This window comes from Malaclemys terrapin, chromosome 9 (genome assembly GCF_027887155.1).
Source record: "Malaclemys terrapin pileata isolate rMalTer1 chromosome 9, rMalTer1.hap1, whole genome shotgun sequence".
Classification (NCBI taxonomy): Eukaryota; Metazoa; Chordata; order Testudines; family Emydidae; genus Malaclemys; species Malaclemys terrapin.
Window position 1 is genome coordinate 11,087,013 of NC_071513.1, and position 288,358 is coordinate 11,375,370.

A 288,358-nucleotide genomic window follows, 5' to 3' on the forward strand; every position below is an offset into this window, starting at 1 on the left:
CAGAAATTCCAGTGCCAAGCAGCTTGTTAGACTAGGAGTTAGCCCCATTCAGATCCTGTGTTTGTGAACTCAACCGTGTCCCCAGTGCGTGTGCATGCATTGTTTTCCAATGCCTCCTTCCCTGGGAAATGCAGTGCTAGGAGAAAGGAATGTGCATGCTGCTTCATTCCCTAACATGAGAAGCTAACCTCAACCATAACTCTCGAGAACTAGTCCCTCCTGCAAGAATAGGGGCTTGAGTATATATGACCTTTGAGCAGCCCAGAGTGCAAAAAGACAGTACAGAGATCACTAATAGATCGGTAATGGGAATTGAGCATTTTTTGGATAAGGAATAAGAACTAACCACATTGATCTGTGGACTCCTACCTGCTGGTTGTCCTATACAGACTTTCCACCTGCTTTAGACACAGCTGCCGTGGCAGAAGCCCTAAAACCTCAAAGCTCAGGAAAAGCGTTTTTGTACAAAGTGCGAGAGACTGTCCCTCAGAGGGTTAAAACCAGTGCAAACCCACCTAACTGAGGCATAACTGTGGGAATATATGGGTGTAACTGTGCTGTTTTGGAATCTCATTTCCCTCCCCATTCAAAATTATATGCTTCAGGTTGTACATTTTGTAAATAAAGTAGATCGCAATGATATATTAACCCTGTTTCTGTGTCCACTGATTTCTCCCTTTTAGAAGGAAATTTCTTATTGCATAAGTCCCCAAATTCCTGCCTGTCTCAAATTTGTTTCCCTACTGTGCTCACCAGAAGTGAAATTTGCCACATTGGTACCTAGCAACCCCATGGCAATGGGAGACCTGGAATTCTATTTGCTGAGCACCCACATATTGTGTCTGAATCCAAGATTTTGATTGGGCGCTTTATGGAGTGACGGCTTTGATGGGCAGTTTGGACCCAACTATGACCGTGTTTAGATCCAGGGAGCTGAGCATGCAGTTGCAGGATAGGACTAACTCTTATTGCAACTTAACATAACAGGATCCCTGCTGCAATTCAGTGGTAGTTATTAGTATCTGATGAGTAGTCAATCCAGCTACAGGTTTCTTGCTCAGGCCCGTTCTCCAGTATATGAACGACAATGCCAGAGAGATCTGAGCAGGACCTCAGCTGTAACCAAGAAGCTCATTTTAGAACGGGGGATGGAGGAGTCTCCCTGATGCTCCAGTTTATGAATCGTCTCCTGGGCTGACTGCCCTGCCTGCTGAAATCAATCACCCTAATGAACACTTTTATTAGACTCCAATTTGGACTATGATTTCTCCCCCCCCCCCCCCCCAACACAATAATCAGGTGTTGAACTACCTGCTCCTCTCCCCTTTAAGTGAGCGTTCATTATTTTGGCAAGCACCAATAGCTCCCAAGATTAGATTAAAGGAAATAGATATGTCATTTTTACTGAACTGGCTTGGCTATAGGGAAAAGATAAATTTGGCCTGAAATCTGATGAATTAAGTATGGTGGTGTTTGTGGAGCGCAATCATTATCTTCGTATATTGACAAAAATTAATTGTCTTGTCTACCTCAACTGAGTCAATGTAATCAGCCTGTCTCTGTAAAGGAAAAAAAAATCCATCATTTATAAGTGATTCATTAAGAAGTATTAAAGCTGTCTCTAAAGACAAAATCATCCATTTAAGAAGGACTCAGGGTAGTGAGACGGCTGATTAACGCCTCAGCTGTTTTTCACTTATGAGGGATTTCAGTTGTTACAAGGTACCTGCTTTAACCCTCGCTGAGCTAAGTGATGTGCTGGGTATGGACGGGAAATGGGGATACTTTCAGCCTAGCCAGCCAGTGCCTGAGAAATTAGTGACACACTGTTGCTGAGATGCATGTGCACTACACAGTAACAGGGAAAAGGTTAACTCACTTCTGACCTGCACAGTCTAGCCATCAGTGCAAACTGCACAATTCCAGCAGCATCTTTCCCAGACCTTAAATCCAACACCGATAGAGCTTGACTGACCACTTGGGCAAAGGGATTGGGAAAATCCCTCCAGAAGTATCTGATACCCTCTCTGCTTACCTTTTCACAGGATGATGACACAAGATGGAAAGCAATGAAGGATTTGGTCCCTGGTATTCACCTCTTCCTCTGTAATGCCAGACGATAGTTCTGATAAAGTCCTTAACGTTAGATATCCGATTGACACTAGACTTGAATTTATCCACCAGGCTAAAAAGAAGCAGCTCTCAGCTGTAATTTCTGAAACACATTTATTGTTCTAAGTTTTATGTCCTGTATGGATGTGATTAACCAATTCTGCACTTCCCACTCAGGAATGGACAATTATCAGGCGTTTGAACTCCTATGTTGTTTAGACCTGCTCTTAGCCCAAGTTCTCAAAAGTGATTGTTGAGGGTCTCTGTTCTTAGGAGCACAACTTGACACCCTATAAAGGGTTCTGATCTTTCAGAAAGTGCTGAACAACTCCCCTCTGAAAATTGGGCCCCTTTAAGGCACCTCGAGTCAAGAATCCAAAATCACTAGTCACTTTTGAAAATTGTGGCCACTATGGTTAAAACTCCACTGGCTGCATGCTACTGGCTATGCTAGAAATCTCTCATTGCTCCCCTTGTGTGGAAACAGTCTCTTCTTCACCCTTTTTTAACCCAAGGTTTCCTAAGCAGCCTCTTCTGAAGGACTGTTCCAAGAGTTGTCTGGATGTTTAAATGAATTGTATTCATTGTTTTCTCCTTTTAATATACTCTTATTTTGTTGTTGTTGTTTGTTAATTCTTGTCAAGAATTTTAACAGTTCAGATCGGACTGATTTACCCTTCTAGGAGTCAAGTTGGCTTGTTACTTAAATTATACTTCCGAGAGGCATTGTCTCATTGTCTCATCCTGACCTCCTGCAGGAGCTCCTGAATTCTGATCCTAGCTTAGATGCTGTCATGGACATGTGTGTGGTCCCAGAGACAGAGGAGACTGTCAGCTACCTTTGCGGCTTGGGGTTCCTGGTTGCTCTGGGGGGCCAAAATACCCTGTTGACTAAATTAGAGCTGTCTCAGGGAAGCTCTAATTTAGCGCATCCTCCCTAGAGCTGTCTCGGGGTGGTTCCAAACTATGGAGTCTATGCCACCCCTGCCTTAGCCCTAGAATGATGAGTGAGGGAAATGGAAAGTTTACGTGAAGCTACCTGGGGGGATTAAGCCAGTCCATATTGAGCCACAACCCAGCTCTGCACGTTTCCCATGTTTGTTTTCCATAACCAGAAAGGCTAAATTTTGTAACATAAATTAAAATCCACGGTGACTCTCCCTCTGCACTAAAGCATATGTTAAATGGAGTGATTGAAACCTCCCTCTCTAATTCTTTTTCACCTTTGTTTCCTGGTATAGTAGAGTTATCTTAACTAGTCCAGTGAAGAAAGGGAGAAAAGAGTCTGAAAATTATATGAAATACTCTACTGAAGAAAAATGCTGTTCACTGCACTTTATCAGAATTTCTTCTTTATATTTTATTTGGCAATTTCTGTACTTAGCAGACCAGAACTTCACACCTGTATAACGCTCTTTGCTACTTGGAACTAGACCGATCTTCACCAGTTAAGTAGAATTCATACTAATACTCTCCTAATTAAGCAGCAATCAACTGACATTTGTTGTTGTTAGGCCAAACTGGTTCCATGGGAAACATCTTAATTAAGGGTTTGTCTCCATGGGGAAATTCACTAGCATAGCTATAGTGGCATAATTATTCTGCCCTGGTTATGCTGGTGTAACTCTCCTGTGTGCCCAGTATCCGGGGGTAGCCGTGTTAGTCTGTATCCACAAAAGCAACAAGGAGTCCAGTGGCACCTTAAAGACTAACCGATTTATTTGGGCATAAGCTTTCGTGGGTAAAAAACATCACATCTTCTTCAGATGCCCTAGGTGGACTTCAGATTCTCCTGGATGGACACTCTAGTCTGGAGTAAAAGTGGCTTGTGTACCCATCTCCCCAACAGCATGTAGAATAAAAGTGGCTTTATTCCAGAATAAATTATTCCTTTCTATGCTGGTCAATTTCCTTGTGTAGGCAAGCCCAGTCCAGATTCCTCCATTCAAAGTGTCCCAATGTAATAGACCGTACACATCAATCCAGGATCTGACCCTGTGTGGCAGAAGAAGGCAAAATGCTCAGTTCAGTGCTAAGGAAAACCACTCTTTTGCAGCCCTGGTTAAGATGATGTCCGTGCTTCATTTCATATTTGGTTCTCTGCTCGCCCTTCTTGCAAACTTATCTGATGTCTTTATCTTTCCTTAGCTTCTCTCGCCCCCAGCTCCCTAGTCAACATTCCTCTCTTTCACTCACAGAATAGAATCCTTTTTCCTTTCTCAGGCTCTGATCCGCTAGCCCACGCTCCGTGCCTGACTGCATGAACTGCCGATGATTACAGAAGCTGTCTAACATTGCTTGCATTTCCTCCCATCCCCTGATGATACTTAGACAGGCCTGACCTAAATTATGAAGTGATCTTGCTTTGTTCAGTTGTTCGTTACCTTGTGTTTAAATATGTCTTTCAAGTTAGGGTAAAGGAGCTGCAGCTTCCAGACAGGGGTTTGGACCAGTTTCAAGGACCACAAAGCCTCACTGCTAGGATTTTGACATCTTGTTCGCCTTACTCAGACCGCTAGTCCCATTGACTTAAAGGGATCACTCACCTGAATAAAGACTAGGCCCTGAACCAGCCCTGGGAATGGGGGCAGCAACCTTGGGCCTGATTCTCTCCTGCCTTGCAGCTTGTGTGGTTACAAACTCATGTGCAATATGGATGTAAAATGCCACCTTTCCATTCTGGTGCTGAGTTGCAGGCCCTCAGCACTCAAGGCCCAGTGTCTGAGCTGAGTCCATGCTGTGCTGGGCAAAAGTGTCTGTCTGCATTCCACCTTGGTGACTTGTGTTGGCTGGGGCCTGGGCTGCTCTAATAGAAGCCCACAGGCCCACGCCCCACGGGACCAATCCAGCAAGCAGGAATAGTTGGAGTGCAGAGATGCTCAGGAGGCGGAGTGGGGTAGAGCCACTCTGCTGGCCTTCGGCCATCCAGGGAATCCCCCTACCCAGGGAGAATTCCCAGGCAGCCAATCCAATTTCAGCTGGGTTGAAGCTGTGGGAGCAGGGGCTTGCACAGGCATAAATGACTGTCCGAGGCAGTGGAGACTCAGAGCGCTTTCATATGCTTGGTTTGTATATGAATGAGTTTAAATAGACCTAAATGTGCCTTTGCTCTGAGTCATAGGGTTTAAGTCCAGAAGCAACCCCAGATCATCTAGTCTGATCCACTGTATATCACAGGCCACCTGCACACTAACCCAGTGGAAATCAGGATCTCAATGGAAGCTGCAGATTTGCACTCGGAGCAGATTACCCCATATTCAAGGTTTGATACTGTGCAAAAGCTGGCTGGCTTTCTGCACCGCTGTCCCTCATATCTCCTTCTCTAAGCAGTGATCCAGGCCAGCAGGGCTGTACCTTCGGGGGGAGGTGCATTTAGTTGTACTTGTGCTGTGGAAAGAAACCCAGCATAGAAAGTAAAGTGGGACTTGTGTACACATCTCCCCAATGGCATGTAGAATAAGTGTTCCTATAAATTCATGAGTTATTTAAAATAGATCCAAAAACTGTTTTAAAGGGTTAAAAAGAGGGAGTTAGAGCAGGTCTGGATTAAGGTAATCTGGGACCTAGGCCTACCCCCAAATGAGAGCCCTCGTTGGCTCTATTCTCACATGATGGTCACTACTCCATGCCGTGGTTGTGCACTATGACTCAACGCCTCTTGGGGGATGGGAAGCAGTGGTAGAGATTGCCCAGACAAGAACTATCTGCTGGACTGGTGGGGGGCCTCATCCTCATTCCTTTTGGGGGAGAGTAAATCCAGCCCCATGCCATCATCTCCTATCTTCAGGCAGGATGGGGTCTGTCCCCCAGGAGAGAAGACTCAGTCCCCACCTGCCTTTTTTGGCAGGTGGGCGGCTCCTGACACCATCCCAGCAAAGCCATGAAAAGCACTGTGTGGGGTGCACCCAAAGAAACAGGATTCAGCGTTAGCAGTCCATTGAGATGAATGGGAGAGTTAACCCTTCTCAGAACAATTGTTTCAGGCCCTCTGCAGTCTCAGACAGACGTCACTGCATCAGGAACACTCAGGTCCCCTTTTTGAGGTTATCGCCACAACCCTAAAGCCTGGAGATCTATTTTTAAAAGTGAAAACGGAGAGACTGATGGCATCAGAGGACTCCAGGAACTGGGGCCGTAGGCGCAAATCTATAGATGGAGCCTATTCCTTAATCTATCCCTGGGCCTGAATCCCCTGATGCAGACAGGGCTAAAGAGAGAGGAGCTAGCTGACAGCTTCCCTCCTCCAGTCCCTGGCGAGAGAACAAGCAGGTGGATTCTGGGAGAGTGCCGCTGTCCTGATTCTAGCCAGTTGGAGCACCCGTGTAAATTGGCTGCCAGCCTTCCTATCACGAAGACATCTGGATCTGCTGGGTTACCCAAGCCTGCGCTAAAGATAATGGTAGCTGGTGCATGCTAAAACTTCCTCAACATCTGGAACCAGTAGTGCTGCTGCAGTAGTGCTCCAGCCACAAGCAGGAGAGTCCAATAAAGGGCTCAGTGATGCTGGGTGAGCTCCTGGGTACGCATGGGGCAATTCCTTCTACTGGCATTTCAGGTACAAATGCCGCATGCTACAGTCTGTACAGCAAACAAAAGCACTACTCCCCATTGCCCTCTTCTGTTTTAACATCTCACCCCCAAACCGGCTGCAGGGTTGTGTTCTCCCCCCACCCCCAGGTTAGGATGACCAGACAGCAAGTGTGAAAAGGGACAGGAGGTGGGGGGTAATAGGTACCCATATAAGAAAAAGCCCCAAAAGTCAGGCCTGTCCCTATAAAATGGGGACATCTGGTCACCCTACCCCAGGTGGAATCAATGAGATATACTCTTTTCCATCTTGGTGAATCAACCAGGTAGTCTGGGTGGAGAAATGGGGAACCTTTGTGGAATGAGCCCATTTTACCTTCTTTTGCTAAGTGCATTGTTAATTTAAATAAGTCAATTCCAGTGTGTTTGGTATAAATAACATTGTAGGAACCTGAGATTCTGAAAAATCCCCCACGCTTTCCTTTAAAGGTGGGATAGAACTTAAACAAAAGGAAGGGTTTCCCCTTTCAATGATTGACAGGTACTTCATTAGCGGTTCTAGTGTATTCTGTGGCCCTATACTACAAAGACAAAGTAAACACATGTAAGAGGCCGCAGTCCTACAATGAGCTGCTGCTGACTTCACGGGAGCTCCCTGCGAGCACAAGGGTCTGCCCACCTGCAGCTCATTGAAGGATCGGGGCCTAACAAAAGAAGGCACAAGGCCGGTCTGAAACCAGCATTAAAAAGTTGAGAGAGAAAATGGAAATGCCCTTTCACAGCCTCCTCGAGAGGATGCCCGTATGGAACTGCGCTTGCGAAAGGAGACCGCGTGGTGGCGCCATCTGACAGCTTTCCCACACCCTGCGACTGTCAAAACTTTTTTTTTTTTCCAGCGGAGGTTCCCACAGAATAACGGAGTTTTCTCCGACTTCCAGCAGCGTGTCCTACACCAGAGACCTCCAACTTCCTCGCAGAGACCACGTCTCTTGGCGGCCTCCCCTCCCCTTCGCACTTCCACAGGGTTATCTTCCCCATCTGTTCACAAGCCCATAACGTCCCTATGGGCGCTCCCCAGCAATGATAACTGATTTCAGATTAAGTTCAGTTTAAGTTCATGGTAAAGTCATCCTAGAGCCAAGCCTTAGCACAACTGAGCCCGCCTCTCACCGAGTCCCTGCCTGGAAGAGAAACATTTCCCGCTGCTTTTTAATGAGGATTATCAGCGGGAAGCAAGGAGAAAAGCCAGGGGCAGGGGACCGGGAGCAGTTTGGCGGGGCACCGTTTGGGGATCTCGGTGTTAAACAGTTGTACAGTCCTTGGGAGCTGAGATGCTCTCAGCTGGGAGCTAAAGTGGCTACATTCACTTCTCAGGTTTGCCGTGAATTCATCGCCGGGGGTGACTGCTCGGTCTTTCCCCCCAGGCCGATCCCGAGGGTTGTCGGTGTTATAAAGTCCAGATCTTCCCACCAAACCGAGGAGTCCGCCGTGGGAGCGTCTGGCCCATGGTTGAGGTCTCTCTCGCTCTTGGCCGGCTGGCCCACGTGTGATCGGTCCCAGCCGGATGGGTGCTCTTTCGGTTCCGATTTGCTAGGACCCCCCCCAGCTGGGGTCAGTAACGGGTAGCCGGGGGGGACGCGGAGAATCGGGGCGCTCTGTATCCGCTTGAGGCCAGCCGGGTGTCACACCTGCCCAGGCAGCGTAGGGCCCCGGGGCAGGGCCGGGAGCCAGTGGCCAGCGCGCACCGCTGGGAGCGCACCATTTCCCGGGGAGGCGCACGGGGGAGTGGCCGGCGAGCGCAGGTGTCAGCCCCGGGCATGGCCAGCAAGCCCCGCCGTTGCGCACAGGGAGAGCGGCGACTCCCCAAGGGCGCGGACACCGCGCAGGAGGATCCCCGAGTGGCGGGGCAGGGCTGAAGACGGGCCGGGCTTGGCTTGACGAAGGTGGGTGTGCGAGCGCCCCGGGCGGCGTGGGACCAGCCGGGAGCGGGGTCTGGCCGCTCAGCTTTGCCCCGGAGCGGAGCAGGTGCCCGAGGCGAAGCGAGGCGGGGGGCGCCCTGCGCCTTGGAGAGGTGGGACGCCTTATTTGGCTGAGCGCTCTGCTGCCGGCGTCTCTGTCCGGAGGGGGGGCTGGCAGGGTAGGGAGCGGGCCGCGGGGGGGTCGGGGAGTGATGGCTCCTGGCTGATGGGGTGGGACTGGGACTGGCAGCCAGAGAGGCTCCGGCAGCATGGAGAGCGGTGTCAGAGGCAGCGCTGCTCCCCGGAGAGGAGCCTGAATTTGGGGGCTGGGGACGGAGGGAGGCGCCCCTGGGAGCGCTGCGCATGGAGCTGCCGGACGGCAACGGGAGCTGCCCGGACTGCAGCCTGGGGGCTCGCCCGTCCGCCGGGGCCACCACCGCCCTGGCCGCGGTGATCATCTTCACCATCGTGGGGGACCTCGTGGGCAACGCGCTGGTGATCCTGTCCGTGCTGAGGAACAAGAAGCTCCGCAACGCCGGTGAGTTCCGCGTCGCCCCCTCCTCGGGGGCTGGGCTGGGGGCGCACGGCGCTGCGCCTTCGGGTGCAAGGCCAGCCTGGGACCGGGGCAGCTCCGACCTCCGCCCCGGGCTGCTCCTCCACTCACGGGGCCTCAGGAGAAGGTACTCGGGCCCCTCCTCCCCCGGCTAAGTGTGGGGAGCAAACTCCCGGCGCCCCTTGGCCATCAGCTGGGGGCTCCGACTCGGGAGCTGCGGGGAGCCCGGGAGACGCGCCCTGCAACTTTGCAAACTCTTCAGCCGTGCGGAGCCCGCGGTGTGATGTGCGCCCCGGCACGGACAGAGCCGGGACTCGGCCAGGGGGTCGCTTGGCCGAAGGGAGCTGCCCGTGTTGCAGATCCACCCTGCGTCCCCCAGGCAGCAGGAGACTCCCAAGGGCAAGAGAAATCGTCCCACCCCAAGCTGCTCCGCTTTGCAGCTGGGGGGAGTTGGGGTATTGACTCCCACACCGGAGACCCCTTCGCGCTGCAGGTTAATTCCCCTTTGCCTTTACTGGGGCTATATTCGTGGGGCTGATGGGTCCAGAGCCCTCAACCCGCTCCGGGATTCCTCTCCCGGCGCTGCTGGGCGGCGCAGCGAGGGGCACTTAGGATTTAAAAATAAAATGGAGAGCAAAATAAAGCAGCAATTGTGCCCCATTGTCATCAGCCGCAGGGTGATTATCTGCAATTAGAGGAACTGCAGAACTAAAATTTGACAATGAAGGGTATAATCAACTTCTTCCTTGGGATTATGGTTTTAATTGGGGAGCGAAACTAGTCCAAGTCCCTTATTCTAATTAATACTCTGCGTCTGCAATCTCTTAAAGTCACTGAGCACCACATTATTTCACTAAGATACAATCACACCAAACTTTCAGGGCGTTTTCCAAGTTGGCCTAGCTCAATGTGTTACTTTCCCTGACTTCCTATGTGCCAAGCTTGAAGTTTCTAGTCTTTAACATGAGGACCTGATCCTGCTTCTAGTGAAGTCAGTTGGAGGAAAAGAAGCAGGATTGGGCCCTCGGCTCTGTGTGATTAAAATATTAAATAATACTTGCCACTTGTAGCATTTTCCACCTCTACTCTGTAAAATGCCTTGCAAAGTGTTTGCCTGTAACTATCCCAGGCTTCTAGCTGATGAAAAGGAGATGGGGATCAATGTAACACAGCTAGTCTGTGACAGAGGGGGAAATAAAAATCAGGAGTCCTGATTCTCTGTTCTGTGCCCTTTCCAATAAACAGTGCTTCATCTGAGTACAAACTTGCTTTTCTTTCTCATGTTGCTTTTTGTCTTCAAATGTCTTGGAACTATTTTTTCCTTCCGTTTCCCAGGGATAGCTGCAAATAAAGGACCCAGTCCTGCAGCCATAAGTTTGGTAAAACACTCATTAACTTGGATGGGAGTGTTGCCTGAGAGAGAACTGCAAGATTGGTCTCCACATGAGTCTGAACATATGCAATCTGGGAGGCTGGGGTGCCAAAGAATCAAGAGGGATCATGAAAAAGAAAGAGATCCCATGACAATTGTAAACAGTTGCTGGTCAGATCCTGCTTTACATACATTTAGTATACTTGATCTTCACTGCATTTGGTAATAACCAAATAAATGGGGAGTAAAGATTTTTCCAGTGGCTTGTCCATGTGTAATTTGAAAGCTGTACTAGTGGTTTTAAAACATTACTTCCTTGACACATGTCTGCGTTCAGTCTACATGACTGAAACCAGTTTTGATTTTTTTTTTAAATGATAAGAAAACTATCAAAATCAACACTAGTATTAGTAATTTCTAAGCGTGGTATTTATTTTTCCTTGGGTCCATTAGGTTGGTGAAAAGAGTTGGCTATACATTGTTCTGCAGTAACTCTATGTATTCCTTGCAGTGGCTCTTAAAAATGATAAACTTTGTTGAGCTACATCTTGATATGGAGTGCACCATTGTCTCTGTTTCTAGAGAGGGAGTGAAACAACCTCTAGTTCTACAGCTAGTAAAATATTTTAGATATCAAGTCTCCACTACTTGCAGTGTATTCAACAAAGTCATTCATAATGTGGGGACACTTTTTACCCTCGTGATCTCTGTGTAAATCTGTAGTAATCAATGAAGTTACTCTGGAATTAAAATGGTTTAATGGCAAACAAAATCTGGCCAATGATATCCACTCTATATGAAAACATTGCACCAGGCTTATGTGAGTTTAAATATTCAGTTGACTTAAGTTTGGTTTCAAAATCTCAAAATTAGGTCTTCTGATCCGTGTTCATGGAAAGAGTAACAGAGAATGCTTTTTATAAAAACCTGATAATCAGTAACTTGTGTGCCCTGACTAGAATGATAGAGATGTGAAATTCAATCGCTTGATTGCATTTCAGATTTTAAGTGGTGCTTTTCAGGAAAATGGAGGTAAAACAGTGAAAAAACTCTATTTGTTCATATTTACATTCTAAATGATAATGGGGAATATTTCCAATCCTGAATGATTCCCAGTAGCTGTCTGCCTTAAAAATAAGACAGCGGGATTTACCGTTAATACATCCCATGAAAAGGACATCTTCGTTGACCTTCTTAAGTTTTTATTAAATTGTTTTTATAAACTGAAATCAGAACATGGCTAGTATAGACTCAACAGATGTAACTTTGGAGCAACAACTGATTGCAGGGGACAAGTTCCGCACTCCCTCATGGGTACTATTGCCATTGTAGTCAGTGGGCCTGATCTTCCTCCCGTTTGCAATGAATGGCATAAATCTGGAGTAACTTTGAAGTCAAACAGGTATAAACATGGTGTGAGTAAGTGGAGAACCTGGCCCCTACTTCGTTTGGCTATATCGAAAGAAGGACAAGAGATACTTCATATGGGTTAATCAGGCCGCAACTTTATTACTAGATGTCTGGGAGTACCCAACAGATACAAGTGTACAGTGCAGACAACTCCATGTTCATTCAGTGATTACCTGGGGGCTTCCACCAGTCCCCCTTCATTTTCCATCCAGGAGCGGATGCCCACAGCAGGTCCTAAGCAAACCTGGTAGTCGCCACTTTAGGGGGAGGGAGGGTGGGTGCTGCTCTGCCTGCTGCGTGGAGAAAGGGCTTCTAATGCCCTTTTAAGGCCTTCTGTACTTACAGTCCTAGGGGATGAGTCAGCATCACCATGCTGACCCCCCCACACTTTTCTGCAGCAGCTTGTGACCTCCTTCCCTTCCCACCCCACTGCCCCCCAAAACACTGCTACCTTCCTCCAGCAAATCCAGACAAAGTCAGCGTCCCTGCCCCATTAAGGTGCGGTGTGGTCATTTCCATGGTGATGGTCCCTTTGTAGCTACAACAGAGACCTCTAATCATTATGAACTGAATATTTAGAATGTGACAACTACAAAATAGTGACAAATGGTTACACCAGCCTCTGGCATGTATATGTTAAAATTTCTCTCTTGCACATTCTGTTGGCTTAATAACATTGGAGCTGAATGTGGACGAAAACTTTTGCTAAAGGAGCATGTTCTTCAGGCTGAAGCTCCAGTAATACACGTCTCCAGCTTTCTTGAACACGCTAAAAAATAATAGGGCATAGGGCCTAATTCTGGGTTCCTTGAAAACCCAAACCTTCCAATGACATCCCTAGGAGCTTTGCATGTATAAAAATGCAGGATCGGGCCCAAGACTGTAAATAGCTGAACCATTGTTTTTATTAGCAACGAGAAGCAGGAAGAAATATAATAACGCATGTCACTTTAGTACTGCGACATGGCGAGAGGGCCGAAAAGTGTGTTGTGGGTTTGAAAACACAGTTCTGGCTATCTAGTAACAAGGTATGAGTTTCTGGCAGGCACTGTAGATCTTTTATTCTTGCTTTATCTCCCAGGCGTTCTCAAAAATGTGGTTAGCCTGTTAACTGTTGCCCTGCCAGGATCTTTATACTAACGCAAGATTCACATCGTCTTAGTTTCTGAGCATATTTTCCTATTTTATTGCCAATAAGCATTTTTTCTTTGTTACCAGGGGCCCAGTCCTGCAGTCTTAACTTAGTCCTTACCCTTACAACCTCCCCATCAATTTTAAATAGCCGTTGTTCCTGGCAAGGACTGAGACCCTGATCCTGCAAAGACTTGTATGGATAAGCCCTACTTATGTAGGAATTTGTAGGATCTGGCCCTAACTAGGGGCTGGAAGATCAGGTCTCTGATCCACCCCCAAATATATTCACTTATGTTCAAAGTTGGGGTTTAATTGAAAGAGTAGGTTTCAAATGAGCTAGGCTTAAGGATAGAGGGCTTATAAATTGAATTTGGTGGATGCCAGATATATTAGAACATGAGTGGTTATAATGGGTCAGACCAATGGTCCCACTTGCCCAATATCCTGTCTTCCAACTGTGGCCAACATCAGTTGCTTCAGAGGGAGCGAATAGACCAGGGCAATTTCTCGAGTGATTCATCAGATGTCATCCAGTCTCAGCTTCTAGCAGTCGGAGATTTAGACCTGGTCCACACTAACCCCCCACTTCGAACTAAGGTACGCAAATTCAGCTACGTTATTAATGTAGCTGAATTTGAAGTACCTTAGTTCGAACTTCCCGCAGGTCCAGACGCGGCAGGCAGGCTTCCCCATCGATGCTGCGTACTCCTCTTGCCGAGCTAGAGTACCGGTGTCGACGGCGAGCACTTCCGGGATCGATCCTAGAAGATTGATTGCTTACCGCCGGACCCGGAGGTAAGTGTAGACCTACCCTTAGGGACACCCAGCATGGCTAACAATTCATGGAGGATGGACCTATCCTCCATGAACTTATCTAATTCTTTTTTGAACCCGAGTTATACTTTTGGCCTTCACAACATCCCCTGGCAACGGAGTACCACAGTTGACTGTGCGTTGTGTCAAGAAATACTTTATTTTGTTTGTTTTAAACCTGCTGCCCATTAATTTCATTGGGTGACCCTGGTTTGTGTGTTATGTGAAGGAGTAAATAACACTATCCTAATTCACTTTCTCCACACCATTCTTGATTTTTATAGACCTCTATCATCTCTCACCTTAATCATCTCTTTTCCAAGATGAACAATCCTAGTCTTTTTAATCTCTCCTCATATGGAAGCTGTTCCCTAGCTCTAATCATTTTTGTTGCCCATCTCTGTACTTTTGCCCTTCTCTGTACTGTTCTAATATATTTTTCTGAGATGGGGTGACCAGATCTGCACGCAGTATTCAAGGTGTGGGGGTGCTATGGATTTATATAGTGGCATTATGATATTTACTGTCTTACTATCTATCCCTTTCCTAATGGTTCCTAATATTCTATTAGCTTTTTTGACTGCCACTGCACATTGAGTAGATGTTGGAATTATCATGATGACTCCAAGATCTTCCTTGAGTGGTAACAGCTAATTTAGACCCCATCATTTTGTGTGCATAGTTGGGATTAGGTTTTCCAACGTGCATTACTTTGCATTTATCAACAATGAATTTCAGCTGCTATTTTGTTGCCCAGTCACCCAGTTTTATGAAATCCCTTTGTAACTGTTCGCAGTCTACTTTGGACTTAACTATCTTGAGTAGTTTTGTATTCGCAAAAAGAAGAACAGGAGTACCTGTGGCACCTTAGAGACTAACACATTTATTAGAGCATAAGCTTTCGTAAGTCTCTAAGGTGCCACAAGTAGTCCTGTTCTTCTTTTTGCGGATACAGACTAACACGGCTGTTACTCTGAAACCTAGTTTTGTATTGTGTTCCAACGTTGCCACCTCACTGATTACCCCAGAACATGGATGAATATGTCGAACAGCACTGGTAGGTGTAAGTTCAGTAGCAAGGTCTCCACTGAAGTTGCTTGTATGTGGTGGTGGGAGCACTGGGTCTAAGAAGTACTGCTCAAGTGGGCAGCTCCTAGGGATATCCTCGCGCATAACCCAGTGTCAGGAATGAGAACCAGCAACCGAACCTGGGACTAGCTACCTCTGTCTCCAGCCAGACCAATGAACGCAGGTGAGCTCCAGCAGAACTGTCTGATTGGCTGAGAGGAACCAGCAGGTGTGCCTGTAAGCACAGCAGTAGCAGGTTGTTGCTTGCTGATCAATGCTTATGCCTCTTGCAGCAATTGCTTCTGTGCCTGATTTACTCCCAGGCTTGTTCCCTTGCCTGACTTCTGATTCCTGCTCTGATCCTGGGCTCTGTCTCCTGATTCCGGGCCCTGGCTCTAACCACTAGGAAGGACTCTGGCTGTAACCACTGAGTCAGACTACCCATATTCAGGTTGCTGACACCCAGCCTATACTGGACCCACACACTATGGGCTAGATTATAATTTACACTCCGCTCTGAGTTTGATCTAGTGTGTAACTGCACCACCACCCAGGAGCAGACCAGAGGCAAACTGTCACTCAGTTCCAATTTCTCCCCCTAGTAAAATATTTCATCCATTTCCTGAAGCTGCTTGCTCCCTGCCTTTTCACCTGGCCACCTCCTCTGGACAGCAAGTTAGGGGGGCAGGGCAGAGCCATGGCTCTTCCCACTGCCTGCCCCTCTCTGCTGCAGCCCTGCCCACTAACGAGGTAAGTTCATGGAGGACAGGTCCATCAATGGCTAGTAGCCAGGACGGGCAGGGATGGTGTCCCTAGCCTCTGTTTGCCAGAAGCTGGGAATGGGCGACGGGGGATGGATCACTTCATGATTCCCTGTTCTGTTCATTCCCTCTGGGGCACCTGGCATTGGCCACTCAGCAGACAGGATACTGGGCTAGATGGCCTTGTGGTCTTTTGGCCCAGTATGGCCGTTCTTATGTTCTCACCCACAGGGAGGTGCAGTGGATGAGAAGTTCCCGCTTTTGTACCAACAGTGGTTGCCCAGTCTGTGCAGTAAAGCGGGACCTGCTTCGCTATGCAGGGGAGTGAAGTCTGACAATCGAGCCCTCTGCCAGTGGTGTTTGAAAGATACATGTGTGACAACGAAAGGAGCTGACCGTGAGCATTTCACCTGCTCACCATGGCCCTTGACACACTAATGACCTCAACAAAGAGCTGATCAATATAGTTTCTCCTATGACTCTTTTCTAGCAAACTCATGTTTTATTCTCCCTCCCCTCTTCTGTATTTATAGTTACAAAAAATCACTATTATACACAGCAATGAATCTGTGTTTGGGGTTTTTTTTTTTTTAAGTCAGCATCTTAATTTGCTTAATTTCATGGTTGCTGAGTCATTCACACTTGCACATTTGCATCTGGCAGCGTGCAAATTTTTAGAAGGGAGCTAAAGACTCTTTGTTGGACTGTGTGTCTAGTGCTATAGCTGTCTGCCGAGTATATTCGCCTCATGATTTATATTTGCAGCTCTCACTAATGCTACAGGCCATTGCAAATGTGATTTTTTTTTTTTCTCCCCTCACATGTTTCCCTCGTGCTTTACTACAGAATGTTTGTTTGAAACGAAGGTATAAGAAGAAATGTCAAGCGCTGGTCCATTTCACCCTGGCTTTCTTTCTCTCTGCACTTATTTATCTTCCCCTGGTGTGGTGGGAAGCTGAATGCCTTAGTTATGCAGTATCTGGCACCAAAAAACCCACCCTCCTCAAAAGTACATGCCCTCCCACTGACATCTGAATGATGTTTGGCTAAATGTGTATTTGAACTTTCGCTTTCTAATCTGGGCACAATAATTCCTCTCTGCCCTACCAGAAAAGGGAATGGCACAAGTGTGAAAAATCTGGTTCTGCTCTGAAAATTGACCGTAACAATGGCAACGAGATTCCATTTGACTGTGTCTCAGTGACGCTAGATCGCATTCTCTTAGCTTCCTGGTAAAAAGGTGCTTGAGGGTTTATTTTTTTCTAACTCCTTGTGCTCTGAGAGCGAAGCTCTTCTTTCTGGTTCACATACCATCATCAGAATGAAAAGAGGCTGCCTGTCTTAATGTCAATGAAACATCATTGGGTCAGATTATCATTGGTGTAGCTCCAATTAAGTGCACTAGTTCAACCAGTTTTTAATCCATTTAATATGGGCCACGGTGACTCTTGTGTAGTGCTAGTTTTTCATTATCAGAATGTCATGCAAGATTAAGTCAAATGCCTTACCGAAGTCTAAAAATATTTGTCAGTACAGTTGCCTTTTAATCAACCAAACTTGTAACCTCATTTAAAAAAAAAAGTCATTTGTTTGACAAGACCCATTTTCCATAAAACTATATTGACTGGCATTAATTATGCTACCACCTTTTTACTACTTTAATAATTGCATCCCATATCAGCCTTTCCATGACTTTGTGTGGGATCCATGAGCCGATAGTTTCCTGGGTTACCAGGGGCAGACGCAGACTTGGATTCTGTATCCTCTCCAGAAGTTGGTCACAATCATTCTTGTTTTGCTTTCTCCTCTTTCCTTTGCTAGAGCTAGGTCTGAACAAGAGCACTGAGGCCGTTTCCATTGAACCTACCAAGGCCTGGCCTACACTCAACTTTTCTATCATTATTTTGGATGGGATTGTGTGAGTTCTATTTTTACAGATAGTTACACTGGAACAAACCTTACTGTGTATGCAGTAATACTGGTATAAGGCACCTTTATACTGGTGTAGCTTATTCCCCCTCATATATAGTAATAACTATACTGGTCTAAAAGGCTTTTTTCCCCAATATAGCTGAGCATAACTATGCCAGCATAAAGTGGTGCAACTTGTGTACAGACAGGGCCTAGTATGCTGAGCCCAGCTTCTGAGAGCTCTGGTTTTCTGTCAGATGCCCAGTATTCATCCCAGGCACTCAGCAATGCCTCGCTATCTTTGGCGCTTGGACATGCCTTTCCGCAAAGCATTCTTCTCCATTTTTGAGGCTGATATTCATAATGCAAATCCCAATGCACATTTCTTTAAACAAGTAAAGCAAAACAAAATGTGTGTCTGAAAGGGTTGCCAGTCTCCACAATGCTGCCCTGTGCCAGCTGCTAAATTGTGCTTAGTGAAACATCATGCCCTAGGGATAGGCAAACCAGCCTACTCCTCTATCTGTTCCCAAACTGAAATGATTTCAAGTGTTGTGCTGGGTTCAGATCCTTGTGGAATAAAGGTAGTAATTGATCTATCGGGGATCGTTTATCATGTCTCGTCTAGACGTGATAAATCGATCCCCGAATCGATGCCTGTACTCCACCTTGGCAGGAGGAGTAAGCGGAGTCGACGGGGGAGCCGCAGCGGTTGACTTGCCGCTGTGAGGACGGCCAGGTAAGTCGAACTAATATACTTCGACTTCAGCTTCGTGAATAGCATAGCTGAAGTTGCGTATCTTAGATCGACCCCCCCCCCCTCTTCCTCCACATGAATTGTTCACTTTTGTCGCACTTCATAACCTTCCAGCGTATCTTGTTTCCCTCTTCCTTCTTTCCTGCAGCAATGCAACAGGGCTTCCCATCTTTCCGCCTAACCTACGTAGAGCATTACTGCTCCAATCCTCCAAGCCGCAAAAGGGTTTTGAGCGTCTCAGTGTTGGCCTCTGAACAGACATCAGGTGCTGCTCAGTCTGGATATTTACTTCCAGTGTCTAGAGAGTTTCCTTTAATATATTCAAACCCAGAGTTCTTCCTGGAAATGTTCCATGTGTTGAAACAAGGCCCCTGAGCATGCAGACTTGCAGTGACACCTAAATAAAGGGGAAATTAATTGAAGGCATTTTTGTTTTGGGTCTTTCGACATGTGTTCCCTCCTAATTGTGGGGCTGGGCCAATAAAATAGGGTGCCCAGGGGCTGTGTTAGCGGGTCCCTGATTTATAAAAGTGCCTGTTGTCTGAACTGTTCTCCCCAGGAATGGCCATACTGAGTCAGACCAGCGGTCCATCTAGCCCAGTGTCCTGTCCTCCAACAATAGCCACTGCCTCGTGTGTCAGAGGGAATGAACAGAACAAGGCAATAACTGAGTGATCCATCCCCTGTCGTCCAGTCCCAGTTTCTGGCACTCAGAGGCTTAGGGATGACGAGAGCATCGGCTCGCCTCCCTGACCATGTTGGCTAACGGCCACTGATGATGGACCTTTTCTTCCCATTTGTCATTACTTCATGCTATTTTCACCCTAACATAATCTAGGTGCTGCTGTTGTTTCCATGACTCGGCTACTCGCACCTCTTGGGAAAGGTTTGTTCTCTGGATTCCTCCCCAGGGATTCTGATGGTCTTCCCACTCGAGCCCTTATTCTGCAAACCCTCTCTTAACAAGCCTGGTCTCTCTGTATTCTAGCAGTGATGGCTAGGCCCTTCCCAGGGCCTGTGGCAATGAAGGGCTACTAATGAAGGCTGGGCTACGCTTTAGGTTTGTTGGGGAGGGAGGGAGTACTTGGTGGCTGCTCCGGCAAAGCCGTGAACTGTTCCATTCCATTAACTGGCCTTTGGCGATGGGCATGTTTCTCTGTGGAGAGTGCAAAGTGAGTCCAATGGGCTGAACGTAAATTCGTCTTGTACAAATACAGGAGTAAAGCTCCTTAAAGCTGCTGATCTGGTTTTGAATGACTGAGGCGCTGTCTTCTGAGGGGCTTGGACTGAACATTTCAAATTGAAATCCTGTTTGTCGCATGAATGAACTTTGTGCTGAATCCCAGATCCACGCCTCCGCTGTGTCAACTTCATTTACTGTCCCCTAAGGAAGGCAGAGCCTTTTTGGCAAACGATCTCTCCTCTTAGCCTGCTGGGGTTTTATTATGAAATTCCACATGTGAAAGGAGAGCTTGGGCTTAGGGGTGATGTGTAAGGATTAGCTTCTCTTCTTCAAAGCTTAGTCAAACAATCAGCCGTAGCAGTTGTTCGCCATTTGGTTCATTCCTGTGTGTCCGCAAGGGCTTGATGGCCTGAGGGTCCAACATCGGAATAGACTTGAGAAACCCACGTAATAGGGGGTCTGCCCCTGGGCCACCTCCACCCCTCGGTTGGTGGAATTTTATCCCAGAGGTTACAAGCCACCCGGAGAACAGCGTTCGCCAGAACGTCTTGTGGCATTCTTGCGACATATCCGAAAAGCATAAGGCGCCGTCTGTGGACAATGGCCCCAGTTGTCTGTAGACCGGAGCGACCATAAACATCTGCATTATAGATGAAGTCATTCCACTTTCTGCCCAATATATGATCTTGGCATTTTGTGTGGAAAGCCTCCAGCTTTGCCCACTCTGAGAGGTGTAGTGTCCATGTTTCGCAGCCATATAACAGTACGGGGAGGATACAGTTTGAACTTGGGTTAGTTTAGTTTAACTTATTCTCCTTCAGACATGCTTACAGCCCTGCTATCAATTATAAAGGCGCCTCAGAGGATGTAACTACCACACAGAGCGGGGCCTGGAAGAAGGGATATATCAAAGTAGGATGGGGCTTCTCCTTTTCCAGCTCATTGAATCACTTGATAAGTCGTATCACTGACCCCAAATGCTCAAATATCAAGAGACTGTCTAAAAATCATGAAATATTGAGGTTTTTTAGGTTGCATTTTGGTTTCTGAGCCTGTAGGGTTCATGTTTTCAAGTTTTTCTTTGTAACCATGATGACTAGAAACTCTTATTATGGGAGCTGGGTGTCTTGTGAATCACATGATTCCACCAGCTGGGGCCTGGAGCTTTAAGAAAAATGCCAGATATTGCAAGACTCACAATCCAATGGTGAAAGTTGGCAACTCTGAGTTCTAGACCTTTGTGTTAGGTGCTGTCCAACCTTAATAATCTGTGTAGGAGACTCTTGGAGTCTAATTTATATCACCTTGATCACTGCCTCTGTATTTGTCCCTGAATGCCTCATTGAGGATTTTATTTCTGCAGATATTGTCATAGAAAGAATGACAAATTTAATCGTAATGGGGTAAGTTAATGCATTTAATGTAACTCTAGCTAACATTTTAACAATTGGAGTACTGGTATGTATTTACACAACGGGCAGGGTACTTGATGGATACCTAAGAAGGAACAGCCTCTACTCCCAAGACCTTGCAGTCTATGGCCCTGATCCTACAAAGGTACCTCACAATAGGTGGTGGCTGGCTGCCCTCCGCTCCCAATGAAGTCATTGAAAGGATGTATTGAATTCCTTGCCGATTTGCGCCTTGCCCTAGACAGGTTTCAGAGTAGCAGCCGTGTTAGTCTGTATCCGCAAAAAGAAGAACAGGAGTACTTTCGTCCACGAAAGCTTATGCTCTAATAAATTTGTTAGTCTCTAAGGTGCCACAAGTACTCCTGTTCTGTTCTTCTTTTTGCCCTAGACAGTGCACTGACACAAAAAGGGCCATGGGAAGGAAGATTGAGACAATTGTCACTTTAAATCCTTATTTGAGCTCTTTATTTGTTTACTAAAACAGGGCCAATACCTGCTCTTGGATACAACATAATCAGACAAATCTAGTTTCCAACAAGCTGTGTTAAATGGCTCTGAAAAAGGCCAGAAGCGTGTATAACAAGGTTGCATTGGCTAGTGCCTGCTCAGTTACAGAGGCTTAACCGAATGACGTACGTTCAGATCTGTCATGCAGATGTGCTTCTCTGGGTTAGTCAGATTCAGTAATTCTGACCTCAGAGTTATCAATTATCTGGTTTGTAGTGCATTCAGTCCAATTAACTGTACCGGATCCAAGCCGAGTAATCCTTGCGTAAGGTAATTAGGAGGAAACAAACCATAAAGCGAAGCTATTTCTCCTACTATATTGACTTTCAGTTCTCTGTTACCTGAGGTTTTTTTAATGCATTTCACAGAGTGGGAGGGAAAATGGTGGGAGTAATGTTTGCTGTTGGAAATAATGTTTGCTGTTGGAAATATTACTTAAGTGTAGGTCCAAGAGAGGTTACAGAACAACCTCCAAGAATGAAAGCAGCTCTACTTCTGAATGTAAGGGGCTTCCGTTGCAGGGTCACCTGGATGTTGACATTATTCACCCTGCTTGGGCATGCTGCTTGAGTCTGTTGCACAAATGGCATTTTGAAGAGTTTTTGTTGCTGCCTGAGGGAGATGCACTCTGGGGGAAAGCATGGGGAACTATACAGAAAGGGGAAGACAGAGGCAAATTGCATTACTCTAAAGCTTCTGTTTCAGGGTTTAAGCCCATCTCTCTTTATTGGAGATAAAGATTAGAGTAGTGGGAGGGTGTAGGGGGGAAATCAGATCATCACACGTCTGCTTACTGTGCTGTTCTTGCACGTTCTTCTGAAGCATCTTCTGTACACTATGGTAGGCTTCAGGTCTGAACTAGTATGGTAATTCCTATCCTCTAAAAATCTCTTCCTAGTTCTGTAGAACATACCCTTTCCACTCAGGCTGTGGGGTCCAAATTGGAAATCCCCATGTTTCTATTTTGGAAAACTTTGAAATGGCCTTATTGAACCAGTTTGTTTTTATGAAGCTCTAAAATATTAAATAGCTATACGGAATATGTCAGAACAAAATGAATAAGGAAAATGAAATTCTCCATCTCAAATTGTTTTGGAACTTTTCCATTACATTTCATCAAAATTGACATATTCCGGCAAAACACTTCAGGTTTGACTAAGCAGCATTTTCTGATGGGGAAAATTGTTCCATCAGATTTTTCCACCAGCTCTGCTAGGGAGCTATTGAAAGCTTCCAGCCCCCACCTTGAGGAGCTGAGCCTTCCCCCAAGTCGCTGAACCAGTCCTGGACTCACCTCTTCTCTGCCAGGAATTTACCCTCCCACCCTGCCCCTCAACCCTTCACTTCTGGGCCGAGAAGCTGGTAGCATCAGTTAGCACCAGAGGCCTGGGATGGAAGGTTGCTGGCCTTGAAATGGGGGTGGTTCCATAACCAAGGCCAGGCAATGGCAGAAGGACGTGGCCACGGTGTCTGAGGCTCTCTGCCCATTATGCGCTGGTAAGGAGGAACTGCCAAGGTGGCCAGTGAGTCTCTTGGGAAAAATGATGGAAGAGGTAGGAGTGGGAGGGCTCCAGATGGCAGGGCCTTGTGAGGGGGAAGGGGCACTGCAGAATGCAGAGAGCAGGAAGGCTCCCTCTCAGGGTCCCATGGGTTGAGAGAGGCTGGGATTGTGGAGCGGTGGCACTTCCCCCTGGCTGGTGAAATACTTTCCGAGTAAAGTCCGGTGTTGATCTTGGCTGGCCTAAAGGAAAATAGATTAGACAACATTCAAAATATTCACTTTTGGATTTGAATAATGTTGAAATAACGTAAATACAATTTTTTCAGAACCCACCGGTGTTCCATGAAAATACCAGCTATTTATCTGCTGGTATTGCCAAGCACGTACCCTGAAGCCAACATGCAGTGGTCAGGGCTCAGTCTCCAAGCTGCACAGAGCCCTCTACTTCCACTGCCTATGTTACAAGTTGAGGGTGGGCAGGACCTTGAGGCCCGTCAGCCAATCTTCAGTTTTCCAATTGAATGTCTAAGTGGCTAATGTCTAAATTTAATTGTTTTACTTCAAATTAAGTCAGTTTCCTTTTTCAAAGCCCAGTTCCTGGGATCTGCTACAGTGGCTTAAGGAGAAACATGAAAACAAAATGCATTCAGTAATCTAGGCTGGCGTGGCTGGAAAGTCTGGGCTCTGTCTCCCCCATTGCATTCCCTCCCCTTCCACAGCTCCTGCTCTGCCTTTTGCTAGAGGGCAGATGATTCTCATGCTAACAGAATCCATTATTGTTGAGCTAAAAACAAATGAACACAAGCCTTTGAGAATGAATACATCTTAACTTGAATAAATGAGCAGGGTGATCTCAGGGTGAACATCATCAGGAAAACTCAAGGAGGGGAAAGCTAACAGTTCTTGGTTCATTCATTCGTGGTTCAGCTCTCCCTTTTCTAGAGCCTCCTGGAAATGGTAACCATTACCTCTAAGCTGCTGGGTGCTCTTTTACAATGAGCATATAAACTAATATAAAGTGTACTACCTCCATATATGTGACTATAGCTACATCTTGTAACCAGGGATTATGTTCTGGCCTAGCAAGAGAGAGACTGAATGATGAGAAACCTTACCCTCTAACTTCTAACGTGAGGATAGACCAGCTGCAAGTCTAGCAAATATATCCCTAGGTAGACACATTTGTATCTTCTCAATAATTAAGTGTCTTGGCTAATCAAGGCTGAATCATCTGGGCTAAAGATATTACCATCCAAGCTCTCTCTGTCTCTCTATCCTCTAATCAAACAATAAAATAGATGTAGCTGATGGTTATTGAAACTAATGAAACTGGAATTCTTTTTTGAGTACTGTTAAAATGACTAATTCCAAGCTGTTTGGATTAGTGGAGTTTACATTGTGAGGGTGGAAGTAGAGTTTACATTGTAAGGGGGGGGGAGGGATAGCTCAGTGGTTTGAGCATTGGCCTGCTAAACCCAGGGTTGTGAGTTCAATCCTTGAGGGGGGCCACTTGGGGATCTGGGGCAAAATCAGTACTTGGTCCTGCTAGTGAAGGCAGGGGGCTGGACTCAATGACCTTTCAAGGTCCCTTCCAGTTCTAGGAGATGGGATATCTCCATTAATTTCTTAGATTATAAGTGTAAGCAGAGTCAGGATGAGCTCTACCTTGACATCTGGTGGTGAATTATGACAAGTGTGGAAAAGAACTCCAGGGGCTGATCTTGTTTGCATAGGCACACCCACTCACCTGGCATGAAACAACAGCAACTCAAAGTGGTTACTTTGGCTGGTGTGGGATCCCCAGTTTTCTCTGTTATTGGGGCAGGAAGAATAAAATTTTGTTACCCTGATTCTGTGAATCAAGGCCAGTGAAACTGTTGTATGACAGAAGGACTGAGTGAGTCCTTCACCATTACCTAAGTAGCACTTGCTTGACAAGGGGCATGGGTTACAAAACCCAGTGAATAGAGAGAGGATGGGGACAGGTATTTGTACCTGATGGTATGGGCCCTCTCTGAAACACCAATTGCACTACTTCCTCTCTCCACTGTTGAATATCAGAGCTAACTTTGATTCCATTACAAGTCTAGTTACAGACTGCTGAACTGAATTCACTTTGGGCCAATGGTGCACTAGCACTGGGGCTCCCCTACTATGAGCTGAAATTGCTAAGAGCTGAAATCACAAAAGAGCTGAGATCACTGAGTGCTGTGTTAACTAGTGGGGGAGCCTGAAGCTATATTGCTAAGCAGCTGGCGGAGCAGCTAGCAGAGTGGAGCCTTGTGGGGACGGTTGGAGTGGAGCTGAGTGACTCACAGGTCGGTGAGCAGAGCAGAGCGGAGCCTTGTGGGAGCGGCCCAAGGGACAGCTGAAGTGGAGTAGAGCTGAGCGGCTCACAGGTCGGTGAGCAGAGTGGAGCAGCTGCCAGAGCAGTTTGTGGGACGGTGGGAGCAGCTCACGGGGCAGCTGGTGGAGTGGAGCGGCTCGTGGTGAAGGCTGCGGCGGAACCCCGTCGGCCTGGGATCACGTAAGGTGCCCCTTAACACCCTGCGTGCCATCCCCGAACTCTGGGGCTGCACTGACCAGGGACAGAGACTTTGGGGGGTTGTTGGACTTTTGGGACTTTGGTGATCCTTGGGTTGCTGGTTTCAAGAACCCAAGGGAAAGGACACAGCCCAACTTGCTGGGGTGGGTTTTTTGCTCATGGTTTGTGTTATGAATCCTGTTTGTGGTGTTTTTCCAATTTAATGCTGATGTTGTTTACCTCATGTTATTAAACATTTTCTGTTACACTCAGACTCCGTGCTTGCGAGAGGGGAAGTATTGCCTCTTAGAGGCACCCAGGGGGTGGTATGTAATTGTCCCAGGTCACTGGGTGGGGGCTCGAGACGGTTTTGCGTTATTGAAACGGAACCCCTAGATACAGAACCCGGCCCTTGTTGCTGCCAACTTAGATGGGCAGAAGGGTTACATAAGGGAATTGAATAGCTGTAAAGGAGAATGCATAGACAAGTGATTCGGAGCAGAAGGACTCTCCATTTTGGAGAGACGGTAGTAACAGTGATCTCTGCTTGAAAATAAAGTGACCATGGTTGTCTTGAGCTATTGTCGCCTGCTTTAAAGCAGGAGGCGGTGACGTTTCTCACAACTCGATGCGTGGAGGTGCAGAACCAGATTTCTAAAATCCCATGCTAGCCAACCTGAATGCTTGCAATTTGGGGATGCAGTTACTGTGACTTGCACACTGTGCTGCTGTTACCCAGAGATGTCTTATTACTGGCCATTAGTAAGTGGTCACTTGCCCATGTGCCTGTTACAGTGATTACAGGAACATGTGCTTCATAGGCTTGGGTGTCCTTGAAAGAAATTTGTTTTAGCCCTACCTGTGACTACTGGGATGTCTCCTAGCTGTTGACGTACAAGGCCAACAAACAGCTCACGTAAAAGTCAGAGCTGTAGGGAGGCTCCTGCAGTAGACCCTGGGTTGGGAAAAAGACCTGGCAGAAGTGGGGCTTGCTGCACCAACTAGGTGGAAGACCTGCCGGGGGATACCGGCTGTTCAGGATCTGGCTTACCTGCGTATTGTGTCTGAACAATAAATGCCTCTGTTGGAAAAGGGAAGGAAATACTGTCACGGGTGGATGGACGCCCGTGACAGTGAGGTTGGAGGAGACCTGTTACACTGTCCCTTAATGTCTGCACATCCCTCTGCCTTGAAGGGGTCTGAGCCTGATTTCTTAGCTCCCCTCTCACTCCATTGGCTGGCAGGGGAAGTCCCCAAGAGAGAAGAGCATGCACCTAGCCCCTGGTGCAGGAGGGGGGAGAACACCATCCGCTTTTCTTCACTGAGATCCTGAAGGCAGTGTCTGAAGCAGCACAGATGGGCTGCTGAGAGAGTTGTGCTCTCCGATGGAGGGTTGCTGGGAACGACACCCTCTGGCCTTGTCTAAACTAGGATTTATGTGGGAACACAATCACAATCTAGTCACGACAAAGCAATTGTGCTAAACTGAGTTAAAAGCCTAGAGGGGAGCCTAGATGCATCTTGGCCAGCTACATGGCGGTCAAACTACAGTTTGCCTTGTCTACACTGGGAGTTCACATGTTGTAAAATATCTTGTTTTTCCTAGTAGAGGAGATATGGGCCTTAATTAGAGGTGTGATGTTCAATGTTCCCTCTAACTTTTTCCATCCATGTACGGAATACATTTTGTTATGTGTACCAAGGTAATGCGTGGCTGTGTGCCACCAGTAGAAACAAAAGACCTAGATAGAATATAGAGTTTTTAAAAGTTCCCATCAGGATAATTACTCCAGCCAGGACAGGTTAGGCATTTTAGAACTCACTACTCAAAGAATTACATTTAAGTGTAAGAGAGAAATAAAAATTATGAAATGCACAGGCCAGTCAACACACTAAAATAACACACTTTGAAAGAATAAAATTACAGAGAATATATGTGCATTGCAGGAAGTAACAAGAAGTAATAAAAATAACACAAATATAGGTTGGGAGGTGAGTGTGAAAGACTGTGTGTGTGTGTGTGTGTGTGTGTGTGTGCTGGCTGCTGGGGAAGTTTCTGAGGGATCGTGTGCTGTCACTTTAAGGCACTCACTCACCTCCCGGAGGCTGGTTCAGACCTCAGCAGCTCTCTCCTGCTCCGAGTCCTGACCCCTGTCCCCTCTCCCCTGCTTTGTAAAGATGGGGTACAGGGGCAGGGGAAAGGGGACACCCTGACATCAGCACTTCCTCCCACCCCCCGTTCTGCATAGCCAGCACAAGGCTCCCAGGAACAGGTGCAGGAGCAATTTGGCTGCAAAACAGCAGTGGGGAGGGGCACCTGAACACATGCTGCCAGGTGTGTGTGGCTCTGCTAATCAAGTGTGCAGCACTTGAATCACTCCTGGGCGGCCGCCTGACCACACAGTTTAGAGGGAACACAGATGATGTTATATGGGGCTACCTAGATCCGCCTGACTCCTAGGCTAGACAAGGCCTTTGAGAGTAGTGTGGGGGTTGTAAGTAAAGGGAGTGAAGCAGAGGAGATCCTGAAGAACATCCCTCGATACAGTCGTTTTACATAGTCTCTAAAAAGTTTGAAACTGATACATAAAACCAACCGGAATAGGCAAGCAACGAACAAGCCCTTTACAAAGTACCGGTCCTCTCCACCCTCCCTTGTACAGATCCCCACCTCCCTAGCAGTCTCTTGTCCCTTCTCCATATCAATGTTCCTTGATATACCAAGAGACCCATTCCTCCCAAAGCACATGGAATTCTTAGGGTGGACCATTCATCTTATGAATTGTTTGTGTGTAGCCATTTCTACCTCTTCAGCCTTACCTGTCTCTTAAAACTGGGCCACAAGAGTGTTTCCTCCCTTCGAAGGCTCAATCTGTTAGCATAACCAAGGGCAATTGCAGCTTTTTCTTTTTTGTAAAGCGTTTGGAGTCCCAGGAACCAACAAAACTGGGCAGCAAATAGAACTGACTTCGGTGGTGGTTTGACACCTCCCCCCATGCTATTTCAATAACTTTCATAATAATAATAATAATTAATACCTAGTTCTTTAAATAGCACTTTCCATCAGTAGTTCTCCAAGCACTTTACAAAGGAGGTCAGTATCATTGTCTCAATTTTACAGATTGGGAAACTGAGGCACAGAGCTGAAGTGATTTGCAGCACTCAAGTGACTTAGTCTGTATCTTCACTAAGGATAGTAACCAGCCCACTTTGCCACTGAAGCAGAACCTGGGCTCCAACTCACTCGCCCAGGCTAGCCTGGCTTGCATGCACCACAAAAATTGAGTGAGACGGTTTTGTGTGTGGATGGGAAGGGAAGAGAGGTTAGGGGAAACACTCGGGGTAATTCTGTGGTGAAGAGTTCCCTCCCATTTCAGAGACCATCCAGCAAATATTTCCAAACATTGCTGTCCTTTGATGGTACCTGGATTGTGATGATTTGAATGTCACGATTTGCCAGAAGCTGGGAATGGGCAACAGGGGATGGATCACTTGATGATTCCCTGTTCTGTTCATTCCTTCTGGTGCACCTGGCATTGGCCGCTGTCGGAAGACAGGATACTGGGCTAGTGAAACGAGACAAAATAGGATGGCAGAAAAGTGCCATTTCCGGAGCTGCTAAATGTAGCTGAACAGCAATTGATCCAGCAGATCCAAGAAAAGGTGCCAGTGAGGGGAGACAGTTGGCAGTATCCTACAGTTCTATATTTGGAAGCCCTAAGCCGCCTTTTTTGTTTTATGGGCTTCTGATCAGTCTGTTCCAACTCCTGGCCTCTTTGCTTCCCAAAGGAAGGTTTTAATCAGGTGCTGACTCCTTTTAAAGTAATTGGGTGTGATTTGAATTGGCAGGATGCTAAACGTTAAGTAATTCAGTGGCAGAGCTGCTCTCGCTCTGGCAGTCTGGATACAACCCCGCAGCAAGAACATTTAATTTGCTCCCATTTACAGCAGAGGAAAAGGTTTCCTGTAGGTTACAGTGCCTATCAGGAAGTTCTGGAGTCGGCACCTGAAAATGGTCCAAGAGCCAGCACCAAGTTCTGAATGATGTTTCTATCGAAAGGCTGGATGGTGTCCCTTTGGTTCTTAGCTTCCCCAACCAGCATGCTGTGTCATTTAACAGGTTACCGTCTGATCTCGTGAAACCTCCCTCATCTGAATAGTACTTACTCATACACCAGTCTCCTCTGCTTCTATGGGATTACTCGGTTTACAGTAGGTGCGACTTGTGTAAGGAAAGGATTGGAGGAGTGGCTTGTTCTGTTAGATCAGTAAATAGGGGCACGTCCGCAGCAACTTCTAAATCAAGGCTTATCTACATGGCGAAAGTGACCAGCAGAACGACAGTAGTATAATTTATACTACCACAGCTGTGCCAGCATAGCTCTAACTCCCTGTTTGGGCACTTCAGTTAAGAACACAAGTGACTTTATTTCAGAGTAACCCCACTGAAATGGTCACTTGTACCTCAAATAGTGTCCACGTGGAGTAATAGCAATACCAGCCTACATTCTAGTTCCCCAGGCAATTTCCCTCTGCAGTCAAGCTCCTACTTAAATCTTGCTGTGTTCTCTGCCTGAGACCAAACGCGCAAAGCAAGATTCTCCCCTCAGCTGTGCAATGCAGAGCTCAGCTTCACTGTTCGAAGCCCTCTCTGTGCACAGCATGGATGCCAGCGATGTGGCGGGTTGGTTCATTGGCGTATTTGTGCCTTCCCCTCTATTAGGGCTTGCAGGGCAGTGCTAGGTCACTGCTCATCTTTCCTGCAGGTTCTTGTATGTGGCATCCTTCAGGTGTCCTGCTTTGTCATTCATCTCGTTCATTGGAGCTGTGATGCTCCAAGGGAAACTGAGGAGTGTGTTGGGTTGCAGTGTTGTCAATATGCTCCGCATACCTAGTGCTATGTCTTTAATCCAGGTACGTTGGTCTCTTTGTTGCCCCTGAACCTTGTTTAGGTAAAGATCTGGATGAAAATAAATGGGCTGTGACACCACCTGGATAAGGCAGTGGGATTTACTAGAGGAGCAGGTGGAGTTAGTCTACATAAATTGATTCAACCTGCCTTTCATCAAAATGGCTTGAAGGTTCTATTGCATCCATTGCTGCTCCTGGCTTCTTAAATAAGTTTCCGTGGCCCAGGGTACCTTCACCATCTATTGCTGGCCAGGGTGCTCCTATCTAATGTGATCCTGGAAGTGATCATCCTCACCCTTGCCATCTCCAGACTTCATGCATTCTACTTAGGGTTAGCCTGAAGTCCACCTGAAAGCTTCAGCCAGTGCAGAGTGGAGTTGTGCACCTCCTGGGCCAGTGTGATGGATACACAACAACTGTTCACTTCTGGGTGTAGTTCCAGCTGGAGGTGACCTTTAATCCCTGAATGTTCTGTGACACTGTCACTTGCCCTATATCCTGTCATGACACTTAAATTCCAGGATCCAAGAGCCTCCCAATTTTAACATTCCAGGACTTGTACCACGGTCTCGGATGAGCATCCCTTACAAGGGAGCATGACTTACGAGGAGAGGCTGAGGGAACTGGGGTTATTTATTCTGCAGAAGAGAAGGGTGAGGGGGGATTTGATAACAGCCTTCACTACCTGAAGGGGGGTTCCAAAGAGGATGGAGCTGGGCTGTTCTCAGTGGTGGCAGATGACAGAACAAGAAGCAATGGTCTCAAGTTGCAGTGGGGGAGGTCTAGGTTGGATATTAGGAAACATTATTTCACTAGGAGGGTGGTGAAGCACTAGAATGAGTTACCTAGAGAGGTGGTGGAATCTCCATCCTTAGAGGTTTTTAAGGCCTGTCTTGACAAAGCCCTGGCTGGGATGATTTAGTTCGTGTTGGTCCTGTTTTGAGCAGGGGATTGGACTAGATGACCTCTTCAGGTCTTTTCCAACCCTATGATTCCATGATCCCCCATCTTTGGAAATTATTTTCTATAGCAGCCTGACACACGCAGGGTCTAGTGACCACTCAGGCACGGTGCACAGCTCCCTTATTCTGCTTAGAACTGGATCATCTCCTAGTTTCATATTTTAATGTGCAATGAAAGTACCGAGCTGCCACATTGATTGGCAAATACCCCTATGAAACAAAAGGCTGTGTAACATGTGAATGCTAGGTATCTAGCATACATATGGGTTTGTATGTCTCACATGACAGAATCTGTACATGGGCCCTTTGAGAATGATGAAAACTGAAAGGAATAGGGAAGAGAATTTAATGGAATGAGCCAGCCTGACTGTCTATCTCATAGACATCCCCAAGAGCTCAAAGTACTTGAGAGCCTCTGCTCTAATGGAACCATAGGTGCCTCATGCTATTCTTGAAAAGAGGCAGCACAAAACACGTCTGATTCAAAGCTTTTTGTCCTTCCTCGGGGTGGTAAATGACCCACTTTACAGCAGTCTAGCCGTCTACCGAGAGGTATTTAAGATGGCAAAAGAAGAACAAGAGGTTAACAATCGGAGTGCAAAGTCGATGTCAGGAAGTTGAAATCTAGGTAAATTATACACATTTAAAGTAGTTTCAGGCCCAAAACCTAGCCCTTGAAGCCCCACACAATTTTGTGCTTTTGAATGTATACATCTGACTGCCATAATGTTCTTCTTTCCTCTGTTGCTGCATGGAAAGACAATTTAGAAACTTACACTTTTTTCTCCTGAAGAGCAACAAAAACTATGCACCAAACAAACATGTATATTTTTCTCTCTAAATGACGGTGTTGCAAGTAACAATAGTAGGTGAAACATTGTTGGACAGAAGTGATTCTTAAATTGCTGATGTCTTTAGTTGTCTAGGTAGTCATACTTGTGATAATAAATCAATGAAATGACTGTTCTGAAATTTCTATGCTGGGTATCTTGGAAGGAGAGCCAAGTTGCTCTGTCTAGTTATGTGATGTCTGTATCTTCAGCGCCCATGATGTGGGAGCCTGGATAATCTTGAAATACAGGCCAGGAATACATCTTCCAACCAGAACACACCTATATTAGAAATTCAATACCTCACCTTTATGATTTGTAGAAGGCTTGTTGTGAAGGTGACTAATTTTTCTGATACGGTTCTTACAGAGTGACTGTGTTCTGTAATGGTTAATTTATAATCTTCATTGTGGTTCTGATGTAGGTAGTTGGGAGGGAGGAATACCCACCAAACGGAAAGACGAGGTACAGATTCTACAGCACCATGTTACTTATGCTCCGGTAGAACAGCTTGTTTTGCTACAGTGATTCCTGAAGACCAAAGGGCAAATTCTGGATAATGTTCTCCCCTCTGGTGGTGCAAGTGACTTTTGGCTGGGGTAAGAGAATAACCAGGGGATGGAGCTTTTCACCTCTTCGGTATGGTCCCCAGCATCCCTGGAACCCCACAGATTTGTCTCTGCCAGGGGAGGGTGAGAAGCAGGTGATCATAGAGCTTTCCCCAGCGATCCTGCAATCTGTATGGCTCTCTGGAGATCACTTGGGTTCTTTGACTGCGTGCATGCTAGGTCAACCTCTCCTTCTCCCCCTACTGCGGGACGTGCTGGGTGTCAGGCAGATAGAAAGATGAGCAGGAAGCTCTGCCGCTCAGACCTTGTGGGGTCTTTCTGTTATGCATAGTATGGGAGAGAGGGCTAGCGCAATGCTTACGCTGTGGCTTAGTCTCTACTTAAGCCATGAATGTTTTAGGGGCAGCCTATATTGTGCCTTGTGTTGGCTCTCTGCACATGGGTGATGCTGACCATAAGCTCTCAATATTAATAATAGCTGAGACCAGAACTTGTCTGGCCATTCACATACAGGCAAATAATACAGCAGGTATTACCCCTGGCCTCAATATGTGGTGTCCATGCCAAAGGAAAACACCACGACAATGGGCACTAACTGGCACTGTTGGCAGTCCCAGCAGAAGGATAAAGACTGAGTAGGCCTGGTACCCTGAACTTCTAGCGATGGTCTCTGTGGATAATAGAGGCACACTGTCGCAAGGCAACGTGAAGAAATTTGCACTGCTGTTGACTATGCTACCCCGGCTCTGTGGATAAACAGGACGTCCTTCTCCAGCAATGTGCAGGTGGCATCTTTCATGAGTATTCAATTAATTGGCTTAAAGGAAAAATAGCCAGTTGTAAAAGAGGTCTGAGTGATCCAAATACCTCAGCCATCTAGAGAAAGGCCAGCCAAGGTATTTGTTTGCTGTTGAGTCCACAGGCCAAAAGTGTACTGTAGTGCAGAACTGTTTTAATAATGGGGGTATTAATACTCTGACATTGGTGTATTTTTGGTGGCAGGATGTATGGAGAGGATAGGTTGGCAATCCATGCTGCTGTAACTTCCATTTCAAATTGTATTAAGTTCTTTACAATTGTCCTCCCTGTTAGAATTCTGTTTATTAAATGATTCCCCAAACTTTGGAGGTCTAGCTGTATTACTGAACTCCTCTTAATTCAGCTGGAAGCGGCGGTCAGTAAGTCCCTCGGCCCACGCCACTTCCCGCAGCCTCCATCGACCTGAAGCAGGCAAACCACGGCCAGTGGGAGCCGCGATAGGCCGGACCTGCGGACGGGGCAGGTTAACAAACTGGCCCGGCCCACCAGGGGCTTTCTCTACACAAGCGGTGACCCCAGTTTGAGAAACGCTGCCCTACATTGTCTGTAACACCAAGTATTTTACAATTCATCAGGCATCATTCCAGTAACTTCCCACTTCTGAAATACCAAAGGGTCACCTAAATATGGAAGGGCAGCCTAAATGTTAACTCTCTGATTTCAGTCATGAGCACCCTCTGAGGAAGAGCCTATTTCAGTTCTTTAGATCAAGTCTTTTAGACTCTGCATTTATTCTGTGTCTTCCTAATGCCTGTGATGTTTTAACTGCTTCATTGATTTGATAATATCTCTACAAGGCTCTGTTGGCGGTATCTTGATTAGCAAGAAGCAACCTGAGGCTCAAAGTACCTCCGAGGCATTCCTGGCAAAGAACTTAGAGGTGTTGTAAAATATACTTAACTAAGACATAAAAGTTGTTGGCGTCAAAAGCTCTTCTGTCATCTGTTCTGTCCTTGAATAATAAATGATCTACTTTAAAGCAGCTGCGCCAGTCATTAAAATGTATGTATATTAAGTAGCAAAAAGTTATAGAAATAGAAAACAAAAATGTACCCAGCTAAAATGAATTTTAAAATAACTTTTGGCATTACGAGTGAAAATCCAGGTTCTGTCAGAGTAATTATGTAGGAAAACTGATTATTAATGTCACTTTGAGAAGAGTAATATTTTTAAAAGACAGACAACTCTTGGCATGTAGTATTCATATACGGGCTTTGCTGATTAATCCAACATATTCATTGTGCATCTCTTCAAGGAGGTCATCTTACAACCTGTATTGCCAGAAGTAAGTATGTGACCACATGTACTAACCAAACCCTGCAATGCACTGATGCCAGCTACTTGATTTAAAGTGTGAAGAGTATGTAGCAGAGAGTGAAATTTTATTATGCATTTAGGGTCCCTCTGTCAATTTCAACAGGGTTAGGATTGCACCTGTATAAAGTACATCTCTACCCCGATATAACGCTGTCCTCGGGAGTCAAAAAATCTTACCGGGTTATAGATGAAACCGCGTTATATCAAACTTGCTTTGATCCGCCGGTGTGCACAGTCCCACCCCCCCGAGCACTGCTTTGCCACGTTATATCCGAATTCGTGTTGTATTGGGTCGCGTTATATCGGGGTAGAGGTGTATAATGAAACTGTGCTAGCAACCAGTTTCAGTAGTCGCTCTAACCCATATTCAGTGCTGGTGTGAGATGATGCAACTGAAATCATTGGACTTGCACCAGCTTAAGCTAAATCTGATTTCCACCCCCCCCCCACCATCTTAAGTGGCCATTATAAAATCTCCCAGAAAAGGGCAATCTAATAACCCAGCTCATCCTTTACAGGTACCTGGTGGACTGGATTGTGAGAGGGACTTGTGGGTGTTTTGGGATGACCTGTGGCTTTTCAGAAAGACTGGGGAATGGAACAAGGATCCATCTCTTTAACAAGACTGTACAGTAATGATCTCTATTTTTAGTGTTCTCTAAGCATGTGGGGAGTGGATTTTGGCTTACACATCTGTTCTCTGGTAAATCTTCCAGTCATAATTTAAGGGAAGGATTGGTTAATTAAATCTCTACCTAAAAAGCTTGGCTGTTTTTTAATACAGCCCAAGCAGATGTCCTGCTCTTGGCTGTAAGATTGGCATCTCCTAGGCGGGGAGCTATTGGACATAATTATTTGGTAGACCGTTTTGTTAAAGACCGTCTTGTGGATGGCCTCCATTGTCACCCTTCCAATCCACCGCTGGTTCTTCTGACACTCTCTGGGGCGTATGGACCAAGGTGACTCCCGTCTGGAGAGCAATGTGAAGCCAACGGTCAGGGTTAAACAGCATGTAAAATCCACTCTTCTTTTTTTTTTTAAATTTGTTCCTCTTCTAGTCTTCTCCTTTCTGTTTCTTTTCTGTAAAGTTTAGGTATCCATTTAAGTAACCCACACCATAATTGTAATAACTGAGTTAGTGGTGTGATATGTAATGGCTTTCTCTGTTACGTTCGTATCGGTTACTGGTTAATTTACATGATCTTCTTCATCTGTCAGGTATGTTAGCAGTGGCTGCACTCAAGAATTCCTTTAAAGGGTTTCAAAAAAATTGAAACTACTTTTTTTTCCCCCCTCTAAATCCCTCAAGCAAATGATAAAAATTGACTTCAATGTTTTATAATGTTTTCTGGAACTCCACTTCAGATAGCTTTGAGAAGAGCCATGAAAACCAAATCTAACCTGGGAGTATGTCTACACTATTCTCTAAGCCCGGGTCTATGGGACTTGGACTCATGGGCTTGGTGTTTCCAAGTGTGTGCTTGAATGTCCACACTGCATTGTAAACCCGGGCTTACAATTGCTGGACCTGGATCTCACGCCCGTGCTAACAAGTCCATACCGCACTACGCAGAACTTGTGATTTAGGACAGTGGCTTGACCTGCCCCCACAGCTCACCTCCACTCCACCTCCGCGCCTGAGCGGGCTTTTAGGTGCCCTCAACCACTAGGCGCTCTAGGCGGCCGCCTACTTCGCCTAGTGGTTGCACCGGCCCTGCACAGGACTTGGGCTCTGATCCTCCCTCACCCCAGCAGAGTCCTAGGACCTGGATCCCGAGGGTTTGCTGATCCGAGTCAAACTTATTTGTGTATGGATGGAAGCAGGGTTTGGGCTCAAACCTCAGCCAGAGCCTGGGCTTAGTGAGAAGTGTAGACATGCCCATGGTGTCCAGCTAAGGGCTTAGCATTGTGTTCTACAAAACCTGAGCTGGAAAGCATCGGTGAACAGAATAGGGTTGGAAGGTGGGATACAAGCAGAATGTATGTTCTATCCCTGTCCTGTCTCTGGCTTGTCTATTTAGATTCTAAGCTCTTCAAGGCAGGGACTGTCTCATACGTTTGTACAGCACCTAGCACGAGGCGGCACCATTCTTGGCTGGCCTCCAAGCGCTATTGTAGGGATATTAAAGAAGGTACTAACAGTGATTTCCCCCAAGAGACAGTGACCCCCTCATAATTTGGCCCCCACACTTTAAAATCCAACAGTTTCACCAAGGACAAAAATCTCTTGGGTGATAGATTAAAAAAAAAAAGGGAGTCAGAATCTTTAAAATCCTTCCAAAAGCTGCAACTTCATTTAAAATCATTTGGTCAGTGTCTGGATGCCCAGTGAGTTGTACCAACTGTTCCCATAAAAGTTAGAGGTATCACTCAGAATGAGGCTGTTCTGGGGGAGTGGATATGTGCCAATGACCCGGATCACGAGGATGGTGTCTGTCCATTAGGATGCCTGATTTCAGTGTCTCTTGCACACTGTTTAATATCCAGATGCTAGTGAGTCATGTAATGTTGATAATTAGGGGATAATACTTTGCTGCTCTCCGTAGGAGTATATCCACACCATGATTTCTTATGTAATTATTTAATTTATTGAACCAGGTTATAATTTAGAAAGTTTCCTTGGGCTGGAAAAGTAATGAAAAACCATAAATCTCTATTTGAACTCTAGTGGCCGGATTCTCTATTGTCTTCCTGTACAAAGTAAAAAGCTAACAGATCAGAAGGGTAGTATTTTGCATGCCGTTGGCTCAGAAGCAACTCTGTTGCCTTGCAGACTTGTGTGCAGAATAGGATCCTATGGGAGAGAACATCTGCTCTCACTCAGACGCATGTTAATCATCTGGTTTCAGTGGGTTGACAGGCACGTGGTGAGATGGTAATGTAAACGTTATCAATATGACCTTTCTTTTAGAAATGTCTCCCTATACAAAAAGCCAAATACAGACTGTCACTGTAAAATACATTAATAAAACCAACATCATTGTGAAAACATAAGTCTCTCGGAAAGAGCATAGTAAATAGGGTTGGAAGGATTACATTTCTATTAGTAAATATAGGAAAAGTCGATTTCACCATAAACACCACAAACCCATTGAAAAAATATTTCCATCCGCGAATAACTGAAATTTACAGATAGGAAAAGTAAGAAAAATGCTGCTTGAGAACTTCTTAGAGTTTGATTTAAGGATATTTACGTTGTATAGTTCTGACATGTGACGCTGAGAATTTGTGTTTTTAATGGTTATAAATAGGGCCCTACCAAATTCATAGTTCACTTTGATCAATTTCATGGCCGCAGGGTCTTAAAATAGGTCAATTTCACAATTTCAGATGTTTACATCTGACATTTCACAGTGTTGTAACCGTGGGGGTCCTGCTCCAAAAGGGTGTGTGTGTGTGTGTGTGTGTGTGTGTGTGTGTCCGTGTCCCAAAGCTGTTGCAGGGGGGTTGCATATTCACTTCTATGCTGCCTTCAGAGCCCAGGCAGCAGAAGCAGCTGTGGAGTTCCCTGCAGCTGGAGAAGGCTCCCAGAAGTGGAGATAGATCCAATCTCCCCAGTGCTGCTGGGAGCACCCCAGCTGGGGGATCTCAGCTGCTAGTCGGGGCCAGTGGTGGATTAACGCATAGGCCCATATGGCCCGTGCCCAGGGGCCTTGGACAATTTGAAAAATGGGTGCCCCAATCCTGGCAGGAGCTGCGGGTGCTGACGCCCCGAGCCTGGGCAGCCCAGGGCCCGGCCAGGAGCCGTTGGGGGCAGCAGCCCTGAGCCTCGGCTGGAGCCACGGGGGGTGGGGCAGAAGCCTGGAGCTCAGGCAGGAGCTGTGGGGGGGGGGAGGGATGTGAAAGCCCTGGAGCCTGGGTGCCCTCCAGCCCTGGCAGGAGCCTTGGGGGATGGGATAGGAGCCGGAGCCCGGGCACCTGGAGCCTGGGAACCCGGAGCCCGGGCAGAAGCTGCACATGGGGGTGCGGCGGCAGCAGCAGGTGGAAGCCTTGTCACTAGGGTGCCCCAAGCCCGGGCAGGAGCTGCAGGGAGCGGCAGCCCCGGCAAGAGCTGGGGGGGAGGGGAGGGGGAAGCAGCCCAGAGTATCACCCTCCCTTCTGCGCTGCCTGTGGAGGTGGGTCTGATCTCCCCCCAGAACAGGCGTGCAGGAGAAGGACAAGTCCTGTCCCTCCCCAGCCCCGCTGGTTTTGGAGAGGTCAGATTTCACGGGGAAGGGCTTATTTCACGGTCTGTGACATGTTTTTCATGGCTGTGAAATTCGTAGGGCCCCAGTTATAAAGCTTAAATCTTTTTAATCTCAACATCTACTGTCATGAAATAATTGTCCTTTTTTCTGGCAACTGTGTGAACATTTAAATTGATAAAAATTGAAAAAAAAATGCTTAAAAATATACATCGATATCATCAACTTAATTCGGCCAAGCCTACTTACATAGGACTGCAGCAAATGCTGAGAACTGCATTCTCTGCGTGTGTGTGTGTGTGTGTGTGTGTGTGTGCGCTGGGGGAGCTCTTAGAAATGTGCAGCTCCGGTAAATCAAAAGCAGTCTGTTTCATAGCTACATACAGAACATGAATATTGTAGTGTGTTTCTCACATCCCAATCCTTCTGCCCATCTGTAAGCAAAACTTTCCTTGGCTTCAATGGGGAGTCCCATGGTGAAAACTATTGGAATTGCCAGTAGTTAAACTGGATGCAGTCAGTTCTAGACAGAGATGTACCCAGGAAAATTTTCAAGACCCCTCCTCCGCCCACCTTGCATGGTTCTTTAAGACTCAATCTGCAGTAAACCTAATAAAGTGAGAGAATTTCGCTTTTCATAGTCCAAGAGAGCGTTGTCATGAAATAGGCAAAAGACAGTGGGGCAATGTGGAGGTCCTTTTTCAGGTGCCACTGTTGGGGTGGAGGAGGGGAAGGGACAATAGCCCTGATTCTGATCCTGATCCCCCTTACAAGGATCTTGCAATTATTCCAGTGCATTAGCTTTAGTGAAGTTTTACAGTGATGCTAGTGAGATCTGAATTGGGCCCAATGGGAGTTTTTGGCTGAGTAAAAACTGAGAGGACAGTAGGATTTGGACCAAAAATAATGTGGCTGGATACTTTATTGACAAGTTCATCTGAAGTCATGCTACTAATGCTTGGCACGCTTACTGAGTCTAAATGCAGCACCCTGTGTGTATAAAAAAAAAAAAAAAAAACACTCTTCAAACACCATAATGCGCAAACCTCTATCTTAAGAGTTTAGAAAGAAATCAATAAGCACTGATTGATAGTTAGCATAATTCATGTGCACATTCCGCATACAAATGTTTCAAAAAGCTTCAGTCTACAATGAAACTGAGTGTTTTAGCTATCTGCCAGCAATACAATACTACATGAATGAGATGGGCATACCAAACAAGCAAGAAACCATCAAGCCATGAAGAAATCCATCAGTTCAAATCAGCCTGCAGCCACGATAGTGTCCTTTTTGTTAAGGCCCTATAATTCAGTCTGTTTCAGAACTAATAATAGTAATTACTCTGTTAATCACCAGGAGGCAAATGCTGCTTCCATTTAGAAGGGTGTAAATCTGTAGTCACTCAGGATTCACACCCCTGTGAATGAAAGCGGCATTTGGCCCCTCATCTCTCCATAGTGACCAAACAGGTCACACATGTCAGATCACTCTAGTACTTTCCCATCTGCAAAAGGGGGAAACTGTCTACACTGCAGTAAAGGACTCATGGGATGGCCATGGGTGGCCCGCATCAGCTGACTCAGACTCAGGGGCTATAAGAGTGCAGTGTAGATGTTTGGGCTCGGGCTGGACCCTGGGGTCTGACATCCTGCAGAGGGCGTGGGGAGGTCTCAGAGCCCAGGCTCCAGCCCAAGCCCGAACATCTATATTTTAGACCATCCCACAGCTGCCCTGGGCTCTGAGACTCAGTGCTGGGAGCTTTTTATCACAGTCTAGACCAGGGGTCAGCAACGTTCGGCACGCGGCTCGCCAGGGTAAGCACGCTGACGGGCCGGGCCAGTTTTATTTACCTGCTGACGCGGCAGGTTCGGCCAATCGCGGCCCCCACTGGCCGCGGTTCGCCATCCCGGGCCAATGGGGGCGGTGAGAAGTGGCGCGGGCGAGTGATGTGCTGGCTGTGGCTTCTCGCCGCCCCCATTGGCCCGGGACGGCGAACTGCGGCCAGTGGGGGCCACGATTGGCCGAACCTGCCGCGTCAGCAGGTAAATAAAACTGGCCCGGCCCGCCAGGGTGCTTACCCTGGCGAGCCGCGTGCCGAACGTTGCCGACCCCTGGTCTAGACATAGCCTTAGGCAAAGAAACGTTAAACGGTTTGCCCTAGCTGTCAGGAGTAGAGGTGGGTGGGTGGGAACCATTCCATAGGAAATTCTAACGCTTCAGAATTAGTTTTTATTCTGAATCTGAACAAAACGCTGACATTTCCCACGAAATGAAAATTTAAAAAAGTGTGTGATTTGTAATGATCAAAAGGTTCTGTCAAATCATTTTGCTAACGTTGAATGACTGTAGGTTAATTATTAAATGTGAAAATTAATAGTATAATACAAAGTTGAAAAAAAAAATTCAAAATTTTTACCTTGTCAGAACAATTCATTTAGACCCTTCAAAATTTTGTTGAAATCAATACGTTCCTGTGAAATGTTGCTAGTTCAACTAAGCTGCCTTTGTCGGCAGAAAACTGTTCCATCAAAATCTATTCTGTATTACGTAGGGCTGGTTGGAAAGAAGCTAGGTCTCCAGGTACTTGGCACCTTGTGTTGTGCACTAGACCACAGTTTCTCCAACCCATAGGTGGTTGTGTGTCAAATTGCTGGAAGTCCTACATGTGAGATGACTACAGGACTGGAATTAAGTAGGCAAAACTGAACAAATGTCATGTCTGTCTATAAAAGATACAGAAAGTCTTTCTAGTAGAGACATTTGGAATGGCCTAGAAATGATTATTTCATGGAATTAGGACTAGAGCTGCATCTGGGCTGGTTAACAGGGCTGTCCTCCAAATATGAGTTGGCTTCATCTACCCTCTTTTACTGCTCTTAGCCATTGAGCCTTGTAGCCCATGCAGAGCTTGTCCATGAAGTGTAATTCTGGACTCTGTCGTGGGGATCTTTGAGTTAATAGTGCATTACTGTCGCACACTTACCTCTGCAGAGGGATAGGACCCTGCTTATAATTCCTATGTACTCCAATGTTGCATTTTTCACCAACACTTCAGGGCTCATGAGTTAATGACTCTTTTCTGGTTGTCTCTGGAAACTAAGTTCTTAGAACATAGGCTCAGAATAGCTGCAGTATTTCCTCTTTATCAAATTTTGCCCGTTGTGCACTCCCATAATTTGTTTTCTTGACATAGGCTATCTTTCTGGTTAGATACAAAGCATCTGTTAAGGATGAGCTTCCTGTGTCAGTCCTCTAACGAGATTATCTGGTTATAGACGTTCACTTTAATGGTGCTCAGAAATGACTTCACTTACTAGAGTAACTTATCTACATATTATCTATATTTTACTCATGTTACATATGTCTGCTTTATCAGCAATATGCTTTCATGCACCTTTGGATGCCATTTTAAATGTGTTTATTTTAATATAAGGGATATACTGTAAGTATAGTATTTTATATATGCCTTTGTTCAGGGCATAAACCAACCACTAATGTTTGGAAGAAATGTTCCCAGTATGGCAGATTATTCCATTGTTGCACATTATTGGTTCTCTTGTGTCTTCCTCTGAAGCAAGTGGTACTGACTACAGTTAGAGATGAGATATGGGTCTAGATGACCAGTGGTCTGATCTGGTATGGCTACTCCCAGGCTGACACAATTTATATTCACCTTCTAGTCTCTTTAAGGTATTGAATTTAATGAGCCTCTTAAACTATTTCTAAACGTAGTAGATGCTGTTTACCTGCTTTTCCAAAGACCTTTGCCATGCCAGCTGGAACCTGAAATGTACAAACAGTTGCCGACAAAAATCCCACAACTGCTACAGTTAGTCCAAGACATTACAGGTTGCAGTAATTTTGCTTTAGGGTTCTGGATCTTTGCTGTGACCTACTGGAACGTCTTTCAATGGAAATGTCAGTTTGAGTTCACATATTGCGGAAGTTATAGAAGTGAATTCTTATCTAAGAGCTAGTGGAAACTTCTGAAAGTTACATCACAAATGACTAGGGTTGCCAACTTTCTAATCGCACAAAACTGAACACCCTTGTCCTGCACCTTCTCCAAGGCTCTGCCCCCCACTCACTCCATCCTCCCTTCCTCCATCGATCACTCTCCCCTACCCTCACTTTCACTGGGATAGGGCAGGTGGTTGGGGTGTGGGAGGGGGTGAGGGCTCCGGCTGGGGGTCCAGGTCCCAAGTGGGGCCACAGATGAGGGGTTCAGAGTGTGGGAGGGGACTCTGGGCTGGGGCAGGGGTTTGGGGAGGCTGGGGCAGGGGATTGGGGTGCAGGAGATGTGCAGGGTGTGGGCTCTGGGCAGTGCTTACCTCAGGCAGCTCCCAGTCCGCGGGGCTAAGGCAGGCTCCCTGCCTGCCCTGGCTCCGGGCAACTCCCGGAAGCAGCCAGCATGTCTGGCTCCTAGGCGGAGGGGCCAGGGGTTTCTGTGCTGCTCACAGGCACTGCCCCTGCAGCTCCCATTGGCTGCAGTTCCTGGCTAATGGGTACTGCAGAGCCGGCGCTTGGGGCAGGGGTAGTGCACGGAGCCTCCATGGCCACCCTTGCACTTAGGACCTCAACATGTTGGCCACTTCCGGGAACCACACAGAGCCAGGGCAGGCAGGGAGCCTGCCTTAGCCCTATTGCGCCACCGGCCGGACTTCTAGTGGACTTCAGCATTTTGGTCCAAAACTGGACGCTTGGAAACCCTACAAGTAACCCGATTCCAGTGTCTTAGTATTGTCTAACATTTGGGGCTCTTTATCCCTTTTCATTATAAAACTTTTTTTGCATAAGAACATTCTAGTGCTGAAGTACATTAAATATATACTTTGAAGCTGGTTTTCAGAGATCAAAGTAATGGGCCTGATCGTCTACCCACTGAGTCAATGGCAAAACTCACATTGACTTCAGTGGTGCAGATCAGACCTCACGTGGATTTGTTTGCCAACAGCTTGTCCTATGACCAGCTACAGAAATAAAATGACCTTGCAAAATAAAAAAATGGGGAGAGGGAGTTTAGAATCCACAAAATTCATAGCATTTACCAAAGACATTTGGAGCTAAAACTCCCACCCAACCTTTTCCTCCTGGTGTTGACCCTAGAACAAGGAGAGCGACTATAATGTATGCTACAACACTTACAATAATAATAATAATAATTAATAATAAGGTAAGCTAAGGACAGAATAGGTGTCCCAACAACATGGAGCCGTTTGGTAAATATTTATGGCAATGAAACTTGGCTGCTCTCAGATTTCAATATTTTATTATACGTAGTGGTACTTGGAAAGTCTATAACAATGTATAATCTTACAGATACACTTGGACAATGTCCACTGAAGGAGAATTCACTCAATATGTGTGCACACAACAATGGATGGGAGCCAGAAAGGAACAAATTAGTTTCATTGGGGACCAAAATGTGCGGTAATTAGGTAAACTGTAGAATAATGTGAGTATCTGCTCACTGGAGCATCAGGCAATGATTGATTGAATGAGATCTTATTGATTTGCATGAGACAAAAAACTGAGCAGCAGGTGGAAGAATAAGAGGTAAAGGGAGAAGAAGAGACCAAGGGACTAGAAGGAAAGAAGAAGAGCGGGAGGGAGGAGATCAGTGAAGAGTTTCTAGATTGTGGGATGTGGACCTACAATAAAACATGCTCCTGAAGGGGCTCTTATGTTGTGAGTGTTCCGCAGCATCCCCCAGAATGGAGAGAATTGGTCTAGCTTATCTCTTTTTGAGGGGATGATGGTTTACATGATAAGCATGGATGCTAGTTCCATATTTCTTGCTCTTCTGTGTCACAGTAAAACTCTGTTATAGAAGATAAGTTTCTTTTCCCTAGCCAGGATGTATCACCCCCATCAAGGCCAAGGTGGTAGAGTACCTCTCTGAGGTATGGGCATGCGTAGTTATCCAAATGGGGGTTATCAAGTGTCAATAGCGAAATATACATACTAGTGAGTATGTGACCAATGGCATGTCCAGTGAACTGCAGAATCTACACGGCTCATGGCCTGTGTTCAGTAGATTTGTTTTGATATTTTGTTTTAGGTTAAATATCTGTTGGGTGATGCTGGAGTGTGGTTTGTGTTGTGCCACACTACTTTGCATCCCCCAGAGAGCTATTGAGGTCTTAGTTCTGGACCAGGGGTTGACAAATGGGTTGGATGCTTTCATGACCAATATAAATCATAACTATGTAAGAATAACTTGTTCAAAAACAAAGCCTTGACTTGATATTCTAGCATTGTTTACATGGATGCTGGACCCATTACAATGTTGACGTAAGCAAAAGAGCCACATCCAATGAAAAAAAATTAAATAAAACACAAAATATCTTCCACTGACACTGAATCATAGCTATGTTTCATTGGACCTGAAATAATGGCAACAGAACCAGTGTTTTCCAAATAGTTTTTCCATTTAAAATGAAGGCTTCATTTCAGAATGAAGAGGAAATGCCTTCAAAGCATTCATAGCAAGATCCTTCACCATTCCAATGTGATTCCTCTTTATCACTTACCTACTGGAAGAAGTAATACAACTGAATTAGGATAAATCTCTAGAAAGGAAAAGTATCAATTTCTGAGGCTGATGCAATTTGAAACTACTGAGTTCATAAAGGAAACCTCAACGTGACCCTTAAACTATGAGCTTGGGAATATGATGCTCTTCTATTGAAGCGGGGGCCTGTTCATCCTGACAATACCAATGATAATTTAATAACCTTTTAGCTGAAGAGACAGTCCTATAATTATAGTGAGTAATGCCATTTTATAGAGCTGCTGGCAGTAGTGCCTGAGCGTGATAAATCACAGGCTCCGTGGATTTTATTATGCCACAACACAAGTGAGAATAGACAGTCAAAGTTAGATTTTCTTTATAGGAAGATTTGTTCACCCAAGATAAGGCTCCCTGATGATAAGCATTATTTAAGCCATCTGAGTAGGCTCCAGTCAGGCAGGAGTTGAGTTGACTTCTTCACCGACATGCTGCAGCGGGAGCCCATTCCAAAGGGAATTTGAATTAAGTGATATGACCACATCCAGTACTAAAATGGTTCCAGGCTCGTCATTTCTGCTGTGGGAAAACTGAAATTGACTTGGATTGAGTCAACTCTGGGCCTAGCACGCTGCTCCTGGTTGAAGAGGTAGATGGTTCATTCTGCAAGCCAGTGGAACCAGGTGTAAGGGGTGACGATTCTGCGTTTTGCAGTGGCATTGCTGCTGGCATCGAGGGCTAGGAAAGGTGATGTGAAGGGATGCAGCTTGGCGGGGTCTCATGCAACTAGTTATTGTGGGGTAAATGTTGTGCATCATGTACCAAAAGGCACAAAACCTGATGTTTTCAAGAGCCCGCAGCCTCTGTGTTAATTCTGGAAGGCCTATTCCAAAATTCCTGCTGTTCGGGTTCATGGCAGCGCTTTGTGGACAAAGCACGCTACAATGTGTGCCAACTTCCAAAGCTGCCCATTGTGGAACTAAATGTACTGCACCTTCAAGAGTGCACATTGACTAAAATGGGAACAGATTTGGGCCTCCTATGACGGAGCAATTCGCACCTGAGTAGCTAATATCCATTAAGTTTGGCTCAGATCAGTAATCTGAACTACAGAGGGCCCAGTCCTGCTCCCACTGAAGTCAGTAGGACTTTTGTCACATATATCAGTGACAGCAGGATTGGGCCTTGGTCTGATGGGGACGTGAGTCTTGCATGGTCTTGAAGGTGGCAAGGTTGGGCCTACAATGGTAGTGAATTGTACATCCAAGGCCTTCCAGCGAGTACCCTGTCTCCCTGCCCATTCAAACCTGTGTCCCACCACCAGAGCATTCCCATATAGCCCAGCTACCATGGGTACAGTGACTATGCCTGAGATAACTAGGCCCTAACCCACTGAGGGCTTTAAAGATAAAGAGTGGGTCCATCAAATGGAATCAGAACTGGATTAGCAGCCAATGCACACAGCACTGGTGTAATGTGCTCTTGCCAGTGTGTCTTACATGGCCTCAGGTCACCGTAAATATTGGACACGCTGCAGTCTCTGGATGGGCTTGATGGTCAACCCAAGGTTGAGTGGGCTGCAAAAATCTAATCTGGAGGGGCGAAAAGTAGGGAGCTGCTACAGTTGGGTCCAACATGAGAGGTGGTAAAGGAGTCTCCTTTCAGTCAAGGATGAGGGGATGGGAGAGGGAGCGGGGGGGGGGGAGGAAAGGCATATCTGCTGAGTCTAATAATAAGATTACCCACCGTCTTGACTAATGGAGACTAAGGCCATAGCATGAGCTCTACCTTCAGAACGCTTCCTTCTGCTCACTAGCACCACCTCTGGTTTACATGGATGGAGCTGGAGGAAGGTAGTTTTAATCTGGGGCCATTTCCCTCACAGTCAGGGAAAGGGTGTTGGTGTCTTTCCCTGTTTTTGTTGCCTCTCTCTCCACCTGAAGTTTTCGAGAGATTTCTGTGAAAGATTACAATTGAGAGGCTCTCTCTTTAAAGGGCAGTATTATGAATAGGGCCCTACCAAATTGATGGTCGTGAAAAAAGCATCACGGACTGGGAAATCTGGTCTCCTGCCCCCCTCTCTCCCTCTCCCCTGTGAAATCTGGTCTTTTGTGTGCTTTTACCCTATACTATACAGATTTCATGGGGGAGACCAGTGTTTCTCAAATTGGGGGTCCTGACCCAAAAGGGAGTTGCAGGGGGGCACAAGGTTATTTTAGGGGGGGTCGCAGTATTGCCATCCTTACTTCTGTGCTGCCTTCAGAGCTGGGCGGCCGGAGAGCAGCAGCTGCTGACTGAGGGCCCCGCTCTGCAGGGGAACATGGCTTCTTATTCTGGTAGGCTCATGGGCCACATGTTAGACCACGACTAGAAGAATCTCATTTGTTGCTGTGCCAGGTCAAGTGACCTTGTCCAAGGCAACTGCTTTCTTGGTACATCTTTGACACTGGCCTCTGGAATGCACCAAACAGCCTCTTTTTAAAAGAGGCTATGAAAAGATGGCGATAAGACTCAAGATACTAGACTCTGCCATTCATCCCAATTTAAGTTTTAAAATCACTGGTTTTTCATGTCTTGCTTATTTGCTAGAAGATGAGCTAATAAAAATACAAATCCAGAGAGCAATTTGCCTTGAGTGTTAGTGTCGTGCGGTCTGCGTAGGCAAGACGTGCATTGTGTGCCCCGGGATTGGCTGTGCCCACAGGACGATTCCATCTGATCCCCACATGCACACGTAAGATGTTATTTTGTAGAACAAAATGGCGCCCTCCACACACTGTGACCTCACAGGCACTGTATGTGCATGGTCATGCCTCATGTAGGGCGCCATTTCGAATGTGTAGAATTGTATGCCTGACTAAAAATGTCACGGCATGCTACTGTTCATCTTCTGGAATCGGTGAATTTCATTTCTATTAGAGAGAGGGAGTTAGAATGGGTTTGTCAGGGCACTGCCAACTCATAAAACTAAGTCAGTAACACCCATTAGCGAGCACAGTCATTTAAATCAGCCAAAGCCTTGTTCATCTTGAATGTCAGCAAGTGCCTTTGGCCTCTTTCCCCACCCCCCAAAGGTAATGATTTATGTAATCCAGTCAGCTTTCTATGGCACCTTTGCTCAAATAGAAAACTGTATAATGGTTGCTCCTTTTAAAATTAGATATATAGTCCTCAAACGCTCTTAAAATCCATGTTTTAGTTATTGTTTTGGCAACAGTCTCCTCTTTGCAAAAAGGCCAGTATTTGAAAACACATGGGACTGTATTTCTGGGAATACAGTCATAATTGTCAATTACCACATCTCATGCCTGTAACCAAATGCCGCTTTTAATGTGTGTGTAATTGAGAGAACCCTGTTTCTTAGCATCAGCTTGAATTCTCATTCAGGAGGAATTCTGACTCTACGGTTTGCATGGCAGGCTGGTTTGCAGTTAGCTTTCTCTCATTTTATATTAATGGTACTTACTTAGGGCTGGGTCCTGCAAACACTACCAGGGATAGTACTTGCTACTCTCAGTAATCCCATTGTCTTCAACAGGACTACTGTGGGTAGTAGGCACTATGTTGGATAGATAAGTGTTTGCAGGATCTAAGCCAGGGCAAGGGATTAGCTTCCCCACCATGTGGCTGAGCTAGTGAAGAAAAATACCTCTGACTTTGATGCCAACAGGAACCTCTCAGCAATGCCATATATTACCACTAGTTTTCCTGTTCTCTAATGCCATCTCAATAACATTATAACAGGAGACACACAGCAGATGAGTACCAGTGATTTGTTGGGCTGGGATTCATGCTGAAATGCCCTTTTACCTCAAAATTCACCTAAATCGATATCTGCTGGGAATAGCTATAACCCAGAGTCTGCACCCCGCTGGGTATCTACCTCTCCAGAGACCTCGTAACTCCTTGTGGGGGTTCTGGGTACATCCGTATTTCACCTTTAACATTGCCAGACTTTCTCCTCTGGCAACTGGAGTAGGAATCAGTCCTGTCCAGGAAGCCAAATGTGGGCATCTGGTTGGGCTTTGGGGTCCCCAGGCCATTTGGGTCTGCTCCTCCTCCCCTTACTCCATCTTCCCTGAGGGCTTCAGCATTCTCCAGTGTAAACTGGGCACACGAGGCAACCACAATTCCAAGCAAACACAAATTACTGTCTGTCCCTGGGTGGGCTGGTCTCCTGGTAAAGACACTGCTGGCCACAGTTTCTGCTGCAAGTTTGTGGAGCAGTAGTTCCCGCTTGCACCCAGGTGTGCTGCTTCGGAAATGCTTTGGTGGACAAGTTTTCTAGGCCATGTCCTCAGTGCATTGTTTTTTGGCAGGTGCACCTCATCTGAGCCCCAGGGCTCTGTCTTTGCAATCTCAAGGGACCAGTTTTAATAGTGCAAAGTCACTGAAAATGTAGCCCAGCAACACTCCGATGCTGAAACTGGAGGCACTGCCATCCGTCTTCAAAGTTGCAGCATCGAACAAAAGTGGGGTCTGGTTCAGGAGGCTACGTTATTGGAATTGGCCTCTTGGAGACCAGCATGGTTTGAAATGATGCCAGTATCCAGAAGCAGCCAATACATGCTATATCTCCGCCTTTCAGGCTGCTAGGCTGTGAAACAAGTAGGATTTACCGTAACAACATGCAAACCTTATCTCCCGTAATGACCAAACAATCTGGGAATTGTCTGGAAAGTACTGATAAAAGGCCCAATAAATGGAACAGGCAAAATCAGTATATTGCTGTTGGAGAACACTTCAAGGTCCTTGGTGTTGCTCTAGCCATAGAGCATAAAGGCTTATTCACAGAAACTTCACATCATGGCACAGAGAGCACACTTATAAAGTTCGTGGATGATTCCAAGATGGGAGAGGTTCCAAGTGCTTTGGAAGATAGGATTAAAATTCAAATTGATCTGGACAAACTGGAGAAACGGTCTGAAGTAAATAGGATGAAATTCAATAAGGACAAATGCAAAATACTCCACTTAGGAAGGAACAATCATTTGCACACAAAGAAAATGGGAAATGACTGCCTAGGAAGGAGTACTGCAGAAAGGGATCTGGGGGTCATAGTGGATCACAAGCTAAATATGAGTCAACAGTGTGGCATTGTTGCAAAAAAAGCAAACATAATTCTGGGATGTATTAGCAGCAGTATTGTAAGCATGACACGAGAAGTAATTCTTCCGCTGTACTCCACACTGATTAGGCCTCAACTGGAGAATTGTGTCTAGTTCTGGGCACCACATTTCAGGAAAGATGTGGACAAACTGGAGAAAGTCCAGAAAAGAGCAACAAAAATGATTAAAGGTCTAGAAAACAGGAGCTATGAGGGAAGATTGAAAAAATTGGGTTTGTTTAGTCTGGAGAAGAGAAGACTGAGGGCGGGGGGACATAAAAGGTTGGTACAAGGAGGAGGGAGCTAAATTGTTCTCATTAACCTCTGAGGATAGGAAAAGCAGCAATGGGCTTAAATTGCAGCAAAGGCGGTTTAGGTTGGATATTAGGAAAAACTTCCTAACTGTCATGGTGGTTAAGTACTGGAATAAATTGCATAGGGTGTTTGTGGAATCTCCATTGTTGGAGATTTTTAAAAGCAGGTTAGACAAACAACTGTCTGGGATGGTCTAGATAGTACTTAGTCCTGCTACGTGTACAGGGGACTGGACTAAATGACCTCTTGAGGTGCCTTCCAGTTCTATGAATGTAAGACAAGCTGTGTGTGGGTGGTTTTATGTGAGAGCCACTTGGAGTTGTGTGAGCAGCAGGAGAATTTAACAGGAAACCAAGACATAGCAGAGTTGCTCCCTGGGAAGTAGGCATTTATTTTTGGGCTAAGATTCCTAAAGAGGGGATCCCCTGCATGCTGCTTGTGATCGTCTCTATTCCACGATTGGCAGAAATTAAACAAGTAATACTTAGGCTATACCCAAACTCCACATCACTGATTCCTCCTCCACTGAGAAGCTGACCTACAAAGCCCTGGATATCTGCTACCGCTTCGCCGAGGGCAATAGTATGTAATTGTGTAGCTTGACTAATAATTGACCTTTAAGTGCATAGAGCATGGTTTCTTATGGCAAGATCTCTAAGCACTTTGCAAACTGTAGACAGGAATCCCTTTCTTCTAGTGCAGGAATGCGGACACTTCTGGGGTGAAATGTGGCACTACTCAACAGCATACGTCTAAACAAGAGCTTAGGACAGGAAGCGAAGAATTCTGTATCCAATTAAAACTACAGAAGCATGCCGAATGTAATTATGCAAGTTCGGACTTAGCCATGGTGCCAAGGTTAAGAACTCTACTCTTGAGGTGTGTCTGTACTGCAGTCAGGGTGCGTAATTGCAGCATGTGTAGCCATACCTGAGCTTGCTAGCAGGAGTACCAACAGCAGTCAAGTTGCGGCAGCATGGGCTGAACAAGACTGTTTGGGACCCCTGAGAAAATTACGTGGGTGCCTAGTCTGTGCTACTGCAATTGGATTGCTATTGGCACCTGAGCTAGTTAGATCAAAAGTAGCTGAGGTATACCTAGATGTGCTGCAGCATACCTCCCGGTGGCAGTGTAGACACACTCCGCAGCACTCTAAGGGGAGCTAATGACCCCAAGTGGTCATGAGCTCAGTTTTACATCTCTCCCACCTGGGTGGGATATTGGTTTGATCCTTAAAGGGAAGAGCGCTGCCTACTGACTCTCCAGCAGTAGGTCCTGCAACACCAACATCTCTGCTCTCCTTGGAGGGCTTCCATCGAAACCCTGCTTAATTCAGGGGATTAGAAAGGATCCCAGCACAGGACTGTATGGTCATGCAAATGTATGTTAAATTGCTCCCCTTACTCAAATTGTATGGTGTCCTAAGGCTGGGAGTAACTCTTCCCCATTGGTACTGACTCTCCACTGAACTGAACGCTTGACACTGGAACAACTTGTGTGCCTAAAGCTGAGCACATGCAGAAGTATTGGCAGGTTTGGGACTGCAATGGCTATTTCCTACTGTATTGTATTTCTGTGCCACCTTTCATCTAATACCAGTGATTTCAAACGTCCGTGACTGCAGGGAAGTATTATCTACACTTTCCAGAGGGGAAACAGTAAAGAGAGGAAGTGACTTGGTCCAGGCCATGTAGCAAGCCACTGTGAAAGTCCTCACTGGAAACCAGAACTCCTGTTCTCTCCAGTCTCTTGCTCTAATGACATCTGTACTTCCTCCCATGCACAACAGATAGGTTGAGTGTGTGCCTTTATACCCTGTGCTCAGAGCAGAGGGTGGAACTCGCCTCCGATTAGCTGAGTGTGAAGGTGGCTTGCGGTGCATTATTTCCAAAGGGATACAGAATTCAAAATGACATACTGTGTGATCCTGGGCACTTCTGGAAGACACAATAGCCAGTAACTTATACTCTTACTTTACACTAAACTTAAAAAAAACCCTTAAAAAAATGGAAATGGCCATTCTTCACCAGCATGGAAAAACATGGTTCTTTTCCTTTCAGGAATTACAATGTTGATAAAATGTGATTCACCTTCCAGTAATACATATTCGTCTTATTAGAGTGACAATACTTACTGTACTAATTCTAAACATATAGTACGCCCCCCCCAAAATATATGAAGGGGAAACCCAATCGGATAAGATTTCTGACTTTGATATTGGAGTGCTCTAGTTAATACCAGATGAACGTCTGTAGAGTTTTAGGAAACACTCCGGGGTATTTTTGGTTACCTTTTATATCTAAATCTTTACAAGGTTCTTGAGTTACTCTTAGGACTGCAGCACTAAAAGCTTTGTCTGTTTTTACAAGAAATTGGATTCTTTTCACAATTTGATTGCATGATATTTCGAAACTAAATATGAAAGGAGGAAAAACAGGCCCAGCATTTTAATGGGTTCCCTCAGGTTTAGCATCTTGGTTTTTTGGCTAGTGTTGCTAGTGGCCTGTTTAAATTGTCACAGTCATATGGAGCTTTAATGAAGTGCAACATTTTTTTCACAGCTGATCTTTGTCATTAGTATAAATCTGCCTCATCACAGTTTGTTACCGAATGCATAATAAGGACCTTAAGTATCAAAAGGCAGCGCTTGGCATGAGTTTCCACTTTATTACTAGCATTGAAGAAGTAATTGCTCTTATTGGGAAGAATGTTTTGTTGCTGGATTCAGGAAGGACTTGGAATTTCTTGATTCAGACAACGATCCTACTCCAGGTGCTTCTGTGGTGCAGTCTTAATTAGCAATTAAGTTATGTGCCCTGTTCTTGTTATACTCAGAACCCCGGGCTTCGACATCAGCTAGAGTCAAAGGCGAGTAAATAATGCAGCGAACCAAACATGCTTCTCCTAGGTGCACATCTACAGAAGGTAGTGCCACACTGATTACACCCTGGTCTATGCTTAAAATTTAAATTGACCGAGTGACATTCCTCACAGTGGTGAAAAATTCACACCCCCAAGGGCTGTAGTTAAGCCAACCTAATTCCTGGTGCAGATGCAGCTAAGTCGATGGAAGGATTCTTTCACCGACCTAGCTACCACCTCTCAGGGAGGGGGCCTACATTGATGGGGGAAAAACCCTTCTATTGCTGTAGGAAGCGTCTATGCTATGGGTGCTACCACAGCATTGGGGCACCTGGCAGTGCTGCACCTGTGCTGCTGTAGCGTCCATCGTGTAGCCATGCCTGCTGAGTTTCACATTGTATTATCTCTGGGGAGCTCTCAGAGGCAGGGTGAGAGCCGTTCTGCAACCAATTGACCTTTTTCACCAGTCAGTGACTTTTTTCCAGGTTCTTAGGTCAGTTACACTCTGTTGTCATTGGAGAACATCACCCAGTTTTGTGTAGGTGACACTATCTGACTCAGATGCTGTTCCTTCCCACTGTACTCCATCTCGTCAGGGCTGTTTCTTGGGCAGAATAAACACGCCCAATAGTTGGTATGTCTGTGTTCTGCAGGAAAGCAGTGCCTGCCTTGCCGCTCAGGGCGACACCCCTTAGATTAATTGCCCTTCTTTAGGGTCCCACCAAGTGTGCTTGCTGGGCTCTAGTCTGCTTTTATCAACGTTCTCACTGGCTTCTGATAACGCACCAAGTCGATTTTTTTTCTGACATTATTTCTGCAAAGCTCTTTAATGCAGGCTAAGCCTGTGTCTTAGATGTCTTGTCACTCTGATCCTAGCTGCTCACTTTGTGGGCTGCTCACGGAGCCTTTTACAAAGTGCGAGCTTTTTTTTATCTACATTGATAGCATGCAGATTTGATCTTTGCTGAGGCTGGAAATCCAATTTCTTTCTAAACCTGTAGTAACAAACCCATCTTTTGTTGCCTCTTTTCAATGGTATGTGATTTTTGTAAAGTGCCCTTAAGGATTCAGGGTGAAGTTGCTATATAGCATTTTGTATTTGGTTTTGCCGTTTTCTTGGGCACCACAACATCTCGACAGAAAATGGATTAGATTATTAAACTCATGTTATTTTAGTCCCCTGAAACAGAAATCATTGACAAACTAAAATGTGGAGTTTTGATAAGCCAACAACCACTACTGCAGTGAATCTTAACCTGAGAGAAAGAATTGAGGAGGGAATTGGGTGGGGGGGGGAGTAATAAATTGGGGAGAGGCTGAAATAAGGAACTAATATTTTTATGATGCCTCTTGAGTAATATCTCTTGAAAAACCGGAAATTGCTGAACTAAAATAACTAAATTTAGTTCAGAAAGCGCTAAATTTTCAGCATGGCCTAACTGAAACCTCTTTTTGTGGGTGCAGATAACTACAGATGCAAAATATGATTTGGACCCAAAAAAATGGAGGGGTCAGCACCAGAAATTCCAAACCGATTCTCTTCCTCCCTCCCCACTACTGTCACCTGATTGGAGATGGACGGCCCAGAGGCATTTGAAAACGTCGCACAAATTCCAAAGTTTTCAGAAACTTTTAAGGCTTTCCCAGAACTATTTGTGTGACTGTTTATCTTTTCTATAAATGGGGAGTAGAGGAGAGGGATGCAGGATGGAAAAGAAGGTAGCCGTTCAGCATTCCTGCAGAATGAGGTTTTTATCAGAACCTTACTAAGCATTACTTGTCTCATTGTTGGAGAGAAGTGGAAATGAAGGCACGTCCCCTAAAGTTTACAGCACTAAAAATCACTACAATATAAAAATGCAGTACTCATTTCATCTTATATCCCTCCCCTCATTCTGTCTGGCTGGGGAGAATTCACACACTAATAACACGAGGATTCATACCTTCACCTCTAGCTCACTCAGTTGGTCTATCAATGTGTTTAGGATTAATATGGCTTTTTAAAACTTTTTTGTGGGGGTGGGGGGTGGGACAGAAGGGTTGTTAGGGTATTTAGGGTTGTAAGTAACAAGAATTCATGATCTAGAAATATTCCCTTTTATTCCTGGTTCAGCTCTAAATGGCGCTATCTGAGATGCACTGAAGGAGGAAGCAAAGTCTTCCATACCCACCACCAACTGGATTTGTGTCTTAAAATCAACAAATGGTTAGTATTCAAAGACTTGCTCTGTGCCTCCATGGTCTGTAATGAGGTACATGGCTAAAGCTGCACATTACATTTCCAAGTATTTAGGTATAGAAGTTAAATAGCTTAAGTGTAAAAGAGGAGAAAAATCCCTGTGATTTTTTTTTTCCCCCCTGGATGATGGAAGTTTAATGACAGTACAAAGGGAAATAGTGGAAAAAGTTTGAGAAAACACTTGAAAGCGCCATCGCCTGGTGGTAATTATAAAACTTTTTAAAAAAATAGTTCTTTCCCACCCTTAAAAACCCCAGAAGCGAGAGCTGGGTAAGCTTTCCAAATATAGGCTGCCAATCCAAAGTTATTTGCATTTCTTTGGTCTGCATCAATGGGCTTTCTCTCAAGATTTTGTCCATTTTTGGTTTTGGTTGAGATGGAATGTGTGTGGTTTTTTTTTCTATTACTATGACAATAGAGCAGTTGTTTTCAATCTGTGGTCCATGGACCTGTGGGGGGTCCGCAAACTATGTCTAAGATTTCCAAAGAGGTCTGCACCTCAATTTGAATTTTTTTTAGGGATCCACAAATGAGAATAGGTTGAAAACCACTGCAATAGAGCAATGGTTCCCAAACTCTGAGTCGCCACCCCAAATGGGGTCGCACCATCAGCAGATGGGGTTGTGGTGATCCCTAGTGTGCAGAGGATGCCATTTGGCGTCACACAGTACATGTATGGTGCATGTGAGGTCATGATGCACAGAGATCGCCATTTTGCTTTACAAAAGGGAATCTGCCATACAGCATGACATCACATGTACCGTATATACAAGGTCACGCTGTGCAGAGGATACCATTCTGCTAATAGAAAAGGCATCCTCCATGCTGTCTGGGGTCCCGGGAGGAAATAATTCATTAAAATGGGGTCTTGCCTGCAAAAAGTTTGGGAACCCCTGAAGTTGAGCCTTTTGTGTCAGATGCTGGGCATACTCTTAAGAGATGGTCCTTGTCCTAAGGAGTTGATCTAAATAGACACAGGCTGGGCGGGGAACAGAGACAGAGACAGGGTGACTTGTTCAAAGTCAACCAGTAGGTCAGTGGCTGAGCCAGGAATAGAAGCCAGATCTCTTGACTCTCAGTCCAGGGACTTACTCATTAGATCATGTTGCTGACCCAGTAATGAATAGTCTTCTTCAGCGTGTAGAGCTGAGTGCCAGAGTAGTGCCACATGCAATGCAGTTACAGCGTCAGGCTCCCTAGACTGGACAGCTTTATTGACATGCCTTTCTAGTTACTTCTAATGGCTTCTCCCCATCATTTCAGTGTCTCTCTTCCCATGGCATCTTGCCTTCATTCTAGAGGTGAAACTAAGCCGGTCTGGTCCGGTACGGCATACCGGCAAGAGCCAGTACACCGTGCCAAACTGGACTGGCTTCTCCGGCGGTGATTTAAAGGGCCCAGGGCTCCAGCTGCTGCGGGGAGCCCCAGGCCCTTTAAATCGACACCGGAGCTCTGCCGCCTCTATCCCGGGGTAGTGGTGGCAGGGCTCCAGTGGTGATTTAAAGGACCCAAGGCTCCCCGCAGTGGCAGGAGCCCTGGGCCCTTTAAATCCCCGGCCGAGCCCGGCTGCCGGAGCCCTTGTAGCTACTAGAGCTAGAACTAGCTTGGGACTGAGAAGAGCTGAGAGCTTGCTGTTATGGAAGAGAAACAGAACTCTCAAGGGACAACAAAGGCTTCTTGTGTAGAGAGAGAAATAGAATGATTTTCTTACCTCCCTGCTGCAGTAACAACGAGGTCATCAGTCTCCTCTTGACCTATCTTGAGTTCAGTCCTTATTATCAGAACCTCTGTATTTAGTCCGGAAAAATGTAAATGGAGAAGAGTTAGGGTTGTCACCTTCACTAATTACTGTATCAGATGTGCTTCAACTCAACTTTGGTCATGTCCTCAGAAAGTCAGGCTTACTAAGAAGTTCAGATAAAGTGGATAATGTTTGAATAAATAGTTGCAGTTTCTCCAAAGATCTTGGAGTTATTGTGGGAAAAGAATCCGCTCCACGGTGTGTTTCAGTATTTTAGAGCTGTAAGTATGTCTATAAGGTAACGCTGCATTGTACGGTCCTTCTTTTTTATGCCGGAAGCCTAGATTTTGTTCTGTTCTGCTGCTGTGCATCTGGACTAACGCTGGTGTCAGTGGAAATAGACTAAGTCTGCAGTTTTCAAAGAACAGGAGTGAGATGTAGAGCTGTGCAAATGGATTTTTTTCAGTTAGCTGGCAATTTGGGGAAAAAAACCCTTGTTTTGGGGGGTGAAGAAAACACTTCCTTTTGACAAAATCTACACATTTGTAGTTTTTGATCTGGGCCATTTTTAAATAAAACTAAAGGAAATTTTCAAACAAGTTTTTTTTTCAAACTGAAAAATCAAAATATGTTTAGAAAAGGTTGAAATGAAACTTAATTTTTGCGAGGAATTGTTTTGTTTGAAATGAACAATACAGTGAAATCAACACTAATTTGCAAAACATTTTCTTGCCGATTTAGCATTTTTCACCAAATTTAGTTGTTTGCTCTGCAGAGCTAACAGGAACAGTTAAGCATTGTCTTTGTCCCTAAAGTTGGCTACAAATTCAGCTCTGTTTCTGAATTCACACTGGTTAAAAGTCCTGTTCAGTAGGAAGCGGATACCAGCACGTGGTCACTTTTCAGACTAGAAACGCACTTTAACCAGCAGCAATAGCAGAAGAGCACTATTACATCTCTTAAATGGAGTTCAGACATTACTTCAGAATACTAACAGGTGGCAAATAGTGGCAGCGGGCTGGAGCCATGAATGCTGACAAATATCAGTGTAAGTTATTATATACGCACTTTTTCATCGAGAAGGCTTTCAAAGCATTTTACAAACCAAACTGTAATCAGTATGCCCGGAGTTGCATGGGAGCATATGAAAGTAGGATTTGACTGTGTGTGTCTCTCTCTATAGCTATATAAGCACGATCGCTTCACTCTCCCATCCCTTAAAGGTCTAGGGTGGAATGTGACATCTGTTTAAAAATTGCTCAGCAACACTCTACAATGGTTTCCCGCACTCTAGTCAGCTGAAACCAGAGGGAAGTAGAGGTGGGTCACGTAACTATCTGAGTTGGCCAGGGCACCTAGGTTAACTTCCCTGCTTCTATGAAGATCTCCCATGATAAATTCCTGTAGAACATAGTAGCAATCTCAGGCATGGTATCTGTGTTGAATCTTTTCAGCTTTCAAACACTACAAATTCTGTCATACTGCTGCAGTTGGGATCAGCAAAGGTGCTCCGGCTGGAGCTCCCGAGGTATAAATTAGAGGGCTGCCGTGAGGGCTTCTTGGCTTAGAAATTTGCTTTTTCCCATCCTTGTTCTGAAATGCCGTGAAGGTCATCAGATTCAGGATATGTTGCTAAGCTCATCTTTTTCCCCGCAGGTATAGGTATTTGAAAATGGCAATGTAGGGGGAATGGAGTTAAATTGACTGGCTTAGTAGTAATGCTTATCTTAAACTGTATTGTTGTACTTGATGTATTTTGAAATTAAATCAGGGTGTCTAGGGTATGTGGCTAGAGCTGCCTCTTCACACTTCTTTACATATAGAAAACAGCCAGATCGGGACAATATGCTTATAGCCAGATTAGAATCTCCTCTTCTTCCTCCTCAGTCATTAGCAGATCCAACTTCAATAAATGCATCAGGGAAAAACTTCACAGCAACAAGGGATAAGCTTAGAAATCTAGAGAAATAGCAATATTAGGAACTTCCTGGTACAGGGAATGGCAGATGCTAAGGCCCAGAAATTCTAAAACAAGTGAAAGGAAAATGCACTGGTCGGAGTCCTGTTTGAGAATGGAGGGTAAAACAAAACTGGCCAACTGAAAGGAAAACTAGCAAATTTTAAATTAAAAAAAATCTAAACCTTAAATGCAAAAAGGATAATTATTAGTGATGGGTGAACATAAAAATGTGAACTTCTAACCAAAAGTGGTGGATTTTTCATCTTTTGAGATTTCAGATCCAGACTGGATGCCTTTCTGCAAGATACGCTTTACCCCAGCACAAGTCATTGGGCTCAATACAGGAGTAACTGGGTGAAATTCTGTGTTCATATAGGAGGTTGACCTACTTGATCTAATGGTCCCTTCTGGACTTAACATGAAAATAAGAAACCCAGACTGTTGCTCAGTATTGAATCCTTACCATTTCATTTAGTATTAAATAACAGGCTGGCAACCAGTCAGTGTCTGATATATTGGAGAGAACAGTTAATGATGACAACGGTCACCATGAAAAAGTGACACCATGTATGGCCATCCCAAAAGCCCAGGTAGAAAGTCAGACTTCGCATGGCAGGCTTTCTGATGGTATACTGTAGTATGACTTCATTCCAGAAGCGGCATGCTCAGTTAGAGAGGGACCAAACTTGCATTCATTTGGTGCAGGAAGCAGCATTGATAGTTCTATCTTTAACGAATAGTCATTAAAGTGAGGAAAAAGCTCTGAAGCGGTAGGTATCTCAAAGCATACCCATAGAAGAACACCTATTGACCCCAGCCATTCAATGACTTTTGAATTATTCCAACATATCTCAAAGGCCCTTCACTGCAGACAAGGAAAAAGTTGAATTAATCTGGAGTATCAGCATTAAGCTTTCATATTTGGAAGGACCTTCACCGTGTCCTTGAATTCAGATAGTTCCATTTCCTTTAACCTTACCTCCTACAGATACATAGACCATTATGAGATCTCCTCTTTACTGTCCGTTCATTACCTCTGTATCATTTTACGCTGCACAGCCAGAATTCTGGAACATTTGACAGGTCATTTACATTGCCTACATGAAACTACACTTTATCCTAACCTAAATCCTGATGTAGAAATAACCTCAGAGAATTGATTTTTTTTTTATTGACTTCTTAAATGGGCAGCTAGAGTACTGAATGAGTGTTTGTGGAATATGGAATTAACCTGCCTTACATAGGCTTTTCACTTGCTTCTATTTAATTTGCTCAGTGTCGTCCACCTGCACCATGTATGTTATAACAGTGTCCTTAAAACGCTATATTTGTATGTGATAATGGAATTGATTCTAGTCCCTTTATGGAAGGACTGTTCCTAAAACCCCCTTACTCAAGCATGTGATCGTTGTTCAAATGAATCGTTAACCCCACTGCGGCTATAGCTACACTGTGGAGCCTATGTCGACATAGCTATGTGGCAGAGCCCCCTATGGTAGATGCAGTGTATACTGATAGAGTTTTTCTGACAGTGAGGAACACAACCTCCCTGAACGACGTTGTGTCCATAGAAGCACTCTTCTGGGGGTTTTGTGGTTATAGCTCTGTCACTGAGGGGGTGTGTGTGTGTGTTTTTTTTTTTTTTTTTTTTTTCTTTTTCCATACCCTGACCAACATAGCTACGACAGTAGAAGTTTTCAGTGTTGACCAGGCCTGAGGCAATAACGCAAGCCCTACATACTACAGTTAGGGTTGCCCACTTTCTAATGGCACAAAACTGAACACCCCTGCCCTGCCCCACCCCTTCTCCGAGGCTCCGCCCCGCTCACTCCATCCCCCCTCCCTCCGTCGCTCGCTCTCCCCCACCCTCACTTACTTTATCCAGGCTGGGGCAGGGGGTTAGGGTTCAGGGGGGAAGGGGGAATGAGGACTCCAGCTTGGGGTGCAGACTCTGGGGTGGGGCTGTGGATGAGGGGTTTGGGGTGTGGAAGAGGGCTCTGGGCTGGGGTAGGAGGTTAAGGTGCAGGGGAGGAGGTGAGGACACTGTCTGGGGGTGCAGGATCTGTGGTGGGGCCAGGAGGTTGGGGTGTGGGAAGGGGTCACGGGTGCGGCGTTCCGGCGGCGCTTACCGTGGCTCCCGGGAAGCGGCCACCAGGTCCCTGCAGTGCAACCTCTAGGTGCATGGGTGGCCAGGGAGGCTCTGTGTGCTGCCTCGCACCTGCAGGTGCTGCCTCCGCAGCTCCCATTGGTTGCGGTTCCTGGCCAATGAGACCTACGGAGTCGGCCCTGGGGCCCTGGCTGCCCATGTGCCTAAGGGCCGCAAGGCCCTGGCGGCCGCTTCTGGGAGTCGGGCGAACTAGGGCAGGCAGGGAGCCTGGCTTAGCCCCGGGCCCCTGCTGCACCGCTGATCGGACTTTTAGCGGCCCAGTCGGTGATGCCGACTGGAGCTGCCAAGATCCCTTTCGACCAGGTGTTCCAGTTGAAAACCGGCTGCCTGGCAACCCTAATTACAGTAAGGGCTTGCAGGGTGAGGCCCAAATAATACTACAGTATTACTTTTACTAGCCCAACACATCGTAGCTGACAGTTACTACCACAGAGTATTAGTGCTCTGTGGTGTCTGTAGAATGTGAAAGAGGAGAGCTAATGTAGCTTTCTGGAAGCTATTTGTATGAATTTTCCTTTACTTTAGAGAACTGATCTGTTATGTCAGTAGAATGGAGGTCAGTGACATACAAGTGAATATGCATCAAATGGCAGCCAAAAACATTGGGGGAGGGGGAATATCAAAGCTAATGAAGAGATTGTTGTCATGTGCTGAACAAAACTTTTATGACCTTATAGTTTACTTGGGGAAAACATTTAATTTGTTTCCTTTTTGCAGCTTACACAAGCTTTGGTAGGCTAAAAACCTTGCATTAGGTTATAATAAGCCTCCTTCACGGTGATGGCCGGTGAAATTGTTTGCTGAGCCTTAGAGTTGCCTCTTTCTGTTTGGTCTTTTAGCCTTAACTCTAATTTATATTTCTTTCAAACATGTTTCTATTTTTCTGTAAAATCTGAGAGTGGAAGCTTATTGTTTAAAATGCTTTTGATTATGTGACAGTAGTAGGAGATTTGTCAAATCAATCGCCCCCAGAAACCTTTAGCTTTGTCATTGTGTGTCTTGGTGTGTTTTTACTAGCATAGACTTTTGTGCATGCTGGGGGATATCTTTAGTTGTTCTGGTTATGATAAAAAATGAAATAAACAAATGAATTTGATCTCAATCTAACAAGTTGCCAGTAGTTTATCAGTGTTTCTTTTTTTACTTCCATGATAAAAAGGACGTTTCAAGGTTTGCTGCCAGGTTTGTGTGTGTAAAGAATAGAATTGTTGGTAGATACCACCATTTCTTTCAAGCTGCAAATAATATGCATTTTAATATGGCTAAACGTATACATTTAAGTACAAAGAATGTAAGTCATACTTACAGGATAGGGGACTCTATCTTGGGAAGCAGTGACTCTGCAAAAGATTTGGGGGTTGCAGTGGATAATCAGCTAAACATGAGCTCCCAGTGTGATGCTTTGGCCAAAAGAGCTAATGTGATGCATAAATGGGAATCTGGACAAGGACTAGAGAGGTTATTTTACCCCTGTAGTTAGTACCAGTGCAACTGCTGTGGGAATACTGTGTCCAGTTCTGGTGCCCGGAATTCAAGAAAGATGTTGATAAATTGGAGGGAGCTCAAAGAAGAGCCACAAAAAATTAGATTAGAAAACATGCCTTATATCTATAGACCCAAGGAGCTCAGTCTATGTAGCTTAACAAAGAGAAGGTTAAAGGATGACTTGATTAGTCTGTACTTACATAGGGAACAAATATCTAACAATGGGCCTTCAATCTAGCAGGAAAAGGTATAACACGATCCAATGGCTGGAAGTTGTAGCTAGATAAATTTGGATTTGAAATAAGGCGCAAATTTAACGGTGAGAGTTATTAACCATTGGAACAATTTACCAAGAGTCGTGGTGGATTCTCCATCAGTTACAATTTTAAATCAGGATTGGATGTTTTTCTAAAAGATCTGCTCTAGGAATTATTGTGGGGAAGTTCTATGGCCTGTCAGGTCAGACTGATCATAATGGTCCCTTCTGCCTTTCGAATCTATGCAACATCTGTATTTTTTTTTTTTATTCTCAGTCTAACATAATTTTATAATATTTCAGTTTCCTTGATGAAGGAATGTGGAGGCGGGGTGTCTGTGTGTGGAGGCAGAGCTTTGTATGGACAAAAAAGGACAAGGTAATTACTTGCCTTTCATCTGACTTGTTCAGGTGTATCCAACAGTGCCAGTTTAGAGAATGGCAGTTCCTCCTAAGTGGGTGGGTGTGAGGTTTTTTTCCCATCCGGTATTTAAATCAGGGATTGCTAAAATGCAGCCAGAGGGCCAAATGGAGACTCATGGCCCATGACTACTGCCTCTGTAATTGCAAGGAAAAGAGAGAGCTCCTCAATTAGAACTCAAACATCAAGTATTTTCTATTAATCCATCAAGGCGAACCGTGAAAATACAGTGCTCATTTGTATTTTGATGGTTATTTATTCTCTGATGAAAATGATGCACATTTGTATGGAAGTGGGGTGCAGCCTTAAGAATGCTGACAGATTGCCAAAGAAGACTTTCACATATTGGGCCCCTGGATCCAAACTGCATTGGGCAGAACATGCAACTTTAAAAGAACTGAAGTGTGGCTTGTATTATACCATCCCCATATTAACCCTAATTTTAATAGCTGTTTGGGTTTCTGGCATAAAGAGATGCAATAACTTCTGTTTATATTAGACGACAGTCAAAACCAATATATAGCTATGTATTATTGGTATACCGCGCATATCCTAAAACTTGCATTTCCATTCCCATTGTGTTTGCTTGTGCATGTGCATATATGTGCTTTCTCTTCCACGAGATCAAAATACATCTGAGGCTAATTTGAGGGAAACAGCTGGTAATGGTGATTTATGAGAAGTTCCTGCTAGGAAGGTATAAATGTATTATTTGCAGGCAGGATTCTAAAGTGCTTGGGCAGGGAGGGGAGAATGTAAAAGGATTCTATACTGACAACTGAGTGATAGTTAGCTCTAGGCTACCTTTCATATTAAATGGAGCTTTATAAATTAGAAGTTGGTACAGACTGGCTGCCCCATCCTACACACCTGTACTTTCCTGAGCAGCCTCATAGAGCTAGATTCTGATTGCATTTACTATAAGGTAAGGAAGAAATCAGCATCCTGCCAGTTGACTTCAGTGAGTGCCTGACCACACGAGGCCCCATCCTGCTAAGGCCCCTTCTTCTTGCATGAGAAGTTTTTATTCATGTGAGCAACCCTGTTGGACGCAGTAGGGCTGCTTGCATAAGTGTTGTAGGGTTCTTGTGACCAACAGTTTAAGGCCCAGATCCTCAGCTGGTGTAAACTGGTGTAGCGGTGTTGGCGCAAATGGAGCAACGGCCATTTCCACCAGCCGAGCTTCTACCTTTTGCTTCCGCAAAATTACACTCGCATCATGAGCGCCCCTTTAGAAATTAGGGTGGAAGGCTTAACGTCACTGGGGCTACTTGGTTGAGTAAGAGTTGCAGGACTGGGTCCTTAACAAAATCCAGCTGTGAGAAGCCTTTTGGAAAATAGGGAATTTAATCATCAAGGATGCGTAGGGAGTGGGGGTGAGGAGGTGCTGTGTGTCCAGACATGTTTAGTATAATCAAACAGGCACTGAAATAACTACGTCGAGTTTAATTCACACTTTTGTTATTTTATTGCAAATCTGTGTGAACACTTAGTTCAGATTAAGCGCATCTTTGAGTACAAAGCAATTAGGAATCCTATTTAGACTAAATCAGAATAAGGACTTGTCTATATGGTGAGGTAATGCACTCTCTGGGGGTGGGATTTCTCAAGTGTGCTAACGTGTAGCACATTAATTGGTCTGGGTAGACCCTGCTGGTGCGCACTAGTGCATTTTAACATAGTACTGTTTCAAACAGCACTGTTAAAATGCACCAAGAGGATTTGCATGGACCAATTAATGTGCAACACATTGGTGCGCTTTAGAAATCTCACCCCCATAGAGTACCTAAGAATCTTAAGATACCCTTAACTTGAAATAAGGGTCCACATGCAGCTTTACACCAAAATAACAACCTGGTTAGTTGGTTTTGGTACCAGTTTGCGTGTAGAAAAGCCCCAAGCTGTCAGTGCATTGGGAGGTACAAGGTACATTCCTCTTGATGGAAGAGCTATTAATGACTTAAAATATGACCAAAACTTTCAAAGCCTGTGGCCTAAAGCTAGATTTTTAAATGCATATTTTAAGCCTAATTGTCCTCATTTTTTTTATTGCTTCCCTCCCCCCCCCCCCAATCTACCCTTCCCCGGAAGGTGCTCAGTCCATGCAGCTCTGACTGACTTCAATTTCTGGGTGCTTACCACTTCTGAAAATCAAGCCACTTTTATATAAAAAGCATAAATGTAGGCCCCAGGTTTAAAACCTTTGCTTATATTTATTAAGAAAACCATCCTACAATATCAGTCTGATTCTAAAGTCTGTGTAATGCTACTGGAGTTTCTAGGACTCTGCCTTTGATAATTAGTAAATTTCAAGACCTTTTTGCTACTGGAAACGGACTTCCAGTTCACACCCTCCATAAAGTCAGTGAGAACTATTTAAGCTAGTCAACTTCCCATCAAAAATTAAATCCAGGGTTAGTTTTTCTGAAATGGCGCTTGGTTTAAAATTCCTGACCTTGTTTCCAGGATTCTGACGTCCATCCTCTTGGCACTGGGCTTTCCGGCAGGCACGAGAACAGAGATTTCGGAGACAAGAGCAAGCAGGAGAAAGGCTGGTTTTAGCTCAGTACAAATGGGATATCTTTATTATTTTAAACCTTATTTCTAATAAAGCCATCTCTCCTTCTCCTCACCCAGGTGCTCATAGTGATGCACAAAGAAAACAGTATCTGAATAACAAACATTCTTGTATATTCCAATATATAACACAATCAAATAACTCACCCCTCCCCCTTTCCGGGAACTTCATATTTTCATCTAATTTTCTCTCTGATTTGATTCCCCTTTTACTCAACCACCCCAATTTTGTGAGCAGATATGAGCAAAATTCAGAGCCTGGTACCATTACTTCTCCAGGGGGCTGCAAAATGATATGGTGCATTCAAAGCCCATTGATGTCAATGGAAGTCTTTCTCTTGACTTTTGGTGGGTTTGCGGTTAAGCCTGCTGACATGCCATCTCAGGGAGGGGACATCTGGACTGAGGGTTATCCCAACTGCCGTGGCAGCCTGTCTGTACTAGCCCAGCCATGAATTCTTTGCCAGGATCACTGGTAGTGTGGCTTGTCTCTCCCTGGCTTCTAATATCTCTGTTACTTCTATGTATACTTAAGTGATGCTAAAGGTATGAAACAGGATGTGAAATACCCATTGTGCAGTGAAGCTGATGCTTTGGAATGCACAGCAATTACATGATTTTATTATGATTTCATTTCCCCCTCCTCTTGTCAGTTACCTCTTGTGTGTTATATGTACATATTTTAAGTTCTTCAGGGCAGGGGCCACGTCTCTTATGTCTGTACATTTCACACACTTAAGTTTTATTATATTTATCTGGTGTACAATGTACTGCCTGGGTAATGAGCAATAGGTACTAATTGGTGGTGGTGATTTGGGGTGCTATGTGAAACGAGTTGATAACCTACTCCAATACCTCGTGTGGAGGTGCAGAGGCAGCCAAAGCAGGCACTTCTGTACTGGGGGGAGGAGGTAAGATGGGGCCTGGCTGGGGCCATCCTTCTGGCAGCACCCTCCTGAACAATGCAGAAGAACCCCCACAGTTCTGGTGGCTCCACATGGTGCCTTGTGTTTTCTATCTGTCTGCAGACTCAGTAAAACACCACTACATCAGTGCACAATGGAAGGCAATATTTACAGCCATCCAGGTCAGAAAAGCAATTGAAAACGAAAGCTTGATTTTCATGGTAAACTGATAAGAGAAATTCTTCAATGCAGGGTGAGCATAGAAGAGGCAATATTGTGGCGCAGAGCAAGACTGAGTAGAACTGTCCTGGGAAGGGCTACCATCCACTTCCATGTGATGGAGAGTTAGCCAGAGCATGAACGTTTCTGCGCATGACAGAATTAAGTCTATCAGAGAGCCAGGATCGGTGACTTCATTTTAGAAGGCTCTGAATGAAGTGTGAAATCAGCAGAAAAACTGCACTGAAGCTCAACAGAAGCAGAAGTAAATAATGTCCTTAGATGAACTTAAAATATGCACATGGTTTTAAAAGGATATTGTAGTAGGGGGTCATAAGTTATGTTAGGAAAACTGACCAAGCGAGAGGGAATGTAGATGGCATTGAAGCACTTGGCATTGCACTGAGATGCTGTGATTAGACAGCATAAAGATAAGGATTCTGGGCAACAACCTGGTTTGGGTGTTTTTGGGTTAGAGAAATAATATTGTCACTTTAGATCCCAAGGAACTCCACAGCATCTTGGAGTCAAGAAGTGATTGTTAGCAGGCATTGGAAAAGGTTTATCAGGAACATTCATTTTGATGCAGGCCCTGTGCATAATGGGTCAAAGATGTTAGCACTTTACATGGGCTTTAATAACTTTTCTTTAAAAATTACTCGTATTGTCAGCTGAGCTCCAGACTCTAAGTCACCATCAACCATTCTTGAGTCTGGATTCTTGTTTTCAGATTGGGGGGGGGGGGGGAGGGGGCGATCGAGCTGCCCTTGCATCCTGACACGAACTGTTGGCCAGTCCTGGTGACTTTGTTTGGACTAAAAATAGAAATGAGCCAAGCCAACCATCTAATTGCAGCTTGATTTTGGATTAGCCTATAGCATTTGCAGCAACACCGTAGCCAATGATTGTAGCTGAACATAGATCTCTGGAAGCCGTGTTATGGATGTCACATCACTACACAGAGAGATCTTTGTAGAGTTTGCTCAATTTTCTTGAAACCTTTTGAGAGACTCTGGTAGTCGCATTGACAATGGGATTTGAATTTATGAAACTGATCAATGGGTTGAGATGCTGCCTGTAGCAAGTACAGACCATAATAGTTAAGCATGCTCTCTGCTGGCGTTCCACAGGCTCTTCCCTGTATTTTAGAGGTAGAGGCATGGAGGTAGCTTTTTTCAAGTGCACTGTCCCTAGCTGACTCCACAGTCTGGCTATATGAGTAGCTATTTTGATTGGTAGCTAGGATTAAACAACATTATCAACTCCTCTTCATGGCTCTTCCCGTGGGCACCTCTGCGGTTGCTCCTCTGTAGAACTCTACCAGTGATACAGGCTGCTGAATGAGCATATCTCTGCTGTCAAAAGCAGGAGAACCAGCATCAAGGACTCATTGTTGATTCCAAAGATCTGCCGGGTTGGGAGGCTACAACCTTTGATAGCTCATTGCTCTGAACCAAAGGGATGTTCACTTGGAAAGTAATGGCGTTTCCCAGCCCCTCTGCCCCACTTTTTCCTGCAAGTCTGTCCAAGACGCCAAGTCCAGTCTATTTTGGGAAATAAATCAAACACCAGCCTACCCTATGGAATATACAGCAAACTTGCTTATCTGAGATGTAATATCCACAGATGCCACGAGCTCAGTCTCTTGCTAGTTATGCGAAGTAGCAATACACTGCTCTAGTTTGAGTGACAAGCTGGGGAGCAGAGGTTTCCCCATCTCAAAATGTACCAGATTTGGAAAAATGAGCAATATGTGCTGCTGCCTGAGCCGCGGTGTGGACTGAGATGGGATCTCGACGATGGGATCTTATTCTGTGTTTTCATTTTCCTCCTCTTCCTCATGCTAAGTGTACACAGTGCTTTACATCTTTAGCAAAAAAGGAGGGCTTGCCCCAAAGAGTTTACAGTCCAACGTATACACCACATGGGAAACTGTTCAGATCCACAAAAAGAAGAACAGGAGTACTTGTGGCACCTTAGAGACTAACAAAGGGTCCTTGTCAGCGAGGAGAGATCCATACAGGGAGACTTGGTAGGAGAAGTGGGTTTTAAGGAGGAATTTAAAAGGGGGGATGGGAGGGACAAGAGAACCCCTGTAATTTTTCACTTATTTTTGGTTTAATGCGTTTTCACTGTTTCTATTCTCATAACTTTTAAAATGAAAAATGGCTTTTCAATTATTATGAATGTTTTGTTTCCTTGTAATTTTTTTTTAAACTAAATAGCAACAGTAGAATTTCTCAGAGGCTTTTTAAAACAAATTTTAGTGGGAAATTGTATTTCTTGGGAAACTTCAAAAATAATTTTGAAAAGTTTCTTGCAAAAAGTTTGGCATTTTTGACTCTGCTCATTTTGTGTCTTCACTGAATTATTTCTTTCCTTTGTTGCTTCTACACCTTGCAATTTCCCCCTAAACTTGTAGCACATGATAAAGTGTGAATCCCACTTCTTCCTCCTCCCCTAATGGGACATTTCATCCTCTTGTCCACTTGCTGAACTCAGCCTGTACCTGGTCATGTTCTTGACTAAGCACTGCTTTGCGCTCTGCCCAGTCTGGCACTGGAGGTGCTTCTGTTTTGAAAGGAAGAAGACGACTGGTGTTGGAGTCTAAGGAATTGTCTACACCTGAAAGGTAATTCAGATTTAAAGTGCAATAACTATTCCAGAAAAATCCCATGTGTAGACAAAAATATATCAAACCCAAAGGGGTTAGTCTCCAAAAGCAGCTCCTTTTTTTTTTTGGAGCTCTTGTTCCTATCTTCAGGCCTTCCAACCTCTTCTCTGCTGCTTTTTCTTTTCAAACCTTTTCCAGAAACCAGTATATTTACTTCGTGGTTAATGCTTCCATTGTCAAGGCAGTAGGCACACCTTTCTCACATTGGACAGGTGCTATTAGTTGCTGAGAGTCACTTCCTCTCTCTGCTGCATTATAGTGGCTGCTCTGCAGAATAGGTTATCCAGCTCTCATAGAATGCATAGATAGCAATGTCAGCAAGACAAAGAATTAATTGGAACCATAGTATTTTCAGAAGAAAGAGGGGATAACGTTTCAGTCAGGAGGAAGGTGCAACCCAGACTGTGGCAGAGAGAAGCTTTAGTAAAATAGTCCAGCTGAACCTCAAGAACTCTGAGCTGGCAAGCAAACTATGTGAAGATGGCACGAAGGGTTCATCTCAATTCACTTGTATCTTACCGTATGTAATACTGTGTAACAGGCCTCTAGAATGTAGGTCACATCCCCCTCTAGTTTCTAGTTCACATAGCTGGTGGCCTACTATGGCTGCTAGCTCAAGCAGTAGAGGTCTGTTCTGAAGGTCCTGGCTTCAAACACCGCTGATTCCCATAGTGGAGGTTATTGCAATGGCAATCCAGGTTCATAAGAAAATACTGTATCTAAGCAATTGTGGGATTCCACCCCAGAGTCAGCATAAAAAAGGGAAAGATTCTTAACCAAGCAAGATCCCTTCTTAAGAGGAAAATTCAATCCATAAGCAGATGTAGGTTTCACCTTGTCACTTAAAACCAACAGGCAGACAAACCAACATGCATTCACTTTTTTTTTATTTCTAAGATCAGATTCTTGTGAGTTTTCACATTTCCCATTACAGCTGCAAGAGATTCACAGAAGACAGAGCATGGGGACTGGCACAGAATTAACCTTAGCATTTAATATCTTCCCAAGTTCTCTGCTGTCAGGGTTGTGTGTTACATCTTTGAGGTTAGAATCAGAGAGCCCTTGTGTGAGCTTAGAAACCTTTCTCTGGGGAGGAAAATAGAGGGAGCTTGAAGATTTCCCTGTAACTCAGAAAAGTGAGCTCTTGTGATGAACCCATTATCATACCGAGGGTTCAGAATGATTGGCAAATAACAATGTTTTGTGAGGGTAATTACGGCAATTCTCCTTTCAGTGGAAATCCAGTGTAGCTCCACTAACTTCAGTGGAGTTACTCTAAATTTACACTGGGGTAGCTGAGAGATTGGCCTGTCCGTTTTCATTATTCTTTGTATAACAGTAGCTCTGAGGCCCCGTCGAGGGACATGGCCCCGCTGTGTTAGGTGCTGTGCAAACAAAATATTAACGTTCTTATGAGAATATCGATGGAAAAAGTCTCAGGATCCGAAGTGTGTCTTTCTCACTATTGAATGTAAAGGGAGGAGTTTAGTGATCTATGATTATTACTTTTTTTTTTATTCACAGCTGCTCTGTTGAAGACAATGCTAACTCGGTTGTCTCTGTTACGATCCTAAAGAATTCTCCCTGGTGAACTTTCTCCAAGCTAGTGTACTGGCCCCAAACCTTGGGTCCCACGTGCTCTTGGTTTGTTAGGGCTGGGCAGATTTTAGCTTCTGGCTCTGGGCCAGCAGGCACCCTCCAGGTGCAGACCGCATGTCTGATACCCCTCTTGGTAGTGGGGACCCCACAGTACAAGCACCAGCTCCGGGAGTGAAACAAACACCAGCTCTCCCAAGCCTCCCCAGCAGCTATCGAACTCTCCCAGAGTTCCACTGAAACTGTGAACCCTCTGATGTAGTGTCTCCCTTTGTGGACTCCGTGGCAGTGAAAGCAAGGGACACACAGACTCTCCCTAGGAATTTGTAAACACACACACACTTTACTCGTAGATAGCACAAGGGCTATACAAAGCCACAAAAACCAACAAAACCTGCCCACAAATCTCTGTCTGTTTCATCACTAATCCACAAGCCCTTTGGCCAATGTGTTTTCCAAGTGGTCCAGTATTCCTCCTTGTCTGCCTCTGGTCCTGGTGTGCTCCCCACCCTTTATACTGGAGTGACTCCTTTTTGTAATGTTGCAATCCCCTTTGTCAGGTGATCACCCCTATCTGCATCAATTCTCTCATCAAGTGATCTGTTGCTTGGTTAAAAGCCCACCTGGGAAAAGTAGTTTTTTTGTGAAGTGGCTAGTTTATGTGCTTAAGGGGCTTCTATTTGAATGGGAGAACATCCAGGTTAATGACCCTTGATCTCTTTCCTTTGTTAGCCCTCCACTGACTGCAGAAACTTCTCTGGACACCACCTGAGGTTTCCAGCTCAAGATGGGGAGGGTACAGGGCCAAGGTGAAGGCCCAGAACCATTTTACAATCAAACTGGCATTCACAAAACAAACTGGAGTTTGTAGTTTTGCTATAGATATATACAAACCTACACTAACCTGTCACAATTTCTCTTCTCCCTTTTTTGTAGGTAACATCTTTGTGGTCAGTCTGTCTGTAGCGGACCTAGTAGTAGCGGTGTACCCTTATCCTCTCATCTTGAGTGCCATTTTCCATAATGGATGGACACTGGGAAACATTCACTGCCAAATCAGTGGGTTCCTCATGGGCTTAAGTGTCATTGGGTCCATTTTTAACATCACAGTCATAGCAATCAACAGATACTGCTACATCTGCCACAGCCTCTGGTACGATAAACTCTTCAACCTGAAGAACACCTGCTGCTATCTTTGCCTGACCTGGACACTGACAGTGGTGGCAATTGTGCCAAACTTTTTTGTTGGATCCCTGCGATATGATCCCCGGATTTATTCCTGCACCTTTGCCCAGACTGTAAGTACATCGTACACCATAACAGTGGTAGTTGTTCATTTTATAGTCCCCCTGTCCATAGTGTCATTCTGTTACCTACGGATTTGGATTTTGGTGATTCAAGTCAAGCACCGGGTAAGACAAGACTCCAGGCAGAAGCTAAGAGCAGCTGATGTTCGGAATTTTTTGACCATGTTTGTGGTTTTTGTCCTCTTTGCAGTATGTTGGGGGCCGTTAAACTTTATTGGTCTTGCTGTCTCTATTAATCCTTCAGAAGTAGTGCCAAAAATTCCAGAATGGCTCTTTGTCCTAAGCTACTTCATGGCCTATTTTAACAGCTGTCTCAATGCTATGATATACGGGCTTCTCAATCAGAATTTCCGAAAGGAGTACAAAAGAATCCTACTGACTCTATGGACTCCGAGGTTGCTGTTCATCGACGTGTCGAAAGGTGTGACGGAGGGACTGAAAAGCAAGCCCTCCCCAGCTGTAACAAACAACAACAATCAAGCTGAAATACACTTATGAATCAGAGCAATGCTATGTATTCTGGGGCACAGTTGTGTATATACTATAGTACGCAAAAGCTTTTCTACCTGCACATTTAAAAGCTGATATCACTGGGCCCAATACCGCCAGCACTTACTCATCCAAGAACTGGGTCTGTTCCTACAGATGGCGTCTGAGTCCCTTACTCACAGAAGTAAGGCTTTGAGTAAGGATTTGTAGGATGGAACCCACTGACTTTATTTTTCCTATGCCATTTTTCACCAGGTGCCTAGGTGACTTTGATGCACTTGCCACACAGGTACTAATGATCTGTTGGAAGCAAAGCATTCAAAGCACCTGTAGATGCAGTTGTAGTTGAAACTATAAGACCAGGCAAAAAGCCCTCTTTTTTTGAATTTTTTTTTCTAATTCCATCCTTTTAGCATGTAAGTAACGCTGAACCAAATGTACAAGATCTGAGCTATAAACTGCATGACTAACTTTGTACCTTTTTAGGTTAGTAGGATTAGTCAGTGGTCACATAATAGGGGCATGATGGCTTCCACTGTCTCTTTAGGGTTTAGTAACTAGCCAGTACGAGATGCAAGGCAAGGCAAAAGCACTGGTTTTGATTGCCTCTATTCAGATGTTGAGTACACTTGCACTTTCTTTTCCAGGCTGTGAATAAAATACAACAAGTGACCTAATCTAATTGCAGAAAGAGGTTCTGAGCCTAATTCAAATGTTAAACAATATTCAGTAATGGCCTGCATTCATTCCAAACATCTCTCAGAAATCCTGTCATGTGAATGTAACGAAGTGTAGCAGAATCCCATCCTTTTAATTCAGATGCCGACTTTTAAGAAATAAATAGAAAGGAGAGCTCAGTGAAAATAATATTTGCACTTGCAGACAAAGGCAGAAAGAAAAGGGAATGTTCATCCCAAACGTGTCTCATCGCATATGCACCATTACACGAATGCAATGAAAAAGGCAAGTGTAGAGTTTTCCTTCTTTTTACTCTTGCACAGAGTTACAATATGTAAATGGGGATCCTACGTAAAAATATTTACACGCCCCGAAAAAGAGTGTGAACATTCTCAGTTAAAGCCTGAGCTCTGCCCCTTTGTGGTTGCTGTCAATGCACTACAGTATTGTGTAGGTCCGTGTTACAGGCGAAATATATGCACAGTGGGCAGAGTTAAGGCTTCTTTAATTGGTGGAGGGCTTTGTCTGTAAATGTGAATTTTTTTTTTTTTTTTTTTTTACCCTTAGTCCAAATTGAGTTCCTTCTTGAGAGGGCTTTTAAAAAACTGGTAGAAGAACAAAAAGTGAACTACTCCTGCTCTCAAGCGGTCCCATTAAATCAATGGGCAAAACTCTGCTGTCAGTTATAGGGTGAGCTTCAGTTCAAGCCAGTAGAATTAGGCTGACTTTACATGGGTGTAATAGGGACACCGAGCCTGCTCCTGTTGAAGTCAATGGGAGCTACGCTGTTGATATTGATGGGGGCAGGATCTGTCCTTTGTGGCAGAATTTAGTCCCAATGGGACTAGTCACATAAATAAAGACAGAAGAATGTGACCCTGTCTCTTGTCAAAGAAAGGACCCAATTCTGCATTAGTGAAATCTATATTTTTTGCCATTGATGTCAGTGGGAGCAGGATTTGGCCCACAGGGCTGATCCTCTGAGGCACAAAGGCTGAGATTTTTCAAAGGTATTTAGGCACCTAATGGAGACGTGTGTCTAGTGGGATTTTCAAAAGCACTTAAGCAGGTTAAGCACCTAATTCTCATTGATATTAATGGGAGTATGGCACTTAACCTGCTTACGCCCTTCTGAAAATCCCACTAGATGCCCATCTGCGTCTGTAGATGCTTAACTCCCTCTGTATATCCGGCCCTGAATGCTTTCTGAGAGTTGCTGAACGTTGCTCCCACTGAATTCTGTGGTGGGGAGGAGCTGGGAGAAGTTGTCCATAGAAAGACTAAGCCCGAAAAATGTACATGGCACATCTCCTAAATAAGCAATACAGTGTAAAAAGCTGTCACGTGGCATGACTTATTGCAATACAAATTGTATTTACAGGGGGCTATGACAATTTGTTACTGCACATTTTCAGACTCAAACATCTCAGCCGCTTCACATGATCATTGTGTTTTAAATGCTTGACACAATTATCTTATAATAGGAGCTAAATTGAGTCATGTTTTTAAAAATTGGCCTTTGGTTCTGCAGAGTATGGCCAAATAAGGGTATCTGATGTGGGAATTGGTCCTTTTTGTTTCAAACAATACCCATCCGAATGGATTGATATCGTTCTGTGCAAACAAAAAACATTGAGTCAACTTGGATGCAAAAAGCACCAAGGAATTCTTAACTGCAGGGTATATCGTTCAAGTTGTACTCATACAGCAAGTTCTACTGTGCTGTGATTCTAGTTTCAACTGGTTTGCAATTGTTTGTTTAGAATCACATTTGCAAATAATATCCTTAAAAAGGAGCATATGTGGTTTACTAAGACAATCGTATTGAATCTTTTAAAATTTGCCAAATGTCTCAAATTCTCCCTGCCCCACTACTGAGACTTGATATCCTGGATTCTTTCTTTTTAATGGACTGTTCAGTGAAGGTCATGTGTTCCTTTTTTCTGAAGCTTGCATTTTGCACTGTGTCTTGTTCGAAACCCATCAGAAGTAACAGCCAGTCAAAGTCAGAATAGAACTTTGTAACACCAAAGACATCCCAAGCAGCCAAATCTTGGGAGTATCTGATCTAGTCCTGTAGCAACAGGACTGCATTATGGAGCTCGAACTGCCTCTGTGGAACAGCACTTCAGGCCCGTGCTGCAGGAATTAGAGGTGACATGCCCTATGCATCGAGAACAGTCGCTGCTGACGTGAACTAGACAATGTGACAGTGCAATATTCTTGCTGCAGCCCTTGAGCAGCCTCAGCTCTGAGTGGTCAGTGAGAGCTGCAAGTACTCAGGGCCATATGGGGTCGTGGTAGGTATCTACTGCACTGCAACAGCAGGTCCTTTAATTGCCTGGGCAGCACCTTACAAAAACAGGGCCTGATCCTGCCCCGTAAGAGTGGGATTGGGTCCCTTAAAGGAGCTTAGTGCATCCTACAAAATGTGAAAGTTGCTGTAGTACAATCATTTCAGAAGCACTTTGTGTGTCTCTGTAAATCAAGCCTGCCTGGTAATGAACACGGTGAGGTAGCAGTCATGGTTGGGACCTTGAGCCAAGCTGCACTGGAGTTGATGACTGCAACATAAAGCAGGTTAAAAATGGAGAGTTCAGCTCCGAGGAGAGAACCTGGTGCCATGATGCCGAGGGTGCTTGGAAGTATAGATTGACTCTTGTATTAAATTCTTTTAAGAGTACCCCAAGAAGGAGTTCCTTGTTTGAGTTTCTGGTTGTGGCAGCCTAGAAGAGATTGCTAACTGGGTACCAGGAGCTTATTTGTTAACATTTGTTTACAGGAAAAAAGGGAAATGGGTCTTAAATTCGGGATCCTGAGGAAAAGTCTGTTTCCCTATTGGAATCCAAAGTGGGATTTTGAAAGTGATCCCACAGCTTAAAAGGAGCTATGCCAGCTGTGGATTTGGCCTTGACCCTTGGAATTTAAAGGTCATATTGGGATCTCCCTTACACCAGTAATTAACCATTTACTCTGGATTAACCCTGGTGTCACTGAATACTGAATTTGGGCCATAATTTTAAAATTGCCATAGTAGCCATGAGTGAGAGAATTTATTGCCGTGAAGGGAGATGAATCTCTTGCCATTTGATGATGTCAATGAATGTTGTTTCATCTATTTAAGAAGAATGTAGTTGAGGTATTTGTATACAAATCTATAGTGTTTCCATTTAACAATTTGGCTAAGCATTCTTCATTTTGCTGATCTCTTGCACTTCATTACGAAAACTATTTATTCCCTTTATCTATCAAAACTGTAATATAGCATTGGATTGTTTATTGTTTTTCTCTTTTAGCAAATACATTTTTTGAAATAAATATCTGAAATGACTCCTTGGCTTTTGGTTATGACTAGAAAGCAGATTGGTATGAGCAGGTACAACTGGTTAAAAGTGGGAACTGAGTTCTTCCAGGACGTACATGAGCCTTGGATGTGAAATTCCAATCTGGAATTGGAGCACTCAAAAATCTGGGGAGTGTCTTCAGATCCCTGGTGATGGTCCAAGTCCACCTTCAATACAGGAGGATGTTGGGGAACAGGAGTCATTATACAATGATGCTTCATTCATAAGTGGGGGTTGGGGGGAGGGGAAAAAGAACTCCCTTGCTCAGAACTACCATTGACTGGGGTGGCTCCAGGGCCCTTTGCCATGTGTGTTTGTCCCTTAGCCATCCAATTGTGGGATGCCATCTACATCTCTTTATTACCCATTTCTTGTCCTCTCCTGAGAGATGCTCTATAACATTATCAATATGGCTGCAATGGTGCAGAGGAACCCTTTTTTAAAATAGCAAAAACACACTATAAATTGTGCTACTTAAAGATATTTTCAGAGTTGGGATTTAGACCAGTGTGTTCTCCAGGCAGTAAATGAATATTCATGATACTTCTGGATGTGAAAACAGGCATTCATACACTAGGTTATTAAATCACCAGTAAGATCTTACACAGGAGTCCTGTATAGTTAGGGACTTCAGGATTATTAAATTATCAGTGTAAACTGATCTTTCTGTATGTAAGCATGCTGACTTCTGTTAAAATCTCTAAAAATAATGCTCTTTCTTTTATTGGATTACAATTATGTTATGGTTTCTGTATGCATCACTCTGGGATGTATTAGCAGCCGGGTGTGCAGGCAAGACACAAGAAGTAATTCTTCCACTCTACTCAGCACAAAAAGAACAGGAGTACTTGTGGCACCTTAGAGACTAACAAATTTATTAGAGCATAAGCTTTCGTGGACTACAGCCCACTTCTTCGGAAGTCCACGAAAGCTTATGCTCTAATAAATTTGTTAGTCTCTAAGGTGCCACAAGTACTCCTGTTCTTTTTGTGGATACAGACTAACATGGCTTCTACTCTGAAATCTACTCAGCACAGTTGGTTTCAACTAGAGTACTGTGGCCAGTTCTGGGCACCACACTTTGGGGAAAGATGTGGACAAATTGGAGAAAGTCCAGAGGAGAGCAACACAAATGATTAAAGGTCTAGAAAACATGACCTGCAAGGAAAGATTGGGGAGGGGAAGGGGGGGCGATTGTTTAGTCTGGAGAAGAGAAGACTGAGGGGAGGACATAAGTCTTCAAGTACATAAAAGATGGGGTGATGAAAACAATTTATTATCCACTGAGGACAGGACAAGAAATAATGGGCTTAAATTGCAGCAAGGGAGATTTAGGTTAGACATTTGGAAAAACTTCCTAACTGTCAGGGTAGATAAACATTGGAACAAATTACCTAGGAAGGTTGTGGAATCTACCTCATGGGGGGCGGGGTTTAAGAACAGGTTAGACAAACTCCTGTCAAAGATGGTTTAGATAATACTTAGTGCTGCTTCAGTTCAGGGGAGTGGACTGGATGAGCTATCGAGGTCCCTTCCAGTCCTGCATTTTTATGATTCCGTGTTCATTCAATTGAAATGTACGGACTATTCAGATTTTATGAATGGGAGTATCAGTGTTTGTGCTCTCATGCTCTGGGCGTACATGGATTCCCAATGGTTAATCTAAAATGTGAATGACATTATTCTGAACTTCAGGAAATAGAACTTTAAGAGTAACTAAGTTTTCCTCTTCTGTAAAATAAAAACTGAAGGACAGTCTTTCAGTGCATCCTAAAAATATATGCACGAAATGCGTCACATGTAAACCTAAATGAAATCCGGGAATACTTGCATCTTATTGAAGTACCACTCAGATAACCTACTTTCAGGTATGGATTATGGTCTAAATCGTTAGCTATATCTCCTCAAGCAAAATGAAGCCATATGAACTAGTAAAATGAAACCTACTTAAAATCGAGCACGGAAGAATGGCAAGCGGCAAGTTACCATGTTTGATTGTATTTGTATGTGAGGACTTATCATTCCTACCTGCACCTGTTATAGTTAAGTTTGGAAAAACATGTTAAAGAAGGTATTTGAGGGACACAAAGGGACGAACTTTCAAATGTGAGGATAGTAGTTTATATAGAAAAATGCTTGCTCACCCCTTGCACATACAGCTTGGCTAAGTGTGGGTTAGATTCACAAAGAAACTAAGGCATGGCGATGCTCAGCGTCCCCACACCTAACTTTTAGGCACCTAGAAAATCACCGGGCTTCTTAAAGCCTTAATTTGGCTTCTAGGCTCCCTATACAATGAATGGGAGGAGAGAGGATTCTCAAAACCCAGCGTGCTAGATGGCTCCTTGCCTAAGCTAGCCAAGGGGAGATGCCAAACCAAGGGGGTGGGGGTGTGCTAAGCCCCACCCCTCCTTCAGAGATAGGCACTCAAGTCCAGACGGCAGGGAGGTGCATCTCTCTGCTTGGGAGTCTCAACTGCAAACCCTCTCTTGGTGTTAGGTGTCTGGGCTGTTTTTGCAAGAAGCTGGGGGGGATGGGGGAAAGAAAGGAGCAGGAGGATGACTTCCCTCATAACTTTTAGTACAGTGGCTGGGGTACTCACCTGGGCTATGGGAGACCCCAAGTCCAAGTCCCCCCTCTGCCTGAGAGGGAGAAGGAATTTGAACTGAGGTCTGCCACCTCTCAGGTGCATGCTCTAACCACTGAGTTATGGGATACGCTCACGTAGGGTGCCCTGTCTTTCTGTGCTCTGTCTCTTCTGTTGGAGCCGTTCCACTGCGGATAAATAATTTAAAGACTCATTGGGCCAGAAAGCGAGCGAGCAGGAGAATGACTGTGTAGCCTGGTGGTTAGAGCACCACGGTGGGGGACCCAGGATCCAGTCCCTCTGTCCTGTTCATATGATTTTTTAATGGAAGCTGTTCCTCTCTGGCTCTGTAACAGGAGAGACAGAGGGTGCCCTACGTTGGAATATCCCATAGCTCAGCAGTATAGGTGCTCTCTTGAGAGGTATATCCCTGTTCAGATCCCTTGTCCTCTTCTAGTGGAGGGGGGACTGGAGCTGGGGGAGGGGGTGGGGGGAGTCTCCCAGATCCCAGGTGAGTACTGGGCTAAGAGTCTTCCCGCACTGCCATCATTTTGTGTAAGCTGTTCTATAGTGGCCTGACCTGCTAGGTGAGATCTGAGCACAGCTACGGGGTCAGGCACCATAGGTGAGTTAGGTGGAGGAATGCCTATCTTCCCCCGGTTCATGCATTGCTCTGGGGGTAGGTGTCAGGATGCCTGGTGTGGAGCTTCAGTGTATATGCTCAGAGGCATAGGCTGCCTAGGGATCTTCTACTGTAAGTATTTAGGTGCACAGAGTGATTTTAGGTGCCTACAGGGTTCAGGAGCAGCTGAGGGAGGGCTTTTGTGACCGCCCCCCACCCCGGTAGGGCCTGATTCTGGGATTTAGCCACCTAGACTCTTTTGTGACTCTAGCCCTTTGTGTCTAAGGGAAGGCTTTGCAGGTGAAATTGGAGGAAAGGGGGTGGTAGTCAGGCACTATATTTGTGTAGATCAGTGGTTCCCAAACTCTAACAGCCCGTGAACCCCTTTCACTAAATTGTGAAATCTCGTGAACCCCCTCCTAAAAATCAATATTTCCAGGGATTTAAGTTTAAATTTCCTCGGTGTGATGGATGCACTTGCTTTGCTCTGCGTAGATCTTGGAAGTCTGGAACCACTGGAGAAAGATAAAATCTCAGGTCTGGTTCAGCATCCGGACCTGCTCTCCCTGGGGTTCAGGCTGCCGTCTCCTCCGCTGACGGGGGCAGGGCTCGGGCTGCCAGCCCACACCGCCCTGCCCCACTCTCCCTGGGACTTGGGCTGTCTGCCCTGCAATTGGGTCCCATCTGCTGTCTCCAATGCCCAGGGTCCTCTGGCTGCCTTTAGTGAAATTTTTATAGCTACCCCCTGTAATGTTCTGCGAACCCCCAGGGGTTTGTGAACCCCACTTTGGGAACCACTGGTATAGATGCACCCACTCCATTTCCCTTTGGAAATTTGGCCCCAAATGTCTAACTGTTTGTAATTATATAGCAGTATTGGAACTCCCAAGTGGGCCGTTGGGGAAATTAATTTCCCTGCACACTCTCAGATTAAATTGAGTCTTTGATTCATAGAAAGCACTGCTATTAGGAAATAGTTTCCGGTGAGCATTTTAAATAAATGAACGTTGGCAGTTCACAGCTGAGTCACTAGGTGGCATCTGAGTTATAAGGGAAGTTAAGCTAGGGAGGCTCTGGTTAGAGTAAGTGGAGTCGGGAAGTCGCTAACAGGTGAAATGTGATAGGCAAGATAAGGAGGACTGCACTCTCAGTTGAGCTGAGCAAATAATTCACAATGAATAATTTATTCAACAAACTGCACTCTTTTCTGTCTGCAAATTGTTCCTGAAAGTCTCAAATTTCTTCATACATTTCTTCAGTGGTTCTTGGTTTGCAGATCACTTGCAAGCAGATAACTCGGTATATTTACAGTGTCAGTCTGTGCTGGGCTGGTAACGTCACTCGGTATTGTTTCTGTTCCCTAACTGGATGGGTGATTTGAGTAAGTGAAATGAGACTGCTACGATTGAATACACAATTTGAAATGTGCACCATGTTTGATACGTGGATCAAGTGCCTTGTTTTTATTCCCTGACCAGACAACCTGCGTAATGAACAAATGAATAGTTGTGGACAATTATTTGCTGTGCTGTGGGTCTGGGAATTCATGTTTACTGGGTGTCAGTGACTGTAGATTAAATGTGTGGGAGTTTTGTTGTTTAACTACCAGCCCTACAAATTCAACATGGGCTCTGAGAGTCCAGCTTAGACTCTTTCTGGTAAATGCATGACTGCCAGTAATGAAGATTGTGCACACTAACCTCTGCCAACTCTTTATGCCTGTGCAGTGCAACTGAGGATAAATTAATCTCTGGGGTAATTCCATTGACTTCAGTGGAGTTACACCCTGATTGAGTTTTTCCATTGTATTAAAATGTTGACCTCAGTTACACACAGGCCAAATTTGGTCCTGCAATTGGAACTTAGTTAACAATGTTGTTAACTGGGAGACAGCAGAGACTCAAAGTCTCTCTCCCATAGACATGGTAGTGCTGCTGTGCTAAGAAGAGTAAAAATGTAGCAAAAGCTAACATTTGTTGTTTAAAATAAGAAATATAGTAGAACCTCAGAGTTACGAAAACCAGAGTTACAAACTGATCAGTGAACCACACACCTCATTTTGAACCGGATTTATGCAATCAGGCAGCAGCAGAGGGAAAAAAAGAAAAGCACATACAGTAGTGCTGTGTTAAATGTAAACTACTAAAAAAATAAAGGGAAAGTTTAAAAAAAAAAAAAAAAAAAAAGATTTGACAAGGTCAGGAAACTGTTCCTGTGCTTGTTTCATTTAAATTCAGATGGTTAAAAGTAGCATTTTTCTTCTGCATAGTAAAGTTTCAAACCTGTATTAAGTCACTGTTCAGTTGTAAACTTTTGAAAGAACAACCCTAACGTTTTGCTTAGAGTTGCAGCACCTCCATTCCTGAGGTGCTGCAATACAAAGCAATGCACACCAGTTTTTTTAGGAAAGGGATCAGAAAGAGTCCTCTCCAACTGAAATGAGAGGGGCAAATTTAGCGAGAATAGAACTACCCACGCTGGGATCTGGCCAGCACATGGAGGTTAGTGAGCCTACTCTTGTGAAAAGCCATGTGGAGAATTTGTAATGACACTGGGCAAATCCTCATTCCAGGAGATAGCCTGAGTAAACGGGGAGACTCCTTCCTTCCAGGCCACACTTTTGTGTTGCTGCATCGCAGAGCGATAGAACCCCCTGTGGCTCACTGGCTCAATGTAGGGGTGGAACCACATTGGCCTGTAGCCAATGTCTTTGCCTCATGAGTAGGTGCAAGGAGCTAGTGGAAAGCTATTCTATACAGTGTTCAGGAAGTGCACAAGTCCTCTGAGGTTCCTGGAATCCTGTGTTTGTGCAGCAGAACTGCACTCGTCTCGCTACAACCAAGGCTCTCAATAATCCGTGGCATTACTTGCTACAAAGAGTGGTCAGTGTTTGTGTTTCGCTATATATCGTTATCCCTTCTTGTTGTCTGTCAGGCCTCCGGTGTCTACAGAGACAGGCAGCCCTTTTGTTTCTAGCTAAATGCAGTCTGTTACAGAGAGATATACACAAGGTGCAGCCTCCTATAGGCTTAATTTTTATTCTCACTTGTTTTGTGGTTTTCTTCATGTATTTAAAAATTGGAGGGGAAAAAATTTCTTTTTGAATATGGAAAAGCAATCATCAGGGTTCTACACCTGGCATTGCCACTCTTGTAGTTTTATCACTAATTTGACAGTATTTGTTTTTCTTAAAGCCCTAACTCCTGGAGTCATGTTATTATATGAACATATCAGCTTTTCTTTAAAATAAAATGTAAGCTTCTAGGCCTCATGGTTGTAGAAGAAAGTGAAAATGTGACCCTCTAAGAGCTTGAGAATGAAGGCAAATAAAATCACAATGTATTTTTTTTTAATAACTCATGACTTTATGCCAGCCTCATGATTGGGGGGTGGGGTGGGAAACAGCTGACTAGTGTGTGTTTTTTGACTTTTGTGTGGAATCCTTGTGGCTGGAAATACTGCATCTCTTAAAGATGGCGCCCTCTGTGTCTCTGTTAGCAAAGAGTCACCTACCCCTAAATGGGATCATTCATTCAGTAGTGATTCAAAGAAAAGAGTGCCTTCTACTACCAACACCACTCCCGTGGGGAGCTCCCATCTGAATACTGACTGAATATTGCCTGTGAAATGAAATGCTCAACATTCCAACTGTTGGTGGTCTATCAAAGGCTACTTTTTGCACCGCCCCTTTCACATTCCAACCTATCACCTTCCAACCTATACGGCTTACTGATTATTTTGGGAAATTGAGGTATTTTTAAAACTCTTATGAAATGTAAATAATGAAACAAAATACAGCAACAAATGTAATCCTGATGAATTCTGAAGAGAAAAGTAATACTACAGATACAATTACAGAAAACTAACAATGATTAGATCCACAAAGCTGCTCAGGGTGAAATAAATGGTTAGTAAGATCTTTTCCTTAAATGAGTTTGTGAGAAGTTTTTCTACTACCTGTATAAATCTTTTGGAATGGTGGAAAACCACAATGTCAAGCCATTCTGAAGACTAGAAAATGGTTTTCATTGTACTTTTGCTGTACTTCTAGGTATTAATAGAGTAATATTCTAATGGCATTTGTTGTGGCATTGTTTTTTCAGTCTAAAGATGCATGACCTATTAAACTGACTAACCTGTCCTCCTGCCTTGTCTCTAACCCCTTTCCCACCCAAGCCTTAGGAGGGAGGCGGCACCAGCCATGGCCTTCACCTTCAGCTTCCCAGGCCCAGTATTGCAGAATGAGGGGAGCTGGAGGAGGAAGGAGTAGACCCGGGGTTTGCAGGAGGGGAGCAGAGCCGAGCAGCTGAGCTCCTTCTGTTTCCCTCTTGTGAAAATGGCATCGGCTGTGGTTGCTTCTTTTCATCTCTCCTCCACTGCCCCCAACACCTCTGGTCCCTTCCCCAAATGGCAGAGAAGTGAGGGAAAGGCAGCCAACCAAAACTTCTTGCCAGGGTCACTCATCGCTTGAAGGCTGGAGTTTCTCTCCTCATGGTGAGAGTGGCTCCAGCAGGGGTTTAAAGAACATTACATCAGAGTTGGGTACATTGCATGGAAGCCCTCTGAGATGTCATGTAACTGGGCTCTCTGGCTACCCTGCGGAGTCTCCTCCCCGCTGGGCAGAGCCTGCCTTTTCAGGGGATGCTGGGGTGTGTGTACCCCACATGGCCGGTGGAAGTGGCAATTCATGAGCCCCATGGACAGTTGCTCCCGTATTCCAAGGAGCAGAGGGACTCAAGGTCCACTTTCGCCCTGTGCTCCTTAGCTCTCCTGATGCATCTTTGTTCAGGGCCAGCCTTATGATAAACACGGTTCAAAACAAGAGCAGAGTCTGATGGCCTGGTTGTGGAATCAGCCTAGAGTTGCTGCCATTCCAACAGCCCTGCTGCCGAGGAGATGTGCTGTCAGCCGGTGAGTACTTTCCTTTCTGCTTCTCTAGCCAGAGGGAGTGATGGGACTGAGAAGGAAGTCTCAGAAGCTCCCAATGAGGTGAGGCCCCAAGTTAGTTATAAAGCTAGACCTGCACTGGAGTAAATGCTCACACGTTTGTATTTGCACTGATCCCTGAGGTAAAACATTCTCAATTGATTTGAGGCAAATTACTTTATACTGGAGTTGTGCGTCTTAGGTTACTGAGACGTATTTACACAGCTTAACAGAACTTCAGGAGAAGAGTAAAAACTACTTCAAAGACAAGTTGTAGGTTGGTAGCTAGAGCTGGTCAGAAAATACTTGGGTTTCTTTCCCCCATGCAGAAAATTTAGACAAAAATGGAACTAAAATTTGTATGTATTGTTTTTTGCTAAAAACAAAACAAAACAGCCCAAAACTTTTTGGGAAGAAACCTTTTGGTTTAAAACTGAAAATTTTGATTTGGAAATGTTGCTGCAGTGCCTCATGCCTTCATTCTCCTCTATGGGCCAGGCTCCCTGGTTGGGTTATCTCCTGTGCTGCCTCAGGGCTTGTCTACACTTCAAACACTACAGCGGCACAGTTGCACTGCTGTACTACTTCAGCATAGACCAGTAGTTCCCAAACTTTAACAACCTATGAACCCTTTCACTAAAATGTCAAGTCTTGCAAAACCCATCCTAAAAATGAATATTTCCAGGGATGTCCTCCTTTACCTTAGTATATGTTATAAAAGCAGTGATCTTGGAAATATAATTTTTTTATGACATGCTTATTACACACTATTATTAATTATCATTATGGTATTTTTATTACATTATGAAAATGGCAACACGCTTCCAAGATCTCACTTTTGTAGCTTGTATCACTTTGAATAAGCCTGTTGTAAGACAAGGCTCCTATGTTTCATCAAGGAGTATCAGAGGTGAAACAGCATATAGGTATTTAAGAAGCCAACTCAAAGAGTTCCTCCTACACAATCATTCAGGTCTTGAGCAGTCCAGGCAAACAACGCGACATTACAACAAAGCTTAAACTTGTTCTTCGTAATAATTTTAAAAACAATACTAGCTGCCATTTAATTTTTAAAAACAGCAAAAAATATCCACCTCCCTTTCCATTTCTTATAAGGAGTCTTGAAGTTTAAATCTCCTCAGTGTGATAGATGTGCTTGCTTTGATCTGCTTAGCTCTTGGAAGTCCAGGTTTGGGAACCACTGGTGTAGACACTACCTATGCTGATGGGAGGCATTCTCTCGTCAGTGTAGATAATCTACCTCCCTGAGAGGTGGTAGTTAGCTAGGCTGATGGAAGAATTCCTCCGCCGACCCAGTGCTGTCTACATGGTGACTTAGGTCAGCTTAACTACGCTGCTCAGGGGTGTGGGTTTCACTCCTGAGTGAGGTAGTTAAGCCAACTAAATTTTCTAGTGTAGACCAGGCCTTAGTTTCCCCAGTTCCATGATGTACCAGGGTTGCTTAGGGAGTTTCTGGTTGTGGTGCATCATGGGAGATGTACCCTAGATAGGGAACCTGGCTCATAGAGGAGAACAGGGACATGAGCACCCAAACTACAGTTCCCTGAGGTGCTCCAGCAGGATTTCAGAACAGATACTTTGTTTTTTGGATGAAACTCAAAAACACTTCAATTTTCAGGCTTTGCATTTTTTTTTATTTAGGTCAACATTTTCCTCCAAAAGCTGACACTTCTCAGGAAAAACTTTTGTTTAGTCCGAAGCCCGAGTTAACTATCACAAAACGGTTTTGATGGTAAATTTCCCCCGTGCCGCTCTATTGGTGGTGATAGTTACAGTGAGGCTTTATTCTTTAGTGAGAGTTAAAACCCTCTGTTCACCCAGCTAAATATCCCATTTTGGCACCACCACTGTCAAACTTAACTCCATCATCCCATTTTAAATTCCCAAGGAAGCTTTCACCCTAAGTCAGTCTATTGTTCCAATTTGAAATACTTAGATCCTTCATTCCTTACATTTGGCCTTGCTTACCCTCCCCCCCCATATGAGCCCTGACAAAGGATACTTCTCAGTTCACTCAGGGATGGGTCATAAGAATTACATGCCTGGCCTGCAAAAGGTATTTAACAATATACTTGTAGCAGGGCGGTCATCCTTCTCCGGTTAAAAGCCAGTCCTTGGGCAGCAGCTGAGAGCCAAGCAGGAAAAGGTGGGAGGTAGCCAATCAGAGCTGGCCAAGCCAGTATAAAAGAGAGCAGACCAGAAGGGGTAGTCAGTCTTTCTCCAGTCTTGGAGAGAGATGGACCTGGATGCTTGAAAGAGAAAAGAGTACCTTGGACAGCGCAGTGTTGGGGAAGGGCTGGAGGAGCTCCAGCCTGGTAACCCCCCAGGCAAAGGCCTTGCTTTCAGGGCTGGAAGAGGTATTAGGCTGTGGGGAGGCAGACAGGGAAGGAAGAGGCAACCCCTTGGCCGCTGATGGCCATTTCAGACTGCAGTTTGCCTCTGAGGGAAGGGGTTAGATGAAGACTGGCAGTGGGTCACTGAGGCAAGGTGGGCTTAGGGAATTGGGGTTCCCTGGGAAGGGGAGGACCCCGAGTGTGGAGGCACTGCTGTGGGGCAGTATCCAGGAGAAGGGGCACCGCAGGCTGGTGAGGGACACGGGGCCTGAAGTACAGTGGTGGAGATTGACCAGAGGGGCAGTTAATAGAGGATGCTCCAGGGCTGAAAGAGCTAATTCCCGGACAACCAGCAGGAGGCGCTGAGATGATGAGTGTGACCGCAGTGCTACAATACTTATTTATAAAACAATGTTTCCCCTTATTTGCCATATTTTTTTTCATTTATAGCCAGATAAGCCATAAGATGTACTAGTAGCTGCCATCTAATTCGATTCTGACACTGCATCTCAGGCTCTGCTTCACCCATGATTACATATAGGGCCCTCATCCCGCAGTATTTGAGCACCTCTGTCATTAATAGATATTTATCTTCACGCACCCATCTGAGGTAAGGGGAAGTCTTATTTCAATTTCTGGGCACAAGATAGAACAAGTGACTTGTCCATGATCACAGAGGAAACTTTTGGCTGAGCTGGGAATTGAGCTGGGATCTTTTAAGTCCCAGGCTAATTCATGGTGCACTAGACCAGTGGTTCTCAAACTAGGGTTGCTGCTTGTTCAGGGAAAGCCCCTGGCGGGCTGGGCCGGTTTGTTTACCTGCTGTGTCTGGAGGTTCGGCCGTTCGCTGCTCCAGGCCAATGGGAGCTGAGGGAAGCAGCGCGGGCCAAGGGACGAGCTGGCTGCCCTTCCTGCAGCCCCCATTGGCCTGGAGCGGTGAACCGTGGCCAATGGGAGCTGCGATCGGCCGAACCTGCAGACGTGGCAGGTAAACAAACTGGCCCGGCCCGCCAGGGGCTTTCCCTGAACAAGTGGCAGCCCTAGTTTGGGAACCACTGCAATAGACCATCCTTTCACACAGCCTAGATTAGGGGTTCTCAAACTGGGGATCGGCACCCCTCAGGGGGTCTTGAGGTTATTACATGGGGGGGAGGGCACGAGCTGTCAACCTCCACCCCAAGCCCTGCTTTGCCTCCAGCATTTTTAATGGTGTTAAATATATAAAAAACTGCGACCCCCCTCTTATAAATTAAAAACACTCAGAATCTTACTATGTGAAAGGGGTCCCCAGTAAAAAAAGTTTGAGAACGACTGTCCTAGATGGTTAGCCAGCCCTTCCCCTATGCCTCCCACACCAGCCTTCTTATGGGACTGATAAGGCATGGACTGAGTGGGAGTCCTGGTGCAATGGTCCTTGTTTTCAAGTAAGTAATAATAAAATAGTGAAGGAAAAGGTAAAAACTATGGGTCTGATCTAAAGTCCATCGACTCTAATGGGCTTTGGATCAACTGCTCTCAGTATAATTCTTTTTTTTCATTTTATATAGATACATACACATTTTTCCCACAAGGCATCAGTACCAATCAATACCTTTGTATCACAAACCTATGTATAAGCTCTGACTTTGTGCAAGGTGCTTCAGAACAAAAGGCAAACGCAGAAACTGTTAGCAAACTAAATGTAACAGGTTTCCTTTGGGGGTGAAGAAGAGTGTTCTCTTGTTTGTTCTGATACTTTGCTGACTTAAATTGCTCTGCAACCTAAAAAGCACACATGGAGCAATTACGGGTGATATCTTCTAGATTTACTTATTGATTTTCAGTCTCTGAAGTCTATGTTACACACAAAGGAAAATGTGTGTGTCAGTCCAGAAGCGTTGATCTGTTTGTGATTGTTGAGGGGCCATTGAGTAACAAAATTGGAACGTGATGGGAATGGCATTTCAAGAATTAAAATGATCTTTGCTTCAGCTGCAGTAGAGTAGGCTGTTTGGATAAGAGTCGGAAAGTGCAGATGCTTCTCCCAGAGGATCAAGAACTCTTTTAATTAAGAGAGCGAGCTAGAAATCTCATGAGTAGTTTCTTTTCCATGACGCCTAGAACTTTTGTTCTCTCTGGTTGGAAAGTAACACAATAGCCTTTTTCATGGTCTTTTTGCTCCTGGTCCCTTCAATAGCCAGGAAGTTTAGAGGCGAAAGTGGGGATCTGTGCAGGTGATACCCAAAGAAGAAAGAGAATTGACTTGTAACTGGAGCTTCAGGATGGTGGCCCGCACAGATCCAAACTCCCCATCTTTCTTCTCTTTTCTTCTGACTGTCTTTGACTTTTAAGGACACACAGAGAAACTTAAGAGTGGTTTATTGTTAGTTATAATACTTTATATACACACTCTCCCAAATGCTTACCTTCTGAGGAAGAATGTGTGGTATCTAATGGCCACTGCTCACCTAGGGGCATGCTCATCCCAAAAGTATTTGGTTCATCATTTTGAACAGTTACAAGCAAGTGACTTTAATTAAAAAAAAGACACTCAGCTGGACAAGAATAGCACGTTCAGATACCTTAATGTGGACAATAATCACAAGAACTTCAGCCTTCATGCTGCAGGGGAAGTGGTAATCAGTCTCTTGAGTGGGAAAGAAATTCGCCCCTATGGAACAGCATTCTAATATTGTCCCGGGCTGCATACCTGGTACAGTCTTGGTTGGAGAAAGGCTATTCTTTTCCTGTTTGGCAATTCCTATAGCTCTATTACAGCAGAGCATCTGTCCAGGTTTTCAGCCATAACTCTAAATTCCTTTGCTTCTATGCATTTGAATTCAAGGTTTAATGTTGTTTTGGGTCAAATTAATCCATAGTGTAATTCCATAGACTTCATTGGAGTTACATCGGGCAGATTTGGCCCCATGTTTTGCAGTGAAATTAATATCAGCTGTTAAACCTTTTAGCTGCTAATTAAATGGACTGTTTCTATGTAACCTACAAATCAGTCCATATTCTCATATCACTGCCAGATGGAATTTCATTAAGTTGCTTAAGTAATTATACAGAGATGGCAGCAATTAGCATTTCTGAATATTTTAGTTTTAGTGCATCTATAACTATCTTAGTCTGACCATTAATAAATATTTTAATGAAGTCTAGTAGAATTTACATTTGGCTTCACAGGGACGTTAAGTTGATAAATAGCTCAGTGAAGAAGAGTAAATTAAAGCTGACACTATTTGAAAATTAAAGCCCAGAGTTACTCTAACCATTTCAAAGTTATCCTCTAGCTCCTTTGAAATATACCAAGTCCATTTGTCAAGCAAACTTAATTCGTATCAAAGGCACTGGTTTAAATTCCAATTCGTTGGGGTGACTGATGGTGACACCCTCGCTTTCCCAGCCTTAATTTTTATTGCTTTTTACTCAGTACTTGGAATTGATTTTGACTTTGTGTGCCTTACGGCAACTTGGAAAGGAGGGGAACATGGTCTGGGGGTTAGAACACAGGGCTGAGTTAGGAGACTTGGGTTCTATTTCTGGCTCTGCAACTGATCTGATGTGTGGCTTTGAACAAGCCAGTTAATGCCCGTGCCTCAGTTTCCCCATCTGTAAAACGGAGACGATGATTCCTTACATTACATGGCACTGAGGATGGAGCAATTAAATGGAATTACACTTATGGCCGTGCCTTTATAGGCTATGTGAATCCTACTCTCTTACATCCTATTTGAGCCAGACCTTTGAACTAGAATCCACAACAAACCCAGCCATTACCCCAGAAGTTCTGACACTGGACTAAGCCAGGTGACATAAGTCTGTTAGACAATTGTAGATTCAGTATCTGGAACAAAACGCAGAACAGAAGTGCAACCACTGCAAAATGAAACTTGCCACAACACCCCAGTTTAAGAATTTCAAGGCCAAAGTGCTTTGGTGTAAAAACACAGGAATACACCTGGAGGTACGTAAACCAGTGAACAAAGGACATGTCAGTTGAGTTTGGGGCCTAATCTTTCTAGCACATGGAACATCCACTGAATCCAACCCCTTTGTGCACAAATACTCCCCATTACTTGGTGTATGGAAGTGTGCCCTACCTGAAGTACAGTATCAATATTTCATGTCGAGCTTTGATATAGTTTCATTATCTGCAGTAACATAAGGGACAATTTGCTCTTTGATGACGATAGAGAATGGGGAGAGGGTATTTTAATAGGACAATTTAATGTTAAACACTAAGGCCAGAAATTTCAGTTCCCTTAAGCAGAGGCCTGTGTTCTGCTAGATGCCTAGGACTGGGCATGATATTTTGCCTATGGAGGTTAAAAGTATTGTTTAGGCGCCTAGTTTAAAAAAGGGGGTATTGAAAGAGACAGTCTAGCAGACTGTGTGCCAAATTTCATTTCATTACGTGTGTAATCATCAGTAATACGTTAAGGTGTCCAATCAGACCAGTTCATAAAGTCCCTCAATTACACCTGCTGGAATTAGTTGTTCCAGAGAACTCATTGGGCCTTGTTCTGATCTGGCTTAAATCTAGTTTTATACGAGTCTATGCAGCGGCACTTGCTGATTTACACCTGATTTAGAATCAAGCTTATTTTATTTTATGTTGGTGAATATTAGTAGTAGTAATTAACAGGAATCCTATAACTCCACATTTATCAGACAGACACATCTAGTAATTGTGCATAACAAGCTGTGAGCATGCATATGTATTTATAGATTAGAATCCTACTATGAACATAAAAAAGAGGTAGACTGAGGGCCTGATTCTCTTTTCACAGCAGTGTAAAAGATAACTCCATTGGTATCAATAGTTACACTAATATAAATCTGGTCTTAGTAAGAAGAGAATTGGGCCCAATACAGATATAGTTCTAGAGGCTAGAAATTGACTATTACAGAGTTCCAAGTTGTATTAATGGCAACAGAAAATAGAAGGGAGAAGTGATTTAATGATACATAAAAACAACACATCTTAAATTGATTGCTATGGTAGTTGCTGCACAGATACTATTAATCAGATCAGCAATAATAAATTTGTCTGAACAAAAATAACTAATTCAGCTGACACACAGTTACGAATTTAGATGGGGACAGCATGTAGAAACAGCTACCTGCTTATGAAGGTGATGGAGGAATTACTGAGGTCTGTATTATCCAGAAGGTCAGACTATGTGATCAGACCAGTCCCTTCTGATCTTAAAATCTATGAATATTCCTTTAACTATTCTGTATGTGAGGTGGGGAGGTGGATACTTTCTGAACTGGTGGGTTTTGTGCTTACCTAAAAATAAAAATAAAAAATAGAATTCAGAAGAAGAGTTGCTTAAATTTATACTGTTTTATGTAAAGCCTCCGCTCAATCCAGTAGAATGCGATTGTAAGATTGTGTAACTTTTCAGTCACTGCTAGTATGAATCTGATCATTAAGTTCTGTAACCTTTTTGCAAACTTTGTACCTTTAGTTATTGTTAGCATAGCCCTTTAAGTTTTGTAACTTTTGCAAGCTTTGTAAACTTTTCAGTTACCACTCGTATAAATCTCCAAGCTTTGCAATATTCCATCACGCAATCAGAGAGAGTGTGAACAAGGGAGTGTGTGTGGGACTGGGTGGAGAGGAACTGCAAGGAGAAAAGAGCCTGGAGCCAGGTGTGTCTGATGTAATCTGCCCTGAGAAGGCAATCATGGGGTGCTGTAAAGAAAAGAAGAAACTGGTATGCATGAAAGGAACGAGGCCTGGAAATGCTTCTCGTGACAGACACAGAAAGGAAACTCAGCATATGTGACAGGAGCCGCCCAGTTCCAATAAAAGGAAGAAGGCATACACACAAGCCCCCTGCTTCTTGACCTGCTCGCTGGCCTGGTTCCGTGACCGCAGGTGGACACACCAGATCTACTATGCTTCGGCTTCTTGGCTTCCTGTGGTAACTCTCCGTCTGTGTGAGTATGGGGGTGCACGATGGTATGAATGCAATGAACGTGCATGAATAAGCTCCATCCCTTTTCTGTTTGATCCAATAGCGGTGTTTAATAAAACCAATACAAGTGTAACCCTGGGTTGGTTTCTAGGGAAACTGAGGTAACATATACTATTCCAGGCTTTTTAGGGAGTGGTTCAGTTCCAGCTATCTAAGATTATGCCTACACTACAAGCTCAAGGAGAGGTTCCCCTGCTTGTGTACATGTACTTGTGCTAGTTCTCATTGAGCACTACTGTAATACAAATAATACATTTCTGTATTTATTGTTCATTTTTTCCCCCTGGAAGCTAAAATGTAAATTTTTTTCTCATCAAGCTGATTTCTGAGAGCACGGGGAATAAATCCAGCTGTTAAAGAAGTTTAGGCCAAAAACTGAAATAAGATTATGTTCTACATCAGAGGTTGGCAACCTTTCAGAAGTGGTGTGCCGAGTCTTCATTTATTCACTGTAATTTAAGGCGTGCCAGTAATACATTTTAACGTTTTTAGAAGGTCTCCTTCTATAAGTCTATAATAAGGTTTTTAAAATGTTTAAGAAGCTTCATTTTAAATTAAAATGCAGAGCCCCCCGGACCGGTGGCCAGGACCCGGGCAGTGTGAGTGCCACTGAAAATCAGCTTGCTTGCTGCCTTTGGCACGCATGCCATAGGTTGCGTACCCCTGTTCTACATTTTACTGTACAGTTGAAGGAACACCCTCAGTAAATAGGCAAAAAGGCGTACAACGTCTACAAAGCTTGCTCTGAAAGCTCTCTGGTCATGTTATATACACAGTCAGTCAAACAATACAAGGGCTACACAATTACACAGATCAGTAGCCCCATTGAATTCATTTTGGACTCAGGATTTAGCCCATAGTCTCCCTGCAACTGGGTGACATACACCATGCTGCTTGGGAAATATCTTTGGAAGAGCTTCTGCAATACCTACAGACCTCAGTGGCAGTCGCAGCTGTGCCTCTCAGGGTCTGGTCTAGAGAATTTAAAATAATAAATAGCATGAAGTAAATATCCTAAGTATGCTGCAAGATTGGTGTGAAGCTGATCTGCTCCTGAAGGAATAATTATCCCCCTCCAAGCACAGTTTTCCCCGCCCTTGTATTGAAAATGACTTTCATTCTCCCACAACTCATTCCCGCCCCGTTACTGTCTTGACTGGAGGCTGTTAAGCTCTCTGTGGTACTGACTGTCTCCTAATGATAAACATGGCCTACCACAAAGGAGGCAGAAGCCTGGATCCTGGTTCAGGCTCATGAGTAAAGTGGGTTGGAAATGTTACAACAAAACTTAGTTTAGTTGAAAAATGGCGATTCGCTGAAGCGAAATGTTTTTGCTACATCGGTTACGCAGTTGACGAAACTGGTTGAAACACCATGTCGAGGGGCCACAGGTCTGCAGCATAGCGTCTGTGAGCCCAGGTTCTTGGGGCTGCTACGCCGGCTGCTTTGCAGCATTGATCCTGCTAGCCCCAGTGAAACCTAGGTGGAGCGTGGTCCCTCGGAGCAGCAAGGCTCCTTGCTCCAGGGAAGAGTCTAGGCCCCTGGGGAAGACAGAGCATACAGATAGAAATCCTTGGGTTGTGCTCAGGCACCCTGGTGATGAGTTTCATATAAGAACCTAGAGAGAAACACAAAGTACGTACTGTGCCTCACTAAAAACACAGGGTGAAATCCTGGTCCAGTTGACGTCAATGGCAAAACTCCCATTGACTTCAAGAGGGCCAAGATTTCATCAAGAGTAGTGAAAGAGCCTCTTCTGGCCTTGTTTTCCCTGATCTGCTCTGCCCTTCGGCCTCACTCCTGGGCTTTTCTTCAGCGTAGACTGGCGCTGGTGCCAAACCGTGTGTTGATTTTTGTGGGGTCAAAGATCTACAGCAGACTAGAATAAGAGGTGATGAATTAAATCCACAGTGGGTCAAATGGAAAAAAGAGTTAAACTTTGTTAACATGGCTGAAAGAATAATGCAGCAACACGGCTTTAGCACCCACATGGTCTTATTGCACATTCCGTATTTTTATGTTCTGTCACACTGTCTTTCTCGCTTTCTTTTACTTAATGTTCTCTTTTATTTAATGGACCATTAACAGATTCTTTCTATTTGATCTTCTTCTGAGCTGGCCACAGCTAATCTTTCAAAAATAAAACAACCCCCCAACCCTTCCCAAACCTTATTCATGGCACAGCTTCAGCTCTGATTTCAGTGATTTATTATAGCTGTGTTGCTCACACCACTGTAATCAAGGCTTGTCAGCATTTCCATTATAAGCTTCTCTTCCCAGGAGTCTATTAACTAGTCTGTAAAAAATTTGCCTGGGGTGGAAACTGGGCTGTTTTGAAGAACCTTTGTCATTTGTTGTAAGAGTGGAACACAGTAAGAGTACGTAGTTTCTTGATGCTTATGAAGTATGTTCTTAAGGCCTGATCCAAAGCCCACTGAAATCAATGAAAAGACTCTCATTGACTGCAATGGACTTTGAATCAGGCCTTCCTCTATTTAGTTAGCATAAGGTTTTGGGCTGCTACCCATCACCATAAAAGATTGGCAACAACAATCCAGTGGATTTTAGAGACTCCAGCTCTTCTTCCTTTCAGAGTTGCAGAAAAAAACTCTGCTTGGAGTTGAGTATCTCTTTCTATATTTGGTATGGGGGATTGGAGGAAAAGAGGAATGGATGGTAGTGAGAATGTTGCCTTAGTGCTAAAATGAATGTTTTATATTCTGTGCCAAAATATCCCGTGCGTCTTCAGTTGAAAATGACAGCACAGAGTAAGTCATAGGCACCTAAATAAGTAATTATTAGTAGAGATGAACCCAAACCTAAGCCCTGAGCCTGAAGACCCTTAACTTTGCTATCTAGCCTGAGATCTGGATTCAAATAACCCCTTCCTTTGGGCCTGCTGTTGGTAGGTGCTCAGTACCCTCAACGCTCAGTGATTTGGAGCTGAGGGCGACAAACATCTTATGATAGGTGCACAGCACCTTCCAGGATTTGGCCTTTTATAACTGACCCGGCCAAAATCTCAGAATTAAGTGCTCCTGAACACTGGAGGGTTTAAAAAGTCTGGTGGGTATCCCTTGAAGCAATGCATTTTGAATTGTGCAAATATTTTTTTAAAAAGACATTCTCTTGTATTAGAGAAGTTTTGGGTGCTGAGAAATACAAGATTGGGTCTGTGAGGTCAAGGGGGGCTAATGTCAATTGAGAGGCTATTTGTGCACTTTAAATACTGAACTGACGCTAAGGAGAGCTGGAGTCACCTCTGCTACAGACTTTCTGTGTGGCCTTGGGCAAATCACTGAGGGACAGATTTTTAAGTCTTTTGATGCCTAATGCCCATTTAAATCAATTGAGTTAGGCACCTAAATGCATCTAAAAATTTGGCCCTTCATATCTCTGTGCCTCAACTCCCCATCTGTAAAATGGGAGTAATAGTACTCTCTCTATCTGTCTACTCTCTTAAAATGTAAGTTTGTTTGGGCAGGAAGGATTCTCATTATGTGTCTATGCTGCTTAGCATAATGGGGCCCTGATCAGGGTGGCACTTGGATCTGCAAGGAGGCTATGTCCGTTTCAGATTTGCCAAGATTTGCTGGGGCCCTTAAGTGCTATTCTAATGCTAATAATAATAATTGTCAGTTTTCATTTTATAAGCATCCTCTAATTTGTTTGGAGGTGTTTAGAAAAAAGCTTTGAATGCCTGTCTAAATCATCATGTCCTCAATGTCTGTCTGAAGCTTCATGATCTCCTGTGAAGCTACTTAGATTAACTTTGCATTTGGTGATGACCACCCTCAAATGTAGCATGAGTTAGGAATTAACTTTTTTTTTTCCTGTCAAAAAAGAACAACCTCTTCAGAGCAGAAAGTAATGTGAACATTAATCAAAGCTTACAAGTCAAACTGATGCCATCAGTTTCAATAAGAGGAAAGAAAAACCAGAAAACATGAAAAGCCAGATCCTGCCCTGTGACGGGGTGTACCAGGCTCAGAGGCCCCCTGCTGGAAGCCTCAGGGTCCTACCACACCCTGTCCCAGAAAGGAGCAGTGAAGCTAAGTTCTCCAAGTGGCCTAGAGAGACTGTTCAGGAGGCAGCCAATCAGGGAAAGGCTGCAGGGAGCAGCCAATCAGAAGATTGCAGACCATCTAAAAGTAGCTGCAGTGCTAGAGTCAGGCAGCTGCCGTCTGGAGCTGGAGGTGCATTGATGGTGTTCCTGGCTGGAGGACAGAGTTACAGGACTGCAGACAGAGCAGTTGCTGATAGGGACAGGTGGAGCTCTTGGCCCAGTTAGGGCAAAACCATTGCCTCCGTGGCGGAAGTCCTGGGGGTATGGCTTAATACCAGGGCTGGGACTCTTTAAAGACTGCAGACTGAGACTTTACCATTGAACTGTTTATCCTGGAAGGAGTTTTGTTTTGTTGAAAGCCCACAGACTGTGTGTGAGACTTGGCTGGAGGGCTGAGTCACCAAAACTGCCTGAGAAACCACCGACAGGAGTTGCCACACCCGGCCAGGGGGTGCTCACAGGTGAGTGCCACCCATTACAGGCCCACATTAGAGTCAATTTAGGTAATCAATTCCATGGGAGCACAACTGGGCTCTGTGTGTGTCTACCACTGAAGCCAAAGGCAACAATCCTATTGACTTCAATGAGAGCAGGAGTTGGCCCTTGCTGTGGATCAACAATAACATTGAGGTCTCGGAGCAGTGTTCATTCAGTCAAAACTCCCCTGACATCATTTACCTGAGTAAAAACTGAGTGAGGACTTCAGGGTTTGGCTTGCTGCCAAACTCTTTGTCACTAGGGATTACTAACATTCATCATCACTAGGAATATGTTGCTAACCACAAAGAGATAGTTTAGTCATCGGTGTCTGATCTTTCCACATTGGTATTTTCCTGAAGTATTCAGGCCATGCAGTGAAGGTTTCAGAAAGCAGAGCATACCTCTCCCGCTGACTATTTTAAACAGTACATTTGTAAAATGAAGTCTCAAGATTGAGGAATTCCTGTTTAGCTCAGAGCCATTTGTCTGTGTCCTGCGTCTATTGCTATGAGAGTAGCCAGTGGCAGATACACCGTTTTCATAAAATGGCTTGCTGCCTCCTACAGCACGCTATTGCCGTCCAGGTGTTGCAGAGGCTCTGCAGTGTATCTCAAGGAGGAGTATTACCTAAAGAAGTTACAAAACAGCATTTCAGCACTGGATGGTGAGGGGCTTACCAAAGAAGAAACCATGCAATCTTTCATGCATTTATTTGCTGCAGTTTCCATTTGTAAAGCAAATTAACAAATATTGCTTGCTGAACAGTAACCTGCATCTCGGCTTCATAGAGAAAAGTTTAAAGGAATCAGTGCAGACCTTTGGTCTGCAGTGATCTCTGGTTAGAGCAGAGGTTTCAGCTGTATCCTTTTTTTTTTTTTTAAGCGCGAGAGGCAGAAGATGATGCAGATACTTATTTTTGTCAGTTCATTTCTAGTGTTAAGTTACCAGCAAATTTGAGGTATCTCTCTTCAGTTTGGCACTGATTTTAGCTTCACCAAAGGAATAATTCCATCATTTCCAATGCATTCAGCTACTGTACTAATGGTATACTTGTGGTGGGGATATACAGTAGTGGAGGCAATAAGTGCTCTAAGCTTATTGCCTAGATTTGCATCACTGTACAATTTCCTGAACACGCTTTCTTAGCAATGGGGGATATAAAAATTCAGAAGAACAAAGTGATTTCCTTTGCAAGTTTGGAAGTAGGCGAAGAATATGCTTTGAGCATGCATCCAGACTGGCAAACTTGTAAGCACCCTAGATACATATGTAAGACATGCTATGTCCCAAAACCTGTGTCTAGATTTAGAATGGGGCTCGGAGGGGCTGAAACTTCTCTCAAATCTTACAAGATTGGGCGAGTCCATGAGATGATTTTTAATCTATTTTTGTAAGAGGTTTTCATCAGACCCAACATGGAAACAGAACATAAACTCTTTTTAAATTGGCTCAATCCCAGAACCAAAATAGGTTCATCTTGAAATTTTGAAGTGGTTTATATGAATTCTAGGTTTTCCTCTTCTCTGAAGATGTTATATCAAAACATTCCCAATTCATTATTTTAAACTGACAAACTCTTTTTTGCAATTATTTTTGGCTGCTACTGAAAACATTGGCAGTGTCTAGTACCATAACAGATCTTTTGTGTGCAAAGTCAAGAAATAGAGTATTTTTCACCCCTAATTTATTCAGCACACCATGAATTCTCCTGGTTCCACAGTTCTCCTCTTCCTTCTCATCAAGTATTAAAAAAAAACTGACCTCAGCTTTAGTTCAGGTTTAAAGGGTTCTGGATCAGGACCAAGGTTTTGTTTGATTTCCTCTGAGTGCCCTTAATTACTCCAAACTCTTTGTGGGTTTAGTTGCAACCCTTAGGAAGAAAATGGGGGCAGTGACAAAGGGATAAGGCCGTAGAAAAATAAAGGGTTATGGCCTAGGGCAGGGAGAAGTGAAAATAGTCTCCATGGTATTTTTGATGGTTGTTAGTAGTAGTATAAACCAGAAAGTTGTGCCTAAATGAAGGATACACTGATCTGTTCTACTTAACCCATCATTCACTCAGTAATACAGTATGTACTTCCTCTCTACTCACATTCTGCACAGTTAGTTCATGGACACATCCTGACCACAAACAATGTCCAAAGGTTGGACTTGCTCCTGTTGAAGTCTGCAGCAAGTCTGTTGATTTAATGGGGAAGCACCAGACCCTAAATGATTAGAAAATGGGTAAGTGGAAACAAGTGGTTGGTGTGTGTGTGTGTGTGTGTGTGTAATACACATATTTATGCCAAAAACACACAAACCAAAACACTCTTTGTTTTTCTGATTTTTAGTTTTTTTTTCTATGCAAAGTTGAAACTTTTTGACATTTTTTGCAAAACTTTTTGTTTAGTCAAAATTGCTGAATGTTTGCAATCAGCGTTACATTATAAATATTTAATAAATTATCTTTAAAGTGTTTTTGTTTCAGTGGGAACTGAAATACTGTGTTCCCTTCCAGTTCCACCTTAAAACAGTCAGTCCATGTACAAACTAAACAATACAGGGAAGTTCAAATGATACTGAAATACAACAGTTACGTGATAATGCTTTAAAAGAGGTAAATAGTAAGCGTCGAGATAGCAATGTTTCAGCTTGAAGGTGCCCTTTGAATACCTTAGCCAAGAATCTCATGGGAACACAAACTCTAATTAACTTTAGCTGCAGAACACACCCATGAAATGTAAGTATTATTATCCCTATTTTATACCTGGGGCAATGGAAACTGAGTGGGAGACATGGAGGAGATTGGACTGGGATCCATGGGGAGAGGAGAGACTGGAAGGTGGTAAAGAAAAGGGTGGGAGGGGACACTGAGATCAGAGGAGGAGCTTGTGGGAAGGGAGATCGGGACTGGGTGGACAAAGACTAGGGACCAGTGTAGGGCAGGGGTGGGGGGAAGGGAACAGCTTATGTGACAAGGAGCTGGGAGGGGGGAATTGGGGAAGGAGGGGGGCGTGGATTTGGATTCTGATAGCAAGCTCAGAGAGTGAGACTAGTCTGGGACTGAGATGAGAAGCTTGGGGAGTGGATCGTGGGACTTGGGGTAGGCAAGAAGAATGGGACGGGGAAAGGAAGAGGTTGGAAGGGGCGGTACAGAAGGGATACAGCTTGGGAATGGACTGTGTCCACTCAGACACGTTCCCCTCCAGAGCCGGGGATGGAACCCAGGATTCCTGAGTCTCACCATTCCTCTGCTGTCATGTCAGCCATGTCTGTGAAACACACTCTAAGCGATGATTTACATTGATGCCGCTTACCCCAGTTTCAAGCAGGGGTGCACTGCACTGGTACAGCTAGTGGTTTGGACTGTGTCTATAAGGGGTTTGCACTGGGGAAGCTACCTCTGTGGTTGGCGACCAATGTCTGTGACAAGGACAAATCCTCATATAGATCCCCAGACCGTGGTCTCGGGTAAGCACTGTAGGATCGTGGTGATAGGCTTGAGAGCTGGAATCACAATCCTACCTTCCTAAGAGATGTCAGCTTGACAGCGGTGATGGGACAAAGCATTTAGACAGAAGGCTGTAAAGAAAATTCTCCTCGTCTGGGGGCGGTCTCAGTAACACACAAGGGTTGTTTTCTGAAATGTTTAGATGGTTTTTTGTTTTTAAATTTGATTCAGAGCCCTTTGTTCCCTAGAAACTAAATAACAGACGTGACTCAGCAAGAATGTCCCCTGGGCTGGTTAATGAGCATATCGGTGTCTTGTTTTTGCCATTGTTCAAAACTCTGGCCAGACGTTTTGACAAATTGGTTTTCTGCAGCTTCTCATCATGAGGGGCTGGATGCTCAGAGGGTGTCTGAGTCCCACAGTCAGTCGCTTTACTGGTTAGTTACAAAATACAATCCAAGCGCTGACTGTGAAAGTTGTCAGCCTTTGGCTCTAAATGGGCTTTCCCAGGGCTCAGCAGAGGGAAGCGTGGATGGAGTCAGAGATGATTTTGTGCATATCAATGTAAGCTGGTGGCCCTGTACGCCTACAGTGAAGTCAAGTGTATTGTCATTAATCTAGTTTGAAGTTTGTATTGCAAGTGAGTTTTGTAGCCCCCCTGGCAGGAGGTCTTGCAGCTAAAGCATCGGAGTGGGAGTCAGGAGATCTAGGGTTGATTCCCAGCTCTGCCTCTGACACGCTGTGTGAGCTTGAGTGAGCTCCTTAGGGCTATATTGTGTCTTTAAGTCTCAGCTGTTGGCACCAACCCTGTGGGAGCTCTGGGATGCATTGTGCTTTGAGCTGGGTGATGCTGACTCCAGTTTCAAGCAGGGGTATTGTACTCCAAGCACAAAGCATCCCAGAGCTCTGTGGGTATGCAGGGCAAGTGAGGCCGTTTGCCCCACCCTCGCCAAAGTCACAGCATCCACTCTCTTCTCTGGAGTCCTGTCTGGAGGCGGGGGAGGGCAAACCACACTGATACTGGAGAGGCCAGTAGTGCTAGCCTCACCCTGTTGAACTCAGGAGCACACGAGGACTGTGCTGTGTCCGGCTTCCATACAGGGATACAGAAAAGAGCAGTTCCTTGTGCCCTCATCCCTACTTTCTACACAGCTTTCCACTATCTTCTCCTTAATAGCTCTGGGCCTTAGTTACTCCACTGCAGATATTACCGTGCTCAAAGGGCTGTGGTGAAGCTTAATTCCTTAATTTTGCCAAGGTCCGTGAGGTGTTGGGCTAGAAGGGCAAAGCCTTGTTAATATTATTCATTCTTGCCTGTCTTTGTGTGTCTGAGATGTTCCTAAATGAGAGAACTGACTTTGTACTGCTATTAATTTGTTTTACAGTAGCGCACAGAGGCCCTAAATCCAATCAGGTGCTGTATGAATTTTCCCCTTCTGTGTTTGCTCCTCTTGGATAGCTGCTGTTAACTCATGCAAGATAGTGAGTTACCCACCCAAAGCAAACTGTGGAATTGATGCAATACAAACATAAAGCAAAGTGTCCACAAAATAACTAAATCACCAGGGAGGACTGGCTTGCTTGTACATGCTGTGCTAGGCTGCAGGCCGGTGCAAGGAGCATGCACACACAGACACATGTTGCTTCTGCATGGGTAAGTGCTTTAGTAATGATAGCACAGAAGTAGGGCTGACTCTCTTCTAGGTATATTGAAGCTATCAACACGTAACCCTTTAAGATCCTACTACTGCAGTATGCAGACTGCAGGATCGAGGAACCATGATCTTAAGCAGTGTAAAATACCGATGTGGTTACACTAGGGAAAACAGTTTTGGAAACACAGAGATGCACTGAACAAGCTGCCAGTATTGGAGAACTAGAATATCTTCCTATTATCCCACAAGCTGTCACTATTTGTAGCTCTTTATGGAGGAGACACATTTGGGAATGGAGCACATACGATTGCAGCTAGATTTTGTGCTGCTAGTTTTTGTGCATCAGTTTAAAGCAGGGGTCTCAAACACGCGGCCCGCGGGCTGCATGTGGCCCACAGTTATTAGCTGCAGCCCGCCAAGCTCCCCGCGCCCCCCTCGCCTCCCCAAATTATTTCCTGCGGCCGCCAAGCTCCCCTCCCCCCAGCATGCTGCGTCCCTGCTCCTCTGCCTACCTCCAGGCGCTTCCCGCCACCAAACAGCTGTTTTGCGGTGCTTAGCGCTTTCCAGGAGGGAGGGGCAGGAGCGGGGAGACGGGTGCTCAGGGGAGGGAGCGGAGAAGAGGTGGGGCAGGAGCAGGGATTTGGGGAAGGGGTTGGAATGGGGGTGGGGCCTCATGGAAGGGGTGAAGTGGGGGCGGGGCCGGGGGCAGCGGGGTGAGGGGAATGTCAGTGATGTGGCCCTTGGGCCAATGTACTAGTCCTCATGTGGCTGTCATGGTCATTTCAGTTTGAGATCCCTGGTTTAAAGGCACCTTTGATAATGGAATCATACATCTATTTAACTTTATATTAATTATTGTATGTGTATCTGCTGACAGACCAACTGATGATGCTTCCACTACTTTCTTCTGCTTCTACAAACCGAAAACTATGCTGGTGCCCAATATTTAAATCCATCAAATGGAAAATATGAAAGATTAGGTAGGGGGGATAATATCTTTTATTGGACCAACTTCTGTTGGTCGAAGGTACAAGCTTTTGAGCTCTACACAGCTGCTCTTCAGGTCTCCTGGGACCAACCTGGCTACAACTACACTGCCAACAGCAAAGGAAAATGTGTAATTCTTGAAAGTTTAGCTGTTTAGCTTGTCCAGCATCTTGTGCCAGCACATCGAACCGGATATTATGCTGGTTTACTATTATGCTTTGCATTTGATTAATTTTAGTGCTCACAAAAGTGAAAGATTATCAGCCTTGAATAAAGCCAGGCATAATATAGAAAGGTACTATGCATGTTTCTCCATGCTGCAACTCAGTTCTAACCTACTGCACTGCTGTGTATGTCCTGGATATTTTCCCCCATAGCAAAACCAAATTAAAAGGGTACATGCAGGACTTTGGTAACTCGTTTTGCCTGGACACTTCTCCACACAGATGTGAGGAAACGGATGCTTTATTTTCAAATATTAGAATTCTGCTTGCTGAAGGACAGCATATGTCCAAGTTGTATGAAAATATATCTACATCTATTGCACAGTAATTCTGTATTCGGATTCCTTTTTTTTTTTAAAAAAAACTTCTTTCTAAAATGAAAGATGTGGGTCTGAAAGCTTTGGGGTGGAAGTCTGCTATTCATCTACGTACAATGGCAATGCAAGCCATTCCTCAACCTGGTTCTGGAGGGACCTACTTCTCAAGGTGAGAGATTTTCAGTTTCCACAGCCCACTGGGTCTTGGAGGGAGGGATAGCTCAGTGATTTGAGCATTGGCCTGCTAAACCCAGGGTTATGAGTTTAATCCTTGAGGGGGCCACTTAGGGATTTGGGGCAAAATCAGTACTTGGTCCTGCTAGTGAAGGCAGGGGGCTGGAGTCAATGAAGGTCCCTTCCAGTTCTAGGAGATAGGATATCTCCATTAATTTAATTTTTTTTTAAACTTTCAGCTGAGAATCCCAACCAGGGTTACACTGTCCTTTCTGATGGCAATTTTTAGTGATAAAGACACTTAGCATCAAATTCTGGCCCCATTCATGTGAATAGGAGTTTTCCCATTTACTTTAATGGGGACGGGATTTCACCCTGAGTCACTAGCTACTGGATTAAGAGCTACAACTTGCTTCATTTACCATTGAACAACTGTTGGATGATAACTTTTCAACTGGTTGGAGTTAACCCAGTGATCTGGTCATGAAGGACCCACGTCCCATTACCTATCTTGTATTATGAATGTTAAGGGTTAAAGATGAGCACACCCTTTCAGATGCGCACTTTTCTCAGTCCCACCCTGAGTCAGAAGTAATAAATCCGTGGCCACTTAGAAATGTCCTGGGGGTCACTAGTCTGTATAGTCCAGTTGGAACTTTATGGCAAGAGCTAGGATCAAACTCTGATCTTCCTGTTCCAGAAGCCCTGACTCTTCTGACTTCAGGTAAAAGAGAAGCTGCTAAAACTCTAGTAGTACCCAGAACCTCTGAACTATAGTTGAATATACATGCCAGCCAATAGGCTAATCGTTTTACAGTATGCTGCACTAGACTGTGAATATAACCATTTAATTAATGTAGTGGTACTTTTAGACTTGCATTATTTTCCAGAGAATATAAATCATTATATACGTACTGCTCCTCTTAAAATGAAACTGTCCTCTCAACCATAGCGCTTATTAATTACCTTATAATGACTCTTCTCCAGACAACATCTGATTACTTCTTACAACACACTCAGATTCATAGCACTGGGAATAGATGAGTGCTCAATGGATGAGTCCCATTATAATTAATTATTTGGCACAGCTTAATACCATTAGTAGGCAAAGCTAATTTTTTTTTTGCCAGTGAGTATGTCCATCAAAGAGATGAACAGTAGTTTAATTCACAGTATGGTAGTAATGAGGATAAAAAGACACCCAGGACATGTATTGGGGAAACAGAGAAAGTTACTGGTGCCCCTCTTTTATGGTTCTGTAAATGGCTAATACCAATGGCCTGTCCTTGGAATGGAGAACATGTAGAATGACTAAACCCTTTCCATTCTATAGTTAAAACTATGCTCTCAACAAATCTGGTGACTATCTTGTTAAACATAGTAGCTGCAATCAGTGAGGACAGAGATCTTTTCCCTTAAAAACCATGTTATTGCCATAATATACAACTTGCTATAGGGTAATCCATAGCACCATTTGGCGACCATGGTTCTCAGAGAGGTTTTCTGCCATCACACAAACAGGATCTTACAAACACCGTCTGTTTTCCGTATACAGAACAATTATGTATTTGTTCCTCTTTCTTTTCGTCTGAGCCCTAAGTACCATTCGGTTTCACAAGACATGAAAAGTGTTCACAGAAAAGCCCTTTTAATAAAAAGAGTGAAATGTTACTACTCAAATATTTTTCCAAGGGAAGCTTCTCAGACTGCAGGAGAGACATGTTTTTCCAACTAGCTAGATTAGTCCAAAATCCTGTGAAATGAAAAATAGAAATTAATACAAATATCTTGGATTTACAGCCACCTGGGTTTGGATTTTTTGGAAATTCCCTTTGTTCCTAATTTTTCTCCTCTTCAGACACCCGTTTACTTTCTCGGTTTCCGTCTGCATCCAGAGGACACACTGCTCCTTCTTTTTAGACTGTGAAATTCCATTTCTGCTGCTTCCAAGGCCTGTGTTGTGCCATCTGCACACAATGTACTTCAAGATCTCCTCATCTGCCTCTGCTCCCAGAGCAATCTGGCTAACTCTAGTAACAAAATAGCCACCCTTCCCCCCAGGAAGGAGAGATCAGGTTCCCTAGGAAACTTAGCAGTGATCGATACCAGGCCTGTGCAAAGCCTATTGGATTCAATGGAATCTATCTAAGGGCAGGTCTTCACTACGGGGGGGGGAAGGGTCGATTTAAGATACGCGAATAGCGAAGCTGAATTCGATGTATCGCAGCCGACTTACCCCGCTGTAGGGACGGCGGCAAAATCGACCTCTGCGGCTTCCCGTCGACGGCACTTACTCCCACCTCTGCTGGTGGAGTAAGAGCGTCGATTCGGGGATCGATTGTCGCGTCCCGACGGCACGCGATAAATCGATCCTCGAGAGGTCGATTTCTACCCGCCGATTCAGGTGGGTAGTGTAGACCTAGCCTAAGGTACTTTTATACCTGTCTAAGGTACCCCCAGAACCATGAGCACTTCACAGTGTTTAATGTATTTATCCTCCCAGCACCCCTGTGAAGTAGGTGAATACTACAGTATTATCCTAGGAAACTGAGGCACAGAGACAAAATTACTTGCCCTAGGTCAAAATTACTTGCCCTATCCCTCCTTGGGGGGAGGGATAGCTCAGTGGTTTGAGCATTGGCCTGCTAAACCCAGGTTGTGAATTCAATCCTTGAGGGGGCCACTTGAGGATCTGGGGCAAAAATCAGTACTTGGTCCTGCTAGTGAAGGCAGGGGGCTGGACTCAATGACCTTTCAAGGTCCCTTCCAGTTCTAGGAGATGGGATATCTCCATTAATTATTTATTATTGCACACAAAATCTGTGGCAGAGCAGGGAACTGACTCTGACAGCGTCCTAACCAGTGAATCAGCCTTCCTTTCAGTTGAAAGATTTCCCCTTGACGTCCATGGGCTTTGGTTTGGGCTCATTTTACAGCGAGGCATAGGTGGGTGTCAACTTCTGTTGACTCCAGCCGTGCAGGAGTCTAGATGACTGAATGGGAGGGGAAGTACTGGAAGCTTTAGTAACTGAAGGCCAATGCCAGTTGTACATGGGGGTAGCAGAGTCCGAAAGAGTCTGGCTGAGGGTTTTGAACAGAGCTATGTCCTGGGGTTCTGTGCTCCACCTGCACTTCACTTTGGAGTGTGCCGTATCTGTTCAGGAGTGCAGCACCCAATAGGCTGCCTTCGGGGTGTGTGGAATTTATTTCTCTTCCCAAAAAGAAATATTTCTCTGCAAGGGCTGGATTCCACTCTCAGCTATTGGAGTGTAAATGCAGATCAACCCCCTTGACTTCAATGGGACTGTTCACGTGAGTAAGGGCCATCCCGAGTGTAAGAGTTGCTGAGTCTGTCTGCAATGAGCTGAAGCATTTCCTGAGACAATCCTCGGCTTTACCTTCAGTCATCGGAATCCACGTGTTAAGCCAAAGCAGAGGAGCAGTGTGAAAATGTTGCTTAGCTCTTCAGAGCAACTCTAAGGGCAGCTTCAAAGCAGGGAGGAAGATTGGACCTCTGAGAGCTAGATTCTGATCTCAGCTACACTGGTGTAAATGCAGCTTGCTTACAAAGTACTACTCAGTGTGAGTCTTCGCAGCAGAATCAGGGGGCCAAATGCTGCAGTCCTCTTTCAGCCCCCTCATCTTGCAAACATGCACGCTATTAATTTTGGTGTTTACAAGCTTGGGGCCTCCAAACCATGATTAACTTCCATGGGAGTTCTGACTGTGGAAGGGCTGCGAGATTTGACCCTGGGCCTGGCTCTGGAGACCTAGCGAAGCTGTTAGTTAAGCTAAATCACTTTGTGGGGTGAGCTAAGCAGTACAGTGGGTTAATACAATGGCCTTTATTCTCTGGACATCTGTGTTCAAATACTGATGAGATCACAATTGAAAATGTGTGTGCTGGTTCCTCCTACAGCAGCTCCTAGTGCTTCACATCCCAAAGCCATCCAATAATTCATCCAAATTGCCATTCTGTGCTCATAGACCCAGGACTTGGGTAGCAGGGAACATTTCAGGTCAGGCTTAAGCGCTAGGGGAGTGAGATGTGCTCCGTGCCTAACTGCCCTATTCTGGCTCTCAGCCAATTTTATTAGTTTCTTAATCTCGTGAGCAACCAGTTCACACATCTGCTGAGACTCCACACAAACTCCGTGTGAGGAAAAGGAAGAAAACAGAAGCATCTCCAGGGCTGGTTAGTGAGAGCTCCCCAGCCCAGCAGAGGTACAAAGAAGAACCGCTCCCCTGTCTGTAGGGATACTGCTGTATAGGGTGACCAGACATCCGGTTTTTAAAGGGACAGTCCCATATTTAAGCCCTCTTGGAGGTGTCCCGACTTTTTCTTAAAAATGGGCAAATTGTCCTGTATTTTCTGTCTCCTCCCGTCAGTACTGGTGGGTCCTGCTGCTGGCTGGATCTCTGCTCGCCCACTAGTGGTGAGTAAGGGGTGTTTATCCAGTGGCCGACAATGGGGGTGGGTGTGCAAGGCTGGTGGCAGGGCGAAGATGCAGCATGTGGGGCCAGCCGCTCCCCCTGCTGGTCTGTCAGCCCAGCCCTGCTGCATGCAGGCTCTCGGCCAGCAGGGCCTCGCCCCCGCCCGTTTCTGGCCGGCGCTGACTGCGCGCTGTGAGCTGCGGTGGCTGGTGAGTGTGGGCAGGTGCCAAACAGCAGCCAGTTACGTGTCACCTCTGCTGCCCACCCATTGGCCCTTTATGTGCTCCCCCTCTCACTGTCCTCTCCCTGCTTTGCCCCTTCACCTCTCTCCCCCTCTCCCTCCCCCCCCCAACTCCGCTGTTCCTCCATATCCACTCCGGCAGGGCACATACCGCTCTCAGCGCTGTGCGGAAAACCAGCCCCAGGTCGGAGCGCTTAGTTTACCAACTGCCTGGCCGGCAGGCTCCTTCCTTCCCCCTCTGCCTCTGGTTGGGCTGGCGCCCTGGGAAAGCCCAAGGCCTTCCGGCCCAGGCACTGGCCAGGAGGAGCCGAGCCCTGCATGTGCCAAAGCCCCGCACAGCGCTGGCACAGGGGAGCCTCTCCACCCCCCAGCTAGCTCTGGAGTGTGGGAGAGAAGCAATTTCCAGCCTGTTCCCACCCCGACCCTGTAGGCTCCACATCAGCCTCTGGGGCAGGGGCTTAGCACCCTCTTCACCCGATCTCCCCTCCCCCTCACTGCCCTGGGCCCTGCCCCCAGGGAGCGTGGGGCTGCTCCATCCCCTAGGCACCCTCCCCTGCTCAGCCTCCTTTCTGGCTGGGTTTACTGAAGCCCCTGCAGTCAGGTTCCCTGGGCCCGAGTGCACAATGCATCTTTAGGGCTTAACCCCTTCCTGCCCACGCTGTAGCCAGAGGCGGCTGGGTTATGTAGTGTGACCAGACGTCCCGATTTTATCGGGACTGTCCCGATATTTGCTTGTTTGTCCCGCGTCCCGACCAATGTTAGGTTGGGACCCTGGACAAACAAGCAAGGCTCCCGCACACAGGCGGAGCCCGGAAGGGCTCGTGCCCCACCCCCGCCCCGGCTCCGTCCCCCATTGGCTCCCTCCCCAAATCCCCGCCTCTTCCTAAGCTCGGGAGATGCAGGGGAGCGTGGGGCCGGGGGGAGTGTGAGTCCGGCCTGGCCCCGAGCAGGCAGGACTCAGGTGCAGTACCTGGAGGGAGAGTAGGGGGGGCGGCCCGCAGGGCCAGGCGGCAGCTGTTCTCCCCACCTGGGCAGCGGGACTCGGGAGCAGCCGCTGCTGCAGCTCCCACTGCCACGGGGAGGAAGTGGCCGCTGGCCAAGCACGTGGCGCTCGGCGGCTTCGGCTCTGGCGCTCGGGCCCGAACCCCCCGGGCCCGAACCCCCTGAGCCCTGGCCTGCTGCCGGGACCCAGCAGCACGCACGCTGCGCACAGCCCCTGGCCAGTCGTGTCTGGGCTGGCTGCCCAGCTGGTGCAATCCCATGGGTGGCCCTGGGGCAGAGGCATCGGCAGCCCCGTTTGTTCCCCTGCGGGACCTGAGCGGGATGGGGGGGCTGGAGCCTGCTGCCCCCACTCTGGGGCCACCGTGGGATTGCACCAGCTGGGCAACCAGCCCAGACGCAACTGGCCAGGGGGGGTGTTTTGTTTTTGTTTTTGCTCTGCTTCTGTTTTTTTCCCCCTCTGCGCCCCCTCCCCCCCCGCCCCGCCTCCTGATATTTGACCTGGGTGATCTGGTCACCCTAGGGTTATGTCAGTGCCCAGCAACAGCGGAGAGGAGGTGTTAGCTGCCTTTTGACTCTGTGCGGGCAGGAAGGGACAAGCTGCTTCCAGCCACATGGGAGAGATGAGGGGGAGATGAGCTCTGCAAAGACCAGGGCCAGGTCATTCTTCCCCCCACCCCACTCCCCGCAACTGGAAGCAGTTCCTGTCCCTTCCCTCCTGCACAGTACTGAAAGGCTGCTGCTGGCCACATTATGGTGTGAATCCTGGCAGAAATCTGGGGAAGGGGGGCATGTGACCATGTGTGCTTTCCTCCCCCCCCCCCCACCCCGCCCACGTGTTGCCTTGGGAAGATGCAGGTACCAGGAGAGGTGGGTTCATCTCGGGGGCCCAGCTCAGCATGGAGAGTGGAGAGCGCCGGGCAGGGAGGGTCGCATAGGTTAGTTATCCCCCCTGTGTGAGAGAGGTATACAGGAGTGTGTGTGTGTGTGTGTGTGTGTGTGTGTGTCACCTCTCCCTGTGTAGGGGGTTGGGGGAGGGTGTCACCCCTCCCCATGTGAACCTCAAAGCCTTAAAGATAAGAAAGTAAAAGAATCCAACAATGCTGTATTTCTTTTCAACGGGGGCTCAGTCAATTTGATGTTAATTTGAATGTTTGAACTGCACAGTTCTGATTGATTGAACTCACTTGAATACGAGTAATTTTAATAGGTGTCCCGTATGCAGCATAGGGAAATATGGTCAACCTGCTGTTGTACCAACTCTTACCGATCACTTTGGCCAGCGTGGGCTATCTCTTACTTGAAATCACTTGGGGTCCAATCCTGCAAGCACTTGCACACGTGTGTAGCTCCCAGGGATGTCAGTGGGAGCTACTCTCAAGGGAGGTTACTCACATGTTTAAGTCTTTGCAGGATTGGGTCCATATGCAATAATATTTAAGTGGTTTCATATAAAAACATGGAATAATTTAACCTGAGCGGCTCTTAATGAGCATGCAAAATATGCTCAACATACAGCGAGCTTTCTTTGGAGACGTGGGGTACATTTACATTGCAACTGGAGGTGTAAATCCCCAGCTCAGGTAGATGACTGCTAGCTTTGAGCAAGATAATGCACTAAAAATAGCAGTGGCATGGGCGGATTGTACATGGGTGTCTAGCCACTGCCGTCATCTATGCTGCACCTATGTGCTGCCACCACACCGCTATCAATACAGATAGATCAAAGCTAGCGTGTGTAAGTCTGCCAATAGAGAAACACCCATGGGGTGAAATCTGAACCCCATTGATGTCAAGGGGAGTTTTTTCATTGACGTCAACGGAGCTAGAATTTCATCATCCTTGGATACTATCCTTGCCTCTGCCATAGACGTTCTCTGTGCCCTTGAGCAAAATGCTTAATGTCTCTGTGCATCAGCTTCCACATTTAGCTATGAGGCTAAGTTTAATGTTTGCCAAGCACGCCAAGATCCTTGGAAGGAAGGTACCATATAAGTGCAAAGTAGTGTTTGTTTTTATTTAGTTGGAAGAAACTAAAAATACAAGCTGTGATGGAACAATAATAATATAATGGGCAATAGATGTCATTAATGCTGTGTCCAGTACAGATAAAATGCAAATTTCAACCAAGATATTATAATCGCTATTTTAATAGATATTTATTACCAAGGGTCGGTCCTGGAGCTGGTTTTGTTCAATATCTTCATTAATGATCTGGAGGATGGCGTGGACTGCACTCTTAGCAAGTTTGCAGATGGCACTAAACTGGGAGGAGTGGTAGATATGCTGGAGGGTAGGGATAGGATACAGAGGGACCTAGACAAATTAGAGGATTGGGGCAAAAGAAACCTGATGAGGTTCAACAAGGACAAGTTCTGAGTCCTGCACTTAGGACGGAAGAATCCCATTCACTGTTACAGACTAAGGACCGAATGGCTAGGAAGCATTTCTGCAGAAATGGACCTAGGGGTTACAGTGGACGAGAAGCCGGATATGAGTCAACAGTGTGCCCTTGTTGCCAAGAAGGCTAATGGCATTTTGGGCTGTATAAGTAGGGGCATTGCCAGCAGATCAAGGGACATGATCATTCCCCTCTATTCGACATTGGTGAGGCCTCATCTGGAGTACTGTGTCCAGTTGTGGGCCCCACACTAGAAGAAGGATGTGGAAAAATTGGAAAGAGTCCAACGGAGGGCAACAAAAATGATTAGGGGGCTGGAGCACATGACTTATGAGGAGAGGCTGAGGCAACTGGGATTGTTTAGTCTGCAGAGGAGAAGAATGAGGGGAGATTTGATAGCTGCTTTCAACTACCTGAAGGGGGGTTCCAAAGAGGATGGATCTAGAATGTTCTCAGTGGTACCTGATGACAGAACAAGGAGCAATGGTCTCAAGTTGCAGCAAGGGAGGTTTAGGTTGGATATTAGGTAAAACGTTTCCACTAGGAGAGTGGTGAAGCACTGGAATGGGTTACCTAGGGAGGTGGTGGAATCTCCTTCCTTAGAGGTTTTCAAGGTCAGGCTTGACAAAGCCCTGGCTGGGATGATTTAGTTGGGAACTGGTCCTGCTTTGAGCAGGGGGTTGGACTAGATGACCTCCTGAGGTCCCTTCCAACCCTGATATTCTATGATTCTATGATTTACCAAAAGTATATATAATTGTCTGTATCCAAATGTCTTTGCAAAAGAAACAAGGTTCAAGGAAGGGAATTCTGTTCAGATTGTGGTTTGTATTATAGTAGCACCTAGGAGATCCAATTCAGATTGAGGCCCTGTTATGCTTGGCACTACACAAACGCATAAAAAGAAACAGTCCCTGACCCAAAGAACATACAGTTTCAATAGCTGAGAGGTGGGAGGGGGAAACAGTTACAGCTGAGGGAAGAGACTAGCCCAAGCTCATGCAGTTGGTCAGTGACAGCGCCAGGAACCTGTTTCTTAACTTCCACTGCATTGGACCACACTATTTCTTGTCTATCACTTTTCTTTCTTTTTTTTTTTTTTAATTTTAAAGTGGTCCCGGTTCACTCTGATATAGCTCTTCAGAATTCCAGTTATTGCCTTGCTAAATCTAAATTAAATCCACTGCTCAGAAGAAATACTTAACCTTCCTGGAAATGGCTGGAAGATACCATTAGAGTAAAAGATTGAATGTGTTCTAAGGAAGTCATTGATTCTCTTGACATGAGCTTACCTGTGGTAAATCCATTCTTGTTAAAGATTCTCTCTCTCTTTCATTTAAAAAAAAAATAAATCTGCCTTTTTGAGTTATGATTGATGCCAGGCACACTGCAAAGTAGTATAAGGAAGATCTAGTGATAAGAACAAATGCAGGGCTGATCATGCAAAGTGCTTAACACCTACCAAAATCGAAGCCTTAATCACTAAAAGGTCTTGGCCCTCCATTTTTAAAGAATAGAAAACAGGTAAATTTCTCAGCTGTCACCTCCAGAGTAACCAAAAGTTAGTGAGAGGAAGTGGAGGGAGAAAGGTGATGGGATTGTCCTGCAATTCTTATATATACACACACACAATTTTAATAGTGCCTCATGTAGAATATTTACAGTAAAAATGTCTGGGGGCTGTTTTGTTACTGACGCACAACATCAGTTTTTCAAGCATTCATAGGAGATTGCTCTTGAATTTTTTTTTGAGATACTGATTTAGAAGCATTAGATATTTTAATTAATTTTTAGGGTTGAGGACTAAAATCTCTGCACATCTATTTTGGATACTGATTTGAATCTTTAGTTTCTGGAGAGCATCTACACTAATGCATCTAAAACATATGAATTAGCTCAAATGATTGATGTGCATGGGATAAAATTTTTTATTACCCCATTATCATTATCCTCATAATTCTCCTCATCACTAAAGTGTGACAGAATGGATGTAATTAGTATTGGTTGTGCTGGAACAGAAGCATAATGGAGGGGGTTTGATGATGCCTCTGTTATATTGAGGGACATGATATAAATATCTTATCTAGGCTTCTTGCTATAGTACGTCTGTGGTTAGGAATAATACCGTTCAGGTTACCATAGATTACATCAAAAGGTTAACGCAAACAATTTGCAAAGTCAAGCACTCCAAAGTGAGGCAATGCCAGAATTAATTTTTCTCCCTTGTGCTAATGCATATCTATTATGATAGTCTTTAATTATATGACCACATACTACTTTTGTTCCACAGATCTCCTGCTTCATTCAATGAGTGAGTCGTTTTTCAATATTTCTCTGTTATTCTCATTCAATGTGAGGTTTCTGGATTTATTCATTGCAAACCATCCAAGCCCTGCACAGAATGTAAAATTATTAATTTCCTCAAGGGGGTTTCTATAGTGCGTTCCCCACCTCTGCTCCTATCTAACATTCCCCCCACACACCCCGAGTCTGAGTCCTGCTTCCCTCCCTCTCTGCATCTACAGACTTCCCCAGCTCCCTCCCACTGTCTGGCTTTTGCAGTCTCCTCCTCTCCTACTCCTCTCCATTTCTTACGCCTCTGCATTCAAGTCAGTTGCTTACTCCTTTTCCTCCATGCTGCCTGGGGGCAGTCATTGAAGAGAGAAGGTCTCCCTCAGTTCCTGTGCCCAGCTCCAAGATGGAGCAAGCTTGGTTACTCTGTGGGGATGGCACGTGGGCAGGCCATTCGATATGTAGGAGCTGAGAGAGCTTGGAGCACACTCCATGCAGACAGAATCTTTAGAGAATTTAGAGGCCCAAATCTAACGTGTCTCTAGTGAGCATGTGCAGGTTTTTCAGTGCCTGTTATCCTGGCCACATTTGGGTGAATTTCACAGGGAAAGCAAAAGGCACATCCCTGACACCAAGGCAACCCACCTGCCAAATTTCAAGTCCCTGCTCCAAAGCAAAGGGGTACTAGAACTTCTCAACAAAATGTGAGAATTGTTTTAACATGGGCAAGAACAACTTTGTTTCCCTTCATTTTATTCTTCAGAACCATTTTAGTTGAAAGTTTAAAAAAAATCCAGCCTGAAGCAGACAACCAGCATGGAAAATTTCAGCCCAAATGGTTCATGTTTGGAAAAGCTATAAGCAACTGGGCCTTATAATCTGTCCTTATAACCAAGTAGTTTGAGTGTAGTTGACACAGAGACAGATTGTGACTCCTGCTGGTCACCTGCAAAGGGGACTAAGGATAATGGAGCCTGTGGCTCTCTACCTGTATATCAGTGCAAGGGAGAGCAACTTTGGTGGGGCAGCGTGTTGCCCTTCTGGGGAAATGGGAGGGCGGGGATTTGTAATTGGTGGAATCTTAGTCCTGTCCACTCTTCTCCTCAATGTGCTGGCCAGCACAGCTGTGCCGGTGTGGCAGGGGAAATTATTTGCTATTGGCATGAAGTTGAAACAGAATCCCACCCTTCCCCTTCCTCTGCCAGCGGGAGCGGCAGAAATGGAATTAATCGCGACTAAGCCACAATCTGGCTCCAAGTCTACTCCACAGGCAATGAGTGTGTAGTACAAACATGGACAGAGGCCAGAATTTTGTTTTGCTTTTATAACTAACAAAGCGTTTTTGCAATATCCCAAGCCAAAGCCAGCTAAACGGGTTTGTGCTCTTCTGCTTCACGCTAGTTTGCTGTGAAAGCCTGAAACTATTGACATTAACCAATGAACTGGAAAATATTTTAGTGCTAGGCCCTGATTCTGCAAACGCTTATGCACGGAACGTGACTTGTGCGAGTCGTCACATTTCATGCACCTGATTCTGCAACCCTTGCTCGCACTGAGTAATTCTGACGTGAGTTCATGGGAACTGCTCGTATGTGTAAGAGCTGGCAGGATCAGGGCCTTCGTGAAAATGTTTGCTGAGTTTTCTGAATGATTTGCTTGGAAATTGGAGCCTGTCCCATCATTTTACTTTAGAAAAGATTTCTTACATTTTTCTAAACTATTATATTTTCTTTATAAATATCCTCTGAATGAGCTAATCATCCAACAGCCCCAGTAATCTCGGGATTTGATGGGTAAATGGACTCCCCGCTTCTACCCGTGGGTTCAATAGGACATGCACAGTCAGATGAATCTATGCATAGTAGTAATAAAATTAATGATTTTATTGATGTATGATTAATACATGTACATGTTGTCTCCTCATCCAAGGATCTCTAAGACCTTAGTTCAGCAAGATACGTAAGCAAGTGTGTAACTTTAAGCAAGTAAATATGTTTTTGTGAATCAGGGCCTGAATGCTTTATCAATATTGGACCCGATTCTGCAGCTCTTACTTGTACGAGAAGTCACACTGAAATCACTAGAACTACTCTTTTAAGGCCTGAAGGATCAGGAGCATTCATCTAGACAATGCTCATCATCAATGGGGGAAGTCTACAACAGACACCTGGGGCTCAGTTTTGTGAGGTACTGAGCACACTTTGGGGTCACTGAGAGTTGAGTATGCCCAGTGTTGTCTGGCCTTGGAAGTATTATTTTAGCCGGATGCAGAAATATGACCTTTTGCTGGCTGGTTCCTCAGGACTATTTATTTAAAACCCGACCCAAGATTCCCATCAACTACAGTGGGTATTGGAGTGGGCCCTTTAGTTATTACGTTATGGCAAATAGCAATAGATTCTGCTTCTGTTTGGCAGGACACCTGAGGCGTTTGGGGAGATAACTACTGAATGTCTGTTTCACTATAAAAATATGGCTGTGAATCACTGGATTTAATTACTCTCACGAGTCACGTTCCGTGCATAAGTGTTTGCAGAATCAGGGCCTAGCACCAAAATATTTTCCAGTTTATCGGTTAATGTCAATAGTTTCAGGCTTTCACAGCAAACTAGCGTGAAGCAGGAGGTTCTTGCTGATGAAGGTGAGCTATGGTCCAACCTTGGTTCTTTTTTGGGTTTTGTTTAGTTTCCAGACTGGACTCTAACCTGGGTATCACTCCTCTTAATATCTAATTCTGTTTTCAAACCTGTATTACATTTTTACACCGTTATTTTCCAAGTTAATTGGATGCATCTTTTATTTATTTTATTCTTTATGTACCAAGAACATCTATCCTGGGCGCTCAGTCTCTAAACAACTGCTAGAAGCACAATTAACCCCACAAATAGCAGATTCTGTACAAAAAGGACAGTCAACCAAAAAGGACCTTCCCAAAGATGCTACCTTCCCCAAACATTTTGGCTCTCCCCAGGGCCAGAGTGAATAGACAGGGTAGCTTTGTAGCGTGCTCTGAAGATCAGGAAATTCAGACTGCTACTGACCAAGGTTAGCAGTGAATTCTAAAGATTAGGGCCACATAGACAATTATTGTGTCCTCATGGAGAACACTTGTGTGTTCTTGTGGAGGTGGCTAAGCCTTCCTTACAAAAACTAGCATTCATGATATTTCTTCCTGCAGTTGCTGTTTGCACCCATTGCTGAGATCAGAGCCAAATCACAACTCGCCAGTATGTTTTAAAAGTTTCTTTATTTCCCTTCCTGGGAACAGGAGAATGATTGGTCAGACCCAAAGATAGTTTTGAAGGGTATTATTATATTGTGCTACTTTATTCACTCAATAGCAGCACCTTTCTGAGTTCTAGCTGGTGCAACGTGTAGCCCATCCTCTCCCGTTAGCCTTTAACAAAATGTCAGATTCCAGCAAGGAATGGGCACATTAGGAACTGATTGATAGATAGGTTTCTCTTCCAGGCAAAATCAGGTACTGTCTGAGCACTTCCATCTGACCCAAGCATTTCCAGAAGCTGCCTTTTGATGGAGCTAAGAAAGTATGAACAAACTTTTGTGCCTACGTGATCGGCTTTGGCAACATTTTCAGGGATGTGATCCTGTGCTATTCCAGATAGACTTTCCGTTCATGGCTTGACAGCTTTTATATTGTGGATAATTTTACAGTAAGAGTAATAGCACCCTCAGGACTGAGCTCTTCTACTTGGTATGTTCCCAGCATTACGCTTCTTTTCTTCAATTGTGTGAACAGAAAATATTTTTGCAGTCTAGTTGTGACATGATCAAATCTACTGTGGATTCTTGTTTGAGTGAGCAACCTCCTCTCTCATTACTGGAAAGTCCAAATAACATTTGATGTTTGAGCTGAGCAGAATGTGAATGTGAATAGAGGTTCAAAAGTCTTCTGATGGAACAGTTTTCCATTGGACAAAGCTAATTTGATGGTGTAGGCTGTGTGGCCGTCCCTCCCTGTCAGTCTCTGAAGGAGGCCATGCCACCTCGCTGTCGCATACCTCTAAAGGTGAGCTCAAAGGGGGGAATTAGCTTCATGTAGTGCTCCAGTCCTCCAGCTGGGCAGAACAGTATGGCAGTCTATGAGCTCCAGACCCAGTCATGGCAGGGCAGCAAAGCAATGGGTAGGTTCTGGCCTGCAATCAGGGCAGAGCGGCTTAGCAGTTTGTGAGCACCATAAAGTCTAGAGGCTCAGGTAAGGGGGAGCACCAATAACAGTCTATGGGGCTCCAGTAGGGTTGCCTGAGGAGCGCAGGCCTCCTGGCCTAGGGAGGGGGAGGACTGGCATTCCATGGGTGGGGTGGCATGGCAGGGGGGATACGGGCCCCACCCTACTCCACTGCACCCCATCCCAGGGCCCTAACAGTGGCGGAGTGGTCTGCCACTGGGTCAGCAGGGATCCGACCGCAACACACTGACCTCATATCAGTCCAGGTCCCAATCAGACAGTTACCTAGTTTCCCTGGGCAGCTGCTTATTCCTTTCCCCCACCCCTTGGGTGTACCTGCGTCTGTCATCTTGGGGACATCCAGCCAGCCCTCCGGCAGCAGCCCCAGCAGCTCCTCTGCAGGCTCCAGCAGCAGGCGGGATGCGTCCATCAACTGTGGTGGCTTCACCACAACTGACTGCAGGTTCCACCTTTTGTACCTCCCCTCCTGTCCCACCCTTCCGCTTCCGGTGAGGCGGATGAAGCTCTCCTGGTTCAGCCCACCCGGGGTGGGGTGTGTTGTGGTCCCTCCCTATCCCTCTCTGAGGGAGGCCACACCTCCTCACTACAGATGGAATCAAAATTCTCTGGGAATGTGTCAATTTAGTCAAAACTTTCAGCGGAAACCAGGCAGACAGGCCTGGTGTCCTGGGATCCCTGTCAATCCACCTGGCATGTGGGTGGGCTGCCTGGCTCTCTGGTTCAACATGCTACCCAGCTTGCAAACCAGGCAGGCACCTGGGGCATGGCCAGCTGAGACATTTTCAACAAATTCTATTTTGGATCTTCCAAAATGAAAGCTTTTGAAAATTCCCATCCTAATTTTAAATTTTAAAGCTGTTTCAGTTGTTTTGTGATTTCATTTGTCAAAATCGACCCCTCACCATATCTTCATGAGCATTTCAGATATTTGAAATGTGTTCTGTACTGAGATGCTCAATTTTCTCATTGTTTGAGTCTCAGAAGAATGCAGTCAGCAATGAAAACACTCTGGCTGCTTGTATAATGAGGGCTAATGGCAATGGGAGTCTATTTTAATTGACTTCATTAAGCTTTGGACCAGGCTCTGAGGCTACATCTACACTACCCGCCTGAATTGGCGGGTAGAAATCGATCTCTCGGGGATCGAATTATCGCGTCTCGTCGGGACGCGACATTCGATTCCCGAATCGGCGCTTGTACTCCACCAAGGCAGGTAGGAGTAAGTGCTGTCGACGGGGGAGCCGCGGAGGTCAATTTGCCACCGTCCTCACAGTGGGGTAAGTCGGCTCCGATACGTCGAATCTTAAATCGACCCCCACCCCCCCCGTAGTGAGGACGTAGCCTAAGTCTTGTGTGCTGCATTAAGTCGATGTTGCAGTTCCACGCCCACACCCTGGCATCCTTGCTACTATGTATAGTGAACTAGCTGGAGGATAGCTAGTGCATATTTGTTCACACCAACTGCCATTCACACCTGTGGCTACAATGTAGACATACCCTTAGAATGGCTGCGTAATCTTCCCTTCAGCTTCTCTATTATTTGCCTAATGGCCTGGGCCTGCAAACCGGTATTTACACAAGTATTCCTTACCTACATGATGCTGCAAATTCAACACTAGATTGTCAATTGTTTAGGGCAGGGATTAGCTTTATGTTAATGTGTGTACAGCATCTAGTACCATGGAACCCTGATTCTCGACTAAAGCCTCCAGGTGCTACTGCAGTACAAATAATTGTGCTTTCAGTTAAAGGCTTTCAGCAAAGGGAAGGATGAGCCATGATGGTGCATTGGTGGGGATTAATGACAACTGTTCAGCTCAACAAAACAGCAGAGCAAGTGGGGATACCAGGCCAGCTCTAGATTGCTGGGGAGTAACGCATGGAAAGGTTGCAGCAGAAATAAAGGGAAACTTGGATATAGACCCAAAGCAATAGTCACCTTTGTGATCGCTTTGGGATAAATTCTGCTGTCCCTCTCACTTGTCTAATACTGGAGTAAGTCTTAGTTTAACACTGATGTAAAACTCAAGAGCAAAATTTGGCCAGGTAACTGTTAGTAGAAGATCCTGAGCTGCAAAACAGCCCTGTTCAATGCACATTGGCTATGTCACATATTGACACAAGTCTATCATTATTATTTATGAAAAAGTTACAGCCCCATCCAACTGCTTATCAATACTCGTTAAGAAATTAATCTGCCCCCAGGTGTTAGCACTTTATCTTGGAAACTTTGTCTAAAAATAAAATTCACAAACTGTTCCAAATGTATTCGAGTGTCACTGTAGAACAATTACTTTCATGGAACCTTCCCAAAACTACAAAGCTATTTCTTTGCTGCTAATTTTCGGTTCACTTTGTCATCATTACTGTGTTTGGATTTGGATATAGTCTCTGCTTCGTAAGCAGTGAAGTCTCAGCCTTGGGTTGCTGACGTTGCTCTTTTCCTGGGGGAACGGCTCTAATGTCACAAATTATAACAGTTATTAGTGCAGGATGAAGTAGATGGGGGTGGGGTGGGGGAGAATGGGTTGTGAGCAAGCAAAACATTCCTCCAAACTCCCAATGTCTTTGGAGACCTACAATGCCCAGGGAAATTAAATCCACTTTTTCAGAGTGGATTAAGGTAGGTATACAGGGTCCAGTCTGGCTCTTGGAGACACAGGCATGATTCTGTATGCCTGAGGGAAGAACTGGGCCTGCAGCATTTGAAATGTACCTGAATTAAGGGCTGGATTTTTCAAAGCGCCGAGCTTGTGTAGCTTTCATTGATCAACAGTAAGGAGGACTGTGGTGTGGGTGGGAGATACACAGCTTCCCCAGTTCTGCTAAAAGCTCTCCTTCCTCTCCCTGGCTTAGGTAAACAGTGCTTCCCACAGCTCCCCACCCACCTATCTATCTATCTACCTACTTACCACAGAGTTTTGTACTGCCGCCCATCACCAGGATGCAGTGGGAGAGGAGAAGAGACAGGAGAAGGAACGGAAGAATGCGCGCTCTGTGAAAAAGGGAAGGGAATACATTTTACCTTAGTTGTTATCAGGCTTCCAGAGTGGTCCTCAAAGGGATTCAGGTGCAAAACCCACAATTTGTGAAGCTTCTGAGTGTAGGACTTCTTAGCAAGAGTTTAAATCACTATTGGGGAAAGCAAGCCTTGGCCTGGTCTGACCATGCCTGTCCTTGATCACAGAAGCAGGAGTTGTGAGTAGGATAATTTTGTTGGATTTCCTCCTTGTCCCCCAAAATTCTTACTTTATTTTGTCCCATCAATGAATTTGCTTGTATTTGCAACAGAAATAATTCAATGAAAGGGAGTTTCATTGGATCCAACTCAGTCTAGTGACAGCGAACAAGAATGTGTTGTGCTGTGCATCTCCTAGCTAGCCCAATGCCAGTGAAATTCTATGGGCGGCCTGGCTGATTAAGTTTCAGTAGAAATGATATTGAAAAATGGTATCAATAATACTTAACTCTTATCTAGTGCTTTTCATCAATAGATCTCAAAGCGCTTTACAAAGGAGGCAAGCACATTAACATAAACTTTCAACACATGTCACTGATTTGATGGTATTATCTACCATGGCTTTATCCTGGTGGGGTGATGAGTTAAATCCAGTTAAATTTATGCTACTCACTGACTGCAGGCTATGTTAAAAAGAGATATTAAAAGGATGCATAGATATATCAGAACTTCATAACTAAATGATCACCTCCCTAACAATTTTTACAAGGAAGGATCAATACCACTAGTTCAAATCTTTGCCTTTTTTATTTTTATTTTTTTTGGATGAAATACATCAGGCCTGGATATTCACTGAGGCAGATTTAAATAGTTTCTACAACAGTAAGGAGTTAATCATGACAAACCTGAGTTTCTACCCATCACCAATCAAATCTGTAAATTATAATAATTGTACAGCATCTGTTAGTTTTCATGAATGTGTAATTATTTTATTCAAGATATTTTTTTCCTCCAGAAATTTTGTTTCTCTTGCAGGTCATTGATTGTTTTTTAATCTAGTTTATGTAGCACTGGCCACCAAATTTTACAGGTCTCAAAAAGTTTATAAAATCTTCTAGGTAACCGGATGTATCTACCCCGTAATCAGCATCAGAATATTTTGAAATGTGTCCTTGATCTATAGCAATTGTATTTATCTTTGAGATGATGGGCCAAATTGAGCTACGTAGGCTTCCAGCAGCTAAGGATCTAGCTCTTTTAGGTAAAGCATATATGTAAACCATGGGACTAGAACCGGGATCTCTAGAGCCTGGGACAGCTGATGTCCCTGCATGGCCACTAGGAGGCTTTGTAGAGCTATCTCCAAGGAGCACTGTGGAGATCAGATGCCATAGGAAGTACTGCCCAAAGGGACTGGAGCAATGGCACCCTGTGGCATTCTGATTGGCCTGTGCTCACTATTTAAACCTGGAGAGTGGGCCAGAAAGCTGTCTGGGCAACACATTCAGGGTGTTGGCTTGCTGTGACTGCAAACCTCCCCCTCACTTTCTGATCACCAGTCCCTCACCCCAGCCTGACTCTTGCCTCCTGATTCCAGCTTAGTAACGATCTCTGGTCTCTGACTCTTACCTGCTGATCCCAGCTCTAGTGATTACCCTGCTCACTGACTACTGCCTTGTGGCTGTCCTTGACTTGTGGACAACAGCCCAGCCGTGGCTTCTAGGCCATACTGCCTATACCTGGCCCCTTACCATATGCGACCTGTCATGGTTATGGTGCTGCATACATCTGTCTTCTTTCTGGACTCTCAGTGTGCACTCCCTCAGATGTTTAGCCTTGTGCCCTTATCTGTATGGGGGGGTGGGGAGAGATTTTACCATTCTCCCATTCTTAGGGTACGTCTACACTTGGAGGAGACATACTGGTGGTAGCTCAATGAGGGCTAAAAATAGTAGTGTAGCTGTGGTAGCATGGGCAGTGGTGGGAGGGGCCACTCCCCATACAAACCTGTCCGGACCCCTGAGTATGTACTTGGGTGGCTAGCCTGAGCTGTGACCCGTGCTACTGCAGCTACTCCGCTGTTTTTAGCGTGCTACACTCAATGAGAGTGAGCGCAAGTATGTCTACACGAGCTGGGACTCACACCCCTAGCTCCAAGTATAGACCTACTCTGAGTGGGCTGTAGGTACAACCCCCTGTCTGTGCCTTGTGATCCATGCGATAGAAAGACCAACTGCTTTCAGAAAACAAATTGTTTATTAGAGAATGGAGAAAATAATTTCAAAACAGCCAACATGTATGGTTAGTCTCCTCTAATCTTACACTTGACTCCAAGCTACGTTAGATTGGGCTGCCCTCTTGAGAGACAGGAACAGACAGACCTTACTTGCATTCTTTATCCTACCCAGCAGCTCTGGGACCTCTCACTTTGCCTTCTGGAGAGTGTGTTTCCCAGTCTGTTTCCTCCCCTACCCCCTCAGGGAAACTCCCTCATCCAAACCCCATCCTCTTTGTGTGCACCTGAGTGCACTTACCACCTTGCTTGATGCCACTTTGTTAGCAATGAAGTCTTCCTCTTGTCTAACTTTTGACAATCAACCTGCCAGCCAGTCCATCTGAGATAATGCTCTTATGACGGTTGCTCTATTCAGCCTTAATGACATGCAGCCCTGGGAGGTAATTGTCCCTCTCTACTCTGCACTGATGAGGCCTCAGCTGGAGTATTGTGTCCAGTTCTGGGTGCCACATGCTAAGAAAGATGTGGATAAATTAGAGAGAGTCCAGAAGAGACCAAGAAAAATGATAAAAGGTTTAGAAAGCCTGATCTTAGAATGATTTTAAAAGGGGCATGTTTAGTCTTAGAACTGAGGGGGGAACCTGATAATCTTCAACTATATTAAGAGTTGTTATAAAGAGGATGGTGGTCAATTGTTCTCCATGTACCCTGAAGGTAGGACAAGAAGTAATGGACTTACTCTGCAGCAAAGGAGATTTAGGTTAAATATTAGGAAAAACTTTCTAACTATATGGATTAAGCACTGGAATGGGCTCTCAATGGAGGTTGTGAATCCCCATCAATGGAAGTTTTAAAGAACAGATTAGACAAACACCTGTCAGGGATGGTCCTGCTTCAGTGCGGGGTGTGTGTGTGTGTGTGTGGGGGGGGGGAACCTCTCAAAGTCCCTTCCAGCCCTACATTTCTACAATTCTTTGGGCAGTAGTTTAGCTTGTTTTATGGGACTTGAAAATGTTCTAAGCGACTGTCTGAATTGCCACAATCGTATGTTTCTTTTTTTATTGATGAGAAATTTTAGTGGGAAAATGTTTGAGACCCATTTCCCCCCAACAAGTGAAACTCCCAATGAGAAGTGGGGTTTGGATTCTCTAATCTGAACACTTTCCCTGATTCCTGTTCTGCTATCTTAACCACAGAAACATTTTTTCTCTGTACATACATAGTTATGTTTCTCCTTAGGGAGAAATTCACCGCTATGCAGAAAGCCAGGTAGGTACCAGTTAAGTCCCAGTGTTTGTACATTTCAGGCAATGTATGACAACTAAACTACCTGTGAAAAATGTTCCTGCTGATTCTCGTGTAGTTCTGCTCTCTTGTTTGCTTGCGGTGCTTTGAGATCTGAGGTTTTTAGGACTTGACCTAAAATGTCCCCTTACTTCAGTCTTGCTCGTGGTCTTTGAGATGGGGGGGAAAATGCAATTTTAGGTCATGATCCTATAACAGGATCAGATAGCACGGCCCCCTGTGCTGTGCATGGTGCAGGGATTGATGTTAATGGGACCTGGGGATCTTGCATACAATGTAGTGATGCTCCAGGCACTGTTGTTTTTTTAATCGCCAGCAGAGATATATAAACAGCGTGGACAAAATCAGTTTGTTCTTTAGCTTTTTCTGAGGTGTGGATTTTCCCAGTGTGCTTGCTCCTCTTCAGCTGACAAGGACAGAGGTTTTCAAAAGTTTCTCGCCAAAGCTGCCAAGGAGTGGGCACTTTGTGCCACTGCACCAGCAGAATGAGGCTTGGGGCTTATCTGCTGCTAAGCCCCATGGATTTGACTAGGATCAGGACTGCGGTGCGACCTTTGTCGTTCAGTTTACTGAGTCATGTCTTGTCTTGATAGAGTCTAGTTTCTGAGAAACCAAGCTCACACTAGCAGGGGGCCCAAGCCTGCTCCCATACAAGTCAAGCTGAGTTTTGCAGGGAGCAGGATCATGCCAGTATTTTTTTTTAATTCAGTGTCTTTTCCTAGTCTTTAAGAAGCCCTATTCTGCAATCCTTCCTAACAGATGTAATCTCATTGGGTGCAATAGAACTTCTCGTGTGCAAGGGTTTGCAGGGTTGGGCTTTTTGTGCATGGGATAGCCTGCAGATTATTACTGGTATTACAGAAGCAGCTCTTACTTTATGTATGTGCTTCACCCATTGCGCTAGATTCTGTGTCTATTCATAGTAATAGACAGTGCCTGCCCTAAAGAGCTTACAGTCTATGGGCAGGTCTTCACTATGGGGGGGGGGTCGATTTAAGATAAGCAAATTCAGCTACGCGAATAGCGTAGCTGAATTCGACCTATCGGAGCCGACTTACCCCGCTGTGAGGACGGTGGCAAAATCGACCTCCGCGGCTCCCCGTCGATGGCGCTTACTCCCACCTCTGCTGGTGGAGTAAGAGCATCGATTCGGGGATCGATTGTCGCGTTCCGACGAGACGCGATAATTCGATCCCCGAGAGATCGATTTCTACCCGTCGATTCAGGCGGGTAGTGTAGACCTAGCCTAAGAGAAGAGCCGGAAGGGAAACCAAAGCACAGAGAAAGGAAGTCGTGCAGCAGGTCAGAGGCAAAGCTGAGGATAGAACCCAGGTCTTTTAAGACCCAGGCCAGTGCCCTACACTATCTCTTAATATATAGATATGCTCCATAGTACCTAATGAACTCTGTATTTTAGAAGACGTTTGTAAGTCCTTATTTACTCAACAGATTGGAACAGCTCTAAAATTTAAATATGTATTTAAGCACATAATCAAATCACTTGCGTAATTTCATTGGAGTTGTTTACTGGTTAAACAGGGCAGCCGACTTTTAAATTGCAACAGCTCTGTTCCTTGTTTTCTTTTTTCTTTTCCCCCCAAAAGAGTAAAAATCATTGGACCATGAAATGGGCTATTTGCTTGCAAACTGTCTTTCAAATCAGAGCCATTTTGGAAGTTTATAAGCAGAATCAGCCATCACAACCTGGCAAAAAAATGTTTTACAGTCTTCATTTAAAAATAGACAAAGTGGAAATTAATTAAAAAAAAAAAAAAAAAAAAAGCGAATCTCAGCTGTAGCTTTTGTTTGTCCAAGTGAATATCTGAGAACGAGTAATAATACCTGGAAAGTAAAGCCGTCTAATGGCATTATTCAGCGAACCTTAGGTAGAACACTGCAGAGATGCAACAAAATCTTTAGGGCAAGTCCTTATTCCTTTAATATTGCCTCTTTCATGTGTGACTCTCCTATAATCAGATGATTTGCATGATCTGTTCAGGCTCATTTCTAAGCATTCAAATCATTAAATGTTGGGAATAGCTTGATGTGCCGGCAGACATTGTATCAATGTAAGCATGAATGCTGGTGCCAGTTACAACCTTTCTGAGAGATGGTGTTGACAGTTATCCTAACACATCCCTTGCTCCAGTTCTATGTTTTTATCGAATTGTTAATTTTCCTATGGCTGATTGTCAGAAGTAATAATATTGGGATGTCATGCCCTAAACATAGTATTGCATTCGCCCATACGTAACCAACCACACTTAGATGTTGGGATACAGGATGTTCAGATCGCTCAGCTGGTAAATAAAACATAGTTTTAATTTCCTATCATCAGGGCCGGTGCGAAACTTCCATCTTGCGCCACCCCCCAGCCCTGCGGCGGCATCCCCCCCGCGGCAGCTCCCCCCTGGCCCGGGAAGCCGTGCGGCAGCTCCCCCCCGCCCTGAGGCACCCCCTCGTGGCAGCTCCCCGGCCTGGGGATCCGTGCGGCAGCTCTGACCCAGGGGTTCCCTTGGGCTGCCGGCAGCAGCCAGACTCCCGCTGTGTGTTTAAAAAAAAAAAAAAATCTTGGCACCCCAGGCAACTGCCTAGTTGGCCTAAATGGTAGCACCGGCCCTGTCTATCATAAAGACATAGGAAGTTGCAAGATATTCACATGGGCTCTTCTGAGTTTTTTTTGTCATTGCAGTAAGATGAGGTCATCTGAACTAAAACCGTAAATGCAAAACAGAGAGGAGATCGATATTAAAGAAAGAACAGGTTGAAACTGGCTAAGATAAGGCCAGATTAAAAAAAAAAAAGAGGAGATTTTTGTGCTTTCAGTATAGATTTGTAATACATCAGATATTGCCATGGAAAAACTTTCCTTTGCATTTATCTTAATGGCACGTGCTCAGTAGAGCTCGGGGTCCAATCCTGCTTCTACTGAAGTCAATGAGAATAGGCAAAGACCTGCATACCATGACTATGACCTATCTTGTCTAGAAGTGCATGGGTAACATGGAGTATTTACAGGTTCCAGATGATACCAGGACCGGGGAGAAGAAAGCAGCAGCTTGAAGCATAAGCAGTTTAAATACTAAGTAACGATGACCCATAGGGCTAGAGATCAACATACATGCTGAAGAGAAACCGTTATAATAGGGTGTTAGATTCTGATCTCAGTGAGACCAATGTGAATGTGGAGCAATACCGCTAATCCATGGTGGTGTTTAGATGGTTTTCCCCCCTCTTTTGGTGACGTCCAGCTCTCCCCACATGAACTCTGAGTCACCAGCAGGCGTTGTGAGGAGAATTCTGCAGGGGCTGGAGTGGATTAAACTCGCCTTCTCAGCCCACAGATGCTGCAGTTGCTCTTCCAGTCTTTGTACGGAAATCATGGCCCCTGCTTCGGTGTGGTTTTCAGGTTGCTGAGTTCATGTAAATCCATTGTTGCCCCGCCACGTGCTCACCCCCCAGAGCCCATGTGGAGCACTCTGGGCTGGAGTGATCCCTCCCTATTAGGGCTGTCGATTAATCGCAGTTAACTCACATGATTAACTCAAATTAATCGTGGTTAAAAAAATTAATTGCGATTAATCGCACTGTTAAACAATAGAATACCAATTGAAATGTATTAAAAATGTGGATTTTTTCTACATTTTCAAATATATTGATTTCTGTTACAACACAGAATTCAAAGTGCACAGTGCTCACTTTATATTTTTTATTACAAATATTTGCACTGTAAAAATGACAAAAGAAATAATATTTTTCAATTCACGTCATACAAGTACTGTAGTGCAATCTCTTTATTGTGAAAGTGAAGCTTACAAATGTAGATTTTTTTTGTTACATAACTGCACTCAAAAACAAAGAAATGTGAAAGTTTAGAGCCTACAAGTCCACTCAGTCCTACTTCTTGTTCCGCCAATTGCTAAGACAAACAAGTTTGTTTACATTTACAAGCGATAATGCTGCCTGTTTCTTATTTACAATGTCACCTGAAAGTGAGAACAGGCATTCACATGGCACTTTTGTAGCCAGTGTTGCAAGATATTTACATGCCAGATATGCAAAACATTCATATGCCCCTTCATGCTTCAGCCACCATTCTAGAGGGCATGCTTCCATGCTGATGATGCTCATTAAAAAATAATGCGTTAATTAAATTTGTGACTGAACTCCTTGGGGGAGAATTGTATGTCTCCTGTTCTGTTTTACCCACATTCTGCCATATATTTCATGTTATAGCAGTCTCGGATGATGACCCAGCACAAGTTTGTTTTAAGAACATTTTCACAGCAGATTTGACAAAATGCAAAGAAGGTACCAAGATGAGATTTCTAAAGATAACTACAGCACTCGACCCAAGGTTTAAGAATCTGAAGTGCCTTCCAAAATCTGAGAGGGCTGAGGTGTGGAGATGCTTTCAGAAGTCTTAGAAGAGCAACACTCAGATGCGGAAACTACAGAACCTGAACCAACAAAAAAGAATCTCAACCTTCTGCTGGCGGCATCTGACTCAGATGATGAAAATGAACATTCGTTGATCTGCTCTGCTTTGGATTGTTATCGAGCAGAACCTATCATCAACATGGAGGCATGTCCTCTGGAATAGTGGTTGAGACATGAAGGTACATACGAGTCTTTAGCACATCTGGCATATAAATATCTTGCAACGCTGGCTACAGTAGTGCCATGTGAGTGCCTGTTCTCACTTTCAGGTGACATTGTAAACAAGAAGCAGGCAGCATTATCTATTGCAAATTGTAACCAAACGTGTTTGTCTGAGCGATTGGCTGAACAAGTAAAAGGACAGATTGAACTTGTAGGCTCTAAAGTTTTACCTTGTTTTATTTTTGAATGCAGCTATTTTTTTGTACATAATTATACATTTGTAAGTTGCACTTTCATGACAAAGATATTGCACTACAGTACTTGTATTAGGTGAATTGAAAAATCTATTTCTTTTGTTTTTTACAGTGCAAATATTTTAATAAAAAATAAATATAAAGTGAGCATTGTACACTTTATATTCTGTGTTTGTAATTGAAATCGATATATTTGAAAATGTAGAAAAACATCCCAAAATATTTAAATAAATGCTATTCTATTATTGTTTAACAGAGTGATTAATTGTGATTAATTTTTTTAATTGCTTGACACCCCTACTCCCTAGGCACGCCATCTGTGCCCGGGAGCCCTGCAGGATTAACATGTCACTGAAAGCCTCATCTGCCCAGCTGCAAATAACTGTGAGTGAAGTGCTGGACCAGTAGCACTGGCTTGAGCTGTGCACTGTAGATCTGCCACACGTCAGCCTATCTCTTTCTATTTTATTCCAGACATTAATTCCACCCGACGACTAATCTGGTGGGGGCAGGGCCGGCTCCAGGGTTTATGCCTCCCCAAGCGGCGCAAAAAATAAAAAAAAAAGCCGCGATCCCAATCGCGATCTGTGGTGGCAATTGGGCGGGAGGTCCTTCGCTCCGAGCGGGAGTGAGGGACCATTCGCCGAATTGCCGCCGAATAGCTGCACGTGCCGCCCCTCTCCGGAGTGGCTGCCCCAAGCACTTGCTTGGCAAGCTGGTGCCTGGAGCCGGCCCTGGGTGGGGGAGGATGAGAACATTATAAATGTACACCTTGGATTTCTGAGATGCTTTTTGCCTGGTAGCTGAAGAAGAGATACTGTTTCCGTGATTGATATGCAGATTTAGCTCAGCTAATTGGCTTTCTCCGTTGTCTCCGAAGACTCAATGTATTATTTGTAAAGTACTGGATACTTCTGCACTGGGAACATTATAGCTATAATAACTCTGAAATTCAATGCATCCTTATCTGCTAATAAGGAAGTGAGGATCCGTGTAGCTCTGACACATTAGAACAAGCCACCACAATCTCTGCTTATTTGAACTGAAATGCTTTTACGGCCCGTTGGGTCGGTTCTCATTGGCTCTGAAATGCTTTAAAGGCCTTTAGATCTGAACTTGAACGTGGTATGCCGTATGTGAGCGTGCACATGTACTAGGACTCCCCCAAATATGTTTTAAGCAAAAACGTTCCATCCATGGCATAAAATGTTAACTTAAATTTGCGGACAAAACCAGACACTTATTACTTATCTCCCCAGTCAAGCTTGTAGTTCGGGTGATCCACATTCTTACGCCATATAGGAAAATAGCGATTGCTGGGGAAAATAATAGAGAAGATGATTGAAATGGTCTTGATCCCCTGGACCGATGTTTATTTCAAGGCCTCATGCTCAGAATGCATAATTCTATGGACGTTTCTTGGTCTAAAACGGTAAAGAGAAAAACAAGCATGTTGGTTAGAGCTGGACTCAAGCTGCAGAATTGTGATAGAACGCCGATCTAGAAAATGCCAGTGTTTGTATCCAGGCTTTTGCTTGAAACTATTATAAAGATAGGGACCATTTGCCAAATTCAAATCCACGTCCAGGTTTTGATTCTTCATCCCACTTCTCTCCTTCCAAAGGTCGAGGATATAGTCAAGTGGCCACCATGGGGTTAACTGGGTTACACCAGACTATTACAGGATGGAGCCATGCTTCATTCCTCCCTACTTCCTGTTTCTCAGTGGGATTCCTTCCCCTTATGCTTCCCCTCCCCCGTACCCCCCAGAAGGCTATGTCCACACTACAAATGCTTCCGTGGCACAGCTGTAGCTATGCCGCTGTAGTGTAAACACTTGCTACAGCTATGGAACGGTTTTTCTGCTGTAGTAAATCCATCCCCCCGAGAGGCGGTAGCTAGGTTGACTTTTTCCCTAGCAAGGAAAATTTTTCTCTTGAATTCTTTCCTAGCAGGGTCTATACCACGGTTTAGGTCAGGCTAGCTATGTTGCTCAGGGGTGTGAGGTTTTTCACACCCCTGAGCGATGTAGCTAGGTTGACCTAAGTTTTTGGTGTAGACCAGGCTTCAATTTGTTGCAGGTGGATAAAGCAGCAACTTCCTTAGTTGGAGTCCTGGGAGTAGAGTTTTCTTTTTTTGCACTTTACAAAAACTTTGGAGGTGGGGTTTTGATGTGGTTCCATCTCTAATTTAGCATGAAGAATGTGGTAACTCTAACAACTCTCTGATAGCGCCCACAATTTCCATTGATTTCAGTGAGATTGGGCCTCTCAGAAACTTGAAGATTGAGGATCTAGGCAAGCCAGGGCCTATTCCTGGTGCCACTGAAATCAAGGGGAAAATCCTAGAGAGTTCATTGGGGGCAAGATTGAGACCTGAGTGCTAGGGGAAGGAGGAGAGTATAGTCCTGAGTGCGCCGTGGAGGATGTTATTTCCTGAGCATCAGAGGGATTTGATGCATAAGGGGTTGTTTTCAGATCACATCGATCAAATTAACAATGGAGGGTGATGATCCTCTAAATCTTGTGCACCAATTCCTTATGCCCTGCTGCCTTCCTTAAAGACGTTATTAAAGCCATCCTAGGATGGTGAGCTTGGCAACTTTTTGCCTTGCCTGGGGGATGTGCAAATTTGAAAAGCAGTATTTAGGCAAGACATACAAACTGAGAAATCTTACTAGTCTTACCCAGCTCTACTTCCATCTCCCCAGACTCTTATACTGACGCCCATCTAAGGTGGATTTGCACAACTCTCAACTTCTGACAAAGCTGCTATGATAGCAGTGTCCCCATAGCCAGGACCTATGTTGGTTGGGTCTCACCACGAGCTATAATGCTCAAGCCCAGTGTTCCCGCCTTGCTACAGCAATTTAAAATATGATCGCAATTTACTCAGACCCCCATCCAGTTTGTTTTAGCCTGGTGGATATAAGGGGTGGAAGGAACCAATAACAATTTGAAGTTTATGTGCTCTACATGTACAGTAACTAAGAGTTTAAGTTCATCTGATTTGATGAATCAGTGCAGTGAATTGCTTGATGAATCAATAAGGGAAGGTTAAAGCCTGTTCATTAATGAAAAATGTATTCGAGAGATTTAGAAGGTAGTAAAAGGTATTGCACTGCTGAAAAGAAGGACATTTTCATTGTCTGCCTAGCATGGTGGAGTTGCCTGTTTTGTGTGCCTACCCTAATAGGTGGTAAAAGGGTTAATGTGGGCCTGAGGCCAATTAACCCACTGGTTACACTTGGAGAGTGGGCTAGGCCTAGTTAACGATGAAGCCCCGCTGTGGAGGGACTGGGTGTGCAATAAACAGAGAAAGTTTGGAACAGAAGGAGGCTGATTTCTTTATGGTGAAAAAATTCAGATCAGAAGTGTGTTCGTAGGAGTAGCGTTTGATAATGAATTAGCTTGGAAGGGTCACACAGGTAATGTCATGTAAAAGTAGGATGAACTTTGTGAGATGTGTAGCTGGAAACAAATGGAGTGCAGATAAGAAGGTATTGAGGATGATGATGTATAGAGCATTGATAAGACCAGTTGTAGACTATGGATGCCAACCTTTTGGGTCAGTCTCAAAAACAACTCTTAGAAACTTGGAACTGCTCCAGGCCCAAGCCCATGTGGTACAATGATAACCCTAGTGTGTGTGCTGCAAATCGCCGCCGGAGAACCACGTATAAATCTAAGGATGCAACTATTCGATCTAACCTTTGGGGCAAAGGTAAAAGGGAAGCATGAAAATAGAAATACACAACAGGTTTAGGAGGATTGCTGGGATCTTAGTAAATAAAACTATATGGATTGCCACAGAATTCTTCATAATGTCAGGGTCAACAAATGGGTAAAGGAGATATGTAAAAAAGAAAAATTGAGAAAACTAAACTTTTTTTTTTTTTAGTCATGGGAAGTCAAATTACAGCTGGACAGTTATTCCCCCATTTGTGGATTTGGAACTATATGAAGAACGTAAGGGAAGGAAAAAAGCCCACACATTATGACCAATGACATTTCTGAATTTATTTATGAAAAATAAGTCTACACAGATGGATCAAAAGATGACCGCATGGGTAAAGTGGGAACAGCTGTCTGTGTTTCTAGTCTTGTAATCCAGAGATCTAAAAGGCTATCAAATTATGTGACCATTCTGATGGCTCTCTTAATGGAGATAATGTTGTCACTAACATGGATTAGAGATGTTTAACTGGCTGCAGCTATAATTTTATCTGATTCCTTGTCAGGCATTCTGATGATCAGAACAGGGACTTTGGAAAACAGAAATGACATAAGTGAAATAGTGTTCCTAACTGTGGAAATAATGCAAGCAGATATGTATAACAATAGCACTGATTCCAGCACATAGCAGAATACCTGGGAATGAAAAGACTGATAAAGCAGCAAACAAGCTCTAAAAAATGAGGAGGTAGATATTACCATACCCGTATGTAGTCAAGAATTTAAAAGTGTGGTCTTGAAAGAGCTTGCGAAGAAATGGCAAGAACTATGGACTAAGGAAACAAAAGGATGAAGATTTTATGATGTATGCTCAAATCAAAGCTAATGCTATACTCCATAGCCATGATAGAAAAAGTAAAGTAGTCATTTTTAGAGTGTTAACCGGTCATTGAGCCTTAAGTGATAAATTAAACTTATTAAAAATATATTCAGATGGGTTTTGTAATGTGTGCACCAAAGACAGTGTTGATCGTGCTCTATGGCATTGTGGGTGTGATGGGTGGCTGCCCCTCACTGGCAGTAAAAGGGTTAAAAGCAGCCCTAGGGAGGCTGCTTTGGAGTCAGTTAATTAGAAAGGGGCTGAGAGCAGCAGTCAATCATGGCCTGGCAGGCTCATATAAGCTGCAGGGCAGAGCAGAGTTCAGTAGCTGACTGGAGCTCGAGGGGAGAAGACCAGGTTCCTAGCAGGAGGAAGGAGCACTAGCACTTGGGACAGAGCAGTGCTGCAAGCAGGAACCAGGGGAGCTAGAGAGAGCTCCTGGGTGGCTTCTAGGGCCTGCAGGCTGCAGCCCTGAGGTAGGGGCAGAAGAGGGTGCTGGAGCCACATAGGAAGCAGCCCTGGGACAATGGACTGCAGTTGCAACTGAGGGAGTGGCTGGATAGAGATTGCAGGTCCCCCAGAAGGGAGGAACACAGAGTGTGGCACAGCCACAAGGCAGTGGCACTGGGAGTGGTGGGGTCCTGGAACAAAAGTGACGGTGATGGGGCACCACCAGAGGAGGGCACTCTGGCAAGCAGAAGTAATTCCCATGACAGCCAGCAGGAGGCACCAGAGTGTTGAGTGAAACCCATCACAGCGGGCACTATTCTAAGGAAAGAAAGTTCCTTTATGAAAAATTGAGTCTGCTTGGAATCCAAGATTTTTATTTCCCTAAAGGGACTTGTGAAAATGCAGTAGTGCAAAAAGAGCCTTGCCAAGTTTTCTTAAGGATAGCAGGCTGATTGAAAGGCTATATAAAAAAACAAAAAAACCCCAAAACCAACAGTGGCTAAAAACAAATGAAGAAATTAGCGCTCAGAGCATCCTGTGATGACGCCGCTGCCCCCAAAAACAAATAAAAAGGAGGAGGCTGCAAGGAGGAACTGCAATCTCTCTCCGGATAGTAGGGAATGAAGAGATCTGTAAGGAACGGGAAGGCTTATAAAGGGCAAGGAGAAAGCCAGAGAAATGCTGGGTTGGAAGATAGTCCTGGGAGACAGTGGCAAGGAATCTGGTGGAATGAACCTTGACCACTTGTCCTAGGGTCCCTGGACTAGAACCCAGCTTCCCCTACCAGCCACTGGTAAGGATGCGTGAAGCCCCTGAGAAGAAGATGTGGACTAATAAAGGCCTTAGGATGTATGACTCTCAGGGCCCAGAATTGAGGGTGGCAGGCCAGATGGAGGGATTCAACATTTGTTTTTGCTGGATTTTGTTGCCCCAGAAGGGATGGAACTAAAAGTGACCTGGCAGAGGGCTGAGTCAGGAGAGGAGGCAGACCACCGGCCCGGAGCATAACTGTCAGTAGGGGTGCTAAGGAGGCGAGAACCTGCTATGCCACACCAAGCCACAAGGGGGCGCGCCAGCACTGAGTCTCTTCTTCAATTTGACATGGTTTTGAAGAGGCTTGTGACAATTAAACGGTGAAAGTGTAATTTATTTGGTAGTTCAGGGAATAATCCTTTAATCTAATGAGCAAAATGTGCCTCATAAAAAACATTTAGGGTGGGATGCTAAATGCCTAGGGGATTTGGATGCCCTGTTCCCAATAATTTCGATGAGAATCGAGTGACCAAAACCCTTATCCAGCTTTGAAAATTTCAGCTTTAAACAGGAAATGGGTTGTTACTGAAGTAACCCTCCATCTCTCTTCTCCCTCAACAGTATCGCAGAGGGTGAGTCCATGGCAGAAAGAACTTTACTACAAGATAAGGGTGTGGGGCCTGATCCAGTGCTCAGTGAAGTCCACAGGAAGGGTCCTGTTGACTTCAGTAGTAATTTATCGGGCACATCGATAAAAAAGGTACAACTTTAAAAAGCCCCTAAATCACTTGGCAAAAGTCTCCACAATAGCAATTGGACTCTAGCTCCTAATTCACTTAGGCACTTCTGAAAATGTTAATGAAAACATTAGCAAAAAGTACCAGTATCTGGTTACCCTTCTTATGCACTAGTGTCATGCTGGTTTTCTGCCTCCGTTATTTTATTCAAGGACTGTGCAAAGTATAACTCATAAAAATGTTCTTATATTTAAAAAAAAATATGTTGTGGTCTAAGCTTACACCAAATCTCAACCTCTTAATGACCAAGGGTCCAGAGTTGTGTGTTGCCTGATCAGTCTCAATTGTATTATACTTCATTATTATTGATTATTTACTAATTTTATTTGTATTGAGGTAGCAATAAGATTCCCCAGCCAGGGATCAGGATGCGGGGTGGGGTGGGCGTGCGAGCGTGCAGTGCCTAACACAACAGTAAAAGAGAATCCCTGCCCTAAGGATCTTGGTTTAAACACCCGACAATGTGATTTAATCTCATAATGAAAAATGCACGCATTGATGCAGTAAGAGCCTTGAAATAAGTTTTCACTGATTTTTAATAATCAGCATATGTGACGTCAATACTTGATGGTAATAAAGAGCAAGAGAAAAGCAGGTTTGTGTGGACTTAAAGTGAGTATCATAGCTATCAGTAAAGTACAGCTGAGAGCTATGACTGAGAAAGCTTGCTTTTGGATGATACATGTAAAGTATCTAATGACTTACTGTGTGAGAAACTTTAGAATGCTGCTTTAGCCTAATTAAGGCCAACATCATTAACTAGTCTCCAGATTAATAGTGTTCTTATCGACTTTCCTTTTCCTCTTTACAGCAGCCAGCTAGAGTGGCATGGTTACAATGCAGAATGCTTTTTATTACTCATCGCAATTTGTCCCTTCTCCCCACCTCCACACACAGCTCTTCTGATCAATTTGCATCATCATGTTTTATCCTTGTACCGTACAAAACCAGCTTGGTCTTCGGTACTTTCTTCTTTCTTAAGCATTGTCCGCACTACAACGTGCTCTTTTTAAAAGTTGGTTTACTGAAAATTGTTCATAATCACACTCCAGTATGAGACATACAATAAGATTCCCAAGGAAAATGAACTAGAAAAAAACAAACAGATCAGTCCTTGTCAGCATACAAAGGAGAACAGGTGCGCTTTCTCTTATAGAGCTGACTACTACAGAATTAGACCAAAAGTTCAGGGTTAAGAACCCAGCGTTCTTAATCTGGGGAACTGCTTTTCAGTCCACCCAGAAACATCAACGCCATCTCTGAAATCAGCCTCATCCTGTCGTGCTGGGGCTCCAGCTTCACACTAAAGAAGACCTTAGCAATCACCAAGGATTTTTCTTTTAATAATGAACCTTACATGTGTTACCCTGGAAACGGCATATATTTTTTTTTTGAAAGCGCGTGTAATTGAGCCATCAAGGAGGAAAAACCAGACATTTTGCACTTTAGCTACTTCTCTCTATGATAAATGGCCAGAGAACAAAAGAATCCATTGCTGTAGAGAATTGACTTTGGAATGCATGAAGAGAAAATGGCTTTGATGCAGCCAGTGTCTGCTGGAATCAAGAGGAGGGATGGAAGCCACTCCAGGAGCAGACAATCCCCAGATCTGGTGGATATTCCAACACTTAGATTTACCAAGCCAGCGCTAAACAGCTTCTGTTATACCTTACTGGTTACTCAAAAGTCCAAAACACAGTTCCCTTAAAGTAACCCAGCCTTAGGCCTCCCCCTAGTTACCCAAGTCAGATATGATGAGGATTAATGAAAATCTTATTTCATCATATAAAAAAGTTCTACCAATCCCAAAGGATTGGACACATTACCTCCCAGGTTAATGAATATTCCAGACCTTACCCAAATACACACTTACCGCCAGTTCTTATTAACTAAACTAAATTTTATTAAAAAAGAAAAGAGAGAGTGTATGGTTAAAAGATCAATATACATATAGACATGAGTTCAATTCTTGAGGTTCAGATTCAAAGCAGAGGTGGTGAGCTTTGTAGTTGCAAAGAGTTCTTTTAGAATTTAGTCCATAGGTTATAGTCCAATATTATATTCAGGATGTATCAGCTTAACTGGGATCTCAATCTTGTGACTCAAACTTCCCCTGATAAAGCGTAAGCAGATCTGAGATAAAAAGGATTGGGACCCAAGGATCTTTTCTGCAATTTCAGGCCTTCTTTGACAGGTCAGAGTCCCTTGTCTTACATTGGATAATCAGGGTGACTTTGAAGTAGGTCCCTCACCAGTACTTAGCTACATGAATTAACATAAGGCAATTGCCTGTTTTTCCACCATTCGCAGATGATTGGCTATATATTTCGAAGAGAGATGAATACAGCGACATCCTATTTTTACAGTTCATTTGAATGCTAAGATGTTCTTTTGATCTCTGAATTAACAGAATAAAGCAGTCTTGGACTGTTAATTACATTGTTGACTACTACCAATATATATGCAAAAACACAAACATTATCTCCCCATATGTTTTTAAGGGTTGAATTTGAGTCATTTGTCCTGTAGGACGCTTAACCTTTTCTGGTCATGCATCACAATAGGAATTGGAAGGGACCTCAAGAGGTTTTCTAGTCCAGTCCCGTGCACTCATGGAAGGACTAAGTATTATCTGGACCATCCCTGACAGGTGTTTGTCTAATCGGCTCTTAAAATGACAAAGATTCGACAACTTCCTAGGCAATGTATTCCAAGTGCTTAACCATCCTGACAGTTAAGAATTTTTTCCTGAAGTCCAACCTAAACTGCCCTTGCTGCAATTTAAGCTCTTGCTTCTTGTCCTATCCAAGCACTTACAGCATGTTTATGATTTAAGAACAGAATGATTTTTATTTTTAGACTGTTCTGGTAAATCTGTTGTAAGCATTTTAAAATAACATTATGATGGGTTCCTCCCAGGGTGCCCCCTGGAACTGGGGTACCACTGAGCCTCCCTCACCCACCAGCCTGGGCTCCCTTTACACTGTACTGCTGTGACCAGCCTGCCAAGCCCTCTCCCAGACTCCAGCCTGCACTTTACCAGTACGTATCCAGGTGGGGACACACTCAGCTGCAGTTACATACTGTGCTGTGATCAGCTCCCAATTCCTAAGGCACGCACCTCCTCTCTGGAGTGTAACCCCAAACTTATACCATCTTGCACTGCACAGAGAACTGTACAGCATAACCTCATGAAATTCGCCGCCTCCCTCAATGCAGAGAGGAAATATACAACAGCTTTCTGTCCCGAGTTATGACTTCCACACATACTGGTTTTAGACCAGATTTATTAACTACAAAAAATAGATTTTAAGTGATTATAAGAGATAGCAAACCGATCAAAGCAGATTACCGAGCAAATAAACAAAACATGCAAACTAAGCTTAATATACTAGATAGGTAGGATATGAATTAGCAAATTCTCACCCTGAGTGATAAACAGGCTGCCAGATTCTTAAGGCACAAGCTGTGTTGGCTTTGCAGGTTTGGCTTCCAAGCATTTCATACAAAGGCTGGAAATCCCTTTAGCCTGGGACCATCCCTTCCCCCCTGTTCAGTCTTTATTCCTCAGGTGTTTCCAGGTGTGGTGTTGTAGGGAGAGTGAGGTCCTATCATGATGTCTTCCCCCCTTTTTATATCTTCTTCCCACTTGCTGGAAAGCTCTTTTGCTGTGACCTGGGTCAAACAGTTCCCATTGTATAGTACTATCTCTGAGAGGTTTCTGTTGTACACAGTTCCTGGGCTTGTATGCATTTCCTCAATAAGCCATTAACATTGTTTGGCCTTTTTACTGTTGTACCTAAAAGGCTGCTTGTGGGTGTTTTCAACCTCACATGTTTCAGTAACACATACATAGCCAAACTTCATAACTTCACATACAACAATAGCACACACAATCCAATGAGATATTAATGTCTAGCAGATCAAGACTTTTAGAATGATACCTCACAAGACATACTTTGTAGTAAACATATCCTAATTACATGACAGTGGTGAATATTGGGATGCCAGGGTTTGTCAGACATAATTTTGGTAAGTCAAACCTTTGATTTCCATGGCAACTAGGTGCCTAAATGACTTTGAGGGTCTAGGTGTTGGTCACCACGGCTTAGGATGACCAGACAGCAAATGTGAAAAATTGGGACGGGGGTGGGAGGTAATAGGAGCCTATATAAGAAAAAGACCCCAAAATCAGGATTGTCCCTATAAAATCGGGACATCTGGTCACCCTACCATGGCTGCAAGAAAAGCCCATTTAAAAGGCCTCTGAAAAATATTACCAAAATACTTCACATATGCACATCCCAGGGGTAGGTGAACATGTGGTTGTCAGAGGTGAGATGTCAGTTCTGTATCCATAATGCATTTATCCCATAGTGGATTTGTGTATCTATTATACATTTAAGTAGTAGCTTTTGAATGAGAGGTGTTTAAAGGTTTCAGGTGTCTATGAAACAAATGGCCCTATTTATTTCTACTGGAGAGAGTCGGGACAAACTTCCTGACCTGATCCTGGAATGAAAGACTGTGTCATATGCATGTAGAACTAAGACGGCCCAAATCATTTCAGTCTGAGAGAGGTGAACCTCTTGTGCTGTGTGGTTTGCCAGCTCTCTCATGTTATTTTGGCACTTTTCAAGCCCAGTCTGAGTTCCTGAACCCTTTTCTTTGGACTCTCAAACCCATGTTTTATTAAAAAGGGATTCTATTTTTAATAATGCTTTTTTAAATGAAAGCCTGGCCGGGTGCTAGGGATAGCCAATCCTTTGAAAATTAGCTGGGTACAGATGAGTGCCCTACAAAAAGCCCACACTGCAGCTATATTTCCATAAGAACTTTCCTGCCTCCCCAGCTCCTCTGCCATTTTTTCTTGGTCTTTCTCGATTTGTTTTTCACTCTGAAGTTTTTGGCTTCACCATGTTTTTTCCCCAATGGAATTTTTCTCTCTGCTTCTTTAGCATCAGAGCCACAGACCGTTGAAGTCAGTGGGAATCTTTTCATTGCCTTTTTAGCAGGTGTTGGTCCAGCCCTAAGGAGAACATACGCCCAATATTGTATGACTTCAAGTCTAGCTTTTGGGTGTCCGAGTGCGTTCAGAATTAGGCAAAAGATTTGCTCATTCCTAGTTACTGCGTAACTTATCGCAGTCAGATACTTCAAACATATCTCCCCATTATCACTCTGAAAATGCTACCGTATTCTACAGTAACGGTCCAGAGCACTACAGCTGACAATAAATTTATAGTAGGGTCAAAATCCTGCAGATTTTATGTGAAATCCCCTCTAAAATCTACTAGAGCTGAGATGGTGTAATTAAAAGCCCATGCAATGATCTAGAAGCTCCAATTATTAAACTTCCCCTTGTCCTCACTAACACCATAAGAGTTTACCTTCTTACACAGGGCCTGATTCTGTAACCCTCATGCATGTGGATTAGCACTTAACTCACACATTTTTGTATTCAGTTACACTAGGATAGCTCCAGAGCAGTTCATCTGCCCTCGTAGAACGTGGGGTTTAAGATTCAGATTCAGCAAAGCACTTAAGAACGTGCTTAATTTTAAGCATGTAAGTAATCTCATCCCTACTCAGCAAAGCATTGAAGCAAGTGCTTAAGTCCCCTTTAGTTCAATAACCCCTCATTTAACTCAACGGGACTATTTGTGTGTGTAAAATGTAAACCTGTACATAGGTGCTTGCAGGATCAGGGCCTGTTTATAACAAGTTGTGTTTTTGTTATGAGTTTGTTTTATGGATAGCTCATGGATGAGTTAAAAGTACAGTATGGCTTTTTCCTTATAGTTTAATTTCTAATACTTCTCACAGTCTTTGGGATTTCTCTGGCTTTCTGAATTGCATGTAGCTTCCATACATCAGTTAGATGCTCTCAGACATATGACTTTATGTGAGGATTTCTTTTTCTGGCTTCTCTCTAAACTCTGGGCAACAGCATTTGAAGGATTACTATGAGAGCCTTTTGGAACGAATAAGAAAACTGTCCTTTATTACTGAGGGGAAAGCTCTTTTATCTTGATTATTTCAATGACTTCTGCGTCCATTGAGGCTAAAGAAAAACAAATAAAAATTATCCCCTGACTTTGTGAACCAGGAATTAATAGTTAGAAATGCTAAAACAACACCGGGTCTGGGAGCCATGCCTGAAAAAATACAGAATGATTAAATATTTACTTAAGGTTTTGTTGCTGTAGTTATTTGACCCACCCTTTACATTTAAATAAACTGATGGAAGCCAGGAAATTCAATATTAAGGAAAGCAAACATTCCATATGCTATGTGAAATATGGACCATTTTTAATCTAAAGTTTAAATTTTGGGTTTTTTTCCCCCCGGTTGTCTCATTCTTATCTAAAAGACATTTCTGTATAATCACATGGAGCAGGAGTGTTAACCCAGGGAAAGGGGCATCCCTGGGGGATTCCTGTGCCCTGGTGATCTCTGGTTATCAGAATGGTCCTTGGGAGCCATTGTCTTTGGTATATAATAGAGCACCTCTAAAGGCTGCTCTGTGTTGGGGACTGGACCAGTTGTCAGATGGCCCCATGATTGGGAAGTGGGACATACATTTGGCTTTAAACCCCTTTGCTTCCTGCCCTGTGATGTGTTAAGTGTAGCTCAAAGGAATCCCAGGATCTGGCCCATGGTATGGACCTAATAAAGAAGGCCAGAGTACAGAGAGGTGTACTGGGGACAAGTAGGCCTGATGGGCCCTCATCTCAGAGTGGGTGAGGGGCCATGTTGCAGTTAAGGAGGGATTTAGGATCACCGAGTGGGGGGTTGTGTTTGGGGAAGAATTCTGGAGGGTGGGGATTGGAGTGGGAGGAAGCCTACAGCAAGGGATAGAGATTGGATAGAGGGTGGGAGCAGGAACTGGGGAGCTCCTTAACTAAAACTTTCCTACACCTCAAAGGTTAAGGTTTGACTGAGGAGAGTAAGGGGGTCTTAGTGACCTGGATGAGTTCATATGGCAGTAACAGAAAGATATGCATAATCTGGGGGGATGGGCTAACTCATGAGAACATATGGAAAAGCGAATCCATTAAACAGGAAGGAACAAGGCATGTCATTGGGTTATACAGTAAGTCAGACTGGCAATTTTATCTGCCACATACTACTTGACAGAAAGCCAATGAAGCAGTTGCAAAATGGAAGTAATAACCAGATCATCCAGTCTGGTTGACTATCTTAGTTGAAGCAGTCTGAGCCATCTGCAGGCACTTCAGGGCCAAACAGGAAACCGTTACAGAAATGTGTTTCAATGATCATAGAATCATAGAACTGGAAGGGACCTCGAGAGGTCATCTGGTCCAGTCCCCTGCACTCATGGCAGGACTAATTATCTAGACCATTCCTGACAGGTGTTTGTCTAACCTGCTCTTAAAAATCTCCAATGATGGAGATTCCATAACCTCCCTAGGCAATTTATTACAGTGCTTAATCACCCTGACAGTTAGGAAGTTTTTCCTAATGTCCAACCTAAACCTCCCTTGCTGCAATTGAAGTCCATTGCTTCTTGTCTTATCCTCAGAGGTTTAAAAAAAAAACAATTTTTCTTCCTCCTCCTTGTAACAACCTTTTACATACTTGAAAACTGTTATCGTGTCTCCTCTCAGTCTTCACTTTTCCAGACTAAACAAACCCAATTTTTTCAATCTTCCCTCATAGGTCATATTTTCTAGACCTTTAATCATTTTTGTTGCTCTTCTGTGGACTCTTTCCAATTTGTCCACATCCTTTCTGAAATGTGGCACCCAGAACTGGACAGAATACTCCAGTTGAGGCCTAACCAGAGTGGAAGAATTACTTCTCGTGTCTTGCTTACAACACTCCTGCTAATACATCTCAGAAGGATGTTCGTTTTTTTTCAACAGCGTTACACTGTTGACTCATATTTAGCTTGTGGTCCACTATGACCTCCCCCCCCACCCCCACCCCCGCCCGCGATCCCTTTCTGTGGTACTCCTTCCTAGGCAGCCATTTCCCATCTTGTATGTTTGCAACTGATTGTTCCTTCCTAAGTGGAGTACTTTGCTTTTTATAGATGGGCACTATATTTTCCCTTTTCCAGTCTTCTGGAATCTCTCCTATCTTCCATGACTTCTCAAAGATCATCACTAATGGCTCAGATATCTCCTCAGTCAGCTCTTTGAGTATTCTAGGATGCATTTCATCAGGCCCCAGTGACTTGAAGACATCTAATTTGTCCAAGTAATTTTTAACTTGTTCTTTCCCTGTTTTAGTCTCTTCTGATCGTACCTCATTTTCACTGGCATTCACTACGTTAAACGTCCAATCACCACCAACTTCTTGGTGAAAACCGAAAGAAAAGTCATTAAGCACCTCTGGCATTTCCACATTTTCTGTTGTTATTTTCCCGCCCTCACTGAGTAATGGGCCTACCCTGTCTTTGGTCTTCCGCTTGCTTCCAATGTATTCGTAGAATGTTTTGTTTTTTTGTTACCTTTTGTGTGTCTAGCTAGTTTGATCTTGTTTTGTGCCTTGGCCTTTCTAGTTTCATCCCTACATACTTGTGTTATTTGTTTATATTCATCCTTTGTAATTTGACCTAGTTTCCACTTTTTGTAGGACCCTGTTGATTTTTAGATCATTGAAGGTCTCCTGGTTAAACCAGGGTGGTCTCTTGCCCACTTCCGATCTTTCCTACCAGTGGATAGTTTCCTCTTGTGCCCTTAATAATGTCTCAGTCCCAACACTTGATGAAACACATGCCATTGCATCACATTGGCGTTGCATAAATAAATAATGGTTCTAGGACAGCAAACAGAGAATGAAACAATAATAGATGTGCCTCAAAAAACAGAGTTGGGTTGCTTACTGCATTTTTAATTCTTGGTGGTATTGACAGAGAGAGATATCAAATAAAATTAAGGACTAGAAGCACACTTTGTCCAGGCAGCCAGCACTCATCATTTTTTATTGTTTGTTTCCTTTTATCAGCAATCATTCCTTGAAAGAAATTCTGTGATATCAGATTTTGCATCTCTGCCAGGCATGATGACCGAAGAGAGAGATTGCCTTGGCTGTGTTGGATGAGACCGAAGAGCGCTGAAATGGATCTGGGTGTGATTGGAATGCCAATTATGTTTTTATTGAAAATCAGATGCCAAAGAGAGCACATAACTAGCCCCAAACTAGAACCTCTTAATTAGCATGGGATTTGGGGAACATTTATGGGCCAAACAGACTATGTGTGTGGAAAGAAATAAATCAAATTGTACCATGAACACATGCAGCCCTTGGATATACAAAATTCTCTTTTGGGTCTAATGAATAGAACCCCAGCCTTGATCGACTGTATGGAACGTTGCCATAAGGCCATAAAAAAAAACAGAAAAAACTCCTCAATCGGTAACACAAAAGAGATCTATGAAGACCCTCTGCAATCCCAGCACAAAACTATGGTCAAATCTAAAGCTCAGATGACTCCTTCAAAGGTAAAATGGCTGTAATGCATTGTAATTAGGCAGGGTTATGACATGTGGGATTAATTCCAGAGCTGGTTGTGAATTTTTTAGCAAAATGTTTTTTTGTCAGAAAATGTTCATTTGTTGAAACTGAAAGTGTTCACAGGAAAAGGTCGGTTTTAACAAATTTCCTTTTTTTTTTTTTTTTTAAAACAAAACAACCCTTGAAATTGTCAAAATGGGACACTTCGACATTTTTTTTTTAATTTGTTGAGACTGGGACATTTTGACATTTTTGAAACAAAAGTTTTGCATTTCAGTACAAAATGACTTCATTTTGAAATTTAAATTATAGAAAAAAATTAAAGATCAAAATTGAAACAAAACTGTTCAAAATTATTGGAACAGTGTTTCTGTTAACCTGAACTGAATTATTTTTTGGTTTGTGGGAATTTGAGATTTCAGTTTTTTGTACCGATTTTTGGGATGGGAAAATCTTCTGAAATCTCAAATTCTTGCAAGTCAGGAAAACCGTTTTCCACCCAGCTCTAATGAAATGATCAGTAGAAACTCAAGCAGTCTTTAGAGTAAAACCAAACAAATATGATCCATGTTGATAAATCAATGACATCAGCTGCTTCATTTGCCCAACTTTCCCACTGTAAAAGATGGATAGGGTCTTTGGTAGGTTCAACTTCATTTCAACTTTCATTAAAAAAAAAAAAATCAAATTGGAAACTACATGATGTTAATTGATCTGTGTTTTGAAAATGTAAATTCTACATAAAGCATTTAAACCCATGGTTGAGCTGCCACTGCTACAGAAAACCACCTGTTTATTTGAAATCTGGCCTTCCTGGGTTCCCTAGGAGCCTGTATATACTTGAGAAATTTTCTAACTGGTTTTAAAACTGGGTCACCTAAACTCATTTTAAAAGTATTGACAGCCATAAGGCAGACCTTGCTTTGGGTGGTTTAAAATGGCACGATGCAATTTCACTAACTGGCCTCAAGACAGTCTTCAAAGTGATTGTGAAACTAGTTTGGTAAAAATGGATCAGATCATCTTAAACTGCCAAAAATCTATACTACAGCTCTAACCCGTCTTAAGTAATTCAATTGGAAATGGCTTTAAAATCAGTTAGAAAATTTCCCAAGTCTAGACAGGCCCTAAAAAGTCAATTATTTTTAGGAACACTTGTCAAGACAAAAGTGATCTATTTAAAAAACAAAAACAAAAACACCCTATTACTATTAACAGAAATAAGTGAAACTACACATCTAAAAATTTTAATTCACTCTATGGAGTGGTTATAGAGTTACTGGTCCTCCACAGTTACCAGAGACGATGTGTTGTAGGGGGAGCTTAATAAAGATAGGGCCTTCCCTCTCTTCGTTTTTGTGTTTGTGTCCTCATGCTACATGCTCTTCATTTCACTGAGACTGGACAGCAAAACTAGGCTGACCTTTTTCGCTTTTTGTTTATAGTCAGTTTTACTTTCTGATTCTTATGTACTCCTGGCACAATACTATTGTGTTGGGGCTTCCAAAATTGTAGAGGAATGTTTTAAATTTAAAACCAAATTGTTCTCTCTGATATTTGTATTAATGTTTCATTAAAATATTTCTCTTGGTTCTCTCTCCCACTTTTTTCTGTGCAAAGTCTTCATGTTATGGTCCTAAGAATCTCACATGATATCAAACAATGTGTTTTTACATTTTTGCTCAATCCTTTCCCTTCTCCTCATTAACTATTCTTCCCAGAGGTGTTTAGCTTGTCAAAAGATGTTTTTTAGTCAGCTTGTCTTCCTCCTCAGAAAAGATCATTTTTAAACATGAGTGTTTGTTAGCTACTAGAGATCTTTATGTTCTTGTATCATAACGTGTCTGTGATAATTCTTCCTTGTCCGTTCTGGGTTTGATAGATGATAATCACTGTGTGTTAGTGCTACAATTCTAATGCACAGTACATCTGCCTGCAGTATTCCAGCAGGGTGACTCTATACTGATAGGTTTATCTCCATATATTAATGTTATCTCCTAGAACTAGAAGACCCTGAAAGGTCATTGAGTCCAGCTCCCTGCCTCCACTAGAAGGACCAAGTACTGATTTTGCCCCAGAACCCTAAGTGACCCCCTTAAGGATTGAACTCACAACCCTGGGTTTAGCAGGCCAGTGCTCAAACCACTGAGCTATCCTTCCTCCACTGAGCTGTTAATCAAAACATCATCTTCGGAATATTGAAATGTTATGTTCTGTGATGATGTTGCTGGCCTAGGCTAACACTTTTGTCTTCTTTAAGGACACAGATAAAGCTCACATGATGTTAAAAGGCCTTGAACTGTTTGAGCTTTGGCAAGACAAACGTGGTTCTTGCTGATATGGTCAAGCTGTCAATTTAACATGCTGTCTGGTTGCTTCGATTCCAAAGTGCTTGGTCTACTATCCACGTGCAGCCTTTAATGTTACAGGCGTTATAGAAAATGATGAATCCTTCCTTTAATTCACTCCTCTTCAATCTGTGACATACTCAAACAAAGTCAAGCCACTGAAATGGGGATCCCACTGGGTAATGAACTCAGAGGAATTCTGTTGAACAGTAAATCTCTTACACAGCCTACTGCAACCTCAGCTCTAGAACAATGTCCGTGATCAACTAACATGCTTGGAAAGTTACGAGTATCTACTGGGTTCAGCTTTTGGGCTGAAATGTTCTGGGCCTGGCCTCTGCTTGGGTTAATTTTTATTTTAAGTTGTAGAGAACTCCTGTACATTATTTTTTTTATTTGACAAAGATGGGAAAGAAATGATACCTTTCAAGTTTTAAAATGTTTGAACCATAGTGAGCCAGAGAATTACAGCAAATCCTGGGATTATCTGAATGCTGTGCTTGTAATGTTATATTCTAGGACAAGCACATCATGGAAATGCAAACTTTGCTACACTATTAATAGATTCTAGTCAGTGTTTGGCTCATTGCTGCTTATTAAGTCTCTTAATGTTCTGTTTATTAATGATATTGGTAGACACTAGAACACATTTGTTATAGAATGGTATGGGAGACATTTTACTGGCTTTTCTGTCATGCTCTCTTTTTTCCTTAACAAATGTAGAAAATTAAATTCAGAGCATTAAAGTTGCAGAGATGGAAACTCAGATGTCAGGAAATATGAAAGTTAAAGTTGAATGTTCCCCTTTGCATGTACAGAATATGGTTTTCAATGATATTTGTGAGTTATATAGATACACCTATAGGTAAGGGCTAGATTCTGATTTTAAGTGCAACCCAGGATAATGTATAAGTTGTATGAACTCAAGATTAGCTTTTTGTAGGAAGTGATTATGTGATAGCTCTAGTGCAGGGGTTGGTAACCTTTGGCACACGGCCCACGAGGGTAAGCACCCGGGCGGGCCGGGCCGGTTTGTTTACCTGCTGTGTCCGCAGGTTCGGCCGATCGCGGCTCCCCCTGGCCGCGGTTCACCATCCCAGGCCAATGGGGGCGGCGGGAAGCAGTGGACAGCACATCCCTTGGCCCTCAGCAGGTAAACAAACCTGCCTGGCCCCCACAGGGGGCTTACCCTGGCGAGCCGCGTGCCAAAGGTTGCCGAACCCTGTTCTAGGTGTTTAAGGTTTTTAAAAAATACTTGTAATTTTTCAATGTGATTATATAATTAATGTGCCATATATGTAGGAAGCTGTGTTACCATATACCTTCAACATGAAATCTCTCTTTGGAGTGCATAATTGTGCAACATGAATGTTGCATTAATATACACGTTTGCATTTAACTTTGACCCCCTATCTCTCACAGGGCTATCAAATCACTTTTTAATGTCATGAATAGCCATGAACAATAACCCCAGCTTCATTCAGAGCTCCATAGCGAATAGCCTGTTTATTGGATGCCCCGTGCTGTAGCTACTTGTCCCACTTTTGATATGACCAAGCCTCCCTTTTCACTGCCACGGAGATACTGTTTCCTCAACATAAGCCTCCTTATTCCTGCAAAGACCATTGCACCACAAGGAGGCTGTCTGATTCCAAACTGGTAGGCTGCAGAAAAGAAGAATCATGCTCTATTTTCTTCCCCGTTTGCTCTCCTTTTTAAATAACTGGCTGCACTTTTGTTCCTAGGCGAGAAGAAGCCTGGAGACATACTGTCTGCCTGCAGTTTTTGCTTTTCTCTCTTCTCTCCCGGAGCTAGGGTGACCAGATGTCCTGGTTTTATAGGGACAGTCCCGATTTTTGGGTCTTGTTCTTATATAGGCTCCTATTACTCCCCCATCCCCTGTCCTGATTTTTTACACTTGCTGTCTAGTCACCCTAATCTACCTGGAGCTACCCCCATCCGACATTCTGAATCCTCTTGCTATCTTGTTATGCTAATCACAAATAGGTAGAATGCTAGCTCAGTCCGGGGCAACATCTGATCCACTTAGCCAGTAAACTGAGACCTACAAGCTGTATAGCTGTTTAGAGAAGCATGCCTGATTGTATGACACTCTATTCGCTCGTTAAAATGCAAAAATTCCAACACTAAGCACTACTGTAGTCTTTAAAATATTTCACTGAACATGCCATCCACTCTACACAGTATACTGTCTAATTACACGGGACACAACCTAGTTGTAGTCTTGTGCAATAATCAGAACTCTCGGTTACTCTTATTCCTTATGAGCATGAAAAAATAAACAATGTTTCATTTGATCTATATTAATTAAACCATAAATAAAACCTTATAGGTGTATGAGCCTGTTGGGAAATTAGAGGAGTTCAAGGGGTAGAGTCTGGAAATAGATTTCCAACTCCCTTAGACCAGTACGTGGATGGATAGAGGGATTTGATTTGACTATTATAAAGACAGAGGCCATCTGCAAACTCTGGGTCTGATCGTCGGCGATCCCTCGAGGTTGAGGATGATCTTTCACAGGTTTTATTTTTCATGGGTGACTGAGGAGTCCGATCCTTGAGCCACAGGCTCATTGGCAGACATTGCAGGTGGTGTTGGAAGACAGGGTTGGGCCGCGGTTGCTGCATGACTGTTGTCTTTCATTTCTTTTCTGGCGTTTTTCTCCGACCAGGGCAAGGTGATTTTCCTCAAAAGTGAACGGTCCTTCTCTGGCAAGTCTTTGCCAGTTATCCCTATCCTGGACTGCTGTCTCCCAGTGTGTGGTGTCGATGCCACATCTCATGATGTTTATCTTGAGGGTGTCTTTAAAGTGTTTCTTTTGGCCTCCCTGTTTCCTTTCTCCTTTGGTGAGCTGCTGTACAGCAGTTGTTTTGGTAAGCGTACATCAGGCATGCACTGACATTAGCAAGATGATTCTCCCACTTTATATTGAGGATCTTCCGAAGAAAGTGCTGGTGCTGGCGTTCCAGGTTTTTCAGGTGTTTTCTATAGGTCACCCAAGTCTCTTAGCCATAGAGGAGAGTGGGATTACCACCACTAGGGTTTGGACTTCAAACACCTTGCAAGTTCCAGAGGATGGAATATTCAGACCGAGGGTTCTGTTTCAGGCCCAGCTCCAGAAGGAATCTCAAACTTATAGCAGCCTTTAGGAGATGTGACTCTTTAAAAGAAAGAATATTATAGTGTCATCCTCAGAAAGGTGAAGGAACCTGGGTGTATCAGAAGGAATATCAGAAAGATTAGTTTAGTGCGTGCTGCAGAAGGTTGACTAGAGCAGGAATAATTATCCAGTGGGCAGGACCAAAACACATGTGATACTGAGGCATGTGAGTTGCATTTCCAGCAGCGCTTGTCATCTGACTGGTATTCAGGTGCATCTGTTTAATATCTTTGTCAGACCACATCTCATGAGCCAATGAATTTCCCCTCCTTCTCTTTCTCCTCCTCGCTCTGTCTCATTCTCCATTTTTTCCCTAGCTGTCACAATCTTGCCTTCAGGCTTTCCAGCTAACCTTCCTCCTTTTAAGTTTTCATGCAATACAAGTCCATAAGGTGTGGATTGATAATCCAAAATTTCCACTTCAATAAGGGGCTGCTCTCCTAAATCGATGTACCATATCCTCAGCTGGTGCAAATCAGCGTAGAGCTGTTGATGCCGGGCTGTCCATTTATACCGGGGGGCTGAACCAGCCCTATTTGATTGTTTTCCTTTTTAAAATCTAAACAATGGCCAAATTGCAACTTATCCTTTAAAGTTTTCTACTCCAAGTTATATATGTTGAATGGATTCTACTTGCATGGACTTTAACCACTTAGTAAATTTGCAGTGTTGTGGTGGTTTTTTAAAAGAAAAAATCTCCTATTTAGAGGGAAATCTAACTCAACCAGTGCCTGGTGGCTGAATTCAAGCCTTTTGAAGTTGTTCAGGAAGATTATTCTTTTCAGTTGGCAACATCACTCTACACAGATGATATCCTCCATTTCTACTAGGGCTGGTTTTGTGTCTTTGTTTGCAAAGCACCCATAGCAAAAGTACCATCCTGGGTGTCATATATAATAAACAGAAATTAACAGAATGGCTGGTTTGGAAGTTTTTGTTCTCATTGCTTAAACTTTTGTTTTATTTTTATTATGTGTTTAGAAAAAAGGAAGTGCTGAGATACCGGTATCAAGCTGGGAGAAAAACAGATCATGCTTTGACAACGTGACCTCAGCTACAGTTAGGTTCACAAATGTCCCTGTTAAACCAGCTTCACAGAGCCTTGGGCTGAAAGGACGATCTGTTCTATTAGCCGCCAGAGGGAGCCCATGGCATCACTTGAATGTTGCAGAGTCCCATTGACAAGATCATGTCAATATGAAGAATTTCAGTGGAATGGTTTCAGCAGAAGCAAAGACCTGGCTCCACATGCCCACGAGCCTTGATGAAAATCCAGCTGAACTTACTTCATTGTTTATTGGTCCATAAAAGGAGGATAACTGAGAGAGAGAACAAAACTGAAAATTGGTATGGCGGTATGTAAAAAAATAAATATACTCAGACAAAAATTACAGCCAGTGGAATGATTCGAGGCACCATCTGAAAAGATGCTGAGCATTCTGGCTCCATTACTGCAAAGCACTTAAGCACATGCTTAACTTTAAGCACGTGAGCAGTCCCGTAATGTGCTTACGGGCTTTGCTGGATCAGGCCCAGAGTGCTTAGCACCTTTCAGTATTGAGCCATAGGACAACGTTGTATTGTCACTTTTTCTCAGGTGTTGGCCTTGTATTAGGTTAACGGCTATGGATGACTGTTCACTAAGAGCATACCCTAGGTGTAAAGGGGGCCTGAGGATTTCTGGGAGGTTTAACAAAATCAGGGGTTGGTAAATACCCAGATCTAACTAACTCATCATACATCACGAGTGTGTGTGTGTGTGTGTGTGTGTGTGTGTGTGTGTGTGTGTGTCTGGGTGGTGGCAGAAATCTTCATGTTCGCCACCCCTGCCTTCTGCAGCTAAAGTTAGGTCAAGAACTGGGTGTTGCCCACTCAGGGTTCACTGGCGCACTTTAATTATGCAGACAAATTAATGTAGCACATATTAGTGTGTTTTAGAACTCACACCCCCATAGTGCGCATTGCTATACCATGTAGACACGCCCTCGGTCGGGTACTTGGCTCTCTGCAATTGCTTTGAGGGCACTTGAGTGTCAATAGGCATTTGGGCATCTAACTGCCTGTTACAGGAGTGCTCTAGAAATAAGATGACCGTAGATATGTCAATAGCTAAGGTGCCAGTAGATGGCACTCAAGAATATGTAGCATAGCACCTGGGTTTTGAAGACTCGGTAAAACTTGGTGTTGTGCACTGCAAATGGCTTCCTTTGTGCAGCTCTTTACATTCAGCTTGTAACACTGCCCTTTGGCACTGGACCCACTTACTGGTCTCCCACTTCCTGCCATTCCCAGTTGTGATGTGCTAATGTACTTGTTAATTACACAGGACCTGACACCCCTGTCATGCGTGGGACCAAAACTGGAACCGTGACCTCAGTTCTTTGGTCAGAAGAGTTGGAGAGTGCTGAAATGGTGGGTTGGAGTATCTACAGGTGATCTAGAACTACCCTCTCTAGATGGGCGCAGGAGCATGGTGTAGCTAACTGAAGAGAAAAAGTACTACTTAGAGGTTAAAGCACAGGAATGGGTGTAAAAGGTCTGGGTTCTAGACTCCACTTCCCTACAGATTTTCTACGTTTGACTTTGGGCAAGTCACTTAACCTCTTGGTACTTCAGTTTCCCCACCTGCACAATTGGTTTGGTGATTGTTCATAGCAGGGTGTTGTCGCACTTGGATGTTTGTAAAGCATTGTGAGGTTGTTAGGCTGAAGGCAGTATCAGAGTGCGAGCTCTCAGTTATTATTTCATGTCAGTATTGATAGGATTGTCAGGGAGTTGCTTCTGACTCCCCACTCTCCCCTCACCAGGACTTACTCCCATTATTGCTAGATAATGCTCAAGGGAGTTATGCTTCGGAATCCCTCCTATTAAAATGAAAACACACTTCTGTAATTAAAACCTCAGAGACAATATATTCATATTCCTAGGGAGTACTGAGAAAGGCAGATGGTGAGAAACTCACTTTCATGTATGCATATTTAGAATCCTCTCTTTTCCTGATTTAATTTTGGTAAGCTTCACAGCTCTCTGTTTCCATATTTATTCTTGGAATTAAGCTCATGCCTTTATTTTTTCCCCTCAGTGACTGATGGATAAATATCACAAATGTTTGAGCCAATAAAGTCCCTTCTTTAACTCTACCCCATTTGTCCTCTTTACATTCACTCAATAGAGGATCCATGCCATTGCACTAATCTATGAGCAAGCAATCCATGTTCCAATCCCTGCCAATAATAGGATTTATCATTCCACCGTGGCTGGAGGTGCCTTCAGTCTTGCTGTCAGCAGTCAGGCATGCCCCATTGAACTGTTCAGAAGATGACAAAGGCTTCCTTTTGAAATGGATTTCTTGTGACCGAAAGGCCTCATCCACAAGGAGTTCCATGTGCAGAATCAAGCCACACTGAAGTCATCCTGAACTGAAGTCAGTTGCAGGGTTGGGGGCTAAATCTGTAACATCTGCAGACGGCTAATAAAACAAAACAAAAAATCAATACTGGCAATTTGTCCTAGCTCTTCAGTAAATTGTGGAGGAGGCAAGGGACTATTTTTCTCAGGGGAAGGATATTACATTTACTTGCGAGAGCCTTTCTGGCTCTCATTTTGGAGCATGCCATGCCCAGAGAACAGAGGCTGAATGTATTTGCCAGTCAGAGGGATTTATAATCACTGCCCCAGTCACTCTCCTCCCATTCCATTCCCTTTTGGCAGCAGTGTGGCTGAGTGTGTGTTGGGCACAAACATGATTCACGGCCCGGTAGTCAATATTCACAGTAATAGCATGTCATAAAACACCAGGTAAGAGGACAGAGCGTGATTCAGTCTCCTCTATAACCTGGGAAACAGAACTCTGTTATGATTAATAGGAACAATATTCTGTGACTGGCTTCCAGTAAAGTGCCATTTTTTGGAAGTAATCGTGTTTTTGCAAATGCTCCCCTCTCACCACACGGACTGAGAGAAAGAAGAGTGGGATATGTACTTACACCATTGACTCTTAGACTTTTTTGGTCCATACTCCACAAAATGGCTGAAAAATTGTCCTGCAACCTAAGATCCACAACCCTTTGTGAATGGGATTTGGGTCCTGGAATGTTTGCTCAGGCATTTTGTGGTGCCAACCATTATTCTAGTTCATTCCCCACCTTTTGGCAGGTGCTGCATTTTGTTCTTCAGTAAAGAGTCAAAATGAACCTGAAACACCCAACCCTGCCAGACCGACCCCGGTTGTCAATGGGCAGGATTGAACCTGGAACCTCTGGAGCTTAGTGCATGAGCTAAAAGCCACATGACCATCAGCTAAGGCCGTAGCAGACTCATTAATCTCTAATGGTCTCAGTGCCACTAGGGGGGACAGAGCACCACGCCCAAGAGGTGTGTGGGTTACATTAGCAGTTGTTGATTGTGCTAGGGAAAGTTAAATGGGTTCTATTGACTCACAGAGGTAGATGACTTACCAACCTACTTGGAGATAAGAAGTAGCAGCGACTCTCTAGAGAGAGGATCTAGAGAATGGACTGAACGGTCCCGATCCTTGGGAGCAGCCAAGCTTGGGGAAAGGATCCGAGCTGAACTTTTTTTTGTATCATTGCTTATTTCGTGATGAGTAAAGCCAAATCCCAGGAAAGGAGTGTGTTTGCTTGACACTGTGTATGGACTGTTTGAGAGCAGACTGAAAACAGCACCTGCGCCCAGATTCAAACAAAACGCTAGATCAGAACACGCAAGTCTGAACCTGACCCTGAAGTCTGGGGGCCTGTGATAGCCAGCTGACTTCAGACCACAGCATTATGTGTTGTTTCAGGACAGGCTAATGGGATCCTCAGTGCAGTGGTTTCCATTAACATCTTTACTGCTTTTCCTTTGCAAGTCCATAACATTACTGCCATAGTCCTTGTACTTCACGACAGGTTATTCATATTGGGGACGTCTGGGGAATGCTATGAGACTATGAACTACTTGCCAAGGCAGGTATAAAGACTTAAATGGTGACTGTTCTGTCATCATTATCACCTGCTGCCTTCAGTGCTCTGCCACTTAAAGTCTTCAACAGCACAGCCCTGCGTGTCCTCTAGTGACATGAGCCTCATCCACCCTACAGTAGACGCTGCGGAGGTTAAGAATCTCCAATGCCTCTTCTGTGGAACATTGTTCATATTTTATTCTTTAACACTGGAGCTCGACAATGTCAAGCAGGGACACTAGTGGGGAAACAGAAGTGCAATAATTCCTTTAATTTACACCTCTTATCAGAAGAGGCCTCTAACCACTTGTTATGTAATAGCAGGAATCTTTGCATTGTGCCTTCTCTGTCTGTCCTAGAGATAAGGATATCCATGAATTTCTCTTTTTTGTCAGATGCTGCTTGTCTCTGAAGGAAAAGCAGAGGATGGATGTTGACTGGCTTCTTCCTATCTATCCTCCAGAGATCAGTAGCAATTGCTTCCCTCATCACTTAGAATGACAGACTGCTGGTTGCCATCAATCCTTTGAATTTGCAGCGGTATCTCACTAGGAATTGCAAATAAGACTTCAGCGGTACTTATGGTGGCTGACTCAGTAAAGCCCCCGATGTCCTTTTTTGTATGAAATAGGCACTCTAGCTCACTAGCTAACTCTGCCTGAGGTTCCCCCTTCAATGAAGAATGGTGAGGATTATGTATAGTAGCTACTGTGAGACCCTAATATTTTACTGCTCCAGCCACTTCGTTTGTAATGTATCTTCTTGTCTTTTCAGGTAGGCTGAGAGTTGGCATGAAGTAGGAATAAGAATAGTGGTGAAGGTGTAAAAGCGTATTTCTTCTCTGAAACATGACTGTAAAAATGGCTAACTAATGACACTCGGTTTACTGTTTCTCAGCATAATGCATGTCAAAGGTACTCAATTTACAAGTATAAAAATGATTTTCCCCCTCCACCCTCAACTACCTGCCCTGCAGCCTCAGCCTGGGATCTGACAGTCCGTCTGAGTTCTTTCCGTCCTGTGCACAAGATAAAGCTCTTGCAGGCCAGACTCTAATACCCAGGCCACCTCATTCCCTTCCATCTTTGTACAGCAGTTTTCAGAACAGAACTGCTCATCAGCAGGGCATTTTATAAACACTCCATATTCAAGTTTTGGTAACGACTAATCCCCACTAGGCACCAGAGATGGGCTGTTATTCAGACGACAGAGTGTAGTTCCCATTTGCCAGTCCTAGGCTTAAATATAGGTACACTGATGCGTCCCTTGAAATCACCAATTTTCAAAACTCCATTTGCTTCACAAGTTGGTCCTACCAACTAGCTTGACTCCCTTTGAGGTCGATTCAAATTGAAAGTACTCAGCACCACGTAGGAAGCATGGATGCAGCACCTGCCCGGACTAGGAACTAAACTTGAAATTCACTTTATTGTAGGATTTTTTTTAATCTGGCATTTATTTTTGTTTCTACGCCAGGTTCATTATAATACCCCAGATTCCACAGGGCATGCGCGGAGTATAGTTTAACAAGAATGTGTTGTGCTTCCGAAGATAAGAGCCTCTCAGACAGCTCCCACTACTGCTGTTGACATGTGCTGTGCCATGGAGTTAGTTCTAATGAATATCACAATAAAAATAACACTTTATCCTTCTGGATCACCTCTCCAGTAATTCATTAATTCATGTTCAGAATACCCTCCAAAATAGGTCAGGTGTTATAATGCCCCCTATATAAATGGGAACACTGAGACACAGAGGGATTCAATAATTTTCTTAAAGTCAAACTCAATGAATTCGTGGTGGAGCTGGGAATATAACCTGAGTAGTCTGATTTGGAGTCCCCTGTTCTAACCACCAGAGCGCACTCCTGTCTGTACGCTTCCTAGGGAAATTTCTATTGCGATACATAACATGGTTGGGGATTTTATGGGGCCGATGAGTTTACTGATAGAAGCCAGTCTGGTTTGGTTTTATTTGTCAGTTGTTCTCAGCCTACTGTAACTAGTCTGTTTACCTTTATTGATTCTTCCTCTGTGCCTGCATTACCCTGATGGACGCCTATTTTCCTTCTGACGGTGATGCACCTGTTTCCATTGTAGCTGGTGTGTTTATTTCCATGGTGTTTCTGCTGTTCACTTCTGGTTTGTTTGCCGAGTTGCAATTTTCCCTTAACTTGCTCCCGCCCTCCTCAGTTTGGGTGGATTTCTGTTGCCATGGCTGTATTGGTGGTTCTCTGAACATGGCTCCACTGGTGACTGTATCCCCTCTGAGGACATTTCATGTGCTGCAGGCTAAATTATAATTACAACGTATTCCTCCTTATTATGTTAGGATGTGTATTACTGCCGTGCCTGGCGGTCCCAGTCATGATCAGGGTCTCATTGTGCTAGGGTTCACACAGGCACATAGTAAGACACTGTCTCTGCTCCGAGTAGCTTACAATCTAAATACACAAGGAGGCATAGAGTATTGAAATGACTGGCCCACACTCACACAGAAGGCCAATGACAGAGCTGGGACTATTGGTTTTCTGATGCCTGAATGACTAGTCCATTGGGCCGACAAGAGTGGGGGGAAGCCGGTACAAATTACCGGGGTCTGGAAGGGGGCCCGGGGCCCGGCTTCCCTCCCTCTCGTCAGCCCTGTTAAGCCGGTCCGCCCTTGCTGGGGGGGCCCGAAATTTTTTTTTCACCGGGGCCCGAACCCGCTCTCGGCGGCCCTGCTAGTCCATGATGCTTCTCTGTATATTCCCTTCTAATTCCTCTCTCTTAACACTCTTCGTCCATTTGTAGACTATCACACACCCCTTAGCCATAGCTTAGCCCAACTACCCACAGGGTAATTCATTGTCTTAATCTTTCCTCCAAATCATTCTTCAGCTCTCTAACTAGACTCCGTTCTTGGGACAGTGTTGCTTCCTTGGGAACTGGGCGTTGCTGGGATTTCTGCGTGCCATTTGTGACCACCTCTGTTAAAGGAGTGGTGCAAATAAAACAAGTCATACTATGAAAATACCCAGCTGCCACACCCACTGTGTCACAGATGACCGGATTCTTTGACAACCTTTCTCTCCTATCACAGTTTCTGTTCACATAGAAGTTACAAGCAACTGTGAATCACTTTCTCTGTCTAAAGACCACTGGTTTTATTAAACGAATAGAGAATTGCAAGCATCCTTCACTTTAAAAAAAAATTACAAGAGTGCATGGTTTTCAGTGTTGGGCTCGTAATTATCTTGTTTTGCTTGCATTTAGCATCCCATCATGAAATTACTAGGAAAAGAGAGGTTTCAGAACACCTGCTAAACTACCCGGTAATAATTGTGTATTCATGCAACTCAAAGCCTATCAGAAAATGGTTTTAAACTGTCCTCTCTACTCCTGTCAGCCTGCGTAGGTTGCCCGCACACTGTTTTACAAATAATTTTTATAAGGCTTCCTGGCATTTTGCAACATAGCGAAAAGTTTAATGAAAAAAGAAAGTACAATAATGATATTCAATGTCCCTAGGAATGGGATTCCGTAGGAACTGAAATCATTACGCTCCAAATGCATTAATGGTATTGTATAAGAGGTGGATGGAAGCCTATTTGATTTTTTGTCTGATTTCATCAAATTGTATTTATCAACTTTTTTTTTTCTTTTTTTGCCATGTCTAATCTAAGACTTGAACTGTTTCTGATGGAAGTGGCAGGATAGAATTGGTGTTAGCACAAACCTTTCAGGTTTTTCCACATTAGCCATTGCTGAGTCTTGTTCTGAACTGGCACGGCTGTTCTGTAACCGTAACAGGGCTCTTTTAAATGGTTTCAGAGCTAGAAGCTCAGGTGGCGCAAACATTCCATTGGTGCCAGTTTACACCCAGCTGAGAATTTGGCCCTCAGTGGCACTGGTGTCTGGGTACCTATCGCATGGGTCCCAGAAGCAGTGGATTTTGGGAGATTTCAAATGGCTACTGAGGCATTGTGGGACGGTAATAGGAGGAATCTTTGAGCCATTTGTGCTAATAGGCCAGTGACCTCCATCTACACTGGCATTAATGTAGTTCAGACTGGAATGTATTTAAGTCCTGCTGAAAGTAAGTCTAACCCAGATAGCATTTGATCTGCATGTAAACCATTAGAGGCAGTTCCATCTGTGGAGATGAGATGTTCTACAGGAGATCTATGGAGGTGGTTCTCAACCAGGGGTCTGGGGCCCCCTGGGGGGCCGCAAGCAGGTTTCCGGGGGTCCGCCAAGCAGGACCAGTGTTCGACTCGCTGGGGCCCAGGGCAGAAGGCCTGGGGCCCTGAGCCTGCCACCTGGGGCTGAAGCAGAAGCCTGAGCAACTTAGCTTCGTGGGGCACCCTGTGGCGTGTGGCCCTGGGCAATTACCCGGCTCGCTACCCCCTAACGCCAGCCCTGGCTTTTATATGTAGGAAACAGTTGTTGTGGCACAGATGCGCCGTGTAGTTTTTATAGCATGTTGGGGGGACTGCAGAAAGAAAAAGGTTGAGAACCCCTGATCTAGGGGACAAGCGGTTCTCAGAATGACCATCTCTTTAGTGTAGGCAAGCCTGGAGTCTGGCATCAGTACCACAAGTCAAGCTAGATGGGAAGGACAGGAGAATTTTAAAGCATTTAGACTGCTTCCAGCAGTTCTGGTTTTCGTGTTGATCTCTTCTGTAGTTCCGTTTACTTTCACAAGCAACGCTGATGTTATACAACTGCACTCTCTTAAATTCATTTCAATTATATTTACTGAATTCTTTTTTTCCAGGTTGTCAACACCATCCATCTGAAGCAGTTCGGGGGGATCTATTTATAAAAAGAGCTCTGCTGTAAAGTATCTTGTTCTGCTTAAAATGCGACCAGACTGAGTAAGCTTCAGATGTTCAGCATCCCTAGAAGTTTCTCTGTAATCTAGTTCACTGTTGATAGACAGTCATGTGCTAAAACTTTTAGGAATACTTTTCTGGATAGGTGCATTCTCGACTTAAATATACAGATCACTCCTTTCTTAGTCTCCAAGGTGCCACAAGAACTCCTGTTCTTTTTGTGGATATAGACTAACACGGCTGCTACTCTGAATCCTTTCTTAGTGCGAGTTTGATCTTTTTATTACAAGAGTGCCCCTAGAATTGAGCCCCGTTATGCTAGGAGCTGTACAAACACAATGGGAGGAATGGTCCCTGCCCCCAAAGAGTTTACCATCTAAGAAAAGTGAAATACAAAGGTTACAAGGAAGCATCGTCTAAACCTGTGTAAAGAGGTGGTCGTGTGGTGGTTGACTGGTCCTGTGTATCACCCCACAGATGGTGTTAAAGCTTTAGGCTTCTTTCTCATGGGCTATAGCATTAAGGCCCAGATCCTCAAAGGTATTTAGGAACCTTAGAGTTTATTAAGTGCCTAAATACCTTTCACGATCTGGGCTTAACTGGTTAATGACCGCATAAAATGAGAACAGAATCAGGCCCCAGATCCTGGTCTCCACAATAATGGCAATGTGATATAAAAAGGAAGTAGAAGTTCTCAACCCACGGATCATGACCCAAAATTGGGTTGCCAGAATGCATTACAGGGTCACGGGACTGGGTGGGCTCAGCTCCCTGCTCTGGGGGCGCCTGGGGTCACAGTGCTGCCCAGGTTTAGCCCAGCTGGCCTTTCGTCATGATGACTGGAGGATGACCTGCCCCCCAGCCTGGGCCTCCCGATCTACCTGTCTTTCATAGATGGGCGACTTCCCCTCTGTCAGACCACCCATCCTGGCCCCCCAGATCTTCCTTCACTGCTCTTCGATCTTCTTCTCCCCTCCATCCCATTACCCTCTGCCTCCAATGGGCTATGTGTGTTTTTAGAGCATTATCAGCTCGCCATGACTCCGGCACACGCTGGTGCTCCTATATCCTTCCTCACTACATCCCCCACTTCCCCTCCAGGCCTCTAAATCCCTCCACCCCTTACCCTTTCCTCACCAGGGGCTGTGGCAGGGAGCTGGGGGGAGACTGTGTTTTTGGGTGGTGTCTTTGCTCACTGCCCTTCCCGCAGTTGTAGTTGGGGGGGGGGGGGGGTTTCCTCTAGTTATTCATGTCTGGCCATATTGGCTGGAATCTTAGCTCTGAGGCCATAGTCCATGGACCCCTGTGTGGGGCGGAGTGGGGTTGGGGGTAGCTCTGGGTTGAGACAGGCCATCAAGGTTCACAAATGGGCCTTCATCCTGAAAAGGTTGAGAACCACTGAGTTAGACGGTATGATTGTGTTAGCAACTGTCACATCAGCACTACTCCTTTTAAAATAATTAAAGCCAAACTCAGGTGTAATAGTTGCTTAGTCGGTAGCTTTCGTCTAACTCTGGGAGCTGATTGCTCCCCACGTTCACCAGTGTAAACGACAGCAGAACCAAAGGCTGTTCCCCTCTAAGACCTGCAGGGTTGGGAGGTCAACGCTAGACTGGGCTGGCTGTGATGGCAGAGTAGCTGACTGTAATTCCATCAGTACCATACAGGCGGTGAGTCTGCAGGGGTTGGAATTCACTTGACAATGGTCTGGGCATAGGTGGGGATAGAGCTTCCCTGCCGGGCCCAGAGCAATCCTCAAAAACTCCCATCCCCCTCTTCTTATACTCGGTCATTTTCATTTCTTTCTTAAGCCAAATGAGTCAGCTGCAGCTTGCAGGCAGCGCTGTTGTTGCTAGCTAGGGTCACTAGACGCACTAGGTCCCATCTGGCATTTAGTGGTACAGAGGCCAGCTGGCCCCAGCTATTCGGACAAATGATCAGTTTGGCAGCTGTAGCTTGGTTGGCGTCCAATAACACTGGTCTACAATGTTTGCGAAGTCGTCTGCTTCAGAGATAAAATGTGCTATTTATTATGTATTTTGATGTGCTGAATTCAAATATGACAATTAAAACAACTGATTGGCTACTGTTTCTAAGATATTTAAGTTTTTACATTTTATGTCTATGTATATTGTGTAGATAGTAGAGTTTTAATCATAAATTGTAAACCTAGGTCTTTTCATGTGTTTATGGTTGCTTTACATGATAATATTTCACCTGTCCTGTTTATGTAACACTTTAAAAATCAGCAAAAGGGTTATATAAATAAAATTTATTATGAAACAAAAGGCAAAAAACTATTATGTATATAGTTTAGTCGTATTCAGTGTCTACTCGGCGCTTCTTGGCTTGTCTCTTGTATTCATTAAATGGAGCATCTCTTGTCACTGTCCAGCAATAGTCTGCAAGCATTGATGGGCTCCATTTGCCCTGATAGCGTTTCTCCATGGTTGCAATGTCCTGGTGAAATCACTCGCCGTGCTTGTCGCTCACTGCTCTGCAGTTTGGTGGAAAAAAATCTAGATGAGAGTGCAAAAAATGTATCTTTAGTGACATGTTGCAACCAAGGCTTTTGTATGCCTTGAGGAGGTTTTCCACCAACAACCTGTAGTTGTCTGCCTTGTTGTTTCTGAGAAAATTTATTGCCACTAACTGGAAGGCTTTCCCTGCCATCTTTTCCTTGCCACGCAGTGCATGGTCAAATGCATCATCTCGAAGAAGTCCACGAATCTGAGGACCAACAAAGACACCTTCCTTTATCTTAGCTTCACTTAACCTTGGAAATTTTCCACGGAGGTACTTGAAAGCTGCTTGTGTTTTGTCAATGGCCTTGACAAAGTTCTTCATCAGACCCAGCTTGATGTGTAAGGGTGGTAACAAAATCTTCCTTGATTCAACAAGTGGTGAATACTGAACACTTTTCCTCCCAGGCTCCAATGACTGTCGGAGTGGCCAATCTTTCTTGATGTAGTGTGAATCTCTCGCAGGACTATCCCATTTGCAGAGAAAACAGCAGTACTTTGTGTATCCAGTCTGCAGACCAAGCAAGAGAGCAACAACCTTCAAATTGCCACAAAGCTGCCCCTGATGTTGGTCATAGTTTATGCACCTCAAAAGTTGTTTCATGTTGTCATAGGTTTCCTTCATATGGACTGCATGACCAACTGGAATTGATGGCAAAACATTGCCATTATGCAGTAAAACAGCTTTAAGACTCGTCTGCGATGAATCAATGAACAGTCTCCACTCATCTGGATCATGAATGATGTTGAGGGCTGCCATCACACCATCGATGTTGTTGCAGGCTACAAGATCACCTTCCATGAAGAAGAATGGGACAAGATCCTTTTGACGGTCACGGAACATGGAAACCCTAACATCACCTGCCAGGAGATTCCACTGCTGTAGTCTGGAGCCCAACAGCTCTGCCTTACTCTTGGGTAGTTCCAAATCCCTGAGAAGGTCATTCAGTTCACCTTGTGTTATGAGGTGTGGTTCAGAGGAGGAGGATGGGAGAAAATGTGGGTCCTGTGACATTGATGGTTCAGGACCAGAAGTTTCATCCTCTTCCTCTTCCTCGTCTGACTTAAGTGAGAATGAGTAGTAAGTAACTTACTCCGCAAGTAGTTCCATTGAAATCAATGGATCTACTCACCAAGTAAGGGGAAAGTGTGATAGAATGGGGCCCAGAGGAAATGAACATACTGTCTCTCTGTTGTGGATACTCCATACTGGGTAAGCTTTTTAATGGGAGGGGGGCTGGGGGAGACTTGAGACAAGAGAACCTGTGTAGTAATCTGGAGAGAGAGATTGACAGCTGCACACTGTTTCCCAGGTGGGAGTCCCTCATCCCGGAAGTATTGCCTATCTTTGTTCCTAGTTCTATAGATTGACATGTAGCCATATTAAAATGCATATTGTTTGTTTATGCCCAGTTTACTAAGCGATCTAGCAACGTTTCTGTCAGCAGCGTGGGATGGAAGGGGGGTCTATTTCGTTAGACCCTTGACTCACCTGCTTGAGGAAAAATTCCACATGGAACGTAATGCTGATGAGCAATGGATCTCTGAATAAAAAGCATAAAAATAATGTTGCGTCTCATTCGTTTGACTATAATTCTATGAGGCAGTGTTTGGACTAACCAAGTCTGGGATACCCATGTGTCTCACCTCTGCCTCTCCTCTGTACCAGCTCTTTACTTTCATAGCTCCTCCATTGAGATGTCGGGGATGTGGTGCTCTGGAGGAGCTAGGCTGAGTGATGGACCAGGGAGACAATGTTGTCACTAGCAGCTAGGATGATGGTGTAACTGCTGAACTGCAATGGCCGTGGCTACCTCGGTATGCCATCCCCCATGTCTTTCCAGACACCATCGTAGTTTGGAGCCGATGAATGGTCCTGAGATTTGTAGAAAGGCCACGTAAACCCCTTTCATCTCTCACGTGTGAGAAAACACAGCCTGGATCAGCCTTTGTAGAATAAATGGGAAATTAGAGAATCAAAATTAGCTTAAATTTGGTTCAAGAAATATGTGCTGAAAAGGAAGGCCTGGAAGGTGAGTTATGTGGTCAGAAGGAATGAAGTCGGGAGGATGTCTGGTTCAAAGATTGACTAATGAAGTAAGGGCAAGTTTCTAAAAAGGAGGCTCTGACGGATAGGGGGTGACTCCAGATGGTTTTAAATAAGACAAAGAGAATCTGTCTTTAAAAAGGGCCAACCTGGACCTTCCACCCCACATACCAGTGTTAACTCAAAAATTAGGGCTCAGGTGAACCCAGGTGCAAAGGAAAAGCTGTTGGTCTGCAGAAAGGAGGAGGAAGACATAGGGAGGAATGGCCATGTGGAGAAAGAGGGTTGTAAATCATATCTGGAGTAAGACTAGAAATAAGAGTGAACTGTCTCAAATTGTTTTTTAGCTGAAGTCAGTACTTGGCAATGCCATCACTTGTTAGTTTAAGGGTATAAAAAAAGTGAACTCTTAAAGGATTCATTACTAATACCTGCCTGGCCATGCTGGAGCCAACCATTATGGGTCTAAGCACCCCTGGGTTTAGCCCGTTTGTAAGTATCTTGATTAAATGTTTATCAATGTTGTGTTACTGTTTGGATGTAACAATTATGTAAATGCCATTTGGCCTTTGGGTTTAATAAAGGAATTTATGGTTACATTAGTGGCATGATAATATCCTGCATAAATAATAATTCCAACAGCCTGCCTAGCACATCCAATAAACGGCGTGCTGACTGGGAAAAGTCAGCGGGCTAAAGCTTTAGAAAGGTGAGAAAAGATTTTAAAATAGGTGAGGGGTAAGTTGCTAAAATTTGAAAAATAGAGGAAGTAAAAAGCAGACCAAACAACCAGGAAGGTAGTTACAAAAGATTTATTCACCTCCAGAATGTTCATGACACATTGCAATGGCTACCTGTCTGATCATGTCTCTTCCATCTGCCAGTCAAATGGCTTTTTGGTGTCATCTCTATATTTACTGCTTCACACCACCGTGTGATCTCTGTACTGTATCATTACAGCATGAATATTGGGGATAAGCAGATGAGGTAGCATTGTATATTTTGCCAGAGAAGAAAGCTATCAGAGGTACAGTTTTCATAGTGAATGATCTTCTGTCCGCGCCTGACAATCCTAACCGACTGGGATAAGAGGCAGCCTATGTTCAAAGGTGGATTAAAATGGATCTTAGCTTATCAGCCTTCCTAAAGTTGCCAGCTGGCTTTATCAATATAGCGAACACAAGCATGTCTCAACAAATACTCTGCTTAGAGTAGACACTGTATTCCATTCCGGGCAGAATAGAGATGGGCTCCAAAGAGTTACTGTGCTCAGAGCTGGATCAGGGGTAGGTTTAGGCTATGGGTTCAAATCAAGGCCAGAATCCAGGGTCCTGATGTGACTGACAGCTCAAGATTTTAGCTGTAGCCAAACCTGAACTGGAAAATAGGCCCCTTCTTGATTTGGATCCAATCTGGAATAAAAATTCTGGGGGAGGTGTTTGGATGCAGGGTTTCAAATGTGAAATGCACATATGCCTGAGATTCAAAGGGGTTCATGGTTCTTCAGAACAGAAGTTTGGCCTGGGTCTCAGTATAAACCAACCGTTTATTTTCCCTACATAGAATATTCTCTCTCTCTCTCTATTTCACAGAATGCTTCTCCTTTCCCATCTGGGTTAATACAGCTTAACATAGTCCAGTCTTAGTTGTGTGAATGCATATTACACTGAAACAGTATTGCCAGAGTGGATTAAGTGTTCTGGGCTCTGACCGCAGTGTGTATTCTGGCAAATAAGCTACATTTTCAAGAAAAATTAACTGAATATAAGACACAGGCTCTCAGAACAAATCATTCTGGCTATTTTTGCAACAATATAACCATAGGGTGCATTGGAAAATCACCATTCACAGGTTCTACTCCAGGAGTTAAAAGGAAATTCTCAATTAATTAGTCACTTGTATTTGTAGGGTGTCCAGTATGCAGATGCCTTAAAGGGATTGTTACATCACAAGAAAATGCTATCTGGGATTAAACCTGGATCTAAAGTCTGAAAAAGGCTCTAAAACCAGAATCTTGAAGATGACTGGTAAAGCTCGCACAAACTTAGGATAAATTTTTAAAAGCCTACGTCACATAGGAGTCTACACATCCTAACCACTTTCCAAGTCCCTTTCCTAAGTACCTAAGTCTCAATTTGAGAATGGGATGTAGGCTCCTAAATCAGGTAAGGCCATATTTAAGCACATAAAGATGTAGATAGGTGCCCAGTATGTTTTATTCAAAAGCACCTCAGTGCCTAACTCCCATTGAAATCATGTGACTAAATACCTTTAAATATCTGGCCGTTAGACACTTTTGAAAATTTTACCTTTACTCACACTTGACAACAGCTTCCTAATAGATTAGCCAAGAAACTCTGAACTACTTCTTAGCATGTGTGCAACGTGCCTCAGCTGGCCTATGACCAGGATTCATCACTGAATTTAGTCGGCTGGTTGGATCATTAGCTTCCCTGGCCCGGGTCGGATACTGATGGGGAGTGCAATGGGAACGCTGACCCATGCTCCCAACTCTGAACTGGAGTGTAGGATAAAGGCTGGGTTATCTCTGAGGTTTCCACATGACTTCCTGAATGCAGATTTGGTAGTTAGCTCAGATTCATGATAGAAAATGGGTCTTTACAAAGTACAAGCACCTCCAAAGAGGTTTTCACAAATAGACAACCTCAGAGGTAGCTCTGGAGAGCTGTTGCTCTCTTGGTAGTCATAGAAACTCAGGTGTGGTCTACGCTTAAAATCGAGATTCACCTAGTTATGCTGTTCAGGGTGTGAAAAATTCACACCACTGAACACCTAACCCTGGTTGTAGCCACGGATATGTCAATGGAAGAATTCTTCTGTTGACCTAGTATCGACCGATCGGGGAGGTGGATTACCTACATCAATGGAAAAACTCCTTCCATCAACTGTAGGATGCGGCAACAGCTTCGACAGGAGTGAGACTCCATCAGTTCAAGGTGAACTTTGGGCTCACCTGAAAATTGGCCTGCAAACAACCTGTGTGATTTATTGCATCCCTTTGAAAGTCTCAAGTGTGCTGAGCAGGAAAGTGGAGACAGATAACTCAGCTGAAGTTTGTCCATGCTTGCAGTTTGGATCCCAACCCTCCCCCCCCCCCCCGCCCCCGCTTGCTACCTCTCAGTTGGCAGAAGCAATCGATGGCCTCCACGCCCTTCTGCCCTTCCTCAGCTACAGGAAAAGGTATCTGCTGTCTGCAGCTGTAAACAAAGATCTCCACTCCCTCTGGAGTCTAATATTTGCATGTCCTTTTGTCAGCTGCTGCAAATCACAGAGGAGTTTGAGCATTGCAGAGGGAGCTGCAGACAGGGCCGGCTCCAGCATTTCTACCGCCCCAAGCAAAAAACAAAACAAAACAAAAAAACCCCCGCGATCGGCGGCAGGTCCTTCGCTCCTAGAGGGACCTGCCGCCCCCGAATTGCCGCAGGTGCTGCCCCTCTCCCTTGGCCACCCCAAGCACCTGCTTGTTAAGCTGGTGCCTGGAGCTGGCCCTGGCTGCAGAGGGAGCCTTCCACAAGCTTCGCCAACTAGCTGCTTCTGCTGGAGGTGGTCCTCCCTCCCCAGCTACTCAGCCTGTCTATCGCTCCCTAAGCACCTTCCCAACTCCCACTGCTACTTTCTTCCTCCACTGAAGCCAACGTCAGCCCCTGGGCCCTTTTCCATTGATCTCCTTTAGGGCTTAGGAAATCTAACCTAATTAGATAAGCAGGATAGCTGGATATTTTTGCTAAAATGATCAGCCAGGAAATAGTTAACAATGTTAAGGTTTCAAATGACCTCACACTCAGCCCTTTTGCTGAGACAAGTGGGCCTAAATTCGCACCTCTCCTAAAGCTGTTAGGTGAGAAGGCAGGAAGACAGGACCCAGCAGTTTGCATTCAGAGGGTTTGCTTCGCCACTGTAGGGGTTAGGAGCTTCTACACGAAAGCTTACCTTCCGCAGAAGCAGAGGAACTGTCACTGGTCCAAAACCCAGGCTGTGGTCGGTACACGCCACACTTTTAAATGCGTATACCTATAAAGCAGGGTGTTCTCAGCTACATTTAAGAAACAAACCCAAAGGTGATGTCAGTTTGGTGTAGATTTTCAGCACAATGCTCAGAGGAATAGATACATTAATCCTATTAGCACTAATTGAAACTGGCTGGCTAATCCATCCACCACACTCACTGCTGAAACCGTGCCCTTTAGTTCACATCCCTTTGCAATAATTACCCTGAATTTGATCTTTATTGTTGTAGGGGAAAGAGCTGGACCTTGTTTATACAGGTGCTGCCCAGAAGAAAAGCGCACTCTTTTAAGCCTGGAGTTAGCCAGCTGGAGAGAATCCCAGTTTACACTGGGATTTAATAGAATTAGTAGGTTTGCTGTGCATCAGGGCAATCACAACAGGAATGAATATTTTGAATGAATGGGTTTGGAGGGAAAGGGAGAAGCTAGGTATCAGAGCACCAGTTTTTGGAGTCAGTTGGTGTCTAATGTAAATAAAAATCAATGTGTTTTATAGAGAAAAATTTATTAGGACATGGTGATTTTTGAACCCGGTCTCCCTACGAATGCAGGATTGTTTTATTTTAATGTGTGTTCAACATTACTTATTGAATAACAGTTTATTTCTTTTTTTTAGACCTGTCTCCTTCTGACCATGGCCCTATGTCTCCAGCGTGGGGCAGAAATGGAGTCACTGAGTTTTCTCTTCCAAACTCAGCTACGTTTTAACGAGGTGTGTGACTTTTCTCTTTTCCTAAACCTCTTATTTCCCCGCTCTTTTCTAAAGTCCAGATCCTGTTCCCACTGGATTAGTTAGCAAAGTTCCTGTTGATTTTAATGGGAGTAAGATTGGTTATTCTGGGGCAGGGCTGGTGGTGTGGATCAGGGTTTTTAAAGGACAGGACTGAGGTCCCTGAGGGCTGTGTTTGGAGCAAATCTGCCATCCCAGGAAAATGGTAGGAGTTTTGAAGCCTGAGCCTGCCTCTCAATGGGCGTGATTCTACCATCCTCCCTCTTGCTGATTAGTCCTGACTCACGTGAGCAGTCGCATTGAATCAGCTTGAGTAGGGGTTGTAGAGTGGAGTCAATGGCAAAGCCTTGTGATGACTCACCAGCACCCAAATCCTGCTGGCCTTATTCGAACACATTAAGTTCCCCTGTGTGAGTCATGGTCTGCACTTAAAATGTAGGTCCACATTGCTACATTGCTCAGGCGTGTGAAAAGCTCACATCCCGGGGTGCTGTAGCTATGCCAACTTGCCACCCAGTGTGTGGTTCCATTGACCTAGTTACCGTCACTTGGGGAGGTGGTGTTCCTACAGCGCTGGAAAAGCCCTTTCCGTCTCTGTAGGGTGCATCTAGACTACAGGGTTATGCCAGCGTAGCAATGGTGCCACAGCTGCTTTAGTTCCTATGGTGTAGACATGGCCTGAGCAGACCTGTCCCAAGCTTTGACACTTTGCAGTTCCTGAATGGAGTCAATTAGTGTTTTTGCATATTCTAACGGCCCAGGATTTTTCCCAGGGGCCCCACACAAAGATGAGATGAATTTAAAACAGGATTTTATTGACTAGCAGAGGAATCTCCCGGCAGGGTGGTGGATCTAATGAACACAACAGACATGTGTGTTATTCGCAAACCTATATAGGCATGTTGCGGGAAGGGGGGGGGGGGGAATAGCGCTGAGAGGAGGAAGAGGACCATCTGCTTAAGGGCTCCATGAGATAAGCTTGCTAATAAAGATGAAGGTCAGAAAGACACATGGCTTTCCATGCTTCAGGGAGTCTGCACTTCAATGATAGAGATTGGAGGCTTGTTTGTCAAGCCAAATGGAAGCTGTGACAATCCTTTTAGAGATATTTTCTGAAACCTCCAGGGGGAACATACTGAGCAGAGCTAACAATCCGAAGGCTATATTTACTTATATAAGGATTTCAGTGAGGCCCACTAGTCCTTGTCCATCTGGGCAACATTTGAATAATGTTGGGCACATGATTGTTACTGGGCTCACACGCGTGTCTATAAGAATTAAACCTCACAAGGATCAAGATGCTGTTATAGATGCTAAGTTTAAGCCTCCAGATGTAGCTGGAGAATTAGATGTGACCTTTAATCTTTCCAATTTATGCCTAGAAAAATGTTCTGACAATATGAATGATTTCAGATGGGAAGGAAATAGGCTATTTTCATGAGGTGTATCTGTATTTATTTATCTGTGTTACTGGAGGAGCCCCAGCATCAGGATAGCGGGGGGTGGCCGGCTGAAGCTGGCGCAAGCGCAGGCTGGTGCAGTCTGTTAAAACTACTATGCAGCTGGGAATTCTTCCTCCCAAGTAGCGACAGTCAGCAGATTGGAGTGGCTGCTTGCATTAGGAGCCTATATACCTGCATTGGGGTCACCTGGTCAGGCCCTTGCTTGTGGAGAGGCTGGGCCATGGTTAACTAGGACATGCCTATTGTAGGACTCACAGGTAATTATCTCAGATGACTCCCCAGCTCAGGCTCAGGCATGACTGATCACACCCAGTCATTGACCAGGATCTCATTGTGGTAGGCCCTGTACAAACACAGAACAAAAAGACGGACTCTGCCCCCAAAAGCTCACAATGAAGTCTAAGACCAGAGACAACAGATGAATGCAGACGGATGGGGGAATACAAAGAAAACAATGAGACAATATTGGTCAGCATGAGAGGCAGTGGTCCTACCACACCAGCAGCCTAACCATTGTCAAGTTTTTTTGTAGGCATCATGGCAAAGGAGGGTTTTGAAGGAAAATATTGCATTGTTTTGTGGGTGTTTCTAGGGAGCTCCTCCCAAGTGTGGGGGACAGCACGAGAGAAAGCACAAAGATGCTGGTTTGAAAATGTATCAAATGGGTGATGGAAATTGATGTCATGAGCCGATTGGAGGTGGGAGTTCACATCACAATAGTGAATGAAAGATGACCAAGGTGGGGGACAGGGCCTTGAAAGTGAAGTTTCTTTATGTATAAGCTTACGTTTGATATGAGAGAAGGGGGTGCCAGTGCAGGAGATGCAAAGAGAGGAGTAGAATGATCCAAGTAATGGGCTAGGAGAATGATCTTTGCAGCAGCATTCTGAATGGATATGCGTACGGTTGCATCTGTCAAGGCCAGAAAGAAGGATATTGCAGTAGTCAAGATGTAAGATGCTGAGAGCCCGGACGAGAGTTTTAGCTGTGTGGATGGATAGGGAAGGCCATATCAGAGATGGTCTGCAGAAAAAGAACCTGCAAAATTTAGATCTAGATGTGATGACCAAGAGAGAGGTCCAAGTTGAAGACGATGCCCAGGTTATGGGCCTGACTGGCCAACGGGATGATGGTGTTATTCACAGTGATTGAGAAAGGAGGTAGTGTGGAGTGTGAAAAAAATATCAAAATAATCATCAAATGGTTCTCAACATTTTTCATTAATTGAAAAAAACGGATAATAAAAAGTTAGCACATTGATCCATATGCATTCGAGAGCCTATAACTACAAATGAGCAACAACTACAAAGCGGGTAATGGTGCTTTGATGTAGAATGCCACTCCCACTGTTTTACCCACACTATCCTAAACCAGTTGTAACCAGTGATTTTAACATTCCAGTCATGGGACTCATCCTACCACGTTCCAGTTACATCACATTTCTTATCTATAAGAATTTCTGATTCCTCTTGCTTATTACCCAGACTCCTTGCATTTGTGCATAATCAATGGGAAAATGTCTTCTCTTCATTCTTTGCCACCTCCGTTCAATTTGTTCACGACACTCTGAATTTGAGTTTGTACTGCATTTGCACCCTTAGTTAGTTCCCCTTGTGTTTTTAGTTTAAAGCACTCCAGCTAGTCTCCAGCCAAGAAGAATGGCCCCTCACCTGTGAGACACAGGCTGTCCCATTTGTACAGTTCCCCCTCCCCACTGGAATGTAACCCATGTTTCACAAAACCAGAATCTTCAGCTTTATGCCAGTTGTGTAGCCAAAGGTTCACCTCTGGTGTTTTCTGCCTTCGCTTGCTCATGGGACCAGACGGCCCTGCGAGAAGATAACTTGGACTTTCCTCTTCTTCAGCTCCCTTCCAAGATTCCTTGAAGTTTTCAATAAGATGTGAACTTCCACATGATGTCATATCATATAGAGAATCCACCACATCCTTAGGTAGGTTCCAACAGTTAATTACCATCAGAATTATAAATTTGTGCATCATTTCTGGTCATGTATCTAGCTTCAGCTTCCAACATTGGATCTCCTTATGCCTTTTTAATCACCAGAAATCTCTTCACCATGTAGGTACTTGTAGACCATGATCAAGTCACCTGTTAACCGTCTTTTGGATAAACTAAATAGGATGAATTTTTTTAGTCTCACTATCAGGCAGGGTTTCTCAAACAGAGGTCGCCACTTGTGTAGGGAACGCCCCTGGCGGGCCGGGCCGGTGTGTTTACCTGCCCCGTCTGTAGGTCCGGCCAATCACAGCTCCCACTGGCCGCGGATCGCTGCTCCGGGCCAATGGGAGTTGCTGGAAGCGGCGGCCAGTAAGTCCCTTGGCCCGTGCTGCTTCCAGCAGCTCACATTGGCCTGGAGCAGCGATCATGCATCTTGTCCCATTGACTTCAGTCAGTTTAAAGTCCGTTAGGGGTTTTCCAGTGAGCAAAGGTTTGAATGTTCAGGTCCCAAATCTCCATTCATTAGATACTGATGGGATTCCCATTTGTGTTTTCTATAAACCTTATTTGGTTGTAACTTTGGAGGTTTATTTTTCCTGCACGCCTTGCATACCCCAAATGACCACAAGAAATCTTTACTTGATTAAGACATTATTGAAATCAGAGAGCAGTTGGGGTGTGCCAGGAATGAAAGATTGGGCCCTATGGTTGTAACTTATCTGAATGGATATTTTCCACATGTAAAATCTTTAATGCTTTATGTAAATATAATATATAGTTGACTCATCACATGATGTCATTTGATGGGAGTTAACTATACCCCCAGGCCACTTTATATTCAAAAATACATATAATGCTGCCTATTAAAGAAACAATGGTGGGTGAGGTAATATCTTTTATTGGACCAACTTCTGTTGGTGAGAGAGAAAAGCTTTTGAGCTTATAATTGACTTATTAAAGGAATGAGTTCAAGTGTGTACTTGTTCGAAAGAGGGAGGTATTCCCATGTCCTCTACAAGTAGAGATACAAAGCCGGTGACCTGTAGTTTGCCTGGCTCTAATCCGGTCCAATATGTTTTCTCTTTAATAATGATAAAGTGCTGCACTTGCTACAAGTTTGTCTTTGAGACGTTGGTAAAGAACAGTGACTAATATGGAAGCACAGAGGGTCCATGCTTTGCACTTGGATGTAGGCCATAGAAATCTACTGAAAAATGAGAGCAGAGGAATAAGAAACACATTGATCTCTGGGATTAATCCTAGATTAAATAAACCTGAAATTTTATAAACATAAACTTGCTCTGCTACACCCATGCTAAAATGGCCATCTAGGGGTGGGATCTTCAACATATGTGAGTTAGACACTCAACTGACATTGGCTTTCAATAGCAGCTAAGTGCCTGACTGGCCTTTGTGCCGGTCTACACCGCAAAAAAACAAACCAACCCACCACCGTGAGTCTCAGACCCTGGTCAACTGACTCAGGCTCGTGGGGTTTGTGCTATGGGGCTAAAAAGACCAGTGTAGATGTTCCTGATCAGCCTGGAGCTCAGGTCCTGAGACCCTTCCTTCACCTCTCTCAGAAAACTAGGGCCCAACCCTGAGAAGTGCAGAGTGTCCTTTCCCAGCAACATGCTGAAAGCTGCCCTCCTGTAAAGTTGCAGCTTATTTCCCCCAAAGGGCCAGAAGGGATAAGCTGTGACTCTACATCAGGTGTCTTTCTGGGTTGGTAGAGCTAGGCAGCACCCCTTTCTTGGGAGTGAGCCTCATGGCTCCACTTAACCCAATATTCTGGCACACATCATGCTACTCTCCTCTCTAGAAGCTTTCCTGGATGTGCCCGACATGTCATTCAGCACTAAGTGCATCAGAAAAGAAAAATCTTTCCCCACGAGTTATGAAATATTCCATACATTTCTCTCATGTTATGGAACAGCGTGTCCTTGCCAAATCCAACCCACTGCACAAGAGAAGGTTACTACAAAGGTCTGCTAATAAAACCACTGTGGTGTTGCAGCTCAAAACAAATTGTTTTACAAAATAAGATTTTTTTTCTGTGAGGATCAAAAACTTGTCATTTTTTAAATGACTATCAAACCATAACCTTGGAAACTTGAGGTTAGAGGCATCATATGTCCGTCAACATAGATACCCATCAATCTGCCTCTTCTAGACAGAAACATGATTACTTTTTGGAATAGTAGTAACAACGTTGAAGAACTGAAAGCTGATGTGGCCTGTTATAAAGTTAATGAAGAACATAAGAATGACCATACTGGGTCAGACCAAAGGTCCATCTAGCCCCATATCCTGTCTTCTGACAGTGGCCAATGCCAGGTTCCCCCAAGGGAATGAACAGAACAAGTAATCATCGAGTGATCCATCCTCTGTCGCCCATTCCCAGCTTCCGGCAAACAGAGGCTAAAGACACCATCCCTGCCCATCCTGGCTAATAACCATTGATGGCCCTGTTCTCCACGAACTTACCTAGTTCTTTTTTGAAAGCGTGTCCTAGAAATATAGCAAAGCTGAATAACTATTTCTACTCAACATGCTTTAATGATTATTTCTCAGTTAGGGGTGATACAAGCCAATGCCTTTATTTTGGTTGACATGCTTCCACTCTGTTATGAATGTCTCCAACATCTCCAAAATACAAGATAAAACTGAGGTGAAAGAAATGAATCTCTTTTTAAACATAGACAATAACTTCTTTCCTACATACTGGTTTGGGTTCCACCATCTTCCTCTCTTCCAGCCCAGAATTAGTGCTTCATCCCAGCATCACTAGGTGTAGTTAGATTAATTTGAAACAGCATAAATACAGTTTCAGATAATCTTGTCTTTAGTTAAAATTTTTTTTAAGTTTTGCTAACTTTTTGGAGGGTTTCTCTACTGGTATAGAGGAATGCATGGTATAGTTTTACTGGTGAGGAAAACTTCCTTTCTTTCTTTTTAGTGGCTGTCTTTCCCAAGCCTGTTCATGATGAAGGGGACTAATGAGCTGCCCCATTTGTCCCAGGGAAGGAGTTGAACTGCTTTGAGCGCCCAGCTTCCAAAGAGTGTCTGACCAGTACTGATAGAGAGGGGACAAAGAGTAATGTAGGCAGCAACCTGGCTGATTTTAATTGTTGAAACCCTTCCTGTAAAGGCCTAACATGAAGCAAGAGCTGTCACTAAACTTTGCTATGGCAAGTAACACGTGATGGGCTTGAGGCAGCTCTCTGTGCTCAAAGCCAGGCCCAGATACCATTCCCATAGGTACACCACAACTCCAGGGAGGCATGGTCTTTTGGCTAAGACCTCTGCTCCCTAAAGGGTGTAGTGCACAGCACACCCTAGGCAGAGGCTCAAGCTGTTTCTTTTCAAGAGCAGCAGGGAGCATCCCTCCATTGTTCTCCCTTGGCAATGATGCACGATCCTGGCTCTAGGAAGCCCCATGGAGCTCACGCCTCCCGCCCTATTGCTGAAAAGCGACTCATCTGGGAGCCCCTTGTTAAAATTCTGCCATCAAACTGAAAGGGAGATAGGGGTGGTTGCCTGGCTGTGCTGGAATTCACCCCACTTTCTGAACACTGCTAAATCGTCCTTGCCACTGGTGATTTAACCCTGAGCTTCCTGAAATACTTCTGAAGAGCAACTTTATGGCTTTTGGAATGCCTCAACTGTCAGGAATTTGCAACCCTTGCCCCAGGGTTCTCCATGCCCCACTTCCAGCATAAAGCAGAGCCCTGAGCTATAGGATCAATATATATGTCAGGAACAGGGTACAAAAATACCAGCCCAAGGGTTAAGATAAGTTTGTGGTGCCCCATTCTCGAATAGGGTTATGAGGGAGTGTTTCAGATTCAGTGTTTCAGTTTAAAAGATGATCCTTGGTGGAAGATGCTGTAGAGGTATGTGTAGTAGGAAGAGAGCCTGAGATATAAGCCCTTCTATCAGAGGCCTGGTATGAGGCCTGAGCTAAAGTAATGGGCAAGCTTTGCTGGTATAAAGCAAAGTTAGCAAAAGTCAGGCTGTGAGCAAACGTCAGGCACTGCCTGCTTGCAAGTTTACAGAATCTGGCAAGAACAGGGCTGATGTTGCAGACAGAAACATTCCTAAGAAGTGCTAGTCACAGAGCACCCACGCAAACACGTTCCAGAAGAGTGGTATCAGAACATCCCCATATCAAGGATGGTACAGAAATGTTCCCCAAAGAGAATAGGAACACACTGATCCCCCTCCTAAAAGATAAGGTCAGGATGACAGTGTGCTGAATAGAGATGTTTTAATCGAGCCAACAAGGAGATGGGTAAAAATAACTAGCCATGTCAGGGGGCAGTAACTAACTATGTCAGAGGGGCAGTACATAACTTGTTAGTATCAGGGTATAAAGAGGTATCTCTGAGAGTGTGTCTTGGTCCACCCTAGGGGGGAATGGAAAGTCCCGCCATTCCCTGACCTGCATCTATTGTCACGGGCATACATGTGTTAGTATCCTTGTAGAGTCTGCCAGGTGCTATTACCGTGCTTTGTCAACAATAAACCTGGCCTGGTGCCTTCGTACCTTAACCGATCTTGTGGTCATTGAGCGGTTCGCTTGAGGTCTGCTGTGCCGGCTGTCTGCGCAGAGCTGGGGTAGCACACAGGGAGAATACACACATGCAGCCGAACATCGAACCACACTGGTGACCCCTGTCTACTGATCTGGTAAGTAAGGGAGCTGTCCGCTGTAGCATTCCCGCAATCTGTTTGGCATGCAAACCAAAGCAACAGATACTGTGGAAACAGATTCAGATTTTGCAAGAGCAGGTAACGATCCCCACTCTCCTTTCAAAGCCAGAATAAAAACCAAGGGTGCGGGTTCCCAGCTGTGCAGAGCGATACTCCTTGCTCATGGCTAAAAATATACTCTTCTTTCGCAAATATTTTTACATCCTGGTTAAGTTTTCCTTTATATCCTTTCTCAGTTTGCTAAACTTGCTGCTCCTGCCTATACCTTCTTTGTGATGATGAATGAAATAAGAGCGGAAAATGGACATAGGACAGGAGGTCATTATGTCAAGACATTCTGATTTACAGCCTTGATGTTCTGCTCTTGTTGAGTCCTCTGTGGATGACTTATCTAAATTTCATGTACGATAATCTTGGAGGAGAAGGCAGGGATCTTAAACAGGAACTTAATCCATATTGATCATACTTTATTATTACAGCTGTGGACAAACTTTTGCTAGTTGCCTGGCAGACGTTTAGAGAACTCTGATTGATACCAACATGCTACATCATCAGGCCCACTTTTAGACAGTCCATATAACATCTTGAGAGTTTAAAATAATTAGAGTTAAATAATTAGTAGATTAAATAATCAAGAACAACAAGGAGTCTGGTGGCACCTTAAAGACTAACAGATTTATTTGGGCATAAGCTTTAATGGGTAAAAAAGGCATCTGAAGAAGTGAGGTTTTTACCCACCAAAGCTTATGCCCAAATAAATCTGTTAGTCTTTAAGGTGTCACCAGACTCCTTGTTGTTTTTGTAGATACAGACTAACGCGGCTACCCCCTGATACTAAATAATCAAGGTAGTTTATCAAAGGGTGAACATTTTGTGCTGATAGAAAAGCATGAAAAGTGCCAACCTATCCAACCTCATTAAATCAGTGATGTATGGTGCCTCATTATGGAGAAGCATTCTTTCTGGGTGATCTCTAGGACTACAAGCCATGTTATTTTTCTCCCTAACATATTAAAGATCAGCTTAAAAGCCTTTAAGTTGCGTTCTTTAGAATTCTATTCTGGGGGTAGAGGACCCAACGACACAAATGTGTTTATTTTCTTTTTTCATAGTGAAGAATGACACCCAGTATAACAACAATCGCGTGCATATGGACGTTGGGGCAGAGTGTGTCTTGAGTCAGAGTTGTGGGCAAAGGCTGGTGGATAAACTGGACCACCCCAGGAGTAGCCTAGAGAAGGACCTCGGAGTCCTGATTCCATCCTTGCTGCTGTGATCATTAACCGTTGGTCTATACCAGCGCTAAATTATTACCTGTGCTGGCTCAGTTACCCAGGCGAAGAAAGGGAGCTGCTTGGAGCCAAAACTCGATCCATTCTCTGACCCTCCCTCTCTACTCTCTGCCCACCCACTTTGGCGGGGAGGGTATCCCTGCTGTCTTCAGAGCACATGCTCCACAGGTCTGAGTAGGCCACAGTGCTGGGGAGCATTGTTACTCCCTTGCAGAGGGGTGTAGTCTGAGTCGCAATCTAGCCCATACAATACATTTAAACTGTACATCCTGTCTATAGAGACAAACAGTGGCAGTTATTTAAAAAGCTTGTGCCAGGCTTGTGTGCATGTTTCAGGGGACATGCCAGGAATACTGGGTGGCGTATATCCTGAAATAGATCGCAATTGCTAATCCACATGTATAGTGTTGCATGACTGAGTACATTGCAAACAGGGAGTGAAGCTAAAAAATGAATCTAGGCTTTGCCCCCCCCCCCAAAAAAAAGTTCAAAGCCATATGTATGCAAATTTAATTTCCAGTCAGGCAATTTTAGATATGAAAGTGACGACATGCTTCTTATCTTCTTATTTACACGAAGGCCGTTTAATGCCACTCTGGCAGCATAAAGGGACCTTAAAGTGGACAGAAATGGCCCCTTGACAGTACCACGTGCAGGGTATCTCCCAACTGGTGTGAAACTAGCATAAGAGCTCTTTGCTGTAATCTGGGAGCAAGGCTAGCAGGGTGGGATGGAGGGTGGGAGAAATAGGGAGTGGATGGGTCAGAGTGGCTATCTTTACTTTCTACTGTCCGTAGGGACAAATGAGAAGCAGAGCATAAATTAGAAGTGTCACAGTTCAGGGCAACTGCACCTCTATTCCCCCTCTGTGGTGCCGCAGGGCACCCACTTTTAGGATCCCGGCTCCTTAGCCATCACCAGTCTTGGGCAGACACACGCATCTCTCTCCTTCCTGAGAGGGTTATTTCCAGGCTACGCCGTTCCCTGCCTACACTGTGAATTCCACTGCAAGTCAGACTCTCTCAGCCAGTCTGCTTTGCCTTCTCCTCGGAGGCTACAAACAGCATAATTACCCACACAGCCCTTTCTAAGCAAGCACATTTGTTCTTAAGGTGAAAACATTAAAAGCAATAAAAAACTACACACATGCTAATAGGCTTACCAGAGATCAGCCCCAACTCCAACAAGGACTGTGGCAGGTGGTCAGTTCCCAAACCCAAAGGGGGCTTTCTGCAGTTACAAGTTCATAACCCCTTTTGCTCAGAACAAGGAGTCACTCCTTTATATAGTTTGGGTCTCTGATCTTGTCCTCATTTAATAGGTGATCAGGTTTCCCCCACAGGGTGAAGCTTCAAAAGGCTGAGTTCTTGCGTAACCGGAAGAGGGTATGTTTGCATACACCTTCCTCTAGAGATTTCTTGGGAAACTCACTTAACTTTAAAGTTCATTCTCGTCTGGCCCATGGTTTCAAATAGTTCTTTGAAGTTCTTAACACTTCCCAGTGGTTACATTAGTCACGTCAGCCCCCTGGAGACATTACATACAATCCCACTATAATACATAACATTTGTATTTGCATTTTTAATACAGTGATACAAAAATCCTTAAACATAATTCATTAAGCCAGGATATTGTAGGAAATTACCATGTTTGTCACAAGAAGTATCTCCTAACCATGCATCTTAATTGTTCGCATATGTGTATAATAGTTCCTAGTTCACATAAGGGTTATTCAGTGCTAGCCTCAGACATGCATTTACATTTTTGAAGGTGCCAAAGTATCAATTACCTTTTCAGCAAAATGGCATGTTCATTTAGAAGGGAAGGAAGCATTTACTTACTGACTTCAATGCAAAAAATGATTTGTACTGTGAATGTCTGCAAAGAATTGCCGGATTGTCGATCATAAGGAGAAACCAGGGCTGGTGCAGAGTTCCTGAGTGGAGAAAGTTTGAGAACCTCTCCTCTGTAACAATCTATTATATATAATCATGGTGATCAAATTGCTGAGGCTGAAGATGACATTGAGATCCAAAGACTGCTTACATCCCAGAATTTTAATGGACACTGCCCTTTATTTCTGACAATGTGGGATCGGGACTTTATCTAGCTAAGGTACTTCGCTGGCCCACTTTTCCATAATAGCTGAGCATATTACAATCTTTAGTTTATCCTCACAGCACCCCCTGGGAGCTAGGGAAGTGCTTGTGTCTCCAGTTTATAGGTGGGGAACTGGTGCCCAGTGGGCCAGGTCCTCAAAGGTATTTAGGCTCTTAACTTCCATTGATTTCAATGGAAACGGAAAGTAGGAGCTCAATACATTTGAGGATCAAGGCCTAAGTGACTTGTCCAAGGTCACACAGGAAGGCGGTGGCAGAGCAGAGTCTTGAAGCCAGGACTTTCAGGTCCTAGCCTTGTCCCTAGCAACTGGATCATCCCACCTCTCCCTCAGTGGATTTACACGTGGGCATTTTTCTGCTTTGAAATGCATTGGGTAATCTCTGTAGGCCAGTATTATACATATGGATTGCTGTCAGGGCCGGCTCCAGGCACCAGCCCACCAAGCATGTCCTTGGGGCGGCGCCTGGAGGGGGGCAGCGCAGCGGGGCGCTCCGGCCCGAGAGCGGGGCCGCGACTGGGCTTGCCACCCTCCCCGCGGCGCTCCGGCCGCCGGGGAGAGCGGAGCCGCAGCGGGCTCGCCACCCTCCCCCCGGCGCTCTGGCCGCCGGGGAGAGCGGAGAGCCCCGGCCGGGCTCTCCGCCCTCCTCCCGGCGCTCTGGCCACTGGGGGCTCTCCGCCAGGGAGAGCGGAGAGCCCCGGCCGGGCTCTCTGCCCTCCTCCCAGCGCTCTGGCCGCCGGGGAGAGTGGAGCCGCGGCGGGCTTGCCGCCCTCCCCCCGGCGCTCCGGCCGGTCGGGGATTGCGGGCCCGCGGCAGGGCTCGGCGCCCTCCCCTGCTGCGCTGGGGGGGAGGCGGCGGGTGGCTTTTTTGCCTAGGGCGGCAAAAAAGCCAGAGCCGGCCCTGATTGCTGTGTCAAGAGGGATTTTCGGTTTGGCAGTTCTCTTTTCAACATTGATAATATTGTGTTTGTTTATGCAAACCCCTAGATAACAAATTAATCATAACAATTAGTATATTATATATAACTGTTTAAATGTAACCTTTCCCCGGAAGAGGTTGTGGTGCAAGCTTGTAAACTACTTCTTGTTTTTCCACTTTGTAGTGAAAAAAGAGACTTTTCGTCTTAAAGGAGAACTCGGGTCCCTATTTCACTACAGGATGAAAGCAAGGACTGAAATCCAGCCTCCGCTTGAGAAAGGTGCTTTGTCTCTTCCTAGGTTAAAACCTTTCATTACACAGACACCGACTTTATTCTTTCCGGGTGGGTGCTCCACCCCGTCTCTGCCCTGAGGCCATGTCCCCATGCCGCCCCTTCCCCTAAGGCCCCACACTCGCTCTTCATCTTCCCACTCTGCCCCCGAGGCCCTAGCTCCACTTTCTCCCCCCACTCAGCCCCTTCCCCCAATCATGCTCTGTCCTCACTCCTCCTCTTCCTGCCCCCATGCTCGCTCTACTTCTTCCCACCCTGCCCCCAAGGCCCTAGCTCCACTTCCTGCCCCCGCTCCGCCCCCAAGCATTCCCCGTCCTGCCTCTTCCTGCCGCCACACCGCCCCTTCTCCCCGGACCCACCGAACAGCTGATCGGTGGGTGGGTGGTCTGCACCCACTGTTTTTTCCCATGGGTGCTCCAGGGCTGGAGCACCTGCAGAGTCAGCGCCTATGTTTCCTTATATCAGATGAGTCCTCGTTCTTGAGGGTTATGAACCCACATTATCAGATGAAATTAATTGATGGGAATATAAAGCAGGCTCCCGGTAATCGCTAGGATTGTTTTAAAGTTAAAAGTCGAACTGCATATCTGCACATTGTCACCAGACTGCACGTTCTGCGGCAACCCCGAGGCCTTAGTCCTGTGCTCACCGGCACAGCTTTGCACCTGTGTTACTCCAGAGATGTAAGTGGAATTACTTGTGTTGTACACCCAAGTTAATGAGAGCACAAACCGAGAGCACTGAAAGACGGATGCGGAAACCAGGGCTTTATCCCAAACATCCCATTAGGTTTATAGTACCAGTAAACTCATTTTTGTTTTACCTACTCAGCACATTCTACCGTGTGCATAAACATTTCTACCACCCCTTAAATTTAAGCAAATTAAGGGCACGTATTGAGCTGCTTGTTATTAATATCTCAGCTCTATTTTCTAATTCCTAATTCACGCTTGAAATTGATTAAAACTGCTAATCCTTGACAAGGCTGCAAAAATTGATGCTAATTTACTGACGTGCTCTTTTAAGAAACTTCACGTTTCTCGTTTATAAATTAAATTTAAACAGAACATTCAAGGTCCTTCCCAGTTTAGCGTGTAGAGGGCAAGGATTTACATGATGAAACACTACCTGCCCTTGAGCTCACTGTACAGTATGGAAGAGAAAGGCTGACATTACAGTTTCCTAAGGTTGGGGAAAGAGATGAGTGTGTCATTAAGATTTTAAGTAGCTTCTCTTAGCCTTATGGCAAAGCTAGATACAAGGGCAACCGTGACAGAAGGCGCAGCAAGAGCAACCTGAATTTCACTCGACGGTGCAGAGAGTTGAAAACGGCACCCTCTTTCCCACATACGGGGGTCCAGTAATAAGCCCCCTAAGGCAGTGAGCTGGCCTCCATTGGGGGATTCACTAGGGTAAGGCAATGTTAGGGTGACAGTGTAGCGTCGTACTGCTACAGAGGGATCACCGGGAAGCATTGTGTCTCAGGGAGGTAGAAGGCCTGGTGCACAGGGGGAGGGTGCACGCTGCTATACCCCTGCATGGGGTGCTACACAGTCTCACGCCCCCCTCACCATTCTGCATACCCAGCCAGCTCCGCTGGAACAGCCATGGCTCCACCCTCTCCCTCCCTGTCTCCTTTGGCCCTCCTCAGGGACTAGAATTTTGCCGGGGGCTAATGCGGGAAGGAGGGAAGAAAGGTTGTTTACTTTCTCTCATCCCCCCCTGCATTCTGCATCCCACAAATCCAGGCAAAGATTGGTCTTTCGTCCATACCAGTAATCCTGGCTCATATCCTTTCCCGTGTCCATTGTATTGAAAGAGCATTTATAAATGCCCCAGTCTGCCACCTGACCCACAGGAAGTGTCAGTTGAGCTGTGATAATGACACATAAGTGTAACAATTTCTTTAGGTTGGTATTTGCTTCCTGTGCCTTCATCCTGCTACTGTTCATGGCAGTGGGGCACCATATGCAATGAGCACTGTGTAAACCTGCATTGATTCAGATGGTGTGTGTTAATTGCTAGAGTGAGAAACCCTTTCTTATTAATTTTTGTCTTGTGAATGGAAATCTGCGTCAGTTACACACTGCAGGAGTGGGGGGAGAAGGCAACAAGGATGTTTACATGAACTTAAAGTGCTAGATGGCTTTTGCAGCATGAAGGTCAGGGCTGTGCAATAATATGTAGGCCCTGTTCTGCCACCATTAGTCTCCCAGAGTAGCACAGGGAGTCCCACTAAAATCAATGGGACTAATCAGCGAGTAAGTTGCAACTACTCTTCAGGAGTTAGAGAGGCAGAATCATGTCTTTAGCGACTCTGAAAACAAAGAGCCTGATTCTTATTACTATTACTCATAGCGAGTAGTACTTGCATTTAGTCCTGCGCCCACTTAAGTCAATTGCAATCTTCCCATTCATTTACAGGGGGAAGGGGGTTCAAAAGTGTCTAGGTGACTTAGGAACACAAGTCCAATTGATCCAACTCACATAAGTGTTTTGAAAATCCCTCCCTTAATTGGTGCAGGATCCAGCCCCAGGGTACCGCCCAATGTAAGTAGCAGGGATAGACCACAACATAATATTTTACAGGTTCAACCCTATGCCTGTTGAAGTCAATGAGGAGTCTAGCTGTTGACTTCTGGGAAGTGGTGGACCAGGCCCTAATTCTGCAAATTTCAAGATGGGTTTAAGCCAGTAGACTCCTGTCATAAATTGATCAGAAACGCACAGCTAAATCTCCCTTAATCTTTTCAATTACCTCTTCCCTCCATCCCTGAATTGTGAAATCTTTGGATGTTCTTTTCATTCAAAACGTGTCATCTGCAGAAAAATAAATAACCCAAACATATCTGAACCTGGCAGTGTCTCGTGGTTGTTTTTTGGGGGGAGGGAGGAAGGTATTTTAAGGGCCGGTCTACACTGAAAAGTTACGTCAGCATAGCTATGTCTCTCGGGAGTGTGAAAAATCTACAGCCTGAGAGACGAATAATCCAACCTAACCCCTGATGTAGACAACACTAAGGCAATGGAAGAATTCTTATATTGACCTACCTGCTGCCTCTGGGTGGATTATCTACAGTGACGAGAAAGTGTTTCATTTGTATTAGGCTATGCCTACACCAGCAGAAGTTGGTCCAATAGAAGATATTACTTCACCTACCTTCTCTCTCTCTAATGTCCTGGGACTGACATGGCTACAGTTACACGGCATACTCGTTACTAGGAACATTCTCTAATGAGGTGTCCCAGTACGTGGCAATGTCAACACCAAACCAGTGAGGCATCTCTAGTATTTTGTGAGAAATTAATTTTTAAGTCCTTGCATGTGTTTCATTACCCCCTGGTTTGTTTCAATATAGGTCTGATTGGTTTATATTAGTAACATGTGGCTCTCCCCACAGGTGTTCAGTATCCACTGGAATCTCTCGATTACTTGGCAGTTTTCATGTCCCTGTGTTACTAGCTTCCTGTCTAGGAAGGAATATATGTCAGGGAAGGGTAAAGAAAACCTATGGGAAGAAACAATGTTCTTGTGGTTTATGACCCTGCTCATCGCTATGTTCAAGGTGCCTAGATGGCTCATAGAAAATGGTCGCTTTTGCTTGTAAACTGCAAAAGGTCACTCTTCTTTTTCGTTCTATTAGTTATGTTTTCACAACCATAGATTCCCTTCTGACTCTGGGGCTCCTACATTAATGAGCCTTAGGCACCTGTTGTACATTACACTTATTACATCCTGTAAATGTGCTGGCTATTTATTACCCTTCTGTGGAAAGATGCCCCCTGCTTAAGAGTCAAGTTACTTGGAAGCTAGTAAAAGCAGATAGCAGATACTTTAATATCTACACATGGCTAATTTTACCATGAGTGCTCTGAGTATGTGGGTTTAGGCCCAGAGCCTCACAGGTATTTTGGTGTCTAACTCCCCTTAAAACCAATAGGCTCTATGAGCATTTTGAAATAGATTAGGCTTTGGAAATTGAATGACTATTCACATATGCTGTTTCCATAGTGTTTGATTAGTTCTTGGTACTGGCAGTATTTACAACTTTGGTTGGTCTAGGTTTCTTTTCACGGCACATCAAGTTATCCTTCATGGACTCTCCTGGTTGAAATCTTTACAATTGTCAGCCAACTATCCTCCACGGCAGCAAAATGTGTCTCACATATAGTAATAGACTGGCAGGGTTTGCCTGAAACCCCACCACTCTGTTTTCAGGTATTGACCCTTCTAAGGAAAGTGTTAATGGGTAAACCTACCGCATGTGGTTTCTTTGGATATCAGAGGTGGGAGTGGAATTCGCAAGAGATGAGATGCAAGTCTGGAGAGAAGGCTTGAGCTGAATTTTCTTAACACACTGTTTGTTTCTCTGTTAATAAAGCCACATCCCAGGAAGAGGGTGAGTTTTTAAGTGTGCCCAGATCGTGAGCTTTGTTTTAGAACAGGTTGCGAAAGCCCACTGCTGGCATTGTTTAAATTTCCCTGAAGGAAAGCCAGTGTGTAAGAAGTGTGTGGTTAATGACCGGTATGTAGATTTAAATACCAGAGGAGACATGTAATTGCTGTACTCTTTAGAATCAGGAGGGACTTGTCTTTGTGGCACACTATTATATGGGGGGGAATCTGTTTAATTTTTAGAAAGTAACCTAAAGGAGAAGCAGGTAATTTCAGCAATCCCTAATGATGACAAAACTCTTAAATCAGGGTTTTCTTTTCCCCATTATCAAGTTCCTCCCCCCCCTCCCAAAACCATTTAGAATTCAGAAGAAGCCATCTAGAGAACAGCAATTAGATTTTTCTTTTTTTAAAAAAGCTTTCAGTGGAGACAGAGACATAATTATCTCTCTTTCCCCCGCCCTCCCAAATGAGGCTTTGGGCTGATTTAGCAGCAACTCCAATGCCAGAGCTGTGTGGTAAGATGTATTGTCCTGCACCAACACAAGGTTTCCTCTTTCCACTGATGCTACAGTTATCTTGGCAAGCAGCTTGTGTGTTCCAAGTCTTCTGTGGCTAAACAAGCAGAGTGCCCACTTTGCAAGATTGGAAACGAGAGAGGCAGCACAAAACCTAATGCATTCCTGTACATCCCCATTTGCCAGAGGGTTTCTCATAAATTCTTTCTTGCCAGAACATAAAAGCTAATAACCTTTCAAAACTAGGAGCTGCACTCTACAGGTGTGTGAGGCATATGGCATGTTCCCTATTAGCAATGCAAATTTAATCAGCCATAATAATATTCAAATAGTATTACTCATCAAGAATCAACAGCCAACAAGCAATTGCTTTGCTCAAGTTCTTGTCACTTTTCCTGGCTTCGACAAACCTAAAGAAGAGCTTTGATTAAAACTTAAGTCTCCTTAAAATATAGATTTCTCTTTGAATGAAAGGAAGTAAGGTCTTCTAGAAAATCTATTGCTTTTCAGTGATCGTTTCCTGAGATAACTGCTTCTTATGTCTAGATTTCAGGTACATCAGACTGAGATAGACTTGGACTTTTATTTTCCAGTTAAAAAAATCAAAAAAACCAAACAGACTAGTTTTTTCAGTTAGTGACATGACAAAATTTAGCATGAGCTGCACACACTCACATTTTTTTATTTTATTGCCGTCCTGATTTAAGTTCATTGCACGATGCTGTTTGTTGTTTCCAGACTCTTGCTAATGGATTCATATGGTGGGTGTTTAGACAGTATTACATCTTCACGCTCTGATCCTTACTTTAGCAATGATAAGTTTTCCCATGTGTCCTATAATCATTAGCTAGTTAATCATCTGAGCACGCCTGTAAGAGGTGAAAAATTATTATGCCATTTAATGAATGGGGAAACTGAGGCAGAGAATCAAGTCCCCAGAGGGAGCCACTGTTAGAGCCAAGATTAGAATTAAGGAGGCCTGTGGCCAGGCTACTAGTCTATAAAATACATTCTCACATATTTATCTAGATTAAGTAAAAACTCAGATTATTTCCAGAGGGTGAATCTCATTTCCTTCTATCCCATTTGAGTTATGTCTTGTCTGAATCACGTGGGCAGGGTAAAAATAAGACAGCTACAGAATAAGAGAGAAATGTTCAAGGTAGAGATTACCTTCTTGGGGACCTAGAAATCCAAAGTGTTAGAAATATAGAGAATGGTTATTATTTATGAATGCCAATAACTTTGCATTGCACTCCAAAGGCCTAAACTGTGACAAAGATCACTGTCCTGAGGATGTTACGCTCTGAGGTTCAGTCAGATCCTGCAGTGAGAACTACACAGGTGGACCCAGTTAAGTGAGTCAGACATGGAGAAATGGAAAGCATGGTGTTAACTGGAAACACTGGAGTAATGCTAGGCGTTCCACCAGGGTCCGGAAATGGCAACATATAAGTCATTGCCCCAGAAACTAAGAACAAAAGAGTATAGAAACTTTGAAACCAAGTGGAGGGTTTATTTTTAATTTCAGATAAATGTGTTGACAGCAAGAATGAGATGACGTGTGAACCAGCCGGGAATCCAAGTCACCATTGGAGGTAGTGGTACAAAGAAAACTGAGGCCTGCTAGATCATGGGAGAGGACTGTTCTCTAAGACCCTGACTGCACTGGCAGCTGATCTGTTGCTGATAACTACAGTCAGCAACAGGTCCCCCGGAACTGGGGCTGAGAACCATGTAACTGCTGGGCTCAAGCATGCTTCCTGTAATGGGGGCCGAGCAAAGTTTTGCCCTGTCTCCACTAGCAGTTAAATCATTTCCAGCACCACTTCAGGGGCATTGATTGTTACCAGCAAGGATCAATAGGCTTAGAAAATTTATGTTTTTAAAAGCCTCTTTCTCCCTCCTAACGTTTCATGAATCACTCTGCTAGGCAGTTTTACAAAGCTTTAGGGAGCATGTTGCTATATTTTCGGAACAGTCTCATTAAAAAGTATTTAAAGACCAGTCTGTCTGTCTTTCTCCATTTGTAATTTCTTGGCAGGCAACACAGGTGGGTTGTTATTTCAAAGACAACTGCACTCATTGGCCAGATTTTCATCTGTGTTAAGGCCCCTTTGCACAATGTCACTCGTACAAAGTGGCCATAAAGACAGTCCAGGAAGATCACCCAGTGCAGGGGGACATCTAGTGGGGTAGACACAGCATAGTGTCTCCTCCCTTCATGTGGTTGGGGGGCTGGGGGAGAGAAGACACAAGTAGGTTTCTGTTGGGGCTATTACCAATCATGTAAACTAGACCAACCTCAGGGCTACTCTAACATGCCAGAGGCCTGGCCCAGTGCTCAGCCAGCCCAGGATTGAGAGAGCCACCTCTGAGTCCCCTCCTGAATTGTACTGTTCACTTCTTGTCACAGCCAAGGATCTGGGCCATTTTGCTGAGGTCAGTGTTCTTCATATTCTCTGCATGTGTGAACCATGAATTTCAAATAACATAAACAAGAGAGAGTCCTGTGGCACCTTTAAGACTAACAGATGTATTGGAGCATAAGCTTTCATGGGTGAATACCCACTTCGTCAGATGCATGTAATGGAATTTCCATTACATGCATCTGACGAAGTGGGTATTCACCCATGAAAGCTTATGCTCCAATACATCTGTTAGTCTTAAAGGTGCCACAGGACTCTCTGTTGCTTTTCACAGATCCAGACTAACACGGCTACCCCTCTGATAAATAAAATAAAGTTTTATTAAATTAAAGTTAGTGTTTCTGAGCCACCAATAGCATTTACCAGTGTGATCCTCCCTTATGAGGAGAGAGGTGAGAACTCATCTCCTCCCTACATTACTCAGAAGCAGGCTGTATTATTTTATCTGTGATGTTTGAACTGAAGCATTTTTCATCTGCTATTAAATTATGACCAATGCTATTAAGATGGGAGGCAGTAGGGTCTTGCTCCTTCTCCCATTGACTTCAATGGGAACAAGTTTAGGCCCATGCCTTGGCCACAGGTACTCCAGAATTCTAATCCTCACTCTGACACTTACTCCCTTTGTGGCCTTGGATAACTCACTTAACCATTATTTGCTTTACTTCCCCCATCTGTCAAAGGAGGAAAATAACACTTAAGTCTTATCTACACAGTGTCTTAGAAGGGTGTACACTGTAGTTGGCACTAGCATGTCACACACTAACTGGCCTATGTGGACCCTGCTGACATGCACTAGAAGTTCCCTACCGCGCATTAATGTAGTCCTGTTTCAAACAGTTCTTCCCACTAACTGATTGCAATAACAGATTAACCCTTTCTGTTGTCCTAGGCAGAGATTATAAATGTTGCCCCTTTAACCTGCTCTGCTTAGCAGAAAGAAATAAAAAACTTGCCCCACCCTTGAACTTGGCTCTGGTAAACAGCCAATGTGTCCAAGACAGTGGTATCATTACAAATGGAATATAAATAGATAAATATAGATATCCAATTTATAATGACATCACTGTCCTGAACACACTGCCTGTTTACCAGAGATAGAGCCGATTATATATATTTGCTAGCGCTGGGGGAACTGTTCATAGCTGTGATGGGGGGAGGCGGAGACTTTATCCAGAAGCAGCTGATGTGCAGAAAACAGCTGGATTTTGTATTAGAGAAACAAAATATCAAAGGACATCACTGTGTCAAACACGACAGCCTGCAGCTGGGAAAAACTTCCATTGGCTTCCTGGCCCTCAGTAAGGTGAGAATTCAGCCCCTTTTCTGGGAGCTGTGAGTGACTGGATACCAACTAGGCTGTCCAGAATGGCTTCACCCTCTTAGAAGAGCCTTTCCCCAATTCCCATCATGCCCTTCTCACAGCTGGGCCTTTAAATCCAGGAAAAATGAGCAGCTGTTCCCTTTAGGCCATTTTGTAGCTGACTTCTTATTCATAGATTCATAGATTCATAGATTCTAGGACTGGAAGGGACCTCGAGAGGTCATCGAGTCCAGTCCCCTGCCCGCATGGCAGGACCAAATACTGCCTAGACCATCCCTAGTAGACATTTATCTAACCTACCCTTAAATATCTCCAGAGACGGAGATTCCACAACCTCCCTAGGCAATTTGTTCCAGTGTTTAACCACCCTGACAGTTAGGAACTTTTTCCTAATGTCCAATCTAGACCTCCCTTGCTGCAGTTTAAACCCATTGTTTCTGGTTCTATCCTTAGAGGCTAAGGTGAACAAGTTCTCTCCCTCCTCCTTATGACACCCTTTTATATACCTGAAAACTGCTATCATGTCCCCTCTCAGTCTTCTCTTTTCCAAACTAAACAAACCCAATTCTTTCAGCCTTCCTTCATAGGTCATGTTCTCAAGACCTTTAATCATTCTTGTTGCTCTTCTTTGGACCCTTTCCAGTTTCTCCACATCTTTTTTAAAATGCGGCGCCCAGAACTGGACACAATACTCCAGCTGAGGCCTAACCAGAGCAGAGTAGAGCGGAAGAATGACTTCTCGTGTCTTGCTCACAACACACCTGTTAATGCATCCCAGAATCATGTTTGCTTTTTTTGCAACAGCATCACACTGTTGACTCATATTTAGCTTGTGGTCCACTATAACCCCTAGATCCCTTTCTGCCGTACTCCTTCCTAGACAGTCTTTTCCCATTCTGTATGTGTGAAATTGATTTTTCCTTCCTAAGTGGAGCACTTTGCATTTGTCTTTGTTAAACTTCATCCTGTTTAACTCAGACCATTTCTCCAATTTGTCCAGATCATTTTGAATTATGACCCTGTCCTCCAAAGTAGTTGCAATCCCTCCCAGTTTGGTATCATCCGCAAACTTAATAAGCGTACTTTCTATGCCAATATCTAAGTCGTTGATGAAGATATTGAACAGAGCCGGTCCCAAAACAGACCCCTGCGGTACCCCACTCGTTACGCCTTTCCAGCAGGATTGGGAACCATTAATAACAACTCTCTGAGTACGATTATCCAGCCAGTTATGCACCCACCTTATAGTAGCCCCATCTAATTTGTATTTGCCTAGTTTATCGATAAGAATATCATGCGAGACCGTATCAAATGCCTTACTAAAGTCTAGGTATACCACATCCACCGCTTCACCCTTATCCACAAGGCTCGTTATCCTATCAAAGAAAGCTATCAGATTGGTTTGACATGATTTGTTCTTCACAAATCCATGCTGGCTATTCCCTATCACCTTACCACCTTCCAAGTGTTGGCAGATGATTTCCTTAATTACTTGCTCCATTATCTTCCCTGGCACAGAAGTTAAACTAACTGGTCTGTAGTTACCTGGGTTGTTTTTAGTTCCCTTTTTATAGATGGGCACTATATTTGCCCTTTTCCAGTCTTCTGGAATCTCTCCCGTCTCCCATGACTTTCCAAAGATAATAGCTAGAGGCTCAGATACCTCCTCTATTAGCTCCTTGAGTATTCTAGGATGCATTTCATCAGGCCCGGGTGACTTGCAGGCATCTAACTTTTCTAAGTGATTTTTAACTTGTTCTTTTTTTATTTTATCCGCTAAACCTACCCCCTTCCCATTAGCATTCACTATGTTAGGCATTCCTTCAGACTTCTCGGTGAAGACCGAAACAAAGAAGTCATTAAGCATCTCTGCCATTTCCAAGTTTCCTGTTACTGTTTCTCCCTCTTCACTAAGCAGTGGGCCTACCCTGTCTTTGGTCTTCCTCTTGCTTCTAATGTATTGATAAAAAGTCTTCTTGTTTCCTTTTATTCCCGTAGCTAGTTTGAGCTCATTTTGTGCCTTTGCCTTTCTAATCTTGCCCCTGCATTCCTGTGTTGTTTGCCTATATTCATCCTTTGTAATCTGTCCTAGTTTCCATTTTTTATATGACTCCTTTTTATTTTTTAGATCGTGCAAGATCTCGTGGTTAAGCCAAGGTGGTCTTTTGCCACATTTTCTATCTTTCCTAACCAGCGGAATAGCTTGCTTTTGGGCCCTTAATAGTGTCCCTTTGAAAAACTGCCAACTCTCCTCAGTTGTTTTTCCCCTCAGTCTTGATTCCCATGGGACCTTACCTATCAGCTCTCTGAGCTTCCCAAAATCTGCCTTCCTGAAATCCATTGTCTCTATTTTGCTGTTCTCCCTTCTACCCTTCTTTAGAATTGCAAAGTCTATGATTTCATGATCACTTTCACCCAGGCTGCCTTCTACTTTCACATTCTCAACGAGTTCCTCCCTATTTGTTAAAATCAAGTCTAGAACAGCTTCCCCCCTAGTAGCTTTTTCAACCTTCTGAAATAAAAAGTTGTCTCCAATGCAGTCCAAGAATTTGTTGGATAGTCTGTTCCCCGCTGTGTTATTTTCCCAACATATATCCGGATAGTTGAAGTCCCCCATCACCACCAAGTCTTGGGCTTTGGATGATTTTGTTAGTTGCTTGAAAAAAGCCTCATCCACCTCTTCCACCTGGTTAGGTGGCCTGTAGTAGACGCCTAGCATGACATCTCCCTTGTTTTTTGCCCCTTTAAGCCTAACCCAGAGACTCTCAACACTTCCGTCTCCTATGTCCATCTCTACCTCTGTCCAAGTGTGTACATTTTTAATATATAAGGCAACACCTCCTCCCTTTTTCCCCTGTCTATCCTTCCTGAGCAAGCTGTACCCATCCACACCAACATTCCAATCATGTGTATTATCCCACCAAGTTTCAGTGATGCCAACAATGTCATAGTTGTATTTATTTATTAGCACTTCCAGTTCTTCCTGCTTATTCCCCATACTTCTCGCATTTGTATATAGGCATCTAAAATACTGGTTTGATCTTTCCTCCCAGTTTTTTCCTGACTCTCCTTTCTCTCTGCCAATATAGCCCACACTCCCTCTTGTTTCCGACTCATTTCCCCGGTCTCCATGTTCCCCACTTACCTGTGGGCTTTGCTCACCTGTCCCCGTCGAACCTAGTTTAAAGCCCTCCTCACTAGGTTAGCCAGTCTGTGTCCGAATAGGGTCTTCCCTCTCCTCGAAAGGTGAACGCCATCTCTGCCTAGCAGTCCTTCCTCGAATAGCATCCCGTGGTCTAGGAAGCCAAAGCCCTCCTGGCGACACCATCTTCGCAGCCAGGCATTCACCTCCATGATGCATCTGTCTCTGCCCGGGCCCCTACCTTTAACAGGAAGAATTGAAGAGAATACCACCTGTGCTCCAAACTCCTTCACCCGTGCTCCCAGAGCCCTGTAGTCACTCTTGATCCGCTCAGTGTCACACCGCGCAGTATCATTTGTGCCCACATGGATGAGTAGCATGGGGTAGTAGTCAGAGGGCCGGATAATCCTCGACAATGCCTCCGTAACGTCTCGGATACGGGCCCCCGGCAGGCAGCATACCTCTCGAGATGAAATGTCAGGGCATATTCTGCAGGTTTCACTCTCCTCCTTGACAACTAGTGAGTATTTTTAGCACCTTAGTATTTTCCCCTTTTGTTTTTGGGTGTCTTGATGGCACATTCTCACTTTCATGAATGGATTTTGGTTTTCTCCTGTGTAGCGCTTCTTTTGAATGGGCTGTCGCCTGCATGAGCTTGTTTGCAAACTATTTATATACCTGTTGCTGGTACCTGACTGCCTTAGTCACATTAAATTGTGTCTTTTCCCTGATCAGATGAATGGGACATTGCCAATGTATCCTTTCACGCTAGCTTTTAAATGCTGGATGTTATCCCTTGCACACTATCGCTCTGGGATTTCACCCACCTGGCCCATAGCTTAATAAGTTACCATTTTATGGGAGTATTATGGGGAGTCATTAGTCCACAAGGCTTTGAAGGTGAAAAGTGCTATGTAAGGGTTGCATCCTGCCAACACACATGCACATGCTTTATTTTACACTGTGGAAGTGGAATGTGTAATCAGTGCCAAATCAATGGGACTACACGCAGTAGTAAATTTATGTACAAGCGTAAGGGTTTGAAGGATCGGGCCTAAGTGTCGTTATCAGCGCTGGCCAGAATATTTTGACAACACATTTTTTCATCTGAAAATGCTGCCTTGTCAAAACTGAAGTTGTTTGGAGGAAAGGGTTGGTTTTGATGAATTTCCCATTTCAAAAAAATGTTCACAAAAATTCAAGATTGTCTAAGCATCCTTTTTCAACATTTTGAAAATGAAAAGTTTCCATTGCGGGGGTTGAAATGATTTTTTGTTTCAAAGTTTAAGTTCATTTATAGTTTAAAAAGGACAAAATCAAAACATTTCAAAATTAGCTCAACAAAACATTTAGACTGACTCAGTCTGAAACGTTTTCGGATTTGTGGTTTACGAAAAGGTTTGCGATTTTGACTTTTTGTCCCAGTTCAGGACAGGAAAAAATTTCAAAATCTTGAAAATTCTCATAGGAAGGGAAACTGTTTCCCACCCAGCTCTAATTATTATGCAAGCAAAATGGGAACTAACTTACTTCATAGTCTCTGGCAAGCGGTTTCCTGTGATTTCCTCTGTTCTAGAGTGTTTGGTTGTTTAGCTGGTGCAGAGCAGGTGGGACCAGGAAGAGCTGATGATACTGTGTGTACAGACTAGTGTATATATAGTCTTTACTGATTGGCATATCAGACCTCTTCTAGTGTGTGTGGATGTTCTGGAGTATCCATAAGGCTTAATACTATTACAGCTATTAATAATTCGTTGCACTTGTACAGCAACTTTCATTATCCTTCACTTTTAGTGGAAAGGGGCATTTTCTGTGGATTCTGTGTCCACGAAGGCTGAGAGCTCATGTGGCCATGGATCAGCTGTGTGGATAACATGAGCACTAGTTCTCTAAGCTCTTAAAAATACAGGGTGCAATTCTGGCCCCACTGAAGTCCATGGATATGTCTGCACCTGGAGCTGGGGGTGTGATTCCCAGCTTCAGCAGTGGTACCCAGGCTAGCTCTAATCAAGCTAGTGTGCTAAAAATAGAATGTAGCCACAACAGTAAGGAGCAGTGGGAGGGGCTAGCGGCCCCAAGTCCCTGCTTGTCTGAGATGCTAAGTTTGCACTCGGGGCAGCTAGCCCCTTCCGCTACTTGCACTGCGGTGGGTATGTTCTGTTTTTAGCACACTAGCTTGATGAGAGCTAACGCGGGCATGTCTCCTCGAGCAGAGAATCACACCCCTAGCTCAAAGTGTAGACACATCTAGCATCAAAACTCCCATTGACTTCAGTGGGGCCAGGATTTTAACCACACGTCTGTCACACCACCTGTAGTAAAGCAGACAAGCAGTCTCTGAAAAAGTGCACGTCAGCATTGTTTTGTCACTTGAGTCAGATTAGGGAACGTGAATAATTGAATACCTCTGTTGCGCTTCTGCACTGCAGGAAAACCAAGCTGTAAGCCCGCTTTTGTGTGCTAGATAAAATTGGTTCGGGACTCACAAGAGTTCAGCAAAGTGCCGGTGGGCATTTTAATTCCCATACTTACTACTTTTTGTTTACTTCAATCTCTAAAAGCGACTCATCTCGGAAATTACTGCGGCACATTTAAAAGTGAGGGATTTTTTTTTTTTTTTTTGGTGCCTCTTTTTATTTCCTTTGAGAAACCATGAAGTACAATGGTGGGAGATGATGCAAAGAACTGAAGTCCTTGGGCTCTAAAGGCATCAAAGCCTGGATTCTTGGAAAATGTTCCATGGGTTGGCTACTGTTATCCTAGGCATTTATAATGCACCCATCAGATAGGGTTTATCTTCTTTTCTTGATCCTTGTGTCTGTTTCTTTCTTTGATGTGAGCTGTTTCCTACTTCACTAAATGAGCTAAAATATACAGAGGAGAAAATCCAACCTCAGAAGTTAGTGTCACAGGAGACAATTGACGGTACATACAGCTCTCCTGAGTATATGAGGATGGCTTATGCTTTGAAGCTCGGGGAGACTCCAAAGCTATTTATGCACTTCCTCTCATCTCTACCACCACCAATCACTTCTTCTTTCTCTCTGCCTTCCAACCCCAACTCCAGAACAATTCTTCCATCAAACTCCATGTGTGTGTTTGAACGTCTAGGAAAAAAACATGTCCTTGTCTCACTAATCAGAACTCAGCTCCAACTCTATAAACTGGGCCTGGCCTACATAATAAGGTACTTAAAGTGTTGGCTTAAATTCAATATGGATTTTATATTTTTAACTCAACAAATAGAGTAACGCAGCACCAATAGCATTGGCATGCACTGTTCCAATTCAGATATAACAATGGAGCTTGTACAGTGGATAGGGTGACCAGACAGCAAGTGTGAAAAATTGGGATGGGGGTGAAGTGTAATAGGTGCCTATATAAGACACAGCCCCAAATATCAGGACTGTCCTTATAAAATCGGGACATCTGGTCGCCCTAACAGTGGATGATCTTATAGATCAGCTTTGTACAATATTTTATTCAGCAACTAAAGGATTCCATTGCTTTGCACTTAAGTTAACTAGAACACCATCAGCCTGTTTGATAGATGTACTGGAAACTGTCTCTACATGGTCCATCAATACAACTAATATTTTAGTTTGCTTCTGTGTTGACTTCAGGCCTCTGTCCTGCAAACCCTTATTCACACAAACTGTCCCACTGAAGCCATTGGGAACCTCATGTGGGGAAGGGTTTGCAGGAGCAGGCTCGACATACAGCGACATGATCCCATGAGGGCACTCAGCACCTTGCAGGATCAGGCCCATGGTTCCTTGGAAACCTTTCTTCTCTTTTATGAAAGTCAAGCATCATTGATTTCCTCTCCCTACCAGGGAAGGAGAAACTGAGTTTCAAATCCTGAAGCTGTAGTTTGCTCCTTCTGCCCCTTTTCCACAGACGGCTATGTTAATTATAAGACTCGTGAGAGAGACCTTTTATTTACAACATGAGTCAGTCTTCAGTGTCAAATCATTAAGGATTTGTTACACACCTAAGTAAGGACAACAGGATTGGGCCCTCATCTGATCAGTGATTTCCAGAATCTCTCCTGCGGACAGGCTTTAAAATTAAATATTTGTCGGACAAAATGTTTTCCATTGTCATAATTAAATGATGGAGGTATCCTTTCTCCTGACTGTGTGTTCCCTCTTATTATTTATTCTCGACTTCTCATACCTGAGCAAGCCATTTATTTGCATCCAATTCCTTAATTATACTTCCCCATTGAGATTGCATCCGTGTCAATGGTTTTGTTTTTTCATTTACATTTTATTTTGAATCTTGCAAATTGACGGCAATCAGGATGGCTGTGTGCCAGCAGTAAAAATAATGGGATTCAGAACAGAAGTAATGAGATAAGTCTAACTGAGGAATGAAACGGATCCCTGCAAGCAGAGAGAACGCGGCAGACAGCAAACGCTACAGGCAAATTCTATTCCTTTAACCATGCGCAGTAGCAGATTACTCTGCAAACAGCCCCATTGAACTCAATGGGACTATTTCTGGTGTATGGTATTATCAGTGGGAGCGAGGGTGGCACAATCCAGCTCACAGCAAAGCCATGGCTTATAATGTGTCATGTTTGGCTTCTTAGGCTCCATTTGCATCTGTAGTCATTGGGCATTTCTCATGGCTCCCCTGCAAGCTTTGTGGGACCCCGATCTGTGCCCTTTGGACAGAGTTGGAGTGGAGCGGGCTCTAAATGTCGTTCCTTCACTGCTTCTTTGCAGAAGTTGAAAACTGGGAACTTCATATCCTGAAGGGGTAAAACAACGTGTCTGCAAAAACGGGCGTTGAAGAAGCAAAACAAGGCATCATGAAAATAAAGAGAGAAAATCAGATTGAAACCTAAGAAATGGGCTGTGTAATGCATCAAGTCTGCAATTGTACCAGTCTGGCTTGGGGTTTGCCAATCTATGTCACTGCAGGGAATATGAAATCCTACACTTGTTGGGAATGTATCCTTTCTGTCCTGTTTGTCCCTTTCTCCCTGACCCTCTAGGCAGGGCGTGTGTCAGTTATATAGCCTCTAGTCCCAGGTGTCTCATGTCATCCATTTTCTACCGCCCTTGGCCTTTGGAATGCTCAGCCCCTAGGATCAAAAGTGCCATGAATGTGTTGACTTTCCAGGCATGATGAAGGCATTAGTAGTGGCACCTGAGGGTAAAATTTCTATCCAGTGGGGAAGCCCATTGGAGGCATTTTAAACGGAACTAGTCACGTGGCTAGTAATTAAATGATGAGTGGTTGGCTGGGAGGATGAGTGCCGCTGCTTTGGTCAAGTTTTACATGGTCAGAATTCTTTTCTCCACTCCCACCTCTGCTTTCCCCTCATCTACCTACAAATAATATCAAACTGGGCTGTGAAGTGAACATGACATGCCCAAAGCACATCTTCCTGCAAGTAAAGTCCATGTGGTCTTCTATCTCGGTGTGTCATTAGTTCTCAGTACTGCATGGCAGGCTTCAAGGTTTGACACACTGAGGGACATCTGTTGTGGCAGATATATTATTCCTGTGGAGGGAAGGTTCATATGTCACGGAAGATATAGATGGGAATTGTGAATGGAGTTATGGGTCCTGGGCAGAAAAGGCTTCTGACAACTAAAATAATTCCAGAGCACAAAATGGGTCATGAGTCATTTAGGAAGACTTTGGTCAACCGACAACCTGTGTGGATTGGGAGAGGAAGCATATCAACCAGTGAAGTGCCAAACTGTTATCATTCTGAGCCTGACCTTACCAACAAAATCTCAGATGCTGAATTCATTCAAAACCTGGGACTAACAGCTATGTGTTGTAGACAGCTGGTTTTGATGGATTTATTAGTAAACAGTACTTAGATGATTCTAAAAGAGGATTTTTCAAGAAGGAAATTGTTGAGATATGCCCTTTACGCATCACTAGCTATGTGGTGTTTTTCCCCATTCTGTGCGAGTATGCCAACTGAATGTCTGCCAGGCTTCTAATGCTCCTTTTAAAGGGCTCACTTGTCATACAGAGTTGTTTAAATTTTCTGTTATTCAGCTGGGCACATTTGACTTTTAATTGGTTTCAGGACCCAATCCTGGGAAGTGCTAGGCACCTTTGCTTCCATAGAAGCCTATAGAAGTTCCTCATGTCAGCCTAGTGGCTGAGGGCGTGTGGCACGTCACAGGATCAGGTCTTGAGTATTCTAGATGCCTCATTGAGCAGCATGTAGGGAATAACATTATCATTGTTCTATGAGGGAACATGACTGTCCATAGCAGCACCTCTTCCTTCCGGAAGAGCAGTGCCATGGTGTTGGTGTTCTCCCCAGAGAAAAAGCAGATGGCCTGAGGCTGTGAGGTAGGCAATTTGAAAACAAACAAGGTTCCTGGGTTTACAGAACTGATGACATCTCTAAGGCCCCAATCCTGGGTCCACGTGGGAGAACAAATGGATATGAAGTCAGATTTGTGGTTTATGAACATTTTTGAGATTTCGTCTTTGTCCCAGTTCAGGACAGGAAAAAAATTCAAAATCTTGAATATTCTCATAGGATGGGAAACTGTTTCCCACCCAGAGAGAAGCCAGTGGGGTTCTGCATGGGGGCAGAAGTTTGCCTATGCCCCAGCACTTGCAGGGTTGGGACCTAAATCAGCCTGAAGCATACAAGAACTGTCCAGAGGTCAGAAAGATCAACTGCAGGACTGAAGTGTTTTTGAAGGAAAGTAAGGATGATTAAAAATCAAACTGATGTTGTCATGCACAGGTGCCTTAATGTAACAACATAAAGGCACAACTAAAATAATTACTAATAAATATGTAGCAATGATAGGGCTCTTTACATTTTTAGATATTTATGAACCTTCACTAACAAATCTTCCTTTATAATGGATCGAACCATTCTGACAGTGAAGGAACAATTGCTACGATGTACAGGGCTCAAGACAGTTTGGGAAGCTGTACAATACAGGCTCAGTGTTATCACAGGGTATGTCTATACAGCACACTAAGCTTGGCCTTGTGGGAGTCGGGCTTGTGGACTCAGTGTTTCCAAGCCCATACTTGAGCGTCCACACTGCATTGGAAGCCAGTTTACAATAGCTGGATCCAGGTCTCACAGCAGAACTTCTGTCTGTTGCCATTGCATCGTTCTCCTGTGGTTTGTGTGTACTGAAATGAAAAAACAGCACCAGCACGCCCCCGCCACCCACCCGACACCGGAGTCCTGGAATAGTGAGAGCAGGTTGAATCAGGCAGAGTGTATCTAGAAATAACAGGTTTGCTCTGAAAAGTCCTGATTAGACCGAATCCTTTGGGGAGGTGATCTCATCCCCAAATCTGCTTTAATAGTGATGAGCACATGCTGAAGGTTTGATAGTTCAAATCAGAGAGACTTTACAGGACCTCTATTTTGCTGGGTATTTGCCCTCAGGCACAAAGACGTGAACAGCAAGTTCCAAATTACAATGAAGGCCATACATTCCTATGGGCTCTGCAATGGCTTTTGGCCACAGCCCTAAGTAAGGGGTGGGGGGTACACAGGAGTAGCACTATGAGGAACCCAAGGAGGTACAGCGCCTCCCGGAGCTCCCTGACATACAGCTAGAGCAGCCTGCTACTCTAGACATCGCAGGGCACAGCTTGATGTTCCCTTGTGCAGCAGCTCTGCTGACTGGCGCAAAGAGGAGTGGTGTCTTGGGCCTACTTCCCCCACAGCCCTCTGCCACTTCTGATGTAGCTTGTGCCCCTTTCCCCACCCCCGGCTTGCTAGCAGGAACTAGTGCCTGCACTCAGGACAGAGCAGGAGGGTGAGTGTGGCTGGCAGCTGGAGAAGATGGGATAAGAGGGAAGAGTCCTAGCATTGTCCTCTACCTCATGCATCCATGCAGAGGCCAGCTGCTATCTGGCCCTAAATCGGCTCCATCCAGTGTAATTCAGAAGCCCCCCCCCACACATTTCTGACAGTTGATTTGTTTTATTTGCAATTCTGCAGAGACTTATGCACATATTTAACTTTATGCACAGTGGATGGGGGTGTTCAACCCCACACTTGTCTGGAAAGGGTTAATGTAGGCTAAGAAGGGAGCCAATTAACCAAACAGGCCACAGCTGAGAGGAATCAAGTGGCTAAGCAACCCCCTGACTGAGGGAAGGAGCCCAGCTGGGGAGGATTTATAGAGGCAGGAAGCTAATAGCAGAAGGGGCTGCTGGGAAAGTTTTAAGTCACTCCCTGAGAGAAGGGAGGGGCGTTTGGGCTGGCAAACCCAGAGTGTGGGAAGGTAGGACAGGGCTCAGGAAAAGGCAGTGAAGTCTAGAAGGGAACATACCCTGACTGATGGCTAAAGGGTCCCTGAGCTGGAACTCAGAGTAGAAGGCGGGCCCAGGTTCCCCTGCCAGCTACTGAGGGAGTGACACTACAAGGCAGTGAACGGGAAGACTGCTTAGAACTGCTGATGAGGAAAGACTTTGATACCCTGGAAAGGGAAAATGCATATAGTGACCTGGCCGGCGGGCTGAGTCACAGAGAGGCAGCAGCAACTTGTGGAACGAGAGAAGGACTGGAGACCTAGAGAGAGAAGCGGAGAGATGGCGTGCAACTGTGGGAAGAAGCGTCGACCTCTCAAGCTATTCCCCAGCATGTCCAGGAAGAGGCACCATCCGAGCGGTGAGTAGAACTTGGTCAATGGGACACTCATATGCACAAGGTTAAGCATGTGTGAGTGTCTTTGCAGGACTGGGGACAATGACTATAGAAACATCTCTGGTGAGTGTCACCTGAAAGTTGGCCTGTCTCTCATGAGCTATCTAACTAGATGTCCTCATCATCACACGTCTTGTGATCTTTTATACGGCAACCTATGCTGAAGTAGAGTCCAGAGTGCTGGAGGTTTGGCTGGGAGCCACATTCTGCTCACTGTTCCACCGGCATACATCTGGAGTCGCTACACTGACTGCAGTGCAGTGTCTCTGCATTTACTCCACAGTAGCAAAGTGGAGTCTATGTAGTACCAGTGATGTTTACAAGGAGTGGCACCATATGTACGACAGCCTCAGAATCCACCAAAATAAGAGGAAAAATAGATTTTTGAATGTAAAGACAATCTGTCGTCTTCTGCTCTTGCTCACATCAGTGCCACAGTTTCAGGGTCACACCACTTGTATTTCCTCCCCCAGGCGTGCCCAGTCAGGTCTCAGGACTCCAGCTGTCACCTGTGTCTGGGTAGGGACCCTTGTCCCAATCCCTTCTGACCGGGGTTTTTAAGGCTGCACAGCCCCTTGCCCTATAGTGTGATATCCCCAGCAAGCCAGTCAGCCTAATGGCTAACAGCTGGGCTTTGCTTTCCCTGCCAGGGCTATGAACAGCATACTGCCAGCTGTTACAAGTTACCACGCAGCTCTTCCTCGGCAGCATACATTTATTTAAGGACAAAAGCATCACAGAGATGACAACAAAATAAATCAGTTCCTCCATGCTTACTAACAAACATCTCCCTTGTGAGGCCCTAGTAGGCCAACATCTCTTCCAATCCTTCCATAAGGGCTGGGATCCGCCTGGGACAGAAGGTCCAGTCCCTTCACTGCCACACCATGAGTCAGTTCAAGCCGATCCTTTTATGCCAGAAGATCTTCCTCTCTCACCCGCCTCCCAGTTTCCACAAAACCCAGCTTGACCCAGTATATGCAACCCACCTCAGGGATTGCTGCTTCTCTGGAGTTGCTTACCATCCCGGGGTAATCACCCCCCCCACACACTGTTTTTAGTTCTTTCAAGAGCTATGAGTACCCCTCCCCCGTGGAGTAGAACACAAACATGCATTAACCACTCATTATCTTAATACAATGGTCCTCAAAGATACGACATGGGGTTGTCATATCGATTTCCCAGGGTCACTCAATGCAGCAAAAAAAGAACCAGAGCAGCAAGTCTCAGGGCCTGGGTTAACTGATTTGGGCTTGTGCCTCCGTCGATGCCGCATACTCTTCTCGCCGAGCAGGAGTACTGGCGTCGACGGTGAGTACTTCCGGGATCGATTTATCACGTCTAGACAAGACGCGATAAATCGATCCCAGAAGATCGATTGCTTACCGCCGGACCCGGAGGTAAGTATAGACCTACCCTTTGTGAGTGACCTTGTCAAGGCTTTCTGAAAGTCCAAGTACACTATATCCACTGGATCACCCTTGTCCACATGTTTGTTAACCCCTTCAAAAAACTCTAATAGATTGGTGAGGCATGATTTCCCTTTACACAAGCCATATTGATTCTTCCCCAACAAATCATGTTCATCTGTGTGTCTGATTATTCCGTTCTTTATGAAAGTTTCAACCAATTTGCCTGAACTGAAGCTAGGCTTACTGCCCTGTAATTATCAGGATAGCCTTTGGAGTCCTTTTTAAAAATGAGAGTTACATTAGCTATCCTCCGGGCATCTGGTACAGAGGCTGATTCGAGTGACAGGCTACATACCACAGTTAGTAGTTCTGCAATTTCAGTTTTGAGTTCCTTCAGAATTCTTGGCTGAATACCATCTGGTCATGGGCAGCAGGTATAATAGGCCAGGGAAGGCTAAGCCTGGTCCGTGGTGGCCCTGTCCCTTCCCCGAGGCCGCCACCGTCTGCTGTCGCCTGCCGCTGCTCGCTTCATCCCTCCTCTTCAGGGGCGGGGGAGTGAGGAGGGAACGCAGCGAGCCAGTAGTGGGCAGGAGGGTCTGGCAAGGGAGTGCAGCAGTTTGCTCTGTCATGCGCTGGGGCTGGCTGGGCACAGAGAGGGGGGTCTGGCTGGGGTCGGCTGGCCAGGTGGTGAGGAGAGGTGGTGGTGGCTCAGCCCAGTGTGGCGGGGGCCGGCCCGGCACTCAGCAGGGCCATGGCCAACAGCTTGGTATGGCTGGCAGCTCAGCTGGCATCCCAGCTCGGGGGGAGGGGGGGGGGAGGCAGCAGCGTGGCCTGGCGCTCGGTGGGGCCAGTGGCTTGGGCCAGTCTCAACCTGTGCAGGGGGGCGTCTTGTCCCAGCGTGGCCGGGGCCGGCCGCTCAGAGCGGCGCTTGGCCCGTCGGGGGGCGCCAGCGGCTTGGTCTGGCATGCACAGCGCAGGGGGGCCGGCAGCTCGGCTTGGCGCGGGGGGGAGGGGAGGCCTCGGGCCGAACGGGCGCAGCCAGCGGACTAGCCTCCTCCAAGCCGGGGTTCATCCACCGCCCATGCATCTGGTCCTGGTAACTTCTTCTTGTTTAATTTATCAATTTGTTCCAAAACCTCCTGTATTGACACTTTAGTCTGGCATAGTTCTTCAGATCTGTCACCTAAAAAGAATGGCTCATGTGGGAATCTCCTTCAAATCCTCTGCAGTGAAGACCAATGTAAAGAATTCATTTAGCTTCTCTGCAACAGCCATGTTGTCTTTGAGTGCTCCTTTAGCACCTCAGTCATCCAGTGGCTCCACTGATTGGCAGGCTTCCTACTTCTGATGCACTGAATTTTTTTTTTCTGTTAGTTTTTTGTCTCGTTTGCTAGTTGCTCTTCAAATTCTTTTTTGGCCCACATAATTATGCTTTTGCACTTGACTTGCCAGAGTATATGCTCCTTTCTATTTTTCTCAGCAGGATTTGATTTGATTTCCAATTTTTTGTCTCAACTGCCTCTTTTTCTTTGTTTAGTGGTGGCATTTTTTGGTCCTTTTATTTTTTGTTTGTTTGAGGTATACATTTAATTTTAGCCTCTATAATGGTGGGGTTTTTTTAAGTTTCCATGCAGCTTGCAGGCATTTCACTCTTGTGACTTTTCCTTTTAATATCTATTTAAGTAGCTTCCTCATTTTTGTGTACTTCCTCTTTTTGAAGTTAAATGGAGAGCTTCTTTGGTATTTTCCCGCCCATAAGGAGGTTAAATTTAATTATATTGTGGTTGCTATTACCCAGTGGTTCAGCTATATTCACCTCTTGGACCAGATCTTATGTGCCACTTAGCACTAAATCAAAAATTGCATCTGCCCTTGTGGGTTCCAGGACTGGCTGCTCCAGGAGCCGTGGTTAATGGCGTCCAGAAATTTTTATCTCTGCATCCCATCCTAAGGTGACATGTACCCAGTCAATATGGGGATAGTTAAAATCCTCCATTATTATTGAGTTTTCTATATTTATAGCCTCTCTAATCTCCCTGAGCATTTCATAATCACCATCCTGCTCAGGTTGTCAGTGTAATTTGTGGGTGAGAAAATATTTCTCTTTTGGAATTAGGATGCCTCATTCCAACGAGGTTAGTTTGGCCTGGACCCAAGCACAACTGTTTCTTATTTCACTTCTGGTCTATTTAATATCTCCCACGTCTTTTGAGGGAAATGTGCAGGCTTCCTGGCTTGGGTAGGGAAGGAAGAAAACTCTTGTGGCATTTGCAGTGACCTACCCTGCAGACAGCTTGTTCCCAGCATATTTTGTATGATGGCGTTTTGCCAGTGGGAAAATTAATGGAATGGGCAAGGAATACAGAGGGGGTGGAGACTGGACAAAAGAGAATAAAACATTAGGGGAGAGAGGGAAGGAAATCTTGAGGGACTGGAGAATGCAGCTGCAAGGACATAAAGTATCAGAGCTAGACAATGTGAGGGGGAGGAAAACAGAAAAGTGTATGGGAGCTGAGGAGCCAGCAACATGTCTGAGATTTAATTAACGGAGACTGTACGACATGTTACACTTAGTGCCTTGCTGAGAGGGTCTGCTTTAGTGCTTGCACAGCTATAATGAACTAAACAAATTCTACTCAGCCAGGGTGATTAATTTTGATCAGCAAATCAAATATTGTTAGTTTTCCATCATGGTACAGAGTGAATGAATAGATAGTGTGCCATGGTTGGCAATTTGATCATGGTAACTGTGCCAACTATGCCAGTCTTTAGTTGATGATATCCTAGGTGAGATTGAGTCTCAAGGGTAGAGCGGGGAAAAACCTGTAGGATTCCGTGTAGAGAGGGGTTCACAAACAGAACTTTGCCATTTGGGTCACAGGCGATGGCAATGAGTGAACATCTGCAGGCTCCTGTGAGGTTTCATGTTCAGTATCTTGTCTCCCATAGTGTCCCCATTGATCCTTCCATCACCCCAGCCACACCCAAGACGTGCCTTCTTACCTCAGATGTCTTGGGGAAGGAGGTATAATATGGCTGGGAAGAGGGGATGAAGTGACTATTTAAAGGGATAGGTTAATGAGCATCATGTGACTGTTGAAACCTTATCCCATGAACTTTTGTACACCAAGGCTGAGGTTTGCAAATGCGTTGAGCCTTGAACGTAGGACTAAGCTTGAGATATGAAATATTTTGCACACTTTTAGTAATAATGCAAATTCAATACGAGGGGGAGGGAATTGTTATTTGAATTTTGTTAGCTAGGCCTTTGGCATCTCAGCCAGTAAAATGGACAGCTATGTTGATTAGGAGGGTGATTTTTTTTTTCCACATTCCTACCTAACATAGCTAGGCCAGCAAATGTTTCAAGTGTAGACCAGGCCTAAGAACCAAGATGCTTTTCTAGGACAGTTTACATCCACTGCGGGTGTGCCCCAGAGGCAGGAGCGGCGCCAGGGCTTTTGCCGCCCTAGGCGGCAGCGCTCCTCCTCTGAGCATTCGGCGGCGGGGGTCCTTCCACTCCGCATCTTTGGGGCACTTCAGCAGTGGGTCCTGGAGTGAGTAAAGGACCTGCCACCGAATTTCTGCCGAAGACCCGGAGCGGAAGGACCCCCCGCCACCGAATTTCCGCCGAGGGCAGCAAAATGCCACCCCCCAAATCCTGCTGCCCTAGGCGACCGCCTAGGGTCACCTAGTGGAAGCGCCAGCCCTGTCCAGAGGCAGTTCACCTTCATGTTAATTTAGGGCCATTATTGCAATGCTTGTGTAATAAATAAAGATACAACTTGTTAGACATTAAGACGCCTTTCATTAATCTGTACTGGGTAGACATAAGATTTTCTTCAGCGGTAATTTCCCTCCCCCCCACTCCAATCTTACAGCAAGGAAACTCTCCTTTTTAATATCTATAAAAATAAATGAAGCGAAGACTTTTATTTCTTTTTCACAACATGTTCTGATCCCTGGGACTAACTTAAAAATAAAATGAATTTTTAGACTCTGAGATGTGGAGTTGTTTTAACTGTCTATATCTTTTCGCTAACATTGTGTTCCCTATTGGGCTGCTGCAAAATAAGGTGTGTGCAATGAATTCTTGAAGGCATATCTTATGCCCTAGTAATGCTGCTGTGACAGATGGTGACTATAACTGGAGAATCACTGCACACTCTCCAAATGTATAAAACCAGTGGGGCTGCATTGTAGGATCAGGCAAGTGAGCAAAGTACATTAATATTTGTGCGTGTTGCAAGATGCCATAATTTTAGTTCATTTTATTTCTGAAAATCAGGCTAAGATCCTTTGTTCTATGCATTGCAGTTTAGATTTCTTCCCAGCGGTTTCACATAATTCCAACAACTGCCAATTATACGCTCACTATATGTAGTCCTTATGTCTGTCGTTAATGTAAATGAGATCCCTGCTCTATACTGGGCATCTTAAAATGATGTATGTCATTGCATTAAACATGTTAGGACGTGGACATTTCTTTTCAGAAGTTTCTCATCCAGATTTCCTTGCATTGCTTCTATTAAATGTTACATTACCAAGAGCCTGAGCAGATCGCTGAAAAAGATTTGGGGATCATGTTGGCTAATTAGCTGAACACGAGCTCCCAGCGCAAGGCTGTGGCCAAAAGGGCTAGTGCAATCCTTGGATGCATAAATAGGGGAATGTCGTTGAGGAGTAGAGAGGTTATTTTACCTCTGTATTTGGCATTGGTGCGACCACTGCTGGAATCCTGTGTCTAGTCTGGTGTCCACAGTTCAAGAAGGTTGTTGATTATGTGACAGGGTCAGGCCAGATGGCTACAGGAGAGTGATAGAAGGCAGATATATTAGCCCCTGGTGAAGCAGGTCCCTTTTCCCTGGGTAAGGTAACAGGGGCAGTTCCGGAACACTTAGGAACTCACTGGAACCAATTAAGGCAGATAGGCTAATTAGGACACCTGGAGCCAATTAAGAAGCTGCTAGAATCCATTAAGACAGGCAGGCTAATCAGGCCACCTGGTTTAAAAAGGACCTTACTTCAGTCAGTGAGGCGTGCGCAAGGAGCTGAGAGTGAGAGGGTGTGCTGCTGGAGGACTGAAGAGTACAAACGCTATCTGGCATCAGGAGGAAGGTCCTGTGGTGAGGATACAGAAGGTGTTGGGAGGAGGCCAGGGGGAAGTAGCCCAGGGAGTTGTAGCTGACACACAGGTGTTACATGAAACACTGTAGACAGCTGTGATCCACAGGGCCCTGGGCTGGAACCCGGAGTAGAGAGCGGGCCCGAGTTCCCCCCCATCCCTCCCAACTCCCTATTGGATACAGGAGGAGTTGACCTGGACAGTGAGTCCTACCAGAAGGGAAGCTCCCTGTCCCGTCCCCTGACCCACTAGGTGGATCAGCAGAGACTGCGGGGATTGTTTGCCTTCCTTTTCCCCATGCTGGCCAATGATGGGGTTAGCTGAGTGAATGGAAGGTTTGAGCCATTAGCAAAAGTGGCCAAACTGAGGGCTGCTGTGAATCTCTGAGGCGAGCAAATCCACCAATAAGCACAGGACCCACCAAGGCAGAGGAGGAACTTTTGTCACAACAAATTTGGAGAGGATTCGGAGAAGAGCCACGAGATGAATTAAAGGATTAGAAAACCTGCCTTATAGTGATAGACTAAAGAAGCTCAAACTTTTTAGCAGAACAAAGAGAAGGCTAAGGAGTGACTTGACTACAGTCTGAACATATCTACATGGAGATCAAATATTTAATAACAGGATCTTCAAGCTAGCAGAGAAATGTATTCCAATGGCTGGAAGTTGAATCTGGACAAATTCAGAGTAGAAATAAGGTGTAATTTTTTAATGATGAGTAATTAACCATTACAGCAATTTATTAACCTGCCATGGTGGATTCTCCATCACTGACATATTTTAAATCAAGATTGGATGTTTTTCTAAAAGATATGCTCTATGAATTATTTGGGGGAAGTTCTGTGGCCTGTGTTATACAGGAGGTCAGACTAGATCAGGGGTTTCCAAACTTGGTTTGTGGCTTGTTCAGGGTAAGCCCCTGGCGGGCCATGAGACGCTTTGTTTACCTGAGTGTCCGCAGGGTACGGCCTCTCGCAGCTCCCAGTGGCCACAGTTTGCTGTCCAAGTTTGGGAACCCCTGGACTAGGTGATCACAGAGGTCCCTTTTGGCTCTGGAATCTATGAAATCTATTACATTTCATTAGTAAAAAAAAAAAAAATTCAACCGTGACTGATGCACAGATGATGCGTAGTATTTCAGCCACTTGAAGCTACCATTGTTTTCTGCTCTTGGACATCAATTTTACACCCGTCAACAGCTTTCTCACTGCCTTCTGCACAACATTTAGTTTTCCTCTCCCTTTCCTCCTGGTAGCTCTGAGTCCCGTCCCCCCCAACTTTTCTTTCCCTCTTTCTCTTTCTCTTCTTTCCTCCCCTCTTTCTCTTTCTTTTCTCTTCCTTCCTTCTTTCTTTTTCTTTCCCTTTCCCTTCCTTCTTTCTTTCTTTCTCTCTTTTTCTTTCCTCCTTTCTTCCAAGTCATAGTTTATGTAAAACTTGCTAGCATCACCTTTTCTGATGACTCCTAAAACCACTAACAGCAGTTGTCTTCCTCTCTTCTACACAACAGCTCCAGTCAAATGAGCTTTCACTGCTGAACATTGCCATGCTCATCAGGTTGTGTTCAATTCTGTTGGCTCTCTCATGAACATTCTTTGTCACTGATCTAGATGAAACATGGTCCAAAGGATTATTGCTGTGAGAAATGTGCGCCAAAAAAAAAAAAGGCAGCTCATTTTGTAGAGAAGGAGAATGGTTTACTTTGTCTAAATGGTTGCCTTTCTTAGTGGTAAAAGGCTTTCACTATATAAACACAAACACACCCTAGTAAGAAGTGGAGGTTCTAGTATGGGGATTTCATCTATTTGTGCTTTTTTTGTTTTCTTTTAAAGGGATTTTTAATGCCTGAGGAAACCAATAATCAGGCCAATACTATTCATATCTATTTTTTCATTTCCTGGATGGTGGGAAAATGGCAAGAAGACCTAATTTTACATGAGTTAGCCTGATTTACTCTCTGAGGTTACCAAAAAAGAAACAAATACAATTACCAAGATATTTGGGGTTATTTGGTTTCTGCCAGATGGCATAATCTCCATCCTTTTTTATTAGCAGGATGGAAATTCAGGGACTTTACTGTTGCATAATTATTTTTGGAGGACTAGATGAAGCCAAAATATCATAGGGAAAAGAAACTTGTATGTTAAGAACAAACAATACAGCTGTGAATTAGTCAGCGCTCTCTACTGCAGACATATACTGTATAATGTTTTACACTCATGAACTCAATGTAGACCAAGCTACTGGGGCCTGCTTGTTCCACTGCAAAGTATGAGTAACTCCCATTGATTCAATGAAATTCCCTTGATTGATTTAAAGGGAATTACTTGTATCCTGCAGTCAGAGAACTGAGTCACTGAAGAAAGAAAAAGAGGTTAACGTGACTTAATGCAGTATGAGATTGCAGGAAGGGTCTAATATGATAAGAAAAGCACATGAAGACAACAATATTGTTGTTATGAGAAATGTCACAATCCCTTATCTTACTCTGGGAGAGGGGTAATCCAATTAGATAACAGCAAGAATTATACAGATAATGCTTGTTTCACATTTGCACAGATAATAAAACCAAAAGAACATACAGTAAATAGAAACTAAAGAGAGTGATAAAGAAGCACATTTCAGGAGGCCATGATAAACGTGAGCTTATAATGTATATTGGTTGAAATTCAGTAATAGGCTCGTTCGATAAGATGCATAACCTGTCATATTAATTATACGATCAACTGGCCATTCAGCAGGCATAAGAGAGAAGACCTCTTTTAGGCTACTATTTATGCCCGCACTAGAGAGTAGCATTATCTCATATCAAAGGCTTGCAATGTACTCCTCAGAAGCTGGCTTTTGATAGAACAAAAAGCTTTTCTTCCTCTTAAAGTGATTTTATAAGTGAGTTTTTGATTCAAGAGGTATTAACCCATATATCAACGGATTATAATGTTGTCCACCACCACAGACATGATTGTAAAGGCATTCAGTTATAAACCATAATATTGACTGGTACTTGTACTGTGCACAGATTGGGGACTTTGGTTCAGGACTGGCAATCTGCCACCTTGTATCAGCACTAACGTCACTTACAAAAGAAATATATTGGACAACAGCAAAGTGCTGGAATCAAGCATTTTAAATTAAGCACAAGAGGCGGGGCAATTTTCAGCAAGGGCCTACGGGTCACTTCAGCATAACAGAGGGGTGGCTGGGCCAACTTTGAATGACTCAGGTTGCAAAGCTACTCGCATATGGGGCAGCCAGGCAGGTAACCTAAGCCCCCTCCTTAGCAAAAATTCTGGTTGCGCCCTATGGTGAAGATTTGAAGTACCACTTCAAGAGGATGTGGAAGTCGGTTCCACTTCCTTTGGAAGCAGTGCTTCCCCTGTGTCAAAGCTGGGCACTGTGAGCGGAGAAGGAAGCAGAAGGGGGAGGGTTAAGGCCATGCAACGGGTTCGTTCAACACTGTCTTGCAGACTGTTATCACTGGCTGTGGCGCTTACTACCAGACATAGTCCAATGGGGCTCTGTCCTAGCTGACACTGCACTACAAACAATAATCCTACAGAAGACAACGATGCTATGCCTGATAGTAAGTGTTTCCTGGGGCATATCAGTTATCTAGAAACACTTAATAGCAAGAATTTAGCTTTATTAGAAGCTACAAAAACTTTGTCCTGGATTGTACAGCTGATGTCAGTCAAGATGAACAGAGGGTGCTTCTAATGTGTATTGTTACTGTTGTCCGTAATAGGGAGAGAGCATTTCAGGGTGAAAATATGCAAACACTTTCCTGAAGATGCAGGGCCCAGGGACTCCAGTAGGTTTGTAATAAGGAAAACAATCTGGGTGTTTTGCAACTGTGTTTCCTCCATTCAGGAACCGGTGACCAATGCTGTAGTGACCCTCGGCCTTCTTAAAACAGAGAAAAGGGGATTTTAAAACAAATATTTGACATGTATTCAGTCTCATATAAACTTACACTTGACTATAAGCTTAACTAGATAGGCTTTCCCCTTAATAATATAAATATACGGAGATATACCTTAGAACTGGAAGGGACCCCGAAAGGTCATTGAATCCAGCCCCCTGCCTTCACTAGCAGGACCAAGTATTGATTTTTGCCCCAGATCCCTAAGTGGCCCCCTCAAGGATTGAGCTCACAGTCCTGGGTTAGCAGGCCAATGCTCAAACCACTGAGCTATGCCTCTTAAGTCTGTTCTTCCCGTAACTTATGTTCTCCCAGCCAGAGCCTGAGGATATGTCAACAGTGCATAGTAAACTCAGATTTAAGCCCAAACACCCTTACCATCCACACATAAAGCCTTTGACACTCACCAGAAGCATCTCAAGACAAGGGCCTGGTGACTCATCCAACGGTATGGGACTGAGCCCAGGTCTCACTACGGTGTAGGACCAGAGGGTCTCTCCCACTCTGACTCACTCTGTTCAAACTGGTTTGGGGGCCCTCCCAGGAGAGCCGGCTAGAACCATTAAAGCTGCTCTAGTGTGGCCTCCTCATGCCACACACTTGTTTAGAAATTTAAGTTCATTTACAGTAAAATGTAAAAAAAATTAAATTTAGAAATTGAACTGAAGCATTTCCATTGACCAAATCTGAAATTCTGTTTACTTTTCAAGTTATCAAAAATTTGAGATTGACTTTTTTTTTACCCTGCCCTGAATCAGAACAAAATGTTTGTAATCTTGAACATTTTCTCCCAGGACAGGGAAACCTGCCCAGCTCTAGTTATCTGTATTATTTATTAATACAGTTACTAATAGTGACACTTAAAGCTAAAGATAACTAGTACTTTCCATGATAACCCTCTGATTTCAGATCCTTGTAACTTTGCAACTGTTTGGGCTGAAATTCCATACCTCTCAGGCTGGATTTTTTTATACATAGTTTGTCAGTGTTAAAAATATCATTCCAACCATTGTTTAGAGCAGCGTTAGCGTATCTGTGGCTTGGAGCTATAAGATGAATTCTGGGTGTGGATAGTCATAAAGTCAGAGTGATGACTTGCTGTCCTCATGAAAATCTATTCAGTTTAGCTGAATATTAAAACCACCGAAAATGGCCATTTGCACATGTGTAGTAGAATTTGTTTATATGAAGCTTGTGTGGCATCTGCCATCTTGACCAATTCTGGGGACTGAACCAGCTGAAAGCATACGTCTCTAGAGCTTGAGCTGAAGAGTGAGGCTCTGTAGTCTGGGTCTGTAACAGATTCACATCCCTTTGGCCTAGTGGAAGGAACACAGGGCTGGGAACTTGTTGACCATCTGTTCTTGACTGCTTGCCCACATGCTCTTCTTCTTCTTCTATGGGGCACCTTGCAATCCACTCCCTGAATTCTGCCTCTTTAACTGGTGTTGCAGGCCCCAGTGACAACTTTATCACCACTGAAAAATGCAGAAAACACTCTAGAGTTTACAGGGCATTAGAAAATCCTATTGTGTAGAGGATCCTTCTCTCCAGTCATACTAGCCAGAGAGTAAACATAAAATACCTTGGTACATCTGAGGCTTTTCACATTTTCTAATGAAAACCAGCTGCAGGTGGTTAAATTTGTTTTCTGTAGGGGAAGGTGTGTGTCCGGCTGAAGGCTGTCACCCACGACGGAGAAGCGCTTGGCTGTTAGAGAAGAACTCTCACAGGAGGCTCTGAGAAGCAATAACTATTTAGGTCATGTGGGATGCAGACAAAAACAGATGAACAATGAGGTAAACGTAGACAAACCCTGTGTAAGATGGGGCCTTTGTCCGTTAGTGCCCCTCTGCAGCAGGCAGGGGAGTAATGCCAACCTGATTCCATCCCCCTTATGCCACCGCACTTAATTGTGTGTTCGTCAAGTCCTTGTTAAGACCCAGCCCTTGATAGTCTCTGCCACCTTCAGGGCAATAGCGAGTCAGAAGTTCCCTGGCTTTAGTGGGGGCTAGACAGCCCTAGGTCTCCTGGTTTTAGAGCCTTCTTCTCCGAAGTCCTAGGCTGCAGAAGCTAGGGGAATCCAGGGCTGCCTCAGTCTTACGCTGCTTCCTAGCGCTCCCCTTCTGTAGGCTTCCCGCCAGCCTCTTGCCCTGCCTTCCCCTCTTTGAAGTGCTGGCTTCTCTGGCAGCTTCTCCCCAGTCTGCTGGAGGAATCCTCTCTTGCAGCTTCTTTTCTTCTCAGGAGTTCCCCTTCTGCAGTCTTAACCTTTTATCATGCCGAGGTGCTTCCCTGCCTAGTTAACCACCTCTCAGTTACTCAGTGAGTTAATAGTCCCCAGGTGAACCTGATACGTCTCATTCCCCTTTGTGGAGCCTGTCAGGCTAGACCCCGACTCCCTCAGAGGGCCAACTACCCTCTGACGCTCGGCCTACATGAGGTGTGTGGTGATCTTGTGGTCTCTACATTCTGCTGAAATTACAGTAACTAGTATTGTCACATTCAGAAACCAAATGAAACAGGCACAGAACGAGAAAAATATTGTGGATCATTAATCAGAAAAGTCACGTGTGGATTTCATAAGGCCTGTTTTGCTTTCCCGTGTTTTAACAATAAATATGTTAACTCTGGCAAGTGACAACAAGCATCCATATGGGGCTACATTTCTCTATTTGCACTAATTCCAAATATGCAGATGGGGAGTCTGTTCCAAAATGGTTAGCGTATCAGAGCCAATTCATTTTTAGACTCTGATAGGGACCAAAGCTGAAAGGAAATATCACAAAAGTGTCTCATCTTTCACCCTGATTCTTGCTGATTCGTACTTGAGTAACACATTGCATATTTCCCTGAAAACATCCGCTCAGTGTGAAGCAGCAGCCAAAACGCTAAGAATGTTAGGAACCGTTAGGAAAGGGATAGCTAATACAACAGAAAATATCAGCTTGCCACTATAGAAATCCATGGTGTGCCCACACTTTGAATACTGCATGCAGTTCTGGTTGCCTCATCTCAAAGATATATTAGAATTGGAAAAGGTACAGGAGAAGAACAATTAAAATGATTAGGGGTATAGAACAGCTTCCATCCAAGGAGAAATTTAAAAAAACGGAGACTGTTCAGCTTAGAAAAGAGATGACCAAGGGGGGAATATGATAGAGATCTATAAAATCATGACTGGGGTGGAGAAAGTAAATAAGGAAGTGTTATTTACCCCTTCACATGACACAAGAACTAGAGGTCACCTGATGAAATTAATAGGCACCACATTAAACTTGTTCTTTCCCAATTTTAGCCTCTGATCCTACCTCATTTTCACTGACCTTCACTATGTTGGACGTCCAATCACCACCAACCTTCTTGGTGAAAACCGAAACAAAGAAGTCATTAAGCACCTCTGCCATTTCCACATTTCCTGGTATTGGTTCCACCCTCCCCCTCCCATTGAGTGGTTTTCTACCCTGTCCTTTGTCTGTCTTTCTCTTGCTTCTAATGTATTTGTAGAATATTTTCTTGTTACCCTTTATGTCTCTAGCTAATTTGATCTCGTTTTGTGCCTTGGCCTTTCTAATTTTGTCCCTATATACTTGTGCTATTTGTTTATATTCATCCTTTGTAATTTGACTTATTTTTTTTGTAGGATTTTTGTTTTTAAGATCATTGAAGATCTCCTGGTTAAGCCAGGATGGTCTCTTGCCACACTTCCTATCTTTCCTACGCAGCGGGATAGTTTGCTTTTGTGCCCTTAATAATGTCTCTTTGAAAAACTGCCAATTGTCTTCAATTGTTTTTCCCCTTAGACTTGCTTCCCATGGGATCTGACCTACCAACTCCCTGAGTTTGCTAAAGTCTGCCTTGTTGAAATCCATTGTTTTATGTTGCTGTTCTCTCTCCTACCCTTCCTTAGAATCATGAACTCTACCATTTCATGATCACTTTCACCCAAGCTACCTTCCACTTTCAAATTCTCAACCGGCTCCTCCATATTTGTCAAAATCAAATCTAGAATAGCCTCTCCCCTAGTAGCTTTCTCCACCTTCTGAAATAAAAAATTGTCTCCAGTACATTCCAAGAACTTGTTGGATAATCTGTGCCCTGCTGTGTTATTTTCCCAACACATGTCTGAGTAGTTGAAGTCCCGCATCACTACCATGTCCTGTGCTTTGGATGATTTTGTTAGTTGTTTAAAAAAAGCCTCATCCACCACTTCTTCATGGTGGCCTGTATTAGGCCCTACCATGACATCACCCTTTTTTTTTACTCCTTTTATCCTTACCCAGAGACTTTCAACCAGTCTGTCTCCTATTTCCATCTCAACCTCAGTCCAAGTGTATACATTTTTAATATATAGGGCAACACCTCCTCTATTTTCCCCCCGCCTTCCTGAGCAAGCTGTACCCTTCTATACCAATATTCCAGTCATGTGTATTATCCCACCAAGTTTCTGTGATGCCAACTATGTCATAGTTGTGTTTATTTACTAGCAGTTTCCTTGTCATCTTTCACCTCAATGCTCTACAGCCAGCTACTCTAATTTTCCTTACCTCCCTTGTGCACTTTCTTAGCCTCATTTTGTTAAAATTCAGTTGAAGTCCATTCTGTATTTAGTATCTTATGAAACAAATGATAGTCACCACATTAATATATTTAAAAAGAAAGAAAAAACCTAAACAACATGAGCTAGAAACCTGTTCATAAATTCTAACTGGAGAAATCTTTGCTCAGATATGTGTGATATTGGCATAGCAATATTAAATCATTTCCCACATATGGAGTAATGTGCAAAGGAAATGAAGCATTAAAAAACAATCTTTTACAAACCCCATGGAAATTGACTCATAATTGTACCTTTTTTTTTTTTTTTTTTTGATAGCTGCTTGAAGAAACCTGTGGTTTTATATGCTTACAAATTATCCATTTGTAGATTATTTGGAATATGCATAGCCAGAGCTCTAGGCACATGTTCAAACTTATTTACAAAGATCAATAATATCTGTATAGTTAATGCCAAACTGAATCATAGACTATCAGGGTTGGGAGGAACCTCAAGAGGTTTTCTAGTCCAACCTCCTGCTCAAAGCAGGACTAATCCCACCTCCTCAAGGATTGAGCTCACAACTCTGGGTTTAGCAGGCCAATGCTCAAACCACTGAGCTATCCCCCCCCCATGAAGGAAGTCTGTGGTGGAGCCAGGATTTGAACCAAAGTCTCCCAAGTCAGTCCCTTAACCCCTGGGCCATCCCTCCTCTCCATGGGAAAGATAAAGCCCTACTACAATGCACCACTGGGAGTTGAACCCAGGATCTCCTGTTTACTAGGCAGGTGCTTTAGCTAGCTAAGCCATGGTGCCTGCCTCAATGCTGTATTCAAGGTGAGGGTGAGCTGCCTGTGTTTATAATGGCATCCTAACATTGCCAGTACTATTTTCTCTCTCTTTCTCAATACAGCCACCCATCATGTTTGCTTGCTTTTTAATCAGCACTGGTAGCTGCCAAGTGTATGCTGTAAGATAAACTGAATAAGGCCTAATACATAATCAGGGCCGGCTCTGGCTTTTTTGCTGCCCCAGGCAAAAAAGCCTCCCACCGCCCCCCCGGCAGGGAGTGCGGCAGGGGAGGGCACCAAGCCCAGCCGCGGCCCCGCTCTCCCCGGCCGGCCGGAGCGCCAGGGGGAGGGCGGTGAGCCCGGACATGGCCCCGCTCTCCCCGGCCGGCCGGAGTGCCGGGGGAGGGTGGCGAGCCAGCTGCGGCCCCGCTCCCCCCGGGTGAACGCCACCCCCCTCCAGGTGCCGCCCCAAGCACATGCTTGGTAGGCTGGTGCCTGGAGCCGGCCCTGTACATAATGTGTTCAAATAATCCAGTGGATGGGTGACAAGGCGCTGGTTGTTTCAAAGTCAGAGTATGGAAAAAATGAAATCTAAAAATAAGTCTTGGAGAACTCAAAATGTTATGGTATTCAGTACCAATCTTGACTCATAGCTCCCCCGCGGCAAAGAGCCCTCCGAACTCTGTGCTCTGGCCATATTGCAGACATGGAGAAGTGGAATCCTAGTATTCTCCATCGCATACAACAAATGCTGATGGGCTGTTATGCAGCTCCTGGACCCTGTCTACTGTTTCAGAAAAGCAGTCAGTGACTCCATCCCCAGTGCCGTACATGAAACTAAGTATTAGAAGTGACATCAGGGGATGGGAGGGGCATGATCTCACTGGCTGAGTGACAGTGAAGGAGTTGAGCAGTCCCCAATCTGAGAAGCCTTTTTAACCTTTCTTGATAGGTCAGGCTTTCTAAACCTTTTATCATCCTCTGGATTCACTGCACTTTTTTAAAGTGTGGTGCCCAGAACTGGACATAGTACTCCAGCAGAGGCTTCACTAGTGCTGAGTTGAGCAGAATATTAATCCTTTTCAGCAGTATGGATCAGTTTTAGGCCCACCTTATAGTATTTTCATTTAGACCACTAGTTTGCTTATGAGAATGACACGTGTCAAAAGCCGTACTAAAATCAATATGTCACATCTACAGCTTCCCCCCATCCACTAAGCCAGTAACCCTGTCAAAGAAGGAAATTCAGTTGGTTTGGCATGATTTGTTCTTGACAGATCCATATTGGCTATTACTTATAACCCCATTATCCTCTGGTGCTTACAACCTGATTGTTTAATAATTTGTTCCAGTATCTTTCCAGGTATCAAAGTTAGGCTCTCCAGTCTATAATTCCCTGGGCCTTCTTTGTTTCTCTTTTAAAAGATAGGTCCTGTGTTAGCCTTTCTCCAGTCCTATGGAACCTCACCTGTCCTCCATGAGTTCTTAATGGTTCCAAGATTGCTTCAGCTAGTTCCTTAAGTGCTCTACGGTAAATATCATCAGGCCCTGCCAACCTGAATACATCTAACTTATCTAACTATTCTTTAACTTGTTTTTTCCCCCTATTCTGGCTAATGTTTCTTCCCCTTTGTTAATATAAATTGTATTAAGTATCTGGTCCCAATTTACCTTTTTAGTGAAAACGGAAGCAACAGGCATTAAACACTTCAGTCTGTTTGATGTCGTCCATTATTAGCCCTCCGTCCCGCTAAGCAGAGGACCTGTACTTTTCTTCATCTTTCTGTTGCTCCTAATGTATCTATAGAACCTCTTCTTATTGCCTTTTATGTCCCTTTCTGGGTGTAACTCATTTCGTGTCTTAGTCTTTCTGATTTTATCCCTGCATGTTTGTGATATTCTTTTATACTCTTCCTTAGTAATTTTTCCATATTTCCACTCTTTGTAGGGTTCTTTTTTGATTTTCAGGTCATTAAAGAACCCCTGATGGAGCCATATTGGCTTATTACTCTTCCTATCTTTCCTTTGCCTCAGGATAGTTTGGTGTTGCACCTTTAATATTGTGTCTTTGAGAAACTGCCAACTGTCCTTGAATTCTTTTTCCCCTTAGATTTTCTTCCCTTGGGACTAGATCTCTGAGCTTGTTAAAGCCTGCTTTTTGAAATTCCATTTTCCTTATTCTGCGGCTCTCACTTTTTCCTTAGAATAATGACCTCTATAATTTTCAAGTATCAGGGGGTAGCCGTGTTAGTCTGTATCTACAGAAACAACAAAGAGTCTGGTGGCACCTTAAAGACTAACAGATTTATTTGGGCATAAGCTTTCGTGAGTAAAAACCTCACTTCTTCGGATGCATAGAGTGAAAGCTACAGATGCAGGCATTATATACAGACACATGGAGAGCAGGGAGTTACTTCACAAGTGGCGAACCAGTGTTGACAAGGCCAATTCAATCAGGGTGGATGTAGTCCACTCCCAATAATAGATGAGGAGGTGTCAATTCCAGGAGAGGAAAAGCTGCTTCTGTAGTGAGCCAGCCACTCCCAATCCCTATTCAAGCCCAGATTAATGGTGTTGAATTTGCAAATGAATTTTAGTTCTGCTGTTTCTCTTTGAAGTCTGTTTCTGAAGTTTTTTTGTTCAATGACAGTGACTTTTAAATCTGTGATAGAATGACCAGGGAGATTGAAGTGTTCACTTACTGGCTTGTGTATGTTACCATTCCTGATGTCCGATTTGTGTCCATTTATTCTTTTGCGGAGGGACTGTCCGGTTTGGCCAATGTACGGAACCTATCCCTGTAGCAAACCTCGTTGCCTACTCTGTCCCCATATCTACTCTGGCAACAGCATCAGAGGACCCAACCACATCAGCCACACCATCAGGGGCTCATTCACCTGCACATCCACTAATGTCATATATGCCATCATGTGCCAGCAATGCCCCTCTGCCATGTACATTGGCCAAACCGGACAGTCCCTCCGCAAAAGAATAAATGGACACAAATCGGACATCAGGAATGGTAACATACACAAGCCAGTAAGTGAACACTTCAATCTCCCTGGTCATTCTATCACAGATTTAAAAGTCACTGTCATTGAACAAAAAAACTTCAGAAACAGACTTCAAAGAGAAACAGCAGAACTAAAATTCATTTGCAAATTCAACACCATTAATCTGGGCTTGAATAGGGATTGGGAGTGGCTGGCTCACTACAGAAGCAGCTTTTCCTCTCCTGGAATTGACACCTCCTCATCTATTATTGGGAGTGGACTACATCCACCCTGATTGAATTGGCCTTGTCAACACTGGTTCGCCACTTGTGAAGTAACTCCCTGCTCTCCATGTGTCTGTATATAATGCCTGCATCTGTAGCTTTCACTCTATGCATCCGAAGAAGTGAGGTTTTTACTCACGAAAGCTTATGCCCAAATAAATCTGTTAGTCTTTAAGGTGCCACCAGACTCTTTGTTGTTTCTCTATAATTTTGTGATCACATTCACCTAAATTGCCTTCAGCCTTCAGATTCTCAACCAATTCCTCCCTGTTAGCCAGAATCAAGTCTAAAATGGCTGTCCCCGTGGGTATGTCCTCCACATTCTGAAACAAAAAGTTGTCCCCAATTCATTCCAGGTACTTATTGGACATTTGTGTGTTGCTGTATTTACTTTTTCCAGTAGATGTCTGGGTAGTTAAATCCACCATTACTGCCAGGCCTTATGTTTTAGGCTACGTCTACACTATGGAGGGGGATCAATTTCAGATATGCAAATTCAGCTATGGGACTAGCGTAGCTGAATTTGATGTACCTGATCCGACTTACCCCGCTGTGAGGACGGCGGCAAATCGACTGCCGCGGCTCCCCCGTCGACGGCGCTTACTCCTACCTGGGCTGGTGGAGTACGCGCGTCGATTCAGGGATCGATTATCGCGTCCCAATGAGACGCGATAAATCGATCCCCAAGAGATCGATTTCTACCCGCTGATCCGGGCGGCTAGTGAAGACAAGCCCTTAGATATTTGTTGTTCTAGAAACCACCTTCTCCCCCTGATTTGGTGGTTTATGGGAGACCCCTATTTTGATGCCCCTCCTGATTTTATATTCTGAATTAGAATTGTGTTGGCCTGTATGTATCTGGACGGCTGTTGTTCTAACTGAACCCAAAGGCCTCTGAAAAACATAATAGACTGTACTAAGATGAACCCTGGAGGCTCTTTTCAGAAGGCTGAATATATCTGAATGCTAAAGAGAGAGAAAATATGTTAACATGGTGTCTTCTCAAAATTCCTCTCAAGCATAACTACCGCTCGTGTAGATCTGTAAAAATGGTGGGCCTTAAACTGGACCCTAGGAAACCTCAAATCCAATCAGTGACAACAAGAAGCAAATGGAACAAATAACTCACTCCTTACACTGGTGGACTAAGACGTGAGGCAAAAGAACACAATGCCAAAAAGACTGATTTTTGTATATAAGGCATTGGAGAAAAATGGGAGGGTTAAGGGAGGAGAGGGAATAGCTCAGTGGTTTGAGCATTGGCCTGCTAAACCCAGGGTTGTGAGCTCAATCCTTGAGAGGGCCATTTAGGGATCTGGGGCAAAAATCTGTCTGGGGATTAGTCCTGCTTTGAGCAGGGGGTTGGACTAGATGACCTCCTGAGGTCCCTCCCAACCCTGATAGTCTATGATTCTAATTGTTAGAGGCTCCTATTAACCTGAAGCAACCGTACTATAAAGTAACCACAGACAAATCCTCACTATTCAAAGTCATAGTATTTTAAGAATAAACCAGCTGGAATTTTCAGGAGTTTCATTTTAGTCAACAATTTGTATTCTTATTAGAAGAGTTTAAAGGTTAGATATTAGTTGAAAAGTTGTCTGGGTAAGCAGGACTTTGAATTCAAGGGTCTAGCTGCAGTACAAGTCCTCTCCGTTACATCGTAACTACTTGGTAAATACATTTGGCCCAAGTCTTCACATGCAGTTCCCATGGGTGCCAGTGTGAGTTACACCAATTGATCAACTGTATAACATGGCCATCGTAGTTACATGGTCCTATATGTTATTTGGCAACTACACTTGTGTCCAAATGTGTTTGTGTTACGGTGTAACCTGCATTCTGTTTTAAAGAGGAGCATTTGCTTTGGTGTATCTAGGTGTTCTCTTGGTATCAAGGGGGCAACAATGTTAAACAGAAGTCAGCAGTTATAGTGCAGTGTACTTATCTGACAGCACTCAAGTTTAAAATACAATTGTCCTTTGGGGCAAGAGGGTGTTTGTTTTTCCAATATTAGCCTTAAGTTAGTAGCACTACTTAAAAGACTCTGGAACTGCCCCAATGCACTTTAATTGAAAATTACTTTTTGCAAAAAAAAACAGCCTGTTAAATTGGCGGAATAAGGGGCTGAAAGCCGCCACGTACTGTAGCTTTATTTGAATAAAAGATGTAATTTGAAGTAGCAGAGAGGGAGAGAAACTTGGGTTGACTGGGGCTTGACTCCATCTACTGGGAGATCATGGCAATGAGGACAAACCTTTCAGATTAGTACCATAGCTTTAGTTAATGTGCTGGAGCTACATTGTGCCAATGTTTTTTTTTAATCTGAACTCCCCATTGTTTACCCTGGGAATTTCTGCTTAAATCATTTGTGATTATGACTTTGTTTCCTAAAGTACATTTTTAATAGTAATTCCTGTCTAATACCTTTTTGGCTGGCAAACAGCTTTGCTAACTTGTTTTAGGGTAAAATTCACCCATTCTGAGGATTGCAAGACGCACACCCACTTAATCCCTATTTTAATGCTAGCCTTCAGCACTCAGATGAATTTCACTGCTGCCAACGGTTGAAAGCCAACCTACCATTTTAGTAATTCTGATTGATTATATCTGATAGAGATTAATTCACTGGGGGCACATATTTAAAGTGGTGTTCAGAGGATCAAGTGCAGTATCTAATGTATCTGATAACTTTAGTTGCAATGATATATGACCTAGCTGGGCTGGGCAATACGTAACCTGCAGTAGTTTAAGAGAATAGAAAGACCTAATAAAATCCATTGTAGGCTCAGAGGGAAATGATTAAACTGAAGTTATCAAAAAGTAGTCAGTAAAAAGGTTGAGCCATCAAAGTAAGAATGGTAAGCAACAGTCCTAATGAAATAATCAAACTGAGTGTGGGGACTTTGTGAGTAGGTGTAGAAACGTAGTGTCAGGCTCCCGGAGAGCAGAAGTGAAGACAAATGATATAACAAAGTGTCAGACTCTGCAGCTTAAATGCACATTGAAATCAACCCAGTTAAGTGGGTTTACAGAACATGTATTTCACAGTGCCAGTAATGTTCTTTGAGTATGTCGTGAGGCAACACATCACACCCATGAAAAAGGTGGACGGCACCCAGGAGTTCTGTACCAAAAGAGAGATCTAGAATTGAGCCCTCAACAAGCAATCCTTGACTGTCCCACATAACCTGTGGTTAATTGAAATCCAAAGTGTGACTGTGCTCTCTAATAGAACAGAAGGAAAGGAAAATGCTGACTGTACATCAGAAGATTTCCTCCACATATTGAATGTGTGTGAAACATTCACTATGAGATTTAAAATGCTCAGATTTGGCTTTTTTTTTTATTAAGGAGTCTGGGAGGTTTTCAGAGAACATGCAGTTTTTCATGCTAATTTTCGCAACAGCAGTAAGTTTACTGAAGTTGGGCAATAGATGTTCATTTTCACTATTTGGTCATTAGTGAAAACTTCACGGCAGCTTTACATTGAATCCGTTCAAGTTTCAGGATGGCCTGACCGTGTTTTGTCACATGGCTACAGTCACATGGTATTTCTTCTGGATCGTTGTTTGTCTGCACCATCCCCAGGTGCTGTTGAATGGGGTGAGCAGAATCTGTTTTAACTAACTTTTCTCGGGCTTGTATGGGGGAAGTAAGGAGGAGACATACCAGAATGAGGCCTGCCATTCACCAAAGCCTCCAGAGAGGATGGCCGGTCTCTCCCACATAAGATGCCAAAAGGAGGGACCGGAAGGTCATTTGCTCTGTTACAGGGCCATCTGGGGTGAGGGGGATTGTTTGAGGTCTCCCTAGGTTGACTAAGCACCCAGACTTTTGGATATTTTATATGTGGTTTCTAAGGTAAGGCTGGTTTACCACGTGCTGTCCTATAAGACTGCTCTGAAGGCTTTTCTGAACATGGGAAGGCTGGCTTGCTGCATGATCTAGTTTCAGAAACATCTGTGGTACCCTGCTGCAGAGAAGTCCAGCTTATCAGCAGGTGCCTGCTTGCCATTTACTAGTTTTTTTCTACCTGCGTTCATTGCACAATTCTGAACAAATCACATTCAGTATTGCTCTAGCTATGCATTAAAACAGTGGGATGAGATCTTGGCTGGAGTCTAGGCTGGTGTTGCCGGAGGAGGTATCTGTCAAACCCTACCCTTTTGTGCCACATGCAAGATGGCATCTGTATTTGGTGCAATTTGTCTCTTGGTGGGTTACATGGGGTCAGGCAGCAATTTTCCTCTGAGATTCATTCTGTTAATTGAATATTAATAAAACTCCATTAAATTGAGTGTAACAAACTGATTTGCCATTTTGTCTAATCAATCAAACGACTCTTTGCCATTCTGTTTTTTTAATAGCATGCTGCTAAAGTAGGGGCTGAATGTCTGTATGCTGGGCCAGTCTCTGTTCTAGGATATCTCTGCTGCACAAAAGAACCAGTAAGAGTGACAGGCACAGAAAAAGACCTGGTCATTATTTTAAATAGGCTGGTTTATACTGTCACCTGCCCCTCATTTTTAACAAGCTCTTATACTGTCAAAGCGGCACTTGGCTACTTGCTTATTTTTACATATGCTTATAAAATGGGCCTATTAAAAAGAGGATGATCAAAGGAGGAACCTGGCTGAGGAAGATGTGACTGCAGGTAGCCCGTATAACTGTGCTGTTTATGCAGCCAACTGTTTTAGTTTAGTTCTCCAGGGAATAAGTTTGCATGTTAACTACTGAGGAATCATGACTTGATTCATTTGGTAAATGAAAAGGATTCCTGAAGACACAATCCTTTATTCCTTCTAAAGAAGTCACTGGGAGTTTTGTCTTAGTAACAAGTGAGTAAGCAATGCAGGCTGAGGCCTATATATATACTTTGCTTGAATTCATTGATGTTTCACTGGTGTAACCGAAAGGTGAATTTGGTGCATTATTTGAATCCCAGGTGGGTAAATTATGCGCATGTCGGTCAATCATTTTAGCAAACAGTCTTCTGTTAAGTACTTGGGTGCAATATAAAAATTATTATTAATATATTAATATTGATATCAGATTAGAAAACTCCACAGTATAAGATGGGAGTAGAGAGGGGCTATTGTCCAAAACTATCAGAAATGCATTTATAGTTTATTTACCCACTTGAGATGTATAAGTTATACAGCAGACGTTCCTTTCCCACTTGCACTGAAACAATTAGTTACACTGAAATGAAGCTGTTCAATTAAAAAAAAAAATCATTCTTCTTGTGGGAGTCAGTGGAAGAACAGAACTTAGTTTTCATAATGTATGATGGTTGCCTGTGTGAGGCCCATTTTTCAGTGTGCACAGTTTTAATAGCAGGCTTTCTGCTCTCTTATTCTGCACTTTTTCTTACTCTTTACAGGAAAATAGCCTGTCAAAAGAGAATAGTACTGATCCCACAGACCAAGCTTTCATTGTCACCAACAGGAGCCAGCTGGAATCAGTAAATTCAGATGCCATGGTGATGGGCATGTTACAGATACAGAAATACAATAGGTAGGAAGTCTTGTCTGTATTAGGACTGCTAGCTCTAGTTCAGTAGTTGGATAATTTTGTTTGAGGTTTCTGCAGTTAGTCAAATGTTGTCTGAACTTGGAGTTAATCCTCAAAGGCTATTGAAAAATGTATATTTGGGACAAACTGCCCTAGGTGTCTAATCTGTAACATTACATTTAAGCTCTTGTGCTCAGAAACTAGCTCTCACTCTGTACAGCACCTAGAACAATGGGTCCCTGATCTTGGTTGAGGCTTCTGGAATACAAACAACAACAATAACAATAAATAGTTGCTCACACTGTTTTTATATGTCCTGTAAAAAACAGTTCATTTTGCTGTCTCAGTAGTACACCCTGAGAATTCTGTTTTGAACTTGTTCTGTCTGTCAAATTTACCTTGTTATTCCATAGGTCTCAACACCATAAGACCTAAAGGGAAGATTTTCCAATATGTGTAGGGGAGTTGGGCAACCCTGCATTGATTTTTTCAATGGCAGTTGAAAGCCTAACTCATAGGGAGTTCTGGAAATCCGAAATGCCTTTCTGTGCTTCCAATCCGTTTGCTGAGCAAGGTGAATATGTCACAGTCATTAGTGTTTTTCAAGGTAAATATAGATCTACTGATAGAAGTAACAGTAGTGTAGGAATCTTAGAATTCACAAGGACCTTAATACATTGGAGAGTTGTTCTGAAATCAACAAGATGAAATTCAGTAAAGACAAGTGCAAAGAACTACCCTTGGGAAGGAAAAAATCAAATGCACAAATACAAAATGGGGAATAACTGGCTAGGGAGTAGTGCTGCAGAGATCAAGGTGACTGCTTTACAAAGAGCAGCAGAAGGATGCAATGAAGGGCAGACGCTCAAGAAATAATGGAAAGACTGCAGAGCATGTGAAAGGTTCGTGTAGGGAAGACCCTGAGACCAAGGAAACTATGACATTGAGGAGCTGCAGAGCGGGGAGAAATTGGTAGCAGAGAACTTCAGAGTGACCTCTGGCCATGAGGGGGCACTCAGGAGGCAGCTAGCCCTGTTACAGGTATATTCACAGGAGTGTTGTATGTAAAATATGGGAGGTCATTGTCCTGTTTTGCTTGCAATTGGTGAGGCCTCCAGGTGGAGTACTGTGTCCAGTTGTGTGTGCCACTCAAACTTTCAAGCTCCACTAGTATGAATACATGTTAAGCTTGAATTTTTCAATGTTTGCTAAAAGCAAATTTTGAGTTGTGTATTCAGTCAAGTTTGCACTGATTAGCTATGGATGTCATCCAACCAAGGAATGGAATCAATGTCCTGTGACTTGTTTAAATTGCCAGTGCAGAACATTTCACCAAAACTTAAATATTGACTTTTCACAATGAATTTTCATGAGCTATTCAAACAGGGAAAAATCATGAAGAAATTCACAAATTGTTTTAAATAATGGACACATTCAAAAAGTTTACAATCATCTTGCAAACTGAAATTCACTTTTTTCTGTTCATGAACAAAGAATACATTGTTTGCGTTTTATTCCCTCAGCTCTGATATTAACAGTTTTATACAAATGCCTATTTACTTTGTTGTGTCTCGTAGTGAAATTTCATAACAAAATTATTTGAGATTAATTTGCAGTTCTGCTAAAGAAAATTGATTTGGGACTTTGAATTACATGTTCTATGTTAATTCATAGCAGCTTCATTTTATAACTCTGCATGTAGTTTATGTGGATAAGAGTGCTTTTTATGGACTGCCTTGCAATTTAAGAAAACCACTTTATGAATCTCTGCTCCAAATATTCTGTAACACAGAGAAGAAACATTTGAGCAATGAAAGCTTTCCAAGCTATCATCAAAATTCACATTTTTCAAATGTCAAGGTCACCCAGAGGTTCATAAATTAATTCATGCCAAGAGAAATTAATGAACCAGTTAAAAGATTAATACGCATGTTTGGCTCTGTCAACACATTGGTTAATCATCTCATCACGGAGAGTCAACTAAATATGCTTTAGAATACTGTTCTGAGTTTACTTCTGCATTTACTTGGAATAAAACTTTTGTCCAAAGTTCACTCTGGTATATTAAGCAGATTCCTCCACTGGGTCATCTTGAACATTTTTGAGATTTCTATTAAGGAATTGGTAGCGTAAATGTTCTGTAACCAGTGTATAGGATAGTCACTGGAGTTAGAACAAAGACCTTCTATACACTGACATAGTCACAATGTAAAATACGGATATAAATTGTATCCTGGTACCAAGGAATAATCGATTAAAGACAAACTTCACAAATGTGTTGGGGGATCATCTCCCATGGATCAGCACATGAAAGGTTCCTCCTTCTCTCCAGCTCTTTAGGACTTCTCTCCCCTTTTGAGAGGGGTGTAAAAATGGGGTTCAACCACATCCATGGCACCATTGCTCCCTGTCCCCCACCCTTAGGGGCCTGTTGTAGGTCCAGGGATCCATATGTGGGCAAAGGCCAGGGATGGGTATGCCATGTGAACTGTCCTACCCAGGAGACAGCACTTCTTTGGTAGAAAAGTTAATGTCACTGAAGGCTGCATGAGCTTTCCCTTGCCACCTCCTGGGCCACGGAGCATGCCTTTTCAAGAAGCAAGTGCTGGGCGCAGCAGCAGTTGGGGGAAATTGATGTCAGTATGGGCCTTGCATGGAGCTGATAATGAGTGCAGAGGGGAAGCACAGGGTTCACAGCTGGTGTGGAAGCAAAAGACCAGTGAGTAAGAAGGCCCTCTACCTCCACCAGGTCCTTGAAATCTTGGGGAATCCACAAGTCAGTAGCCAAACTCTGCTTCTCTGAGAGGAGGGAATGGGGGGAAATGAGGACCCACACCACTACCAACTGATAGAAGAATTCAGAGGAAACTTCATGAGGGGAATCTCACGGTGATGTCTGCCCTGCCCCACCCACAGTCATCTCTCTTGGAAGGGAGCTACCATCCCAAACCACCCCAACAATAACAACAAAATAAATTAACAGATTGCTGGATTTAGACAACAACCAGTCAAGGATTTCCAAAATTGATTCTAATGTTTTAAGGCTTCTAGAGAAACCTGACTACAAAGGGAAACAAAGGTTGTGCAGAATGTAAAATATATTAAATTACAGTTCTTTTGCCTCCATTAGCACATTTGCTTTAATTTACCTGCTTTGTTTATTACGGTCCTATCCAGTTAAAATAATGCCTGCCATACTAATTGCCTAATAATGAACCCGGAACACTTCTTAAAAGAATATCTCAGGGATTCCATTTCCCAGAACTTCCAAAAAAGGCGCCATCTATTTAAATAGCCTCCATAGCCATGTCACCTCACCATCTCGCAAGCTGTAATGTATCTCTCATCACAACACTTCTGTGAGGTAAGTAGAGGAATTATCCCTGTTTTACAGAGGGGAAACTGAGGTACATAGCGATCAAGTGACTTTTCCCAAGGTCTGTGTCTTCCACCTCTAGATTTTGCACAAAACTCCTCTTGACTTTAATCTGTGCACAGAACAATTGCAAAAGATGGTTCCAAATACCAAGCAAATCCCCCTTGTCAGGGCTCTGCTAAAGCAAATTATTTCAAGCTGTTTCATAGTCCAGCACTGCCAAACACAGTCTCGCTCTTCTTAGAGCAAAGTGGGAGGGGGCTATTAAGGGAATATCTTGGTAATGAGCTATTAGAGAACATCTAATATGAATTGATGTTATACGCAAACAGCTTAATACTGTGCTTGAGCAGCGTTCGTTCTTTAGGGAACTGAAATATGTTCTTTCAACCTCTCTCTTAGGGGCATGCATTACCTAGTGTAGATTTCACTGAGGAGGTAAAAATAATTTTGATCTGCTTCAATTTCAAAGGCGTTAAGTCCCAAGTTTAGTCTGTTGAAGTTGATCCAACAGGAGTGTAAAGGGCCAAAAAATACATGGTGAGGGGTTCAATGCACAAAAAGTCCCTGAGCCTCTAAAAATGTAGTTGTCTCAGGCAAAATTCCCACTGAGCTGCCCCGGGATCTCAAAGGCATTGAGGTTTCTAACTTCCATTGAAATCAGTGGACGTTAGGAGCCTAAATATCTTTGAGGATCTGGACCTTTGTACTTAATTTGGCCTAGGCTACTCCTAAAACTTAGGTTGACCTACCTACGTCTTTCAGAGCTGTGAAAAATGTAGTGTCCTGAGCGCTGTAGTTAGGTTGAACTAACCCCCCATGTAGATGCAGCTAGATCAATGGAAAGATTCTTCCCATCAACCGAGCTGCCACCTCCTGGAGAGGTGGATTTACTACAATGACAGGAAAAACCTTTCTCTCAATGTAGGAAGTGTAATATCTTGCGTTGGACCAACTCAGGGTCCTTCCTGTCCTCAGTAAATGAACATCCAACTTGGCGTATTGAGAAATTAGTTGCCTTTTTATAGGGGAGCATTCAAGACTTAGCCCAAAGGTTCATACTATCTTTAACTCCGGCTACAAATCCCATCCCAGCCTCAGTCCGCATTCTTTTCTCAGGCAAAATTCCCACTGACCTCAGGAGCACAGATCACTGGTCTGTTTTAAAGCTTTGTGAAAGGAAAGATTTAAACAAACAGGCAATGTGACCTCCAAAAGGAGGGCAGATAATTAGGCATTAATCTGAGTAACATTTTAAAAGCCATTATGAATTTTACTTTGCAGATCAGTAAGTACCAAACAGCTTTAGGGCTGGAGTGTCACACTATGCTATGGGAGACCACATTTGGACTAGTGTTTGGTTGCATAAATAAATCTTTTTTTAGCTAAACCATCTAGTGATTTGATGCTTGCCTACCTGCATCAAAGAAATATTTTAATAACGGCTGCTGATGAAGTCATTTGATATGCTGACTTAGCACCCATTGTATTGTGCAGCAGCATAACTGGTGTGATAGATATTCTTAAAATATGCTGTACAAGAAAATCCTATACATTAGGTACTGTGGGGAGACAGTAGTGCCTAATTCTCATTTACATAAAGGCCCCTTTAATCATTATGGCAGTTAATTATATATTGTTTAAAAATACAGAGTACTATTTAGAGTCCTAGGTAAATTGCTCACCTCTCAATTTCATTCAAAAGCCCCCTTATTCCTGTATTATGAGATGATCAATAGGATTACTGAATTATCGTCTCTATAACATTCATTATTTTGTACACCTCTGTCCTATTCTCTCTCATCTGGCTCCTCTCTCAATTAAACATGTCCCTTTTTTCTAGTCTCTGGGCATTGAGAAGCTGAACAATTTCCATCCCCATCTCTGAACTCCCTCTATTTCTGCTATTGCTTCTTTTGAGACTGGGTGATGCATGGAAGCTTGAGCACAGGCAGCACCAATCTATTGTTCAGATAAAGAGCATCTTAGTCTATAGGGCTCCATCTGGCACGTTTCAGCAGCACATTTGCTTAAACAATTTGAAGTGGGGGGTAGGGGGAGATATCTAGCCAACCTTGGAGTCCCAAGAACCATTAAATGAGGAGTGATAAACTGCCCGATTTGTGCAATAACTGTAGAAAAACTCTCCAGGAAGAGTTAGTGTCCAAAGGCCTACACCGCAGCACTTTAAATCATATCCACAGTTAAGTGTTAGCTTACAGCAATATCTAAATGTGAAAGATAAAGCAAGGAGAAAAAATGCACAGAACAAATTCACAGCCTCTTTCACATTAATCTTTGACATTCAAAATATTTCTTTTTATTTAAAAAAAAAACCATGCTAAATTGAGAGCAGCTGTATCTTAAAAGAAATAATGGAACCATTTATATTAAGAACAACAAGAATTGCTTACTTTCATCTCAAATTAAATATGCCTGGATTCCCTTCAGATGACTGTATAATTATGATGATAAAATTAAAGAGAAATGTAGTTTTGTATTAAAGCCAATAATCTAAACATCTGCGGACTCTTGAGTTAAGGAGAGTTACAGCTGGCGCTTGATTGTGTTTTGAGACTAGAAGAGCAGACTTATTGACTGATTAGTTGTCCTCACATTGGTGTGGTATTGTATTTTTCTTCCACTTCAGCATTTTTTTTTTTTTTGTATCGGTCATAAAGGACTGTGAATCTGAGTCAGAGACACTCATTTAAACGGAGCATGCCAGAGTGCATGCATCTCTCTGTAGCCGATGTGTGCCTATACGTCTGGACTGATACGTGATACGCGTGCAGGCTAATCAAGCAGGCTTTGGGTGCAAAAGAGGGCACGTACTCACTTTTCAGCAAAGGCGTCTCTTGAAGGAGGGCTGGAGTTTACTTGGGAGGTTGTGAAGGAGGCAGGGAATGCAGCCTCCAAATTCCAGGCACCTGGAACAAAAGATCCTGCCTCACAATGTGCTGACCATTCAGGGACGCTGCCTGGCTTGCCCGTCCCCCAGAGTGCCATGACTCCAATAGAAGCTGTGCTACCATTGGCTTCTCTTCCTTGGGGGGGGTGATACAGCCATGGCACATTGACTTCCACATGGGTATCAGTCTGGATAGCCACTGGCTTCTGATGGCAGCCTGCCTCAGAGAGTGGTTATTCCCCAGCCCGTCTTTCCAGGACGACACTGCTGGGTTGGTGTGGATAGGCTACCCAAGGCTCCTGGGTGGCGGCACACAGTGGAGATGTTGCTGCTGCTTGCCCCCACAGTCCATGTTCTTGTACCCCTTTCTGTCCATATAGCTGAAGGGGAGCAGTGGTCTTTCTCCCACTGAAGCAAACGCCCATGAATCCTTTGGGTTCTATTCATCTGAATATGTAAAAATCAGCAGGAGCATCTAGAGAATGTCTGGCTTAATTCAGGGGATTAATTGAGGATTGATGAGATCACGTCTATCAAATCCACTTGCATGTTGGGACAAAGTAAAAAACAGCTTAGAAATCAACAAGAGCTCTTCACACCCCCTTCATGCTTTAGAGTAACAGCCGTGTTAGTCTGTATCCGCAAAAAGAAGAACAGGAGTACTTGTGGCACCTTAGAGACTAACAAATTTATTAGAGCATAAGCTTTCGTGGACTACAGCCCACTTCTTCGGATGCATCCGAAAGTCCACGAAAGCTTATGCTCTAATAAATTTGTTAGTCTCTAAGGTGCCACAAGTACTCCTGTTCTTCCTTCATGCTTTGTTCTCCTTCCAGAACACAGAACAATCCTACTAAGTGCCGTGACAGTGCAGATGCACAGTGAGGCTGCCAGTAGCTGCGAAAGAACATAGCGTCTAGGTCTGCTCTAGAATGGAGATTTCACCCTCATGCATTTTGGATTCGATTCATGGAAGAAAAGCAGGGAGGAGGAAAAAGGAAGCAAAAATAGCTTGTGCCCTCAGAACCATCCCAGCTGTGTGAGCAGGGATGAGTGAGCATCAAGGTCTAGACATGTGAGTCCCTGATTCAGTCTGGCACCTGTGATATGGGTGCTAAGTAGACATGAGGTAGACTTGTTGTTTGCTGTGTTACAGACCAGGAAAAGGATTTTATAGGGTAGGGGGTGGATGCGCAGGTGGACGTGAACCAGGGCCAATGACTGGTTTCTATCCAGTAAAGTGACAGGTCATATAGTGTCAGCTGTGATTTTATTTTTAATAGGATTTATCATTTTGCAGCCTAATGAGGTTTCTAGCTTCTAGAACTGATCCGTTTAGTCTGTCTTGCCAAAATACACCTGGCTTGCCATTGTAGCCATGTAGCAAAAGGGAAACAAATGACAATTCTTATTCCCCCCCCCCCCCCCCACACACACACACTGGTGTAAATAACTGCACAGAAATCCATGGAATTACACTGGCATAAAACAGATTAAATGAGGGGAAAACTAGGTCCATAATGTCTAGTTCTCCTTGGAACAATGTCTTCAATTTAATGGGCTAGATCCTTAACTGGTGTAAATCAGTGTAGCTTCATTTACTCCAGTGGAGCAATTCTGATTATCCCAGCTGGAGATCTGGCCCACTAACCCTATTGCTGAAATGATTACAAAAGTTGTAGAGGTTGGGTTATTTTTAGGTAAAGCCAACCTCCGATGTGTTTGACTTCTCAGGTCTCTTTAAAGATGAAAAATGATGTTTGCATCATTTATTAGCTATTATTTAGAATCTGGTAAGCTTAGAGGTCCCGCATGGATTTTCAGTTGTGCTTGGATGAATTTGCCTCTGTGGAACAAAGTTGCCTCGTTTACGTTAGGGTCCTTTTTTTTTTTTCCCCCCCCCCCACAACGATAGTGTGTACTATAGGTGTCACCCATAGAGAGTGAAATCCTTTAGCCACAGAACAGGTGTGAACATGGAGTAAAAACTTCACCAGACTGTCACATCCCGGGGGCCACCTTTAGATATGGAAGCGAAGTTCAAGCTCATTCACTCCTTGACCTGAATGGTAAGAGGTGGATTTTGTGGCATACACACTTGCTCAGTACAAAGGATACCAAATCATCTCAGTTAGGTCCAGGACCAGCCATCAGATGATGAACCTAGCCAAGGCTGGATTTGAAATGGTGTCCTTGAGGTTAAAGACTCTATAACTCTTGACCAGTTCCTAAATCCATACTTGGTTCTTTTTGTAATTTGCCTTTAGTAGCTAACATGATGTGTGACTTCAAAGACCTTTATGCTTCATTTGATAAACTTTAATGAAATCTTCCCTATGTCTGGCAGGCCAGAATGGAAACCTCCTACAAAATTTGTTGGTCCAATCATATTCTGACCCTAAGCTCCACACAGTCTCACGGAAGTCCATGGCTATGTACTTACTCATGCTGTCCTGTTACCTTAGCATCTGAGTGGCTTCTGTGTCAGGTCCTGCCATGTTGACCAGTGCTCCTATTTTCATGTTCGTCCCCTCTATTTGTAAATAGCAGGTGACTGACTCATCAATGACTCCAAACCCTTTTTGGCTTTTTTTGAACAGCTCAGACTAAGCCACTCAGATGTGCAGCATCTTGAACAGTTTTTTACCCATGCGAATAGCATGAGATGTTCAGCAAGTCTGCACCATTGGCTACAGACAGTTGCTGCCAAATTGAGACATAATGAGTGACAGCACTTTTACTAATTTAAAGATGCACGTTTTCTTAAAGCTAAACCTTGTCCCTACAAGATTTGTCTAAAGTAGAGAAAATGGGCAGAAGCTAGGTTGGATTTGCGCTCATCCTGACCTCAACTTTTTTCCTTTTGTGCTGAGTGGGAGTCATGGGTGCACCTCAGTCAAGGCAAAGTGCAATGTATCTGCGCTGAAAGGTCAGGGTTAGGTCAAGTACACAGCTGACCTAACCTTGTTTACTATAGACAAGTACTGCTTGCTTCTCAGAAGAGCTTGGTATTTCAACATCCTACAGAATATCAGACCTACTTGTCCAAAGGTCTGAATACAGACTGTTGTATCTATATCTTTTCTAATTTTTATCACACGAGTCTTTCCAGCTGCTGCTTTATTTCTCATGATGATTTTCTGCTCTAACATTTACTTTGTATCTCTATTGGCCTTCCTCTTATCCGCCAGGCCTTATCCACCACGAAAAAATACGAGCCGTTCAGTGCTAGCTCATAATCCCGGTTCCATTCTTCCCCACCTCCATCCCTCCTGGCTTCATGAACCACAATCCTTCCCTCTCTATCCATCTCGTATCGTCCTATGATTCCTTTCTGTTGCACCTTCAAAATAAGTAACATTCCCTCCTTTGTTGATTACAACTGGAGTACACTCATGCAAGGGGAAGATGGTGGAACTACTTCGGACTGGAGGATCATGCCTTACGTGGCCTCATGCAAATCAGCCCTCTTGATTTTTTTTTTTTTTTTTTTTTTTTTTCCCTCAGTGCCCTCAGGTATGGAGAATGAACTGGCTTCACCTCTGTTACCACCTCTGGTCAGTAAAGCAGCAGATGCCAAAGAAAACAGGAAGGTGCTGTTCAGGGCGATGTAGTGGCCACTTTACATTCGTAGAAGTGGTCACAACACAGCTCTAAGTGCCCCTCCCCCTTTCCCAAGAGTAGAGCCTCCCTGAGAGGCATAACATCCCCCTCTGCAGGAGCCATGTTTCTCCCCCCCCCCCATAAGTGGCCCACTGGAGATGTAAGAGGGCACCATTGGGGTGTTCCTACACCCAGACATTTCTCTGGTAGTACAGGGACCCAGAGGGGACATTGTAGCTGAGTCACAGGTTAGGCCTCAGGTCTGCTCTATCCTGGATCAGGGGCTCCACTATGCCTGGGCAAGTCCAAGGAAGGGGAAGCACAAGCTGCCCTCAGCCTCTGCAATGGAGTCCCCAGCAAAAGACGGCAAGCCTGACCCACTCCTCCTCCCCACGCACATACCCCCAGTAATGTTGCAACAGTGAAAACTTCCAAGAATAGAGTAGGCAAACCTCAGTGCTTTCGTTTCAGCTATATCTTCTTTCTTCATTTTTCTAATGCGTGGAGACATTGCTCATCTAGAAGGCTAAGAACTATGCCATGAACAAAAACAGCGCAAGGAATACAATGTTTAGGAAATGCACCAATGGGAAAAGATATGTGTCCTCATTTGGAACTTCGAGCGGCATTTGAACATTGTCCTCGTCCATCAAACTTTTAAAGTCTCACCACGGCATGCAGGTAGCAGTTTATACTGATGGGGCAGCATAATAAACATCAGCTAAGCTTGCAAAAGCCGATACCTAAAACTCCAGCTGTGGAACAAATCAATGAACACAGTTGACCCAGAATGGAAACAAGCAAGCAGAATGGAGGACCGAACATGATATGAATAGCAAAGAGGGATAGGAGATCAGAAACTCATCTGATCTGCAAACTTCCCTTGAATTTCCTGTGCAAACTGTGGCTGGAAATCCATAGGATCCAGGCACAGGGGAAAACAAGAAATTCCATTTGTTTAGACTTCTAATGTGAGCAAAAACCTAAGAAAATGGGATAGGAGGGTAGCTGGGGAAAGCTGCAAGTCTGTCACTGGACCCCCCCTAAATAGTTTAACAGCTTTGGGCACTGCTGGAAAGCCACAGAACATAAGTACCTGCATATGTGTTGGTGTTATCCAAAGGCAGAAAGAACACTGAGGGGAGCTATTTTTTTCAAATAAGGCCCATTTGAAAACATCTATCAACCTGAGGACAATACTTTGTATATTCAGTAAGAGAGTGGAGAAACAATTCCACATATTGACTCTGCCCTGCTGCTGGAGAGGTGTGCAAATGTCAGACTTAGCACCAGGGCTTTCTCACTGCGGGCAAGCAAAAGGGAGGGCACCATCCCCAGAGGAGCCTTGGTTCCCTTAGGGATGTGCTGAATCAGGAACACTGGGCAGGCCCTCTTCCCAACCAGTGCCACCAACTTTGGGGGCTGAGCTGACTAGCTCTGGACCCCTGGTTGAGCAGGGCTTGCAAGTGCTTTGCAATGCTGTAAGCAGCCCCGTGGACTTTCCACCCTGAGGAGGCAGTGTCTCCGGTAAGCTTAGTTGTCAGTACTTAGACACTGGATAGTTCAGCTCTTCAGTGGCTGATTGACAATGGCCAATGCCCTCCTCCACCCACAATAGAATGATTTTTTTTTTTTTGACAGGGGTTGGGTCAGGGGGCAGAGATGATGGCTCGAGGATCTGAGGAGGTAACAATGGGGCAGCAGGACGGGGGGCGGATTCCCCCTGGGGAGGGCCCTCTTCCATGCCCGGCAACACCCCCACTGGACCCTCCTGTATGGGCCCTGCCATAGTGCATGTAGCAGAGGCGGGACTCTCCCGCTCATCTGGGCATGTTGGGAGAGGTAACCCTTGGGCCCGAGCGGGAGCAGTGGTGGTCTGAGAAGGAGAAGGGGCGGCTCCGGGTACCGGGCAGCCACAGGCGCCGGCGATGACGGGGCTGGCGCCCTGCCGGGGCTCAGGGGTCCCGGACGCTCCTCCGTGCTGGGCCAAGGGGCAGTCCTTCCGGACATGCCCCATTGCCCGAATGATGAACAGGAAATTCCTGGAGTTAAAACTCAGAAACTTTCAGGCAGCACCCTGGGGTCTTTTTACTGCATCAGGAATGAACTGCTTCCTGAGGTGAAACATCCATTGCCTCAGGTATTCCTTCTGCAGAGTAATTACTGAGGGAGGATTGCAGGGCTGTAGTGAGGTGAGTGTTAATTGTAGTACCTGTACCACCTCTACTGCAGAATGGTTGCAGAAGTAGACTGTGTGCAGAACACGAACAGTTCTCTTTTCTCTTGCACAAAGTCCTTATCATAATGTAAGCAGTGTGTAGCCTCAGCATCACCCACATAGCACAGGGCTTTGACACCCTTGTGACTGCGGGGCTGGGCGGGAGGGTGTCACATGCTGGTAGTGATGATGCATCGGGGTGTTTAGCTTTGGGGAGATTACATCATGAAAGAAAGAGTATCAAGAGCTCAAAGAATTTAAAAATTAAGGCAGGCACTCTAGCTCCTGTTGTCGGGGGGGAGAGGGAAGAATTCCAAAGGGAGCCCAGGCTAGCCGGGGCATTTAACTACCGGACACAAGTTCTGAAGTATTAATATCGGGCTGGCATGTGTGCTTTAGAACCATTCGTTTTCTGACTAAGGCATAGGCTCATCTGTAGGAGGGAGAAGACAGACAGTCCTACATAAACAAACACATGGACTTAAAATGGCTTTGCAAGGAGAGAGTTTCCTGATATGGATTAAAAGAGGCAAAGGTTTGAATGGCACAGCAAGGAAAACTGAAAATAATTCCTTGTTTGGTTCCGGACTCGCCTTCATCCACAGCTGTCCAAACATATATCTTTCTCCACTTTGGCTCAAATAAAAATAAAACCAGCTATTTCCCAGCCGGTTCTTTTCTTCTCTTATTCTCTGATTCAGATGTTCACGTTTGAAACCCTAAATTCCGGAGGAAGTTATGTGAATAGTCTAGCCACACAATTGATTTGCAACATGTGCCAACAGAATAAACTTCTTGTGTATGTTCAGTGTTAGGAATTAGTAAATAATAGCAGAAGGAGAGACCAGCTAAGAGGTATAGGCAAGGGAGGAGGGGCAGGGGAAAGAAGACGGGAGGCTACTACCCGATGAAGAGAGAAGAAGCCGGTGGGTCCTTCCTTGAGATATGATAGTATGGATTAAGTGGAAGAGTTTTTAAACACAAAGGTACAAATACACTTGCAATCACATCTCAAGTCCCATTTGGCTGCCCCAGCTAATGGGTTGCACTGCGGTGATGGAGAGCAAACATTTTATTCAAACAATTATTTTCTTTGTTCTGCTAAAAACTTAGAAAAAGAAGGGATGGAAGAAAGAAGATGAGGAAAGTGGTTTTCCAAAATGTAGCTTAGTGGACGCACAGTTTTTGTGACTCCCTCACCTTCCACCTCTTCCCTTCTTCAAATAGTTTTCCATCTATAAAATAACTCTAGTTAAAGTGAAAAGCGTGATGGAGCATTGTTCCCACATAATATAGCTGAATTACAGTTAAGAACAAAGTAATATGGGGTAGAAAAACGTAATTTTCCTTTCTCATTGTATTATACTTTTATTTCTTTTATATTGCCCAGGTGGCTTCTGAAGTTTCACTGTCTAGGAAGCACCATTATTTTTTTATTTTAGTCAAGACTAATAGTAACTCCCTTATGAAGTAGAAAAGAGCTTAAAGTGTGTCCACTCATTTTGTAGCTATGTTTTATTCTGATATGCAAAGAGAGGATGCTTTGGACTCTTTAAAGAAAAGGAGTTTTCCAAAGCACTAACCATTTCAGTGGGGAGGTTTCCACCCATTGGTTTGTAAGAACAATTGTCAGGTGGAAAAAAGGATGGTGTTAAACTCCAAAGTCATGTTTTAGGGTCAGAGCTGGAAAGAGTCGTGCCGTTGTGATGATCCTGATGATAGGTCTAACTGAAAATTGCTGTAAATATGACTGAAAGCTGCAAGAAAGTGTCCCATTTTCTATCTATGGTCATGAGTTATACAGAACATTTGGACCTTTTACCTATTTTGCAAATTCTCTCCCGCACCCCCATCACCCAGGGCCGGCTCCAGGCACCAGGCACCCAAGCACATGCTTGGGGCGGCACCTGGTAAGGGGCGGCGGGGGGAGCGCGGCGTGGCATTCCGCGGAGGGTGCGGGCTCCGATTGCGCAGGGCTCGGCGAGGGGGCGGCGCAGGCGCGGCGCTGGAAGGGGGTTCCGGCGGCGCTCGGCGGGGGCGGGCTCTGGCGGCGTGGCGCTCGGCGGCGGGGGGGGCGTCGCGGGGCTCGGCGCTCGGGGGGGGGATTCCGGCGGCGCTCGGCGCAGGGGTGGGTGGGCTCCGGTGCGCGGCACTCGGTGGGGGGGGCGGTGCTCTGGGGGGTGGTTCCGGCAGCGCTCGGCGGGGAGGCGGCGCGGCGCTCGGCGGCGGGACTGGAGGGCGGCGCTTTTTTTTGCTGCTTGGGGCAGCAAAAAAGCTAGAGCCAGCCCTGCCATCACCCTCCCCAAGATAGAGCCTAAAATGAGGTTTGAGTGATTAGGAGATCCAGGTTCAATTCCCTGCTCCACCACCAGTTTCCTGTGTGAGCCTGGGCAAGTCCCTTAGTCTCCTTGGGTCTCAGTTCCACTTCTGTCTAATGGGAACAATAGCACTGCCCTACCTCAGAGGAGAGGTGTGTTGTAAGGATAAATACATTCAAGACTGTGAGGTGCTCAGACACTATGGCATTGGGGTTATGTAAGTATCTAAGATAGATATGGACACCAGACAGGTCATATCTATGGATCCATTAGAAACACCAGATTTGAAATTTAAGTTGAAATAAGTCTTTATGCAATAATTCAAATGGTCCATCAATATGTAGAAAGCAAAAGATAATGTGCAGATCTGGGCATCCTCTTTGCAGGCCTTCAAAAGATATTCATTGGGGTTTCTGCTGAACTCTCAAAAGTCAGTTGGAGGCTTTAGCACTGAAGAGACAGTGCTCTCTGCCAAGCTTGGTACAGAAGCTCAATGACAAAGCCTCTTGTCTATCCACCAAACTGGATATAAGAATCCACTTCGGGGATAGAATAAAACACCTTGGAAATAATGGCAAAGGAGAAACTCCAGTCTCTTCTTGACCCAGATAGCATGGCAGATGTGTCCTGCTAGAAGATGTCCTGCTAAGGAGGCAGGTGGGCAGGGGAGTGACTTCAGTAAACGTAATAAACTTGTTATTTGATTAATAATACCTGTCCCTTGTCATCAGTAGCTCTCAGGGTGCTTTACAAAGGAGGTCAGCATCATAAACTGAGACAGAGGGGTAAAGACGCTTTCCAAGGTCACCCAGCAGGCCAATGGCAAAGCCAAGAAAGAGCCCAGCTTACCTCAACATAGACCATTGTTTGTCTCTGGCTGCCTGTGTTTCCAGTGTTAACAACGTGGGTGAATTATATTGATGGCTGCATCTGAAGGTGGAGTTGTCCAGTGGCTGGCAGGGAGAGGGTGAATGTTTTCTTCCTGAGCAGATGCAGCAATAAGGGAAACATAGATGAGATGACCTGCCCTGACCTAATGACTCTAGCAGGGAAGACTATAAGGAATGCAGTCACTCCCTGGGAAGAGGAGGGAGTGTTAAGAGGCTGTTGAGATGCATAGTCTACAATTGCTCCCTGAGAGGAGGGAGTGGTGTAGCTGGCAAACCCAGAGAAGGAAGGGAGAGCCAAAGGTTAGGAAAAGGGGTCAGGGAAATGCAGCAAGGTACAGGGTGGCACAGACCTAGACTGCTGACTAGAGGGTCCCTGAGCCAGAATCCACCCAAAGTAGAGGGTGGGCCGGGTTTCCCAACCAGTCACTGGGGAAATGGCATTGGCAGGGAAGCACATAGGAAGACTGCCTGAGCCTGTTTGAGAGAAGAGACCCTCTGACCCCTGGAAGGGGAAACCACAATAGTGACCTAGCTGGAGGGCTGCGTCCTGGAGCGAGAGAGGGACTGCCGGATGACTTACAGCTGTGTGGGGAGGCATTGAACTGGTGAGCTATTCCCTAGAACGGCCAGGAGGAGGCACGATACCCGTGGTGAGTACAGTCCCCGTCACAGGAGGTCTCTCTGGTTTAGGCTGACTGATAAATCACATCCACCAGGGGTCATGATGAGACTCTGTCCTTTCGATTCTATTTTGTTGAACTTGAAACGCTCTTCTACCTTCACTTCCAGGAACTCAAAAGTCACATACTTGCATTTCTACCTCTAACTATTTTTAATTCTTTTAGTTACAGTAGTTGCCACTAATCATAAATGATAACAAAAGGAGTATTTCTTTTTCTATTCACTGGAGAAAAGTAAGGGTGGGATCCCACAAATCACTATGTGGCAAACTTTGGTAAATGCTGACTCGCTCCTGGTGACCACTCCATGGAGAGAAGGGGCGCATATGAATGCGAAGAGTCTTTCTTCATACTGTGCAGGCAAGGCTTGTGAATGTGGTTGACGTCATCTCTGATACTCGATAAGATGTTGAATCCAAAGGGTTATTTAAGGGGATTCGGTTTAGGGCTTGACGGGAAGTAAATATCGTATCAAATGATCAGCTCCTGAAGGGGGAAAATAGCCTTTAAGTGTATTACAATAAATTGTTGCTGGATGCTTTTGTACGTTTTCCACTGGCAGGGGGTGTTATTTATGAGCGGCAATCAGGACTTAGATGCATGGGATGTATGTCAATTTGTCATGTTGCTTTTCCTTACAGTGTGTTTCTTTAATTAAAAAAAAAAAATCAGTTGGGGTGTGTGTGTAAGTTTAGGGTCACAATATGTCCGGGCCTCTTTGTTGAGCCCGCATTCTCTAAGGAAGCTGCACCAGTTCTCTTTCTGGAGCAGCCTACTCCCTCCTCTCCACTGGCTTAGCCGCACCTGCTGGCATGTTGGGGGAGGGTACAGGCAGGCTCGATTCCCCACCCGCCAGCATGGGAGTGGGAGCAGCCCAATGTGGCTTCGCTCCCATGCCCACCCACCATACAGGTAGCAGCCTCTTGGGTGCAAGGGGACTTTCTGTGCCCCTTTTACTCCTTTGCACAAGTTCAGCGGTGTCACAATCTGGCCTGACACTTTGAAAGCAGCGCTGAGACTGGCACTCCTATACCCGAAAGCACGTGGGAGGCCATTCTCTCTGGGGGAAGAGCTGTAATGACAACTGAGTGGCTTGTCTGACAGGCACTGAGGACAGTGTGTGTGGGGACAATAGTGAAAACACTTTAAAAGCGCTCAGCTGGTGCATTGGCACGTGTGGTGCCTCATGCATATGTTTTTAAAATGGAGTCAACGTGGTGCTCAGAGAAGAACAACAAACTGGATTAATTTTATACCAGGTACAGCATGAGCAATCGCAGGTCATGCTTTTCCCCCCATCCCAGCTCTGCCAGGGCACCCGAGTCTAACACCCCTGCTATTCCAATTCTGGACTCCTCTGCCCTTACGCAGTGACCTGTTGCTGCATTGTGTTATACCATGTGGTGGGTTGGGATAGGTAGGTCTTTTAAAAAAAAGACACATTAAAATACAGTATCAACTGTGAGCTAAGTAGGATTGGAACCAAATTTTCATTCTGATTATTCTTTCTGCACTAGACGGGTTCCAACACTTGCTGATTTTGCATTTGGAGACCATTCCTTGCACAGCTCGAGAGCTGAGGCCAATTCCTTGCTTCACACAGCTACTGGATGGTGCACCCTTGTGGGCTTTGGACAAGACTTTCATCCAGCAGCTACTGGGTGAATGTTGAGTTCTGGAGCGCAGCTGCTTCATTGGAACAAGGTGAGCTTGCCTTTTTCTACTGGCGAGAGGTGCCTGGGCGTAAGCAGAAACCACAGTTGGTGCCTTTGGACTCTCCTGGTTGGACCCTGGTTTTGCCTGTTGAGGAAACAGAGCTGCTTCTGAGCCAGAAAGACCTGGTAGGGCCAGAGGGAGGTTGCTCTCTTCCTCTTCTCCCACTCTACAGCAGCTGGGCTCAAACTCCATGTGGTGCTTTGTCTCTTGTCCGTAGGAGGAGGGTCAGCTGGCAGGCCTGGTGGGGATTAGTGCTCCACACACCACTAGGACCTTTCTGGTTGCACAGGTGACTAGCCCCAAAAGAAGTGTTTAATGAGAGGTTAGCAGCAGGCCTGCAAGACTCTGGATTCATCTTGCTTTCTGGCTGGGCCAAATATTAGCAAGTGTGTGACATTAGTATTATTCATATGTGAATCTGTGGCTTCGTAAACTCCCAAATGAATGAGATGCCTATACATAGCCCTAAGAGTAATATCACTGTTTCAGAGTCATTCACATCTCTTCTTCGTGCTGGAGTCAGAGACAGAAAGCAGACAGGGTTCAGGACTATGAAAAGCCCATTTTCCTTTGCTGAAGATGTGAATTATTTTATTTAGAGGAATCGTTTAGAAACAAGCTTGGGGGGAAAACAGATTTTTATCCACTCATGTCTTCACTGTCCTGACTTTTTCTTAAAAATAAGCAGATTCTTTCTATATAAACATTGACATTTCTTTCAATAAATTTCCAGTGGCTGTCTGAAACAGTTGTCTCTCCAGAATGTTACTGATTATTTTAGTAATTCCAGCATTTGACAGGTATCTATGAATTAGAAGACTGTCTAAAGTTTAAAGTGAATTCAGGGATGCTGGGACAATTTGTATAGTGGGGGTGCTGAGAGCCATTGAACCAAACTGTAAACGCTGTATATGATGGAAACCGCTTCAAGCCAGGGGATACGGCAGCACCCCCAGCACCCCTAGTTTCAGCACCTATGAGTAAATCCATTGTTACCGTGAACAAAATAATACTCCAAAGACTGAAAATCACCTTAGAATTGCTGTTTCTTATTGCTACATTTAAGGTTTTAGTTACTCTTCCATTTTTATGCTCAATGGATTGGCAATTTTTATTTGTGTGGTGTTGAACCAGGGCAATATATAGCTATGAGAGCTGGGGGGGGTTGTTTTTTTTTAAATCCCATCCCATGGGAAATGCTGAGAGTTTGAAATTCCATTTTGCCAAATATCAGGACAAAAAGTAGAAATCTTGGAATTTTTCATGAAACTAAATATTCCAAAACCCCTGGTGAAGTCAGGGGGGATGAGAGGGGTGTTCTACTCTAGACCCAGTCTTCCCATTGAGAATTTGACTTAAGTTGGCTCAGGAACTGACCCAACGGCGCCTTCTTTGGGCTTCCACTTTTTTTGCTTTCTAGAAGTGTCTTTCTTCCTCCTGTCTTCTTGAGGCCTGACACTGAAAGCCACCCAGTGCTGTTTGAGTGCTGAACAGCTGTTCAAAATTATTCAGTAAATTGCAACTTCTTGGCATGCAGTAAAAGAGTGAATCAGACAGGACATTCCAATAGGAGATGAAAAATTATTTAAATAAACTTAATCAATATTTTTCCTCATCCTCCACTACCTCTGCTGCCCCCAGCTGAAGCCTGTGATTGCTCCTATTTTACCCTGCCTCATAACAGACAAATACGAAAAAAGTAATTCACCCATAGACGGTATTGAGGAAAAGAATTTAATAGGATTCCAAAATGGATTAGACACAAAAATATTAAAGGATAAAAGTGTATCTGGGATACCAACCCTCATGCTTCAGGACATAAGGCGACATGCCAACTGTCTGGGGGTAGGAAGAAACTTGCCTCCACTGGAAACATGCTGTTAATAGTTGTCAGTGCGTATTAAGGAAGGGGACTGTGACAGAGTGCTGGAGGCTAACAAGTGAGCCAACTTTCTGATCACTTATGCACCAGTTGGTTCCCTGGGAGAAGGCTGATTGGGGAATATTAGCTGATGAACCAATTAGCCATCAACTGATGGCTATAAAAAGGAAGAGGGGAGAGGATTGGGTTAGCTGAGTTCAGTATGCTCTGAGATCTCAAGGGAGGGAGTTCTCTGTTCCTCTCTGGTCCTGTGGGGCAAGCAATCCCTGTAAATACTTCGTTGTACAAGATTGTATAGGGGTTGGTGCCGGGAATATAAATAATGTGGAGGTGTCACTCACTGTAGAGTCAGAGGCTTCTGTGCATCGGAGGGCGTGGATGGAGCCCACCCATTACAGGAACTTACAACTTCTTTGCATCTGGAGCAGGACCGGCTCTACCATTTTTGCCGCCCCAAGCAAAACAAAAAACCAAAAACCACTTGGTCTGCCGCCCAAACTGCCAAAGGGGAAGAAGAAAAAAAAAGGCCGCTCGGACTGCCACCCGAACTGCTGAAGCAAAAAAAAAAAAACAAGTCACCTGGACTGTGCTGCCCCAAGAATGGACGGAATGCCGCCCCAAGAATGGACGGAATGCCGCCCCTTAGCATATGCCGCCCCAGGCACGTGCTTCCTCCACTGGTGCCTGGAGCCGGCCCTGATCTGGAGCCAGTAAGCATAGAAGACAGGATAGCAGAGCTGTGATCTGATATGGGTCTGCTTCTGTCTTTGGCTAGTGCAGCCTCTTCATAAAGAAAGGAATTTATAAAAGAAACGGAGCCAAGAGGTGACCTGCCTTTTTGTTCTGTTTGTACAGAGCCTAACAGAAGAGGATCGTGGTCCATGAACAGGGCTGCTAGGCACTATGGTAATACAAATCAATGGGTAAAAGTACTGTGTGCTAATCCCCCAAGCAGAGGGGATGAAGCCACTGAGGACAGCTCGGTCACATGGGCTTACATTATGGCATGCACTGGGGAAAGCATGTGAATGTAAAAAGAACTACCTCGATCCGTTATTTTTGTGGTGCGGACGTCAGTCACTTGTAAATTCCCCCAAACTTTTAAACAGATGGCAATTATAAGCAGATGGTGATGGGGAGTGAAGAGTTTTGTCAGATGATTTTCTAACTGAATTAGTCCATAAATATAAATGAATTCCAGGCTGCATTCTGTTCACCTCTCTTCATCCTCCTACAGAGGAAGCTCTATTGGTTAAATAATATGAGTGAGGGGCCAACAGATCTGGGGTTTATTCCTGACTCTGCCACTTGCTTGCTATCTGATCTGAAACAAACTCTTCTGTCCTTCAGCTTTCCTCTTTGCAAAGTAGGGGGTGTTGTAAAGTTTAACTAGTAGTTGTAAAGTGCTTTGAGATTGAAGGTGCTAGAAAAGTGCATTTTGTCTCTCTAAATTAGAACATCTGGAAATGGCTATAGAGTCGACTGCAGTTGCTTGATCCCTCTGTTGTCCAAAAACTTTGCTCAGCGTGCATAAGGGTATATTTTTCTGATATAACTATTTGTATTACCATAGCACCCTTATCATGGGCCAGGATCCCATTGTGCTAGAGTCTGTACAAACACAGACCAAAAAAAGACAGTCTCTGCTCCCAAAGGAGCCTACAATCGAAGTAAAAAACAAGAGACAGATGCATATAGACAAACTGAGGAGTACAAGGAAACAATGAGATATTTGCATGCTAGACAGTGGACTCAGCATACTAATGGCCTAACTGTGTTGTCAAGGCTTTTGTGGGCATCCTGGCAAAGGAGGATAATGAGAGAGCTCTGCAGATGTTTGAGGAGTATAACCTCTCAGGCATGATGGGAGAAAGCACAAAGCTAGTTTCCCTGCACTGTCCCCAATAATGGCAGTACTATTACAAGGACACACCATCTGCATTCCAAACAGTGAGGTAAATATGTTCTAGCTAATGATTGTTTGAAAGCACCACAGATTGTGACACCGCTAATCCAGGTCCCAAGATTTGGAGGAGAGCACTTGGGGCATCTTGCACAGAGGCATATGGAATCTTGGGGCTTTTCCTGGACAAGAATAGCATGGGCGTTAGAAGGCTCCCTAAATGCAGCAGGATAGCAAGACACCACACTCCTTCTCTCCTCTCCCTCTGTGCCAGCCCATGGTGTAGACCCAGTATGGCACTCTGATAAGATGTAGCAATCACCATTCCTGTGTGTGATCCCCAACCACACCTAAATATGTTAAAAGAAGAACAGGAGTACTTGTGGCACCTTAGAGACTAACAAATTTATTAGAGCATAAGCTTTCGTGGACTACAGCCCATGTTGTGCTCTCTGCCTCCAGCCATGAACTCCACGAATCTGGCCCTTGGCTCCAGTCATTGCTTGGTGGTGTTAACACATGCGTCCATAAATGCAAAACTGCCAAATGAAACCAGGAAGCCTTCTGTTCTTTAAAGGCTTCAGCTTTATGTATTGGCCTATTTCAGGTATTTTTAGTACTCAGAGGACTTAATTCTTCTCTCATCCCAGGGAAAATCAGAAGACACTTGTTTGAAGTCATTGGCTTATAAGCAGGTATAAATGAGATGAGAATCCGGACAAATATATTCAAGAAAGCATGACAACAAAACTGTCTTTATTACTATCTCTCCCATTTGTAAAATGATGGAACTGGTGATACTTTGCTTCATGGAGTGCTTTAGGATCTATGGATGAAAAGCGGCATACGTGCCGAGTATAAATAAATACTGTCCCCCCTGCAATAGTTAAACACCTTCTTAAGGAGCTGTCTTTGAGATAAGACTTTCTTGCCCACTCTTCTACAGTAGCCGATATGGAATACTAAGCATTAGCTGAATCAGTATTGCCTTTCTAAGGCTTGGCCGAACACGTACCAGTTACATACCCAATCCAAAAAGCTTTACAAGAGATGAGCACAACCAGACCCTTTTGTTGAATAAAGCCAATCTGTCCTATTATTAAGCACTCCCGCCCCAAAGTGGTATTTCTATTGGAAGCCTTATCAGAGGGAAAGAAGCTGCTCTGACTCCCAGGAAAGGATGGAGACATGTTGAAGGAGAAGCTTATATTTCTGAGTCCTGCACTCTAGGTGTTCTGGAGACGGAGGACTCTGTCTCCAAGCAGATGGTTGACCCAGCATCTTTGATAGCACTTCCCCAGCAAGTACTTTAACTGTGCCTTTGATGTGTTGACAAGTTTGAGACACTTGCCATTGTAATGCAGCAGCATAGCTATTCAGCTGAATGCCTCACACGGAAAGTATTTATTTAATTTAGCCTAGTGTTATCAAAGATCTGAATATTACACAGGCATCAGACTTAAACCTCTCCACCTGACTGCCACTACATTCTTCCGAGGCATCTATAACGAGAGATAATCTCTGCAATCATAGATTCTCATATAAATACGTTCGCTTTCTAAATACTCTGCTTCAATATTTAACGCTTGAGGGAAATCATGAGAAGTACCTTTTTAATCATATTTGTGTATGATCATGCATTAATATTAACAAAAACAGATGCTAAGAAAAGATCTGAAAATACTTGCCTGCAAATCCAAAGCTGCAGCATTTATCTCCTTCTGTACTTCAAAATTAACACCGGCTGCTAGCAAATAATAATGTAACACCAATGTATAGAGCATTACTTGCAATCACCAGCAAACACTGCCCTAAGAAAGAATAAAGTTGCTCTGACAGCAAAAATCCTTAGATACTGTTTTTATTATTTCATGTGCCATTAGCCTGGGATTTGTGGGAAATGTTGCCTAATTAAACTAGGATTTTTAAGTACCAGACAGCACAAAGACCAGCAACAGGTGATCATCCTGATGTCTCTGTATGACAGAACTTGATAGTATGGCTCTGGGCAAATTTTAATTGTGTGTTTACTACACTTTTTCTCCAGCTGGGGAAATAAACTGCAGAGTTATTCATTGCTCTTTTCCCCCACTCTCAACCCCCCACCATCTCCCAATCTGTAAGATATGTCGGAGTGTGAAGCAACTAGAAATTATAACAGTGATTTCCCCAAAGCGGGAGGAATGTAACCTTTTTGTGTGTTTGCCATTCTGGAAAGTAGGTTTGATTATCAACTCTGTGTGCCCCCTTCCCCCACTCCCCAAAGGGGGGGGAAACACACTAGTTTGACACAGAACTGTAGAGATCCAGAAAAGTCGTAGATTCCAAGGCCAGAAGGGAATATTGTGATCATCTAGTCTGACCTCCTGTATGACACAGGCCATAGAACTTCCCCAAAATAATTCCTAGAGCAGATCTTTTAGGAAAACATCCAATCTTGTTTTAAAAATTGTCAGTGATGGAGAGTCCACCATGACCCTTAGTAAATTGTTCCATTGGTTAGTTACCCTCACTGTAAAAAATGTATGCCTTATTTCCCGTCTGAATTTGTTCAGCTTCAACATTATACTATCAGCTATCCATCCTCTATCTATTATACATTTCTATACTAGATTGAAGAGCCCACTGTCAAATATTTGATCCCCATGTAGATTCTTACAGACTGTAACCATCACCCCTTAACATTCTTTTTGTTAAGGTACATAGATTGACTCAAGGAGCTCAGTCACTGCAAGGCATGTTTTCCAATCTGTAATCACTCTTCTCTGAACCCTCTCCAATTTATCAACACCCTTCTTGAATTGTGGGCAGCAGAACAGGACACCATACTCCAGTGGAGGTCACACTAGTGCAAAACAGATTCCCTTGTCTATGCAAGCCTGAGATTACATTAGCTCTCTTGGCCACAGCATCACATCGGGAGGTCATGTTCAACTGATCATCCACCAACACATGCCCCCCCACCCCCATCTCTTTCAGAGTTACTGCTTCCCAGGGTAGTCTACCATTTTGTAAGTATGGCCTACATTCTTTGTTCCTAGATGTATACATTTAGCCCTATTAAAACACGTAGTTTGCTTTGTACCCAGTTTTCCAAGACATCCAAATCACTCTGAATCAGTGACCCGTCCTCTTAATTATTTAACACTCCTCCAACTCTTGTCATTTACAAACTTTAGCCGTGATTTTTGTTTTCTTCCAGTTCATTGATAAAAACATTAAATAGCATAGGGCCAAGAACTGATCCCCTGCAGTACCACACTGGAAACACACCTAGTCAATGATGATTCTTCCCTATTTATACTTACACTTTTGAGACTTAGCCAGTTTTCAGTCCATTTACTTTTTATATCCTTCTATTTTTTTAACCAAAATGTTGTGCAGTACCAAGTCAAACACCTTACATAAGCCTAAGTATACTATGTCAACACTATTACCTTTATCAGCCAAACTTGTAATCACATTAAAAATATATATCAAGTTAGGATCTATTTTCCATAAACCCATGTTGATTTGCATTAATTACATTACCCTCCTTTAATTCTTTATCCCATATCAGCCACTCCATTATCTTACCTGGGACTGATGTCAGACTCACAGGCCTATAATTGCCTAAACCCATACCATTTATCCTCTTAAAAAATTATCACAACATTAGCTTTCTTCCAGTCTTCTGGAACTTTCCCAGTGCTCCAAAACGTATTGAAAATCAACATTAATGGTCTAGCAAGCTACTTGACTGGCTCTTTTAAAACTCTTGGATACAAGTTATCTGGAGCTGCTGATTTAAAAATGTCTAACTTTATAGTAGCTTCTGTTTAACATCTTACAGAGATACTAATGAATGGAATGAGTGTTATCACCATATGATGAGACTGCATCATCTGTTTTCCGCCTCTCCTCCAAATACAGAACAGAAATATTTATTGAACACTTCTGCCTTTGTCATAGTCCTGCACTGTCAGGTTTTTTGTTTGTTCGTTTTTGTTTCTAGTATATTTAGAAAACTGCTTCTTATTATCCTTAATTCTGCTGGCCATAGATTTCTCCTTGTGTCCCTTGGCCTCCCTTATCAACTTTCTACAATTCCAAATTTCTGATTTATATTCATTACTATCAACTTCCCCTTTCTTCCATTTGTTATATCTGTTTCAGCGGCCTTCACTTCCCCTCTAAACCAGGTCAGTTTTTCAACAAATATGGCCTTCTTTCTAGATTGTGGTTTTTTTGGGCACCTAGTAAGGTGTTCTTAAATTTCCAATGCTCATTTTTCTGATTTAAATTCTTCCTCATGGCTGATTTGGCTGATAACTGTTTTCAACTTTGAAATTGGCCCTGTTAAAGCTCCACATACATATATTACCGGTCTGGACTTTATTCTGCTTGTACATTATAAATATGATCAAGTTGTACCTAAGCCACCATTACATTTTTAGTTCCGTGATCCATTTCTAAGGTCTAATAAAGAATTCCCCCATGATCAATGTAACACTTCTTGAGACAGGAAATTATCATCTATAATGTTTAGAAATTTTAAGGATGTTTTAGTACTAGCAGCATGAGACCTCCAGCTGAAAGTCCCCCATGATCACACAGCCTTTTTCCTACACATTGTAGATAGGCACATAAGGTGTGATTTGGCGGCTGTAGCAAACACCAACTAATACCCCTATCTTGCGCTTTATCTGTTAGGACTCTGATCTATAAGCATTCAAGATCAATTTCTTCTGAGTTATTGGTGACTCAGAAACAGGTAATGCCATGTCTGACAGAGTGCCACTCCTCCGCCCCTTCTGCCCACTCAATCCTTCCTAGATAGGCTATACCATTGGTTTTAACATGCCAAGCATGTGAATCATCTCACCAGGCTTCAATAATGGCAACTAAATTGAACTTATATTCATAAATGAGCAATTCCAGTTCCTCATTACCCAGACACAATTCTTTGCACTGGTGTGTAGACAATTCACAAACTTCTTCTCCTCATGTTCTTTGGTCACTTGATTAATTCTGTTCTCAACATCTCAATTTGGGGTTCTTATATTTCCCCCCTCTTTTTACTCTTCCATTTTGCTATTCGTTTAACCCTCTCCTGATGACTTTAGCCAGCCTGTCCCCAACGAGATTGATCTGCCTTCTACTCAGGTGTAGGCCATCCAAACTGTACAGCCACTTCTTCCCCTCGGAGATGCACCAATGTTCCACAAAACCAAAACCTCAGCCCTACACCACTTAGCTAGCCAGCGATTCACTTCCAGAATCTTCTGCCTTCTGTCTTCCTCTGCTCATGGGACAGGGAAGATCACTTGGACATGCTTCTTGAGTTCCCTGAAGTGATCTACTATCTGCAAGATATCCTTCAATGCAGTGTCATTCGTGCAGATAGGAGCCATCACCAATGGATCCTTGCTGTTGATTTCAGAAACCTGACCAATCTGCGTGACCTCTTTTGTGTCTTGGCTTCTGGAAGGTGGCACGCCATCCTGTTGTCCATCTGTCCCTCACAGAATGTACTTTTGATTCTTCTGAGTATTGAATCTCTAACAAGGATAGTCTGATCTTGTTCATTTAGACCAGGGGTCGGCAACGTTTGGCACGCGGATCGCCAGGATAAGCACCCTAGTGGGCCAGGCCAGTTTGTTTACCTGCTGACGCAGCAGGTTCGGCCGATTGCAGCCCCCACTCGCCATGGTTCGCCGTCCCAGGCCAATGGGGGCGGCGGGAAGCGGCGCGGGCCAAGGGATGTGCTGGTCATTGGTCCTCATGGTCACTGAGATATCAAAGAGCTTTTCTCAAGGATTAGACTGTTCACACAGTCGTCGTGGACATATTCCAGTTGGGCAATTGTTTGTGTCTGAGTTACCAATAAAACCCCGCAAAGGGAGTGAGTTGGGATACTAAGAGTTTGATCCAAAGCCCACTTCAGTGGGTTTTGGTTCAAGCCCTAACTCAGTGTCTGCATCTTCTTAATAGCCTTCTGTTCCTGCAATAATTTTTTTCTTAACGTGGCAGAATAGAGGGAGATGTATGGGTTAACTTCTGGATTCAATTTGTCTTGTATTTTTGTTATTACTAATTTTAAAACCCTGGGAGAGAAGGGAGAAAGATGGCTTGGATTTGTGTCAATTACAATGGAACTCTGCAAAAAATAGAAGTAGTTTTAAACCACTTTCATGACATAAAATGTCATTCATGCAGATAGCTCAGAAAATTCTCAGATATTTATGTGGCTGGCATCCTTGTGTCCATTTCATAGTAGCCTCTAAGCCAGGGGTCAGCAATGTTTGGCACGCAGCTCACCAGGGTAAGCACCCTGGTGGGCCGGGCCAGTTTATTTACCTGCTGATGCAGCAGGTTCAGATGATCGCGGCCCCCACTGGCCGTAGTTCGCCGTCCCGGGCCAATGGGGGCGGCGAGAAGCGGCGCGGGCGAGCGATGTGCTGGCTGCGGCTTCCCGCCGCCCCCATTGGCCTGGGACGGCAAACCGTGGCCAGTGGGGGCCGCGATCGGCCGAACCTGCCGTGTCAGCAGGTAAATAAACTGGCCCGGCCAGCCAGGGTGCTTACCCTGGCAAGCCGCGTGCCAAACGTTGCCGACCCCTGCTCTAAGCTGTCTATTCCATGGCTGCACACAAATAAAACCTAGGCCAGAGCTTTTACAATTCCATAGGGTTCATTCTGCACCAGAAAAACATAACATTAATGGGTAATTCTATCCTCATGTGTTCCTTATAATAATAATTTAGTAACCAACACGTGCCTTCATTTAAGATACACAGTAAGACATTAACAACAAAAAGATCCCAAAGCTTTACTCTGAGGAAAAGCACAACTACTACCCTCTAGCAAATTCATACAAGTGTAGCAAATCTTCAAATAATAATTAATCTCATGTTCCAAATCAAAGTACATATTGTACCATACATATTCAAGACCATAAATACAAGTATAGCAGAGTTGAAGTATTACTTATATCAAGGCAGGAGATGCATGCAGGAGATGCATGCAGTTAGATGCATGCAGCAAGGCAGGAGATGCATCAAAGCAGGAGATGCATGCAGTTAGGTACTGTAAAATACAAAGAAATCATCACTTAAGACTGTGATGATGGCTCTAGTTTTAACAAGGGATTTTGTTGATAAGTGAGTACAACATAAGTGCTTTTATATGTTTGCAGATTGTGTGTATGTGTATGTATATGTATGTCTCTATGGCTTCATTTTCAGAGTACAGCATGGCATATTTTGATATTTAAATACCAACAAGATACAGATTTATTCATTTATAGCATTTTGCTTTTCAGTTTTTAGAAGAACGTGCCTAACATAATTAGATATAAAACATTTTGTAGCCTACTTCCTGCAATTGATAGCAGCCAAAGACAATCCCAAGTTTAGAATTCAGCTACCAGACACGAGAACAAAACCCAGACACGCTCATCAGTCAGTTGCCCTGCCAAATCCCTGGGATAAGACTCTGCTCACACCAAATCCATCACTGGCAAAAGCCTCAGTAAACAGATGCTCCTTGCACTGAGCCCTGAAAAATTAGACTCTGGTGAACTAAAGAGAAAACTGCATTGCAAATTCAAGGGCCCTCCATCCAAGGTGCCATCCCCCCAATCCTACAGACCAGTAAGTGCCTTGGTTCACCTCAGCTGTTGCCATGATACGAAGGACATTCAAGTCATGAACCCTACTCACAGAATTACACTTGGAAACAAATTCAGTAGCAAGCTAATGCAGCATACAAACCACAGGTATAATACATTGAACGTCACTTGCACCATTCTGCAAGCACGCTGAATGGGATAACTCAGGTTCTTAAAGCTAGTCCTGTGCTTAAATAGCTTGTAGAAGCAGAGCACAAATGGTTTGGATGAGAAACTTTCAGACTCTGGGTCATTAAAAAAAAAAACAGGAGTACTTGTGGCACCTTAGAGACTAACAAGTTTATTAGAGCATAAGCTTTCGTGGGCTACAGCCCATCCGAAGAAGTGGGCTGTAGCCCACGAAAGCTTATGCTCTAATAAATTTGTTAGTCTCTAAGGTGCCACAAGTACTCCTGTTCTTTTTGCGGATGCAGACTAACACGGCTGCTACTCTAAAAAAAAATTCACTTCGACATACTATTTTTGTAGCGTGCAGGGAGCGTTTCAGCTTCCAGATAGGGATGGATGAAACACTTAAACAGGAGAATAACAAATAATCACAAGCAAATGAGCTTGTGAAACTTTTCAGGATTCACACTGGAATTCTCACTAATCACAATGAATAACAGCACCTCCCGAATAGCAGAGAATTTATGTCAAGCTGTTAGGTTTGCAAATCAGTTCCCTGTTGTTTGACCAGTTCTAATGCTAACCCTAGTGTCTTGGCCGTGTGCCAGTCAGAATAGTTAACATTCTTCCTATTTAATTTCCCCAGCTGTGTCCATGTTCCAGTGAGGGGAGAAGTGATTTTTTTGTATGTCTGTGTTTTTAAGCACTTTGGGATGAACGACACTATATTAGAGTAAAATGATCCAGTTGTTGTTACTGGAGTGTTACTTCTGAGAATAATTTGAGGCACTACAGTAAATGGCTTTTAAAATATTAAGGGGTCTATTTTCCCCTTGGTACAAGTGCTCTGATAAGAAGCTTAAGATTGCTTCTAATGTATATGGATACTTTTCCCACCACTCCAGTAACTCTGGTGTGCTGTGTGAGAAGCTAACGTCAGAGATTAACATTTCAAGAGAATTCCCATCATCCAAGATACCCCAGGCCCTCTTGAAAACAAACATTAATCTTTATTGTATAGTAAGGTAAAGAAGAAAAGCCAAAGGGGAAACACTCAGTTGCTCTGGAATTGTTGAACAGAGAATTTCTCTATGCTCAGTCAGGTATATGCAGATTTCCTCCTTAGCTTCAGTAGGGGTTTTGCCATTGTGGGCATTGGAGGACTGGGTCAGAGACAAGATCAATGGGAATTGAAGGCCCTGTGGCCAGGGACTTATTCTGAGCAGAAACAAGCAAGGGAATAAGGGAGGCTGAAATTTCTTATTCCCCTGTGTGACTGGCTAAGGGCTCTGACAATCTAGCCCTACCAAGGGCGCTGGAACTTTTGTAGAAGTGGAGTGGGGGGCACTGGGATGAGGGGGCCATGCCCCCCACTTTTTAACATGGCTGTATTTGAGGGGATAGGGGACGGTGTGCTCCCCCAAACTGCAAGCCTCAGGCAGGCACACAGCAGCATAGGCAGGGACTGCACTTTGCAGCAGTGTTGCACACCCCCCCCCCCCAAACTATGCCTGTGTTAAAAAGTGGGGGATCATGGCCCACTGGCACACCCGGGTTCTGGCAATGTTCACACCTATGTGTTTATGGGAGTGGGCCCTCAGTGTCAGTGCATGGTGTAATTTGTATTGCTGTCAAACAGCAAAATTGTTAGCAGTCCCCTCATTATTCATGTAACGTTGAGCTAGTTTAAATCAATTGTCTGTCTGATCAGAAAGTAATATAGGTAAAAGGCAGACAATGCTAAACAAGCTAAAGCACTCTCCAGGAGGCACTTAGTACCTCCCAGATCAGGTTTATAAAGAGAATGAAAGGAGATCTGAGCAGCTGCAACTACCACTGAAATGAATTAAAAACCTCATGAGTCATTTAAAAAAAATTCTTAATGCAGGCCACAGTGACTGTTTCCTCATCAGTCTCTTGATTACACCTGTAGAACTGTCGTGGGATAGGCCCTACCCACACTGCTATTCCAAGACAGACTGAGCATGGTTTCAGACCCATGTGGAGAAGAACTCTCCTACTGTGCTATCGACAACCATAGGGACGTGATCAGCCTGGGCTTAAGGTAAGAACAAGCCATGAACAGGAATGAATGGCGACATTGTTGGTGAGGCCTCATCTGGAGTACTGTGTCCAGTTTTGGGCCCCACAGTACTAGAAGGATGTGGAAAAATTGGAAAGAGTCCAGCGGAGGGCAACAAAAATGATTAGGGGGCTGGAGCACATGACTAATGAGGAGAGGCTGAGGGAACTGGGTGAGGGGGGATTTGATAGCTGCTTTCAACTACCTGAAAGGGGGTTCCAAAGAGGATGGATCTAGACTGTTCTCAGTGGTACCAGATGACACAACAAGGAGTAATGGTCTCAAGTTGCAGTGGGGGAGGTTTAGGTTGGATATTAGGAAAAACTTTTTCACTAGGAGGGTGGTAAAGCACTGGAATGGGTTACCTAGGGAGGTGGTGGAATCTCCTTCCTTAGAGGTTTTTAAGGTGAGGCTTGACAAAGCCCTGGCTGGGATGAGTTAATTGGGGATTGGTCCTGCTTTGAGCAGGGGGTTGGATTAGATGACCTCCTGAGGTCCCTTCCAACCCTGATATTCTATGATTCTATGATTGTAACTGCTCCCTGTGTCTGTACAGATGCTCTGGGCTGAAAAGGAAAAGAAGAAGAATGGACACCTAAGGTTATAAGCAAAATATCCCATTCTGCACGTCTGGGTACCAGGGCTAGGACCCTGCTAACACCCACCCCATTTACACATGGATGGAGAGCACAGACTCAACTCTAGTGTGACCATGCCTTTGCATACTGCTCTAGAGACAGGAGAAATGGCAGAAATTATAACTTTTAGTTGTACTGTACAATATACGTTTAAAGTCTCTTGTCTCATTATGCAGACCGGGTGGAAAGAGAAGGGTTCTTGGCAAAGAAAGCATGATTTAACCATTCAAAATTGAAGCATTATCTCCACTTCAGTGTGTTATGAGTGACAGCCCCATCTTTTGTGATAAAGATGTGGGAATTGACCCAGCTGGTTCTCTTGTTAAGTTTACCTGTAGCATTTATTTCTATGAAGAGGAGAGAGGATTAAGAGAGACCCCTCTCCAACATTTATCAGCAGATACTAACCAGAAGGAGCTGTATTTTTTTGTTTGTTTGGTTTGGTTTTTTAGCAGCCTATGCAGGAAGGTCCAGGAAATGCCTCCTCCCCAATAGAAGTGCTTCTTTCAGAACACAATCCCATGGTTGAAAGTTGAAGCTAAACAAATTCATCTGGGAAATGAGGTGTTCATTTTTGACAATGTGGGTAATTAACCATTGGAACAATTTACCAAAGGTTGTATTGCCATCTCAATCACTGACCATTTTAAAATCAAGATTGGATGTTTTTCTAAAAGCTCTGCTCTAGGAATTATTTTGGGGAAGTCCTATGGCCTGTGCTGTACAGGACGTCAGACTAAATGATTATAATGATCCCTTCTGGCCTTGGAATCTATGAATAAGAACAAGGTTGCTTTTGCTTCACTTGTGGGTGGAGGCCTTGGGCCTAAGGGTGGTCAATCCAGCATTGTTCACGATTCTCACACCTGGGTAGAGTCCACTGGGCAGCGTCCACTTGCTCCCTGTGAGCCATCTCAGAGCAGCAGCTGCTGAATTTCTCAGCTCAGCCTCCCTGTTGGTCCCCTCTTTGGTTCTAACTCCCTCTTTTGTTAGAGTTCTTTTTAGTCCCTCCACTCTTCTGAGGGGGCCACTAATGCCACTTTGGAGGGGGGGCATCTCCTCCACAGAGGTTAATTGGGCCTGTTCTGTTCTTGTATTTTGGCAGAGTTCCACTGGGCAACACACACTGACTCCTTAGGTCTTTTCTGCGAGCAAGAAGCATCACCAGGGGTTCCCAGCTCAATGTCCCCCACTGGCATCCTCTTCTTGTGCCTCCAACTCTTATGTGTCTCTTCCTAGCCCCCACTCTTTTCTTTCTGAAACTTAGCTGACCTTATGATCTCTGTGCACCCACCCTTTTCCGGGGGAGGCCATTTGCTCTTCCTTGGATGGGGCCTCTTCCGAGACCCCATTAGCCTTTAATTGGAGGGCAAATAGATCAGTACCATTCACAGACATTAAAGGAGTGGGAATCCTGGCCTTATTGTGCTTTTGGCATTTCCAGGGGGAGCGGGTAGCAAGAATCCTCCCCCTAAAGAATGGAACAGCAGAGACGCTTCATGCTGTTGTAGTAGCTTCAGAGCCCCTGTATTTGTTGCACCATCCCCTTCCTGTGGGGAGAATGAGTATTGGAGCCTCACCTACCCCTATCATCTGCTTTGTGGAGGTGCCGGAAGACAACAGTTCCTGTGACCTTTTCCTTGCTTGTTGTGATCTCTGCCAGGTATCAGGGTAAAGTTGGACTGGAGCACATTTAAAATTAAGCCATTCCAGGTTGTGCAGAAAAGAATAGATTCTTCATCTGAAATAGAGCGAGTATAAAGATTTTTTCTGGGGTGGATGGAGCATGAGTTTAGTACGCAAGGATTTTGCTAATCTAATATTCTGTTCAGTAATCTTGTCTCTTTTACCCTGATTTAAGGTTAATCTGCATAACCATCCAGCTCGGAGCCACCATCCCCTGGAAGTATCTCTATATTAAAGAGAGGCCAGGTGCCAAGCTAACACACAGTGACACATTAATCTTGTGTACAGGCTTATTAACTAGCTGTAAACTCAAATCTCTCAATCTCTGCCCCACTTACATATGGAACTCCATTTTACAGTCCTCCCCAACACGTTAAGCACCCAGCACGTGCATTGTCTCATTTTTTTCAAAATATGAAACTTATTTAATATATTTAGCATAAATAAACATCTGGATTCTGGTTTTCTTCTCTCCTGGTATTTACAAGTTCCACTATATAGTTCCCATTCATGTTCATGGCCACATTTCTTAATCTTAAGCCTGGCTGAGTGTGAAAAGTCTTTGGCTAATTAAACTTTCATTATATACGCGACTTAGAAACTCTCCCTTGGCTCTCAGCTCTTTCTCTGCAATAGACAGCAAACACCAAGGAACAGCTGTTTAGGAATTACTGGAAGGAAATAGATGTTCAGTAACTCACTGATATCACAACTCTTAGAACTGGGAGTCCCCTGCACCAATGCGGGAGGTGATCCTCTGCAGAAGTCCTTGGAGATCAGAGGGAGAATTTGGGTGTGGCGGGGGAGTGGGGGAGGACTCACCCAGATAACTAAATATCACTGCCCATAAGCCAGACTCCCAGTATCTCTACCAATGGCTGTACAGGGAAATTAGCAGTTGACACTCCCCTGCATTGCATGGCTCTAGGTAGCCAGGGACTGATGGCCCTGAGACTTGGGAGTTATTGGAGCTTCTCAAGTGGGGAGCTGATTAGCACAAGCTCTGCCGCCTCCGGGGCAGCTCCACAACCTGTTGATGTGAGGATGAGTTATTTTTAGAGATCCAGCCTACAGATGCGATTGTAGAAATTGGCCCCTCAAGCTGTAACTGAGCGGGTTGTCACTGTCCATGCAGTTCCAAAGTGAAAACAGCCATGCTAAAAAAAGCAAAACTCTCTCATACAACGCAGGGGGAAATATCACCATGGGCGGGAGAGTTCCCTTTCAAGGTTTATTTATAAGAACAGCACGAGACACAGCAGTATGTGTAAACCTCCTTATGCATATGGATTCTGTAACCCCCTTTCTCTTTGGTCACATGGACTGAGCCTGCAGCATGTGGAGGGCCCTCAATTCCAATTGAGGATGAGAGACTGGAACAGTGGGAGTTGAAGGCATTCAGTGGCATGCAGGGAATCTCTCTCTCTCTCTCCCTCCTTTCAGTCCAGATTGCATCCCGCTCCTTTGAGTGTGCAAGGGAGAGTGCCCCAGGAGCCTCCGTTCTTTGCAGCCATAGAGGCTCACCACGGCTGCAGTCCTGGTGCTACCTGAATGCAGCTAGGCTGATTAGGTGAGTTCTGCCAACTTACACAAAGGTTTGAATGACTCAGAACTGAGTTTGGCTTTGGAAACTAATAGGCACTGGTGGTTTTGGTTTAGGGTCATTTTGAGTTCTGGGGTTCATTCTAATCAAGACTGAGAGTGCAAACTCATAAAAATGTCTACACAAAACCCCGTGAATCAATCCCCGACAGTTCTGTGTCTACACTATATATTGCCTTTGCCACCTGCTGCTCAGTCATCTAACCCATCCAAATGCTTTTGGATCTGGTTGCGTTGTTTTTCAGCATTTGCTCCACCTCCAACCTCATTATCATCTGTAAAGTTGGACACTGGGCCTGATTTTTAATCTCACTTGTGCCAGTAAAAATCAGGACGAAACATTAGCATAAAAACAACATAAAATGAGCTCAGAATCAGGCCCATTGTCAATATCCACCTACAAACCAAATACCTTGTCCTTGATGTCTTTGACCCCTGCTCTAATGACAGTTTCCTACCTGGTGCTATTTTACTTCCTATAACATGACATTACCTTAGCTCTTATTATGAACATCCCATTTTCAGAGAGCAATGTTCCACTTAGAGTAACATACTTCCTAGAAAGGGACATTTAAGAGATGTCTGTGTAGATGAGTTATTCTTATGGTAAGATGGTATCCTACCTTTAAAAGCACATCTATTTCACATAAAGACTATGGCCTTTTTATGCAAAAAGGTTATGTTGTTTCTTATGAGGAAGAATTCATTAAGCATCTAACTAGCTCTTGCTTTTATGCGTTGAAAGCCAGTAATAACCCTTCTTCATTCCAACCTGTGGTTGAATAGAGCTGTACTACCTCCAACCCGCTCTTTTATCCATGTCATCTGGAGCTGCAATCTAATCAGATTTCCTAAAACTAAGCAGGATCAGCCTTGGTTTGTACTTGGATAGGAGATATCAAAGGAAGAAGCCCAAGGTGTTGCAGAAAGTGATGTTTCCTTTGATTTCAATAGAGAAACCCACCATGCTGTTTAAAGGGCACTGGGCTAACTTTTGGATGAGACATAATGCCACATTATTCATCATTTGTGCTTGTTAAAGTCCGGGCCCCCCTTCCCCTGCTGTCGTGGCTGTGTGTGTCTAAGCTTCTGCTCCCCACCCCCCTTCAGGTGACAGACGACATTCCAAGCGTGCACCCCCACGACAGAGCTGCTGGGCCCCCCACCCTCAGAGGTGGGGGAGGGGTGACCCATTCCCTCAGATCCTACAATAAAGAGGAAACTATTTAAACGTGGTGGAAAAGATCTCATAATATACATCACCAGAGGTGGGGTTTGAATCCCAATGTCCTGGTTAGGTCTCACTTCAGATCATTACATTCTGCCTAGCTTAAATTCCCATAGCAGTTTCTATTGTACATTATGCTTTTTCACTCACCTAACTATTATGCATTGTTGCTGCTGTGTGTTGATGTTAGGTGCTCTGTTTTATCCCCAGAGGTGGATGCAATTTAGTGATAGGTGAACTGTTTCCTGTATGCAACAAAGTGTCACTCTTGGATTGTTTGGGTTGCAATTAGAGGGATGCAGTTGTTAGCACATCCCGTGTGTTCTTTGGTTCTGAAACCAGGGCTTGGTTCTTTAAAAACCTTCATCCACTGATAACTTTGGTGACAATTATCAGAGGGGTAGCCGTGTTACCGTGGATCTGTAAAAAGCGACAGAGTCCTGTGGCACCTTATAGACGAACAGACATATTGGAGCATAAGCTTTCGTGGGTGAATACCCACTTCGTCAGATGCTTGTAGTGGAAAGCTCATGCTCCAATACGTCTGTTCGTCTATAAGGTGCCACAGGACGCTCTGTCACTTTTTGGTGACAATGTCTTGCAGTGGAAATCCATGTCTGATGAATCCTGCTTTCAAAGCATCCATGACATTTGGCTGCCCGCTGCAGTGTGCTAGAGTAATGAAACAAGCGATTATTTTGAGGTAAGTGCAATTACAGTTATTCAATTATAAATGAAACTATTGTGTTTCTGTAACACAATGCTCTCAAAGAGTTTGTGTTTAACTCAGTAAATAGCACATTTCGCTATTATAGGTACACAGGCCTACAACAGACAGCTCAGCTATTGCAGAAATTTGTTAGTCTCTAAGGTGCCACAAGTACTCCTGTTCTTTTTGCGGATACAGACGAACACGGCTGCTACTCTGAAACCAGCTATTACAGAGTAACCCCATAAAGGCCTGAAGGCAAAGAGGAGTTTGGAAAGGACTGCCAGTCTGTCTGTTGGCTAAATGTTTCTATGTCACTAGTATCCTGGATTTGAAATGTTCTTTAATAATCTTTAAACTAAAATGCTGTGACTTAATAATAAATAAATAATAAATTAATGGAGATATCCCATCTCCTAGAAATGAAAGGGACCTTGAAAGGTCATTGAATCCAGACCCCTGCCTTCACTAGCAGGACCAAGTACTGATTTTGCCCCAGACCCCCAAGTGGCCCTCTCAAGGATTGAACTCACAACCCTGGGTTTAGGAGGCCAACACTCAAACCACTGAGCTATCCCTCCCCCAACTTCCATGGCCCAGAGGCTTTCCATTACATCCCCAGACGCTCAGTTCAGATACGTTGTTAATACATTAGAGTCTAATCCAAAGCCCATTCAGTCAATAGAAATACTCCCACTGACTTCAGTGTATTTTGGATCAAGTGTTCAGTAAAGTTCTGCTTACAGGAGTTGCTACCTCCAGTCTTGAACGATACAAAAGAGAGGTAACAGGAAACTGCCCTATGCCAAAGGTTCTAGATTACTGAGAGTAAACATCTGATCGTGATACAATTACTAGACCAACCTGTTGATCTCCCAGTCCTTTGAAATGGCATACATTAAGTATGTGTCATGGGATAGGAATGTTTAAAGGACACTCGTCATCATTCAGTCTGTCTAGTGGGAACACAGGGAAGGAAATAGCAATGTTTGTGTATTCCACAGGAAAATGTCTTACTTGAACGTTGAAACTAGGGAAATAGCATGCTTTGTAATTGTCACCTTTGGATCCAAGGAGAAATTTTTTCTATGGAGACAAGACCTTCTCCATAAGGAGAATGTCACTTGTTAGGCTGGTGGCTACAGCACAATGTTGGATTGTTGGCTAGTGTGTAGATTTCTCCAATACACATATTCTGGTATAGTAATCTGCCAATATTCTGAAAAGGCCTGACCCAAAGTCCATTAAAGTCAATGAAAAAACTCCCATTGGGCTTTGGATTAGATCCTGATTGAAGCTCCAGTCTAGTTTGAAGGTACTTTTCACAATATCCATGTCAAGCATTTAGGGACAGATGAGTAGGACTGTTGAGCATTACCTTGCTCCATGAGTAGTCCGGTGTCGTAAAGTACTACTCAGTGTCCGAAAGTGGTAGAATCTGTCCCATAATGTTTAACAATTTTCTACTTTCTCTAATGTAATTTCAGTTACATTTTTTAAAAAAATGTTTATATCCAAGTGAAACAGCAGGGGAAACTTAGAATGTAATTACCCATGTTAGAATTTGTATCTTAACATTCTTGCGCTTGTGACATTGCCATGACATTTTTAATCTGCACCAGTGCTCAGGACCTTTAGTTTTGCACCTCATCCAATGTTGATGCATCACTCTTCTTTCTGCACTCTTTGCTCTGTTATAAAGAAGTAACTGAGCTGAGAATCATCATTCAGTAGCATATGACAACGCTCCTGTGCTGAATGGTCCAAGTTTTGCAAGCAAATTGCTAACAAGTATTGGCATGAGTTGTGACTGTGCCAATGTTTAACTGACAGATCACTTGGGAACAAAGCAAGCTGGAACGATAAAATTGTGTCCTCATTCTGTAAATGAAGAATGAATGCCAGGGGCCATAAAAAAATGTTGATCACAATTTAACTGCACTTTTATTTATGATCCAGAAATTAAACTTTTTATCCCTGGATCTACTTGTGTACCCAGCACACTGAAATCAGTGAAGCCTCAGGGACCGTAGTACCTGCTACCAGAAGAAGCAGAGATAGAAAAAGATCCATCTGGGATGTGAAAGGAATAACCAGCCCCTCCTTAGTTGCCAGCTCAAGAGTTCTTGCACAGACTGATCCCGGTAATAACTAATGATCAGGCAGAAGGTCTTGGCTATATGACAAATGCATAGCAAATAAGAATTTTAATCCAATTTGATATAGAAGGAAAAAACAGATGGAGAAAACAATTACCTGATGGACAGTTGAACTAGATTAAAATTCTTATTTGCATTGGATGAGGACATCAGCGAGGTCTCCTCCGCCTCATCACTTGTTGTTACATAGCTAAAAAGAAAAGAACCTAGCGGGAAAATCAGAAGGTACAGGAGTCTCCCCAAATCTTTCCTGGAGCTGCCTGGCTATTAAGATGGGAGAATTTCTTTTTTGCCACTTCAGCCGTGAAGTGGGACTTGATTCAGACCTAGGAAGCTACTTGCAAACCTAGGGGGTTTGATTTTGGACAGAACGGTATATTTCTGAAGTTAAAGTTCCTTTTGCTCTGGCAAGATGAGAGTTCTGGGACACTACGTGTTTTTATTTTATTCCCCCAGTGGGTCTACAAGCAGAATAAGGATTAGTGTGTCGCACTGGATTGTTTATCTGTGCATTGGATCCCTTTTGTGTTTTGATCATCTCCGCCTCGAGGAGGAGCCTGTATCTTACCCGCTGGCCTTTAACAAATCGGCTCCGGTTCAGCAAGTTTCTTAAGCATCTTTCACTACGGCTGGGTGAATAATGGGTTTTTCAGTTTGCTAGCCCTTAAAAAAATACATATATATTTCGGTTGGAACAAATTTTTTTGTTTCAACTTCAAGCGTTGTTTAAATGTTTTTGAATTTTATAAATAAAATTAAAGTCAATTTAAAAAACAAAAACAAAGGATATTCACTGAAAAATCAAAACATTTTTATTTAGCTTTTTCCAGATTTCTTTTTTTAACTACTTTTCCCCAAAACAGACAATTTGGCAAGGTTGACATGAATTCTTGAAACATTTCAGTGTTTACTGAATCTGTTTTATGCTGGAAAAAAGTTTGTCAAAAATTAGCACAGTTCTACACTTAACTTTAAAAATGTAAGCAATCTCTGGCCTTATCTACATTATGGGGGTAAGTCCACCTAAGTTACGCAACTCCAGCTATGTGAATAATGTAGCTGGAGTCAACGTAGCTTAGGTCGACTTACTGCGGTGTCTACACCGCGCTGCGTCGACGGGCGACCACAGTTGACAGGAGAGTGATCTGCGGTCGATTTAGTGGGTCTCTTCACTAGACCCGCTAAATTGACCCCGGTGCATCAATCACTGCAGCTAAGTGTGGACATGCCCCTCTTGACTTCAGTGGGACTAAGCACAGGAATGTGTCTAGCTTTAAGCAATGTTTCAGGGATTCTCAAACTTCATTACACCGTGACCCCCTTCTGACAACAAAAATTACTACATGACCCCAGGAGGGGGGACCGAAGCCTGAGCCCACCCGAGCCCCACCACCCCGAGTGGGGGGGGGGGGGGCAAAGCTTGAACCACACTGTGCTGGGGTGGGCAGTGGAGGCAAAACTGAAGCCCAAGGGCTTCAGCCCCAAGTAGGGGGTCTGTAACCTGAACCCCGCCACCCAAGGCTTAAGCCCTCAGGCTTCAGCTTTAGCCCCAGGCCTCAGCAAGTCTAAGCCAGCCCTGACAACCCCATTAAAATGGGGTTGCGGCCCACTTTGGGGTCTCGACCCACAGTTTGAGAACCACTGATTAGTCCCATTGAAGTCGATGAGGGACTGTTACATGTTTAAAGTCAAATGCATGTTTAAGTACCTTGCTGAATCAGGTCTGTAATCACCCTCACTAGAAGAAAAATTACTCTCCAAAGATCTGTATTGTGTAGAATCAAGGAGGAAAATGTTTCGCACATTCTTTTGCAAGACTCAAACCTTTAAAATAAAAATTCCTACATGCTTTACAAAACTCCAAACTTCTCGACTATGTAAACTGCAAATAGCTGCAGCATTCCTACCAAAAAAGGGTTGTATTTAATCTGAAACTTCCAAATAGTTGTTCCCTGGGTAACTTGTGCAACCTTTGATAACATGCATAACAGAACATGCGTGGATCTTTTATGACAAATCCCTCCCCCACACACACACATAATGTGGATTTTTCCCCCTTTTACTTATTTAAATATTTTGCAGAACTCTATCTGGAAACCCAGAAAAGTGCTATGGGTGAAGAGTCTCATGCTGCGAACATCCACTCTCTAGCTGCCAGCATAGTTACTGGGGCTTATAATTCAGTCCCTAGTTAAGAACTATGTGCTGATTGTCCATCAAACTCCTTGTATAGGACAAACCCCAGTGTTGTTTGAGGAGGGAGAAGATTTTGAACCATATGTGTTCAATTTAACCAGTCACAAAACAGGCATTCTTCAAAGCCCAGCTTCCTCACAAGGATAACAAATAACCTTATTCCCAATCTAGTTAAATAAAACCTACTGCTTGGAGGGGAAGATTCTCAAATATGACTTGCAGTAGTGCAGTTGGTGATGAAACTATGCTGGGTACCAGACTGTCTTCATGCTGCCCACAGTCACATCTCACTCTAAAAGAAAGCGTTTACTTCTTCAATGAAACACAGGACAGATTCCCTCTTGCATTACTCTAGAGCAGCCTGAATGAATCGCCTGCAGAATTACATTACCAGACTTCCTTTGAAACAAACAAAATCTGATTTATCACGAGTACAGCAAAATGAACTGAAACGTGCGGAATGACTGGGCACCCTTTGGAGTACTTTCTCGTTTTAACTCAACCCCCCCCCTACAAGCACATGCACATGGTCTCTCCTGAGATAGGGGAGGGAAACATTTAGGGAGATGAATGTGTCTGTATCAAGTTGCAACCATTTCCTGCTGAGCAGCACCATCTAGAGGGCTTTGTAAACCAAGCGGCAGTATAAAGCAGGGAAAGGGGATGGAAGCATGCACACCCTCCACAGTGGACTCAGCAGAAAAGATTTCTGTATCTTAAAACTCTTTTAAACTGCTCTCACATCTTGCTAAGATATGGGCTTGGTCCAGTTCTTTATTTCAGTCTCTCTAGGGCCATATTGCCCCATGCATGGGTTCTCCCCTCCCCAGTAAGGGACTGGATTGGAGTTGGCACTCACAGCATTTCCTCCAAGGGCGGAGCAGGTAAGTTAATACTGACCTGTCCCATGGTGTCTGGTTTGCAGGAGATGACATCACAGTGAGTGGCCTTCTCCCTGTCCTGCCCCCACCTGTGAATCCCGGTTCCCTGGCAGCACCACCAGTGGGGTGAAGGGAGAAAGGTGAGCAATACAGCTGGGATGATGTTCCCCCTTCTGAGCTGGGATGTGTCCCTCCCCCCCCAGTCTTGCTTTTATGGAAACAGAGGGGATGGGCAGGGCCCACAACTGATATTAAAACACACAGACAGCAGTTTAACGGACATTCAAATCCATGCCTACTGCACAGGATGTGTATGAAAATAGGACATGGTCCTGGCTTTTGTTAGTAGATAGTAAGGGCTTCCTAGCCAGTTCCAAAAGGGTCCATTATACTGAACTGAGTATTTAACAGCTTTTAATCCTTAGAGCAGAAATACCCTTCTTGTCCATGTCAACTTCTAATAATGCTTGACCCTTGGCGACAGCCACTGGATATGAAAACCTACAGATCTGTTCTCCAGCCTAATCCTGCTCCACTGAAATCAATAGCCAAACTTCCATCAGCTTTAATTACGTAAGATTAAACCTTATTAAAGTCAATGGGAATTTGGTGACAAACGTCAATAGGAGCAGGATACCCTTTGCAGGTGAAAGTTATGATCAGAATAAGCATTGCCCCTAAATTCTATATACTATGAGCTCCTTTCCCACTGATAGTCCTAAATCATTCTCACCACACCCACACACACACACACACCCATACGCACACACACACACACACCATCTATAAACACACTTTTTAGGAATTTCCCAACAGTCCCAAATAAACTGTTTCCAAAGACTTTACATTAGAGCTGTGCAAATAACAGATTTGTCAGTTCAGTAGCTGAATTGAAAAATCAGGAAAAATTTGTTTGGGTTTTTTAATCTTTTTTTTAAAATAGTCATTGAAAAATCAAAACATTTCATTTAAAAAATGTCTAAACAAAACATTCTGATTTTTTTCAGAAATGTTTAAACTGAATTCATTAAATGTTTGACTCAACTTTGCATTTTTCATTTGAAAAAATCTTTTGTCCAGACAACTTCACCCAGCTCTAATTTAGGTTCATAAGGCTTTGATAATAAGACAGACACCTTGTGCTGGGCTTGGCATTCAATGGGGAGCTAGTGCAGATAATGTAGCACCAGGGATGTGTGTTTGCAGTCACCTGTTGCTAAGTATATGGAGTGCTGGGTTCTGCCGCAGATAGATTCCCGGGGGAGGAAGGCGCTTCTTGGCTCTCCGAGCTCTGGTCAAGTGTAGGTAGTCTCTTGGTCTATCCAAGGCCGTGATCAAGTGTCTTGATGTTTTTGATCTTTTGGCCTCGAGATGAAAACCTTGTCTTTGTTTCTGGGACCTTGAAGTGAAAAAATTCTATGAGTTGTAGTCAAACCTAGGCATGTTTGTGACTTCTATCTCTCTGTCTGATAGGTTGGGATGCCATATACTGGCCAGTTGCCGATGGCAGCGGGTGATTTTCATAGCCATGGCTATCTGGACATCCAGTAGGACTGAGGAGTCAAAAGGACCACAAGGCTGTGAACTGACTGTGCAGTGTAAAGCTTCTTTTTATAATAGCGTATATTAGAAGGAACAAGCTATTTCTTCTTATCAGCATCCTTTCCACATTGCCGGGGGTTAGCTTCAGCCAGCCCCACTCCGTGGGAAAGCTGGGCATGGGTGCTATTTACATGTAAGCAGAGTTTGAATGAGCTCTCCCCTGACATCTAGTGGTGAGCTGTGGAAAAGGACTTCAGGAGCTGATGTCATTTGCATAGGCACACCCACGCTGCCTAGGTGCTCATCCTGATGGGATTGCTGACCCAAATGGTCACTTTTGGCTGATGTTGGATTCCCAGTCTCCTTGTTGATTGGGGCAGGAGGGTTGTTATCCTTGTTGTGTGACCCCCCCAGGGCAGCAGAACTGTACTTGGCATTTCCCAATTGAGGGACTCATCCTAAACGAAAGGGCACTCGCTGGGCAGGGGACATGGGGTCCAAAGCCCAGCGAGAGGAGAGAGGGTGGGGACAGGTACTTGTATGTGGTGTGGGCCCTGCCTAAGGGCCCCAGACACCATCTGACCCTTCCTTTCTCAGCTGTGTAATAACAGAGCTAATTTAGACTCAATTGAGAGTCTTATTACATGATGCAAAGCTGAAATCACTGATACCTAGGTCTAAGTATTAAACTTGCTTTGGGATAGTATCTCTGATGCAAGGGACTGCCTAGTGTGCACCAGCAGTGAGGCTCCCCCACTAACAGCTGAAATCACTGAGAGCTGTGCTAAGTGGTGGGCCCTGAAGACATCTTGGTGAGCAGCCATCAGGACGGCTGGTGAAGAGGTGCGGCCAGCAGGGCAGCTGGCGGAGAGGAGCCAGAGCAGAACCCCGCAGAGAGGTGCGGTGAGTGAGTGCCCGAGCAGCGGAGCAAGTAAGGTGCCTCCTTACCCGCTCCAGGGTGGAAGGTGAATGCTGCAGATGCATCTCTGAACTCTGGGTCTGGACTGGACAACAACTGTGAGTGGGGTGCAGAGAAGGGACGGGCATGTTAAAGGGACTTTTGGGTTGCTGGACTTAAGAACCTGAAGGGAAAAGGACACTGCCCAACTTACTTGGAGGTGGGTCTTTCATTCATGGTTTATGTTTATGAGCCCTGTTTGTGGTGTTTCCCCAAATTAATGCAGAGTTATTTCCCTCCTTTTATTAAAAGTTTTTGCTACACTCAGACTCTGTGCTTGCGAGAGGGGAAGTATTGCCTTTTAGAGGCGCCCAGGGGGTGGTGTGTAATTGTCCCAGGTCACTGGGTGGGGGTTCAAGCTGGTTTTGTGTTGTATTGTTGAAAAGGAACCCCTAGATATTGAACCCAGCCCTTGTTGCTGCCATCTCTGACTGGCAGAAGGGTTACATACGTCTGACACACATGAGGTGTAGAGCTGTGTCTCATCACCATATTAAGGATACTCTACCAGCTTCCCCTCTGGCTTCAGGTGGATGCTGAATAAGATGGGATACAGGACTGAGCCTTGTGGAACTGCACAGGCAAGGCCTCTGGAAGCAGAGGGGTCAATTGCCCATCGCAACCCTCTGCATTTAGTCTGAGAGGAAAGATCCATGCTATTTCAGGGTATTTCCATGCACTTCTGGGTTCTCTTGGGGGTGGGCAGGAGCCTTTGGTGATCAGTATCCCTTGTATTGCAGAGAAGTCCAGCAGGATAAGTATGTGTGGACATCGTTCACCAAAGCAGTAAGGGCTGTGTCTGTACCATGTCCTGGCCTGAAGCCCAAAAAGGTTCCAGAGCATTGGAGACTGTTTTTTTGTGTGTCCCACTTCCCACCACCTTCTTGATTAGGTTGCTCAGAAAAGGTTAGACATAGCACAGTGACTTGTATGGTGGAAAGCACAGAGTGATGGCTTTTCTAGTTCTGGTTGGACTATTGTGTAGTTCAGGGTAGTCCGGAGGATTCCCTCTGTGAAGGATGTGTTGATGCTATTGTTAAGTCTCAGGTGTGTTCTCTTCGCTCTTGCCAACCAGAAAGGGCAGGTGGTGCCCAGCACTGGGGGTGGCCCTGGTTGCTATGACTGCTGGTGCAATTGGGCTGAATTCTCTCAAGGAGGACTGTGTGCCTTTTTAGTCCTTTGTCAGGCATGTTCCTACTACCCCATGAGGCCCTCTTGGATGGAGAGATCACCTATATGAAATAAGACACTTCCACACAGAGCGAGATGTGAGGTTCTGCGGGGCATGGGGAGGTGTTCTGGGTTTCCAAAATGATTTAGTTTGGAAAGGTCCCATCAGTGTTACTTTGCTCCCTTTCTGGCAGAGAAGAAATTTCAGGGTAAAGACCTACATTTCTAATGCAGAAAAAGGCAAGTGGGAGTCTGAAATGAGCCCTGCTTTCCCAGCTTCGCTAAAGCTGCCAAGTGCTTGTCTGTTCTAGCATCGCTTTCCTATAACGTCCTTTTAAATGAATGGACTGAGAGTTTTTGCCCAGGTGCACTCAACAGACCCCAATAAAGGAAATGATTGTGTTCCTCATCCCAACGCCGTATGTTCTCATTCCTCGGAACGCTTATTCTTGCAGCCAGGGAGGGCTGGAAACGTTTCTGTTGAACTAAAGCTTGATTCCAAATCCATGAGTTAATCACATCTATGGGTTGGGCTTGACATCGGTTTTATAGCTAGCCAGTAGGTTTATGATCATGCTATGCTGAAATCTGCCATTTATCTCATAAACTTTCCTGGACTGCTGGTCTCTGCTGTCTCCACTTTTCATTTCCCTCATAAGTTGCCCTGGTGCTTTCCCTTTCTAACAGTTCTGCTCCCAGCCCTCCTCCCTTCACCAGAAGGTCAGAATGCTTCCTCTGACAAGCATAGTGCAGAAGTTCGTCCTGCCTGCATTATTGCTAGGTATGTCATGACATCCAGAGCTACAGTGGAGTGGTTGTTCTATTGTCCCTGCACCTGGCTACTAAATGTAAGGAAGGGAAATCCTTTCAAGAAAGAGATCTCTTTTCTCCAGCTTTAGATGGGTGTCACACATTTAATTATCTTCCTCTTGTTAAAGGCCCATTCTGCTCCCATTTAAGTCAGTGGCAAAGCTCCCACTGACGTCACCAGGAGCAATAGCAAGGGAAGAGGAAGGATGGAGAGTGAATTCTCTCCCCAGAAGAAACTAATTCAATAAAATGTGCATATTGTCTACTTAGCAAATGATCGCAGCGTCACGGCAGCAGTTGGCTAAACAGAAGCATCAGTCATTGGGCCTTAGGCTACTGTTGAGCTCGTGCTCTGATTTCTGTGTTCCGTTCACAGTGTACTTAGCAACGTGCCATTCACAGATTCCTTTGTAGCCTTAAAAAAGTAATCACCATATTTCTTGGGGGAGCTATTTCCCTTGTATATTCTAGTCTGTTTGGTTTATACTCCCAAATATCGTCACGAAAAACCGACTAATTCTCACCGCAAGAGGAATGTGGAATATACTTTTACAAAGTGACCAAATGGCAAATTACTTTGAGACCGGTTTCAGAGATCATCATAATGCTTAAACTGCTAGGGGAAGATGACGAGGGGTCATTGTTTTAAATATCTTGCAGGGGTGCTAGGCCAAGGGAAGGAGTAGGCTGCAGAGGGATGGACTAGACTAGTGATTTCTCAACCAGTGGGTCACGCTGCCCGGTGGAGGGAGGGGTCATAAGGCATTGAAAAATGTCTTGCAATCTAAATCAAAGAGACTCTTGTTTCCCCCTTTCCCTGCCCACCCTTACCCTTTGAGGTCAAGTATTCTCTGCCAACCATTTGAAACCTCCTCAAACTACATAGCCATAGCATTGACACTTTTTTTTTTTAATCTTCTAGTAAATGTAAAAGGAGGTTACAAACACCTTTTTTACTTTTGAATAAGGGGTCATCACCACCCTGGAAAGGCTGAAAAACAATGGACTAGACTGCACGCAACATATCCCAGTCTGCTGGCAGGATCTTTGAAGTAGAGGCCTTCACCTGGAGTTCTGATCAGAAGATACCCTGGGTACCTCCCATCTGCTCAGCATCCTGTGATTGCAGAAGGACCTCGGACAATAAGGGACCTTGGGCCTTTTTAGCCTCTCTTTATATGTTTATGAATCAGAATCCTTGTGGGTGAAGAAAATTAGCAGTGACAGGAGATTTTAGTGCTGAACACCTGATGGGGGTCTCTGTCATTTTGTGTGGGGAAGTTTGGGGGGCTTCACACATTTCTACAGTGCATTCTCAGGAAAACGTGAGACAGACCTGCATTGGGAAAGCGTTGGGTGCATCTGAGGAGGTGGGGAGGGGCCTTCTGCCACCTTTCCTGTAAACCCATAGATCCTGGGGGCACAGGTAAAAGCAGCCTTAAGGCTGCTCTAACGTGTACTACATGCAACAGTTTCCTATGTATGTTCCACAGGCTCAAGGTCTCCAAAGCACAAGGCTCTCCAACCACACCCCTGGACCACTCCCTAAACCAAGAACCTGGGGTGTGTGGGGTATTCTGGAGATAAGTTGGTGGTAAAGGTGGGATGAGGAGGCATTACTTTTATAAAGTGCCTATCCTATGCTAAACCAAGCACTAATGCAAACACTAAACAATATTACAAACTCTAACAAGTTCAAGTGAGTAAGTTTTGCACATAGACATTCAACTATGTACCTTGTCTCGGCGTCCTCCTGAATGCTGCTTCACCATGCTGGGAGTGACAGTTGCTATTTTGCTTTTTGTGGGGTCAAAACAAAGTTCTGTGCTTTGGTTAAAAACAAAGAATTTAGTCCAAGGTTCCTGGAATCTAATCTGGAATGAGCCACGGATTCCCTTGGTGGCCTTTGACAAATGATGTTGCCCTGTGTCTAGTTGGAAAACAGGGTAAAGAAAGATTTCCCTGAGAATAAACACGACACCATACCCTCATTTAAAATGATGGAGAACTTCTGAACATTGCCATGAAGTGAGCCAGATCAGTGTGGCTTCTGGGATCTGAGTTACTACAGAGAATTCTTTCTTGGGTGTCTGGCTGGTGAGTCTTGCCCACATGCTCAGGGTTTAGCTGATCGCCATATTTGAGGTTGGGAAGGAATTTTCCTCCAGGGCAGATTGGCAGAGGCCCTGGGGGTTTTTCGCCTTCCTCCGCAGCTTGGGGCATGGGTCACTTGCTGGAGGATTCTCTGCACCTTGAAGTCTTTAAACCACAAGTTATGGACTTCAATAGCTCAGACATAGGTCAGGGGTTTGTTACAGGAGTGGGTGGGTGAGATTCTGTGGCCTGCGTTGTGCAGGAGGTCAGACTAGAAGATCATAATGGTCCCTTCTGACCTTAAGTCAATATTGGGTTCATGCATCTGAATGCCAAATTTGGCCATCTAACTGGATTTGGGATACATTTTGTGCTTGTACAGTAGCAAAGATTTATGCTGAGGAAACTGACCTTGAAGATTTCCTTCAGCTGATTCAGGTGCAGAATGTAAAGGACAGAAGTAAAAACAACCTTCTCTACTTAAAACTAAGCTAAATTATTACTAAAGTTTAGAAAGCATGGCTTGTCATTCCCCCATTGCTATATAAATGTTGTTCGTTTTATTGGATAGTGCAAATAATATAACTGTCATATTGATGAATAGCTTAGCACAAGAGGACAGGGGAAAGATGACATTTTTGCAAAAATTTGCATATTGTGACTGAATTGGCTCAGTATGCAAAACCCCTGTAGCACATTCAAGGATACAAGATATGAAGGGGAATCTTCCTGTGTGTTAGTTTTAATGAAAATAAAACATTCTGGGGAAGAAAGATTTTTTCATGTAATTGAGGAAAATAATTCCAAGCTCATCAGAAATCCTTAACTTCTAGCTGTTTCAGCAAAGAAACTAAAGATTTTTAAATATGATGTGAACACACTATATTCATATGTTAATGTGATTAATTGTCATAGTTCAGTGCGGCTGACCTACAAGCTCTGTCTGTCTTTCTTATCTCTAGTTTTATTTATAACATAACTTTTTTTTGCTTAGCTTGTGAGTTTCATGGTCAAGCTGTACCATATGAGTGAGGAAAATGTTAAGCAACTACAGCTAATTGGAGGGTGCTGTTTCTCTTCTCTTGGGCTTTGGTGCTTTCCTGGGTGAGGTCTGATTTCATTTGTAAATAGAGAGAGCTTGTCTCACAGAACGCCAGAGCCTGAGGAATCTGGAAGAAGCTGAATTCCAAGTTTCTGGCCTCTGTTCTGGGGGTGAGGCACTCGATCTAAACTATTGTTTGCACATGACAACTATCAAAAGCAGGTTCTCCACCAATTCAAACAAGCAAATAAGTTTGCCTGTATCTTTAGTTCTGTAGTTCTGCCATCTATGCAACCTATCAAAAGGTAGTGATCGGGGCTGATTTTGAGTATAGTTGAGGTTCTCTCTATCCCAGGTTTGCATCCACAGGGATGTTGTAAGAATAAATACACTAAAGATTGTGAGGCCACAGAAGTAGCCCAGATAGAATCAGTCGTCTCCTTGCCCTATCCGTTCCTTGGCCTCTCTCTTAAGACTTCCAGTGAGGGGCTAAGAAGTTTCATTCAGTGTTTGTGATGTTGACCCTTGTCTGCAGAACTTGAACAAAGACCCACCGGCTTTGTGGGCCCAGACCAAACAGATGGCAACACGTCTCTCCCTGCCGGGGTCTAGTTGGATCCTGTGACCCTTGGAACCTTTTAGCTTGGGCATGAAAATAAGAAATAGAGCTTTGGGAAGCCCTTTCCTGACTACAACAATATCTTTCTTTGGGGTGCTAGATAATGCTCAGCACAAGTGGGATTCGTATTCATGTCGCTGAATGGGCCTTGGAAGTACTTTACCTCTGTGTTGGCCATGCAAGGACTGTACATTCGCAATAGCAGGCATAATTACATCATTCTAAGCCTGCCAAGAACAGCAGCCTTTTTGAGGTCTGTGGCTCTGAGTGGTTACAAGCTAGTATGCGGTATTTACAAGGAGCTGTATGACTGGGAGCCAAGTTGACAAGCCTTTCATCAACAGGCTATACCATCGGTTTATAATGATGGTGGAATGTATCTTGCCACAGTTGCTGCCGTAATTTGGGAAGTGTCCATGTGTCTGAATAATAGAAACAGCATTTATCTGTCTCTTTGGCACTTTTAATCCATCACCGCCCATAGCAGTTAGATGTAATTTTCCATTTCCAAATGGAAATTACCGAACACACTGTAGTTATTTTCTAAAATGGGATAAATTAACATAATTACTTCCTGATCCTATGAGGTGCTGAGGCCCTTCAGTTCCCTTGAGGACACTCAGTACTGTGGAGGACTGAGTGTTTTTTCTCTCTCAAGGGCTGTGCCCAGCTGCAGCACTGTGTAGATAATGTAACAGTCACACTATTAATGTAAACTCTTCCTTGCTATTGTTTTAAACTATATGATGGGCGGTGTGGGGATGAGAGCAAATTGTGGCTGATTTGCCACTGTGACTGAGATCTACTCGGAACAGCAGAAGGGAGGGGACATAAGGAGACTGATTATGGGTCCCTGGATTAGCCCTGGCCCTTTGTAAACTGGAGCAGGCTGAGACCTTCTCTAGCCTACATTAGTTGGCAAAAATATCTTTCCCAGCTGAGGATAGTTAGGGGACCGGAGGGGAGAGATCACAGCTAGAGCACTGCTACACTCTATGTTGGGCTGGGGGATAGACTGTGTAAGGCGTTCTCTCCTCCCCTCCCCCCACTCCGAGGGAGTTCTTAGCTGTCTGGATATGACCCCTTAGACATGAAAGGGCTGGAATGGAGGAGGGAAGCTGGTTACTTGTTTTATTCTCTAGCTATAATGTTCATCTCAGACATACTCAGCTTACAGGTCAAAGGATAATGTTTCTAACAGCCAGGCCTGAAAACTCTACCTGGGATCTGAAAGTTAAGCTGGGTTCTTCTCACCTTTGATGAGATTCCCCGTTAAAAGAGATGTGGTTGAAACTTTGCTGGTAATTCTGTGTGTGTGTGTCATGAGGGCAGAATTGAATCTCATAGATGCATTGGCTCTGCAGAGCTGAAGAGTAAAATTATTATTTAATAATGGTATTATTGTAGCACCTTGGAGCTCTAGTCATGGACCAGAACCTTACTGTGCTAGTGGGTAGTTTGTTTGTTTTACAAAGATTATCACATCTGTTGTGTAAAGATGTGCCTTTTAACACAGTCATTGTTCTCTCAGTAAAATAACACCTTAAAAAATGCCTGACATCCTGTAGTCTCTACAGTATGTCTTTAAACAATGAAATGCATTAACACACAGCTCCAGCTGTTAGATTCATTTCTGTTAAAAAGTGGGACACTGTAATTCCTTGCAGTGCTTAATGTAGGAATGAAATTCCTGGAAATAGTAAAGCATGCACAACCTCTGTAAAAAATCTATTTATTTCCTTACGGTTGGTGAGCCAGATCTTATATTGATTTGGGTTCCCAGGGGTATAAATCAATGGTTCTTTGCCAGTGCACAGTTGTTTTATGGCAGTAACAATTGAGGCCCTGATCCTGCAGTTGACTGTATGTGGCACACACCTGTTGAAGTCAGGAGAGCTTTGCATGGATGCTCTGACCTAGGATCAGAACCTAAATTTGTATTTCTACCAATCTCATAACATACGCAAGCCTAAAATTGTATTGTATCTGGCACATCCAGTACTCTATAAAGTGTTGCCTGGGTGTATGCTTGCAAGTCAAGGTCTCCGCTCTACGCAACACTCAGGAAAACCATCAGTGTATTTTAACTTTTGTGTTGAGTTTCTCTCAGAGGTGGTAGTCTACAAGCCCAGGCAAATCAGATACCTGGGCTAATGATCTAACATGTGAAAAGAACAGGGACTTTAAAGTGAGTCCAGCCTGTCTACTTAACTCCATTATTTGGATGTAATGGAAGGAGCCCTTTCTCTCCTTCGTCCTTGCCTTCTTTGTGGCACTCCCTGTGGTACTCCAGCAGTACTCCCCTCACTGAAGCACACTTTACTCCTGCTCTGTGGTTCCCCCAGTTATTTCCCTATGTGGCAACACTGTATTGCTTCAGAAGGAATGCCCACACTCAGAGATGGAGGAGAGAGGCGTGTATAATGAGAGGGAGAGGACAGCGGGTGAAGATAGAGAGCAGAAATAGAAGAGGAGAAGGAGAGTCAGAATGCATGAAGGTGGGAGTGAAGGACTGACAGGCACAAAGGATGGGTTCCAATACCAAGAGCTTGGCTGGCACCCTTAATAAGTGCAGGTTGTGCTATGTTAACTGCAGCAATGAAATGTTTCCCACCATTCAAGTGTGTATTTACTTCTTCCTCATGTGTTTCACAGTGCAAGTGATGGCTGTGTGTGCCCATTATTGGCCTGACCATGTGGTGCCCCTCAAGCGTTTCCTTTGCAAACCCATAGGAATGATATGGGGAGTGAGCTGTGGTCGCTGAGTCCACAAACTACAGCCATCCACTAGCCAGGAAGAGAATGGCAGCTCCTCGCTGTGACTTACCCTGGGGCCTGTACCAGTGGCCACAAAATTGGGGGAAGATTTTGCCCCCCATTGAAGTGGCCTAACCCTGTGCACTAATATTACTCTCATTCTCATTCTGTTTGTAACATGGTGATTACCTAAGCCATCTGCCTTGCATTTCATTCTGAGATTGGCTATATCCTCTGGTGACAGAGGAGAATGGACCCATTTTTTTTTTCCTGTGGTGTGGAGGTTCTGGAAACTAATGAATATATAAGTCTGTAATTCAGCCAATTACAAATGTTGCTCATTTTTCTTTAGCAACTAGTTAATATTCCCCAGGATGCATATTAAACATTTGACTGAATAATAATAAAAGACATGACCAGTTTCTTGCTTTCCGCTAATGCTCTCTGAAGCTCATGCTTTGTATTGGGCCCCTCCAGAGCATCTTGCGCTTTATCCACTGAAACCTACAAACCTGAAATAAAAAATCAATGGCTCTGTCATATGCTCTAAGAGCTGCCCCATATGCAGCACTTTCTCCCCTTAGCTGCACAGTCTTACCCAGTGTGATGCTGTAGGATTGAAAGAGACCATTTGTTTCATTCTACAATTGCAACAAATCTTGTACAAAGTATGTCATGGAAGGTGTCAATGGAAAAGTTTTACTATCGTGTTCAGAGACAAAGATGATACATGCATATAAAGTTATGAATATTGGCCATGGACTTGTATCTTATACATGTGATTGTATTCCTGGGGTAGCATCCACAAGGTCTAGCCAGCCCATTGTGAATGGACTAATCAAGCTTGATGGCCCATTAAGGACACTTCATTCTAAGAATGGGCCATCGAAGAAATTCATCCCGCCCAGCAAACCTGTCTACAGAGCCTTTTCTGTGGATGCCTTAGAAAGTATATAGGTAACAGCTGCTCCTTGAGTCATCAAAGTATGTAAGGACATATGATATGCTCATAAAGAAGAACAGGAGTACTTGTGGCACCTTAGAGACTAACAAATTTATTAGAGCATAAGCTTTCGTGGACTACAGCCCACTTCTTCGGATGCATATAGAATGGAACATATAATGAGGAGATATATATACACACATACAGAGAGCATAAACAGGTGGGAGTTGTCTTACCAACTCTGAGAGGCCAATTAATTAAGAGAAAAAAAACTTTTGAAGTGATAATCAAGCTAGTCGAGTACAGACAGTGTGATAAGAAGTGTGAGAGTACTTACAAGGGGAGATAGAGTCAACGTTTGTAATGGCTCAGCCATTCCCAGTCCTTATTCAATAATAAATTTATTGAAAAATTTCCAGGCACATGGCAAAGTGTATAAAAGACCCTCTGGAATGACTCCATTTTTGTCTCTTTCCTGCTCTGATTCTCCAGACTTACAGCTAAAATGAGCATATTATGGACTGAGGACCTTCCAATCTTTTGGAAGTTACCAGAGACTCTAGACGCCAGCAGTTTATTCCATTACTACTACAAACCTGATCTAAGAACTTTGCAATAATTTGGATGTATATGATCTACACATCTACCCCGATATAACGCGGCCCGATATAACATGAATTCGGTAAAGCAGCGCTCCGGGGGGGGGGCGGGGGCTGCGCGCTCCAGTAGATCAAAGCAAGTTCGATATAATGCGGTTTCACCTATAACGTGGTAAGATTTTTTTGGCTCCCGAGGACAGCGTTATATCAGGGTAGAGGTGTATTAACCATTTTAACTCTCTTCTTTTTCTCTCATAAATAAACCTTTCGCTTTTAGTTACTATAGGATTGGTGGCAGCGTGATTATTGGGTAACATCTGAGTTATAGGGCTTGGCTACACTTGCAAGTTACAGTGCAATAAAGGAACTGCGGGAGCACTAACTCACTCCCCGTTCACACTGGCAAGGCATGTAGAGCGCTCTGATGTCGCAGCTACAGCACTGCTGGTACTCCACCTTGGCGAGTGGAATAATGTTTGGTTCCCCCCTGCTGGAGCACCGCGGGGCCAGTGTGGACGAGGTGTTGCATTACTGCGCTCTGATCAGCCTCCGGAAACATCCCATAATCCCCTTAAGTCAAGTGGCCACTCTTCTCATTGTTTTGAACTCACTGTAGAATGCGGATATGCCGTTTGAAAGCTCTGTTTCTGACAGCTGGTGCTTATGTGCTCCGAGACAGATAAGTGTGGAATGCTGTGTGTGAGAGAGAGAGGCAGGGAGGAGGGGGGTTCTGCTGCTGTCTGAACTTACAAGACAGCATGCTGACATACTCTCAGCCCCCCAAAACCCACTCTCTCTCTCCCCCCACATACACACAACACATTCCCTGTCACACTCCACCCACCCCACCCCCTATTTTAAAAGCACGTTACAGTCGCTTACATGCTGGGATAGCTGCCCATAATGCACCACTCCCAATGCCGCTACAAATGCCGCAAATGTGGCCACGCCAGTGCGCAAGCAGCTGTCAGTGTGGACAGACTGCAGCGCTTTCCCTACTGTGCTCTCCGAAGGTGGTTTTAACTTGCAGCGCTCTACATCTGCAAGTGTAGCCATGCGCATACATTGATGTGGCTATGTGGCTGATTTCTTGAGATCAGAAGAGCCCTTTGCTTGATTAAACTGGTATTCAGTAACCACACATCATAAAGTCTAGTGTCTGGATGGTGAAATAAGAGCGGGGAAGCCTAAGGAGACGGCATTTTTGACTTCTTGTTAACCAACATGGTTACTTTTGTTACTGGCTTGGTATATCTAATGGTAGAATAACCACCACTTTGGGGGTGAGTCTGTCCTATTTCTCAGCAGTTTGGCCTGAATCTGGTATTCTCAGCTGTGAGCCTCTGAGCACAATCACACCCAATCCAAAACATTTTTTTTCCTTTGAAAATCATTTATAACCATGTAAAAGTGTTTTCAAATTCTAACCAAACATCGCCAGCCCCGCTGCTCCTAGGCACTGCATGCCTTCTGCAAGCTGCTGGGAAGTTGCAACCTTGAGTAGATTCAGCACCTCACAGGAGGCACTTGACAACGCTGCAGTATGGGACCCAATTTTGAGTCTTTTCCTGCGTCTGGCATCCCTTCTAGCCATTGCCTCCTTTTCCTGCTCCTAACTCCTTCCCTTTTTCAGTAAATTACCATGGGAACAAACCTTGATTTTTTTAAAAAAATATATATTTTTAATTAAATCCTCAATAAACAGGATTTTAAAGACCATCCGTCTTTGAATATTTCACTTCTTCCCTCTTCTCCACCTTTTTCTTTTTCTTTCCTGGTCTTTTGAGACTAGCATCTCTCTCCAGCACCGACTAGATGGCGTGCGGAAGGGATACACCAACTTTTCTTGATCTGTATCTCTTAGGGAGAAGATGAGGCAGAATATACATCCATTGTGGTATCAGCGGTAAGATAAAATGGTTTGGTGAGAGGAACTTCTGGCCGGGGTAAATATAGGCAGGACAATAGCTAACCACACACATTGTAGAATTTGCCATTCTTAGTCAGGCCATTTGTCTGTAAAGTCTGGTGTCCATTCCTAGCAAGGGGCAGAACTTGATGCTTCAGAGGAAGGTGAAGATACCTAGCTAATTTCCCATTGCGATAGGCAATGTTGGGGAAACTTATTCTGATGTGAGATCTTTACATAAATGTTTCTTAACATATAAGCAACCAATCCCCACAATAGAAAACAAGGGCAGAAGAAGAATCAAGCAAGAACCAATCCTCAGCCAAAGCCAAATATTTGCAGCAAATGAATCAGGCAACTCCCATCTTTTCATGCACTGTAATATATATACTGCTAACTGTATTTTTCATTCCATGCATCTGATGAAGTGGGTTTTAGCCCACGAAAGCTTATGCCCAAATAAATTTGTTAGTCTCTAAGGTGCCACAAGGACTCCTCGTTGTTTTTGCTGACACAGACTAACACGGCTACCCCTCTGAAACCTATTATAATTAATCCTTATTCATCCAGGCTGGTCCTGTGGTTAGAGCACTACCCTAAGACTTGGTAGACCCAAATTCAATTCCTTGCCCTGCTACACATTTCCTATGTGACTGTGGATTAGTCTCTCTATGCCTTGGTTCCCCAGCTGTAAATGAGGGTAATCGTATTTCTCTGTGTCACATGGGGTATTGTGAGGATGTTTAGATTCCACAATAAGAGGATCCATATAAGTACCTTAGATGGAAAGGAGAGAACACCGAGTTAGAAAGCATTTATCAAAAAAATAATCCATGAGAAAGAGTTTGGTGGGTGCATAAGGGCCAGAGGTTGGACAGTGGGTATTTTAAGAAAAGAAAAATACAAACAAGATGGTGGACGGCATAGCAATAGCAGAGCTTCAGCTAACGGTATCGTATATGTTTATGGAGCAACACTAGTCACTCCATAGTTAAAGTTGCAGCAGAGTTTCTGTGTAAGGGCAAATTTTGCATGACCTCTCCAATCCATAAGAGACGGCAGAGCTGCCTGAAATTTGGTAAGTCAGCTCAGACGTAAGGGTAGTTTCATGTGCAAAAGATGAATTTTTTGACAAGGGCGTCCCAAGTTACAGTATCTTTGACTGGATTTTGTTTTTTGAACAGCTGCTTTTCCAGTTGCAAAAATTTAACACGTTCTTGCACATCTGTTAAGCATCTCTATAAAAAATCAGTTAAATAAAGAAAATGATTCAGCATAACTTTTAT

General features: G+C 44.3%; 1 protein-coding gene and 2 long non-coding RNA genes across 7 annotated transcripts; all 3 read left to right on the top strand.

Annotated features, from left to right (window-relative positions):
* The first annotated feature begins 8,840 nt into the window (after nucleotides 1-8,840).
* Nucleotides 8,841-75,659, top strand: GPR50 (G protein-coupled receptor 50). The gene is made up of 2 exons (XM_054040165.1): nucleotides 8,841-9,135; nucleotides 73,067-75,659. The coding sequence occupies exons 1-2, from the start codon at nucleotides 8,961-8,963 to the stop codon at nucleotides 73,933-73,935; spliced, it is 1,044 nt and encodes a 347-aa protein (XP_053896140.1). The 5' UTR covers nucleotides 8,841-8,960; the 3' UTR covers nucleotides 73,936-75,659.
* Nucleotides 75,660-98,614: 22,955 nt separating this feature from the next.
* On the top strand, nucleotides 98,615-175,768 carry LOC128843366 (uncharacterized). Of its 3 annotated transcripts, XR_008446233.1 has the most exons (5): nucleotides 98,615-98,936; nucleotides 147,209-147,705; nucleotides 154,229-154,602; nucleotides 172,240-172,335; nucleotides 175,682-175,768. It is a non-coding gene; the product is annotated as an uncharacterized LOC128843366 (long non-coding RNA). The 3 variants fall into 3 exon arrangements; XR_008446234.1 differs by lacking the exon at nucleotides 147,209-147,705; XR_008446235.1 differs by lacking the exons at nucleotides 172,240-172,335; nucleotides 175,682-175,768 and adding an exon at nucleotides 155,574-155,651.
* A 9,205-nt stretch (nucleotides 175,769-184,973) lies between these two features.
* LOC128843365 (uncharacterized) lies at nucleotides 184,974-278,010 on the top strand. 3 transcript variants are annotated; one of them, XR_008446230.1, is made up of 5 exons: nucleotides 184,974-185,101; nucleotides 247,685-247,871; nucleotides 261,381-261,512; nucleotides 272,674-272,769; nucleotides 274,103-278,010. It is a non-coding gene; the product is annotated as an uncharacterized LOC128843365 (long non-coding RNA). The 3 variants fall into 3 exon arrangements; XR_008446231.1 differs by lacking the exon at nucleotides 261,381-261,512; XR_008446232.1 differs by lacking the exons at nucleotides 184,974-185,101; nucleotides 247,685-247,871; nucleotides 261,381-261,512 and adding an exon at nucleotides 266,935-267,387.
* The last annotated feature ends 10,348 nt before the right edge of the window (nucleotides 278,011-288,358 follow it).

Bases quoted from the DNA above. Each gene is read 5' to 3' on its own strand.
- GPR50 (XM_054040165.1), top strand. From the start codon at position 8,961: ATGGAGCTGCCGGACGGCAACGGGAGCTGCCCGGACTGCAGCCTGGGG. The intron at 9,136-73,066 runs GTGAGTTCCGCG...CCTTTTTTGTAG, and splicing joins CAAGAAGCTCCGCAACGCCG to GTAACATCTTTGTGGTCAGT.